This window comes from Myripristis murdjan, chromosome 20 (assembly GCF_902150065.1).
Source record: "Myripristis murdjan chromosome 20, fMyrMur1.1, whole genome shotgun sequence".
Lineage (NCBI taxonomy): Eukaryota > Metazoa > Chordata > Actinopteri > Holocentriformes > Holocentridae > Myripristis > Myripristis murdjan.
The window spans coordinates 20,999,631-21,281,224 of record NC_043999.1 but is presented as its reverse complement, the minus strand read 5'-3'; the positions used below and the strand labels follow the sequence as shown (position 1 = coordinate 21,281,224).

Here is a 281,594-nt window from a genome sequence, read left to right as displayed (position 1 = left end):
GTTCATTAGTTTCTTTTATGAAATATTGCTGTGGAGTGCCTGTAGAGATGTGGGACCTTTAAAAAACTTCAAAAGAACAGTTCCATTTTGAAACAACTGAGCTAATATCACAATATTTCAGCCCATTGTCTAAAGTACTGCCTGCTCATAAAAATAAGTGATATAAATTTATTGCTCTGTCCACCCAACTGTGGACAAACACATTTCACGACTGGAGAAACAGCACTGCCACACACAAGCCTTGTATAATGAAGTCCTTGAGTGTGGTTGCGTCCATCACGCTGACCTAGGGAGAACCGTCTTGTGGTGTCTACACAGGGTGAAGGTTAAGCCAATGGTGAGAAATACCAGTTAAGATGCAGGGGTGTGGCAGATGCCGGGGCCTACATGTTCCCTCAAAACAGGAGCAACAACATCAGGGATATCCCTCTACTATTTCTATCCTTTCCGTGAAGCCATGAGAAGCATGAGATCTCGAATGGTGACCAGAGAGGCCAGAGCTGGACGTAATTGCTGCCTCTGCCGAGGCGTGGAGGCACAACCTCTAATTTCCCGTGAATAATGTCCTTGTGTCGGATGGCAAGCCAAAGAAAGTGGCAGTTTCCTTTCTCAGAGGAATTGTGGCTCAACTAATACACTCAACTGTGGCTTTAAGATCAATGGGCCTGAGGGCCAGGCTCCCAAAACCAGCTTCCTACTTCCACTCAGCCTCTTCCCTTCCCTGTGCTCCTCAAAGTAGTGCCCAGGGTTCAGAATGTGAAGTGAGGCAGTATTTCTTTACGACAACAACAAGAATACGGCCTTAAAATTGTAAATCAAGGCTCATTCAAGTCTGAGAACATGCTGGGAAGCCGTTGTAGAAAGGAAGAATATATCTTTCCCTTTTTAAGCTCTATGGATAATGTTAAGCATCTTGAACTCCCAGACAGAGCCCCTGGCCTGTCCCACTGATGGCTGAAACATAGAGTGGGGTTGCGCATCTCATAAATTCCTGCCCTTCAGTGGAACATGCAACATTTGTTTAATGATGTAAGTTATGCATATCCTTCCAGTCAGCGACCTCTGTATCAAAATACAGAAAGAGGGCGAAAAAAAGGGAGAAAGATGAGAGAGAATGAAAGTAAGTAGCTACACAAGAGAACAATAACAGTAAGGGCTTCCGTCTTTGCTTGTTTAGGTTAATCATGCTTTTCCGTTAAACATTTCCTAAAAATCTGTTTTGACATACGGCATGGCTTTGGAGGCTGTTAAAGCGTGTTGCATGGAATTAAAGGACCATTAATCATTGTGAATTTGTTTGCTTTGAATGGTTTGGAGACAGTGGCTCACTTCAAGTTCCAGCTCCAAGTTGTATTTTTGGAGGGAGTTGCTTCTTAGGAGTAATCAAGTTAAAGTTCACTCATCCACTGTCCTCTCTCCGTGCTCTCCCGGTGACCTCTCATAACAGCTGGTAGTGCTTAAACTTCAAGGATAGATGAAGATTTTCAACCACATATTTGCAATGTTTTGCTAATTTTCTATATTAGTACATGGTTGATATTAATGATGAAAGTCCCTTGAGCTTTTGTGGCAGTCTCTGTGGCTGAATGCTGAGCATCTAAGCTAATTGGGACCAGGACAGTGGGATTAGAGAGACAGAGAGGCAGACAGAAAAGCAGGAGGGTGGTGAAAGTTGAGGCCAACAGTCTTTACTAAAATCCTCTGTGCAACAGTTGTTCCTGACATGGCCTGTTTAGACTAAACAAGAACACAGGACAAAAGACAAGGGCTAGACAAGCTCGGCTCAGCTGTGAGGAGTAACACAAACATACCATCACTATGACAATGTCCAAATACGCATAGAGACAGATAAGATTTGATGACATCTGTTTAAATGTCCCCTAATCCGTAAACAAGCTATTGAAATGCAACTATTAAAACAACCATCTCAGTTTACAGGTTTCCAATTTTATTAAAAAAAAAGAAAAAGAAAACCAATGTTATTACTTTTGGAAAAAACAAAAGACAAATAGCAGTTTATGTTCCCCAAAAATCCTCCAATGGATTGTTTTATAGCTGGTGTTGAGCAAATGCCATGCTAGTGTTTTGGTACAGAGGTGGTCCCAACTGGCCACAAACACCTACAATGTTTTTCTTTTTACAGACAAAAATAATGAAGACATTTAGAAAATATAGTTTTTATAATAAATACCTGTTCCAACTGTGCAGCAGAAACTGAAATTAAGAAAATTGTAACTAATATGGAAAATGCCCCTAGCAATCATGGTTTAAATTCATAGCTATAGTTAATATTTGCAATGGAGAAAGGACATACTGAATTTATGTGATCATATTATTTTGTGGCATTTATAATGTTTACAAGACTGTTTCTGTGTATTGCACAGTGCTAGTGCAGTACTCTTGTGTATAACAAGCAACAATGCATTATTCTATTTTTCCAAACAGAAAGAAAGAAAGAAAGAAAGAAAGAAGCAGAGAAATTGTGAATTGTGAATTTGATATATATATGGAGGGTGAGACCCCAACCAGATGTGGGGCTTGTTTAGATATTGTGGTCTTGTGTGGATTATGTAAGGAATTTGACTGCAGAGAACATGCTCTGAACTGCTTTTAGGAACGTGTGGGGTATTTGGCATACGAACAAACACGAGAAGCATTTATTTTTAATCATCAAATTTTCAAAGTAGGGACAGCAAGAGGGACAAGACGGCTTCCTTAAATGCTTATATGCAGTCCTGATGAGATAATTGTTGTAAATACAGAGCCTGGGATAAAAGCTTACTGTAGAACGGAAGCAAGAGGGCAAATAAATATACGCTCATCACTCGGGATGCAATATTTTATTTGAAACACACTTACTGTGGAGATGGAACAGGCTGGGTAAAAGAGAGGGGGTATAGTGTAAATATTTGCCAGGGCTGTCCAAACCAGCCCATCAGCACTGGTTAACTACAGTGGAACTGTCAGGGAGGATAACCGTATGAGGCCTTGTCATTAGCGAGGGCCAGTCGTCGGATGTTGAACACACAGTCAGCAGCAGCCTCCTGGAACATCTCATCAGCGGAACCCATCATGCCAAGCAGGAGCTGCAGGAATACAAGACAAGGAAGTTGGTATGGCGAAATGTACAACAGATTATTTCGAAATTATAACAAACTAGAGGTACACTGATACAGCCTACAGTAGGTATATTTTTTATTTGAAAGCTTTCAGTGACCAATAAGCAATAATGTGTAGGCATAGTAAATGCCCTTTGAGAGGAAATTGCTGCATAATGCCACCAAAGATGCCCTAAACTATACAGTGGCCATGCTGTGACAGTCCCAAGCTGCAATGGCACGTGTCCCTCTGTGTGTGTGTGTGTGTGTGTGTGTGTGTGTGTGTGTGTGCGTATACTCTGTGTGTGTCCCATTATAACCTTCCAAACCATGCCTCAGCAAAGGGGTTACAGCTGCGAGCACACATGCTTCTGTAAGTTTGTTCAGATGAAAGTCAAGCGGGGCAGGCTCAACATTAAAAACCTGAGCACGAACCACACCACTCAACAGCCTTTCCACAGCTCCAAAGGTCAGATTATATCCGACTATTACTGCCTTGTATAATGGATCTGTTTGATCTTATTGCAGAACGGGGTTTGTTGCTCTCCAGAAATCTCTTGCTTTGGAGGTGCTGTTTTTGGTTACATAAAATTGTGCATTAAAAAGTTTTTATTATGTTCAGAGAGTTACTTATTAGGTTTACGTTTGTAACCTATACAAGGAAGCAAAAAGAAACATTGGTTATGGTATACCACTGTATGGCATTGTTTTTGTTTTATTTTTGAGCAAAATGACTACATTGTGTTCGTGGGCAGCTGTAGGGCTGAGTCAAAGTAAAAGTAAACGTAGGCACAAACACTCTGGTGCAATGCATGCATCTAAATTTGTTCAATGTGTGCTCCTTCGTGAAATCACAATGGTGTGCCATTGAGCTTTCCTAAGCCACACTGGCAATTATTTTGGATGCTCTTGTTTACATCAATACTGAACCAAAGGCAATATTAAATCCCCAAACTAAGCACTAAAGGACTTCCAAGTCTTAAGCATAATGCAGTCTTGATAAATGTATTAATTGTTGAGCCATTTGAGCCACTTTTTATCCTCATATATCAAGGGCTCTTTTCAACTGAATGAAAAATGTTTTCAAAAAGACTTGTTTAACAAGAGCATGTTGTAGCAGGCTTAGAAGTGGTGTTGGAACACTCTCCGGATTGTTTTCCCCCGATTTCAGTGCTGCTTGGTGATCCTATGAGCAACACAGCAGACACTCTCTAAACTCTCAAAGAACTGAACCAAGGACCAAGCTTCTTTAAATTTAAATCCATCCACTGAATTAGTATAAACAAGCAGAATGATTTCCAAAGGCTTTTCTCTCTTCTCACTCAGCCTCTCCCTCCTTGCCTCTAACACCAGATGTCCAGATAGGAAGTGATGTGACTCCTTTGTCTATGTCACACTAACATAATGTCACTGTCATCCTTTCTGGGAGTAATCATCTTCACTAATAGCCTATGTGTAGACATCTGCTAATCCCCATCATATGTTGCCTTCTCTTATCTCCTTCCATATGAAGCTGCCTGGCCCATGTTTTGAACTCATCTGAACGCTGCTTGGGCAAAACTTGAGTGTTTTTTTTCCCCTCCTGTTATCATTGTGTTCATAATGCATGTCAGAGTCGAGCTGAGGTTGAACCCTGACCCCTCTCCATGTTACATGCAAACTTAAAAGGCTGTTCCGCACATTTGTGTGGTTAGTGCTGAGCCAAGGAAGTGGAGAGGAGACATTCCCAGAATTTTCTGCACAAAGATAAATAGTGAAAAGAAAACAGATGAAAGATGAGGTGAACCAATCTCTGTGTATGAGCACGAATGGGCTGTGGACCGAATGTCCAGTAGAACCCGCTAAAAGCTGAGAAAATAGTACCATTTCTCTTGATTATTATCATATCATTTTATGGAAAATGGTGTACTGTGGACTAAAGTGTCAGCTCTTCTCAATGCACTAGTGTCAGGAGTATACGTGAAGCATTTGCCCTTGGTTTTTATATGATTTTTAAATAGCATCCAAAACACCTCCGAAAGCAAACTTACATCCACAGGCTCCAGAAAACATGGAGCTCACTCAAACAAGTCTCTTTTGTGAAAAGAGAGGATGCCTGAGAAGTGCCAGAGGCAGCGTTTTTGCCAACCTCATAGCATGTTATTCAGACGTCGCCAAATAAGGTCTCCCGAAGCGCACAGCTAGGCTAAGATAAGCGTGTCTCTCTATGCCGCCTTTTTTTCTGCCTTGCTCTTTCCCCCCCAGCTGGGATCTCAAAGAATATAATACGCCACTTGTTAGATATTCCCTGACCATGGTAACATGAACACTTGCCCTACGTTTGAAAAATGAATCGTGAGTCTGAGGTTTTTGCACTTCAGAGAACTCCAGTGAGTCTTGACCTCCAAGAAGGGAGCTGCAGAACACGCTTCTTTGGCTGTGTTGGACGGAGCGGGGTGGGAGAGTGGGGAGGAGCAGGCGTGCAGTGTGGGAGGGCTACACACATTGTTGCATGTGTATGCGCACGTTCCATCACACAAGCTGGTGTCACAGTGTTAAGTGCACGCTGTTGGACTGCCAGAGTTCAGGTTTAAATTCCCTCGTGCCCAGGGTCTGACAGCCATTATGGCTCCAGCAGCCCCCCTAGCCCGCCGTTCCCATGTTTCAGACTTCCCTGTGTAGGCAAACAGCACAAACAGACAGCAGTGTTTAGCCGGGCGGAGGGGAAGTTAGTGAGGGAAGTCAAGGTAAACAACATTCCCTACAGCTTCCAGTGAGCCAAAGACTGTTAAGCTGGCTTCTCTCTGTCTCTCAAGGAGAGGAAAAGGATGGAAAGCAGCATTAAAATCAATGAGTTCGAGTGGAAAGTTTGATTATAAACCTTTCAGTCTGATTCCTGGGGCTCTTCAACCTGAAGGACACTGCTTGGCATTCGTGGGAGAGGCTTAAAGTCAGAGGGCCTAAAACATTTCACTCCAAGGATCTCAAAAACACGGTAGTCAAAACAGAGCAGGTAGCATGCAGTGCCTATTTTATCTGCTCACCACACCCACAACCTGAAATCCTGTTACACAGTAACCATGACCAAGAGGAAACTTCAAAAATAAATCTGCAATGTTTTGTTTAAATTCTGATGCTGCTTGGTTTTCTCTCCTTCCCTCTCATTTGATGTAATCTTTGCCCCCCACAGCCTCAGTACTCACTTTCACTCCCAAAGCCTGAACTTGTAAGAGAGAGAGAGAGAGAGAAAAAAAAAACATAACACAAACACTAACCGGGCTGAGGCAGAAGTGTGCTGATGGCAACATAAGTGCAAACGTTTTTCTCATTTAGATTAGTAAAAGCCTAAAATACATACCAGGACCTGGCAAAAGCTATGCTCTGGAATACCTTCAGTTGAAAATTACCAATAATTACCATCAGCATTTTGTAATTTTCATCAATTTACTTCACAAAGCTTTTCTTATGAAAGAGTCTCTTTAATACAAAAAGCTGGCTAAAGCTGTCTACAAGGATTTATGATTTCGGCAAACAATCCCCAGTCCTCTGGAAGCAATGTAAAGCACAGCGGAGGGCGTGTTGATTTTGTACATGGGACAAAATAAAGCACATCCTTATAAAACTGTGAGATACCAAGAGTACATGTCAAATCAAACGGGGAGGGCAATTCATCTCTCTGGCTAAAATTCCCTTTGCCCTGGTACACGTTTCCTCTGGGAAAGAGAGCCCCTGAATCCCATTCCTCAACAGGGCTTGTTCTGAGAGGCCAAAAGATTTCCTTGACAAGGAAAACCAGAGCAAAATCACACAATGAAACAAGGGCAAGATGATGAGAATGAGAATTTGTGAATGCCATCGGGACGTTTCTAAACATGAAATCAATAGTGAAATAATTATGTAAAGATGATGCATACATTTATATTACCACCCCAAAAGGCATGTGTAATTTTCAAAAAGTGGAAAATTGGAATTAAGACAGATTTTGGACAAATTTTTAAAACTTAAAACTCTTAGTATTTAAAAAAAAAAATACAAAGATTTGTCTCTAATGTGTTTTCCAGTGTGAGATACTTTCTTTTCAATGCTTAATTTCCTCTGTGAATCTTGGGGGACTGGGCTATACACCATTAAGTGTGCTAGGGAGGAAAGTTACTTACTGAACTGAGTATGGAGGGAGAGAGGCCTTCGCTGCAAGAAATCATTCGGAATCGTATACTACACGTGGGTGATGTTTTGAGAGCTTCTCAATGGCACAGAAAAGCTCTTTGAAATACGGCTGCAATAATACAAGAGGCAGTCGAGAATTTTACACTGGGCTGTAAATTATACACACAGTATGGACAGGGCCCGGCATCGCTCCTCGATAAACCCTCTCCAGCCCATTTAGAACGATTGAACATATTGTTTTAACACATTCTCCCTAGTAGTGGTCTGTATATCACAAAGCAGAGCATTAGAGTGTGGTCTGAATAGTTTCCTCATTTGGAGATTGACAAGTTCTCATGCCATAATGTTTCCTCGGGGGTCAGGCAGGTAAACATCAACCTCCCTCCAAGACTGGCCGAGACTGAGGCCAGACTGAACAATGAGCCTGCCTGTGCTGGGTCTCCACGTCTGAGATTAAGAACAAATGAAACCCTGCAATACTGGTGCAGTTACGTGGCCTTTGGTAATTAAGCTCTTTAAAAGTCCAAAAATACATTATGGAGTAGTGTTGCAACTCTGAACTGGTACATTAATAAGGGCAAACAGAGAGACAGATTAAAAAGGGTGGTATGCAGTGTATTTGCACACACACATGCACACACGCATGCACACCCATGCATATACATAAACACATACACAGCTTTCAAATATACAGACACATGCAAATACACACGCACACACACACACACACACAGAGCAAGAAAGAAGGCTTGTTCAGTTTTTGTCGTGGCTGGAACTACAAAAAACTTTCAGCTTAACGACTTTTGCAAATTGGACATAACTCTTTCGGAACACCCAATGTTCAGTCCAGCTACCAATTATGGCTAGTGTTGAACCACATACACTATAACAGCAGATCAAGCTAAAGTACACCATTAAATGAACATGGGAAAAAATATTTGGCTGCAATTGCATAACCACTTCATAATTTATATCGCAGTTGTTATTGAGAAAAAAAAAAAGGAACAATTTTAACTCTCTGTGGCCACAAAAAGATTTCTCATGTGAAAATGTTTGTCTGCCAAACGTGATTGAATTAGAGAATGAGCTAGAAATCTTTTCCCAAACACTGAATTAGGGGTACATGATCATCTGTGACAAGACATCAATTACAGAGTAATCTTAACATAAAATCTCTACATCACTGTCAGAGACAAACATAAACACTATCTGGAGTAGGGCATGGAAACAGCCCGATAGGCTAAAATGTACTGACAAAACAATGCTTGTTCCTTTTTGGAATTACACAAAGTAACTGTCATGATGAAGAAAATGATGAAAAAACAAAACAAAACAAAACAAAAAACAGTGGATTTAGCTGTGCAGAGAAAAAAACCCTTGACCATAACAAAACATTGTTTTCTCATAGCCTTGAACAGCTCTGACCCGATTCCTTGGCTTGAACCATATCGCTGGTGCATTCTACCCTGATGTCCAGGAACAGCCCTTAGCAACAGTTACCCCCAGCTACAGCCCTTTGACTTGTGCTGTAATGGCATCTAGGGTCTACCGGGGAAATGGCACTTTGCACACACTGAGCTGTTTGCTTTTCTGAATTCCCATGACAGCTAGAAAGTGGAGTCATGTTTCCGCCGCTGAATAAAACCCACTTTGTTTCTGCTCCATCGGTCAAAGGCTCTGAAAATAGTCACAGCTTTTCAAAGTTTATTACTCAGTGTTATTCACACATCGATAAAACAAGGGTGGTGGGAGGCCAAGGCACATTTTCCTCAAAGCAATTATGCCGGATTTAGTCTCAAAACACCAAACTAAACCAGAAGAAATAATTACTTTGTAAATGATCTACAAAAAAGCAAACAATAGGGAGTTACCTGTAAGGGAACAGCAACAGTACTACAACTGACCTTGACCACTCCGTTCTGGTGCATGGTGATGCAATTGTTGGGTTCCTTGGACAACTGGAGCAGGGCATGGGCTGTGGCCTGGTGGATTGAGCTGTCTGTGGACTTGAGGTAGCGCACCAACGGAGCCACAGCACCAGCCTCCCCGAAAGAAGCCCTGTTGCTGCCCCACATGCAGCAGTGGGCAATGGCCTCTGCCAGGTGGCGGCGGAGCCTGTCATCGGTCTGTGTGAAGGAGAACAGGATGCCATTAGGCCCCAGAGACCAGACTTGACAAGGTATGCTAAAACAACCTGTTTTAATACATCTCTGCAAAAGACACTTGTCAACATCTATTAAAGTTCCTCTCATTAGCTGGATTTATGCTGCGATGACTAAGAAAATGGCACTGTAAATCCACTGTAAAGACAGTTAAGTCATATATCGGCAGTAAATACAGCATTGTTGAATAGGAAAATCTTGTTGTTTGTCTCCAGTGGTGAGGTATTCTTACTGTGTTAGTCAGCTTGGCCAGCATCGGGACAACCCCGTGATCAGTGATGACTGCCAGATTGTCCTCGTCTTTGGCTATTTTGGCGATGACAGCGCAAACGCTCGCCAGTACCTCTTTGTTTGTTGACTTCAGCAAATTAACAATCAGTTCCAATCCGCCGACGAAGTAGAACAGCATTTCCCCTGCATCCTAAAGTCAAAGGGTCTGTTATTAGATGGTGCTCTCGCTCTGTGAAAATGAAGGGGGAGGCGGATGAAGGGGTGAGGGTGTAATGGTTGAGGAAAGAAGGGAAGCAGGCAGGGGCATTTGAGCAAGGCAGAGAAAACACAAGACACACAAAAATAAGGGAAAACAGCTTTTCATCAGCCTCGGCAACAATCAAAGTCCCATCAGTGCAACCCAATTAGAGGTGGAATACATAGCCTTGGCTCAATGCTGCATTACACTGAATGGAAAAAGCATGTCGTCAATGTGAGATCTGACTGTGCCAATCTATATGCTTTATCATTAGAAATGTGCAGTAGAACTGTCCTGATCTGTGTGAAATGGTATGTTTTCAAAAACTGAAATGCCTTAAAGGCAGCATCTCTTGTAGTCTACAGCAGAACTGTCATCTGAACAGGCCATAAATCTTTGACATCTTTGTCAGCCTCTCCTCCTTTCACCCTAACTTGTCACAGTGAAGAAGAAACATAGCATTTAGAGCTTAGAAGTGACATTTAAAGCTTTTGCCCCAGGCTGACACAGTGTAGATGAGAGGCTTAAATGGTTTGAGTTCATGGCACCAGCGGGTACCACAGGACTCTCAGCCACTTATGGGGCGATGCCTACCAAGCCAAGATGCTGGTGGCGAGTGCTGAGGGAACCACAGCGGAAGAGCTGGCATGGGCACTCACTTCAGTATGGCTTGGCACATCATGGCTGCTGTTTAAAATCACAACTCACCATATCGCCAGCCACCAAAGGGAGGAATACATCAAGGTGGCTGAGTCTGTAATGTTCAATGTTATGAAAATAGAACAAAAATTTCCCCAAAAGCATACTATTATGGATGACTGAATGCAAATCACAAAGCGCACTTAATTTGAGCATATTTCAACATCAATCTAAATGTCTAGCACTGACATAGTGCTGTGGAATACAGTAAACACAGAATTCAATACTGTACATCTTTTAAAATAGTCTGCAGGGATTTCCTCAGATTCAGTACTGAGAAAAAGCAGGTCCTCTACTTTGGGAGAGCTGGATGTACTGCTGTGTGGCCCTATCTAACAGAGGGCTCATAGCTGCGATCTGGCGAGGGCGCGGTAGCTGTCTATGGGTCCTGTGATGCCGTGCCAGAGGATGAGCCATGTGTGCAGCGCAGCGCCGGGCGGGGGGGCCGGGGCCAGAAGCTGACCCCCCAACGCACACAGGAAGCCCTTCCTCAGGAATACTGATGACGGCCGGCCGGGAGTCCCTGCGACAGAGGAAGCACTCTCAAGCCACCAGCTGCGACAGACTAGCCAGGATCTCTTTCAAGGCCTGGACGGGCCCCCAGATCTGAAAACCACAGCATTATGAGGCTGCACACGGAAAGGCCTCTCTCGCTATCCTCTCTCTCTCCCCTCCTCTTACCCAGGATGAAATGAAATAGAAAACACATTATCTGCTGTGCGTGATCTCAAGCTGAGGGGAGAAAGCCAAACTCAGAATGGCAGTAGCTGCCCTGAAGCAATCAGGCTTCTATAACATACATTGCTACCATGTAAAGGAAAAATAAATCAAGCGTCCAAAGTTGCCTCCATGTCCAGGCAAATTAATGATACACTCCATTACGTGCAACCGGGCAGGTTCTACTTCCTTGATTGAGGCACAAAGCTAATAGACTGATTCACTACTAAGCCTTTGCAGCTCTTGTATGATAATAAGTGTTTTATGTTGTGGACCTGGCAGGCAAGTGCTAGTGGAGTGTGCTGTATGTGTCTGTCTGTGTCTAAGGAGGGGCAGCAGGATGGTGCATCCAGCAGATGCATTTATACCATGGCTCTCTCATAAATCCTCTATGGAACTGCTAACCCAAACCACATGGGTTTTTTATCTAAATAACTACTGCACCAAAGCAGCTGTATCAGGTTCCCCGGTCCGACGGGCAAAAAGCACTATTTAGTTCTTGTCATTGCCCCCGTCTCAGAAAAATCACCCAAAGAGCATGTACATTTATTTCCCTCAAAATTGGCACGATGACATCCAGACAAACATTGTCAAACTTTGTTAGTGCTCAATAGCGGTCTGCAGTCCTCCTCTCCCTCCATATGGTTGCCATGCATCATTTTCGCCACACTTCTGGGCCAGAGAAATTCCAGCCAGTGAAAAAGGCTTCACCCCCAAGACACCTGTCTGGGCCCAATATATCTGTTTAAACTTAACCAGATTGTCCCACTGACAAGCTGTTTACCTTAATCACAGCGATAATCTAATAGAACAACGTTACGTTTGTATTTGGAAATTATACAAGCACTCGGGGGATCAAAGACCTGCTGATGTCTGACTCAAATAAGAGTTGATTGACACCAGCACTGTGTAATACTAGGCTACAGGGTTGGAAGTAGGGCATAAAGGAGCTCATAATATTTTAAGGAAAACATGATAACATGACAGTCAGGTTTATCCAACTCCGCAATATCTCTTTTTAGAGTTTTATAGAATAGTTTAAGGTAAAATTACAAAAGTTATATCAGATAAGACCAATCTGCCTGTTGCCTGTTCCTGATGAGAGCAGTGTTTACGCCATGTAGCAGGTTCTTTACAAGTCTTTGTTTTCTACATGTTGAGCAGTGTTTGCATTATATAAGCGGGTTCAGAGGAGACACCGTCTGGCACCCTGTGCAATATGCAAGGCTGCTGCCTGGATTGTGTGCCTCTGTAACTAGTAGCATGTTGAGGGAAGATTTTCAGCCGGGGAATCAGAAGCCATGCCACAGGATATTACTCAGTCTTTTTCGCTGCCTGCTTCCCAGTTCACCAATCCCAGTGTGCCAAGGAGGCTTCTCTGCTTCATATTAGCCCAGGGTTCATGTAAGCCTTGGCTGACACAGCCGTGCCCCTGCAAACCTCCCAACAGCAGGTTGGAAGCAGAGCTTTGGAGACAAGCATGGTGATATAAGGAGACTTCTGTTTGGTGAGTGGGATCTAACCTTGATACCCCTTTATGCTGAAACAACATGAACTCTGCAGACCTCTTTGATTTATTTGTGTATATATATATACGCCTTCAGTCTTCCGCATTTGCACAGACACGGGTCAGATGCAACTACAGAAGACAAATGTACTTTCAGTCCTGGAGGAATAAAAAATGCTCTGTACTTCACCTTTGTATTCTCAAGGCATGGACAAATGGCCCATGCAGCACTGGACTGAACATCTACATTGGGGTTTTTCAACAAGGACCAGAGCAGGCGGACTCCGTCAAGGCGGTCAATGATTCTGTGGAGAGGCGATGAGAGGGAGAATAGGGGTGCGGTATGGAATGGAAAGGAGAAAGAGAGAGAGAAAGAATGAACAAGTGCAAGAATGAGCATGACCGATAAAACCAGGCACATTATGATTTCATATACTCTGATCTTTGATTAACCATATTTTCCTACTTTTCTGTCATGTTTGTTTCTCAGACCTCTGACCATATCAGCGTGGAGAGGAGCGGGCTCTACATAACTACTGCCAAGCAGGATCAAAGAAGGGATCAATTTAAGCATGAGCTTTCCATCACAGCCCGCCTTCAGTCCTGTACAGTTCCTCTCCAGACCTGAAACCCACCCACTGTCTGCTCACTCAAATCACTCTCCATGGGAAAGCTCAGGGATGCTGGGGCCAGAGGTTACCTCGCATACATCTGTGTACAGTGCTTCATACATGGATTTATAAATAGAAACTGAGACAAACTTACACTCTATGTTGGTGGCTTGTTTTTCAACCCTAGCCAAAAAGAGGACCTCTTTCCAAATCAAACAGAGCTAGAGACAGGTCTCTCTATATTTCATAGGGTCTGAATGAAGTTTACTTAAGCATGGGCCGTATTTCATGCCGCATACATGACTGTAGTCAAAACTGCAGGCATGGTCTGGGAACCCAAAGAATTACGCCACAGTGCACCCGTTGTCTGGTATAAATAACATGTAACGTGTTCCCCATGTGTGCTTCCACCAACAAGGCCGACATTGAATGCTGTCATAATTACTTAAACACTCCCTAATCACAGTATCTCCGTGACTGGCAACGAGCGAACACTCATCAGGGACGTCCCCTGCGCCATCTGTCTTCCGTTTGCACATAAATCAGTCTGGGGGGATCATAACACAAGATTCCAGTCCGCGGGGCCTCTTAAATCCGGACCAAAAACAAAAACGAAGCGTCATATCGTCCGCCAAAACAGCTCCGTCCTCCCAAGAAGCAGGTATGAAACAGATTAGCAATGAAGATGCAACTGACAGTGATGGATTAGAGGAGAAGACCGCAAACCCTGGAGGCATTAAACGACGTGTGTTCCTCCTTGTAGCTACACAGGATTCATCGAAGGAAGTGCTATGTCATTAACCGCACACTGCCTACTGGTTGGGAATGAAAACAAACATATGAGTATTTCATGGAAATTTTTAAAGTGATCGGGGTTTGTTTTTGGCTTTCAGCAGTTATGGATGACCGGCATCAAAATGATGATGAGAGAATGATTGTGCCGAACAGCATAAGGTGCTTCTTCAGTAATAGCTTTTGTTGGCAAAATGAGGTGTTGCATAAAAGACAGGAATTTTGTTGCTGACTGTGTGGCAACACCAGATGTATGCACAAATCACATTATTGTGTTTGTTAGCCTAACAGTGAGAGCCTAATCACTGTGCATCTGAAAAACAGATCTGGCCTTGTCGGTTTGGAGCAGGAAACAATCAAATGTGAGTTATTTTAATTACTCGGCAAACTACTGTACACATACACATTTCAAAATAAGCCATTACCACAAAACATACAAAAAGTGCCAGTGGAAATAAGGTCTCTCTGTTTACAGCTAAGTGTGAATGCTAAAAGATTACAAGGTCTGGCCTAAATATACATTCTGTGAGAAAACATGGAGAACACGGCTGCTGGATCATCAGCCTAGATGTAAAACAGTCCTCCTGTGGTGAAATCTAACACAGTTAGTGGCTTTATTTTGTCAAAACATGTAGCACTTTTTATTGCACCCCTGGGTTCTCACTCCCTCACCAATGTAATACTTTCATACAATTGTATTAACAGCTAGCTAACAATGTGAACTCATACATTACATTGTATTTGTGTCCAGTGTTAATTAAGAAGAGTCTTGCAGTCCATAACAGCCTTGTAAAAGCAATGAGATTCAGATGGGCGCCACACAATGTTCTGCAGTATTGAGGGTGACACTAAATGAACTCAGAAAAAGAAGAACACAAACTGTTCTGGACTGCAGGTTCACTGTGTTTTCCCAGCCATGAGGTCTTAGACAAGGCCAGCATTAGGTATATTCCTCTGACCAGCTCAAGTCCTGACAGTGACCACAGAGCCTCAGTAAAACACTGGGAATTAAACCACAAGTATATTTAACACAGCAGGTACAATAAACAAAGCCTTTAACATCTGTTATTAAACTTAGGATGAAAGAGAAACCTACCTGTATAATTACACATTATGAGAACATAGATTTCTTTAAACATTGTAATGATACTGTCTTTGGATCCTAGAGTTTGTGTCAGTCCTTTGCCATAACATATTACATCATTGCATCATTTAGCAGACACCTCACATGTGACTATCTAGCTCATGAAAACACTGTGCGGTAAATGTATTCTGTGTGTGGACACAACCTCAAAGACCATGTAACCTTGTCAGATGTACATGATGGGAGAAAGACTTACTCCATGTTATCTTTCTCTGTAGCACAAGCACCCACTGCCTTGGTCACATTCACAAGCAGTGCCTAGAAAAAGGAAAAATAAGTAAGAGCATAAGCATGATTGATTAAAGAAATATAAAAAATGAATGAGTTTTTGTTAGGAGATTTCCCCTGGTGGTGCCAGAAATAATTCAACATGCCTGGTTGGTTCTAGTGAGCAAGTTGACCAGTGGCTGGATGCCTCCACATCTGCGGATGATCGCTCTATTGGCGGGTATCTGGGCACACTCCCCCAGGGCTCCAACAACATTGACCAGCACTTCCTCAGGCTGCCCAGTCAGCAGGTTAACCAGGATCTCCAAGACATTGTACTCCTGAAACCTTTGGGATCAATAATAATGTAACAGCATAATGTTAGCTAAGCAGCGCACCTTATATCATTTTGAATGTCTGCTACAATCAAAGGGAAATCCCACTGAGTTGTATGAAAGGGACGTGACAGAGATAGTATGAAAGAGAAACTATAAACGAGAAAAAATGGCATCAGCTGACCAGATGACAGACAGCAGCTACTGTGCTGAAAGTGAGTGACTTTGTCCATGCCTGGCCTCGGTATAGATCACTTTACCCAGTAGCAGAGGCAGTTTTCCCACGGCTTTCTTGCAGCTGCCCCATGCATGTACTTCGCATGACCAAAGGGTTGCTGTGGCTTGGAGAAGTTCACTCCCTGTTTTGCTGTAATTTAGCTTTGTTTGCCAGTGCTATAGAGCGGTAAACTATAGTAAACATTTAAAAAGGATAGAATGTGGTCGCAGAAAGCCTCAACAAACCTCTGATGTACAGTTAAGTTCTACGACTGTTTTTATTCACAGTTACGGTTGCTGGCAGCGTAGACCGTAGGCTATTGTAGATGGCCAAGGTCATTTGGTTTTGGTCAGGGTCCACCGAAACACAGCCTATTCTTGCAAGTGAAAACACTGCTAATGAACAGAGAAGCTGCCAAAGTTAACTTCAGTGAAATTCACCAAAAGGAAAAACAATGGTTTTCCTATGCCATCACTGAAGTGTCATCTACAGTGGACTACAGTAGAATTATCTTGTAATCACAGGCATAACTTTTGATAAATGAACAGCAAGTCATGTCTATTTTTGTTAAGCCAAGCCCAAGTCACGTAATTACGTGATGGCAAGAGTAACATTACACAAAGCTGCCTGAAGCGGCTTCTACTGCAAACACTGGGCTCCACACAACTGGAAGCTTTATTAAAGCCTGTCAGAAGACACAAGAACCACAGTGGTGCTTCTGTGCAGCAGATTTTTATGATTGATTGTCTTCCTTTTTCCTTGGCTCATTCATCTGCTATGGCAACACGTTCAACTGATGGTGCAGAAAGCTTTAACACTGCCTGTTATACCAACTAGTGTTTAGGAAGGCCTGAGTGAAAGAAAGACATACTTTCAGGGACTCTGAGCAGAGACCCTCCAAGAAGTTCAACAACAAGCATAAAGGGATACAGAGACATTAAAATGGATGGATACAACCTGAAGTTTAACAGATAGCTTGACTTATTTCAGTTGAAAGGGAACATTGGAGCAGTGAATAACTCTAGGGTGAGCAAAGAACTGTAGACAGAATATGAGGTAAGGAGAGGTATCATTTGGGTAGGCAATTATGGTTTGCTCATCATAGGGCTGGAACAGAGGTAAGATGGAGGGGTAGTCAGTAATTGGAAGCAAACCCCACAATCTTGACCCCAAACATTATTGTGCTGGCAAATTCAATTCAAGACTTGGCAGTCATGGCTTTCCATTGCAAAGTTATTCCTTCACTCTTTTGTTAAGGCTTCTTAAACAGCATTTGCGTATGTCCATAACACCTTGGGAAACAGGTTCAAGAGTATAAATCTTTTCTTTTTTTTAATCTGCACAAAATAATGTGTCAGTGTCTCCTAGCAGGACTTTAACAGAGGGGTTTCCCTTGTACATATAACCTTGGCCCAGGCAGAGCCCCTTCTGTAATATTGAAAAACATAAGCTCGGGACATTAAGGCAATGTGTGCTTTAAACAAACAAGCTTAAGTTATGAATGTAATTATATTTCAGGGCATCAATCATCTCTCATTTTGATGCATCATTAATCAGGCAAATGGCTAACATATGCTGCTGCTAGTCTTGAGTAGAGGTCTCCCTCTCTGCCTCTATACTATCCAGACCATGCTAAACATCACTCAGACAAAAAATGCTGTTTGCAATGGGCCACAAGGTCTGTTTCAGCTGTCCGTGCACTTAATGAAAAAAGAAAAAAAAAAAAAACTTCTCCTTGTCCTCTTGTTACTGTTGTAGTAAAATGTATTCCAAAATGATTTTCATTTCAGCACGCTACTCCACCTATGATTGATTCTGAAATGAGTGTGCACCCCTGAAACTCTGCTACCATTAGAAGCCTTTTCCTTTTGACAGTAATGGCTCAATCATCTCATTCCGAGCATTTGCCTGACCTTGACATTTTTATAAGTGACTCAAATAACCCCAGGAGAGTCCAAAAAAAAAAAAAAAAAAAAACGATCCACTTACAAATTTTTGTGTGCATTAAAAATACTTGCCATACACCATGCTTTTCTCCTGAAGAGGTGGCCAAATTCTACCTTTGTTCATACCCAACAGGTTCTGTTGTCCAAAATAAACAAAATAAGGCACAACACACAAAAGAAAGAAACACTAAATAGTAAATTTGTATCTATGTTACAACCCCTAAGTTCTCTCACTGACATACCTTGGCTAAATATTACATTACCCATAATGAGAATGAGGGCAACGTTCAAAGTCTTTTGATGTTTGCAAATGAAGTTTGACTAATTGTTGTTTGCATGCGGTTAATAGTATCATTATCATCATTCTTTTTATTGTTGTTATCATTATTACTATTATTATTACCGTTTTGCGTAGCAACAATGTTATGAGTAATTACTCTAGGGCACAGAGCCCGTACTGGAAGCAAGTGTACTAAGCTGCCATATTATTCATGGCCAGTGCAGTTAACTTGTTTCATAACAACAATACTGCTACTACTTCTACTACAACAACAACAACTACTACTACTACTACCACTATTACTACTCAAAATAATAATAAGCTTTATTTAAACAGCACTTTTCTTAACATTGTCACAAAGTTCTAAACTAAAGAACAATAAAACAACCATGAAACAATAATAATACAATATAAATAAATAAATTGATTAAAATAAATCAAAACTCATAGAGAGATTACAGCTTTTTTTTTTTTTTTTTTTTTCAATGTTTTAAAGAAGAGATTCAAGAGCAGCAATGGATTTAGTACACCTAATCTCAGCAGTTATGTCGCTCCAAAGTTTGGGGGCCTGGACTACAAAAGCATAATAGCCCTTAGTCACCAGTTGGGTTCTGGGAACGACAAGAGGGCCACTATCAGCTGATCTAACAGAGCACCCAGGCTCATATGGGGTTAGTAGATCCTAAATATAATTAGGGGCGTGGTCCTGTAAAGCCTTGAAAGTCGACAAAATTTTAAAATTTTATTACCATGCTAAGCAGGAGTCAGAAGGGTCCCCAGTCTGTGTCATTTGTGTTGATTATTTTAAAGCCTTTTTGATCAGAACTGATTTTGATATGCAATGTTGCTTAGAAGCAGAGGAATGAAGAGTTTAAAACGAAAATTTTGTTGCCTGAAAATACAATAATAAATGTGTTGCCATATGAGCCTCTTTCAAGTTTTAATGTATAAAGGTTTAATCTACTGATTGTAGTTCCTGACCTTGGCCAAAGAAACTGTGATCTGTCCACCTAGTTTTAAAGACAGGCAATTGGCATGCTTCTGTAATGGAATCCTTACTTAATTGATTGTGGCAACAGACACTCGGTTCCAGTTGGGAGGACTTAACTTAGAATCTAAATGTAGGATATCATTCTGTCAGTTATGATATATGAAGTGCAGAAAGACCCATGCGAGTGCTACTGCGCCTTTTTCTTGTTATTTTTAGAATTCCACTGCAATTTGAATTATATAGCATTTCTGAGTCAGAAGCAAAACATTTCCACATAATCGTTACCTCAACAGAAAACTTTAAAACTCCAAAAACACTCCTGTCGTAAAAATTATTAACAGACAATGTCTTATCAGTTTCTTGGCTCCATTGTGGAAAATAGGCCTTGAATTTATTATGAGGTTACCGTGGTATTAAATCAGTGCATGTGGGTTATATCTTAGGTCCCAAGCCTCACACTGAATAAGAAAATAAATACAGCAAATCATTCTTTCATGGGAATACCACTGGAAATGTATTGGGCTGCCACGGCACGGTCTCTGGGCATTATTTATTTTAGAGGAAAAATTACTTACTTTAAAGTCATCTGACACTAAGGTAAAAGCCAAGAACCATTCCAGAAATGTCACTGCTGAAGGAACTAGACTGAATGACACTTAAATAAACGTCTGCCATACATGACAAATGACTAAAGGCTTTGTCAAGTTGCCTTTTCTGACATTAGAAAATCGCCATCTCAAGGCTTATTCTTCCAGTGTGCCTACTTCTTGTTCAGTACCAGGGAGGCACTGTCTTAACCAGCACATCACTGGAGACTATAAAATCAGCACCTCTATTTCATCTTTTGTTAACAGTGGAAAGGAGTGCATTCCACCAGCAAACACTCACATAAAAGATCACAGCTAATAGAACCCGTACAAAAACTTTATCTTTTACCCAAATAATCACTTCAACCGGGCACACTATAGAGGAGAGGGAGAGGGAGATATGACAACAGCATGAGAGTGGAAAAAGTGACACAACCAGCATATGAACGAATGAGAGCTGCCATAAAAGCAGCATATGTGATGATTGCACGATGACGCTAATGCACCCAAGAGTCAACTAAGCCCCTAAATACTGTTGCAGGCCTTTTCAGAGAGTACCATACTCACTTGTACTCACATATGACTGCTGCTAACCACATAAACCTACTGTATTTTCCAAACGTGATGGGGATGTGGGTGAAATGGTTAATTGCTATTAACCCCTGTCTAAATGGAGGCTCATTAGGTGGCTGTTCCTATGGAGGTGATTTGTCAAAGTCACACAAATCTGTTACCACTAATTACAAACACATATTCATACATCTGAAAACATGGGTCCATTCCATACCCCTGGTATGTTAAATGCAGCACTCCTCAGAAACAGTAGTAAACACCCGAGTGCTGCCTAGTTAGCACGCATTTGTATGTGTGTATTTTTGTGTCAGTGTGTTTTAATGAGAGGTAATAAGGTGAGACTCTAAACCCAGGCATACTTAGCCACATTCTCCATGCTGATGGAGCACTTCCAGATGGCCCCCGTGGTGGCGGCTAGGAGCTGCTTGTTGTCGACTTTGTTCAGCAGCAAAACCAGAGGCTGGAGCCCTTCATACTGACGCACCAGGTCACGGGTTTGCTTATCTTCTGCACACTGCAGAGCAAAATAGACAGTCAAGGTGTCAAGATGTATATTAACTTCCTCTATAGTCTGGGCCAAATTAGGAAGACGTTTTCTGCCCTTTATTCTATTTTTGTTCTTTTTTTTCATACCTAGAATATGTGTGCATCCAGATGAGATACTGTATGCAGACTGCTAAAAAAAAAAAAGCTACCTTGAAGATTGCACTAGCACAGTGCATTTGAAGCTCTTGGTTGTCACAACTGAGGGTTTTGACCAAATCCTTGATCATGCCCTCAGTCTGAATTGCAATCCTGCAGCTTCTCTGTAACAGACAGACAAAAAACAGCTCACATAAAAATTAATTAAGTCTATAAAAATGTTGTATATATGCCAGAACCTCACATTTTTGCTGTTTTTCATGTCCTCATATTTTGTCATGTGTTATGTTCAGCATATATCATATTTTATGATCTTCATTTTCAGACTTTATAAATTTCACATTTTGTTTCATCTTGTGCCTATTTTTCATTCAATCCTTTGATTCTGTATGCTGTTATGCCGTATATATTTCATGTGCATACATATTCTTATAATTCTACTTAAAACGTTATAATGTAATTCTTCTTATATTCTTTTTTTGCTTCTTTGCTATATCCCTCTACTGTTTCACAGAGTTGCAGGTTTTAAACACTACAGGCATGTCAAGTAATCATGAGTGGTCCCATTCACCTCAGAGGCACACTCCTGTAAGGTGCCCACCACAGGGATGAGCATATTCTCATGGGGCAACTTGAGTAGGCGTCCCAGCAGAGGGATGCCCCCAGCTTTCCGGATGGCTTCCTTGTTCCTGGTACTCTTGCTGCAGCTCCACAGTGCGAGAACTCCACAGCGGGCCACCTCAACATCCCTCTCCTGCTCTGCAGTTGGTGTGGCCAAATCAGGAATGTCCAGCAGCTTTACCTGATCATAGAGATAAATACAAGGACTAACATGTGGGTAAACATGACAGTAAATACAAACACATACACAATCTGTGCAGCTAAACAGGCAGACCACACACATGTATGCACAAGCAGAAACCCACATGCAGACATGCACACAAACTCCATGAACCTGACTCAAATTCAAGGACTCAGAAAATTTCACTGGCTGGACTGGAGTGATAATGGACGTTTCCAGATGAGAATAGCAAGTTGTTGGCTGTGATGAGGGGCATAATTAAAATTCTATTACCGCTGAGTCTGAAAGAATTAAAAAGCCAGAGATGCTGGGAGTGGAAAACCGTCAAGGCAGATGTTGATGTTAGGCCAGAAAAGCCCTGTGTGATGGTTTATGGCCATCATTCAGTGTTCTAATCCATAGTTCCTGGCCAGTGAGACAGAGCAGGCAAAGCTATTACACACTGCACAGTTCAAAGGTGGCCTCGTAGCATAGCGTGAAATTAATCTGCCTCTGTGAGTGACTTGCACATGAGAACATCCGATTTGGGGCTGAGGAAAATATACAAGGCATGGAGGCTTTAATCACAGGTCCCTCTGTCAATAAACATGAATGCAGGTCGGGGGATGTCAGGGACATTCTATCTGTTTTACCGCTGAACCCACTGTGGTGTTTTCAAAGGCTTGGTGAAAAAGGGATGGACGGGCAACTAGCTGGCAGCTGACATACAGTGTGAAAAGGGCATAAAAAGGGATGGGCTTCACTATGCATTGAAATACTTACCACATCCTTACCACATCCTGGCTATGTCATATACCATATAGACAGAAAGCAAATAGTAAGGAAGAGTTCACTTATGCTGTATGAAAGTGATCCACTTTTCAATCTGTAAAAGTAGGGTTCTGTGTAGCACCTGCAAACTGTTCTAGTACGACATTGTTCTCAAAAGCTTCTCATCACAAACACATACATGTCCAAGGAGGCACTTAGTGCCTTTAGCTTGTCTGTAATTTATTCCAAATGAGCTCTCAGCTTATTTAATGGAAAATATCTGCAAAAACTAGGACATATTTGAAATTTTGTTGTTAATGGTGAAAGTGAAAGTGAAACAGTGAAAGTAAGCTCTGGCCTACAATTTTCTCTGTTGCTGCACTTCACAACAATAATGGAGTACGAAACTCTCTGCTTTGTTTTTTTTTTTTTTTGGTAACTCTCTGCTTTGTTTTTCTTGCTATACTAACCAGGACTTGTATTTTCTCCTTAGTTTCACTGTGCTTTGACTCACCAATCTCATGATGCCTCCATACTGCCTGATGGTCCTCCTTGCTCTGCGGAACTTGGCCACATTAGCGATGGTCTCTGCAGCGAGGGCCTTAAGGTCCTTGACCAGTGAGTCCAGACTCTTCACCATGGACTGCAAGCCACACAGGTCAGCAATGGCCCGACGCATCTGAGAGTTGTTACTTATCTCTCTTAGGATCTTAAGAGATCCAATCTATTCACACAGACACACCAAACATCCTCATTCAGCAATAAAATAACCACAAAAAAAAAAAAAAAACAGCAGGCATGTTTTCAGATAGAAGACAAACAGTTCTACCTAACGCCAACATGAGGTATCCATCTGTATTGGGGGAGGATAGTAATAACTAGTAACTAAACATTCGCCCACATTCCCACTAAAAATAGATAGAGCAAAATGCCTCAATAAAAGCAGGTTAAAAAGCACCCACACATATCATTAGGTATATTGGAGAGTAATTGCTACCCTGTGTCTTTAAAGGCATGCTCTCTACCCCACACTACTGCTTCTCCGGCTAAAACACAGGCTGGCACACAGGACTGGCTGTGTTCAGGCCTGCAGGCCATCCAGGTCCAGCTTTGGCATGGTTACTCACTTTGCATCTGATTTCTTTTGTATCCAGCAAGTTAAGGAGGACTTCAAGGCCACCTTCATCCCGGATGGCCAGTTGGCAAGTCTCCTGCACTAAATTAAAGTCCCTCATGGCGCACAGAACAAGCACAGTGGCCGTCTGGTTGCCTCGCTGAAATAATAATGCCAAGCACGAATGAATGAAAACAGCAGAGAGAGAAAGACAGTGAGAGAGAGAGAGACAGATAGAGAAAGAGAAAATTAAACATTAAACAGACATTTGGAAAAGGGAATGAGGAGGATACAGACCTCCCTTCTCTCCTCCACCCCCTTCCCTTCCTCCATCATTTCCCTCCATAATACCACTCCTGCTGGGGTTGTTTTGTTTATACCACAGCCTGGTAAGTGTTTAGCTTTGTGGTGGTAAACACTGATGGAAAGAAACTATTTGCTAACAGAGCACTGTGTTCTGACTACAGAGCTGAGGCCAGAAACCATTAGACAATGACCTAAGATGAAAAAGAACACCATCAGCATTGAAACTTTTAAACTAATAATGAGTACGCATTTCAAAAAGACAATCTATTTTGACAGTTGCTATATACACACACAACATTTTAGATTTGGGTCCTGACAATTAGCAACTTAGTAACTACAGCACTACTAAGTCAACAAGTGGTTTTGGGGGGTGGGGGGGCTGTTCTTTGATTTAAGTTCAAGCGCCTCTGTGCACATGGGACTGGAAATTGAGGCAATTAAGTTTTATTGCCTCTTAACTACAATGTGCTCACTGAAAAAATTAAGAGACAATATAGAGATTTAAAATAGGTCATATGTGGTCAAACACTGCTGTAGTGGCACTGATCCTGACTCGACTTTCTTCTTTTGTGCTACATTTAGTGTCCAAATACATGCTGTCGTTTTTCAGATTCTCCTCACACTACATAGATCTACATAATGTCCTGGTTGTGGGGGAAGTTGACAGCATTGTGGCACAGAACATAACAATCTTAGGGTTAGGTCATGGAGGTATTCAAAGTTCTGTTCAGGCAGTAATGGCTTTTTTATAGGCCTATATTTAGTCTGTATCATATGTAGTTGCATAACAAACTTTGTTGACGTGCAATGGTTTTGATCATGAAGGGGGGAAAAATCAGTAGTCAGATGGAAACAGAAGTTCATGGCAGTAGGTAGAAAATACAACAGTAAGCTGTTGTAACACTAGACGTGCTACACAGCTTTGATATGCGACACTGAAAGTCCAGTCCAAAATCTCCTGGCAAGTGAACAATCAAATATTATTCCTTTTTTCACAGAGGTTTAAATGTGCCACAGATAGACTTTTCATTTGGTGGATTCAAGGCTGCCTTTACTGTTCTGAGATTTATAAGTTTTATTAGTTGCACACTTCATAAACATTTCAGACTTCAGGACCATCCTAAACCGAAGATTTCAGCCAAACATTAGAATTTAACATGTCCTGCTATCAGCTATCCATATAAGTAGAAAATAGCCCATCAATATATAGAAGGCTGGTGGAGTAATCTGTTTCATGCAGCTGTGGGAGGGGCCAACTCATCAGTGTAGGCCTAAACCACAATCTCAAGTGGTGTTTGATCATATCTCCCCCAAAAAGAAGTGCTCTGACACACTGGGATAACGGGCACATGTGTTCCCCATATCATGACGCTAGCCTAAATGTGAACCATTTGCCCATTAACAGCAGTGGATCTACTGCTTCCTTTGTCTCCTCCATTCTGACTCTTCAAAGGATTCGGCAGGCTAGGTTCATACCTTGTAAAACCAACACACAAAAAAGGCTACGTTTAGGAGTGATAGCTGAGAGAACAGAAAACAGATCATATGCTTTCATTTCTGTTAGCTTTGGTCTTGAAGTATTGTAGACATTCTTTAAAACATTGACAACATCTGACGATCTTTTATGGTGGAGGATCTTTGACTCTCCATCAGTATGATAGGGGCAGATGCTCAAAGTGGAACGAATTCAACCACTCTTCGACCTTGGTGCAAGAGTTTTTTGAAAGCAGGCTAATATATCTGTGTTGTCTGTGTGGGAACATATTAAATTGAATAAGATACTGCATGTCATTTCCACTTGATTTGGTGTTTAAAATGTTAATATGGAATAACAATACTGATTGATTTTTATGTTGAATATGGCGATATTCATTTAGGCCCTTTTTAATCCAGGTGAAATCTTACTTATGTTTCAGTTTGCTTCATAAACTTGAATGAAGCTTCGCCATTCAATACCAGTGCGGTTCAACAATAACAACATTAGCGATTAATGTCCCAATAAATTACACGCAAAGGAATAAAAGACATTTCAATGATGGCACAAATCACAGAAACTGACAGAAGATTTGTAAAATATTTCATGACTTGGTGTGTGTAGTTCAGTGCCAATGTATATAGCAATTATTTGTAATGAGACTGCATTTTAGCGAAAACTGCAACAGCAACTGCAGGCACCTTCAAATGAAGAGAACTGTGACAATTCTCGTCTTTCTGTCTTCTCCTCTGAGAATAATTGTGACATTTACACAACACTTCAATAGGAAGATCATAATCATTAATCAGTACTGTAATGAAAAATCCTCTGCTGATGATTAAAGACAGATGCATAAATGATTTAGCCCCCCTGTGCAATTATGAGATCAAAATAGGATTTATAAGAGATTGCATGCCATGAAGAATCAAATTACATTAATGGTGTGAACTTGATATCAGCCACTTACAGGTGCTTTACACATTTTGTCTCTTCTTTTACTGCAGGTGTCTCAGACTTAGCTACTAAATAACTGAAGCCTTCACATTACTGAATGGAGTTCTTATTCTAGTCTGGTTCCTCTGCAGCATCAGACTGTACTCTGCAGACACGGACTGCCCTGCTTGAGCCAGTCTAAACCTATAAATCACAGCAGTAACCATGTGTGAGTAGGATTGAGGTTGATAAGGCTGTCAGTGATACCCTGTTGACCCCACGCCACTTCCTTAACATGCTAACAGCGTACGTTGGGTATATGTATTTGTCTAGGCTTGTGCAGTGGCAGCGGAGGTGAATGTACATGCTGAGTGTACGTGTCTACAATGAGTGTGTGTGTGTGTCTTTAACACTGGACTGGTGACAGGTGGATTCTGGCCACTGCCTCTGCTTCATAGACCTCAGTGTAAGAGAGAAGTGCTGGGTCTTGGCAGAGGTCGAGTCCTGGAGGATGCATGAGGTTTCATAGTTCTCTGCTGTCCAGAGCAGACTCAGAGGGAAGGCTACTAATGAAAAGAACAAACCTGACCTCCTGCTCTCTTATGGGCAAGGAAAAAAGGAAAAAATGAATGATTAGTGGTAGTTTCTTACTTCATATTTGACATAAGATCTCCTATAAAATAAAACTTGATCACTTAACTGGCCCTGGTGTTTTACAATTAGGGCAGTGCATGCTGAGCAAACGTCTAGCGGGGTTCTCCTTTTGAAAAGTTGCTTAACTCATGAGAATTAAATTATGCAATTATTCTTGTAAGATAATTCTCCAGATTAGACATGTTGTAAATGTATTACATGGGTTGAAAATTAAGAGGTTTTGACAGAGTGTTATGGTTCTTAAAATGGCATCACCGATGCTTAACTACTTACAGTATAATTAGTTACAAATTCACCTCTGGTGAGAAAATTAGCTGACACTGCACTGGAGGCAGGATTACTTTTAGTGTTGCAATTAGGGGAATGGTTCTCAAGAGAAATCACTGGGGCAGTAGTACTGTGACTGCCCAGCAGAGGGAGAGCAACCTTAGTGAGGGCTGAAAATGATATCTATGTGATTACAGGACTCAGTTTGCTAATCCACTTTTACACTGTGCATTCACCAAGGTGTGATTAAATACTCTTATAAACACCATACCAAAACTACTGGGAAAGGTTGGTATTAACTTAATTAATTTAAAGTGTTGCCTGATAAATCAAAATTTTGCTGTGACTATAAATTCTAAATTCTGCAAGAAATTACAGCACACAGTTTTCAGTTCAAGTGTTTATATATGTTAAATTTATGATAAAATGAAAGTAGTGTCATAGTCATATTATTGAGAAATACTTACTACTACTATTGTGATGATGGTGATGATGATAACAATAATAATAATAATAATAATAAAAACATAGTGACATTTTTATACTAGCAACATCACAGTGAGAAAGCACCCTTTTACATAGACTGAATTATGTCAATATGCCTCTTATATGCCTCTTTTATATATAGAAATCTTATATATATGCACCCACATGTGCACACACACAAACTAAATACACACACATAGACTGCAGGATTTTGAGGGAGCCCACATAATCATGTTACAGGCATAGACGTCCAGTCATACAGGTATCTAAGCAAACACATTAGAAGCCTAGGCAAATACACTTACATAAATAACATTTAACTACAAAACAGAGCATTCCATGTGTCACTTAATGAAAGTTTTAAACTTCCTAGAGTAAAAATGTCTGTCTATAGTGTTAAAGGAAGAAAAAAAATCTCCTCCTAAAATAAAACAGATATTTAACTTGGCTCATGGTGAGTTTCAGCTTCTGATGGTAATGATATTATAAAATAACTACTGGACAAACCCCATAAATAACTGCACAGTGTGGTTTCTAGAAAGATAGAAGGCTGGGACATGTTGGTTACTGCAGTGCTGCATCTTGTTGAAGCAGGGGCACACACAACCCTAAAGCTCACGCCACAATCCCGCTGAAATGTATAAAATACACAAACACAGCGAGGTTTCTCTATCTGAAATTGCCCTGTTTCATATCATTTACATCTTGTCCTTCCTTTTTGGAAAGGAATAGCAACCCGCTTTTAGAGTGGGAATTTCCTTCCATTATATTCTATTTTGTTAAGCTAAAAATATCTACCTAAAATTGAACTTTGCAGCACTGTTTTCTATTTGAGATTTACTTGGTTGCCCTGTGAATGATCTTATTAACCACCAAGTCACAAAACTCAGCACACAAATCTTTTGGTAATATCTAATAATCCTTTTCATAAATTCACAAAAAACTGTAATGTAGACTATTTTTCCATATTGAAATGACATTAGCTCATTTAATATTCTTCTTTAAAATTGAAAGCACTTGTGCTGACGCTGCAGCGTTTAAACTCTTTATTATTGTTGAATGGGTAGGAACAGGTTTGCAATGTATAGAAAAACAAAATCCTGTCAAAATAAAGTGAGTGCAGTCAGTTCTACCATGTTCTAGTCAAATGATATTGTCCAGACAAATGAACGGGTATCCACCAAGTGAGGTGGGGCGATCTCCAAAGTCAAGTGGTCGGAGGCATTCCCAGTCAGTCTGGGTCATTGGCGTTTCTGTCCTCTTTGCTTTTCCTCCCATGTTTTGACACATTAATATTCACCATATGCCCTGTCAGACCTATCACAGGCAAGCTTCATTTTTATGCTTCTGTGGTGTGGGCAAACAGAGTGTACAGCTGCTGCCGTCAGGCAGCTCTTTCCCCTGTGCCTTGGCTCACATGTGCAACCAAACAGGCCTGTGTCAGAAACCAGGAATCCATGAGCCGGGCCAACCACTTCAATAAGCATCCTTCCATAAAGCTTTGCTTTAAACGGAGCACCCTATACTTTATTCATTTCACGTCCACTTTCTATTGATTGGCAACTTTATGTGACGTTATTGACGCAAAACAGACAGGTGGAATTATGCTGTAATTGTTTTCAATGATATTGTGTGCTGCTATATAGCCATCCTAAGTTCTACAATCATGGCTAAATCTTATTTTGACTGTCATCAAGAGGCAGTGTATGAAGTCTGAACATTCTCAGGTCAGCATAAAAAAATCCTAGAAAAGAGCAGAGATTTTACTGTTTCCTGTCAGTAGTGAACTGTTCTTGCCTGCAGTAAGTACAACTCTCTCTACAAAGCGGTATTTTGGGTTCAGTTGTAGCCAAGGCAGTGTGTGGTTGTGTGCATGGTGGCTTTACTGTACCTTGAGGTACCTGACCAGTTTCTGGATCTGCCAGTATTCAGAGGGCAGGTCTGTGTTGCTCTCAGGACGGCGTTCTGGCTGCTCCTCATCTTCCTCACTCTCAGACGAACTCTCGCTGAAAGCCTCCGCCAGCATGACTCCAACTGGGGTCTTACTGAACACAAAAGGCAGATAACAGTGTACTTAAAAAGCAATTAACAATCTGCAAAAGTAAGGGATTGAGTAAAACTAGACAATGCGTTCAGACAAAAGAATGGAAAGAATAACATCACAAACTTGTGAATATCAAAACACAATTTTTAGTGACCCAGTTCCAAGTTCTCCCTTCCTGTATTTTAATTGGAAAAACAGCTTGGTCATCCTACACAAGGAGATCCATTAAAGCCTCTTACAGAAATTCAAGTGTCAAGTTTGAACTTCCTCAGGATCTAAGCAGCAGGGAAATAAAGACTGGAATAAAGTAATGGGAAGACTGGAGTCGTCATCATGCACAGAGCAGGGACTCTCTTTGCAACCATACATGCAAACAGAAATGCAGATGGCTTTTTAAAGTCACCCAGGCCACTTGGATAACTATATCATGAAAATTGGGCACTGCGGAGCAATGAAATTTGGTACACATTCAAATGGGGCCATGGGGAGACAGTTCCCATGTACACAGATAGCATTTCCAGTGGAGGCAATTATCAGAGGAAGCCGGCCGATATGAGTGAGTCTTTTCCAGGCAGCAATGTGATAAACATCGAACAAGGCCTTCATTAGCAGCCAGGCAGACCCACTAAGTCCTGGTTGGTGTGCAGTCACTACTATCACTGGGTGGATGCTCCCTGTACTCCCTATCACGTGTGCTGTCTGATGAGCAGCAAAAAATGCTGTAACAGAACAGTGGCAAAAACCAGCCCAGTAATTTTATTATGCTTGTGGCCTGTATACATTGGCAGACACAATTATGGTCGCAGCAGGGGAGTTTTGGTTGCCAGGAGTCAAAGGCAAGAAAAGTGTACATCAGTCTATACACTGGCTCTTATTCTATACAATGGCTCATATACTTCCAGTTTTCACTTTCCACTGCAAAAATTACCACTGGTGACAGAGCTCTTTTCTATGATTAAATCTTATGTAAGTTAGTCCATCTGCTGAGGAAAGTCTGCCCCAAAAGGTCTCATTCAGAACACTTACGTCTTCTGCGAGGACTGTCGCCCAGGTGAAGAGGACACTGAGAAATCAGCCTTTTTCTTGCTGTCTGATCTCAGCATCTTCTTCTGTATCTTTCCAGACTTCTCCTTCCCAGAGCCCATTCTGTGTTTCTTTTCTTCTGTCCCACTGTAATGATATGAAATAAGGGTCATTATGCCTGTTTCTATTTTGGAAATTGTTATTTTTCTAACATAATCATTACTTAATAATTTGAGACAAGAATTCACTGGGCTTTTTTTCTTTTCTTTTCTTTTTTTTTTTTTTTTTTTTTAGCAATTTAGATACTTTTATCCTGAGCCAGTTTCTCCTCAAGTGGGTACAGTTATCACAAGGTACAGCTGCAACAGCTCAAACCTTGCTAGATCTATTTATCAATCAAAGACCATATGCAATAGATCTTTTGGGGGTTTTACTAAGACTTCACCCAAGTTTTCTGTCTGTAATTGGGCAGAAAGGGTTTCCACACTGTGAACGCATCCATTAACTTAGATCATTGTATGATCACGAATATTTGCGCTTGCCCTAAAATTTATAAACCATATAACCATCTCTTTATAATGTGTGACTGCTGGCATGCAGAGCAGACACACTGCGCACATGTGGCTTGACTCCGGCATCACCCCCATCTAAAGCTCACGTCTTGAACCAGAAAGCGCCCCATCATGCACAGTACGTGGTAGCCTGACAATATTTCAAGACGCATCTTACGAGTGGAATTATCACATACTCATAGGGAGACATGAGACCAGGGCTCTTCCATCTTGGAGATGGTTCTAATTTTGTCTTGCCGCCTGGCTTGTTCGGGGTATGCTGTTGTCTCGCCCTCTCATGCACATTCTTTTCCTGATGCTCGTAAGACCTCTGGGGTTGGCCTTGTTCCTCCGCATCAACTGATTCCACATGTTGGACTTTTTTTGTTGATGGAAGTTCTTCTTGAACTGCAAAATCCTGTTGGTGACGGGAAAAAGAAGGGGGTTGTGGAGTGGGGAAAAAGACCTCTCAATCTGCACCAAAATGCTAGCAGCAAGATATACAGTAAATGTTGATCGTAAAGTTATATGTAGTTGGGTTATTACAAAAACAGTGTGCTCTTTAAAAGTAGCCAATCTGATTGTGATTCTTCTAAGGCTGTGAGACATATTTTCCACGCAACATCCGACATGATGATGCTTCTTTCTTGATGAATAATTGGAGACAAATTACATATTAACACTTCAGCATGTGTTGACTACAGCAAGTAACCATGGTTCCGAAACAGCATCACTGATGCTTACAAATATGAAATTCACATAAAAACTGTTTCTCTCAACAATCCCCAGGCCTGGATAACAATTCAGCCGCTATTGAGCTATTGGAATAAAATATACATTCCCAGTGCTTTACACAGAAGAGGTCCCCCTCTGTTAATTGGCTGAACAGTATCAAAAAGTTTATTGTTACTGTACATTCCTCGACCTAAAGCCTTTCAGCTTGGCACAGACAAAGTAGAGCCTTTGTGTCACTGCTATTCAGCAATGATTTTTTGAAGTTTTGAAGGTCTTTTTGCCTAATTTTACAACCTACATAAGAATGCCAACAAGACACATATGAATGGTTTGCAGGCAGGAGCATTTTAATCACAGACACCTGCTATGCAGAAATAGCGCAGACTGTCATTGGTCGCTAGGAGCTCAAGTCTTTCTTATTTTTTTTAAGGGCAGGGAAAAAGAATTAAGATGTATTTCTACGGGTTGTGTTCACACACCAGCTGGAGCCAAGTATGCCCAGTCACTTTTCCAAAGACTTGTTTTTCATAAAACACAAAGTGACCTGCTATTGGAAACATACAAGCCAATTCATTCCACTACAGTGCAACAGTCTGATTTTATTAAGGTATCCGACCCCCTTTAATTCTATTATACGTGAAATGAACAACGTCCATGTGCTACAGCAGGAGGAAACACTCCAGATTCTATGGCATGCCACAGTAAAGGACCTGATTACAGGTGCCTTTCTGCATCAGAGCACACTGAAGTCCAGCAGACAAATCCCATGTTAAGCAGGACTGACGCCTGCAACCCCAAAACGTTTCTTAGCAAACATTTTCATAGCAGGCGACATTCAATCATTAGCACTTGACTTACAGTATTTCTTCATTTGCCTTGTTTTTTCCAAGTCTGCATTTCGACACTAAATTCTAAAACTCAACTATTTACATATGTTTGGGGTAGACTTGTATCTAATTACTTGATCCACACTGATGGAAAATCAGCAGGGCAGCAAATCTGCAGCCACTGGCCATAAAATATCTGTCAGTGGCGAGACTCAAGCATTTTCTACTGAGTGATTATGACAGTGAAGCAGTCTATATTAATTTCAGGATCTGAATAACAAAAAAAAATCTACAACTCAGAGAGTAAGTTTGCTTTTTAGTGAGTGTGTCGTGCATGTAAATACACAGCATGTCCAATTTCCAATCACGCTGTGATGTCAAAATGAATCCACAACACTACGAGGAGAAGTCGAGTCTGTTTCCTCCCTGTGTTGCAGCCTTCCTCTCCTTTGGCTGCCTCTGCTTATTTGATTGAGGCTGTCTAATCTAATACAACTGTTAAAAAAGATCTGCTTCCTCACACTGGAAACGAGCAGATATGTTTGGATATTAGGTGTTGTTATCTTTGGCTATCGCCTTCCAAGTTTGAGCTCTCCACATTGCAATCAGAGAACTGGGCTGGAGCTGTGCGAGATTGTGTTTCTGACAGAGACCACTGCTATTCCTCTCTCAAATTAAAACTGGAATGGATCTTGTCCTCAAGAGTGGCTGCAATCACTTAGTGTCTGAACATTTCATAATCTACGATGTAGGATGCCTATTGCACCATTGTTTTGACATACAATTGTCAGCGATCAATCACATGAATTTGAAAAATAGCAGTGCTTTATAAAGTTGAACCTTAATAAAGAGGCGATTAGCTCAATTTAGGGCAGCCAGAAATATTCAATAATTGTAGAAAGTAGAACAAATTTTACTGGACATCGCAAGGAAAACTTCAAAGGAGCTGAAGAGGAAAAAGATTTTGACAATGATTTGTGTCTCCACAAACTCATTCACAGCTCTTTTTTTTTTTTTTTTTTTTTTTTTTTTTTTTTTACTGCTGCTGTCTATCATTTTTAGATCATTCAGACTAAAGGCATCACTCTTCACATAGGACTCATAAAACATAAAAGCCTGGATGTCCTTTTTTACACGGTTCAGCCTGGCACGATTCATTGGTTTATTAAAGCCTTCACTTACCCCAGCTCTCTGCTGCTTTCTGAGTTCTATCACCCACTGTAAAAAAGTCACACTGACCGACCACAATTTGACAGATATCAGGGAAGCTCTATTCTACTGTGTACGCTACATGGACCTAGTATAATGTTATTTCAAAGGGGTTGAACATTAATGGCTAAAGATGCCTTACAGCAGTAAATGTCCCTGTAACATCCAGGCATTTCACTATAATGTGTGCAGAAAATCCCTTTGGGCAATTAGACTTCAAAAAGCATTTTAATTTTGTTAAAAGACTGCTTTTGTATTGAGCTTTTGTCCGAAAGCACTTCACATACTGAATAGTTCAGTGAAATCATTTGGCCCTTACCATGCAGAATAGTTTCGAAAAATCATTGGGAAAAATACATATCCATGTCAACACTAGTTTGCATCTGCAAATCCAATTACTCCGATAGATGTACTTTTGATTCTTTCTTTGAGAGTAAGATTTGCACAGTGGGCAAATCATGTGGTTCTTAATCATATTTACATTTTGTTTGGCTGAGAATAACATTTTGACTATATAAGAATAAAAAAAAAAAAAAAAAACAGCATAGTGATCAGCTTTCCTTCCACACAGAGCAGGCGCTGTCTGTGTAGTCTGGATGTCTGATGAGCTTGTGATGATGCCACATTTTCCAACAAACATCAGAGTGAGTGAGAAAAAAACATGTTCATACTTTTAAATGATTAACAGATTTTTGAGAGCTGCTGGTATCAATTATTAAAGTGATTTGTTATGTCATCAAATCACCTAAGCAGGAAATAGCACTACTGAATGAATCATGCATATTTCAGCCTCTGAAAACTGGCTGTTTTGACACTGGAACACTGAGGAGGTCGCATCAGAAATGTTTCAACAAAGTGACAACCAGACACTAGCTCACTAGTGAGGAACAGCTCAGACACTGATTACACAATCCTAACTCACTCTAAACACATGAGTCACATAGCATCAGTGATCAAATCAGCGGTTTGGAGAGAAGAGCCTTGTTCATGGGACAAAGAGGCATTTCAACACTCACTTCTGTGTTTTGGGAGCTAAAATTCAAGGCCATAGAGGAAGTCTTGATAAGTTGATGTTAACTGCATCTGCCTAAATTCCACTGTACCTGCTTGTTTATATTCTCAGCAAAGTGGGGAGACCTGCTCTTCAGAAGTGTTACCAAGTCTTTGTGCATTTCACTTGTTCGCTCATAGGCATTCTCTTCCCCCTCCTGTTTTATGCCCTGTGAAAACAAAGTTGAAAACAGCTTCATTAATGCTAAAACCACAATTATAATGTTACCCACATGTCTGCTGGAATAGCTGAGGTTGATGAGAGCTCAGAGTATCACCAGGCAGCCTAAAAAGGGGAAGTGTAAAACCATGTAAACCACTAAATTATGTCTAAGACCCTCCCAGTCTTTGAGGTTTCATTTGCATCAATGTCGCCCATTTGGAAACACACGTGTTTAGGGTGTAGATTTTTGACCTTAGCTGAACCATTTCCAGGTGAAGAAATATGGACAGGAAACGTATGACTTGTCAGCAAAGTCACTGAAAGTGTGAAAGGTGCTGCGGCATGCAAAACCTTCACTTCGGACTGATTGCACACACATTCAGAGAGATTCCTCACATTTGGCAAGCATTTGGAATCTCTCTGTGCAGTAGTAAGCATTTCACTTTTCAGCAACACAATTCAGTGACAATGTTTCAGAAATTGTCATCATTAATAGTTTGATATAGGAGCACTGTATTATTTAGTAGGTCTTAGATTCGACTGTGTCAGCTGTCCATTTTGCAATTGTGCATTACTTCAGTAGCCTAGTAAATGGGATGATTACACCAAATAAGGTATTTTTTCAATTTACCACTATGTTATAAGATGACTGGAGGACTATTGGTAGCAGTTGTTTGGTAGTGGGATATAGAAGTACCTCTAAATTAGGGTTAGACAGAAACAAATATAGTCCTTCAAATATTCTCAAAATCACTTGGAGCTCTAAATACTGAACCTACAGAAAATCTCTACCAATTAATTAATTATACAATGGATAGTGGTCTGTCGACAAGCCTATCTGTCAAAAAGTTTGTTTGCCGTGAAACTATATTAGTGAAAGGTGTCCTTAATTTCCTTGTTATCACACAGAATGAGAGGTCAAAGTTACAGTGGTTGTTGCTGATGCAGTTCTCATTGACTTTATCTTCTTTGCCTCACCCCGTTTAGGAAAACTCCAGCTGTGCTGCAGGTGATGTAGAGTGTCTCAGTGTCACACGGCTCAATCACAAGGTAACAAATATCACCATGCACCTGCCTCCATGGAGGGGTCCGGCAGCCATTGGAAAATTCATAATCTAAAAAAAAGAGAAAAAAAAGACTGACGCCTAGAGAAACACTGCAATAAACTGTCATTTGTACTGCTGGTTGAAATCAGGTCACAACACAATTGTCCTCAAAGAAGGAGCAGGAAAAAAGAGTGAAAACTTTCATTGGATGAAAGAATGCAGCAAAAGGAGAAATCTTCCCATGTGCCGGGCTGCCAAAGAAGATGACATATCACTCGGCACAGGACAGGTCTGACATATGAGCCCAGGTTAGAGCCATAGTTTCACTCCCTATATAAATCACTCACCAAAAAAAAAAAAAAAAAAACAGGGCCATATTGTGACACCACATATTTTAAGGATGCTTGGCATCACAGGTTTGCAGAGCATCTGCACAGGTTTCAATTCAAGCTAAGAAAAAGATGACAAATTTTTCAAGGGCTGCAGTTTTTTAACATGGTGTGTATGGTGTACATCCCTGAATGATTAGCTGTTATGGCATGGCAAATCTGCTGCAAGTAAATAAATTGATTAATGTCTTAGTAAACTGGAATCTGACGGATATAATGACTTCCATGTTTTTTGTGGGGGACAGAACACAGTCTTTTTATGCTTTGGAATATCTGGTATTAACCTAATGGCAATTGCTTTTCTTGCAACCCAGTGAAATGTGGAGATAATTCAAACCTGATGTGTATCGAACTGACTTCAACACCCTCTTTTCCCCTTCACTGCAGAAGTGTTTCAACAGCTCCACTTCATTCTTCACTGCGGCCGGGCTAAGCCTTACTTCTCTGTAATGAAAATGTCGAAAAACAAAATAAAGCAAACAGCCAGTTGATTTGAGTTCATTCATGGTTCTGTCTCTTAACCAGCTGCCTCTTCTAATCAGAAACAACCACATGTTGCAGCAAATCCACTTGGATCAGAGTGAAAGAGGATTGCCGTGGAAGATGGATAGATAACTTGATTGAATGCAGAAAGAGGAGGAGATAAGAAAGGCACCTACTGGGAGATCTTTTTGAGGGAGTTGCTGAGGAGCTGGTTGTCCAGATGTTGAAGCAAGAAGAACAGCTTAACCTTGAGTGCAGAATCTGCTGCCTGGTCCTCTTGTTTCACTTTGTCCACCAGACGCAGCACAAAGTTGTCTTCGCCCTCAAGCACAGTCGCAAAGCTGGGACCCAGAATCTTTACCACAGGATCTCTATTTTCTGAACAGTTCAAAAAGTTAGCTTTACACTAAATTCTACAAGTGGGTCTGAAAATGTGAAAAATGTGAAACTCATAATGTCCTTGATACTGGATGTTCCTACATGACAAGAGCTTAAGTTAGTTTTAATGAGTCTACGTCCCAAAGAAAGGCTAGATCCATGACTACATTCACCTTATGAACCCAATGAAAAATGCAGCAGGCCGATTTAGTATGTTTTTTCCCCTCAAACCAATGTAAAATACTGGCAATGAAAACAGACTATGTTTAACCATCCTCATCTTGTATTCCTCTGTCAGACAAATACATATTAACATGTCTGTTTTTGGTCTTGGCCTGCAGTAAATATATATCCATAAAGAATGACAAACATAATCTGATGGCAGTATAATTGAATGGAAGTACAGGATAACAAGGAGGACAAACAAATTTAAGTCTGTGGGTTATGGAAGTACACTAGCAGCTGGACTACTTATGATGCAAATGGGATTCAAATCTCATCCTGTGGTCAACATGCTTACCTTCGAGACATGCTCGAACCTCCTTCAGCTTCTTATCGTTTGCCAGCTGAACTAGTTTAGAAAGCTGGCTAAAGCTGCGTGCAAAAATAGTAGGAGGGGAGAGCTGCAACAAGGGATGCCCTTCACTGTCTTTTTCCTGGGACTGTACAGTTGGGCCACTAAAGAGAAAAGATGTTGTTAATATCACTCACAGTGTTGTTTTGTTGTACAGCATTTGCGCCAGGTCACTTTAGAGAGATCACAGTCTGTGTTAGCATTTTGCACTTGTCTGCTCCCATAATATCAGTTCGATGCTAACCATGCACACAAAGCCAAAGGACAGCACATTCTGATGAAATGGGCTGGAATGTTTTAAGTCTCACTGAAGTTGAAAAGCAAATTAATTATAGCGCACTGCCATGAGCATTGCTAAGGTAAAATACATTTGGACACCATGGTGACAACGTATCCTGCACACACATAATGCTGAAAGCACATGGCTGGACGGCTGCCTCACCCTTGATTAGACCAACCTGATGTCATAGTCTGTTTTGAAATCAGAAGCCACTAAGGTGGTACTCCACTGCAGAGGCTCCTTGAACACATGCTTTGCCTCCTGTGGGTGTCTGGAACTGAACTGCTCCACAAAGCTCAGGATCTCTTTCAACAAGGACTCATTGATGGGTGTAATCTCCAGTTTGCCGGTGCCAGAGCTGGCCGTGGTCCACTGGGCCGCCCTGGTCAGTGATGCCCCCATTGCGTTGGCTGGGATTTTCTGAAACTTCAAGTGAGTAACATTAAGAGCATTATTATTAGCAGGCCAAGCACTTAGCATGTAGCATTTTAGCTTAACTCAGTTCAGCTCTTAGTTTGACTTTCATGCTCTAATGCTTAAGAAAACAAGTAAAAGCAGCTTCATAGTTTACAACCAAACATATAAACATGTTTGAAATTAATTCATATAATTTCTCCCATCCCTGTTTGTAACTATAGAAGCTACAGAAATACAATATCGCTGTTGTTACTGCTATTCCTATATGGACTTACATACTTCATGGTGGCAAACATACAAGCTAATATTCCTGTCTTCCAAATGTCAGTTTTTAAATTCACATTAACGTTGCTGTATCTGTCCATAAATTATTGTAACGTTAGGTAAAACCCAACACACACGTCTGCAGTTCCGTTTCTTTAGAATAGATGTGAATTAACTGGCTATCATTAGCAAGATAACGAGTTAATTAGCGTTAAATTAGGTTAAAACCATAGATATTGAATTTTAAAACCAACTCTAACGTCAGTGGACGGCAGCTTACGGTGACCGTTGCTGAGGCTGAAACAGCAGTTGTGTGGTTTCCCTTTTCAACAGAAGATACGGTTTCACACAAGGGGCTGTTTTCATCATAAATATGTGCTTTATAGCAAACTTACCCCGTTTTTCAAGTGGCGTTTTACTCGGAGAAAAACTGGGCTACACCTGTGTGATAGCCCTCCACGGTTTCTATGGGAACCGCACGCTCCCTCCCTCAGCCGCCTCCTCTGGTTGCTATGCTGCAGCCAAACACAACGGAACGAGAGTTGGGTCAAAAGTCATTAAAGCGCAAACGTTCAATGAAACTTTTTTTTTCAACTGACCTCCACCGTCTTTATCTTTCTGCATCCTCCTGTTTCTCTATCTGCTGTGGTTTGCATTTTTTTTTTTTACCTAATAAGCTACCTTAATATTTGTATTGCTCTTGTTTGACCTTTTTATGCAGCTTTTTTATTTTGCTTTCTGATTATCCTGCTTTGCTGTGTCTGTCAAAGCATTTTGTAAACTCTGTTTTAAAGGTGTTATATAAATAAAGCTTATTACTATCATTATTATCGCTTCCAGAAAGTAGTGACAGAGCTCTATGAGATAGTGTAGCAGCATGATATTTATGTACCTATGTCAAATGAGACTAACTTTGGATGTTTTGGTGCTGAGACGCTGCATGGTCAAAGAAACTCACAAATGTCGAGTCAAATGGTGTTATAATAACAAAATCACTGTATGCTTTCCTTTTAGAGTGTCCACACAACGTCCACACAACCACATATTTGAGAGCCTATTTCCTCTCCGACTACTGGTTTGGCAGTATTCTGGAGACAAACACTGGGTAGTGAAAACAGTCTATTTGGGTTAGGATTTTCTCTGTTTAGACACAGCAAATAAGTTCAGGCAGTTCAAAGTTAATAAGCCTGACGCCAATCAAGAAGTGATTCAAGTCACAAAGGTAGGCTATATGTTTAGCCTTATCCTTGACAGAGAAAAACAAATAAAAAATACTTTCAAGTGTAATGTCACTGAAATTGGCATTGCACTTTGAGGTTGTAAATAGCCTCTATTTCTGTTCTCTCTGACATGTGAAATAAGCACAACTTTTTTTTGTCTTCTTTAGTCATTGTTTCAAAGTGGATGGTATGCTATTGGACAGGGACTCATATGAATCATAAAGTGTACCTTACATGTACTACAATGGTTTTGCCATCATGTCAATTAAACCTCAAATTAGTGCAGCCACTGGTAATGAACAGGCTGTATCCTACTCAGGATGCTGGAAAAAACATACGATTCCTGAGCCTTTTGATTGTCCGCACTGAAACCAGCCTCACTCAGAAGTGATATATAAGACAGCTGATGGGGCTAATCTGAAAAAGAAACATAGCTCCAACCAGTTCAGGCCTCAAAATATGGCGGCTGGCTCCTAGGAGTTCAAGCATGGTCCCAGACACAAAATTTATTACCGGGGTGCAGACATGTTTTCATTCAATTGGGATAAATCCCCCTTTCCCTCTTCATCCTGACTTAAAGAAATGGCAGCGCAATTTGTGCAAATCAACTCTGTTTCTTGCCGTATTGTCTGGCAGCTGCCCACCCGTGGTGTCCTATGACCGACTGGAATGACAACACATATAAGAGCAGGAATATCCCATGGGCAATAAAACCGCTGATTTCCTCTGGTGCTTGTCTTGCTCGACGCTCTGTGTCTGCCAGGAGAGCCGGTGGCGCAGAGACCTTTCCCTCTCTGCCTGCCCTGCATAGCAGCACAGCAGGTGGAACTATTTTGTCTCCTGAACCGTTAGGGTAGGCTGGACTGAGTCTGTGTGTAAATCAATCACCACATATCCCCCGGGGGGAAGAGAAGTAGTAGCTCATCTGTGGTATCAAGAGAGATCATTCTGGATGTTGTTGTTGTTAGAGGGCTGAATTTATGAGTTTGCTTCCCCCTCCAGGTATTTTATTTGGAACAAGGGATGGCTATCTAAATTAAGAGGCATTGAGAATCCACGTAGCTGCAGCGGGTTGCAGGAGCTGGAGGGCCGAGGGCAGTGGAGGTAGATACACTCAATTCAAACAGAAAGAAAAGGTGGATATATAGTGTGTGTATGTGTTTAAGAGAGAAAGACTGTATGTGGATGTGTGTGCGGGAAAAAGAGGAATGAAGAGAGATGCAAGGCCAAAAGAAAAAAAGCAAGAGAGAGCAGGATAAATGAGGTTCTTAATACATCTAACCCAGGGTCTCATTAGCGAGCCTAATTGCTGTTCGTTAAAAGGGATTAAATGAAACAGTCTGCCCAGCCTGGGTCTTTTACAAAGTAAAACAAATATGCTCTGTGCTCAGAAGCACCTGCTGGGTCTTAGATGTTTTTGAGACTAAAACCTAATACAGCATAATAAACACAACCACTCTCCATGCCATTTCTCCGATGCAAGAGCGGAACTTGTTGATTGAGCCGCATGGAAACATGCTGACGACACAGACTCAGTTACTGTGGCTCAGTCTCTTAAAACATGGCCGGCGTGATTGCATCCGTTCACAATGCCTCCAAAGCACTCCATTAACACTGAAACTAAACACACCGAGATTGTGCGTGAGTTGAAAAAGAGCGATGAGGAGGAGGTGCAGGACTACCGTTCCCGTTTGTGTTTTGGATCCAGCCGAGGAGCGTATCTCCTGAATTTTCCCTTACAGGCCCACATTCACATCATCCAAAGAGCTCTATTGTTTTTACAGGCTTCTTGTCAAACGCAGTTCGGCACGGCTCATGGCTGTGCGGTTAAAGGAGGGAAATACGGGGCAGGAAAAGACAGGGGTGACACCGGTCATCGTAATGAGCACCTGCAAGATCTGTCACACACATTCACGTATGACTCTCTAAAATAGAAAACAGTAAAAGGGACTCTAACAAGAGACTGCGACCACATCCCGTGGTTGTAAAAATCTGTACTCGTGCCCCATAATCCTTTCTGTCCTTCCCCATAATCCTCTGCGCTAGTGAGGGGCAGACGCTGTTAAATAGGATGCAGCATGAGTGACTTATGATGAACAAGAGCCTCAGTGACCTGTCGTTTAACTTTCTTCCAGGGAACAGTTTATGGCACACATGTGCTACTTTGTAGTGTGGTCCGACTCTGGGCCACTGCTAATAAGGTTATCTTGTTTTTACCCGACTCTATTTTATCATCTGACAGACAACAGTGAGATCATTCAGTCGTTATAAGTAATAGCCTGGTTTATTGACTGTTTGAATAGGCACTTGTACAAGAGGCTCATGGAAAATGCGTTAGGTCCTCCTCACGCTGCAAAGAGTGATAACTGAAGCACAGGCAGCCGTGCCAAAGAAAACTGAGCATAATTATCCCTCACACAAAGCCAGCCTGAGGAGCATGTCCGCGTTAACGGATCATCGTGTGATGGGATCCACAGCTGATTGTCAATGAAATATGGGCATTCTGACACTGGGCAATAAACAAAACTAATATGGCTGCACTCTTTTGCCAGTTGAAAGATGTTTTTTTCCCATAAAATGTGCCAGAATCTCAGGATCATGTCAATAAATTCAGATGTACAGTGCTCATTACAGACCGGCCAATATGTCTATTCTAAAGAAGTCTCAACAAACAAAACCTGATACTGTTGAAAATATTTTTTTTCCGAAACAATGAACATCATTGCTTGAGCTTCTTATGGATGTAAACCTGCAATTGTGGCTTTCAAATACGGTGTATGTATTTCAAGTTGCGATTGCTTAGTGCCAATGCTTTCTTTGGAGCGGATGGGAGCTTGTCAAATATAGAAGTAAAACAAGATTTATGGCCATCAGGATTTATGGGAAAACCAGTGACATAGTCTGCATCTACATGACTTAAAACACATCTTGTTTATTTTGGTTGCTGCTCTGCATAGTGACACTTGGCTCCTACGGCTAAATCATCTAGACACTTTACAGGAGCTTTCATACATTTCCAGAAACGCTGAGCAAGCACATATGTAACCACAAAACCTATCTTTTGGAAATTCACCTCATCATAAACTTAAAGATCCCAGACCCCTCTAATTGGTTGATATGCACAGTCTTCTAAAATGTGTTTTCTTAAATCCACAGGTTGTCATTTAATGTAAAAATAGAAAAACAAATATGAAGCTATGTTAGAAACATGGATGGCTGTGCTATATGTGGGTTTTAACATGGGTAAAAATGGCAGTACACCGCAGTGTCGAGCAGAACATGCATGATTTCTGCTAGATATGCACAATAATGTGAAAGGACTTCAGAATTTTGTTCATTCTGACTTTTGCAATAAAATCTCTCATAGCTTTACAGAATATATTGAGGAATATAAAATGAATATATTGCACAAAAGGTGCAAAATTACAAGCACTCTGATGTATGATTTTGTAAGGCAGATGTTGTATTTTAGTATTAAGAGTATCACACTTTTAAAGTGACGATCTGCAAAGTCCTCATTTTTTATTTTGTCTCCATCTCTGCTGCTAAGTGCTCATTGGTGTGGTGTTTCTGCACTGCACTTCCCACAGATCGCCTGTCAATCAGACGTGTCAGATATTATGATGTCTTCTTGGTTTTTCTGTCAAAGAAGTCTGAATTTCTGTAGGTGGCGCTCTTTTCTTTGTCTGTACCCAGTTTTTCTTTAGTTTATTCCAGACAAACTGGAAGTGCATCTCATACTGTACTGTGCATGAGAAGCTTTAAGAAGCAAGGTGTTTAGAGTGGTTACTGTAAAAACGTCTGTGAATTGGGAATAGTGTAAATGTGTTAAATCAGCTGGCAACAGAGCAAAACGAACACTTGTTTATATGAAAATGTCCTAGAATATTAGTGTCGTATGACTTTGAATGATATGCCATGTGCCTCTGCCGTGCGTCTGGTTCATGTGAGGTCACACTGGCCCCACCTTGACCTATTTACCAGATAAAGGCCTCTAAATGCCCTTCAGCTGGCAAGATCCGTTCTGCCAGACTGGTCGCGTTGCCCCTGCTCTTCTTTCACTGCCCCTCTCCCCCTTCTCCTTGCCCGAAGATAGCAGCTGGTTCTACTCTTTTCAGACGTTCAGCGTGCTTAAATAAAAACACAGATCTTCTCTCTGTTTCCTCCTTCCCAGTCTCCCCCCCTTGCTCCTCTGTCTCCCTCGCTCCATCTCTAACAGCGTAATTATTATTTTGAAACTGCGGTCTGAGAGGCCGTCCACATTTGGCACTGCCTCACTCGCTAACGCTCGGAGAGCTCTAATACAATTTGACTTTTGCTTTATAACCTCTCCAGGAAGACATCAGGGACCCTTTGTTCCTTCCCTTCCCTGTCTCAGGGTGAACGGAGGACTGAGGTAGTAGCGGAGGAAGGAAGGAAGGGCCAGAGGAGAGAAGCGAGTAGGCAAGGCAAGAGGGAATGAGAAGCCATAGACGGGAGGGGAGGGGAGGGGCGGACAGAATGAGAGTGAGAGTAGACCTGTGTTTGGAAAGAGGGAGCAGAACATATGGATGAAAAAGATCAACAGAGCTGAAGATAGATTCTAAGTGGAAAAATGGGAACGAAGAGGGACAGCTATTAAGTTGAGTAAATGGTAAATGAGAGAGCAGGCTGGTTGGGGTACCCCCGTCCTCCCGTCATTAGAGGAGGTGCTGGTTGAAAGCTTTGTGTCGGCACGGCTCCAGCACTGGCACCGACACACCAATCAGAAACGGAGCAGGAGAGGAATATTACCCTTTGGAAATAATGACACGTCACAGCAAAAGGCATGCAAGAAAACAAGTCTTCCCTGGACTTTGCCTTGAGACTGCTCTGTTCTTCATCACATGGTGCACTCTGCACAGCTGTCCTGTCATTTCTCTGCATCACAGCACTGGTCATCCTTTTGTTGTTTAAGCAACCAAATTCAACCAACGTTTGCTGGTTTATTCCTGGCGGACCCATCACTGGGTTCATCAAAATGCATGTTGAGCGGTCAGCATCTCAACATTTCCAGAGATACCAAATATGTCCTGAAGAAGAACAGGGAACTTCGTACAAAATGATGCACAAGATATTTTCAATCTGATGTAATTCTGCATCCATAAAACAATGGCATCCTGGCTTTGAATATTGCAAATATCAGAGAGTAGCGTCAGTGTTGCAACAATAATGAATATGCATTAGACATCATCAGACAATATGGATTTTTGCCACCTAAAATTTGCAGCTACTTGCAAAATTAGAGGAAATAATAATGGGTGAGGGTGTTGGGGTGGGGTTCAGGGAAAATCAAGCAACTTGCTCTTCATCTCCTTCATCACCTTCACCTCCTTCCGACGGTGATGATGATATTATTAGCAGTAGTTGTCATGGTAATGGCATTCACTTTGATGGCATACACTAAACAGTTTAAACATTAGTTTTTTTTTTAACTTATTGTCACATCTGTCTTGAGACATTAGTCAAGGTCAGTTTTTTTCCACCAAGGACAATCTCTAAGTTTCCTCAGAGTCATTTCTGAGGGAAAAATTCCATTGGAGGGAAAAAAGTAAGAAACACATTTCTTGCCTATATATGCCTATTTCCATCAATCAATCTAACAGGTTTATCGGCTCCTTTATAAAAAAAAGCTAGGGAACCTGCCTTACCAAATTGCTGCATGGTTCATCATGTAACATGCCTGATCATCATTTGACCTTTCCCTGACTTGCCGTAACTAATCCAACACTGTGCTTTAATTGGCTGGTGGAGGAGGGATCATAAATAGAGATCATAAATAAATCAAAGAAACATAATTTGGGGTTTGAGTATTTTAAAAGGAAAAAAATATATACTGGCAATCATAGCAAATGATAAAAAGCAGCCAATTGTAGTATAGTAAATAATTGTAGTAGTATTAATAATACTAGTAATAACAGTGGTAGCGGTATATGTGGTTGCAGAAACATTACAAATTAGTGGTAGACTAACACTAGAAGTAAATTCTAGGTCTTAAAAACACACACTAAATATCACAGTCTACAAGCTGCCCCAGCACTATTTGTACATGGACACAATATTTTCAGGACCATTAAAAGCCTCATTTAATTTGACAAGTTGGCTTTTCAGGCTTGTAGCAGTAGCCTGGGGGAGTCGTTGCAGGGGAAGGAGGGACTGCATGTGACAGGCAAAGCTTAAGCGTCAGGTAATCGTTATCACTTGTGGGCCGGTGACAAAAACGGACTATTGTTCAAAACGGTAGTCTGCCCAGCGCTCACACAAAAGGACAGCTGCACACGGGGAGTATCCCGCAAACCACTTTGAAGTTTAAAATTTTGGAAACACAATATGTTTCTCTAGAAGTTCTCTACAAGCCAAGGAAGGCAGTCAAAGTGCACACTGTTCCAATGCTAACAATGTAGTCTAATCACAAAGCACAGAGGACTAATCAGTCTGTCTGCAGACTGCGTGTGAGCTCCGCTGCTGCTCCACTGCAGAGGCGGAGAGGCTGGGCTCGGCCTCGCGGCGGGAACCTCTCTGGAGGCCTGCGGAGCGGTTACAGTGCCAGGCAGCCAGACCTTGGACTGTGGGCATTTCCTCCTTCCAGACTACTTCAGTTAAAGGGGCGCTCCATTCTCTGAACCTCTGGCTGGCTGTAAACCAGCCCCTGTGGAGCATCACTCATTAGGGCCTGTTGTCCACAGCCAAAACCTCAACTACTCCCCAGGCCACTGCAGCACCACTCCCCGCCATCAACACCTGCTAACACATGACACACAGGCTCCGGCTGACTGCTGGGAAGAGCTCCCTTTTGCTGCCTCGCCTCTGTTTTCTGACTAACAAGGCCCTAAGCATCTCTTTTTCCTCCCGACGCCTTGCTTGTCAGATGCACAGGCCCTTTTTTTAGCCGTTTCTTTTTGACCTCATGCTGTATTTCTTCAAAAACACCTCAGAGTTCCGAAAGCCATCACACTTGAGTGTAAAACTAACTGTTATTAGTTGGCAAAGGTGAGCCGCTTTATGGTTTGTTTGTGTTAGGGCTCTGCCACATGGTTTCTTTCATGTGAGTCACAACCGGTTTGACAGTTTAACGTGTTGTGTGGAGCAGACCTTTCCACAGCCCTGTCCTCCTTCAACCAGGTCTGGCGGCATATGTGGCCCAGCCAAGACCCGGTAGCCTTGTCCTCTGTCTGCTCAGCGCAAACGCCGGCATCCTCCCTGGGCCTATGGTTCTTTATTTGAAATTACATCACCTTGTAAAGGGACACGACCCATTACAAAATCACCCTGCTTCTCGTTATTCTTTCTTAGCAAAGAAGATGGGGTCTCTCTCCCTTCCTCTCTGTCTCATTTGGTCCCTCTTTGTCTTTTTAGCCTTTCATTCTTGATTTTTGTTATTGTCTTTGACACATCCCGTGGAACATGTGAGTTCCAAACATACCTCCCAGGTGGGTAGATGGGCCATCAGGGCCGGCGGAGCAGTTGATTTGAAATCATAACAACAGTGAGTCTGTATGTGGCCAACCTGAACTCCTCCTCATACCTAGCCATGCAAGAGAAGAGTGACAACATGTCAAAACAAGGTTGAGGTGTGTAAGTTAAGGGGCCTGGCCTGAGCTTTTGGCCTCTGTGATTATCATGATCAGGCCTAGCCACTGTCAGCCGTGCACTGTGTTGATACAGAGATGCCAAGAGCTCCTAACAAGTCTCCATGTTTCGCTGAACATGGCAATACCACTGTGAGCCTATTTGTCTGTTGCAAAGCCTCTGCATGGAAGAAAAAACCCACATCACGGAAAAGATATGAGCTCTATCAACCTCCAGGGTTTCATGGGAATGCTTGTTAGATTTATGAACAGTGAATACAGCTCATTAAGTGCGGAAATGTTTTCTTAAACACAAAGTAAAGAAGCCTCTCTAAATTAAGGACAGCCAAGCACTACAGCAGGGTTTTCTACACCACCACCTGGCTTTAACTTGCTTTAGTCTGCTGAAGTCCTGAGCCTGATATGGAATCTTTACATGAATATAAGTAATCCAATATGCTCAGCCTTTCAGATCACTCACAGTAACAGGACCTCTATAGTAACTCTCAAGAAGACATACGTTGTGTAAAATAAAATAACATAAAAATAAAATAAATACTGTACATCTACTCAAATACTGTACATCTAAATCTAACTTCAGTATAAGGAGTTAAAATGGGAATACAAGGGGAAGGAGCTGTATACTTGGGGACAGAACTTGATGAAATATCCTTGCGAATGGCAGAGATTGAAAACAATGTGTTCTACCACTCACAGGCTCCACATATTAACCATGAAGAGGTTACTGGAGCTGGTGCAGCCAGGTGACGGGTTCACCACCTTCCACCTGAAAGATGAGTACTTTCATGTCAACGTAGCACCAACACACAACAAATTCCTGCATTTTGCATTTCAGGGAGTAGCATAAGAGTACAACAGACTAATGTTTGGCTACTCCCTGGCCCCCCACACTTTCAGTAAAAGAGTAGATACGACGCTCCAGCCAGGGCATGAGAATCGGCTTTTACCTAAACAACCTCACTGACATGGCCAGGCTCCCAAGATTGTGCCATGTTTCACACTGCCCAGGTCATCTTACTCCTAACCAAGTTATCATTCACAATCAACTTGAAGAGGAGCATCCCTCAGGTGGATTATCTGGGACGCCAGTGATGCATGCCTCCACCCCTCAATGGGAGCTGCTGTTGGTGGCTTGGGGCCCTGGCTAAGGAGCTGTAGGCCTACGAGCCTATGCGGTGCTGCTCCTCCTCTGAGGGCGCTGGCAGTCAAGACAGCTTTGCTGCTTGCATTGACTTCAGCCAATAGAGTGAGTGAGTTGAGCGCCCTTTCGCTTCACCCAAGCTGCATGCTGCTTTGTGGTGACCAAGGTGGTGCTACTCTCAGACCAAACCCCTCCTTTGTTTCCAAGAACATGAGGAGTTTATTCTGTCAAGAACAATGCAGCTGGATGCAGGGAGGCAAAATTGAATCTGCTGGGCCCAGTGTATGTGTTGGCATGTTGAATGAAGTACTGTTACCTCGGCAGCACCACTGTGACAGCTAAATAGCTCCAAAGTGAGTATGAACGATGATACAGCCAGATAAAAACCAGGGAGTGGTGGTGACACATTTAGCAGCAGAGTGGTTAGAGAGACTGTCTCATAAATGAAAGGTCACAGATTTGATCTTTACAGCAGCATCAGCATCGCCATGTGACCCAGACTGAAACTGGAAAAAATGTGACTTCATTCCATGCAGCTATTCAGAAAACCTCCAATCTTAAGAAAAGGAAAAAAAAAAAAGAAAAAGAAAAAGAAAAAAAAAAAACAGAACTGGGACACTTTCAGCTGCAATGTGAATGTGTATCTATATATCAATATCTACATCTACATCTACATCTATATCTATATCTACACACACACACACGGAGATGCTGATGTGAATGTGCAACCTACACACAAGTTGAATTTGCTCGAGTGAGAGTAAATCTTTCATCCTTCACCTGAGCCAGTTTAATTAAATATAATGCTGTCCATGGCAGTTTGGCTGAGCCACAGTTCCTCAGCATGGAGAGAACAGTGAGACACAACAGTGGTCAACTTGATTGTTTTTTATGGGAGACGCCTCAGTTCAGTCAAAAGTCAAAGGCACATACCGTGACTGAAATGTGTTAGAAACAAGCACAGGAACAAAAACAGATGTTATGTTATGTGCACGTACTTGTCTTTTCAACATTGCTGTGATTTCATATCAGCAGTAGATATGTGTTACATGCCAGAACAGATATGGACAATGATCCAGTAAAATCAGATATGAGAGTAACTGAGCATAAAGATCTACAGTGTGAATGCAGTGCCCCTGAGCAAGACACTTAGCCCCATTGACTTTTGCACAGCAAGTTGCTTGGATTAAAAAAAGTAATATCATATTTATTCATATTTCTTCATTTTTTAATTTTTATGCAGTAGTGACCTTGAATCATCATCAGTCGGTACCGTAAAAAGATGTGTTCAACAACACTGCATCCCAGCTTGAACACAGCTTCAAAATGCATTTACGCCATGTTTCATAGTCTTATACTATCAATTACGGCAAAATGTTGGCTCATTAAGTTGAGAGTAATAAATGCCACAATTTCAGTGAAATAAACATAAAGTTGATGGTTGTGAGGTAATCCTGGCATCTCAGGTGATGCTGTTCTCCAATGTGGGATTGGGCCTTAATGCAAAACCATAAAATGATTTCACTTTTTTTCTCTTTTATCTCATTTTAAGTCCTTTTCAGTGGTCCCAGTTGCAGAGAGCTGTCAGCTCATCTGAGGCGCTGCATAGAGTTCTCAGGTATCTTGGAGGTCCTAGGCCTAGTCCCTGTGGTGCAGCTGCTGCCACATGGAGGTAACTCTAGTGGACTCAGTATTAATGACCAATGACCAGGGCCTCCTTGTAATCCACTTACCGTTATTACACCGGGTCAGCATGGCTACTGCTGCTGGGCTCTCATACCCCAGCTGGACGCACCACTACATTCCATTTAAGTGGTGTATGCTTGGATGATGGAGAAACACTGTTTTGTTACTTACATTTGCATGTGTTGGATTTTACAAAGTTGCGTGAAGTTGTTCAAATAACAGCCCTGCTGGAATTAAATCAGTGTAATACAGAGTGTTCAAAGAATGTTACATTGCAGTGAAAAGTAGACGTGAGAAACATATTTTACAAGAGGATTCTGGAAAGACGGAGATAGTTTTTAGTGCTTCCTCATCTTCACCAGGGGAAGTCATAGCAATGCTGAGACTCTCAGCACCTCATGTGTTCATTTATTGCACACACAAGGAAGGTCCTGACCTCCACAGCTCTCCAACTCTAAACATGACAGTTTAGAAACTGCTTAATTAAAACTGCTTCGATAGGGGCCAATGAGGCTCGGGGGAAGGCCGCGGCAAGAGTTTAAGAAAATACAGGTGGACAGCTTCGTATTCCCCTAACATAGTCAATGCCTTCGTGCAACCTCGGCCCATGTACCCTGCTTTAGCTCCACATATGTCAGAAGAATTTCCAGCACTGAAGACCCTCCAGCTGAACTTTTACCCTTTGGTCTCACTTTCAAACACACACACAATCACAGAGCCAAGTTAACCTGCATAGCCCCAGCCAGCAGTGTATACATACGCCACCCTGCATTAATGACCAACTGTGCCACGGCTATTAGAGTGAGCCTCTTGTTATGATTTCTACACATTCTCATCAGGGTGAAGACCCATTCTCAGGCAGGGGAGGAATGAAGGGCATCCCCTGTTCACTCAGCGCTCCCCACCCACCACTTCCCAAAGCCCTGTAATTGAGAAATACAGCTCAAGGTAACGTGCCCTGAAGACCTGTGCCTACAGACATGAGGTAATGGCGAGGCTAATTAGGCTGAGGAGACAGGGTGGGCGGAAGCTGCCGGCCCGGAGCAACGTTAGTCTGTAGTTCCTCTCCCTACGGTCAAGGGCATTTACCGAGGGATGAGGAAAACAGAGCGGCATCGCGGGCTGGCTCCGATGGCAAAGCCACGGTGACAGACTGGGTCACCACATGAAAAGCTGGGCAAAGGCAGGGGAGCAGAACAAGAGAGAAAGTGAAGAGAGAGTTTTGAGAGACTCGGAAAGAAAGGCTCTTTCAGGAGGACCTCTTATGAAAAAAGATCAGATCTCAGTGGGAGCCTGGATGCCCCCCTCCCTTGCACCCTCCTTGTCTTCTGATGCACATGATGTACAATTTGTCATGTTACCAAGGCAGAACTTATCATGTCGGGGCCCGCTCAGGATATTGGCCCTGACGCCGTAATTTTAGCACATTAAATCAAAATGATTGCAGTGTATATCAAGACAGAGACGTTTTGTTTTAATGGTTTCCGAAACACATCGGGGGACATTGTTGGAGCCCCTATGACATGTCACAGGGCCCGGGACAGGATGGGCTGTCTGGCTGTTCCACAACTTAATCTCCCTGTACGTCTGCTCTGGCCCCCTCTCCCATTGCTCCTGCCCTCCTTGTCTGGCCCTGGCCCTCACCCTCAAAACAAAGGGCTCAGTTAATACATGGATTTATGGACATGAAAATAAATACATCAAAAGGGCAAGGAAGCGAGCGATTCATGAGAACTTACCGTGGTCCAACAGGGGCAACATTAATCTCCGGGATCAGAGATAAAAGCTGAACTTTACTTACTATAAATCCTCAGCCTCCTAACGCCTTCTGTTAAACTATTATAGTCATAAGAACGAGAGGGGAATAGATGTAAAGCTGCTCTTTGATTTGGTGAGCTGTAATGCTCATGTCAGAGCTGGGGAAGCCATTGGTAGGCCTTTACTCACACGGCAGCTCACTCTTCAAGGGATGACGGAGAGAGACGAAGAGAGAGGAAGAGAGAGGACGAGAGAGGAAGGGGGAGATTTGTTATCTTAAATCACTCAGGGGCCAGAGCCATGGGAGACTTTTATTGAACTATATGGAGATTTATGAAAAAGGCTCCTTTTGTCTGCTGCTTAGGGCAATGCCATTTACTTGAAGAAATATTCCCATTGTTTCTTCACATGCGCCGATTCATGCGGACACAGCCCCAAATGTATACACACTATTTGTCAGTGTTACATCATCGCTCATCTAAACAACTTTGGCACATGTGACTGATTCCTGGCTTCGGCGAAAGCGCCGCTCTCTCTTAGCCCTTCATTTTCCATGGCACTGCCGGGGAAACCTAATCTGTGAACATGTGTTTCTGTCCTCCTCAGTTGAGAACGTATGAAACACGGCATCCAGGCTGATGCAACAACTCTCCCATCACTCTGATTCCAGTGTGGGCTCCTAAAGGCGCGGGCTGACGACATGTCAAAGCACGGGGAAGCAAAACAGCATGTCCATCACAGCCTCCAAAGACACCATGTCAGACGCTGCTCGTTTGTTACAGAAAAATGTTGGGAGTCTCTCGGGGAGCGTCACTCCCTTGTAGCACGTTTGGAGTGCTATCAAAACATAGCTGCACACTTGTGACATTTCATGGCAGACATAGTGAAATAAACACAGACGGAAAAAGTGGAGGCATACAGCAGATGAGATAGTGGGTGAATAAAGACACAAACTTCAATGTAATGGGGTGGGTGGAACTGCTGACTAAAAAGTAAACTAAACCAGGGAGACAGAGAGGTGGCACCAGGCGTCTTGGCTTGGCTCCCTTGAGCTCATTTTGGCTTTCAAGACTGAAACAGGGACACCTTTACCCATGAGAGCCAGGGTGATAAGATCCTCAAGAGTGAGCCGCATTTAGCATTACGACGTGAGAGGAAATGGAGGTAAATTTGCACTCACTTAGAACCTTTTACCTGTCACTGCCATAGCCTTCCCACAACTGCCAAGCCCTCTCCATCCTCCTCTTATTCTATAGGACAATGCAGGGTGGTGTTTTTCTTGTGTTAAACATGGATCATTGAGCTTGATGGCTTTTGGAAGGGAAAACCAAATGGAGCACTGCTCCTCGCTCACTCACCTACTCATTCACTCAGTCTGCCTTAGCTCAGAGGGCTATGATGGGCCAGCGCCGTGTCCCAGGACTTACCATGGAGCCGGCAGCCTTTGAGTCTCCCCTGTCACTCTGTAATCCTAATTAGGAAGAAAGACAGAGTGAGAAAAAGGCATAAAGAGAGAGGGAGCTATGGAAAATGCTGGTTCCTCCCCGCGGCCTGAGTGAGTGCCATTACCTCCGCTTGACCTTCCCCTGCCACCTCCTCCTCCTCCTCACCGCCTCGGCTGTAAATCCCCCCCTCCCTCCACTCTGCATAGCCATCAAAGTGAGCACTGTGGAAAAGAGGAAATCTGAAGGTTAGGTGACCTGATTTGGATGGGTGGGGATTTGTTTTGGACCATCATCAAGCAGGGGCCTGCTGAATCCCCAAGAGGGTCGCTGGTTGGAGGCAGGACTTCTTCAGAGGGCCCCCTACCACCTCCACCCACTCCAACCCTCCATGGAGCAATTGTTTTTGAAGGTCCAGTGACATCTGAGTTAGTAATTTGGCCTGCTGCTATAGCAGGACACTGGGGTTTAATTGGGCTTCAATGCTTGGGATGTTTCAACATCCACTGGACTCGGGCCCTTTCCTTCTCCCGTCGTGGATCCAAGGACTCTTCGCTGTCTCCTTTAAGAGCACAGACTCCACCCTAACCTAGTGTTTTAATTGTTGTCCAGACAACACTTAAAACAAGTACATAGTCTACAGAGTCCCGAGGTACTTTTGTGGTTATGATGTTTAGTTTCTGAATACAATTAGAGGATTGCACGAGCTGTGCAAACATCTGCAGCTATGGTGTGATTACAATTCTTTTTTTTCCAAGAACAATGAATTTCAGCTTTATTGCACATTTACAGTGAGAAGAGACAGAAAAGGAGGGAGATAGTGAGGAGGATGCCACGCAAGTAAAGTCCAACACCAAATTAAAACCCATGCATTGTACCTGGGCCTCCTGATCCACCAGGACACCTAACAACAAAGCTTTACTTCATAAATAGTGCAACATAAAGAACAGACATGATTTTGTGGACAAATCATTCCACAAAATCATCTAAGTGTTATAAACCATGATGTTTGATAGTGACTGGGTATAGAAGAGAGGACTGTCTGATGCCTGACTTACCTGAATTTGGCTCTTGATGCCCACAGCACCACACTGACTGCACTGTGGGAAAATGATCTCTCTTTTTTTTTTTTTTTTTTGGGCTGTAATGGCCCATAGGTGAGAAAAACTGAGAGTGACTGACACTTACTGCTGTCTAGTGCTGTCATACAGAGGATGAAAGGTATCAGCTCTATTTACACAACTGTGCACTCTGGAGCGAACTTTTGAGGGGTGGATGAAATGCTGTTTCTCCTTCAGTCTTAGTGGAGGAGGTAGATGGGAATGGCACTCAAGGGCACAATCCAACACAATATTTGTGGTGTACTTAAGAGTATTATTTCACCTGAACAATTCTATTTCAGCCACCGTTCTTCTCAGAGCCTGCCAAAAATTGCAACCTTTTGAATGGATGAATTATTAAAATTACTTTTCAAACACAAACACTTTGGAAATCCAAGTTTAGTTTTTAATATAAAATGTAGAGTTACCTACAATATGGGAGCATATGATACAACTTGCCACATATACAATTTTTTAATATAAAGAGAAATCATTTCTGAACAGACTGTAAACCTCTGATTTTGATCAATGATACAAATGACAGAGGGGTGGGACATGAAGAAATGAACACACAGGGAACCTAATGTAGTAAAATGAATACAAACATGTGGCATTGTCATGAAGAAACAAAACATATAGTTGATGACTGACATAGACTTAAACTTTATGGTATCATTAGCAAATCAGGAGCATAAAAGTCATGACCTGCTGAAAATGAACACAGTTGCAGAAAAAGTCCTGGAAATGGACAAAATAAATGGACAGGAAGACATTTATTTAGGGGCTTTGCAGCTTTATCTGGTAATGCACAGCTAGTGTGAGGGAGTGTGAATATATGAAGGGGAGTCAGATAATGGACGATTTGTTCAAATTTAAAAGCAAGACACTGAAATACTGATTTCCAGCACGTTTCCTTAAATTAGATCAGATGTGTATGTTCATCAACACTTTGCCATTTCTGAAAATGAGAGGAGCTGATTTAATAGGAGCAAAGAGCCAATCTGTACAGGCTTTACAAAGGATACTGGTAATGGCAGAGGATTTACATTCAGAAAGTAGGTGCTTTGAAAACAAACGCTTAAGTATCTCATGACAAGTGTCTATAAACTAAAAGTGAAAAAAAGGGAGAAGGGAGTAAAACCTGGATAAGAGAGGGAGGGTGAGTTAGAATAGGAATGGGAGAGTCATCCAAATAACAATCAGCTCCTAACTTCTATACAACATGACGCTCGTAAAGTAAGCGGTGGCTACCTCGCCTCTCTCCCAGTTATAAACCTGGAAGTGTACTATGGACCCTCTATTAGGTGCCTTGTTGAAGCCATTTTTGTGTGAATAAAAATAAAGACTCCACCCTAATGAAACATGATTGAGAACATTTTCTTCCAACAGACAGCCAAAAGTGTCTGGTGTTGGGACTTTAAATGGCAAAGCTGTTATGCTGGGCACCTTCATATGAAGGGTGGTGGCTTTTCAAAATGCTCCTTAATGGAATATAAAACACCTAAACAAAATGGCTCTCTATGTGCTTTGTAGGGGGAAAACTGGACTCGGCGATGAAAACAAAACACTGACCATGAAGAGACACTCCCAATGTCAAAATCTTGTCAAAAAGTTACTAGAGGTTGGATTTGCTCTGAGGACTATAATGATATGCATATAAAAGGTACGCAAAACAACAGCTGAAAAATATTAAAATATATTAATTTCTTTTAAATAAAATTACACCTATTGCCCTTTCTTGAGAGTGTACCTGACAATATTTTGTTTGGACATTGGAGTAACAGTCATGGAAGCGTTTTAGAAGCGCAAAAATAGTTTAAGACAGAAGGCAAATCTTATTTCTTTTCTCTTCTTCCCCGTTCTCCTCAGAGGTCATGTTCTTTTACAGACATATGCATGTAAACTGTCCACCAAGAAGAAAAATAATGTCAGTCCCTTTGGTTTCTAATGAACTAATGTTATAAACACACTATGGAAGGAGTCCTTGTTGGCGGGATCGCTGATTTGCTGGCAGAACTGCTGGTGCTGTGTAATGGACGGTCCAGGCTGGGTCCATAAAAGAAAACAAAGACCCAGGTCAATGTCCTAGACTCTGGCCAAAGCCACGGCCCGTATCCTGGACAGAAGCCCTTTGCCTTGACACAGAGTGACAACTGGCCAAGTCAAATCTGGTCAGACCTGGAGAGTCAGATCCAGACCGCAGTTTCAAGTTTAAATCCAACCTGATCCCAGGCAAAGTCCAAATCCAACGTGATCCCAAGCAAAGACCCAGGATCAGAGGTTTGCAGTTCAGGTATGGTGACACAGCAGTCTGGTGCTGTCTTATTAAATCCCCGTTACCCCCTTGACACCTGACACCAGCAACAGTGGACATAAAAAGATAAAAACCTGCACATTTTTATTCAAAGCCCTTCCCTTTTCTCAGTTCATGGTATCGTCTTTGTCTGGGTCTCAGGAGTGAGTCCAGCTGACGGGAACCCAGTGCGCCTCGTTCTCCACCTTCCTCAAAGCCTGATACAGCTCACCGAAGGCCGCGGACAGGTCGTCGTTCACAATGACTTTCTCAAACAGATGACCGTACTGACTCTCCATCACCTGGCCAGCCTTTATCATTTCCTGGAAGTCCTCTTCCTACAGTGTGGCAGGGAAAACAGAGGGGGAGGAAGAGGAGGGAGGTCAAAGAGACAAAACAACGATCGTTGAGAAATGTGCAAACCAAGAAGGGCAAAACAGGAAATTTCTGTGACCTCTTAAAGCAGGGCAGACTCTCTGCTGCAAAGAGAGAATCCCGGCCACACTAAACAAGAGAGGAGATAAATTCACGTATTGTACACACAAATTACATGGCCATAAACATACAAATAAACAAAGCGGCCCATGCAGGGCCCTTTATGTCCTACCCAAGACATGGTACCCACACATGAACCCTGGCACAGACCACGCACTAAAACCTGACCTCAAGGAATTTTCATAATTTCCTCCACTGAATACACACGGCTATCCAACTCGCAAGAAAAATAAAATACGCTCAAAATAAGCATGAAACAAAACATTTCCATATTTGCAAAAAAGACAGAAAACACATGTAAAGCCTACATAATTGGTACATGCCAGTCTGGATGTTATATGTTTAAGGGGGCACCGACAGCTTGTGGCATTTCAGCATCGGATATGGGAGCTTTGGTCATGTGACTCTGTTTGTGCAACTTCTTCTGCAGTCCTGCAAACCTACTGTAGCTGCTATCCAAATGCATGGTGACAGATTGAAGTTTTAGATATACAAACATTTCTGTAGAGACAGAAATAATCACACTGGTTGAGTTAAACCTCAATGGAAGCAGGGCCGAGGAACCACAGTATTTCAGAGTGCCTGTTCACTATCTGGCAAACGTGAATGGCAACAAAGGAATTCTGGTCAAGCTAGAAATAAAAGAATATAAATGGCAATAAGTTCTTTACTGATTCATGTACTTGTGACTGTGATATTTACAGTCTTCAGCAGGCTACAGGCTAGTGTGGCTAGTTTGACCTTGGAGATAACGCAATCTGGATAGCCTTTGTTTTACTAGTTAGTTACAACAGCACTAAACATCATAATACCAGCTAGCTCCTCTCTTTGACTTTCTATCCCTCCTACCTTTATTTAATTCCAAATTGCTTTCGATCATTCTTTTTTTGGCATCTCTCACTCACAAATATGCTCACTCTTGTTGATGAGACAAATGTCAGAAACTATAATCTCATAAGAACTTGCAGAATCCATCGTGGAGTTTTGTTTATTTTACATACCAATCCAACATGCATTAATATACTTTGGAAAAAAAAAAAAAAAAAAGTATAAAAGGAAAAAAGTTGGATAAAGTTGCGGCCAGAGTTTCGGTCAACCCTGGCTTTACATTTTGTTATTATTATGTACATTACTGTTAGTAATACATCTTTTTTGTTTGACATTGCAACAACATAGTTTGCACCTTAACCAACTGAGTCATCAGGATGCTCAAAGGCCAGTTTATGAAGGTGATGATGTAATATAAAGTAATAATCTGATCATAGATGGGAAATGCTCTCTAATGTTTGCCCGTATGAAGGCTTGAAGAGGGCCGTCAAAATGAAGGATGGGCTCCCTGCTCTCCAGTATTAAGAGTAACCTACTAACACATTTGCATCAGTAAACATCAACTATGCAGGGCTCCTGTATTCTTAGCTTCTGTAATGTGCAACAGTTTCATGCTGACTGCCGTCCACGGTGGTCTTTTTGGGGCATTCTGGCTGAGGCCGGTTTAGCTCTGTCGGCCATGGCTGATTCTGCCCTCAGCGCACATGGCAGAGCTAAAGTGGCTGCACTGATTTAGCCTTATGTTTTTACTGGGAACACTCAACTTCAGATCTCTGGATAGATAGGGTTTTATATTGACTCCCTCTGCCAAACACACAATTATAAATACACACAAATGCACATTCATACACTGAAACTCAAACACACAAACAGACATGCCCACCCCTCCCCCACCACACTCACTCACACATACACACACACGCACAGATATACATGGTCAAGCTGAGTGTGTGCACGCACATAAACATAGCCTCATTAAAATTTAAAACGCTTAAACGGCTTGCTTTTTAGAGACGTTCCTCCCAGCCAGGAGTTACTTCAGAATGTTTCTGGTGGTTTTCCGCTTCATATTGGATTAGCTGCGCAGCTGAATATAAACACTCACTTGCCGTGACACTTTCTAAAAGCCCTGTCTCTGTGTTTTGCCTGGCTGTCTGGTGTGTATCTGCCTCGCAGACGGTAACAAAAACCCACCCACGCCATCTCATGCTCTATTGTCTTTTGTGAGGAAGATATGATGGTTTTATCGGCCTGCATCTCGGGGATGAGAGGAAGAGGATGGGATGAGATTAAAAGAGGGCTGAGGGAGGGCTGGGGGTTTGCTGGACTGGGGAGGAAGCTGTTCCACTGGAGGCCTATATCTCTGTCATCTGGACTGAGCCTTCGCAGGGCTTCCCCCTGCCCCGTCTACACTCAGGTGGACCACAACTACCAGATGACCACTGTGACCAGCGCCAGGAAGACAACCTCTCTGACCTGTCCTGGCAAGTAAGTGAGCCCGGGAGACTTTGTGCTGTTTTGTGTATGTGATGTTTCCATGTCCACCAGCGAGTGGCTGAGACTTTATGTCTGTCTCTAGTTAGGGCCATGCCAGGTGAAAGAGCATTAATCACAGCGGGAAGCCAGTTAGGGGACAGCGAGCTGGGGAGAGACATGGAAAGAGAATCAGTGAAGGGAGAGAAAAAGAAAAGTAAAGAATAAGATAGAGGCGGATGTAGGATGAAATAAATGGGGCAAGGAGATGAACACAGGGAAGGTAAAAGAGACAAATGGAAAGCTGGGCTAGTCAGAGTGAAAGGATGTGCTCTGGCATCCAAAAATCTATCCTGGATCAGCCACCCCCTTAGAGGGCAGTTTGAGCTGATGCCACTTTTAGATGGTCCAAACTCAAAAGCAAAAACGCAAGGGACTCATTTATCCCTGTTGCTTAATTTCCATATGAAATGATGCGGCATCTTGTGCCTGTGTAAGTACTTTATTCCTCTGTATTTTGCACTAAATTCAATTGTTTACTCCCTGTCTGGTCTGATCACTGATGTTTGTCTCTACAGCATATGTTGGAGAGATTGAAATGTGTTTTATGTTACATATTTTTATTGTTTGTATTTTTTTATTATTTGTTTTATAGTGTATTTTTACTGTGCGTTTTTACTATAACCCGAGTCTGCAAATCCAATCCCCCTTATGGGACAGTAAAGTTTTTTGAATTCAACTGATCTGAATTGAAATGGCAACAAAGGCAATGATGCGGCCACAGCAAGAGGCTTCACATACTGAAGAAAAAAAAAAAAAGAGCAGATCTCATCTACTGAAGATCTGGCCCATAAAATACACCTGCCCTCTGCATTAAAATGATACAAGCATCAAAAACTGTACAGATCTGGTTCGGCAAGAGGTCCCCAGCTTTTATTATTGTTGGCTTACGCATCAGTCAGATTGATTTTGGCTCTTCCCAGCTGTTGCATTGCCCAATATGCTATAATAATGTGCCATTTTGTGGTTACCACATTACAAATTCATAATGTATTACATCAGCCTGTTTTGGTTGATTTTACAGTATGCTTCAACTCCTTTGAAAACGTATGCTGACTTCTCTCCAGTTAAAACAATGAGCCTGCAGTCAGACTGCTCTCCTAAAACAATGAGAGAACTGTTCCTCAGCCTTTATCATTAAAGCAGACCTCTCTCTCTGAGAGAAATACAGCTGGCGCTGGATAAAATATGTCGAAGACATCTCACTAAACAAGGGCTTCTCTTTCAGCCCGTTTAATAGTGAATATGCGGTGGCTCGGGCCCTGTCAATGTACATAAACTGTTACCTGGCTGAAATGCGGCTCGCTGTTACAGAGCCACATAGAGCTGCATTTGTATTGCATTAGGGGATACCATAAGCTAATAAAGGGCCAATAACAGCAACAGCAATCCAATGTTAGTAGCAGCTAGGGTTGCGGAGGGGTGGTAAATTTCCGTAAACTTTCCAGAAACTTTCCACGGTAAATTAAGCTGGGGAATTTTTGAAATCTTCCAAGTTGAGAACTCTCCATGGGAATGAACAGGAATGTATGAGAATTAATGGGAATTAACTGAAAATTTGGGGAAATTTATAGAAACTGTATCATATACAAACATAAATATAAACATTTTGTTTTGCCATAAACAGACATGTGTCCAAAGTAATAAAAAAAAAAAATACATTTTAGACTTTGATTTATTTGGGAGTAGAACTTTGATTCTTTCATTTAACAGCAAAACAACAACAACAACAACAACAAAAAAACATGAATGTTGAATTAAAATAAACATATTCCCTATGATCCTCCCCAAAAAAAGTTCCATTCAAAATATATTCCAGTTAATTCCCATTTCCAACTTTGAAAATTACCAGAATTTTGCAACTCTAGTAGCATATAGGCTGAAAAAGGAGCAGATGAGGCCAAATTATATTTTGCTGTGGTTTTACACAAAAGTAAATTTAAGTTATTTAAGCATGCTTCACTTTCTTTGTGAGCCACTTAAATGTCTCAAAATGGACAAAATAGAAATTTAAAAGGTGCTCTCTGTGGATTTTTAAATATAAATAATGCGTTAACAATGAAAAAAATATTCCAGGAACTCCAAACAAGTAAACAGCGATGGTGTTTTATGATTTTAATCAACAGCTTCAGACTGTCAGAAACTGAATGAAACATGCCTCACATGGCTTTACAGAACTACTCCCTCACCTAAACTATGTCATCCGTTGGGATATTTCACATTTTAGAGTCTCACGATGAAAAAAAAAAAAAATGGAGTCCTTGCTTACTTGGGGATTTTTTGGAAAGAAATATGGTATAAATTAGTATTAGTAATTTGATATTTTGTACCAAAACAGTGACCGGCAGCTTAAACCCAATAATACTGACACTGACATCAGCCCTTAGCAAGCCACACTGGTTGAACTCCAGCTCCATGTGCCACAATGTCCTAGATTTACACCTGCAGACAGCCAAATGTCCGCACTGACTTGGGGTTAGGGTTGAGCTTGAGTCTTGTTATGACGCAGCCTCTTTCTCGTCTGCCCTCCCTCTCTCCTTATGTTTCTCACCTCACGGCGTCCTGTCATGCCATCCCGGGCGAGCCTGTGACCCGGGACTTGGCCTGAACGTGGCCCCGTGGTGAGAGAGACAAATGCAAGTGAGAGAGACACGCGAGCGGGAGAACGCTGGGCCAGGGGAAGCTGGGAAAACCATCATCCACACCCCCCTACCCCTCCCTCAGCATCCCAGCAGCACCGACAGCACCAGCTAATTGGTTTCATGTGTGTCCCCGCTGGGCTGGAGTAAAGGTGTGCAAGGGATGACCTCATCACACATACACACACACACAGACAGGACCCAGATAGGGTTTCTGTTATTTCTTGCATTGTTAACCTGTTAGGAGTAAAGCCATGTGTTTCTATCACACTATCTCAGCATCTCACTCCGACTGTATTCACCAGCCATGTCCTTCATGTCAAGGCGGCGACTTTCCTTCACCTTCCAAAGGTCGCCACACAGTCATGCAGTGTCCCTTAACATAAGGCGAAATCCCTTTAATCCCTTTTGAATTGAGATCCTGTTACAACAGTAGCCGACTATTGACTTCATGTGTAAGCCTAATTTGAAATACTATCTGCTGGATTATTCGAGAACTTGTTGAACAGGGGCGATTCCGCTCAAATTTTGTCATTTATTCCATCTGTCTTTATATTTAATACATTTTCTATTTATATCAATGATGCATACATTTTCCTCTCATGCATATTTTTCCTGCTGTTCACTCATTTTTTTGTCTTTTTTTGTTCTACTCCTGTTACTTTGCACATCCAGCATATATACTATAAAACCACTTATTTTTTATATTTTTGCATTCATATATTGTTATCAAATATATTCTAGTTAACTGCCATTTGCCTTGTATGTAATACCCCCTTAGGTACATTCTACTTATATTCTATTTTTTTCTTTGCTGGATCCTATTATTTACTGACCCAATTTTGCCACAAGGATCTTTAAAGTTTCATCTGATCTAATCTAATCTAATCTAATCTAAATAGTACTTGCAAATTATTATGAGAGTTTGTTTTATCCAGCCTGAAGTGTGCTGCATCAGGACCATACAGATAATGTCAGCTAAACTGTCAGTTACTAAAAAGAATAGCATGTTGATTTTCTGATGGTCTAAATCGTCTGGCAGTCATGGTTTTCTCCCATCTGGCATTCCGCGCGGTTTAAAATACTAAAAAACATGCTATGTGTTTCTGCTCGTGATGAAGTAAGACATAAACTTTGTCCCCTCTAGGTGTATTCTTACCGTGAATGGCTTGGCGGATCCCTTGTCGTCCTTGGCTGAGAAGATTTCAGCATTCTTCCTCGTCTCCCTCAATCTCTCAATCGTCGGAGGCTTCACAAACACTACGTAGGGTTTAAACTCTGCTGTCCGCAGGTGCTTTATCGTCTGAGAAGACACAAGACAGAAATAATGTGCATGTAAAAATGGTGGAAGAGAAGTCTGTATGTGTAAAAATTGGCTGAAGGCCGAACAGACGCAAACAACGTCTTGTGGATGTGGCACTATCGCAGCAAGAGTAGGACAGGAGTCAAGGTACATTTCTCTCCACACCTGCCTGCTGTTTCTGTCTGTGTTATCTAGTGATGACAGCGTGACACAACACTGCTGGCAGGGCTCCCACAGTAACTCTCTCATGTAAAAATCCATGACTTTTCCGTGGGTTTTCCATAAATAAGTCTGGAGTGCCTACAGGAACTATAAAAACCTGATTTCTTCCTGGTTGTTTTTTGAGAAGGGGGTACACAGTCTGCTTTCCAATACAGTTGGGCTGAAAACCACAATCTAATGCAATAAATGTTTAAAACATGCTGTAAAATACATTCCTGTAACGCGAACCATTTGTTAACTTCCTTGATACTCCCTAACTGACCCCCAAGAATTTATCAAAATCCATGACTATCCCTGGCTGGAATACACCTCTCCTAACTCTACAGACACTCCAGAAATTCAAGTCCACATGGAACCCTGATGGATCTTAAATATGGATATGAGGGAGACTGAAATGCAAAACATAGATTTTTTTTCAGATTTTCTTAGTGACCTTGGCTTCCTCCTAGGCTTGCTACCACAGACAGGGCTCCTCGCTGTGCAAACAGGCAGTGGGTCTGCACCAGAAGATGGGATGAGAAAGCCCAGGGAGAGGGGGGGAAGCACCATCGGACAACCATCTGTCTCCATCAGGGAGAGCATAAAAGGCTGCAAGACTGCTTTTATCAGCCGCTCACCAAGCCAGCATGGGAGCAGACAACATCATTCAGCAACAACATGCTCCTGACACTGCCGCTGATCTGATCCATAAGTCATGTTGCAGAACGGGCCTGGACGGGACTCACAGTGGAGGCAGGGAGGGGGATGATTTTTGGCTCCCACAACAAAACAAATGTACGCTAAACATGCACGCACAAGCGTGCTCACACACTCACATGTGCTCACATAGGCACATTTTCAAAAGCTGTAGCCGAGGGCTCCGGGGCTGACTCTCATTGCTGCTCGGGTCGGGATGGTTTGAGAACATGCCAGGGTAATCTATATAATGGCGTATTTGTGCCTGTGTGTCATTATCTACTGAGCGAAAACAAACAGAGTAGAGCCTGTGGGGCTGAGGCTGGATGATATGGGCCTGGCCCTGGATAATGGGAATCGTGCTCCGGGGTTTGTTGGGGCTCAGCGACATGCCGGCCACTTGTGTAGGAGCTGATCGCCACCACCCAAGACACATAAGCCAAAGAGGAAATCTTCAAATAGAGGAAATTAGTGGTAATTGCTCCCTCAAAATGCCCCCTTTAAAACCCGCTTTGGTAACCCAGTACGCAGCCAAGGCCTCGGGAAAGCCAATGGCCTCTCCAAAGAAAGAGATCTGCTTATGAGATAGGTAGGGCCAGAGGTGCCAAGGGACAAAAATACAGGCGAGTGGGTGATGGCGGGATGGCGAGGAAGCGATGGAGAGGAACGGATGGAAGGGAAGGGCATGACGAGGGCTCGAGTCACTCACATGAGGCTGGACATCCAATAGGCACACTTTGCCCTTGGAGAGGATGGAGCGTATCGAGTCCAAACTTGTCCCGTAGTAATTCCCTTTGTACTCGCCATGCTCAATGAACCTGAATGAGACAGAGACAGAGAGGGGAGAGGGGAGGATGGAGACAGAGAGGGCAAATTAGAGCAACACAGCAACGTAAAGGTTTACTATTTTGCAACTGTGGGGATTACCATTTAATGCAACATGTACACCCTCAGGGAGTCACATTAGAGTCTCGTCCTGATTTGGTAGACTGTGTGCATACACTCCTGAGATTCATCTAAGAAATAATGGCACATAAAAGCCATCCACAGGGACAGGGGGATTATACTTTCAACCACTGACAGATCTGAAGATAGCCTTCTTCAGCAAAACGCAAAAACCAGACGCTCTGGCAAAGCGGGTTTTTATATAATCTCCTGTGTTGCCCTTTCAATCAGTAACACCTGTTTGTTCCAGAGCAACCACAAAGCCCCCGAACGCCAAAACCTTCCCTCTCTAAGCCTGGCGTTTTAAACCCAGCAAGCGACCAGGCTCGAGCAAACAAACACTTTTCCACCAGATAATCATCCCTCCTTCACACCAATCAGCTGTCATGAAAAAAAAAAAAAAAAAAGCCACCGGTGTATTTTTAGCGGAAAACAAGGAGGAGAAAAAAAAAAGAAAAAAAGAAAAAGAAAAAGAAAAAACAGCGAGCGAGCGGAGTAACGACGTGGAAAGAATTTCAACCGAACAGGACGTCGTGGCATGCTCGCAGTCTGCTCATGATGACTGTCAGACAAAATGACTGCCTCAGTGTGACCGATGCCATGTAAAAAGAAATTTTTATAGTAATTGCCCATGTAAGAAAGTTTTACTCAGCTTTTAAAAAAAAAACGGGAGGCTTTAAGTCTCCAACAAGCCTCGTATTTGGTTATGGGAAATTCATTTAAGAGCTTACGGGAGCCTGCGTGTTTAAAAAACTCACACCTTGCCGCAAGCTGTGCTGTTTGTTTTCAGAGGAGACGTTCTATCAATTTGGCGGCGACGCAACTACAGCAAGGCGTGCCAGGAGGTTTGGATATATGGAGCATCAGCTATATAGATGCTTGCCATTTTTAACATAGAACAGGGCTTCCCTTGGGAAAGGCTGTTCTCGCAGCACACACGCTGTTGTGGCCCTATTCCCAAGTGACTTTTTAGTTAACCTTCCTGCACAGAGTTCATTGTTTCTGCAGCATGCAATGGGCCATAACGCAAACAAGGTCATCGCACTCCTCGGCTCCTTCGCTGCCTTGTAATTTTAACATGGAGTGTCCCACGCATAGTCGCCACATCACAGCTCTGTCACTCACCCCTCCGACTCCCTGAAAAACATTGCATGCCTCGACCCGCACCGCAACACAGCCTAAATATACAAACCACCCCTTCCTCCTTCCCCCTCCATGCTCTGACGCTACACGCTCACCACCACAGGCTTCCTTTTGTGTTGGATGTATATGTGCGCTGCCGTGTGTAAACATTTTGCATGCGCACCCTGCAAGTGCACAAAATTGATACTTTTTTTTACTTTTTTTTTTTTTCCCCCTCCCTTTGCTCCAGCTTGTGTGAGAGCGGCAGAAAGACATCAGTCACTCTTGCAAACTATTACAATTCACATTTCAATTTGTCGGCCGCAAAATGTCAAGGCGGGCTCTGGTGCGGCTGGCTTCGCAGAGAGCGAGCGGCTGAGGGAAGAGGGAAGCAGAGACAGGAGACCTCAGGGCCAGTGTCGGGAGATCCGTTACCAACACAAGGCCTGGCCCTGTCAACACCACCTCACAGTCACTTACACAGACACACAGTCCAGAGGAGAGAGGCGGCGTGAGCACAGTGGAAGCAAATATCAAGTCTGCCTGCCGCTTTCACTGTTACACTGCCTCTAGTGGAACCAGGATGTGGGCACTATAATATATCTAATATGCTTTGAGGACAGTATCAATGATTTTGAGCGTTTGGCCAATTCACAACAACTAACCCATTTTTGCTAATTACGCGTAGGTACATGAACATATCAGAATCCCTCAGTTTTCAAATTTGAATTTATAGTCGAAACATCCACCTTATAATGTTCTGCGTCTATGGCTAACAAATTCGTCATTCATTCATAAACGACTGGAACTGGTAATTCACTGTGTAAAGCAGATGCTTCCTCTGGGACTATTTTCTGGCAGAGAGGCCGTTTCACTCCGCCCAATTTCAAGTCATCAAAAAAACAACCGTGCTGCTGCTTTTAGGAAAACGAATGTGGACGACTTTATTACGGTGATGGTATACTGGTGTGAAGAAAGTCTGAAGTCTCTGAAAGTTCATATTCACGTTACAGTGGAATAAATGGAATCCAGTGGCTGAATAAAAGGTAGGAAAAATCATATCGGAGTTCTAAAACACAACTGTTGTCTTTGGGAAAAGATGAACAGAAATGAAGAATATACATGTAGTAGATATTTGGCTAAACATGCAAAGTCACTGCTATGGTCCTTTGTCCGGTGTGCTGGGTACTGTGAGAGCAGCTCCTGTGTGTGTCTGTGTCAGACACGGCTCTACCTACTTGTTGTTGTGGATATCAGTCTCAAAGAGGTGCTTGGAGATGAAGTGGTACTCCACGCCGTCGCTCTCCTGGCCCTTCTTGGCCCGACTGGTGTCTGAGAGAAGAGAGAGAGAGAGAGAGCAGAGGAAGATGGAGAGAGGAGGAGTGATTACCTCAAACCCAGACGGTCTGACTCACTGTTGGGGCAGAAACCATGTGAGCTGAGCCCCTTATTAACATCGCAGTAAGTCTGAAACAGCACACTGCACCATGCCAACCCTTGTATATATGATTGTGTAACAGTGCCATAAAATACACAACCTGTAGCGCTCCAGCTCTAAACTCAGACACTTAACTGACATTCAGTAGTGGTTTACTGTGTCTTATTAAATTTGTCTCCTGTAATGCAGCTACAGTGCCCGTAGAAACAGAAACCGTAGCATTAGCCACCAGTGTGTGCTGCTGTAAGGTAATTGAGTTTGGGCACTCTCATTAACATCAAGTCCCTATATTTACTTGGCCATAAAACGTAAACCCTCGCCGTTAAAAAAGGGGGGTGGGACGCGTGGAGGGAACGCGAGCGGGGCGGCTTCGGCGGATTTGTAAGGGTCGCCGGGTCGGCGCGCGTCGCGGCTCATTTCAAGAGCGCTGCAAAGGTCGGAGGTGAGCACCGTGCACCCCTCAGACAAATTGTCTGCACGCTCTGGCCAGCTCCAAAACAAACTATTAAAGTTTTATCACCGCTCTTGTACCCAAAGGTTTTTTTTCCCTCTCTCTCTCACTCTCTCTCCTCTGGCTTTTTTCTTTTTGTCAGCATTTGTTGCAGCAGTGGCTCGGTAGGGACCAATGTCCGCTTTCAAGACACTGCCTTTCCTCTCTCTGGGCATGACTGATCGGCAGGGTTCATGGAAAACCAATGGTGTGCTTTATACGATGTGTCAGTCTGAGAAGGCGGCTCATAAATCCAACCGTGGCGGAGAAGACACTGAAGAAGATCAATTACTTTCTGTCAACAATCCCCGACAACAGTAGGAAAAACACTGAGCGAGGGCCAGAACAGCCTTGTCATAAGATAACATATATTTATCCCTCCCATTCAGAAACGTGTAACGCACGGTGCCAAACACAGCCTCTCAGTACTTAGACCAACAGCATCCACCATGCATTATTTTGGCATCTGTTTTGTGGCAGAAAATAATTACAGTGCAACAAAAGAATGTGCATCCATTCATTCCCGAATCATGGAAAATATCAGTAAGCTTGGATTGGACTCAGAATGTTTAACTCCCTACTCTAATGCCTTATTGCAATGCTGCTTGTGTTACTTAGACGGCTGGTTTACATTTTACAGCGACAAGCGGGGGGAGAAAAAAACAAAAAAACAAACCTTAACCGGGACCGCAAGCCGGTGGTCTCCCGAGCTCCGGTTTTCAAATTAACAAAAGGGGGTAACGCTTTTGGGCTTAATCTGAAACAACAGCAAGTGTTAAACACATCCATGTGTCCATTGGCAGTAATCAAACATAAAAAAAAGAGGGAGACGAGATACTTTCCGAGTCTCTTTCTTCTCAACGAGAGCCAGGACTTGTGCCATACATCTTCTATACGGGTCAGAATCCAACTGTCTGGGCTCTATTAAACACAGCATCAGGGTCACATTTGTGAACAATTAACAGGCCTTATGGAAAAAAAAAGGCACGGCCAATGGGATTTTAATACCAGGGACATTTCAAGTGTCAGACTTCGACTGGGACACATCCATTATGCCACACGGCATGTAACAAACATGGCAATTAATATCAACTCAGTCCACATATTTTCTCCCACTTGCCGTCGCAGTTTCCTCCCGAGCCCCCAGATGGTGACTGTGCAATTACGAGTGCCACTGCCCCACTTTAACATATAAATCAAACAAATCCATTTGTCCCAACATGTTGGCTTCGGGACATCTCGACACTGCTTAAAAACTCCGAGAGCGGCTGGCAGCGCTGGGAGGGCCGGTCCTAAGCAGCAGCGTTTGGACGGTGTTCAGAATTATGGCAAGCTGTCATTGGGTCCTTAAAAGGAGAGAGAGGGAGGAGGTAGAGAGCGAACGAGGGAGACAGAGGAGAGGGGAGAAAAAGGAAAAGACAGCATGAAAGAGAATGAGAATGAAAGAGAGAGAGAGAGAGAGAGAGGGAGAGAAGCTTGTTGCCAAATCATGAGGCAGTGGAATGGCATGCCTTCAGGAGGTAGAGAAACGCCGTTTCCTCCATCATTCGGGGCTTGTCAGGCAGACTGTGAAAAGCTGACAATTACACAGGAGGAGAACCAAGCGCCTGGGCCTTGAGAGGACCAGCCGCCCCGCCTGAAAGCTGCCCTGGGTTTTACTCACTGCCAGACAGCTCCCTCTGTGTGTGTGTGTGTTTCAGACCGGACCTTCACTGCTCGAGCGGCACACACACACACACACCCTCACACACTGTGAAAACTAAACTGGCACAAGAAAGCTAAACATCCTTCACCCAAAGTGATTATTTTGATTTGTTGCTAAAGACTCACAGGGTGCACTGGGCTGCTGTGTAGCTGGAATTTGATCTGGCATCTTGTGCGCTTACATTTCCCTGCCAATGTGCTCCCAATGTGTTTTCTGTCGATGTGCAGATGTACATGAGGCTTCTTGGGTGCAAATGGATAGAGCAGAGCGCGCACAGGGGAGGGAGGAGGGCTAATTTCCCCGACATCCCAAAGACTAAAAGTGTCCGTTATTTAAGGTTTAAGGAGCATCTGCCCTTCCTAGATGGGACATTCATTGCTAGTCTGAGCTTCTGAACCGTTATGCTTGTGTGTGTGTTATTTTCGGTGAGAGACTAATGGTGAACTCCACCTATCGCGCATGCAGACCCAGCTAGGAGAAGAAAAAAAGGGTTTCCCTAAAATGTTACCCTCTGGTGAAGACAAGCCTTGAAATAAAAAAATGCACAGAAAAAGAATGCACAAACATACATTTGGCCACCTGCTCTTCTCATCGAATCTTCCAATGAAGTTACGGTCGTGAAATGAGCAATCGCTTTCTATTTATTACTCACTATTTTGGAGTCTGGGGGAAAAAAGATGTCCAGCCAAATTTTGGTTTTGCTGACCCATTCCTATTCCATTCCTGGCTTCATATTCAATTACAGGGATCAAACTTCTTTATGCACACTACATTACATACAAATACAACCTTACAAACAATGTGGAATGAAATTAAATACTGAGAAAGTACAGCTGCACGACGGCATTTAACTTTTCCACGCCTTCCCATGACTAAAATGTTGAATTTCCGTGACCTATATCAACGTAACGTGACATTCTTTTTCTCAAATAAACTGTTAAACACCCTTCAGATTCAGAGTTTTTTTTTTATTAAAGTTTATATTCTATTTTATTTTGCTAGGGAAGTGACTATAACATGAACACAATGAAAAATAAATATTATTTTTTGTGAATAAATAATGACAGATTTTTTGAGCAAAGGCTGACAAAAATTCCATAATATTCCCTGTTTTATTCCAAGAATTCATTAAATGATTGGATCTTCCCCATCTGGAACAGACTTCTCAACATTCCCTGACATTCCATGACCTCGGGTAAACACTTTTTAATTGTAAGTCAAATTTCTTCATCAAAATCATCAAGTTTGCCTTTGAGGCTTCCATGACATTCCACGTCATTCCACGATGCCGAGCAGGATTGACTTTTTTTTTTTTTAGGCTACAGTATGAACGCGGCATGAGGAGGAAGCCAAATGGTGTCTTCATCCCCTTTAAAAGCCATTTGCCAATAAATAGTGGAACTGAAACCACGGTCTGGTAGAAGGCTTATAGTGAACACAATGTATAAAACACACACGTGAAGACACACACATACAGGCACAGACAGGTGAGACTGACTGGAAGATAAATGGAGTCTGCTCAGAGATGCTCAGCGGATGGTGGATGAGCGCGCACAAACACACACACACACACACACACACACACACACAGAGGATGTCACCTACCCTAAATGAGGTGAGTGGACTGGACTTACGTGGGATGGTCACGCTGAAGTGTCGAGGGTCAGCGATCAACAGTTTCTTCTTCAGTTCATTCAAGCCGACCCCTGTGGGACCTGCGCACAAACACATGAATGCATCATTAAAACGAAATAACTCACAGCATCCATCACTGCCTTTCTTCAATCAGCACACACACACACACACACACACAAAGACTCAGCAAAGCAGACAGAACGGCTTCTGTCGTGACCCACGCTGATAAATCAAATTTCAGTATCAATGATGCCGCCTTTTTGACTGGGGGCGTACACACACACACACACACACATACAAACACACACACAGACACACACAACAACATGCACACAAGCCATTTTTTTGGACTGCGGATGGCAGAACTCCGTGGCTGAGATCCACACCCATTCTAGCTGTTGTAAACTGGTGTATGAAGAAGTGAAAAAAAAAAAGAAAAAGAAAGTAAAAATGGGAGAGCAAAAGTAGAGACCTGTCAAGAAAGCACTTTGTTGTGTTTTCCCTCCCAACAGGCTGAAAAATCAACAAGGCGTCGATCCCACCAGACGGCTGGATTTTCCATCACATCCCCACTGGGGAAACTGGAGGCAGCATGTGAGAGAGAGAGGAGCAGGCGAGAGAGAAGGGAAGGGGGAGTATTGACTAAGATATTGATTTGTCTGTGGCTCCAGAAGCCTGCACCTTTTCCAAAACGCAACCCCCCCCTCCCCCCCACCGAAAACCGTCCCCGCTCCAAGACTCCCTCTCAAACGCTTGATGGACGGCAACATGTTGGAAGTGGCCAAGTTCAATGTCAACCCATATGAGCACAAAATGTTCACAATATGATACTGAGGCATGGTGAAAAGTCATTTGAAATGGCTCTGGAAACTATTTCAAAGATGTTTAGGTCCCAGTTTCCTAAAATGAATGGGTCAGGTGAAATCGACTTTATTTACGCAGGTGCTCCTATCAATAATGTCAGCGGCGTTAGATTTGTTGGCCTCTCAATTCTGCATTCATTATCGCCTCTTTCTTCTTCTACTGTTCTCCCTGTCAGGCCCTTTCTGGATATTTCGGTGGCAGCTACCAGGACGCAGCATAATCCTAATGCGAGCTGAGCGGTTTTGATGTCCGCAAAAAAAAGTGTGGACAAGAAATCAGCCGTAGAGGTACAAGTGCACGTCCTGGCCTTGAGTGCTTTACCACAGCTTCCCTGTGCGTGGACAGACAGAGACAATGCTTGATCAGGGCTCCGGATTCCTCACATGCCTGGCGTTCTGGGCAGGCGCTACAGTCGCATCGAGCCCCGCTGGAAATTCATTTCTGCAGGCAAATGTGTTTAGCAGGCCGCTCCTCTAAAACAAACGGACAATGAGTTCACTCAGCGATGCGGATTAGGTGGAAAGAGAGGGGGTGGGGGGGGTGAAAGTAATGGTGGACAAGCTGAGACAGACAAGCTCTGTACTGTTCGGGACTGAAAGAGGAGTCCTGTTTCCTCCGGCGCTATCTGTTCTGTTCCCCTAGATTTCATCTGGCCTGAAGCAGGAAGGTCTCGGAGTGATCCACAACCTGATAAATAGGTGTGGACAACGGGGCTCTTTTAAGAATAATCTTCGGGCCTCTCCGCAGACAAGAGATCTTTCTGTGAACGCTGGCAGCCTTCGCGCACAGACAAATTCACACCCCGAGCTCTCCCTTTGCTTTTGTGCCCAGCAACACATGGTTTCGAGTCCTATTGTGCGACTGCTGTAAGTGATAAAAGCTGTTTCCTCAGCACGCTCGCTCACTCTGCTGCGAATTCAAAAAGAGAAAAAAAAAAAAAAAAAAAAAATACCCCGACCCTCTTTTGGGCCGACGGTGCGAGGCATTCTGTGGTTACCGTCTCACATAAACAAGCACATGGCCAAGCGAAGACAGCAATCAATCTTAGCCAGGGAGAGGGAGTTTTTTTGGGGAGAAAAAAAAAAAAAAATTATAGTCACAGAGCCTGGGGGTTGCGAGCCAGGGTGATTTATTAAGATGAGGAAATGGAGTTCATTTTGAATTTGTTTCGAGAGAGCGGGAGGAATGTGGCGGTGCTGTTTGAACAAGGTTGTGGACCGGTGTTGTTGTAGGTGGTGAAGGTGGCAGAGTGTTGTAAGAGAGGCCTTTTTTACGAGCCTTATCTCAGTGGTACAGACAGGCAGACCAGAAAAAAAGAAAGAAAGAAAAGAAACTACACTTGCTCATGTGCCTGAGAGTGGAAAGCATCCATGGACAGAACACTGACAGCCACTAGTGCAACCCTTGATATGACTAACAGCCTCAATTTTGCACTCTCATAAAGAAATTTTCACCTTGTACATTGCTCCCTTGCTTGCCACTTTCAATCTCAATGATGCGTGGCAGAAGAATTCCATCAGACAGCGATTAAAGCTTTTCCCAGCCATGCTACTGCCTGCCAAGCAGGCCCACCAGGCCCACCACCAGGTCTTTTACAAGCAGAGGCAGTGCGCTGTGGTCTCGCTCCACCGTCTGACCTCAAACATGCCACCTCTTTGTGCATTGTTTGTTTTTAACAATGCTCCGATACAACGGCGAGCTTATAAATTTAAAAAGCAACTATTAAAAAAAAAAAAAACGGCATATTTTTCCCCAACTGTCTTTTGGAATAGGCTGCAGCATTTACATTGTGTTTATGTGTTTTTCTCCCTCTCCCTCTGCTGCTCTCTGAGACGAGGCATGGGGAGTGCAGTTCTTCTGGCCTCGCAGGTTGCCGTGCCAGTAAAAGTGTCAGACTTCATTACCGCACTCAATAGAGAAGTAGCCTTTAATATCGCGCGCTTAATAACTTCCAGGCCAAACGCGGAGCACATCACATGCAGTTAGTGCCGAGAGGCCGAGGCCAGGCCCGAAGAGGCCCGGCTCCAAGCCCCAGAGCCTCGACCCAGCCTCAACCCTGCCAGCCTGCCTCACTTCCAAGGCTGAGACTGTTACAACGCTACATAGAGTGCTGGCCCGGGCACTGCGAAATTATAACGGATAACAATGGCGCAATGTAATAACCACAAATCATATACAGTATGCTGGATTTTTGTAAGACGTTTTCAACAGAAGGAAGACTTCAGGTAGTTTCACTTGAAGGTTTGAAAGCCCAATCAACACTCACCAAAGCATACATGTATTTAAAATATGCTAAACCCCGGACAAAAAACGTTCAATTCATCAAAATCATACTTACAGTAAGTTTGGTGTGTCAAGTTACAATGAAACAGACCTGACCTCACACCACAGGAAAACAAAAAATGTGGATATCAACACATCATTTTGTCAGGTCAAATAATCAGATTTCTTTCAAAAACATCAGCGGTTTGGTCAAACTATGCATATGTAAAAATGTATTTTCATTGGACCGCTGCTTTAAAATGTACAAAAAAACAGATAAGCATCTTGATTTGTCTTAGAACCAGATCTCTAACGCAGCGCGCCGTTCAAGTGCAGGGGGCTGGGGGAAGGTCATTCATTAGTGGGTACAGTTGACCTGTGCGTCTACATTAATGAACAAATGCCTCCAGGCAATCCCGAAAAGCTTCGAGAGAGGGGGATGTTTGATATAAAAACAATGGGAGGAATGCGTTGTGTGTTCGAGTGGAGTGGAAAGAGTGCGGGGCTGAGGCCAAGTCAAGCATGGAAGGTTGTGTCCTGTTTGGAAGGCCCGCAGTACATGCCTACGTTACCTCCTCTCTCCTGGACTATCGAATGGATTGGATACGGAATGGAGGTCTGAATTTAGACGGAGACAGGAAGAGAGATTTATAGAGAGCGGAGAGAGAATGAAAGACAAGGGAAGAAAACACCCGAGAAATCCAGAAGTCTAGATTCTGTATCGTCCCAGGACACCAACATGGGACTAAATTTATGAGCAGTTTCAAACTCCGCTCTATGTCTCAATATTTGATAAACTGCCTTAATATTCTCTATGCAGAATACAGTTGCATTACGTTACTTATTTTGCTGGTTGACTTTAGTAAACATGGGTTACAGAACATGCAAATTGTGATGATAAACTTAAATTTCACCTACACAATTGAGAAGCTCAGCTGCACACAAGCAGAATATTAGGGAAGCTGTGTGAAAATCTGCAGGTAAGTTTAAGTTGAATTTTCACAGCAAAAATACATTCTTTTGTATCTTATATCAATTCATGAAAGAAATTACATGTCTTGTAGAAAGTAATGTTCTCACAAATGTTGTAAACACATGCCTTGATACAAAGGAGTTAAGTGTCTCACCACTACACTGCAAAAAGTCAAAATCTTACCAAGATTATTTGTCTTATTTCAAGTAAAAATGTCTTATTTCTAGTCAAAATATCTCATTACACTTAAAATAAGACATGATCAGCACAGAAATGACTTGTCTTTAGACAATTTTCACTTGTTTCAAGTGAAAATTTACTTGAAACAAGTGAAAATTTGCTTGAAACAAGAAACAAATTTTGCCAATGAAACAAGCAAATTTTCACAAGTAAAAATTTGCTTGTTTCATTGGCAAAATTTATACATTTTTACTTGAAATAAGACAAATAATCTTGGTAAGATTTTGACTTTTTGCAGTGTAACTTTAGAGATAGGTTCTTGAAAATCCCAGAGCTGGGGCAACAACGGTGTGGTAAAAAAAATACACAAGGAAGCAGAGATGGAGAAAAAAGATTCCTAATAAGAAAAAGCATGAGACTCCAAGGAGGCAAAAAAAAAGGAGGGAGGAAAGCAGGGAAACATAAACCAGATCTTTTCTTGGCCCTTTGCTTCATTACCTGTGAAATTGTCCATAGGTTGTCCTCCAAATTATGGAAGTTAATTGAAAATATTTACATTAGCGCGGTGTGGGAAGGGGAGGCGGGGGGCGGCATCCTCTGCGTAAAGTGCTGACATGCTGGCAGGAAAATGGGCTCTCTAATTAGCAACACGCTTGATGAAGTCCATGCTCTTGCATGGTGTGTTCGAGCGAACCAAGGCCCAGTCAATCACGCTAGGAATACAACCCTGGAGAGAGCATGAGTAAGGAGGAGAAGGAACACGCGCTGGTCAGAGGTGTTCATATGGAGCTGAACCTCATGATTGTTTAAAAAGTGCTGTCAGAGATATCTACAATGTTCAGGGAGCGCTCAGGACTGGAACATAAGAGTTTCGAGTACTCATTCCTTGAGTGCATCTCTTTCCTTGATGAATGGAAATAGACTGGAGGGAAACACAGTGGGAAAATGCGGGGAATGTGTTTCGTTCCATTTGTGTTTGGGACATTCTTGTCATTTTTGATACAAACAGCCAGCCTAAAAAGGAAAATGTGGAAAGACTCAACCTCTCTGATGGTACAGCTGGTCCTCAGAAAGATTTAAGCTTTTACTGTTGCACCTGGCGCGGCATATTGTTCCACCATTCACTGGCAATGCTCATCTTCCAACCACAAATACAGAATGAGAAACCGCTAAATTCATTTCAAGACCTTGGCACGTTATAAAGCTCTTTGGAGGGCTTTGTAACACCCGCTCCTCAAGGCAAGTGTTAACAATTCTGTCGGCTCTAAAAATGAGGAGACTGAAAGGACATTGAGAGCAAGGTGCCATAAATGAAAGCACTAAATGTGACTGATTAATACGAGGTCTGCGTCGTTGGTTCTGCCGAGTGCTAAAAGTTTAAATTAAGGAGGCCCTGGATGATTGAGAGCGAGTCCCTGCAGCGGGGAGCTCATTTCTGGGCTGGGGGTTATGGGAGGGCAAGGCCGAGCCACCTGGGGCTCCTGGAGCGGCGGCGCTCTGAGTTACAGTCATTTCTGTGTGCTGTGTGTGTCACCACGCTGGGAGGCGAGGCTTTATATTGAAATCTACGGCCTCCGCGATGCCAAGTTTAACAGCGCTGGAGCACATCCACGCTTACAAAGTGTGATGTGTGCATGTGCCCGTTTGGACTAACTCAATCAACTCAGTGTGAGGTAAGCGGTGATACTGAAAATTGAGAAGGGTGGCATTTTTCTGTACGGTTGGTGGCTGAATTTAACAGCCTTCGGAGCCCAGCTCTCTCTCTTGCCCACACACACACATACACACACACACACACACTACTCACCCACTAGGACCACCAGCCTGTGTTTAGCTTTACTCTCCCTCTGGTATTTGGCGACCTCCTCGTATGTGGGCACGTCGGCCATGTCGTACATGTCACTCTTCTTACACTCGTACATGGACTTGTTGGTCTTCTTGTCTCTCCTGCTGAGACGGAAGCTTCTCCTGAACCCAGCTGGAGGTGAGGATGAAAAGAGAGAGAGAGAGAGCGAGCGAGAGAGACGGGAAAGAAGCAGACGGAGAGAAACACATTACTCCACGCGATGAAAAATGTTTGTGCGAGCACGTCTGCCTATGTGGGCGTGCATGCGGCGCGGTGTTTGCGTGTAAATTCCAACGTATGTACACATAAGCCCACAGCTGTGCACTTCAATTTATGGCCGTTTCAGCGTCTTGGCAAGCGCGGCGATGGCTCCATGTCCAATACCTCATACGTATTGTGCAGCTCAGCTTTATGACAGCTATCTTTGCTGTAGGTGAAAGAGCTACAGTGGAGCGCCCGGCCAAACAGTTTCCTTGGATATCGCAGTCAAACACTTTATTCATATTTTCCCCTGGCGACATGTAATGCATTTTAATTTTCTCCTCTTCCACGTACATACGTATGTCTTAAAAAATTGTAGTGCGGTTTTTTAGCACTTTTATATCTGCGAGAGGCCATAAAAAAATATTATTGCTACATCCTCTGACATTTTCTCACCAGTCGCCGCTTATGTTATATTGTCTTTTCCGTCGAGGTAGGAGTGACTCATCCTTGTTTTCTGAGATTTGTCTGGTACATCTGAAAGCCTGTGACCTCTGCCGCCGGCTCTCTGGTACGAGGTCACAGCAGGAAGCAGAGAAGCTGAGCGGTTCTTTCCGTGTAATTCGCCGCTATGCGGATTTAGTGCCAGTTGCTTCATGGTTATCCACTTGACATAACTGTCGGGGCTATGATTTGCCATTCGTTCAGGTTGCCTTTTAGACGATGGCGAGGCATGTGAGTGTGTGCTTCGATGTGTGTATATATGGTGTGTGTCATTTAGTGTTAATTTGTGTCCTTTGGCTGGCTGCAAAGGAACGCATGCCCGGTGTGTGTGTGTGCGTGTGCGGGTCGCTTTACAACAGCTGTCATTTCTGATTGGTTTATGGTGTGCGCCGTGTCCTCGGAGCGCCGTCACAAAGGCTTCTTAACATACCGATCCGGGAGAGCGCACGCCTTGATCTGATGATCTACGACAATATCAAAAGGAGAAATTTACCCCTAATTTGAAGAGCACAGTTTCATATTTATGACAGATGTTGGTTAAACGAAAAAGAAGCAAATCTCCAAAACCCAGGACATCCAATATCCAATTCCTGCACACAGCCATGGGTTGCCTTCTGTCTTCTCTTTCCGTCTCTCAATTTTTTTTAACAGTGATTAATGAACTCAGGAATATGATGCAAGATGCCCAAGTAAGATTAAGGCAGGAAGAAAATTATGGACTGAGAGGAGAGGGGGTGAAAAAACTCCTGATCCCAGTCCCCTTAATACTTTCCACAACATTTTCAAACCACTATGGCTATACGGACGTGCGGCAAAGAGAAAGCGTCTGCATTCTTCTCAACTTATTCCTCTCTAAACAGTCCCCTAATAAGGTGGAGCTGTGGACCTATGCTGGGTTACAAATGAAACACACTGTAAGTCACTGGAAAGGGATTGTAATATCTACAATATGTACAATAGTAATAGTGTGCTTGTACACATGTGTGATTGCAAATGTGTGGTGCATGGGCCTGTGTGTATATGAGAGCACACACGTGCCCGAGCACTGAATATAGTGTTACACTGAACATCTAGGGCAGACTTTGTTCCATTGTGGGCAGGTTGTGGCTTAAGTTGTCTGTGCCATTTCGCCTGCGGTGAATCTACTCATTCAGCACCCCCACCCCCACCCAGGGAGCATTACCCTATGCCACACAGTGGAAAACATACACCATTTGGCTGCGGCTCGCCTGTAAAGGCATCAGAATATACCATACGGTGTAATCAATATCCTCAAAAGTTGACATCGTTACAATAAACAAATGGAGATATTATGTGAGCATGAAATGCCATCACATTCAAAATCAACAGTCCATTTTCTGCAAAACCTTTTTAAATTCAAACCTATAATAACAGTAAGGAATTGATGGCCAGTTATTTGTTATAAAGCCAACAAAAACATTACTGATTAAGTAGGCATTAAGTATTAGCTGTTAACATGGGGGCTGTTCAATTCTCCTTCTAGGGTGGGCCTGGTGCGTGAAATGCTGGCATTTCATTGGCTTGGGCACTGCCTGTTACTTTCCATTGGCTGGGCAGGTGCACAGCATTTCATTACAGGGGGTTTAACCACAGTCAGCCAATACATATCATGTCCCTAGCTGACAGGGGCCCTCGGTAATCTCGGGGGCCAATCACAATCACTTAAATCCTTCAAGATGGCTCCATCCAAATAACGGGGAGAGCTCTCCTCCTCTTCCCTCTAGCACTGCCGAAGGGTAAATAAATCAAAGCCTCATGCAGCAGTGAGCAGCGCACCCCCCCACCCCCCCCCCACCCTCACCAACCCCCCTCCCCCCATCAGCCCATCTCCATTACTGATGGAGACGGAATTAGACTAGCGGGATGGAAATTAATTCAATCCAGAATTAAGGAATGATTCAGCTCACTCTTAGGAGGGAGGCCGGCCTGTTTGTCATGAAAGCCTCAGCTGTGTTGGAACAGCGGCGTGTTTGCACAGTCTAGCTTGACACAAGGTGATCCAAGCTTCGCGTTACTGGTGGAAAAGGATCGCATGATATGGGTGGCACTGAGACACTAATGCCTCCAATAACGGTGTGACAAGTCAAATCATGTTTGTTGACCATGCAGGTCTGATCCGAGACTTTCCCTGGCCTGGGAGTTGAGCAGCAGCAGTACACCCCAAGTGTTTTGCTGCAGGAGTGTTGTGTTTCTTGGGATATGGAGTTAAAGTTTCCTTGCTGAAGTCCCACACACACACGCACCTCCTAATGGCGTGCACCAGGCCGTGACTGGGTAATTGCCAGAATTGCAACTGAAAACTTGCATATATACACGCACACACTCCCCCTCACTCTTTCACTTGCTTTTACTCACATATACACAATTTCAACTCAGAGTCCACCATTCAGTACCAGAGAAACATTTTAAAAAGAGGGGTAAAACAAGATGAGCATATTTGATTTAGTGCAAACACAAGCTGTGACTACACACACAGACACACACACATACACACACAAGCACACACACACACATACAGACAATTGCTTGGAAGTCGCCAGCGATTCTGCAAGCCCATTTTCCAGTGTGATAATATCTTACAGCCACGTAGGAAATTCATCTTGTGTGCAAAGAAAGCACCCGGAGGCCTCCGCAAACGGTGAATACAAACTGGCCCGCTTGGATACTAACATCCTGTGAAATTCTACTACTCTACCTGTAAAAGAAATGGTGCTAAAACTGTAAGGAAAAAAAAACAGTCAAAAGACAAATGTTCATAAAGTATAACAGATGCCTCTTGAGGAAAAAAATGGACTCAAAGCACGCATCTGCCCATGGGCGTCTGAAAGAGGAGAAGCCTGAGAACAATACGGGGGTCAAGTCTTCCAGACGCCACGCGTAGGCGATCAGCAAGATGACAACACAGAGAAGGATAAAAAATGACTACCATTTTCCCTCCAATCGAACTTCATTTTAAGCAGAGAGGGAGACACTGAGAGAAAGAGAGAAGTGTGGTAAAGCAAAGAGGAAAAGGCTCATAGCGAAACCACCTGTTGCGAGGCCCTGGTGCAGCGAGGGCTGCCGTCTAAGGCCCTCGCCCTAACTGTAGGAGACCGCGCTGACAGCTCCAGTGCCATCCCGGCTCTCCCGGCGGGGGCCCTCTCTCCTCGGGACTAATGGAGACGACATCTATGGAATTAACTGGGCATGGCAGCCGGGGATTAAGTGAGTATTATGCTCTCGGCTCGGTGCCGCGCGCTGCGGTTTAACGCTGCAACACTTAGCCCCGTTCGCGGGCACCCAATGTGGGAAGCATTACCGGCTCTCTCGGCCTCATTATGTGTGCCCATTACTGGCTGGTTGGAAGAGATGAGGAAGGCACATGGTAGGAGGCTGAGGAGGAGGAGGACGCTTTCCACACTGTCAGCCATTATTACCACAACGGTGAATAAAAAGTAGAGGAGCACTGCTGCTCACAACAAAAATAGAAAGTCGGCAGAGACAGAAGAAGAAGAACTCCTCAAATTTAATTTTCACCACTTTGCTTGGAAATTCAAATTACCATACAACTTGACACAAGTACGTCTCGATCAAACCTCTTCTCTGCTTGTGTTGTATCTTTTGTGTGTACATAGTACAGGGAAGTACACGAGACAACTGAGGCCAAATATGGCCGGATTTCTTGGATATGGCTGGAGATTAGACAGTATTGTAAAGACAGAAGTTGAGCAATGTCACTGTAAGCCAACACATTGTGCTGTAAAACGCCTCCAGAAAACCCTTTTTTCTATGAATCCCCTTTTCAACCTCCGGGAAGGTTCAGTAAGGTCTCAGGTTGGATTGGATTGGATTGGACTGCAGAGGAAAGGAGAGGAGACGAGAGTAAGTGAAAAGAAGGAAGTGGACATATCCAAACATACAAGACAGGCGTTTGTCCTTCAAATGCTCCCATCTCCAGATTTCCCCCATATATAGCCACACACAGGCATCTGTGAAAAGGATTATGGGTAGTAGAATATCCTCCAGGGCCATTCCAAGGAGATCCCCTGTATCAAGCATCAAACCCCCATAACAAAACGGCAGCTTCCGGACAAAACGGCAATGTGCACATACCTGGTCCAACTTGGGGACCATTGGGATGTTAATAAAGCAGGGAATTTCTGCCAATGTAGGTGATATCCCTCACTGCTCCACAACAAAACAATTGCTCTTTGCAAGAATTTATGTTGGGATTTGAGATAGGTGACGGGGACGGAAAACTGTATCTGAGGAAAAAGCAGCACGACAAAACAGTTTGAAATGAGGAAAGAGGAAAAATGAAAGCAAAAGAAAAACTCCGCTGTGACGTTTGAAATATGTACGTGTAGCAGCCCACAGTGGTGAACTCATTAGAGTGTTATCTGGGGAGAACACATTCTGGGAGTAGTTTCCACAGCCCCCGCTCAGAGCATTTGGAAAGTGGTACCTGACCCAAGTGTTACAGGTTTATATGGTGGAATAGTGCTCAAGACCTTTGGCTGCAAGAGGTCCATTTGTGTCGAACGTTATTTGTTTTTCCCCTACGTCTTATCCCACAGCTCTTTGGGCTCAGGAATGTCTCGTCTCAAAACGCTGCCTGATGCCTAATGCCTTGGAGAAAAAAAAAGACAAAGTGAAACACACACAAGCACGTCTCCCCAAGCCAGCTTTTACTGGAGTCAGTGCAGTAAGTATCAACACGTCAAAAGGGGCCTGAGAGCGCCAACAACCCTGAGCCGAAATGCCTGCTTTTTTGTTCGTCTCATCAATCTGATGTTCACAAGAAAAAGATGCTCTACAACTACGCCACAGCCAACCAAATCCCAAGTCCCTTCTTCTCTTTAAACCAATGGAGTGGCTGGTTACTGAAATTGATAAAAGAACACCTGACAACCAAGTGCATATACCTGTTCGATTGCATCCAAATGTTGGAAATCCATTAAAATGTGTATTGTTTCAATCTTATACAGTAAGGTTTATCAGTGTTTGGAATCAGACAGGGGGAAAAACTCAGTAATCCAGGGCTTGTGCCCTGTGTTTTGGCTTCCACACATCCACAACTAGTGAACCTGCAGACAGATGAAATAAACTCGTTTTGGAAATGGAGCGTTTTTTATTTCAGTTTATAACGCGTCTCCATTTTTCCATAACTCGGACGTAATTGGATTGTGAGGGGTTGATGGATTTCCCAGCCCCCTTCCTTCAGCTTTAACTGATTTGGAGTTTCTTGCCTGCCCTCCATCCATTTATCTATCCCTCCGGATGTCAAGTGTGGGGCTTTGTGCTTCCAGGATATCTGGGATTATAACAGCGATGTGAAATGTCACCGTGCCTACGCATCCATATCACAGCTCAGGTGCAGTTTCTCTCATTGGGATTCAGTTAAAATGCTTTGATGGAATTGTAGGGAAAACATGTCTCCTAGTGTTTCTACCAGAAAAGAAATGGGCCCTGGGCGTCATTGCTACTTCATGATATCTTTCAATCTCTGGCCCAAGCTGAAAATCTCGGAGCGCTGCTGTCTAGAAATGTCTGACGGAAGGCATCTCGGGACATGGTCTCTCTCCTCCTAAGCTGGCCTTCATTCTCTAGTCTCCTGGCTCTAAAATCGAGCAGCATCTCTGAGCACAGGAATCTGCTCGCCCCCGAGTAGCGCTCGAGGATCATTCTTGGCAATGGACGTCACAGATGTTGCATCACTGAGAGAGGCATGGAGGGAAAACAAACTAAAAGCTAAGGAAGACTACTGCCTGCCCCCTCCCACCGCCTCCTTTATTTCCCTGTGCAACCTCAGTAGCATTGAAAAAGCATCTGTAGGGTCTAGGATTTCAAACTATTAGGGACAGGCCAACTCTAAATCATACAACCACATCCAACAGGCTGAAAAACCATGCAGCAACTACTCTTGTAGAGAAGATGTTATTATAACTCACAATTTTTTTCTTTTCCTCCTCCTCCCGAGGTTCTCTCATTTCAGCTAAACCTCGTTCTGGGCTGCTGGAGTCGAGAAACACTGCTAACCCGCGAGAGCACTGGATGTTGTTTGGGTCCGAAGAGGAAAAGGAGAGGCTGAGGTCATTGACCTCATGAAGAAGGCAGGGTGACAGCGAGGCCAAGCCTTAGGGGGGCAGCGAGGAGTGGAAAAAAGGACCAGTGTTTGGCAAAATTCACCCTTGTGGAGTGACCCTGATTGAGCTTGGCAGACCCAGCTCAAAGTCAGTATTTATAAACTCACGCCTGCACAGGATCGGCTGTGAAATCTGGAGTCTAAACGGTGTAGTGTGCATGGAGAGTTCTGAGGCCAGTCCACCTCCTGACCTCAGCATAAAAATGGGAGAAAGAGAAAAAGACACAGAGGCAGAGGCAGAGAGAGAGCGAGAGAGAGAGAGAGAGAAAGAGAGCGAGAGAGACATGGACAGACAGAGGGATTTATGTATGAGCCAGCCAGGACTGCTTGTGGTCCTCCAGAGGGACGGTACCTTATGATTTGTCGGGAAAATGACAGTGGTAATAAAAACACGATGGGGAACATTCTCTGAACAAGACAGGGAATTGAAAGCAGCTCTCTGGAAAGGGCTGCAGAACCAGAGCGGGCCCTGGTAATTGCCATTAAGTCCGACCGGGACCACATCAACGTGGCCGGTCCTCGGCCGGACCTCCGGAACAAAGCATGGAAAACAAGTCGTCCCTTTAACCCAAATCCATCCAGAGCGATTCTCAAAGATGTCTTCAGACCCACAGCAGAGGCAGGGCTGGATAACTACTACATTTTGCAAATCCATGACATGTTCTGCCAGTGCACTCATGCTGTCAACAGGGGAACAGAAATAGCGCCTGTAGGCTAGTGTACCACTACAGTGCCACTTGTGTTTTTACATGGGAGTCCAAGTTGAATCAATTGTACCATAAACACTGTGGGATTTACAAAAATATGCCAAGTGTATTATGAAAAATAGTTCAACTGCTTTTATATTTAATCGCTTCTCTGTATAACATGGCACACACTACAAAGCCTAGTCTGTGTAGGAAAGGCTACAGGATCAAGGAAGGGGTAACAGAGAGGACACGTAAATCTTGCACAATCTCAACCACTGTCTTCACGGTTAATGCATTGATGACACAGCCACGCAGGGAAGGCAGAGGGCAAAAGGAAGAGAAAAAGACATCATCTCTCACCTAGGTGGAATCCACCACTATAGTCAGCGTCCTCTGGTGATGAGAAGAGAGAGAAAGCAGAAGCCAGAAGAGAGGCACAACATCATGTTAAAGAGCACAGCCAGACATGACAGGAATAGGCACCTACCGCTCTAACCATGTGCTGTAAATCTAGAATGGTCAAGAGCACAGATACAAAAGGTAACATGAAAAATCAACAGAAAGGTGGACAAACAGACATATCAAATCATTTTTGTTGTTGTGTTAATCATGTTTGTTATGTATCAGCTAATTGCCATTCAACTTTGTAAAGTGTCATAGCCAGGTGATGAGGTGGTAGTGTAGTGGAACAGGCAGCCTTAAAAAGTGTAATTGCATGTAAAAAGTGGATAAACTGAGTTTAGGAAGGCTTACCCTCCACTACATCTCTGGTTATTGCTTATGAATATGCAAAGAAGCCCATTAATAGTACAGTACTATGAATGATTTTGGCAGATCCAAGGTTATTGGAGGCTTCAGTGTGTGTGTGTGTGTGTGTGTGTATGTGTGTGTGTGTGGGTGTGTGTGAGAAGGGATGATTCTCCATCCCGGTTGGGTCAAATAATGCCTGCTCTAATGAAAGCTTTAAGTTAGCTGGTGAAAGATGAGGCTTTGGACAGTGTAACAGAGCCAATAACCTGCGTCTGTGGTTTCTCCACAGTTTTTAGTAGAGAAATCGACAGTGACGCCTGATGTTCCCCTTTAACAACCATTTGCTTTGACGTGGCAAGACGGGCCAAATGAAAACAGGAAGGATGGGGAGCAGAGGTGAGCTGAGGTAGAGAAGTGCTCCTCCACTGCTTACCTTCTATGAAAACACAACAATTGTAAAGGGGAGCCGATCAGAAATAGTGTTTGTGCACTGCAGTGCTATGAGCCAAAGATCTATCAGTACAAGTTCAGTTCAATGGAAGATGTCAGACAAGTAGTACCTTCAATCTCCTCAGCTGTGAGCGCAACAGAAGCAAGGAATGGAAATGAATCAAAGTTAGCAAAAATACTGGATTGCAAGAGGTAAGTTGAGAGAGCAGATGAGATAATAAGAGAAGGACACCTACCAAACTCAATTGCCACATCATCTTAGAAAAGCAAAAGAACAAAAGACAGACACATAACAAAAAGAGTTAAAATCTCTGCTGCTTATGCATCACAGTCTAAACTGAGCTACAGTTTACAGTAGTTGCGTGTGTCTTTGTAAAGGCCTGAATAGACACTACACCGCAGCGCCAATGTGCCATCTGCTTTGTATTGGAGGGGGGTGCTGAAGCATTTAAGAATTTCAAATTTTCGTAGTGTCACTGCAAAGCCGCGGGCGAAGCTCGAGCATGTAAATTCTTCACGCAGATGTGTGATACATGCACGTGTACACAGACCAGTAATGCGTTTCCCTAGAGTAGAAATCGGTGTGTGGCTATCGAATCAGTGGAGAGTATCTTTCAGCGACACCTGCTAAACAACTGTGAATTTCATGTTCCACTTCTTGAGGAGCAGAGAAAATTGTGTTTCTACGAACAGGTGTGAGGCGAATGGCACAGAACTGGTCGCTTCACAAAACCTTGCCACGTATCTGTTCAGGCCTTAATTAGGTGGTATACTATACCATAGTAACCACATATATGCACATCTTGCTACTGAGTTGAGTCATTTCTCTTACAAAAATGAAATAGGCAATAATCTATTTATTTTTGTAATTTTTTGAAAAATGCTCAGCTCACCACTACCATATGATTCCATTAATTATTGCTTTTACTGTATGTAGGCTTATTACTATTGTTAAACTTACTACTACTGCTAAAATGGCTACATAAGCATTTCTACTGTTTCTATTTGGGTAAAGAGAATCGTTGTTACCTAGAGACACAATGTCTGTGGTACATGGCTGCGGTGCATCCATGGTCACTTCACAGAGAGAAACAAATTTAGAGCCAAAAGCCTCCAATGAGCTACATAACACTGAAACGTAGATTCATCCTAAGTTGAGACCAAGATATTAAAGCAAAATTGAACTTTGGTGGAGTGTTGGGTTGTACAGTTCCTTGGACATGAGGTGAGTCCATATGGCGGTGAAATACCGTTAGCTGTTTAGTTGCTCTGTGCTCCCCTGGGCTGCTAATCCAGCATACTGCATTTATATCTCTCCATTCACTTCCAGAGTGCAGCAAAACAGCTCCCAAAACAACACTTTTGGCACAGAAATGAATGTGAACAAAGCAAATTATGCTAATATAAAAACAAGTCCCTGTACCCCTTTTTTCAGTTAATTTCGTCCTTGTACAAGGCTACTATGAGGAAATTTGCTGCAGATGCCACCTGCCAGATGACTTTCCAATTCAAATAGGAAAATAATAAGAGCTGTTTCATTTCCTCAAAAAAATAGGTACCGGTACTTGTCTTTTTGTTGCATAATTTGCTTTGTTCATGTGCACATCTGTGCTAAAATTGTTTTTTGTGGGTGCAGTTTTGTCATGCTATGGAAGTGAATGGAGAGATAAAAATACAGTATTCAGTATTTGTAGTCCGGCCCAACTAATGAGGATATTTCAAAGTGACCATTCACATCCAACATTTATATACGTTTTTATATATATATTATTTTATGTATGTGTATATATATACTGTGAAGCAGTTTATTTTAAATTGGGGAACGTGAAGTACATTGTAGCTTCTGAAATTAATAGATATTTAATAGTGTGATCCAATCTATTGGGTGAGTTTCAAAATGGTAGCTGACACAGACACAGACTGTGTGTGTGTGTGTGCACGTGTGTGAGTGTGTGTGTGTGTGCATTTGTGTGTAAGATTCAGCAAACATTTGGAGGCACTTAAAGACGCTTCCTCTCCTTCATGTGTTCCAATTTCTGCAAAGAGGCTTAAATCACAACATACATAATGCCATCTACCGGAGCATGGGGTTCATCTTACAGCACCAAGCTCTTTTCCCAAAGCGCACCTCAGCTTGGGGAGATGTTGCATCACAGCCAGAGGTAATGGCTAGCCATAACAGCAGTCAGGAACGATCATGGCAAAGAATGCCTTTTCTCTTAAAAGGTGGTTTCATGCTAGGAGCTTAAGGCATGTGAATGGTGTTTTTTCAAAGTGTGGAGGCAAGCATGAGTCACCCTGCCTTTATCTGACATCTTGTTTCACATGTTGGTGTGTGTTCACAGCAATTTTCCTTCTGATGATGCCTCCTCCCATTGTAATGTGACATTTTAAGTAAAACCAGCTTCTGAACCACTCTGAGAAACAAGGGCAGAGGGTGAGCAAAAGAGAAAGAGACAGTGGGACAAGAAAAGATAGAGGGAGAACTTGAAAGAGGGAACAACTAGGACAACATGGGAACGAAATGAGAATGAAAGAAAATGTCTGTGATAGAGATATCTAAAATCCCTCAAAGTGCTGCCCTCATTACACCATGGAAGGCTTTCATCTGGAGCCTATCTGCATACAGAAGGAGTTCATGTTGCCTAATGGCCTTGTTCACCAACATTCCTGGTCTAACGAGACACCATGTGATAACGCTGCAGAGTGAAAATGGGCACGGGACGGGCTGTCTGAGAATGCTGAAATTATGGAAGCAAAACCTTTGCTTCCATAATTTTGCTTTGCTCTTCTTTGAAATGACATTTCACTCGTCTGACCAAAGAAACATTTTGAGAGCGGTCAGAATGAGCTTAAGCGATGCTGTTGTTGTCACTGTGAGTTGTCGTCTAGGCCGGCAGTGATGGTGGCAGCTGAGCCTATCATTTAGTGAGGAGAGGAGCCATGGCTGCCCAGATTGTGGCTACGCAGTTTCACAGAACTTCTCAGTGTGCAGTCAACCAGCCTACCAGTCAGCTAACCAGTCTGTTACTGGATGCCTTATGGCCAACTGCCCCCATGGAAAGGGATGCACGTTTAGGGTATATCACATGTCACCCACAAACCAAAGGTTCACCACGGAAGATGACAGAAGGGGTGAGATGAGGGTAAGGTTGGGGTGAGGGAAAAAGAGGGATGGCAAAGACAGAAAGATAAAGGGATGTAACTGAGGGATTAAAAGAACAGATGACTGAGGGCTGAGGTGGGTTGCGGTCGTAGAGGGATGGAGAAGAGAAAGACAGACTGGATGAGATATCTAATGTCCCATTGGTTGGATTTTGTGGTTAAGACAAAAGTGATTAGGTTCTGGGCCAATGGTGGATTATACCACTACACTGGGCCAATACTTGTGGTAGATTTTCATAAAAACATTCTTCGTTATCATCCCTGTCATCACCCCAACAACAGTGTGGCTGGCTTTCCTGATTTGCCAACTTGAAGGGGCCGAGTCAAACATGAGATCAGCACGTCTTACGAATTGCAGACATATCTGCTCTTCACGTGCACATTGGAGCTTTTGTGGATTATACCTGGCTATCTTAGTCAGTCATCCAGCAAAATGCCGGCGCTGCATGACTGCTAGAAAATCTCTGAGCTATCTTCTTACGAGGGGGGAAGAGGTAGTGGAATGACCCCTAGTCAACACCCTGTGAATGAGCCTGAGTTATGAGCTGATGTCACCCTCACAGCCAGCCAGGATACAGATGGCCTTCCCCTTCAACAAACTGTACCCCTTCACTTTCTCATCTTTTTCTATATATATTTCTATTTTTTTATATTACTGAGATGAGACTGCTGGAGTTTTCCAGATGACACAGAAGTAGATCTTTGTCATGCATCTTTTGGCCTTCAAAGGTAGAGATGATTATTCAAAGTCTGGATGAAAATAAATGACAGAAAGGCAAAGAGCTGGTCTGCATTAGAAGGCAGTCCATCTTTATACAATGACGATTTTATATTGCAAAATGTTATGATGAGTCATGCTGAAGTTTAAACACCAACCAAAGATTATGAACCTCAGCACTTTTGCAATATTGGCGATCTCATGTGCAGAGAGCTTTAATGTGAAGGGAAAAAATAACAACTTGATCTATAAAAGTTTTAGGGTGGTCTCTACAGGGTTATCTGGGCCTAACCTTTAGACTAAAATGGAACTTTTCTCCTCAACCCATTGTGCTTCCAAATTTATTCCTTCTGCGTCTGTGACCATTTAAGTTGAAAAATGAAATGGACGGATAAAGTGAACGCAGGGCCAGGTTCAGGGCCACTTAAGACCAATCTCGGGTGCCGTTTCGAAGCGGTTCAGTCTTCCACTGGAAAGGGAAAGAGTCAGAGAGGAAGAGGGATAGCATAGTAACCAATGGAGAGAGACAGAGAAGGACCCCAAGGTGAGCGATAAGTGCGTCCACGTGTTTGGCAGACGGCAAACCAAACTAAACAATCAGACAGTGGAGAGGTTTGCATGTCAGACAGAGGAACAGACGTGCTGTAAGAAAGCCCAGAGAGCTGTCAGGATGTTCAGAGAGAGCAGATGGTGTAGCTGGAGGAGAGCCAGAAATTGATGGAAGGGAGTTGAGGGGGGTAAGGTGGGAGGAGGCAGATAGGCCAGTTTGATAAGTACAGATGTAAGATAGCTGATCTAATGCGCTGCAGCCAATTATCAAGTGGCTTCAACAAAGCAACTCATGGCATTTTCATAACGGAGGAATGCATCAAGGCATGGGGTGAGTGCAACAGTGAGAAAAGCGATTATTTATATCTCGTAAATGTTAGGCGTAAATGGACATGGTTAAGCAAAGCGCGCCGCAACCCCTCGCCAAGACCAATATTGTTCCAGCCGACGGAGCTCCTGGGCTGGAAAGAGAGAGAGAGAAGGACCCTCCTCCTCTATCACCACCTCTGTCCTCCCCTTAGTAACAGCAGGGTCTCCACGGTATCCTTCAATTAGGTTATGGTTTATGGCCCCAGGGCCGAGCCAAGCTGGCCTGTGTGAGGCTCGCTCCCTCTATCTCTGTTAACCCAGCCACCGCCGGTCCATTGGGTCACATTTGCTACCAAATGTGACCCTCCACTGCCTTTCCCTCCATCAATTATTTCCTTCCTCCCTCCCTCCATCCCCCAATCGTTCTTTATACTGCTCTCCAGTTTAGACTTTCTTTTACTCGCCTCAATTTTATTCCCTCCACTCACTTCTTACACCTGATTTACATCCAACTTTTTTCTCTTATTGAGTGTTCTTTTGTACGCTGGGAAATGCATTTTAACGCCGTGTGTGTGCTTGCACGAACAGAGAGTGGACTGTTATCATTCCCTGGTTATTCATCAAGTCCTGAGAGGGCCGTGTCAAGGGACTTCCTACTACTGCCGCTAGACACACAGGCGAGTGCACAAACACATCTAATATTTACGGTATGTACTACACATGACATTAAGGAGAAAGTATTGCTGGAGCTCAAAAGGAGACTTATGTTCCTCTGGTAGGGGACGCTGCGGACTCTGCTACATTTTACACCTGCCCTCAGAGTATAAAGAGGGGGGTCCGGGTCCCATATTTCATAAGAGGAACTGGGCCATTAAAGTGAAATAGTGAGGAGAACAGTGCAGCACTGTCTCCCTAAAACTTTTTAGCAGGCTATTTTTGGCCATTCTGCACCATGTATGCCAGTATGCGGTTGAACATAACCAGGAAATGACAACATCCATAATTCACCCGAGGGCTGAATCTGAGGTAAAAGAGCCTGATGCTAAGTTTAGGGGTGGTCAGCTTAGCTTTGCTGGTTATTTCAGAGCTACATATTCAGAGAGTCACATTACATTAAGGGCTTGCCGCCATGTTGAGGGAAGAGGGGAGCCAAATGGACATTTCCGTCTCAAAGTGGTAAACTACAGTGAAAAACAGGCCAATATGAGCTGGATTTTTCTCCAAGATGGTCAGAGTGACCAGACCAGGCCTAACCAAAACACATGTGCACTGTATTCTGCTGAAGGCTCTGCATACAGTATGCCTGGGAAATCAAGAGTACCAGGAGGGGAACCAGCTAATACACTACAGAAGAGGACCTGTCTGCTCTCGTTAGGCCTGAATATGTGCTTGGATATGTGTCAGCCACAGTGATTGACAGGTTACAGAGAGATTGAGGAAAAACGAGGGCAAGAGGGGAGGAGGGAGGAGAGGAAAGGCGTGTTGACAGGATTCATGTAGAGAGGTTTTGTGAATAAGCTTGTAACTGATGAAAAATTGCAGCAAGGGAACATAGGGCAGGGATAAACGCTTTTGCTATGAGAGGAGCTATACAGTATGTACGTGTTGGGAAGATATTCTTACATAAAAAGCACATCTGGACAGGTGTCTAAGATGTTAATTTCCTTGTTTTTGAAGCTGCATTAGAAAATGAGGGCTAAACCTGGAATTTTTAAAAGTTGGATTGACTTCAAAACCCAAAAGTCAGTAATGTGACATCAGTAAACTGCACATTTCTTAGACCTAAATTTCATCTAGGTGGGTGGCGGGGCAAAGATGTTGAAAGATGTTCAATCATCATTGTCGGAGTGGCTGGTGAAAGTTTCATGATCTGCTCCTTCGATTCATTGCTTCCCACGTGAGAAACATTCCCATCAGTGACAACAACGTGAAACTCAAATGTAATTTTGACCATAATTAGCAATTTTGATGTGGGTATTTTTCATCAAAGTCTTGCTTTGTATAGCTTGAACCATTAAAGCTAAAAAGGAAGAAATATTAGGGGAGTTAAGACTGGAAAAGTAGCGCTGCAAATCCTATTTACAGTGACTAAAACTGTGAAACCAGCTTTAAATGCCAATGGCGGGTGTCAACCTACATTATAAAGGAGTTTTTCCCCCAGATCCCAGTACTGATAAGTGCAGAGAGGCAAAATTACTCCCAACAAATGTAACAGTACTACCTAGATCTAATTTTCTTATTTATATTGTTACTTTTAGTGCTTGAACTTTCAGGAATTATAGGAGTAACTGAGTTAAAAGTTGTAAATAGTAACAGAAAGAGTAACACCACTTTGTTATGCTGTAAAAAAAAATAATCTTACATTAAAGAGGTGCACTAGGACAATTTTCAAACCTCTGTAAGGTTAGTAATCTAATCACATCCTTGTCTGCTGCTGCTCTTTTTTTATTCTTACCAAAACTGAAAGTTAAATTTTTTTCTTAAGATTATTAATTTGGAATTTCTGCTTTTTTATTTGAGTCACAGTAGAGAGAGACAGGAAAGGCAGAGGAGAGAGAGAGAGGATGACATGCAGCAAATGGCCTTAGGTCAGAGTTGAACCCAGGACCCTGCGATCAGGACTCAGCCTCAAAATGTGGTACACGCTCTTATCTAGTGAGCTAATGGGAAGCCCCATCATTTTTTTTTTTAATATTGCTATTGTTTTCAACCAGATTAATATTACAATCAGAGAAAATGGTGGCAGAATGGCTATCCAGCTACACACCTGAATATGCCTTCAGCTTTTTGCTGGCAGCACTGAAATTAATCAAGCTAGATGTTTGTTCAAAGCATTTTCCTACCAGCTGGCCTGCAGCCTGTCTGTTTCTAGTGGGCCTGCACAAAATAATAAACAGTTTGGGTGGAGCAGGTAACCATGATATGGTTTACTGTTACAGAAATGTGTGGTTTGTTAAAATTTTAAGGGAGTTTATGAGTTTTATAGGTGTTGCAATTTAATAGTAATCTTTGCTGAGGCTTTGCTGATTGTGCATGATGTGTAGTGATTGGTTGCCACAGGAATGAGGGACTCAACTGCAGTGTTATGGATTGCACAAGTATAAAACTGAACTTGTTACAGGCTTAATGTGATTATCTTAAAGTAATCCCTGGCCTCAGCAAATATTTGCATAAACAGATAAGCTTAAATATTACACCTTAGGTTTTTCAAGCAGCAGGCCGGCACAGCCGGAGCGCCCTCTCTGTGGAGGTAAGGCTGTCACAATCAAAGTCATCTTAAAAACAGCTCAAAGACTGTTTTCCTCTTGATGTCACTGCATCTTTTACACTAAAACCAGGGTCCACATCCCAACCCTAACCTTTGCTTTTGCTGCTGTCTTTGTCTTTTCTTGTGTAAACTCATTTCTGTGTTTTATTTGTCATGTATTTGTTTTTCAAGTGTGTTTCCCGCTCTCCTACAGTCAGGGTTATTACAGGAGATCTCTGCTGTATTACCCTGTTGCTGTTTTCTCACTCCTTTTGTTGTGCAGGACTAAACTGGCCAAGGTGTGCTGCACAGGTCTGCACAGTAAAACACGTAATGCGCTCAGCAGAACAGTGTTTGGTCATTTATGATGTCAAGCCACTATCACGTCCTTGGGTCTCCTATCAGATCATTAATCCATCATTGGCCTCTCTGCAATGCAGAGAGTTAAGCTGGCTGGGCTGGCTGGATGGTGTAAGACTCGGAGAGGTTTTCCAGAGGGCAACCCCCTCCCCGTAACGCCCTGGCTTGGCTTGGGCCAAATCAACACAAAGGATGTAGAGGGGCGGAGGGACAGAGGAGTGGAATGGAGGGTAGGTGAAAGACTGAGAGAGTCTGGCGCGAGAGAGTTAAAAAAGAAAAAAAAAAAAAAAAAAACGAGACCAAGAAAGAGTGAAACATGGAGCAGACAGTGAAAATGAGAGAGGAGGTAAAGCCAGACACAACACTTCCTCTGATGACAGCCGTGAAGCAGCACAACTGTGATGCAGGCTTCGGCGGTGGCCTCTGAGCGCACAGATGAGTGTGAATCAATCAGGTGGGCTGCATGGGAGCGAAACGAACTCGAGCCGATTCACATCTCCTGATTCCCGTCCCTGACTTTCAGTTTTTCTTACAGACTATCCCTTCCCTCTCGCTGTCTCTCCTAGGCCACCTGTTGTCGTGCCAGCCGAGGTGTTGTGCGGTGTTGTGGGGCGCTGATTTGTAAGGCCCTCGTCACACTAGATAATATATGCTTACATGATCGCCGGCTGGAGGCCCTCTGGGACTGAAGAGTCGCAGCAGGCCGCCGCAGAGCGAATCTCCTGGAGAGAGAAAGTGGATAAAGAGAGAAAACGAGAGAATGAAAGAGAGAGAGGTACAATAAAACCATCAGATTTCATGACCGCATGGGGAATAATAAACACTCTCCGCCATGCGAGAGAGAATCCGTTCTTCAATATCCACCAGCTTCATTCTTTCAGCTGAGAGGAATGAGAGAGCGAGGTGGTAGAGGAAAAAACACAACACGTGCTATTGCCAAAACTGTAGGGATAAATCTGAAGGTTCGTGAAATGAGTTTTTTCCCTCTTTCTTCTTGCTCCCTCCCTCCCTCTTTTTGCTTTTTCTCCCCCCCCCCCCCTTTCTCCCTCGGGTGCTCTTGGACGGTGCCAAGAAACTGCCCCAGCCCCCTGAGCTCTGTGTTGCACATCAGCGCGGCTGTCCGAGCACGCCACTGATGTGCGATTTTCCATCCGCTTGCCGTCCAAAGTGGATCGGTACCAGCGCTATCATTTTCTGTCATTACTCATTTTGGGCCAGACATTGCGCGGAAATCCAGACTATTTTGGCAGTGTGAGGCTAGAAAGAAAAAAAAAAAAGAAGTGTGTGTGTATGTGTGTGTGTGCAGAAGAGGGGGAGGAGGAGGCAGAGAGAGACTATGACGCTGACAGCAGTGAAGACACTGGGGCCAGCCTTGTTAAGAGGCGACGGTAGACAGCAAACAGGACAGGTCTTGTCCCAGTCTTGTGTATGTTTATGTGAGCATGTCTGGGGTGGGATGGGGGGAAGGGGGGTATCTTACCTCTCCTGGAACTGCTTGGATGGGATGAGGCCAGCGCGGGGGTTAGCGTCCCCCTGATGTTTGGCTTGCCACCAGGTTGCATCATCTTGGCTCATGATCTGAAGGATGGAGCCCTTTTTGAAAGCCAGTCCGGCCTCTTTACACGGGATGGCTTTGTCCTCCTTGGGGTCGTAGTCAAAGAGGGCCTTCACAAACATCTGGACACACAGCACAAGAGGGATTGGGAAGAGAAGAAAGAGATGGGTTGAGGGCAGAGGGGGAAAAAGCAACGGTTCGTTGCAAATTCCCTTCCCTCCGTTGCAGGGATGTAAAGGTGACTTCTACGGGGACGTCAGCACAGCAAACACAGGAGGCGCTTCACCGGCGCTTAGTGTGATTGGTCTAGAAAGGTCAACGCAATCAGAGCTAGAAACCTGCAACTCGTGGCCAAGTTGCTCTGTCCATGTCGTTCCATCAACACTCATGATGGACTAAGCCCTGTCAGCCTCTCCCAAGCGTGGTGAGACTTAACAACTCCTGAGTCAGAGCCTCCAGTTGGACGCCCCGCGCTCTGTTCCGCATGGCGACTTTCTCTGGTTCACAACGCAAATTAACATCAGTATCTTTCCATACCGAAAAAACAAACCCATGAAAATAAGAGGGATTTTTTTCTTTTTTTTTAAAAACAGAGATGGTCTGATTCGTTTTGGCAGTGGGGGAGGGACACACCTCATCAACACAAAGGAGGTCGGACCTGAGAGGGGAAAAATCCTTGACATCTTTTCCCATTGCGGGCAGCGAGCTGCAATCTACAGCACCTCACCATGTCTTCTGTCCAAATAAAGTGCTGTCACGATGAGTTATCACCCCTAAGACACCTCCATACAAGTGGAAAGAGACGACAGAAGCAAGGAAAGAGCGTGTGTGAGTGTGTGTGTGAGAATGGGAGAGAAAGAAAGGAAAGAGGGAAAGGAGGGACTCACAGAAATGGAAGAAATTAAATTCTTCATTGTCTAACTGATTTAAGGAGCATTTCGTGCCATGTGGTGAAATTATGCTTCAGATGGGGACGCTCTGTGTGGGTCAAAACAGACATTTTGGCTGCGAGACCCTGCGGCTGAATGCACTCATACATCTACACAACCAACGCTTCCATTTTTCTTCCCCATCTCGTATTTATCCCTCTTTTTTTTTTTTTTTTTTTTTGGTCTGTTTCACACTTATTGCCAGTTAGCTTGTTGGATGCACTGACACTGCCTGATGTAAGCGTGTAGAGTCTTTTCATAGAGTTTTTGGCACTCCCGGGCTATTTTTCAGATGGCTTTCTTATACCGTCAGACACGCTAAAACCATTAAATGATGACAAAGGATGTAAGTGGCCAACCCCCGTCCCGTATGCCCATGCATACAATTTACACATGCAGGGTGGGCTGCGTTGTGAATAATGGTACACCGACTTGTGCTTTGACCCTGGAGCTTAAAACTGCCGAGCGGGTCCAGGCGCTCTCGGCTCTTGATAGATGAGCGCATGACAAATGGTACATCAACACCCCCGTGGGTGAGAATGATGGTATGACAGTGGAGCTGAGCCGCCCACATAATGCATGGCCATAAGCTACTGTGCTCTGTGGGGTAACGCAAGTGCACGAGCACACAGTCTTGCCATGTGTTACGAAGCGGCTGCTCACTGGATTCCCTTCACGTTAGCATTTTACAGCGATCCTTTCCCCGTTTTCCCCAAGTGCATATACAGATCGTTTTCTCTCCGAGCTTCAAGAGGAATGCTCGGCATCCGACAATAAGGCAGCAAGCCGGAGCGGAGGAGCGTTCTCCCCTCGTTTTAAAGTCCACAAGTGTAACCTAATCAACATAACGACTAAGCCAGGACAGGACCTACCTGGGGCTCCTTGCTCGGCGTCTCTTCCTTGATGGTAGGGACGACTTTGAAGGTAATGGCCCCTTGCGACTGGGCCTGAGACATCGGAGAAAGACAAGACAGATAAGTTAAGTAAGGGGGGGTGCAGTTAAAGGGGGGGAGGAAATGCTAGTCAACTGGCCAGAAAATCATTCACAAAGCACCTAATCCAATGAAAGTCGCATTATGTGAAACTCCGTTTGAGTTTTCAACAATGGAAGGGTAATTAGGATTGGATAACATGGCTTAGCAGGGTGAGGGAGAGAGCATGTGTGAGTGTGTGTCGAGGAAGGGGTTGTGGGTAGGTGGGTGGGGGTGTTGAGAGCTTTCATCTGCCCCCGAGGCTGCTGTGTGTTTCAGAAAGGCCCTTCGGCGTTTCAGACTTCCTCAGACTTCTTTTCTTTCTTTCCCTTTTAGTCATCCCCCCCTGGCAGACGCGAGGCCCATGACGGAGCTCGTTTGGGGCCTGTGGCCGAGCTCACTTGGAGGGACTACATAGCGTCTCGCTCGTCCAGGGAGACCGTGTGGCTCTATGCATGTGGTCTAAAGGCCAGGAAAGACTTGTAGAGAAAGGCCAGTGTTTGGTTTTCAGCACAGGGATGAAGTCGCAGGGCCTTGGATGAGTTAGGAGAGAGCTCTGCCATCATAAACAAGGAATATTAGTTTCTCCAAGGGAATGGAGCTGAAATATAGAGAGAGATCCGTGAAGAAAACACACAGATGTACGCACACACACACACATACACACACACACACACAGATGTGGCCTACCAGAATACGAATTATTTCCTCCGGTTTCTTGTCGGCCACAGGAATTCCGTTGACCTCCTTCAGCTCGTCCCCAACATGAATCAGTCCTGCCACACACACACACATTTAGAAAAGTAAGAAAAAACTGTTATATCCTACTGAATACTGATACTCTTTTGATGACAGGAAAACCTTGGACAATACAAGTGAGCTACTGTGCAAAGGTCCAGTGATCGCAAAAGCTCGGGGATGTGCACAGAGTGCCAGAGCAATGTTTATCGTCATGGTGGCATTTGTGATTGGAACAGAATAGAGACTTTATTGTCAACACATGTGGAAATCTGCCTTTGGCTTCACTGGGGTAGAGTTGAAAAACAGACAAGACGGGATGAATACAAAATTAAACCCAAGATGTGGACAGCGTGGCAGAGCTACAAAGCACACAGCCGTGTTTTTGTTTTTTCGTTGTTGTCTTTAATAAAGTGAAAAGTGCAATTACTCGTCGAGAAGCGGTAGATTCAGGCGAAACATTCAATGGGGTATTTGCAACTGGGAGAGAGGACTGTATGTGAATGTGAACCTCAGACTGCAGGGACACACTCTGTAGGCAGACATGCAAATTCACACACAAACACATGCAAAAGACAATGCCACACAGGAGAGAGAGAGAGGAGAAGGAACTGACCACTTCTGTCTGCCGCCCCTCCCCTCATGATCCGGGCGACGAGGATGGCTCCTGTTTGTTCGTCACGCCTTATTGTTGCGCCCTGCATCACAAAGAGATAAAAAAAAAAAAGAGCGTGACATAGGCGTCTGCTTGCAACCTCTACTTTTTAAACACTGGTTTAAACATTTAAGATTTAATACACAATTATAAGATTCAACTTAAATGAGACCTTTGTTCCTTATTAATGTATGGTTACACTACACTGGAAAATCAATCTATTTTTAGTCCTACAAGCCAGTATTTGCACAAAGACAAGAATCAGATGGTCAGTGTCAAAGTGAGTGATATATGAAAAGGTAGGTCCATCATTTATTATTGACTGTATGACACATTCTGTCATCGCACACACACACCATCTCTGAGCTTTGGTTGTCATCTTTTATGGGCTTGGTGCCCAGCCAGAGAGACACTCTGGGAAGAGGATAGGGTTTCCACTTATTTCAAATGACAGTGTTGAGAAGTGATGCATTTACCAGTGAACTCAATTGGCTTTTTTTTTTTTTTTTTTTTTTTTTTTGCTTCAGAGTTAAACAATGGGTCTAATGGGTGCCAACCTGTCACCGCTCTCCCACAAACACGCAGTGGGCCCCCGGGCTGGCTGGGATTTAGGACTGGACTGGATAACGGATCACGACCCAACAAGCCGCGTCATCCTCGCTTGGGCTGGCCGGCCTGAGCCAGACAGATGCGTCGTCTGGTTGACACATAGTTTGTCGTGCCTGCAACTCATCCTTCCCCCCGTTCCTACCTGCTATTTCCATCATCCCCAAAGACTGTTTTTATTTCTGTTAGAAAAAAAAAAAGAAAAAGAAAAAAAGGAACAGGCTTGGAGCCGTCCTCGCGGCACTCAGTAGCCATGCTTAATTTGAACTGTCCTAAGCCATCACTACTTGAGTCGGCTACGGGCGGCAGACCACAGTGCACCACTATGGTTTGTGTTATTCTTCTGGTTGCCTTCCTCCGACGGGCCTGAAGTAGCTCTGGCTGCTGCCACCGATTGGATGCGCAGAAGATGTCAAAGACCCCGGCTCCTCAAGAACCAAAGGAGACTCTGGTTTGTACCACTTCATCGCCACTATTAGCATGTCATCCGGGCTGTTTTCATGACCTTTTTACACCTAATGGTTTTCCTCCTAAATAATGGTTTCCTCAAGGTCTTAGGGGTGGGCATGGAGCGGAGAAATGGAAAGAGACATGATAAGACAGTGGGAGAGGCTGGGGCGTCTGCAGAGAGCTGCTGATTTAATAGAATAATTAGGCCAATTATAGAAACCTGAGAGGCTGCAGTAGGAGGGAAATCAGAGGAGGGGTCAGCAAGAGGCGAAGGCACCATCGGACCCCAGTGTCAGGGTCATACATTACCCCTCACTGTGACTTAACGCAGCTGGCTGTGATGCAATGGACCCCATATGGAGGGAATTTTTCTGAAGGGATAGAGAGCTACAGGGAAAGAGACAGACTGTGAAAGACAACAGGACGCGATGCAGGAAATCTCACAGGCGTATTCAGACATGTGGTCATGAAGTTTCTCTCTGTCCCTCTCTCGCTCTCTGTCTCTCTTTTTCTCGCTGGCTGGTGGCCAGTGGTGTGATGGATGTTTTTATTGTGTCCCCCGGGGTCCCTGGTGGCTGGTGGCAGTCGAAAGGCTAACTAAACAGCAATGAGGCAGCCTTGGACTCCTGCTCTGTGTCACTCAGTGTAATGACAATGGGCTGTCTGCACAAACCCAAGAGACGCTCTATCCCACATGTACATGGATATCGACGGGATCTCCTCACATATGGTGGGTTGACATGAAACGCTGTTTGACATGTATGGTTTCAATCACATGCTGAAAGGGCTACGCCATTTAAACACCACTTTTACAAGTTTTTTTTTTTTTTTTTTTTTGGAAAGTTGCAACTGTGCACAATTAGCAAGCACATATGAATAGATTTTGTCATGATCCCAAGTCTCCGGACAGCAAAAACACCATTTTATCCACACTTCAACTGCCATGCTGCAGGACAAACACAGAAAACAGCAATTCAAAAAAGTTTCACCGTGCTCATTTTCCTTTTATACCTCACGGACTTTCTGCTAGGAACTGCAGGCACTCAGAAGCCTTTAAACTTTGCGATTCTCATCTGACCCACTGCCCTCCAATGTGACGGGCTCATGCAGGCCGGCCAAGCCAGCAGCTAGGGAGTTGGATGTGGAGGGGGGCTCGTATCTTGGCCAGCCCCAGTCTGAACTCAGCATGGGTTCAGTAGCCAAATGAGCTGTGTCTGATAAGGGAAGCGGAAAGAGGCCAAAAAGGCTCAGTAGCAACGTACGCTAGCCAGACTGGAGGGTAAGTGGAAGACCAGAGGAGAGTCAGGACTGACAAGCTGACTGGCAGTCAGGCGAGGGAGAGGCCGGGTGCACGGGTGGGTGAAGAGGTGGGTGGGTGGAGATGGCAGGTTTTAGAGTGTGCTTGTGTGTGATTGAGTGAATGACTCAGAGGAAATATAGGGGAACAGAGACCAAGGCGGAGAAAAAGAGAGATACAGACAATATGAGAGGGAGTTTGATCAAGAGCGTCAAAGACAAAGAGGGTGGTAGAGAGTGTGATAGAAACAAAAACACAGAGAGAGAGAGACTGATGAAAAAAGCAGAAATGAGGTTCTTAAAAATCCACGGCAAGAGATCTGAAGAGCTCAGGAAAGATGAAAGTTTTCAGAGAGATCGATCTTCGCTGACAAACACCCCGCCTAACAACTCCTTCAACCTCAATTTATTCACTGTAAAATAATGGCTTTCCTAAAACAAGCTTCTAGAGTGAACGTGTGAAACTGGTGAGTGAGCGTTTGGGTCAGCCGCCCATGTGAGGAATTTCCTAGAAACAACAGATAGAGTGAGGACGATAGAAAATTAGTGCAAGATAGAAGAAAAAGCCAAAGCCCACACTCAAGAGAAAAGCGGTGGCCAGTTTACGGCGGTGCCTCCAGGCCCTCATTATCAGTAGGTAAAAAATACTAGGTGCTGAAAAGCAACCAAGGAAAGCGCTATCACCCATATCGACCACAAACTGTTAGAATAATTCAACACCTCACATATTTGTGCTCCTCTCGTCATCTCTGACTCCAGCTAGATTCCCCCTCTTCCTGATTCTTGATTATTTCCTAGCCGTTCTCTCAGAGTGCTCCACACGTCTCCCTCTACCTCATTACAATCTACAGCCAGACTTTGTTCTTTTAATCCTCCAGGGTCACATCAGCCTCTCCTGGCAGCCGGACAGATGTCCTGGAGGCACTGAGATGGTGGAGGGGGAACTCCTCCAACCTCCTGCACTCAGCATCACCCTATGGGTGCTATCATCAGCACCCAGCCATGCATGGCCGCTAATGAGAGAAGCCCTCGCTCTGTTAAGCAAATACATAAACAGCCAGGCTAAAAGCTAAATAAGCCTCTAAATGGTTGGATGGAGGGGTGGGGGGAGTACATACTGAATGAGCAAGGTAGGTAAATATCCACGAGCACTAAGATGGTTTTCCTGGTTCTACAGTTGAAAGTTAGCACGAACGGCCGGCTTGGTTTACACCAAGCCATCAGCGGCTGCTGGCACATGGAAGCCATTTCAGACTCTTCCCCCTGCACAGAACCCGTGCGGGAAGTCAGAAGAGGAATGCGTGTGCGGGTCTGTCAAAGTGCATGCATGCATGAGTGACAGCATGTGTCGGCGTGTTTGCGTGTGCATGTATGCGTGTCTGTGTGTGCGTTTCAATGCGAGCGTAGCTGTGGGTTCCACCTGAAGTCAGGCCAGACAGGCCAAGAGGAAGCTCAAAACACTGGATGATTGATGCTGGACAATCACTAAGCCTGATGAATGGGCAACACTATGCTAGTAATTAGAGAAAAGGCACCACTTAACCATCAAATGGCTCAACTCTGCCATTCTCACGGAAACTTTGTACACACACACACAAGCGTAAAAACACAATTTTTGATTCTGGTTGAGGATTTCTTCCTATCCTGTGCTCAAATGTTCTGTAAGAGTTTAGTCTCCGCATTAGTCTAAAAATACACATTGCTCAAAAGAGCCAGCCTCCCCAAAAATTATATGTTAGAGGGCAGACAGAGCAGGGGAAACTAACAAAAGAAATGAAAGAGAGACTGGTAGACACAATTATATAGAAAGAGAGAGGGGAAAGGGTCATCTCTGAGGAGAGCCTTCTAGCTGTGGTCAATTAGTCATCAGTAAGGCGATCCAAAGCCTCCACTCCTGACATGATCAGCTCCATATGCAGTGGCTGCTCCCAACACTGTCCCTCCTCCTTCCTAACACATAAATGCCTCTGATTGTTATTGTTGGGCTGGCTCGAAGGCAACAGCTTAGTCTCCGCTGTGTGATGAGGAGAGCCGGAGTGATATTGGTCCGTATCAAGCCGTTTCCCCCTCCCAGCGTATGCACTGGAGCACCACATGCGGACATGGCAGCCGCATTAAGTACGTGATGACAAATGGCTCACACCTCATATAGCCGCCGCGCGCAAAAAAAACAAAAAAAACAAAAAAAAAAAGAGGGGATGGCGATTGAAATCTGGATTCCCTCATGTAAACGAGTGCGTGTTTACGAGAGGGAGTGGAATGGAGGCAAGATTATCCAGAGAACTGTCAGCACGCCGCAGTGCCATGAAACTTCGGCAGATAAGAGCGGTGAGCGCGCTGAATTTTGGGGAGGGTGTCATCACATTAGACCGGCGAGAATTGGCCGCAGCGCTGGGGTTTTCTGTTCGCTTGGCAGGCGAAGTCTGCATGGGGCAATTACAGAGCCCTCTGGCTGATGGAGTGGATGGATGGCTGGATGACATGATGGGAGCTGGCTGGCGAGCGCGCCGGCTGGCTGGCTGGATGGATGACTGGAGCGCTGGCTGGCTGGTTGTCCACCGGCCTGGCTCGTCAGAAGTCTGGGGGTCCGGGGCCGGGTATGTGTGGCCTGGACGTGGCCGGAGTGGAACAGAGGGATGCTGGGATCCTCTTACCTAAGCCATCGCCTCAGCCGAAGCCACTCCGCAGGCCCGAACCCGCCAGGGAAAACAAGCGCGGGGCTCCATTTCAAACACGCGACCCGCGGCCCGTAACGACCACTCAAAACACGGCCCCGCGAACCGCGCCGAGCGCCGTGGCACTTGACAAACATTATTTCGCCCACCAAATTGAGAGCGACAAGGGAAAACAAACGCCAGCAGCCGAGGCCGAGCGGCCGACGTGTTTTGACATGATGTCACTTAACGGCAAAGTGTGGCGGCGACAATAAACTCCCGCTGACTGCTGTGTTGACTGCCGTGTTTAGAGGTATAAATACGAGTGTAGTGGAAACACATGCCGGTGTTCTTCGCACCAGATGTTGACCGTGGAAAAACCCAAACACAACGCAGTGGGAACGGGCCTCCTGGACATTAAAATACAATTACGCCCAATCATATCTGGTGTTGGAGTGTGTCATTTCATCTTACCTCACTCGGATGGCATATAGCCCCCCATATAACACACATGACCACTCCGCAAACCGAGCCAGGCGTATTTACGAGAGCTTACACACTTCCTTAAACCTATATACTGTAGCTGAGAAAAAAAGCACACAAGTAATATCTAGCGTATTCGGTTATGATCGGAAAATCCACTTAGTGTAACAGTCATCTATAAAGCTTAATACAGAGCTGTAAAGAATTAGCAGGAGCCTAGATGAAAGTCTAAATTATCAGGGTAAAAAAAGACAGACAGAGAGAAAGAGAGGGAGAGAGAGAGAGAGGGAGAGAAGCCAGAGCAATGAAAGGTGCTCAAGGTTTTATGTCAAATGATTTTTCTAGCACATGCAACAGACGCGCCGCTGCAGTCCAATCCCCTCTGGGTGACCTGTTGCATGCCTTTCCACCTGTTTTATTAAATCACTTGTGATTGCAACTAATAAAAGCAACCCCCCCCCCCCCCCCCCCCCCTTTACCCCTTCCCAACGCCCCCCCTCTCTCTTCCCGCTACCGCCTACTCAAGCTAACCCAGGCTCTGGTTTCCCATTTTATTTCCTTAACCCCGGTCTTGACCCCCGGTTGTAATTAACAAGTATACTGAGAAAAAGGAAAATTGCAGGTCATTATCATGATAATTATGGGGGCAGGCTGGGGTGGGTGGGGTGGGGGGGGGGGAGAATTCCAGGAGAAGCTGCCAGATACTGATAATGTAATGCAGAGGGCCCTGTGACGGGGATGGCTTCCCTTCATTTGTCTTCCTCCACCCCCTCTTTCCTCCTCCTCCTCCTCCTCGGCCTCTTTAAACCTTAATGCTAGAGCAAGTCATTACCCGCTCGCTGTGAAAACACACTTAGCAGCCCACCTCAATGCTTCAGACAGGTGCCAGTGCATATGAATGTGGATACATTTCTGTGCATATATGTGTGTGTGTGTGTGTGTGTGAGCATGTCTCGGTGAGTGTGTCTGTGTTAGTTTCCACACTGTCTGCATGAGTCACCATGTAGACCGAGTGGAATCGCCGTCTCTTTGCTATTTGCTGGACAGTGCCAGAGAGTTAGTCATGATGTATTGTATTTATGTGTGTGTGTGTGTGTGTCTTGTCTGGGAGCTTGCAGATGAGTGTGTGCTGTAGGAGCGCACACAAAGAGACAGTTGTGTAATGAAGAGAGGTCTATCTCTGCTCTGAGATTGGGTCTTGTTTTCCCTGTCGTTATCCCGGGTAAAGAAAACAGCACTTTCACATGCCACTTCTCATTTCCATAAGTGGGCTGGGAAGCGAGGCCGCTGAGGAGCGCCCGGCCCGGCCGGCAACAATGCCCGCATTCACCCTCCGGACTCTCCGACTCTCGGAACGCAGAGCGGAAAAGAGTAGGAATGCCGAGATGTGTGTCCACGTTTATGATTACACATGATGGGAGGAGGACGTTTTATTTGAGAGGGCTGTGAGATTAGAATCTGGGAATGCCTCAGATGTGGCTTTGGGAGCCGTGTGTGTTTTCACGTTCACAACTCAACAGGCTGAAAGGGCGGTGTGAGTGGACTGGATTGCATTATACACACACACACACAGACGCACAGACACACAAACACACACACACACAGACACACGTGCAAAAGCACCTGTGCACACAGAAGCGCACACTCTTAAACAAACACAAAGATGCTACAGGGAAAGGGTCAGGCAGTTGTACGTACCATACACACACACACACACACACACACACACACACGTGAGCTGAATCTATGACTCTATCAAATGTGTACACACACAAAAATTGAACATGTGCAGACACCAATGAATTGCACAAAAAAGTGACTTTTCTACTTTCCAAATCCTTCCCAACACAAACAAAAATCTGCTCGAGCAAAAAGTGCAAGAGGTTGTGCACATGCACACAGACACACACACACGCACACAAACACATAACCACAAATGCATGTACACAACTCCCTACAAAAAACATAAAAAACAGGATAAGGAAAAAGGCAAGGGCACACACACACACACACACACACACACACACACACACACACACACACACACACACACACACACACACACACACACACACAAGCCAGTCCAACACTGCCAGTGCTCTCCACTTGTCCTCATGTTTTAGAGAGTGGTGCTCCATCTTCCTTTGCAGCGCTCCCAAAACACTGCGGCCTAATCCATCAAGTGAAAGATATATTGCTTTTAAAGCACATGGCTCTATCTGCAAAACACTAACATGTGTGCTGTCTGCTCTAATCTCATTAGCTGCTCCATTAATCCCCAGCCAGTGTCATTACTTTCTCCTTGCTTTCCACATTCTGATGTAAACAGACAATAGAGAACTATCTTTCTTAAACCACAGAGATCTATCAAGACTCTTCCTTTAGCAACTGTCTCAATCAATAGCTTCTTCTTGCCATGCTTTTCAACAATGCTCCGTCTTTATCCGCCACGCACACATGTGTTTACACTGACGCCAGCTCAACATAACCAGCATAACAAAGTGAACGGTATTTAGATTCCACTGGGAGGCTATCTGACCGAATGCACGCGTGAAAGGCTTCCAGACAAATGAGATCAGAGCGAGCGGCGATCCAGCCGTCCTAATTGTGTCAGAAAGGAGAGGAGGTCCTCCGCCTGCAGATGGGAAAAGCATGGCATGTCAAATTGCCAGTTGCTCATTCCAGTGACTGCCATTCATGGAAAAACCAAATTTGACGGGCAGCTCCGGTGAACGACAAGAAGGAGACGTCACAAACCGAATCGATCACAAGGCTTTCCTGTCTCGTCGCAATTATCAACTCACTTATTAAGTAAAAAAAAAAAAAAATCAATCATGCAGTTGGCGCCTTTACAATAATAATGTTGGACATGTCATCTAAATTTGTACATGAAGCACCTATTATAGCTCTAAAATTCAAACCAGCGCTATTTGTGGGTCTTTAATGAGAAGTCCAGCCGATCTGCTGGTATCCAGTGGCTGCCGAGGCTGGGTGGCTGTGCCCAGTAGTGGCATAGCTGTACTGACTGGTGCAAGGCAGTGCCAGGCAGGACGCTGGGGTGGCACTGCCAGCTGGACGGCGCGGGCCCTGCCGCCTACGGTTTTCCATTCGGCTGCACCCGATGGCACCCAGTCGTAATGGGAAAACCAATTCCCGACGTGCATCGACACGGCGGGGGGAAGCGGGGGAGGGGGGAGGAAGAGAGGAAGCAGAGTGTGCGAGGGCCTGACACTGATCCTGTCACATTCCTGGCCGCGGAGAGTTTTACAGCTGCTAATGATGCTTAACAACCTGGGATGGAAGGGTGGAGGAAGAAAGGGATAGATGGAGTGTCAAAGTTTTCACCGTTGATGGCATTCCGTGACCAAATGCATGAAGGGAACATGGCAAGGTGCACTAGACTCAACAGGGATCCAAAGAGAGGCCTGACAGAGAACAATGGATAACCCTTTACTTTAAGGGCATTTGGATGTATTACAAGATTACAAGCCCTTTAGAGGTACAGATAAACATTTTTTTTTTTAACAATATAATCACTGGACATCAGCAGACAAATATTCAACTCCTTAAATTTTGTTTATTGCATCATGCTCTAATTATGATAATAATCATGCAATCACAATGTGCTTACAGAGCAGTTATGATGCCATATAATATTTTATGAGCACTACTTCAATTAGTTACGAAACAAATACAAAAAAAAAAGAAAAGTGATAGAGGGATAAACGGGCTTGATTGGAAAAACAGAGGAAAGGAATAAATTAGGGAGGGCGAGAGAGAATGAGAGGGAGAAAAAGAAGGATGTCATGCCACAGGAGGACGGCCCGCGATGAACTGAGCGATAGAAGTGAATGAGCGACGTTCCAACAGCGATGAGGGCAGGCACCGACCGAGTGGCATTGAGCGAGCCGGCAAGTGATCTGTAAAACGCACGTAAAAGCAGCGGGGTATACTTAGTGAGCATCTCCAGTCTGCTATTTACATCTGCGTCACAGGGTTTTCAGGAACATCCAAATGAGGGGAACAGAGCCCGCCGCAGCAGGCTTGTCAGACTCTAATGTTCTCACATCATACCAATGGTCACCCTGAGCAGCTGCGGTACACCCTTCTGTGGGCTTTTGTTTTCCTTTACTACTTAAGGTATTTTAAGAGTGGATTTTTTTTTTTTATTTTCCAGGATGTTCTGGCATGATACTGTAGCTTGAGAGCTGCAAAAAATGCATGTGTCTCATCCAGATTCATACTAAATACAGAAAACAGACATTAATAATTACACTTGCATCAACAAGTAAATCTTGAATCCACTGGAAGTAACAGAAATGATCTCACCCGCCTGACAGATTTCAGTTTTCAGAAAATATGTTTTCATGACTCAATACTATATTAAAAGAACTGTTAAGTTGGACATTTCTTACAGTGTTTTTTTTTTTTTTTTTTTTTTGCAGTTCTCCTTCTCCAAGCTCCTGGCTCTTGGTTTTCTGGCTGGGGGAGAGGAATTGTGTAACACCAGTACGTTCTGGCATCTAGCAGCCTTTGTCTACAGCTCTCCTATTAGTCAGTCTGCACTCGAGCCCTTTATCACCACAGGCAAAATGCACCGGTATATCTGCAACACCGCCACATACCCAAGTGAGGCCTGACGCAACCCCCTCAGTGCTCTGCTGAAATTTAGACCCCCCTTGCCCCCACCTCTCCCGAAAACCTTATCCAAAATAACACATTCTTTCAATAAAATGACATGGCTGGGCTTATGTGTGTATTTTTTTTTTTTTTTTAATGCACCCACATGTTCATGCCGCTCTCCAAACCCAATTATTTCATTGTCCTGACATTTGAGCTAATAAATCAGCCGGTTTGGGTTTCAGCAGGAGAGCAGGGAGTACAAGAGAAAAGGGGGAAGAAGAGGGAGGCTGTCCTGGAAGATCGAGTTTTTACAGTTTTGCTGAAATACGGCATGAAGTCACGGTCTGAAAAATGATAGCAATTAATCAGGGCTACTGAATACAATCCACTCAACTAATCACAATTAACTTAATGAATGAGTCACTAGGAATGGAGCCTGCGTGCTAACTACAGCACAGTTCCCAAACCATCCAGAACTATAGCATGAAAAAAATGGGACAAATAGCAGGACAGGGAACTAGAAGAGAGAGACACAGAAGGAATGCGAGAACTAGGAGAGAGAGACACAGAAGGAATGAGAGAAAGAAAAAGAGAAAATGAAAGGGAGAAGAAGCAGGAGTGATGCGAGAGGAAAAGGAAATTAGTCAGATATTGCTCAGCCCTCATGTATTATGATGTCAAGCTTGAGAATTTCAGGCTGATTATACGGGATTGTGAGTTAAAGGGCACATCCAAATCAATTTGACGCGGCAGTGAATGAGGACCCTACACAATTAGAGGGCTTTTTATTGGTTAGCGTAATGGCTGTGACTTCATCATGAACATCTGACCTGATGGCTGCTTCCTCGGTGGACACAATGTGACTGTTCATTGTAGTCCATTTCCATTCAAAGTAACACAGAATGGCAATGCCTGCCATTTTCAAAGGCCAGAGGTAGATGGGATAAACTCAGAACCTTAAAATTTACTGTCAGATTTCATTGCCTCATTGCCTTTCATCGTCATCGTTGTGGGTGACAGGGCACCAAAAGTTTTCAATAAGGACCAGCCTATTAGTCATATGACTCTACAGTCATAGCCACTGCAGTAAGTCCCACTTTTCCTGCATGCTTGCTGAATTACTGCCGCACTTTTGCTCCCTGTCCAAAGATAACTGATAGCTGGTAACTAGTAACTAGTTGAGTGACAACAGAAATCTGTTTTATTATATATCAGTTCTAATTTGACATTACTTACAACACTGGAGAAAAACTGATGTTTATGTATTAATGTATTAATTAAAGGTTGATAGACATTGGCTACCACTGTGGTAGAAATGTTTAGAAGGCCGGAATGCAGTGCATCAGTGGACCAAGAGCTGGTGATGAAGAGGGTGCCTCCTGGACAGACAATAGGTCTTTCCATGCCATTGATGTAACATCCTTTGATGTCCGACCACTCACCCAAACTGATAAGGGCAACGCTGTCTCTTGCACAACATGGGTATGAAGTCATGACATCAGAGTGGGTCTTCACAGTATGGAGGCTGTGACCAAAGGTGTGTGACTACAGAACAGACAGTGGGAGATGTAGAAACTGAGTCTGTATTTGAGGTAACCACAGCCCTTGAATCATCTAAGGTGCACAGTGTAAATCAACCTTCTCTTTGTGCCCAAAATACAAATATAGCACCATCAGACGTGACATTTCTGACATGGCTCGGAGCCATAGCGGCAGTTCTTTGGTATCTATTGTTTTGTTTTCACAAAAATCACTTCTAGACTATAGCCCTGCAACGGAATAAAGAGCTGCTGTGTCTACTGGGTCCACTGGGCAGTGTGCAGACACCTATTGCTCACTAGGATGAAATTCCTCCTCAGCAAAGGGCTGGGGGCGGCTTTCCAAGACTCTCATCTGTAAAATGCTACATATAGATTGATTTTTTATTATTTACAGTAACTCATTCAATGGGTGTTACCATTACTTTTAAAAATCAGTTTCAGTGATGACATTTGCGCATTCACTGTGTAATTTGGGAGGTATCACTAGTTGATTTCTTGCTAGAAATACCACTTTGCAAACTGTTAGTTATGCATGAAAACCTGTTAGGAGGATAAATGATTAAATATGTTGGTAGAAAGCAGTTTACAGGAGCTGTCAATACAACTCATTTCATAATACTGATGATATACTAATGAAGTTATTGATTTACTGATGATGTAAGTTTTTAATTATTAATACATTACACAATTTGACATGGAGGAGTAATAACAAAACTCCACATTAGCCCTTAACAAAAGAGTGAAAGCAGCACAGCAACTCCTTTCAAATACCGTCACTTCGAAACACAAAACAATTGCACTTTGCACCCCTAACCTATAGTAAAAACTAAAACCAAGTCACTACAGCAATACCAAAATAGATTTTACATAATTAACACCTTCAGTATTGTGCAATACTACACAATATCACACATCGTAAATGTGTGTTTCAGATGTTCTCGGGAGCCAAATCACTTAGACAGAGAAGAATCAAGGCATGTAATGGAATAGCACAGCCAGATGATTAAGTTGACCGGGGTTGGGTGTAAATCACATTATGGTTTCAGGGAATGTGATCCAACATCAGGCCCAGGAGGGGCCAGAGCAGGAAGCGCCTGCGACAATGTGTGTCGTGAGAGAGAGCGCGAATTCCTCCAAGCCACATTATTACACTCACCAGCTCTACGGAACATGCAAGAGGCAGGAACCCAAAAATGGCTTAGGTGTGTTCTCGTTTCCCTGGGGTGTGATGAGTGGAACGCGCCGGCCTGGAGCCAAGATGGTGGTCAGGGTGAAAACCGCAAAGTGAAAATAGAGGCAGCTGGGGCCTGGACATGTCCAGAACAGATCAAAGATGGGCGGGGTCTCAGCACACAACAAAGTGCCATGATGACAGAGGTCTCTGACAGGCCATCAAGGATATAAGTGCAAGAGTATTTGTGTGCGGGACACTGAGGTCAGACCAGAGGGATACAAACAGTGCCCCAGATACAAGGGTAGAGGATTAAAAAAATACAGACTATCAGGTAGCAACACTGGAAAAAATAGTGGTAGGCAGTGTGATACAAACCAGCACCAAGTTGGGTTGGTGGGGTTACAATTACCCAATCCAGCTACCCAAAGGCAGGAAGGCCTGACCAGCCAAATGGGGCCAGGGGAATGCATGGTATGGCATGCAGTGGCCGATGTAGACAGACGCCCAGGATGTCGAGGGGAGGAGTGAAAAAGGAAATTTGGGCCAAGATGCAGCTACCGTACAGTTGGGGCGCAGACAGGGGCTGGCACTGGGGTGGTTGTTGATGTCTGGGACATCGTCTGAGGAGCGTGGATGTGAGAAGTGTGTTACAATGAAAGAGCAACACTGACTGGGATAGAAAGGAACCCGTTTGCAGACACCAAGCCTAGACTGGCTGAAAATACACAGGGCCAAGAGCAGGGTAATTGTAGTTGGTTTTTCTGTGCTTTCAACTTCAAGGTTGTGGGTTAGATTCCCACAGGCATCAGAAAGTACCTCAAAAGCATGTACAGTATTGGCTCCCTGGTGTTGTGGATATGAGGGTCAGATGTCACACAGAATGTGATGGATCAGTGAAAAGCTGCTCGGATATGTGCAGGGTATTCAAATCAAACTGATGGATTGGATGTGGCTCACAACCTTTGAGGTTCTCAAACCTAAAAAAGAACTAAGCCCCTGTGTTTCAACTTTAAACACTAACGATTAAAGAATTAATGGAGCTTAGAGGCATTTATCATTTTTACAATCAATTTTTGCAATCACCTATCTCATGACATCCCAAAATCATCTCGCAATCCGTTGGGAGGTGGTGTCCCTCTGGTTAACGCTGAGCTTGTCTATCTAAAAATCTTGGAAACAGTGTCACGTTAATTTAACATGTTGTGTGACGAGAGACTTACGAGAGGTTCCTTGTTTTTAACCAGCCGGATGATCTTCACCGAGTCCTCATCGTCATCTATGTCGTCGGGAAGAGGAGGTAGCTCGGGGTCGTAATTCTTCTGTGCAACGGTGTCGTGAACCGACAGAAGGCTCTGGAAGGAGGAGAGTGACAGATGGATTGAGAGGAGGAGGGAAACAAAGGACAAGGGTTATAAGGGAAGGTTAAGGTAAGGTTGATAAGGGTTATGAACCAAAAGGCCTTCACTTTACCTTGTCCTAATTAGCGATATAAAGCAGTGCAATGCATGCTATTATGAGTTCAATCTGTCATTCTCTTCCTTTGAGCTGGACAGAGAAAAGGCAGACACTGCAGGGAGGATGGTTATGAATTGGGGTGTCTGCTTCAAGCGCTGTGTGATGGATTCGAACGTGTTCAGGGCCAGTTCTTCTAGCTACATGTGTTAATTGTCATTAGGCCCATACTCTCCCTCCATACATCTCTCTGATTAAAGGCAACCAGCACCCGCCCTGGACCATCACTCACAAGGGATTACGGTTGGAGGGGTGGAGTGCAGGTTGGGGGTGGTGGGGGAAATCTTGGCCGCTGTTTGCAACGGCAATAGTTTCCAAAGGGGTGTTGGTGAACACTCGGGGTCTCACGAGGGGAGAAGCGATGTTCTGTGCCATTCGGCGGCAGAGTCAAAGTAATGAAGTTCTCAGTCGCCTCAGATATTTCACACGTTCACGAGCAGACATAAAAAAGAGACGGGATGCAGACAAGAATGATGCCATTGAGACGTTCATTTTTCAAACTATTTAACGACTCCATGTCCGGACCAAGATGCAGCTGGACGCGTGCTGCTCTTTCCTTAGCCGAGGAGGAGCGAAAAGTGAGAATAACATCTTCCACCCCGCAGGCCAGACAAAGGAGAGGGGGAGGGAGGAGGAGAGAGAGAGAGAGAGAGAGAGAGAGAGAGTGAGAGAGATGAGGAGGAGAAGAGGAGCAGTGTGTTTTATGACATGGGAGCACGCTGCAGTACAGCATTCAAGATGTTGCTAACTGGGAGCAGATGAGAGAGCAGGAGACCAACTGAGGCTCTGTGGATGGGATCCACTGGAAGACAAGCTGACCAGCATGCGTGCACGCACACACACACACACACACACACACACACACACACACACACACCCTCTCACATACAGTCTTACTATACTAGCCAAACCCTCACTGAGTACATTAACACAACACAAAAATATAATAACCCTAAACCCAAATCCTAACCCTAAACCTGCCTACTGAAGTGAGCATCAGCCAAAATGACTTAATAATCCAACTCAAAGTTGCTCAACAATACACACACTTCTCTGCATTTGTCATTTGTCTCTTTCCCCTCCCTCAATTTCCTCTTTTTTTCTATCAAAACTTTACTTTCTCCCTTTTTAATCGCATTAATCCTCCCTCTCCTCTTCTTGTTTGCTCTGCTTTATGCTTATCTTCCACGACTTTCCCTTTGCGTTTCCTCCCAGCATCTGCTGCCTTTTTTTCCCCTCAGACCAGGCTTGCAGTGTGCAACTGGGTTTCATCTGCGCAGAAAATAAATATACGCTATGTGTTGTATTGTATGTCTGTGGATGCTGTCTTTTTATGGCATCGCAGTATCTCTTGGAACGCTGGAAACCAAAACTGTTTGCAGATGAGGACGATAAAAGTAAACTGGACTGGAATGGGATCCCAAAGTCGTGCTCCATATAACATATAATATAAATTTTGTTTATAGCGCTGTGTCAAGGCATGGATTGAGAGTTCGCAGTTGCACAGAGTTTCTGTGTTGTGATGAGATCAATAATGTTCCAATCTAAGTCTCTCAGCACCACATTTGCACACACAAATTTGCTACGCTCCTAGCCAATAAATGAAAGAGTGCAGCGTACATCAGATTGTGTTCCATATAGAGCTGAATAAAATATTACAGTGCAAATATTTAGAGAGGAACGTTCCTGATTTTGCGGCCACCATCTCTTTTTCTGTTTTTGTTTGACGTCCTCTGCTTTGCTTTTTCTTCCTACGAGGGCATGAAAAAAACATTTTTAATGTGGCTTTGTATCAAATTCCCGGAGTTTTTCCGAAAACAGCGTCGGTGAAAGCCAGCCCGTGCCGCGACAGTGATCCCAGAGAGGACGGAAGGGGTTTTGAGACTGAGGTTGGACACATGTGGTGTTGTGGCCCTCGTAATGGTGTTTTGCTGTCAGTCACAGCACCTGATCCGGTTTGCGACAACATGCGGGTCGACCAGGTGTCGATCACGCTCTCAGCAGGGTAGGACACCCGTGTAGGCCTTGTGCCCAAGACGCAGAGCTGCAGTTTTTCACTACTGCTGAGCTTTTAAACAGTCCCTTACGTTAAAATCCTTACACCCTCAAATGAGATCTGGAATACATTTTTTCAAAGGGATACCTGTACATGCATAATATGCATGCACACACAATAAGATTAGATCGGATTAAACTTACTTAAATGATCTACGTGAGGAAACCGGGATGTTGCAGCAACAGGAAAAAAAGGTAAAATTACAAAGAAAAAGCACAAATACAAATAAAGACAAACAGAGTCAAATTCCCTGATTTTTCCATGGCTTTCCAGGACTAAAATGTTGAGTTTTCATCTTCTATAGCACATAAATATAACATGAGTTTATATAGTTTGAACAAAAAAAAAAAAGGTGTGAGGTCTTGGCAAAATTATTCAGTTTTGTGAAGTCACATGAAGTGAACAAAACATGAACACAATGGAAAACAAATATTAGGTCTAGGGAATAACTCATTGCTGATTATTTAAATTGAGGCTAACAAAATTCCAAAGAATGTATTAAATTCCCCTTTGTTCCCTGTCTGACTTAAAAAAAAATAAATAAATAAAAAATAAAAAATCCATGACCTGTGGTAACCCTATAAACAATCAGCGCTTTTCAAACTAGAACATATTTGTAAAAATATAAAAATGAAAATAATGGAAAAATCTAATCTACAAAAGAACAACAAGCATAATCCAATTTTTCCTGCGGTTTGTCTTTCAGTCTCACACACCTCCATGCGCATGCACACACACACACACAAACCCTCGCCTGTCATGCACACCTCAACCTTTTCTCCACTGACCTGCCATTTGCCGTTTCCTCTGATCCCTATCCATCAAGCCTAATATCCTGACCCGTGAGTGTCCTCTCATCGATGGCTGCCTGGCACTTCCTCAAATCTGACGTCGCCCCCACCGCCACATCCTCCTGTATGGCCGTGCCTAACAACCCGTAACAGGGCCGGGGCTAATGCCTTGTAAAAACTCCCTCCGAAGTAGCAATAACAGCTGCATGCTAATAGGTAGCACATGGCACAAACCCTGGCTGGTGACCGTTGACATGGGTGTACAACCAAAAGGTATGTACACACACACACACACACACACACAAACACACACACAGGTCTCTGTGTGGAAGGCTTCCTCCTGGGTTGATACGAGTCAACAGGTCTTGTTATGCCTCAGTGTTGGTGGCTTAGCTCCCTAATCAAATCTAGAGCTTTATCCTTGTAGAGGCTCAGGCCTCCAGCTGGGGCATGGAGGCAGAGAAAAGGAGGGGAGTGGAGAGAAAGAAGCAGGAAGAGAAGGAGTGAGAGAAAGAGAGACCTTAGGAAAGAAAGACGAGGAGAAAGGCGAAGGGAAGCGAAACCGCCCTTGTTTTCCAGGCGTCCCGTCCTCTCTCGGTTCGTGTGTTTGTGTTCATTAGGCATAATAGGGATCCTAGAAAAACAGATCACTGAGCTTGTCCAAATAAACCTGCCCGTACATTCCTGGCGTTGGCCTCTCATTAAAGCTCCGGGCCCTGTCACCGGCCCGCTCGTTTTTCAGGCGGCGGTGCCTGATCGGTGCAGGGTAACTGGTTTGCCCCAGGCGGGCGGGACCCCGCTGAGCGCTCTGCCTCAGAGGCACTGCGGTAGGCCAGCTGGGACACTGTGCTCATGTCCGCCCCCTCTGAGCCTTGAACCTCAGCACACACCGCACACACACTCGCAAGCTTGCATATGCAGACATACTCATGCATGCACATTGGCGGAAACAGCCAGCCATCATAATTGGCACTTTCATCACCGTCAATATTAGTCTTTCTGAGGGGGGCTAATATGAGCGAAAGTTGTTTTTTCATGTGCAAATCGTAAAAGAGAGAGAGTTAAAGGTGGAGAGGGAAGGAGAAAGAAGGAGAAAAGGAGAGAGAAGGAGAGAAGGGTGCTTTAAAGAGCCTGATTTATATCCCCACCCTAGGAATGGATCATTTCAGCCATAATTAAGAGTGATACAGTTACTATCGCACAGAGACGCCATTCAAAGGCAACAGCCATCTGCTTGTGTTTTACACCCCTGGCCCTGTGATTTACATGGGGGCTGGCTGGTACGGTATCAAGTGCCCTGGAGGACAGATGGAGAGAGAGAGAGAAAGAGACAGAGAGAGGGAGAGAGAGAACACTTTTAATGCTTTATTCTATAAGCCTGCATGCAGGCCGACTATACTTTGAGACACAATGTCAAGAGGCAGCCAGGAGCGCCCAGACCTCAGTGTGCTGCAGTCAAAACTCCCGACCAAGGTGCTGGAACTAATCTACTTTTGACCAAGTTTTCCTGCTGGAAGCCAGCAGGAGCATTTAGCCGGGAGCGGTTAAAAGCCTGAACCCGGTGGTGGACTTGAATCGGCACGCGAGAGTCAAGGTCATGAAGTTGAGGGTGGAGGGTGGAGAGAAGGGAGGTGGTAAATAGCATGTATGTGAACACAAATGTGGATGCGAATTTCTCAATTTGACACCACAAGGCACAAGACATCTAGTCTCATGTCACAACATTGATACAATATCAATATATCGTCCAGCCCTACTATGATGTTTAAAGTGAAGAAGATTTACAATATGTCTGCCTAAAAAGCTGAAAAAACTCAATCTAAGCCAAAGCATCCATCCATCCATCAACATCCAGAGCAATAACATGACAGGATATGCTGTTAGTGTGTGTCTTCTCATGTAAGAATTTCCTGTCACCTGTCTGTAACTCTGTTCGCCTCTACACAAGTTGTAGAGTCTTCTGATTGACGAGCTCTCTATTTTGATGGATTAACGGTTGCCAGAGCAAATATGACAATATAAGATGACATAACAAATATGTCATCCCTTTTCTCTCCCCACACACTGATGTTGGACGAGAGGGTCCGGCTCACAATCTCTATTGTACTTCATCCCAAAGGTGTTGGATGGAGTTGAGGTCGGGGCTCTGCGCAGGTCAGTCAAGTTCTTCCACACCAAACTCAGCCAGCCATGCCGATGCCTTTATGGAGCTGCTTTGTGCTCTGGGGCTCAGTCATGCTGGGACAGAAAAGGGTCTTCCCCAAACTGTTCCCACAAAGTTGGAAGCAGAGAATTGTCCAAAATGTCTGAGCATTAAGATTTCCCTTCAGTGGAACTAAGGGGCCGAGGCCGACCCCAGAAAAACAAGCCCATAGCGTTATCGCTCCACCAAACTTGGCACAGTTGGCACAATACAGTCAGGCAGGGAACGTTCTCCTGGCATTCACCAAACCCAGACTTGCCCATCAGACCGTCAGGTAGAGATGCGTGATTGGTCGCTCCACAGAACACGTTTCCACCGCTCCAGAGTCCAGTGGCGGCGTGCTTTACACTCCATCTGACACTTGGCATTGTGCTTGGTGATGTAAGGCTTGCATGCGGCTGCTCGGCCATGGAAACCCATGCCACGAAGCTCTTGGCTCACAGTTTTTGCTGATGTTAATGCCAGAGGAGGTTGGGAGCTCTGCAGTTACTGAGTCAGCAGAGCGTTGGTCACTTTTACGCACAATGAGCCTCAGCGCTCGGCGACCGTGCTCTGTAACCTTCCGTGGTGCTGCCACTTGGTGGCTGAGTCGCTGTGGTTCCTAAATGCTTCCACTTTGCAAATATACCACTAACAGCTGATGGTGGAATATCTAAGAGGGAAGAAATTTCACGAACTGACTTGTTGCAATGGTGGGATCCTATTACATTACTATTACAACACCATGCTAGAATTCAGTGAGCTCTTTAGAACGAGCCATTCTTTCACAAATGTTTGTAAAAGCAGACTGCATGGCTAGCTGCTTGATTTTATACATCTGTGGTAAAGGGACTGGATGAAACACCTGAATTCAGTGATTAAGAGGTGTGTCCCAATACTTTTGTCCATATAGTGTATGTGTTTAAGATGCTGTGAACACACCTGTCTCTGTGTGCATATACGTCTATCTGTCTGTCTCTGTGTATTTGCGTGTGTGTTATTATGTGCTTGCCTTGAAAAGGCAACACATCTTAAAATCCTGCATATTTAATCTTTTTATTATGTGCTTGCCTTGAAAAGGCAACACATCTTAAAATCTTGCATATTTCTTCTTTTTATTATTATTTTTATTATTCCACCTTTTTTTCGGCGCGCTACTCCTCCTACAGCTTTGGTTTTAGGCCCCCACAATGAATTGGGAAAATGTGCGGCCCCATTGGGAGAAGTGTGCTATTACTTTTATAAGGAATCCGACCCACGGAATTCTCAGAATTCCAATTTTCCTGAAAATTTCGGCCATCCGAAATGAATGGCCAAAACTTTGGAAGGCTCCAGACCCCAGAGCTTTGAACCTGCGTCCACGCACCAAATACAAAAAATGTGCGTCTTGTGGAGAAGAATCGGTGTGTCAATTTTCAAACCGATCAGACTTTGCGATTTCTCATAATTCATGATTTAAATCACGATTTTGCCCTCATAGAAAAAGAATGGGAAATCGGCAGACACTCATGCATTTTCAAAGCCTCACAGCTCCTTCATTCTTTGGCCGACAGACTCCATTCAAAGCTTAAATGACTCAGCAGACCTTCAACTTTATGTGTGTCATCTTCAATTTTTCAGGTCTGCTTTAGTTTGCCATAAAACACAGTTTAAGTTTGGAGTTATTTTTGAGCCGCCTCTGACTTTTGAATGAGTGTGTATTGCGTGAGCTAGAGTGGCATTCCTGAGGGCTAGAGTGGAGCAGCCCTGAAAAAACGCCTAAAACTTTTGTCTTTAACTTGCTCTCCTGGCCACAATTTTCACTCCACATGCATAATTTTTTGGAAAGTAGTAGGAAAACTAGTTCTGCTTTGAAAAATGTAAATACAAAAGCAAAGTAGCTTCAACTTTTTAAACTGTGACCCTTAACGAGGCAGGAGTGCCAGCTCTCTCCCCCATAGACTCCCATTATATCTGGAATGCAAAGTCTCAGGAGAGAAGCAGAAAGACACACTTTTCCAACTCGCTCTAGGGTGGGCATTTTTGGGAGTTGGAAAATAATTTTGACACACTTTGAAAGCCCAAAGCCTTGCCTTTCTCATGGTATAATTTATTTTCTGCTCGGACTTACTATCATTGATAAAAAAAGCATTTGTTTGACCACTACTTTTAGGTGATTTTTCACAGAAGCAGCACTGTCACTCATGCTGTGTGCTTCATAGAGCCTCATTTCTGGCTCCGCCCACACAAGCCCCAGTAGCACAGTGGATAGTGTCTCTGCCTGCCATGCAGGAGACCAGGGTTCAACTCCCCACCTGGGCAAGAGCAACAACACTACACAACCCACAAACAGCATAGGGCTGGCGATTTTGCACATGTCCAGGCGCTCGCAAGGCAAGCACATCAAAGTTTCTTCAGAAACTTTATAAAGTCTAGTTATTTTTATTATTCCACCTTTTTTTCGGCGCGCTACTCCTCCTACAGCTTTGGTTTTAGGCCCCCACAATGAATTGGGAAAATGTGCGGCCCCATTGGGAGAAGTGTGCTATTACTTTTATAAGGAATCCGACCCACGGAATTCTCAAAATTCCAATTTTCCTGAAAATTTCGGCCATCCGAAATGAATGGCCAAAACTTCAGAAGGCTCCAGGGCCCAGAGCTTTGGACCTGCGTCCACGCACCAAATACGAAAAATGTGCGTCTTGTGGAGAAGAAGAGGTGTGTCAATTTTCAAACCGATCAGACTTTAGGATTTCTCATAATTCAATTTTAAAATCGCGATTTTGCCCTCATAGAAAAAGAATGGGAAATCGGCAGACACTCATGCATTTTCAAAGCCTCACAGCTCCCTCATTCTTTGGCTCACAGACTCCATTCAAAGCTTAAATGACTCAGCAGATGTTCAACTTTATGTGTGTCATCTTCAATTTTTCATGTCTGTCTTAGTTTGGCATAAAACACAGTTTAAGTTTGGAGTTATTTTTGAGCCGCCTCTGACTTTTGAATGAGTGTGTATTGCGTGAGCTAGAGTGGCATTCCTGAGGGCTAGAGTGGAGCAGCCCTTAAAATTCGCCTAAAACTTTTGTCTTTAACTTGCTCTCCTGGCCACAATTTTCACTCCACATGCATAATTTTTTGGAAAGTAGTAGGAAAACTAGTTGTGCTTTGAAAAATGTAAATACAAAAGCAAAGTACCTTCAACTTTTTAAACTGTGACCCTTAACGAGGCAGGAGTGCCAGCTCTCTCCCCCATAGACTCCCAGTATATCTGGAATGCAAAGTCTCAGGAGAGAAGCAGAAGGACACACTTTTCCAACTCGCTCTAAGGTGGGCATTTTTGGGAGTTGGAAAATAATTTTGACACAGTTTGAAAGCCCAAAGCCTTGCCTTTCTCATGATACCTTTTATTTTCTGCTCGGACTTACTGTCATTGAGAACAAAGCAGTAGTTTGACCACTACGTTTAGGTGATTTTTCACAGAAGCAGCACTGTCACTCATGCTGTGTGCTTCATAGAGCCTCATTTCTGGCTCCGCCCACACAAGCCCCAGTGGCACAGTGGATGGTGTCTCTGCCTGCCATGCAGGAGACCAGGGTTCAACTCCCCGCCTGGGCAAGAGCCACAACACTACACAGCCCACAAACAGCACAGGGCTGCTGATTTAGCGCATGTCCAGGCGCTCGCAAGGCAAGCACATCAAAGTTTCTTCAGAAACTTTATAAAGTCTAGTTTGCATTAGTGTCTGTGCAGATGTGTGTAACTCCTCATACACAGGTTTTTGGAGTTTTTTCAGAGATGATCTGACTCCTCATCTGAGCCTCATTCTTTTGGGACTTCCTGTCTCCTCATCCCCCTGCTGTTTGACATGTAAGAGAAAGAGGTATTGTGTGTGTGTGTGTGTCGGGGGAGGTCCTCATACTGAGCTGTTGTTTCTGGCAGAGCCCAAATAAGCGTGACGGCACTGCATTAAAAAGGAGCCTGTCCAGTTCTCCTTCCATCCCTCCATCACTATGACACTGCTGCCTGACTGAGACACCTGGAGGCTCTGATGGATAGTCCAAGTGGTGCATTTAAAAATAAAAATGTGTAAATTTATATTGTAACTGTCGGTGGTTGGCTAACAAGGACAGCGGCCGCCGCCAAGAGGACGAGGAAAAGTGAGGCCTTCATCTAACTGAGTTGTTATTTTGTGTGCAGCATGATAATGGGATCACAAGGCCAGCTTTGTATAAACAGCGAGGCAGCACACTGTTTGTGTAAAGACACGAGCGAGAATGCAAACCAAAATTTGTGTCTGTTTAATCTGTTTAGCAGCCAAGATCGCTTCATGGTTTTTCAAGATGTTCATGTGATCCCCTACAAAGACAATACATGGTTACAGCTACGATTTACTTAGTTACAGAATAACAATATCAAACTCACCTTAACATGGGGTTTGGCCAGCAGTTTAAGCAGCTCTCTGATGTCTCCACTGGAAGATTTCCCTTGAAGCTCCTCTGACAACTAAGGAGACAAAGAGAAAGAAAATTCACACTTTGGGTCAAATACATGCATATATACTTCCAATGAGGATACACACATTAAAGTTACTGATCATAAAAATAATAGAGTAAGAGCAGAAGATACCACTATGTTCTATAGAAGACATATCCAACCATTAAGAGGCCACACATATATAATCAAGCTTCACACTTTATTCAATGGTATTCTTCTGATTTAGACTTACAAGCACTATCAATCTATTAAGATGTATGTATCTGTCTTATGACATCTATTCTTCCTTTGCGAGGCAGCTGCATTCACGATCACGCAAGAATTCATCTAGTCAGGCTTCAATTATACACTTGTGGCTGAACCATGGCGGTTCAGACCAATCAGTGTCCTACTGGCAGCTACTGGTGTGCTTTATGTGTTATGATAGCAAGAAGCGACAACAATGGCGGCTCCTACAGAGGTTAGCGGGGTTAGTGTAGAAACTGCTATAGCATCAATTATAACAGAACCGGAGACTATCAACAACAACAAGCCACAGTCTAAGGACAGCTATCAAGCTGTCTTTAGATTGTTTCCTCTTCATCACGCTCCTATGTAATATGGTTCATTGCTCTGATTGGTTGAAGTTAGACAGCGATAGGCAGGTGGTTCATCCAATCACCTGCCAAGTATTTTACGAGAATGCCTGCGATTTTCCAAACAGTTTCCATTGACGACTTCTCAGATGTTCAGTGCAACAAACCGTCTGATGCATCAGGTTACATCTATCTAGGAGTGAGTCTCAACCTCCTATTTTTCTCAAAACAAGTATGAGAAATAAATGCCAGTGGAACAAGGCAATATAATTTCAATGCGAATCCACATGATTTTCTTGAATAAAATGGCATTTCCTGATAGTAGTGGGTTGGTCTACCTTATTCTGTCTTGGTTTACACTTATTCTTAAAATATTACTCAAAAAAGTCAAACTGCATTATGTAACCCCACTGATTTAAATATTTTCAATATTTTCAGGAGTAAACTCAATACCCCTTTCACACTAACCTAAAATCCCACAGCCATATGGGTCTGGAGAGCAGTGTGAACACAATAACTTGAAAGTTCAGTCTCGCGTTCTGAACCCTTCAACAGTCCCGGGTTATTATCGGCTTTGGTTCTGATCAGCAGAGATGTAAAACGGTCACTTGCCGAACTGCGACCCATGTAGCTGAAACAATACAGACGGTGCTCTACATTTAACTCAGCAATCCTAATCTCACTCTAACTTTAACCTCTGTAAAATATCACTAATACATTATCATCTTTTGGAGTCAACTGATTAAATGTTCATGGTGTAGTTGTGATGAGAGATTTCCAGGGGTGGATGGTACAAGACAACACATTTCCACCAGGTTGGAAGATTAGTTCCATGTGAAAAAACCCTGTATGTAATCCACTTGCTTCATTAAAGTGATATAACAGCAGAGTAACCCTCCAACAGCTCATGTGTAAAAAAATACTAATTCACAACCTACCCACTACCTAGTGGTCTAGCCAGGGGCACAGGTGGAGGGCTCCCAGTAACATGGGCTTTCCAAACAAGAAAGGTGATGCTGTATTAATTAGATGCATCTGGCTGGAGAGGTCATGCCTGTAAAGGGCCAGTAATTCCTACCAGATGCAAGTTGTTGCCACCTCCATTTTGTGTAAAGTTGCTATTAGCTAGGACCATTTTGTCAGTGCAGTATTCAGGGGTGTCATCAGTTACTGAACAAAACAGTCAATCCCTGCTGGAAATGAAAGGGAGCTGTGACTGCATCCAGGAGCACTGGGATCTTGATGGACTACATTAGTGATAGATATCTGAGTGGGGCAACTCTGCTCCTCAAGCCCAGGCCACACTGCTCTCCGTGGGCTGTGATTTATGGTTGATCCTCCAGGATGTGGTGACAGTGTGGAGAGGAGAGGCGAGCAGTCGCATACAAGGACTTGCTTGTACAGAATTGGAACCGAGAGCTAACACTGACTACACAGCGAGGGCCAGTGAAAAATCACAGGCAGGATGTGTGTGTGTGTATGTGTGTGTGTGTTGTGAGAGTGAGAGCTAAGAGTGCGCACATGCACAGCCATGTTTCTTTTCTTTAGTTGGGTGTATGTGTAGAATGTGTGCGTTTGCATTCATAAAAACACACGATTGAATGTTTGTGCGAATCTAATCTATGGGCGGGAAGATAATCCTGGGTCCAACAGTTCAAACCTCGACCACCCTTATAGAGATACATCAAGCATGTGTGTTGATCAGCTCATCTGTTAAGGTGAACAATGCATAACTGCAGAGGGTTGATTTAAATGATGATCGTTTAGACTCAATTTATTTAAAAAAAAAATAAATAAATCATGGAATAAGCACCTAATTTATCATCAATGAGCAACATGTAGACTCAACCATGAAATTACGTGCTTATTCCATGTTTCTCGTCAGCTGAGTCGAAACAGCCTTCTCTTAAATCAACTCTCAGCAATTTATTAGCGCACTAATGAGAATGTAGACACCAAATTCATCCATGTGTCTGCAGTGAATAGTTTACTTCAGGGCTCCGTGCTATTACTTAAGCATATACGGTATGTATTTAGGCTACTATCTGAGGGAGCCAAAGCAAACAGAATTATCTCAAAAGTGAGAAAATGAGAACATTAAGACAAGTCTGGCGGTGTTTTTATGAGAATGGTAAAATTTACACAGATGGTTATAAAAAATAACTCCGTACTTTGCACTCTACATCTTACATATTATGTTAACAATATTTCTTTTTCAAAACTGATGAATGTACAGGACAAACAATAAAATAACTTGTTATATTTTATTCAAAAAAGTCAGTCGACCTACTTTCAATGATCCTAGGAGCTTGATATCGCTCAACATTGTGTATACTAAAATGTTGGCGTGAACAATCGACCAGGAACTATGAATGAATTTGGAGTGCATCACTTCACTGTTAAGTTGAACAATAGGCTCAACTCTCAAAGAAATTTGGTGTATTCCTTCAAGAGAGATGATCATACAGAGGAGGACACATGCTGGAAAAACCTGCTGTTTGTTTGACTAATGAACCCTGCGGCGAGGGAAGAAGGCAAGAGAGGTGACGCAGAGGTAAAACTGGGGGGCCTGGGGGTTAAAACAGGGTTAGGAAAGGGGGGAGGATGTCATTTTACCCAGTGATAGGAGCACATGCCGAGGCTGCGGGGGTCTTTCCATTAGTCTTGACCCCCCCAGGGAGAGAGAGACCTCGCTAATGAATAGCCACAGTGGTCAAGGTTACTCCAGCTGAACCCCATTCAACCCCACACTGTACTTTATCAAGTATAGAAGACCCAAACTGAAGAAACTCTGAAGGATCAAATAGAAAAGAGGGGGAAAAGCACAAGGAGAGGGATGAATAGAGACAACAAGAGAGAGTAAGACGGAAAGACAGGAGACAATGCATCTGTCTCAGAAGACTGAGAGACACAGAGAAACACAGAGGTGCAGATGAAGCACGACCACTTCACTTTGTTTCGCTCTTTGCTCCATCAAGCACTGCTGCTTGCTAGTGGGACGCTCAGGGTTCACCCAGTGTTCCTACGTCTTTTCACTCGATACTTTTTCAAACGGAAGAAAAATGTTCCCTCAATGTAATTTTTCAAACCACAAACAGCAAACAACAGCAAGCAACGTACTGATGGTTTCCTTAGAGCAAACAGCGAGTGCAGACATCTGAACCATCTGATGTCAGGACTATGGACAATGCATGGCTTGGGAGATATTATTCTGTATGTTGCCAATAATGTCATGTATGTGTTGTTCATGCTGACACTAATGCCAACTTTGTTCAAGTGTTGTTATTAACTTTAACTAAATAATGTGAAATATAAATTTAAAAACTTCCTTTAAAGAGCATCTTTGGAACCATTTTGTCAGATATCATGTACTGAACATGCATCAAGTTATGCAATTTTGTTAATATAGTATGCCTATGCTTCTTTTTCTGTTGAAGAAATATAGGGCTGAGGGAACATGAGGTTGCTTGCAGTCTGCAAAAATTACACTGAGGGAAGATAGGACCCTGAGGACATAGATACACCCTCACTCTCTACGTGCTCTGGGGTCATGCATCCATACTAATAAATGGTTTGTTAAATAAGGCTTGTTAAATTTTGGTGAAATATAATGCATAATCATGTCAGACGGATGCTAGCTGAGTAGATGCAGCTATGTGAATGTGATGGAATAAGTAGTCTGGCAAGCTTACAGTGCTTTGTTTAGCCAAAGTTAGCAGCTAAAATATTTGAGGCCATCCCAGGTAAAGATGATGTGGAACTCAGAACAAAAATCTAATCACCTGTAGAATATAACGGCTGGATTTTTGCCTGAATGTGAGTGATTACTGCACCATGACCACTGTGCTTAATATTAAAACTTTGAAATTCCTCCTGTCACATAATGGTTTGTATCACCACCGATCATATTATAAAATGTACTTAAGGACCACCGCCTCTCGTGGACAATGAATGGAGGCAAACTGTTTGCCTTGTGAAATCACATCTGGTGTGCAACTATCAAGAGATGGACAGAGCAGTGGAGGAAGAGCCAAAGGAGCAAAGAGAGAGAGAGAGAGAGAGAGAGCACACACAGGAATCAAAAGAGAGAGACAGAAAACAGAACGTGAGAGATGAGGCCAAGAGGAGAGGGAGGTGGAGGTACAGGGGAGTTAGGGTCAGCGTCTTTAGCAAGGGAACATCTCTAACTCTGATAGAACATCCATCATCTCCTTGCCAAGCTGCTAACAGCCAGGGAGGGAGGGAGGGTGGGAAAGACAGATAACTGTAAATTTCCAGTCCCTCATATTGTCCTATTAAGGCACCTTGTCCCATAACTCAGCGGGAAGGGAAGATGAGGCATGTTTGACAACATACTCTACTTTCTACCTTCTTACGTCCGAGTTGGAATCACTTTTTCCATCCTCGGGCCCTCACAGAGAGAGAGAGGGATGAGGGGTGAGGGTTGGCTGTGTGTAATTCATTTGTGAAACGTCATGACAAGCACTCCTGTGTGTTTAGATAAGTCTGATCCCAGCCCATCAGTTTACAGCTCTCCCTCGACCCTGAATGGCCAAGGGCCCACTATGTTATTTCAGACTCGGGTTATACTGATAAATCTAGCCAGGACTGGCCCAGCACTGAAGAGTGGAGTCATTGTCACCCGCCTGGTTTAACTGATTACATATTTATTGTATCACTTATCGATGATGTATTGGTTGCATATGGGAAGCCCTTCACCTGAATTCACTCTGAAGCATTATTTCGTTCAGATGCGTGCAATGAATGCAGTATGTTTTATGACTGTTATTATCATCCTGGGTTTCAACAGAATTTTAGATGCCAAAGTCTAAACTTTTCCACCGTGGAGAAAATAAAACTCTGAAATAATAAACACTCATTTTTTTAGCCAGAAAGGATTCATTAAAAGTTATTAAATATCAAAAAAAAAAAAAAGAACACCTGTATAACAGAGGCTTCAATCCATAAATAATGCTAAAGATATGGGTCTTCAAAAACCATTTGCAGTTAAGAGTTGCATTTCAGATGTAAATCAAAAACCTGTGTTCCTCCATTGCATACATTCCATTTAAGAGATTAATTTTATCATTTTGCTTAATATTTAACCCTATGGTTTACACTACAAAAATTATCTACACGTGGAGATGCTCATGTGCATGCAAACTTCCTCACTTGTTCGTCTGTACATGAGCAGTCCTTCAAACATTCAGATGGTGTATGTGATTGACACTGTACACTATATGTGAGGCCTATGGAAACTAAGAACATGCAATTGAAGACGGATTCAAAGGTTGCAGAGGGAGTGGAAAGCATCAGTCAATGAGATATTATGTTTGCACGCTTTGGTTTCATGTATTTATATGTATCTTGGAACGTGTACATCGATACAAAGCTGCGAGAAATTCCCGGGTTCAAATTGTGCCCGAGTTTCATAGATATCTTTAAGACGTTACACAGACAAGAGGCTTGGGGAGCCATGATGTCCCGTAAGGTTAGGGTGAACACTTGAGCAGTCACCTGACACTTGTTGCATCTCTCTCTCTCTTCCTCTCTCTTTGTAAAGCAGTGCCATACGCCTGAACTGTGGACAAGTGCTCTTTGACGCCACCTGGTGGTCTTTTGGTCAACCACAGGTCTTGAGGCAAGTATGAGAAGAGTTGGGAAGGTGGCCAAAGGAGGAAAGGGGTGGTTTGGAGGGGGGAAAAGAACAGGAATCAGCCGCCAGGGTATATGGTCTAAGTTCAAGCGATGGACACTGATTTGGAATGAGGGACCCGAGTTCAGTGTAATGCTGATGTGGCTTGTTTGGCTTTCTACAAGTTTTGACAGGATTGATAGAAACTGATTGGATCGACAGACTATGACCTACGAGCTGGTTCACGTCTGAGGCCGATTTGCCCCTTTTGATTAATGTAATGCGTCACTTTACATTCCGCAGAGAGGCAAGAGTGTGTCTGCTTGTGTTTCAGACTTAATGAGAGCCGAGGAGAAGCTGTGTGTGTGCATGTGTAGGGAATCACTGTGTGTGTGCATCTGTGTATGCGTGTGTGCAGTCACCCGCTAGTCTTTCTATGCATGTAATACAGTATCATTTCATGAAGCCAAGTATCGATCGTGTTTCAGGCGGCGTTGGCTGTGGTAGCTCGCCTGAGCAGTGGCAGTCACCTGCTGTGTGTGCGCTAGACAGTGCAGCCGGGGGCAGACAGGGGTTGAAGTGTCATTTTATGTTAGGCAATAAATTAAGCCTCCATTACCCGAAACCCAAGCCCGAAATGAATTTCATCTAACTGTAGATCTCTCCCCTCGCACTTCAATACCCCGCCACCACTTCAATGGGTTTCATTTGGAGCGGCGACTCGGGTGAAAAACGATCCGTTTTAAAAATACACTGCAACGCTTTGGGTCGGGGTTTTATTTTGGGGGGGGGCGGCCGGGGAAGGGGGACTTAGGATCGCGGTGCGCTGTGGGACGCTTTGATACAGCATCTCTGGGCTTTATCCCGATACCTGATAATCCCGGGGAGACGCTTCGCGGAGCATTTACCAGGAAGCATAAATTTGAAAGTCTGTAATTTGACAAAAAGAATGAGAGAGAAAGTCTGCAAGAGGGCGGGTGGATGGAGGCTGATGGTTGGGGGTCTCTTGAACATTTAATGGCCTCTCGCCACAATTTGAGGAGGGAGGGTAAAGTCTAAGGGAAGAGAAACAGAAGCGGTCTTTCCCGTTCTCCGTTGGCTGCTTAGCAGAATGTGGTATAAGTCTTGTTCTGGTACTGGGTGGTTCGTGCTGTTTCTCAGGGCCTGGGGTAAAAGCAGCGAAAGAAAAGGAGCGATACAGTTTCTATTTGAAGTTGTTGTCACTGCAGAGTTAGGTGGGGCTGTCCCAGTAGGGTTGAGGGCCTGGGACATATTGGGTGACCCTAGGGCTCCTGTCATCTGCACTGGTGGGTCGGTGTCGTCCAGAATGGAACATGTTGGCTCCCATACCGGAGCGTTCTGCCAGTCAGGTCATGAAAAAGACCACAGGGCTGACTTTCTTCCGTGACTCTCTCCCAGGACACTCTGGACTCTCTTTCTTTTGGACTCAACCCCTCTTGCCTTGACTCGAAGAATTTCAACCCGTCTTTCTCTCGTCTTTCCTTTGACTCAGTACTAATTAGGATGATGTATGGCTGTGGGCTCGTACGAAGGGGTGGAATAGTCAAAGGCACTTTGATTACAATAAACAGAGCGGGGGATTTCAAACAAAACCACACACCAGTAAAAGGGCTTTTCCTCCTGCGCTCACCGTGCCAGGTCGAATCTTGGGTTTACACAGGTGTGTGTGTGTGTGTCTGTGTGTGTTTGCATGTGTGTGAGCGCAGGCATGTGCGTGCTTATATGCACACGTACATTTAAATGAATAATGTCAATGACCAATACAGGAATAAATGCCAGGACACTGACCAGCATAATGGGATGTTTAGTTAATAAGACGACTAAATGCTTTTCACAGCTTGAGCCGAGCAGGAGAGCCAATAGAAAGAAACGGCCTGTCACGTCGCAGCTATGTTGGTACTCTATTATTGTCAGTGTGGTGGCAGAAGCGACATTTAAAGGACAGTTTAAAAAATGAAGTGCGGCTACACGCCAGCGGTGATGCTGCCTCCATATATTTCACTCGTTTTCTCCGACTCTTGCGCTCATACAGTGCAATTCTGCTTCCTCTCGATCATCTGCAGTTTGTCTGCTGCTGTCACCCGTCACAACGTGGCCATCCATCTTCGGCCTCCCTTTGAATCTGTGCCCTCTCTCTCTGGTTTCTGCCCGAAGAAAATGATCTGTCTGTCCCTGTGGAGCTGGATTTTCTATTTTGCAGCATATGGCTAGACATCTGGGCAAAGAGGGGGCAGGGGGGTTAGGCGGTGGGTGTATGGACAGTGCAGAGTTTTATTGGAATAAACAAGTCATCTAGAGCCAGTGTACACTGAGTGACTTCAGAGGTCACTCCCAGGGGAGAGGAACAGCAGGACAAGTTTTGTTAAGGCTGCCGCAGGCTAACAAGAGGGTTGTTTGCATTTGTGTCTGTCTGTGTGTGTGTGTGTGTGTGTGTTTGAGTGAGTGAAAGCAATAAGAGAGGGACGCTCCTCTTCAAATGGACTTACATCATTGGCCAGAGTCCCAGCATTGTCCAAAACGGGAGCGGGGTTACTCTCCTCATAGTGCTGCAGCCGTTCATGAATCTGAAAGGACATATTATGATGGGAGAGAGAGAGAGAGAGAGAGAGAGAAAGAGAGAGAGAGAGAGAGATGAAGGGGTTAGCTTGGGGGTGCAGGGCAAGGGCAAGGCCTCTCTGAGCAAACACACAACCATGATGCCATGATGTAAGCACATGCGCACACACAAGCCCATGTGCACAGCTGGAACCATGACTGTATGAAAAACACATGCACCCCTCTCCGTCCACACACATATACCACTCACAGTAACACAATCTCACACACACACACACACACAAACCTATCACCTAAGATGCTCTCAAATGGCCGAGCACTACAGAAAGCCTCTAAGTGTTTCACTTTGCCACTGAGCAAACAATCCAGTTTTCCACCATGCATTTGATATGCCCCGGTGGCCAGGTGAGGACTCCCAAATTATTTCAGCAGCTTGGTTAAACTGGCTAAATATTTCCTTATCAGCCTCAATGCTGCAGTTCCAGAATACCAGAGACAAAGCCGCCTCTCTGGAGAGTTACTAAAATGGAAAGTAGGCCCGACTCGTGTGCAACTCTTGCTCATTTATACACACGAAAACACTTCAATCATCATTCACAAACTGATATGTGGAGCAGAGATGGAATAATTTACATACACACACTACAATGCGATCGCACGCACATACACACACAGTTTTCACACACGGCTGCACACAGACAGGCGCGAGACACGAAAGCCATCCCGTTCATGATTTAAGAGCAGCTGTGTAGGAATGCGTCAACAGCCCACAGGCTGCTGTCAGGTCCCATCAACGAATAGACTGGGACGACTACACTCCTGTAACACCCACTCCTCGCTTTCTGCACAGCCCAGCATGGTGAAGGGGAGCTGGGCGACATCCTGACGGATGGCTGGGCCCGGGGCCTGGATCTCCAGCTGGATGTCCCAGCAAGCATTCCAGGACGAGGCTGGAATTGAGGGCCCACTGGCTGGGGAGACAGTGACAGAGAAGGCTCTGGACCAGCTGGGTGTCTGCAGGGCCAAGTCAAACCATGTGGGTGCATGCACACATACACACACGCACACACACACACACACACACACATGGAACGGTGACAAACTGTGACAGAGATCACTAAGACAGTGAAAAGAAAAGCAGTTTGTTTGCTGTCACATTGTTAACAGCTACAGATGCTGTGTGCAATTAAAACATCTGTTTCGGGACTGTTTGCAATAATTTTTCCTTCCCATTCCTCAAACCATGTTTATTACACAGACAACATACGAGCAGCGCTGTGGAGACAGTGGAATGCTGCTTGGAATAAAGGGAACGATGTGAAATGAGATGCAGAATCTGTTCTCGCTAATGACACTGCCACTGCAAATGCTTTTCAATCTTCTCTGCCCCCAGGGTGGAAATGCTGGGGATGTTTTGATCAGAAAACAGACATGTTACATGTGTAGATGAGTTCATTTGAATCTTTTCAGGTCATCATCTGTCTTTCATCACGCCCAGATTAGTGCTGAGGGATGAGGTCATTTACAATGCAACACAAATACGCCAATTTTGCCATCCGAGAGCGATTTCGTGACTTTCCGGTGAGAATAATGCAACACAACTATGCATTGAATGTATTCGCGTATTTGCCCCTTTCGGCTGATCATAACCTCTGCTCAACTGTTGGCCTTAAACTGGCACAGCCGTGTCAGCTCGACTTATCCATGCAGTCTCCTGTGAGTAAATCACAGTCTGCAAGGGCTACGTGTTAGCCAAAAGAGCAGCTATGTTTCAAGGTCAGCTTAGAGGTTCAAATCCCTGCGTAAAGCCCACATTACTCGGCTATAAAACACAGTGCATTAGGCGTGTCGCGGAGGTAATCTGTCGAAGGCCTGAGGGAAGCAGATGTACAGTACAGAAATCTAGGACCTGGGGACCCCGGGACTAGAGGGCTGAGCTGCGAGGTGAGATAGATGGTTAACTCGGAGAGAGGAATGGGCCTTGGCTGGCCTGAAGAGACGAGGGAACGTACATGAGACTCCGGTCAGTGTTTACAGGAGGAGACTATGTTTAAAATTGTGTTATCACAGCGTGGTGTTTGGATCTGTGCCTCAACTGCGACTAACATAAGCCTGGGCAGACTTCACCCGACTTCACTCGCTGTCACAGTGTGTTCCCTGTTTTGTGGCATCAAATTGAAAACTGCCACTCTGGGGCAACTCCTGGAAACTTTTATTCCGATCTGTAGAATTTCATGTAGCCACGTCATATTTGAATAGTCACCCTCCACTGTTTATAAGCTCCCGAAAGCTCCACCCTCGGCTCTGACTCCTCTCTCTGTTCCTCTACCAAGCCGTAAAAGGACAAGGAGGCAGCTCCAGTTACTTCATCTGTCCTGAGCATCTCTGTAAGAAAACAGATGAAATGAAGACGAGACGTTTGCCAGTATCTACGGCTCCCCAACATACCACAGTCCCAGTGACATCTGCTTAGGTAGTTGTTGCTCTACCACCTCGGCTTACTTAGTTACTGTGGAATTTTTCGCTCTGCTCGGTGAGCAAACGCGAGATTGAAATGCTTTTATTTACAGCTCAGGATGCCGTCCAAGCGCCTGTCCATGACGCAGTCACGTATTTTAAAGTCATTACCCCGCTTTTTACATAGCGCGTTCTCTGTCCCCCTGGTGAGGCAGCAGCGCTCCTGGCAAGTGGTGGAGGTGGCCGGGTGGAATTTATAAAAAAAAAAAAAAAAAAAACACTCGGTAGGACACAGTGAAAGACAGTGTGCTACAGCCAAAGGAGGCTTTGCTCAAACTAGAGCGCAACTCCAGGACACAACCGAATCAAAGACTGGGATTCTGAGGCTGCTCCGATGAGAAATGCAGTGTTTCTTCTATGTAAAATAAGGTCGAGGAGTCGGCCCTCCGAACCCTCAAAACTCAGAGAGCAAAGCTTCCTGAAGTGCAGGCTTACAGAAGATGAATGAATGTGTACCTTCAGCGAGAGCTTCCAAAAAAACATGCTACAATGGAGCAGTGTGTGTCCAATCTCCACAAGAGGCCTCAGACCGAGTTGTGTTTGCTTCCAGAAATACCCCGAGGGCTTAAAATACACACGGCAACACACACTGGGAGGGGAAAAAACACGAGGAAACGGACGAACATGGATAAGAATCATCAATATGAATTGGGGACGATGTTAACGTTTGAAACGGGAGAACATTCAAGAAGATGAGAGGATTGCTGGAGCAAAAACACAGCATTAATCTTCATCATGGTCAGACACAGGGGTGAACGCTGCCAAGGATCACTGTTATGGTTACAAGGTCAAAGGCTGCGTAGTGGACTCTTCAGTATTCTTTGATCACCTCACGGACATAAGAATCCAGTGACTAAATTAATCAATTCAAATGTTTCTGATCATTAATGACTAAATTCCAACATTATAGGACATACAAAAAAAAACCCCAAAAAAACAGTATTAATTGCCTCAAACTTGGGTTGTTACTGTGGAGGACGTATAGCCCAGGAAAAAAAAAATCATACCTTACAAACAGTAATCCAGACACACTACAGCAACCGAGAGTTTGGCAAAGGGAGAGGGGGAGAGCGTGTGAGCGAGTGAAAGCTTGAAAGATGGAGAGGTGCGCTGATGGAGGGAGAGGGAGAGGTCTGGAGATCACAGAGCTGGATAGTGTTTCTGTTTCTGAGGCCTGCAGGGCAGCTCAAGGCCTCTGGTTAACATCCACTGCCCAGAAAACCTCATGTCGGGCGGGCTAGGGTTGACGCTCTTCCTCCCGCTCCCGTTTCCTCATCCACTCACCGGAGCAGATCCAGTATCAGGCCTCTGTTAATCCGCCAACCCCTCGGTCCGCTCCAGAACACCTTGTCAGGGCGCCCAGTAGACTACACCAAGCCGGAGGGATGGGGAGTGTGTGTGTGTGTGTGTGTGTGTGTGTGTGCGTGTGTGCAAACAGTCATGCATGGTTGCGACTGAAATAGCTGTCAGTTGGCGTGTTTACTCAAGTATCACCAGGAGAAAGGCTGAGACTGGCTCTTCTCTCCTTTCATAAAGCAGCTCGGTTTCTATAGCAGGACCTCTGCTTCGGCCCTGGCATTGCAGCAACGTGTCCTGGACAGCATGGTACGGTTTCACTTCTGGCCAGGAGATGACAGCACCATCCTCTATCGCTCTGCCAAGGGAGCAACTGGTTTAAAAGCCACATCAACCAGAAATAAGTCTGGTTTTTTTTTAGTTTTGCGTTACAGTTGTCCCTCGCTATAATGCGGTTCACCTTTCGCGGCCTCGCAGTTTCGCGGATTTTTTTTTGTGCAATTTTGCATGCTTTTTTTTTTTTTTTTTTTTTTTAACGGCGCATTGTGTTCTGCGTCCTGATTGGCTAAGGGACTGTAGACCACTGCCAATCAATCTCCTCGGTGCCGTGTCTCCTGTACAGTACAGAATGCGTTCATTCTATAATACTGGACTTATTTTTCTACGAAGGTTTGAACTTTGAGAGTTTAAACAAGAGAGAAAAGTGAGAAAATGTTCATGCCTGTCTGAGAAAAGTGTATAAAGTGTGTAGTGAGGGGTTTTACAGCCTTAAAGCATCTATAATAATTGTAAAAAATAAAGCTGACTACTTCGCGGATTTCGCCTATTGCGGGTTATTTTTAGAATGTAACTCCCGCGATAAACGAGGGACCGCTGTATAGTGACACTGAGGCTTGTTTGCATCATCTATGGCAGCGCAAGCATTTTATAGACAGCAGTGTTTTATTACGTTAATCCAACAAAGCATAGAAAAAAACTGAAGCAATCACATTTACATTATTTGAAACAGTGTCCACTGTTGGAGAGTTTGGGAGTCAAACATGGGACCCTAAGCTGATCAAAGGGTCAGCATGCGCACACAGGGCACCTTGACCGAACCATGAACCTCTACATGGGGGTCTGGTGTCTGAGCTCAGATTTGTGCGAGACATGTTCTCGTTTGTCGTGGCAAACGTCTGAAGAATGCGACAGCTAATTAAGAACTGGGAGCAGATGCAGTGGACAAAAGAGAGAGAGAGAAAGAAAGAGAGAAAGAGAGAGAGCAGGGCAGCAGGCCAAGCATCCATGACAGCCGTATCATTAAGATGGGAGATAGATTTCCTCCTGGAGCTCTTGGAGAGGAAGCAGCGGGGCCCCTGACACACGCCTGCGTAAGCCTCGTTTATTCTGTGTGTCAGTGACAGTGCTGGACTGTGAGACACACACACACACACACACACACACACACACATTAACACAAACAGGCTCTTGAAACATAGTCAGTCTGCAAACAATGTCACTGCAGGTTTTCGGCTTGTTTTTCAGTCTCTAATATCACCTTTCATTAGGCACACAGATTAAAAACATCACCAGCAAAATGCAAGGCAAGTGCCACGTATTAATCAAGCAACTCATTCTGGTGATTTATACACACTATTGGGTTAGAAAACAATATGATAAATGGCTAAGGGCATAATGCCAGGACAAATGCATATGCCTTACTGAGTCAGATGGATTTGAGCACTTTCGAGTTAGTCAATTCAACATAAAAATTTGTGCGGACTATCTTTAAAAACTCCAGGTGAGCAGCGGGCTAGCCCATGATGTCTTCAGGCAGTTCTCTGTCCACAAGGGACCCATAAATACAATATATGGCACCATGAACCTTATTTTCCAAATTTTCTGCACTGCTCTTATTCTCCATGTCCTATTAAGATTGGCTTCATATTGTATAGACCTTCTGGTTTCACTTTGGGTCCTTTTTTTTTTTTTCCAAAGGAATACAAAAATGGAAATCGGGGTCGACCAAAGTGACCTGGAATAATGGTTGTGGGATCACTCCAGAGAGTTCCCTTGATTACCAATACAGACATTTGACTGATAGAATGGGAATTGGTGGATCTGTAGGCCCCTCTTCGTTTTCCCTCTCCCCCCTTGTACCCTAGACACGGTTCAAGTCTGTGAGTTTTAAGGCTATTCAGTAGTCAACGGGCCATACTGCTGCCTGTCTGCTTTAGATGGGAGTTTCCCTCCTCCTCTTTCCCTGTCTCTATCACAACCCTGCCTTTGGCCTCGTTCATCGTCTGTTCGTCTGGCTCTTCTTGCTCTCCTGGCTCTACATAGAGGTGCATGTTTGTGGACACTGAGCATGATCTTTCGACTTCACACTGCACTCAGCCATTAAACACTTTTGAAAATATTTGGAAGGGGGCCTAAGCGCTGAGTATAACGTTGCGAGGAGGGAAATTTATTTTGGATGCAGAAGAGGTTTTTGAACCGTAAATAACCACCCTGCTTGTGTCAGAAAGTACATTTTTTAGGAACAAATGACAAGTGGAATTGCTACAGCCAAGGCTGCGCAATCCATAATGATCTTTAATTTATACTGTCACTGTGGTACCAAAGTTCCAAGCTTTTTCTAACTACAATACAGGGTCTAAATAAGTGTACTAGGTGGACTGAACTAGGAGGGTAGACATTTATGAAGGCCACTTCTCCCTAAGGATGGAGGTTCCCTTCTCCAAAGCAGCCCGAGGGTGTTTGCTCAGCTCCCCACGAGGGCTCCTGTTCCCACAAAATAATAAATACAGACCTCTGAGACGGCCGGTGCGCAGAACGTGCTAACCACAGACAGTGCGAGTGGATCTCTAAGGTGGTATTGACTTACAGGTCGAGCCTTGCACCAGAGACGATTAGCCAGCTTTTATTGCTGCATGCCGGGTGTAGGGTTCAATGGGCCAGAGAGAGGAATTGCAGCAGGGTGAGAGGTTTGCAACAATTTCCTTTTTTGAATCTCCCTGGGTAATGAAGAGCGGGGGCAGAGTGAGATGTTCTGAGGTTTGGAGAGGTTAAGGGAAGCATCCAAAGAGTGAGTCTGTGGTTGTTGACCATGGGTACAGAAATGAACATAACAGGCTGAGTCACAAAACTTGGAGGTCTCCCTGGTACTCAGTCCAGTAATTCATACTGGATACCGAGTCTGGTATTCAAGGAATACAGTCCAGTTTGTCTCAAAATGAGCCCATTCATCAAAAACAGTGGAAACTTTCCATTTGGGTACAAGCGTAAGCTATGGCACCTTTACATGTCATTAAAGGCCTGTAGCACTGAAGAGCAAACTGCCAAGACCACATAAATAGTGCTGGGTAACAAGGAGGCAAGCGCCAGGCCTATTAGCATCTAACTAGAACAGAATTAAAGGGAAAACTGACTGACCACAAAACGAGAGCGCTCAAGGCCTGGCTGAAGGCCTGCTGACAGAAACTTGGTCTTATAAGAGCGCCACACCTGAGTCAGGTGGAAATTGAACGTTGTATTATATTTCCTGTGGCTTTTTGTGGAGCAGAAACTTGGCAGCGGAACAGTGAATGTAGTGGAATTTATAGAAAGCACACTTGAGTAACTCCCCTTAATTGAAAGGAGGGGAACTGTCTGTCGTTGTCGCTGCGATAGCCATACATGCCAGCGCTCGCATTTCATGTCAGCCCCAATGCTGCACTGATGACAAGTCCGCTGAGTGAGGCGACCTTGTGAGCCCATAGCCCTGCTGAAAGATGATATTAGAAAATATTTGTTTGATGTCTGTGACATAATCGAATTAGGAGGGATTTGAGAGGTTGTCCCGACCGTCTGATGAGGGCAGGTGAGGAGAGACAGAGGTTAGAGAAGTCTGGTTTAAGTCTGTAGTGGGCCTGATTTCTCCCTTTCTCTTTCTTCTCTCTCTTTCTGTCTCAGACACCTCCTCCTCTGGTCCTTTTCTCTCCCTCAAGACAGACTGACCAGCAACTGATGCTCCATAATTACCCAGGAGAGGCCTGAGCGTTTCCATATGAGCGACCTGGGCTTCCGAGCCTGTCAGATTAACATGATGTGTATGTTTTATCTCTGCTGTTTAGCCATTCCCACAGCATCGACTTCACAGCCTCGTGGAATATTAGGTGGAACTGGTGGCGGGGCTTTGGAGGAATGGGGACAATTAAGGCTTTATTAATGGTGTGCCACTGACATTAGCCATGTTCACCTGAACGCTCCGGTCTGACTGCCGGATTCTGCTGCAAGACGAGACGGTTGTTCTGTACTTCTGTGTGCCTCGAGGTCTGCCTGTCTCTCCATTTGGCTCACCAGCTGACAGGCTGGCTCACGTCACAGTACCAAGTGGAGAGCAGAGGAAACACATAGTTCTGCCTGTCTGGAGCGGGACAGTATCCACTTACGCATCCACGCTAACGATAAGAGACGCTAAAAGCAGCTTGGTTTCTCTCGATTGAAGAAAAAAGAACATAAAAAAACAGGTAGAATGAACAGCCGCATCCTGCTAGAGAAAAAGCATGGCGCTTTGAAGTCGCACTGACATACTGATCATATGACTGTGAGGACCAGGTTTTTATACTCTGCAACAATGAATTGGGTCACTTTAGCTTAGAGACACTGGGATTTATTGGACTACAGCTGACATGGGCCCCCAGTGTGAGCGCCACCCAGTACAGGGCAGGCTCATCCTCAAAGATGAATTCATATCTTCCACTACTGACAGTTCATCTGAGGAGTCAAATTTACCATTCAACTAACAGACACATCTTTAATGTCACTGCACACTGAGCTCATCTGTTGGTTAGGTCCCCTTTGCAGAGGATCAATCCCAGAATCAACTTAACTAACTCTATGAAAAACTATGTCTTAATTAAATGGTAATAATGACAGAATCTGTTGCAAACATAATTTTAAGTTCAACCAAGATGGCAATGTAAGAATAAATTCTTCCATCCACTGGTACAAAGCTTTTTTTTAAGGCAAGCACACTCCAAGTAAAGAGCCTGTGAGGGCATGGCACTGAAACAGTCTTTCCTCTTTTTAAGTACTGATGCCAAGCACACTCAACTCTCAACAGTATGGAAATAATCTATTCTCTTTTAAGTTCTCCCACTAAAAAGTTTTACTCAGCATGCTAAATCCTGAACAACACTGACATTGTCTATCCCCTCCGAGTTCCTCTAGAAACATCGCTGTGGATTAGCTATAATCAGGGGTGGTTAGAAGGCCAGGTGAAGTCTGGGAGCTCCACCCATATGCCTGGCTAAATATCACAGAAATATAATGCCACCTTCATTAGCATCATTCTATTTGCCCCACACTGCGGTGTTTTCTTTGGGGCCGACAAGAGCGAGAGCCTGCATGTGCACAGGCCCTGCCCATCATTATCTGTGTTATAGATGCCTTATTCTTTGGCCATCCATAATAATCCAAGCATCAAATGAAACCCTTCTGGTTTCCTCAAGCCCCGACCTCCAGTTTTTACTCCAGTGTCTGAGGTATGCCATAATTCAGGCACTTTTACACACTCATGCTGGCTCATTACAACCTGGGATCCTGAACAAACATGCTTACATAGAAAAGATTTCTTCAGAGGGAGGGCGGTGAAAATTATGTCGATTTTTCTCTCTCAATCGTTACTGTGACATAATGATTCTGGTGGGAGTGAAAAAGACCACCAACAGGGGAAATATATCATGCCAGCAAATGAAAACAGTTTTAGACATTTTTTTCAAAATGGAGAGACAAAGCAGATACAGAGGATATAATAAAATGTTTTACCCATTAGATAAGTTTATGTGTGGCAAATTGACTTTAACAGCATTTTGATTTGTAGTGACAGACTGGAGAAACATTTGCCACATATACACATCATTCTGGCTGAGTAAAGGATGACAAACACGCTGGTATATGAAAACAATGTGATAAAAAATGCACCTTTTCTTCATTTCCCTTTCCAACAGAGACTGGAAGAGGACTGGAAAAGGAGATGAGCTGCAGACTGCAGACAGGATCCCAAGTGAAGGTGAGGTTAGGGCAGAGGGCAGACAGACAGCATGTGGTTCATTCATTAACTCGGCCTGTCTGCTGAAATATAAAGATATCAAGTGTGCTCATCTTCTCCCCAAACCTCTGCAGCACTCCGATTTAACAGGCCACAGACCCCGGCTGCAAGCAGAACTCACACTCACACTGGCAAAGGGTGAGATAGACTATATGGGTGGGTACTGTCTTGGAATGACAATAAACTAAAGTTTGAATGGGATTGGGACACAGAGAGGAGGAGGAGGAGGGCTAAAATGAAGCAGATTGAGGAAAGTAAAGCAATGTTGGGAAATTGTGCAAGTGTATGTTTGGATGTGAACCAGGAGGAAAAGAAAGAGAGAAATACAGATTCTGTCCAGTCCCACAGTGAACATACTGTACCGGTACCAATCCCACAGTATATAATACCTGAGCCTGTTTTACCTTCTACTGCATTCTGAAAATAAATATGAAAATCTGTTTTACCCTTTTATTTTGTTGGTATTTTTAAGAAACCAATACACAACTAAAACTGACTTGTCCTAAAACACTAAAACGGTCCTTCTCTTTGTTTGCAGCTTGAATCCTTACTGTTGCTGTTTTCACATTTTCATGGTGGTGAGCTTGAGTTTCCTCTCAGACTGTGAGTTGTATCAAAAGCTGCAGCTTAGGATTGTAGTTAAACTGTCACATTAACAGAACTATTGCTTGTAATATTAGATTGCTGAGTAAGAAACATAGTTTCAGAAAATATTTGTTCAACAGTTAGAAACCAAGATGAAGTTTGAAATCACCTGGATATAGAGAGGTTAAATGTCTAAGCTGTGACACTGCCTGCTGAAAACCACACTGGCCTTGCATTACTGCCATGGATATAAAAATGAGACACAAACAATCACACACACTGTAACGATTGAACGGGAGATTTTAAAGGAAGAGATTTTTTTTTTTTTTTTTTTTTTTTTTTTACCTTGACCAGCGATTGGAGGCTCCTCTCACCAAACATGTCCTGGAGGAAGGTGCTGTCCTCGGGGCGGCTGACATGGGGCTGGAGCTGAGAGGGCAGAGCCGCTAGCAGCTCATACAGACCTGGAGAGGAGGAAGAGGAAACACGGGGTCGTGGGCAAGGCAATGGAAGCTGGAAGTGCATATACACACACAGGCGCATAGTCACACACAGTCCGGGAACAAGACAAAATGTGTAAGTATGGACATTAATACACGAGCAAATGAATATTAGTTGTGTAAATTGTCTCTTTAAAACACACACACGCAAACGTACCCCTTTAAGTATCATAAATCTTGCTACAGTAAAACAGGCTATACATCTGTTGCTGCACACTGAAGTCAAGAGGAAGCCAGGAGGCAATAAGCCATTTCCCCTCACAGCCTCTACTTCCTGCTATTGTCCAAGCCTTTCCTGTTGTTCGAGGAACACTGCGAAAACTCGTACCAGCCGACACCAAAATAATCCAGCTTTTATCCATCCCAAATCCAGATTCTCAACTATTTTGTAAATTGTCTTTACTACACAAACGTCACGCACACCTTGGATGATTTTTCATTCGCACATCTTCCCCGCCTGTAAACAAGCAATTTACAGAGTAAAGTGCACGCATGTTTGCTAAACAGAGGTTTTGGAAATGGCAGCCAGGATAAATTGTGTGTGCGGCTGCTGTGTTGGGTATGTCAGCGTTTTTCCGACTCAGAAAATCAAACTAGACGGAACTGAGCTGCTCTGAAATGGCCCAGTGTACTGACATGAACTGAATTTGAGTTAAGTGAATTGAGCAGGCCTGGCTGTGCACCAACTGTGGCTCACCAGCTCGCAGGGACAGTGGACTTGTGAATGTATCCCGGGCTCACGAGGCTCAAAACATAGCATGAGCAAAGGTCGCTGGTGACAGTGAGTGAAAAATGGTGCACGGACCAGTAGTCCCGCAGCCTCGTCTGAATCCCCTCAGAATGACACATGCTGAAATCCGCAAGGCCTCCAGGGGCATACTAACCCAGCTCCAAAAAAAGGGGGAATGAATATTTCAAATTCAATTTAAAAAGAAACAGACTGGGGAGATGATGGTTTCAAGATTAAGCAGAGGGGGAGGCAGACTACTCAGAGAGAGCGCAAAAAAACAGCAAGTGACCAAGTTTTATTCCAAGTACAACAGAGTCCTGGAGCGCAGCTGACAGAGAGTAGTAGCAGAAACTTGTTTGTTGCTCCATTCAGGCCCTTAGGTTTGGCCGCGATCCACTTCACCAGGGGGTAGGTTAAAGGTCAAGCCCAAACAACGTCCAGTCCATTTGAGCGTATTGCAGACCACCCTACCTCTACAGCAGCAACCCCCCCAGATTCAAAATCCTCAATTACAGCCACACAGTGCACGAAACCCTTTGATCTAACCCCGATCATGCATAGAAACTCTAAACACATTCGCAGCGGAGCCACTGAAACGTCAAAACAAACTCGAGCCACTTGGCTACCTCTCTGAGAGTGTCCATCATCGCACGAGAACGAGAGGGGCAGAAAGAGAAGTCGAAGGGGGAAGAGAAAAAGCACCACAGAAGCACAGGAGTGAGAAAGTGGATAATTCATGGCTGAAAATGACTGATTGAAAACAATAGTTGACACTGTTTGCTGGGTGAATGACTGACTGACTGACTTGGCAGGCCGGTTGGGTTAGAGCAAGTGTGTACTGGCAGCTCCGGCTGGTTGGCGTCGTAGCTATAGCTGACTGAGATCAGAGCACGAGCTAGCCCTGCTGCTGGACAGTCAGATAAATGGAGTGTCATCTGCCACTTTCAACCCTATGCTTTCCATTTACAAGCTGCTTTGGGCTTTGGCAAATGATTTTCTACCCTGTTCCTCGGCGCACAACACTGTTTCTGTGCAGCGTTTGCACCTAACGCTTCCCCGTTACTGTAGTCCTGTTGTGTAGAGAGCAGAGGCGGTGTATAAGGAGAGGAAAAGGGAAAAATCTCTTTTCAGTGAGAGATTTTACACACATCGCATGTGCGTCAGTCTTATTGCAATAACTCCCGAGGCTTTACTCAGGCTTGGTGTGCGATATTGCCTTTCTGCCACAGGGTGAAGCCACCCAGTATGTGCAGTGTGTGATCTTCGGTTGCCTGGTTCTGCACTCCTCATCACCAGAATCCCTCAGTCCAGCTAACACAGGCCTGCCTGAGGGCAGCTGGTCCCCTCAATCATTTACAACTTGGAAGTCCCAACTGAACCTATCACATTATAAAAAAAAAAAAAAAAAAAAAAAAAAAAAAAAAAAGATTTAAAGGGACATGGGATGAGGTGGAGGGGTGTAGGAGGAGAGGTGAGAGAGGGGAGAGATGTGGAAAAGTCATCACTATTGGCAGTGCTAAGACACTGGTAGGGAGGGAGGGAGGGAGGAAAGAAGGGAGGAAGAGAGGAAGAACAGGAAAGAGTCCCAAAGCATTTGTCTCCCCAGGTGTGAAGTCTCCCCTCTCATCTAATATCTCAGTGCTTTTCACATCTTTATTCCTCCTGCAGCCTTTTTGTCAATTCCCTCCCTGTCCACGCTGGGGGAAACCTGAAGAGGCTGTCCCCTGGTGTGTTCACGGTGCTGTATGGGAAACAGATCAATTCCTGTACCTGATCAGGAATAACAGCATAATAGATAAATAGACAGCAGACCAGCTGCCACTGCACTCTCCCTCTGAGGTCACTGTGTCAGGCTGAACCTGATGACCCAGGGAAAAGTCAGTCTCAGACAACAACAGAAAGAGCTGCCCAGGAGCCAAGAGCTAAACAAGGGCCCTGCAAAGCTGAAATTAAATGTAAGAATGTATGGGTGGACAAGCAAGGAGGGAGAACATAGAAAGAGAGAGAGAGAGAGAGAGAGAGAGGGAGAAAAAATGAGCCAAAAAAAAACCACAATGGCAGTATAGTCACTGTGTGTGGACACTACCAGAGTGTAGAAGGGAAGAAATGGAGAGCGAGATGCAGTCATCCGTGTATAGAGCTGTAATGTCAGACACTGCGCCCAGCAGAAAGAGTGAGAGAGAAAGAGAGAGAGAGTGGGAGAGAAGAAAAAGAAGAAGAAAGCAAGACTGCTCCAACCCTCCACCGCTAAAGGGTGGACCTACTTGTTTCTTGCGGGCCTGGTCTGGCTTCATTTGGTATGTCTTGGCCTGACTATTCTGGACCCTCTCGTGTGGCGGGTGTGTATAGCAGACCTGGCAGTGTGCTGCACTGGACCACTAGGTTGTGTTGTGGTTGCGGCCTTGGACCAGTCCAACCCAGAGGTCCTGAAGACCAGCGTGATGTTGTGCAGGATGGCCGAAACCGTCTTCAGAGAAATCGGGGAGGCCAGGGCCTCCAAAGCTTCCTGTACAGTGGAAGTGACCGCTTTAACTGCCAAACGGCACTTCCCCTCTCACGCCCACACCTCCACAGCGGTTACAGAAAATAACAGTGTTTTTCACAGATCCCTTTTATGTAAAAACACAAAAAAAATCCCAGACAATGCAATGCATTAAACATGATACTCATCACATTGCTAGTCACAGAGGTCAACAACCTTTGGGGTTTTTTCTGGAGCACAGCAAGACGAGGAAATTACAGGGGCTAATCCAACAGCGTAGAGTTCGCATAGCTGTAAAATATGACCCTTGCCATTACATTGTAACCTCTCTGGTGCTGTTTACTTATGAACCACACCAGGGGAACTGGACTGCTGGGAGACAAATTTACCGGTCTGTCCATAATTTTAGGAATTTCTTTTTTTTATTTAACACGGACTCTGAGGGATCCCCAACCTCAACCCCCTTGAACGCGAAATACATTCACAGAGACAAAGTGTGCGTCTGCTGAAAATGAACTTGTTCGTCTAAAATCAATAGAGGAAATGAATGTGGGGTTTCAGCTCGGTTTCCCCCCCACACCATGTGCACTCTCTCCCAGGTGCTGAATGAATTATTAACCTCCCTCATATATCTATCAGGCATATACTGAGAGTAAAATGTGCACGAGGCTCGCAGGACTTAGGGGGGGTGGGAATTTTGACAACATTTGGGAGCTCTCTCAGCAGGTCAGTATTTCAAACATTACTCAGTGAGCATGTTTGAGGGCCGTCTACGGAGAATAATGGTGGCAGACAGAGGAGGCAGCAGGAGAAGCAGCTGCAGACTGTGTAGCCTAATCCACTCAAGTCTTGATTTACCTCCTCATTCCCCATCCACAGGGAGAGAAGCGATGGCCGCCTCAGGCATACTGAAGCACGAAGAACACAAGAGAAACACATAAAGGAAAGCAAGTGCGAGATGGATTGACAAAAGCTGCAATCAGTCAAGCCACAACAACATCTGAGATAGAGGTATTACCGACGCGGAGGAGAGATGATGACACTAAAGACGAAGATGAGAAGAAACAGCATGAAAATGATGGTTTTCCGCAACAGTCAGAAATAACAATTACAGTGATGATGATTCCTGCACTTATGCAAACACTTTTTCGTCTGAAGGGAGAAACTCTAGACAGAGGGTGGGTGGAAAGAAGGATTTGGCCTGAGCCAGGGGACAAGGGAAGGAGAAGTGTTTAGGGCCCCTTGTTCACAGCCAAGGCAGGACAAGACAGAATATATCATCAGCCCACCAGCCCCCACACAGCTTCTGTTGAGTTCAGGAGACTACCTGTCCCCGTGACCCTTTTTACAGCTCGACCACGCCACCCTGTCTCTACTTTTACTGTCATGCCTTTCATGAACAGCTTCGGTCCATGTTGAAATGATGAAGTCTCAGATACTTTCCTTTCTTCCACTGAAGTGGTAGGAGTGTTGAATAGTAGGAGGCTATTGGTTGTCTGGATTAAGTGACCATTTGACTGGTGCAGCATCACTTACCAGACATAAAATTATATAGTATTACATGATGTATTTGCTGAGCAGACGCTCTGATCCTCAAGCATAACTTACAATGAGTCCAGCAGTGTTTTACTCGGGATATAGCAGCAGTGGACTGTGGAACAGTGGGGAGAGAGGTAATATAGAAGGCTTGGCCCAGAGGCCTAGCAACGGGGGTCTCCGCTCCATTCAAACCCACAAGCCTCCCATTACCAGCTCCAAAAGTCCTAACCACTTCTCCACATTAAAAAGGTCAGGGGACGGAGCCCTCCAATATCATCCTCAGTCATATTTCTGTTTCACGGTCTCTGAATAACTCCATCATTGGGGTAAAAAAAGAAAGCGAGAGTGGCTTTTGCAAGATGTTAGTTAGGGCTCCCCGGCATGGAAAAATGACTTCAGCAAGCACCATGGAGCGGTCCAGGTGCAATCAACCGTCACTCCAATCATATATTGACTGTTTCACTACCGCAGCCTGAACTCTGGATGTATGTCATCTCAGGGCCTACAAAGAATCTCTGGCCCTCATTGAGACCGTGCCTCATTCAGGGGGAGCAAAGAGATTCCAGGTTGCCGGACCTTATCAAAGCTAAACTTCGGAGCCAGGGTAGGCCAAGCTTTTCAAAAAGGATTTATTTTATTTCATTTTATTTTCGACATGCCGCTGAAGATCACGTAGCGACTGCCTCACCCATCCTCTGGTCCATGCTTCGTCACACCTTCACACTTCAAAAAGGCTGTCAGCACAGTGAAAACAGAGCTCAGGACAAAAGTACATGTCTAATCAAGGTAATTGAATGCATATCGTCTGCGAGATCTATCCACCACCTGCAGAGCCAGCGGTGTTTCAACGGTGGTGTTTTGCAGCCACAACAGTTTCAACATTTACACTGCAGACCACTGAGAGTTGAATAAAAGCGCCTGCAACGGGGCCAGAATAAAGCAAGATATAGACAGGGTAATGTCTTCGAGTCTGAAAAGTTTTACTGTTTCATAAACTACTCTTCTCCTCCTTTTTCCAAAACTGTGAGAGAGAATGATATACAACGCATGGAGAGAAAGAGATGAAATGAGGAGAAAAACAAGACACGTAAGGAATATCTGGGCAAAAACAGAAATGATGACAGAGACACTATCATGGATTAAGACAGATATATGAGATGTGGAGGATGGAGAATACAGCACAGTGCCATTCTGGTGCTGCATGCTGGCTTGGAAGGTCCGGGAGGCTGTGGGAAGGCTGAGCTTGGCGGTGGCTTTCAAGAACTTCTCTTTTCCCCAAATGGAGATGAAAGGTTGCTGTTTGGCCCAATCCAGGCCGGCTAAGCTTAGATTCTCCGTAACATGGTCGACAAAATACAGAAGCCACAACAAGCTGGCCAGATCCAAATGACCTGCCACCTCTGCTTACTGTGGCAATGGAACAGCAGCAGAGTTTCTGGAACAGTCCTCAAGCATGCCTGCATGTTCTGTCCAAAGCCGTGGCCAGCCCCTTATTTCTAGAAACTCTTCCAGGGAAATCAAACTGAGGCATACATGCCAATACCACCTGAAAAGGTTTCATTTTGATCTAAGTAATAACGGCACTTATGAAAATTTGTATGAACTACATCTTCCTTTCTCTGTCTCTTTCTCTTTTTGTCTCAAAGTGGAGGGCTATTATTCAATATCCTTTTGCCTGATGGCTAAACAGTGCACATGGTTTATAAAGCCGTTTTCAGGCTCTTTCTAATGCAAGTGAGCATGTCCTGTACCAGCCAATGACAAGTTTAGTACTGTGTGTGCTTTGGAAGCGCACATGTCGAGGATACCTTCCTAGCTCAACAAAAAGGGAGAAAATTCTACATATTCAAACAAATAAAAGCCCTCATTCCTCCCTCTCGCTCTTACTCAGCCGCTTTCTTTCTTTTACATCTGCCTCCTTTCGCTGTTTTTTTTTTTTTTTCATGCTTAAAACGTTGTGGAAACTTTTGCTCAGATTTAACTGGAAACAGGGAGCTCTTCCAGTGGCAACAAATCCTTGTGTTTCAGTACTGTATCACAGCGGCAGAGCACCGGTCACCGGCCAGGGACAACGACAAACGGCTGGAACACCACCCTCCCGCCCTCCCCAATGCTCACTCCACTGACTTCAGCCCAGCCAAGGACAGATGCTCAGCATTCTTGACATCAGAATGGAAAAATTTAAAGTGAACCCCGAAAAAATTTAATATGGCCCCATTCTTGTCATATTGCTCATAGCGCTGTTATTAGGTGCTTTGTGTGTATGTATGGACAATTGTGCACATTTTTGCGGTATGTGTGTATCTGTGGAAACCATGAACCACACAATAGGGATATCTGCATCCCATTACCCAGCATCATTATACGCCCATCACCTTCTCTGAAGGGGGCTGGTCAGGTTGTGGATGGATGGGATGGCTGAAATTGCTCACTTTATCACTCACGCACAAACACACACGCAAAGCCAAATTCATTAGAGTATCTGGTAAAAGCGTTGTCCCTTCGAAAGATTTCCATGTGTAGCTTTTCATGCAAGCATCGCCCACCTCCTCCACAGCTGTGCACGGCTCAACCACCCTTATCTTTAAATGCTGTGCGGGGGCTGTAAACCTTGATAGAACATGCAGGTACAGTTCAGAATAACACAGTAAACTTTAATAGGGTTAATAAAAGGGCATCAAGGCCTTTAGAAGTTGGAGGGTCGAGGAGTGTATGTGCATGGTTGCGGGTTGGACCTCGCACACATGGTAAAAGGGGCACAGTGCAGTTACGTTAATGCCACATGGGGGATGGCTTGTCAGCAAATCATTGATGGAGCACCAGTACTGTCAAGGGCAGTTAGAAGTGGCTCATTTCTGGAGCACAACACACGACTGCTACATTTATTGCACCGATGAGCGCCTCGTTCACTGAATCACCAGTTAAGCAGATTTAACGAGTGATCAGAACCATATTATTTCATCCCTAATTTATAAGACAACTTGAATAGCTGGTATATACAAATATGCGACTGAAATGTGTGGCACTTCAGAATGAAAGCTTTTTAGCACTTGATATGCCTTTCATAACTAAAAATACCACTCTCTTTTTGGCATTTACAGATGAGCAATGAAAGCAGATCTGAGTGCAGCTTCAAAATAAGCATAAAAATGATGATATCCATCAAATACTGTCAATACTTGCATAAGAGCATCAGATACTGAAGTTTAGCATGACTAAAATGTATCAGCTACCAGTCTCCATCAGAGCATTTGATGAAGGCTAACAGCCGAAACACGTCAGCATGTGTTGGCTACCACAATGTTTAAATTTATTGTAATAAAGACCTGAAGAATGCAGGCCTGAGGTATCATTTATTTTTGGAGTGCTGCCTTCCGCCTATTTATATTTAGACTACTTTGTGCTTTAGGCTGAGCACACACTCCTAAAAACACTGAGAAAGTGTTCGTCTTGCTATATTACTGTATAAATCTAGCCGGTAATGGGGCTGCAGAATTTTAAAAGACAATATGTTTTTCATGATTTTGCCCCGTTCCATTTGCTTGTTTGTTTGTTTGTTTGTGTCTCAGCCGGATAGCTCAAAAAGTCAACAGATTTGCATGAACCATGGTGGAAAGGTTGGTCATATGCTGAGAAGAATCAACTCACTTCTCACACCAACAGACCTTTTTTTCACTGCAGCCATTTTGACGTGAAATAGCAGGGTAAGCACAGGTGTTAGTAATGAACCAGAGCATTTCCAGTGATCCAGCAGGAATAAAAGCAGGGTCCTGGCTATGTTAGACCTCAAATAATGTCAATACTAACACCTGTGTTGACCCTGCTTTTCATACCAAATTGGCCACTGTGAAAAAGGTCTATTGGTGTGAAAAGAGAACCAGGTCTTTTGGACAGAGTGGGGTGTGGCAGTGGATGCAGCTTCTCATAAAAAAGCATGTAATTTATGAATGAATTCATAGAGCATTATGACACTTCATGGAAAGGAAGAGCTAATTCACTTTTCATATTGGCTGGCCAAAGGACGGTGGGGCAGTGAGTGTGATTAACTTTGGGTGAGTCTTCAACATGTGGAGCTGACATTTGCACAGAGTTGGCAGAGGTATGCGCTCAGCTGAGTGCTTCCTCGTTGTTATGGCTGTCACAGACAGAGTATTTAAGTAAATGGCAGTCACTCAGTAGGTATGCATGTGTGTACAGCGTGTATGAATGTGTATATATATGCACACATTTACTGTAGCTATCAGTCTACACTGGATCAAAATGAATCCTATGACAGCAAGGTCTCTGTCAGTACTATCTGAGAGAGATTTAAGCCTAGGTGTCCACCTTGAGTTTTCCAGCTTTTAATCACCTTTATATGAACCCATTCTCCCTGTCTTGCAGTTGGAGCACTGTCCCCTACCCTGACCTTGCAATCACATAACTACAAAAGCAGGGAGGAAATGGGGCTACAAGGAGCAAACACCCACACTCACTCCAAGAAACTGACTGACCTCTGTACAGCATAAACCAGATGCTGCATTACCAGGGTCTGTGAGGGGAGATAGGAGAGGTTAGGGGAAACTGAGGCCTCCTCAGCGGCAGATGGGTCAAGACTTACTCAAATTCACACATTAGTGCAGACTGAATGGCAGACAAACCAGATCTTTCTGATGGGATTTTCCCAACATTTACCACAAATATTGAGCATTAAGTATAAGTACAAATTTAGCAAAATGGATGAAATGTTTGGATACAGTGTCTGTGTGGCTCCACCATCAACAAACTCTAGTCGTTTACAGGTGGAATCATATTTAGCAATTTCTGCCCAAAAATAAAATAAAATAAAATAAAATAAAATAAAATAAATAAATAAATAAATAAACAAACAAATAAATAAATATATAGAGAGATAGATATAGATAGAGAGATAGATATATGCACATGACAGGGAACTATATTATATTACATCATAGTGAGAAATATAAACTGCAGTGAGCAGTACATGATTATGATGATCACTTTGGCATTTAAGTGGCAGCTTGCCACTGAGGATGACTGACATCCCCCTGTAGGCACTGGAGGATGGAGCTTTATCTTAGGCCAAAGTATAAATGAAGCAACACAGATGCACCCACGCACAATGTGAAAACAGTCTCCTCTGAGTGCCTCTCACAGTTTAATCTGGCAGTGCGTGGAGTTCAGTGGAGAGACGAACAGTGGGTAGCAGACAAAGCGTTGGCCTTGGTTCGTCTGCCTGAGAATCCCTGAGTGGGACCGAGCTGAGATGAGCTGAGCTGAACTGAGTGGAGGCGTTACAGTTATCTGTCCCTGACTGGGCTCACAGTAAAACTCCAACATGGTTGAATAGGACGAGAAACGACTAGACAGCAGCTGTCTGGAGGAGAGATGAGACCTGGAGAGCAGCTGCATAGCTGTCTTGGTGGGGGAGGATACAGTGTGTTCAAGTTAACCTGAGCGGAGATTTGACGTATCGCCTGGACGCCACTGTGCCGCAGGATCCCCGTGATCAGCCCCGCAAAGTGTTTGCACAATTAAAAGCAAATTTCCTGCCGCTTCGTGGCTGACTTGTTAGAATGTAAATTAATGTGCCTTTGTGTATCAGAACCCAAGAGCGGCAGCCAACAAAGTGTCAGAGAGCAGCGATGCAATTCCATCCTAAAGCAGGGCGCAGGGATCGCTGGATGTCGGGGGATCGAGAGTGGGGGTTTAATACCGTCAGACAAAATGTTTCGAACACCGAGCAAAGAGCCAGCATCACAACCCAACCTCTTACCATTAATCTGCTTCCAAAGTATTTATGAAAAATGCTGAAAGTCACACGTTGAAAAGCGGCCATCGTAACCCAATCACCTGGATGGCGTATCCAGCACTCCCAGCGGTCACATTTTAAGGCCAGTTTTCCAACATTTTATTGTTTTTCAGGTTTATTTTTTCACTATTTGGTTTCATTTATTAGATCTTAATTCACAGAGAGGCCTGTTGTTTATTTGGGCCGAGTCAGAGAAAGAGAGAGAGAGAGCAAGAAAAAGAGAGAGGGCGAGAGAGAGATTGGTATGATCTTTCACCACACACTATGTGCCCTCCATTTGTCTGCCCACGTATTTACTCTCCAAACACTCCGATAATGAGCATTTTAATATGATCCACACACACACACACACACACACACACACACACACAGACATGCAAATACTGAAGATAAAGTGCTGTGCTTGGGCTTTTAATATAATGGAAAAAATATTATCATTAATACATCTTTTCTGTAGTAGCAGTTCTCCTATTTCATAACCAGATTTGGACAGGAGAATGTGTCAGCGTATGAGAGATTCTCTCACTCTGTGTGTGCGTGTGTGTGTGTGTGTGTGTGTGTGTGTGTGTGTGCGTGCGTGTGCGACTAAGCGTGCACACTTACACGTGTAAGAGTCTGTGCAGGTATCCATGTGTGAGTTCTCTGTGTGGACGCATTTAGGGTGGATTATGTGGTGTGTGTGTGTGCGTGTGTGTGCGTCTGATATATGGAGTTTCTGAGCCGGCGTGGGACAGAAGGTCCCAGAAGCCCCTGCTGGCGAACAATCAGGTTTGCTGATAGGGTGAATAAATGTGTCAGTCCCCTACTGCTAACTTCCTCCAGCCAAAACATGTCACTGTGCTGTTTAATACAGCTTCCTATCTGTAATGCAGGTCTACAAATGACTAAGCTACACCATATTTCAATATATACATATGCATAACCATTTTGGCAATAACCTGCTACCAGATGTTCATTCTGTAATGTAAAAAGGCAATTAAGGTTAGACCAGTTCATTCATTTACTAGTATATGACACTAAAATCTGCCTTTTTTTATATAGCTATGTCTCCCCTCTCTGGTGTATGAAGAGGTTATTCTCCAGCTCTTTTTAAGCAGTTTATGAGTTCATTAATTGTCCTTGACTTTTAGCTTTTAAAAGTAAAAATCAGTGATCATATTATAGTGTTAAATAAAGCTAAAGCATTATGATATCGAGGGTAGAGCACATGAAAGATCCATGTTGTACTGTCCCTGTGCTCTGTGCTCTTTGGTAAGGGCTGGCCACACACATCTCTACCCAGGTTCCCCAGGCCCAAGCATCGGTGAACTCCAGATCAACCATAATGTTCATAATGTTTCACCTGCACACACACAACTGCACAGGACCATCAAGAAGGAAGCAGAGGAGATGGGACAGAGGAGTCTTTTACGTGTTTTATTTGGAAACCCGAGCCCCTGCCGGTAATTGCCCAAAATGACTCTAATCGTAATTGACGGCCTGGCTTTCTACTTTGTCTGTACGAATTTCCAGGACAACAGGGGCTACGTTAACTCTGTTAAAGTCTGGATGCAGAGCCGCACACACTCTTTATCCATCAGAGCGCGACTTTATGTCTGTCCTCCCTTTGTCCTTTTGCTACCCTCTGCTTGCCGGGTTGTGAAATGGGCCCTGCACATGAGTGTGTGTGCAATGCATATGTGTGATGATGTAGCTGGCCATTAAGCCAGACTGAGAGGAGGACAGTGTTCCTGATGGGAGAGGTGATGATCTCTGGCAGCTGTCTCGGTGCTGACAGGCCTGACATGCTCCTCACTCTGACATCACACACTTATCCACACACACACACACACTCCTCATAACAGGGCGAGAGAGAGGGAGAGAGCACGGCAGAGACAGAGAGAGAGGGAGTACATTGCACATCTGTGGGCTACAGACATTAATCTTAACACTTTCTTTTATACTCTTTTGTTAAACTGTAAATTTGCAAGGGTACAAAACGGAGTGCATTCCAAGTACTGACCAGGCAGAAAGGAGACCAGAAAAAGGGACTGGTGTGTGTGTATGTGTGTGTGTGTGAGAGAGAGAGAATGGGTATATGTGTGTACACGATGTGAATGGCACAGGACCCATACAAAACTGGGTCAATTATTACTGGAAAACCTTGCAGTGCCAAGGTAGTGTTTGCTTTCTCCTGCTTGCAGTGAAAACAGACTTTTTTAACATCAACCAGATCAATCAATCTTAGAAAAGTTTGTAAGTACGTCCATTTGCAACCGTAATTCAACTCAGGTTTGCATAATTCACAACTTTAAGCACACAGACGTTAACTGAAAGGCCAGAAACACAACACCTTCACTTAATGCACAGAATGCATTAACTGAATGTGCTGGACATTCAGTTAATGCCACTGACAGTCACTTACTGCTGCATCATTGCAATGTGACAGGGACACTGCATGTAATGGACTTATTCTAGCAGCAATGTTTTTATTAATTTTGCAACTAAAAAATATTTTCTTTGGCAAATTATTGTTTTGATTAAGCGATTAACAATTCCACCTATAAAATATTAAAGTAATTGCACTGGATTGTTAAAAAATGATGTTAAAACAGTTGATAATTTGCATGATAAATGACATGTTGTCATGTCAGTTTATGATTGACTGGCTATGCCATATTTTATAAGGATCTTCCTCATATTCTTTATATTCTTCAGTTCTTCCTCATTTTTACAGATCAAAATGTTGTCTCCCGCAATTAAGTCCTACTTGTAAGTTATACCAGTGTGTGTGCTTTTTCTCTAATGCCTTTGTGGTTTTCCTCCTACACACCTGCTTCAAGACACTTCTGGATACAAGTGTACAGAAGTATTTTCTGACTTGACAAATGACTGAAACTATTAACTGACGATCAAAATGATTTATCGATTAATTTTCTGTCAATCGACTGAATCAACTAATCCAGCTCCAGTTAATTTTTGTTCAAACGCTACACTCAGTGACCACATCTAATTGTTTCACTGTTTCTCAATATGTTTCCTCCGCATCGCTAAGTGTGTTTTCCCGGCCCACATGAGTCCGTACCTGGCTCGTGGCCAGCTCCAGTGGCCAGGGCAGGCATGGCTCCTGCTGACTGCTTCTTGGTTCCTCTCCGGCTGTGGAAAATGACAACGGGGCGTCAGAGTAGCGAGCTCCTCAGCAGCTCTCCCCAGGGACAAGCTGAGTCTGAGGACAGGCTTTATGCCATGGAGCCCTGCAAGAGAAGAAAAATTTAAGCCCTACTTGTTAAATGGTAGAACGGCCACATGCACGTGTGTGTCGGTCCGTGTCTGTTTTGTGCATATGTGTGTGTGTTATGGGATCTCAAATCTACCTGTAGCCATGGATATGAAATGTTACCGTACTAACAAATATGCAGTGTGTGAGCGGTACTTGAGCCAATAGCTGAGAGAATGTGAGCTCTGACTGTGTGTATGTGCGCTATGTGTGTGCTGACACTGCGATCACAGTTGACTCTGGGTGTTTACGACCCAACACATTTTTTTCCTATGGTGCTGAACATCCTGCTTTCTACCTGATCCAACAACGCCTTGCCCAGCACCCGTTCATACACACACAGACACACAGACACACAGCTTATTCCCCTCTTTATTCAGTGTCCAGCAGAAACAAGGGAAACCTTATCCACAGAGGGGAGAGTTAGCAAGTGAACGCAGCAGACCTGTGAAAAATCAAACAGCCGTGGAAAGGCATCGCTTCGTAAACACTGCCGGTCAACTGGAAAGCCAGATAGAGCAAGAACGGCAAGAATGGGGATGTAAAACACAAATAAAAAGTCCCTGGTTCATATATATCTCCTGCACAGTGGATGCACATGTGTGTGTGCAAACACAGCAACACACCGGTAATTCCCAAAATGCGATTGGGAAAAACAGATAACTTGTGCTAACTGGGACAAGATTGCCTCATAGATGTGGGTGTGCATTGTGTTTTGCGGAGACACACACAATTAGAAACAGCCCACACACCGGATGATGTCTGGTGTTAGGGGCCTGCATTGCAGGTGAGAATACATTAGAGGTTCAGCCATGACCGTGTGTGTGTGTGTTTGTGTGTGTGTGTGTCATCATCCAAAGAGACCACCACTGGCCTTGTGTACACCAGCCAACCCTAACAGGTGTTGCTACTGTTGTGCAGCAGGCCGGCTAGAGTCTGCAAGTATGACTGGTTGAGGGGCCTCAGGGGATGCTCCAAGCCCCATGTCCTCCACCCCTCTCTGGCCTTGACTCTGGTCCAGCCACTCTTATTAAACCTCTAACTGCCCCCCACCCCTTCCCTGGTCGATGCTCCATTTATATCTGGCCCCCTTTCAAAAGCCCTCTAGGACTCCCACCGTGTCCCTGATTCCAGCTATGTCCTGCCACCAGCATGGAAGACTTACGTAAATAGGGAAAGAGGAGACCAATTAGGTTTCAGATTTACAACATACAGCTCAGTGACCCACTGTATGTCAGTTCCCAAGGACCATGGCCCAATCAAACCCAGTTACCAATAATGTGGGACCTTAGGCCATTGCTAACAGTTCACTCAGCTCAGAAAAAAAAAAAAATCGGAGAAAAGAAAAAGAAATGTAGTTTAAGATCACATGCAGCCCTCTTGTTCTGTCTCCTACAATGATCATTGTGCGTTGTCAAAAATTGGCACAGGTGAACATTTGTTCAGTGTACTATGGCTATTCTGGCTGAGGACCACTTGGCCAGACATGAGGACAGCCAAGACACCTGCACCCTTCCAGCTCATTTGGACCCCCGTCGTAAGGTGATGAAGACCACACACGCTAGAGGTCGTATGTTTTGATCTAACTTTACTTGTAGCAGCCAGTGAAATACTGTGACTTCATGGCCATCCCAGGGGTCTGAACAGTGGACCGGAAATGCGTTACAAATGAGATTCTCAGTAAAGAATCTCACACTCGGCCCCCACAGTGACAGCTGCACAGCAGTGATTGTTTCCTGGCGTTTTGCCCTGCATGTGTGTACAAACACACACTGAGGTTATGATGTAAATCAGCCAAGATGACAGCCCACGTAGCAAAATGCTACCACGCCTGTCTGACACACTGTGTTGTAAACGTACCTCAGGGGCCAAGCAGACCCCAGGTGAAAGCTTGTGGAAAAAACATCTAGACCGTGCAGTCCAGATGCAGCCTTAGTGAGCAGGTAAGAGAGCTATTGAACCCATATCAGGAAAATAATACTTTCTCTGGATTCAGAGCTGCACTACAAAGTATTGATTTCCCATGACAGAGGATACGGGGGACAAATTCAAATCCCTGCTCCTGTGTCACGCCAGCACCAATTTGTAGACCAGATTTGTCGGTCGTATGAGTGTAGCTTTGCGCGACCGTAAAATATACAGACCAAAAACCTGGACCTGGTGAAATCAAAGTTCAGTGGTGTTCAAACCTATGTGTACATCCATAAAACAGGTTAAAGAGGCCAGCAGAGAGGGGCAGCGGCGCCTTGAGCTGCAACCACAAAATCTCTCCAGCAGGCCTGTTTGAACAGGGGACAGGACCCAACAGCCACTGAGCTCACGTCAAAAGAATCGACCCATGGTAAATCTGTTCAGTGTTTCACAGAGAGGGCTACAGCACGGATTTGTCATAATACTTTGTGATTGGAACGACAGACTCAAGAAAGGACAAGGGGAGGAGGGACAGAGGGGGGCTGGATTACTCTGAAGGCAAGCCGTGCTGTAATATCGGTTGTTTGCCTTTTGTTGCATCCAAGGGGGAATGACCAAATATTCCCCAATCTGAGGAAGGATCCATCTTTCCATTTGGGGATCTTTCTGAGGGCCAGGAAGTGTGCCGCAGCACCGAGAACACCTGAGACTTTTTACAGTACCCAGAAGGATCATAACGAATAGACTTAGAGAAACATTCCTCACTGTCAGGACGCTCTAGCCATGTCTGTTCGGATCACACAGTATCAGATGGTCATGGGGGAGTTGGGGACAGTTTACCATGTGGACAAGAGATGAGACGGGCTTGACTGCAATGAGAGGCATCTTCCTTTCTCCAAATGTGCAATTTACCTTCACCAAATGATGTTGGCGCCATCTAGTGGGACTCTTCAGCACTGCAGAAAGAATTCACATCAAAACCCCATCTGGGAGACAAGGTGTAGCACCTCTCCCCAACGATGACCGGTATGTCAAGAGACCCCGTCTGTGTCTGTTTAGTCTCGTCCTGTGTGCGAAATCTGAAGTCGAATCAGTATTTAAAGAGAAAATAGCTAGGGGGTCACCAAGTGATGCATGGAAGGATGGAGGGATTAAAAGAGGGAGGTGTGGTAGAGGACTGTTATTCTTCCTTTCTTTTCAAAAACAGGTCAATGTATCCAGCTGGGGAGGAGCGTGGGTGGAGCCGTCAAACTCTCAGCTGGATGTTGATGAAGGTGCTGGGTGGAATAACATGGCTGGTAACCGGATGACTGGCAGTGAAAAAACTTTTCACACCTTTACACAGTATGGGTGTACCACTGCTTTCAGAGTCAAAAACTGTACCTGTTTTAGTCTTTAATCGTTCTCCTCTTCCTTCCATTGCTCATCAAAAACCAAAAGTCTGAGGCCAAATGAAAGGCTGCAGTTGTGGAATGAGTCCCAAGGCACCAAGGACCACATAGACAAGGGAAATGGGAATAGAAATGTCATCTTACCAAGGGTAACATGACAATCTGACACAGTGCTCCTCACAGGTTTGAACAGCGCTGCATTCATGCTGCCTCCATCTGGAACTGGATAGGAAGTGTTACAAAAGTACACTGCAGAGGTCAGCCTTGCCAATCAGGACCACTGAAACCTCCCCAGGGTGCTGTTGGGGCATTGGATTTCCTCCCCTGGTTCATCCCACATCAGGTGAGAGGAAGGCCAGCTACTAGCCAGGGATTTTATTGGGCCACCATGAATGACACTAATCCTCTCCCTCACATTACAGAAGCACATCCAAAGCCACCCCTGTCACACTTGCTCTGGTTACAGCTCAAAGGACTTGTTTGCTCCCAAGCTATCCACCAGTTTCATCTGCAGATCCATTCCGCCTGGCTGATTTTATGCTGGTCTATGCTGGTAAAGATCTATTTGACAGCCTGTGTGACACCTGCTCTGGTTACCAATCCTATCCTGTCTGTAGCAAGATTGCACAGCTTTGTTACTGCACTTATCTCCATCTTGTGTAAAATGACACAAACCTGGTTTTATCATCTACTATGCTGCGGCAGTATTCTTCGGAACACACTTAAAATTAGCACAAGTATGCCCTCTGTTCTTGACCTGCTGCATGAGGCTATTTCATTTTCTTAATCTGTCAAAAAGTCACCTTAAGCGCTACACTGAAGTTTACTTTACCCACAAACATGACCTTGCCACAGGTTTGACTGCAGTCTGCCCGTCAGTGAAAGCATGATGGTACCCCCGGTGTTAGTTCCTCTCTGCCATCCTCTTCAGTTTGAAAACGGTTTACAATGGGCATGGAGTGAAGCGATGGATGAGGTGCAGCAGCAACCAAATCAATCTGTTTGTAGAGTTTAACGAAAACACAAAAATCTAAAACAACCAGATCTAACTGTTTTAGCTGCAAAGGCACCAGTTCAACAAAGCTCTTACATCACATGCGAAGACTGCATTCATTATTCTTGTATCTCAAACAACAGCTGCATATTGATCAATCGACATCTTTAAACAATCAAATAATATTAATATAAGACAAATGCACCTCAAAGACTGTACTGACAAATAGCCAACAGGAAAAAAACACACTGAAAACATAGAGATACTATATCTCTTGATCAAATAAGAACAATGATCATTATTTGAGATTACTATGCCATTGAAGAAAAGACTCAAGATTCCAGCATGATAAGTGTCCTTTCTTTTAATTGAGCTGAGATGAATGGAATTCAATTTAATATCCTTGATTTAAATCCAGCCAAGTACATTTGTTGCGTGTCTGCCTTTCTGCTCAATCTCTCCTGCCTCTCTCTGTTGCAGAATATGGACGAAGGCAAAAATGCCTAAAATAATCTTGCAATCTTGGAATATTTTGAATCCATCTACCTCCGGCCACCACCTAAATCCTCCATGACAGCCCCGTCTCTCTATCTGAGCCCTCTGCCCACCACCTCATAATCCTGTGCTGTAGCAGCATCCAAGGCCTCAGACGTGCTGTGTTATTAAAGCCATGGCGTGTCATTAACAGCCGCATGTGGTTTTAAGAGTACACTATCTTGTTTTCACATGTGCGCGTGAGCTCCCATAAAGCTCGGCAACGGTGACAGAAAGTGCTCATTCTTCCAGTTCATAAAAGAAGCGTCCAAATATTTGCGCTGTGATGTTGGTTAAAAAGAGGGGGGAGAGAAAGGAAAAGTATGAGATAGCTGAACAGACAGCAGAAGAAAAGAGGGGAGAGATGCACTTTCATATACATTTGAATAAAAGTTGCCCCTTTTGAGCAAAACAATGTTTTTACTTCAAGCCACATAAGTGCGCATCTGCCTTGGGGTATTGGTGTATGGTAGCTGTGAAGACAGATTGGATGTTAAATCAATTTGTATTTCAGCTACTCTACATTGTATTGGCTTGTAAAAACCACAAATTGCAAAGTCAGACAGACAGACACAGATAGAGTTACAGCCACATGCACACAACCATACATGACACAATCATAAGAGTATAATTGCAACGTTTCCAACTGTGGTAAAGGGGAACATTCATTTACACAAAGGCACATACTACATTTCAAGGGGCTGTGTATAATTGCAGTGTATTAAACCGTGGTCAAGGGGAATGTTCATCCACATGACATTTTGAAATGGAAATACTGTCTGGAGAAAAAAGAAAAGAGAGAAAATCAAAAATCCTCTGGAAGCGAGCACCGCCAAGGCAGCCCTTTGCCTTTTATGTTTGTGGAAAAACACATTGTTGAATAATGTCTTTCTCCTGCCTCTCTGCAGCACTGCCGGGACGTCACCATGTCGGTTCCTATTAGGCGCGAGGCACATGACGCTGGCGGGACACGGTTGTGTTTTCAGGGGTTTGCCAAACGACTTCTCTTTAATAGCCGTTAGCTTTACGAGGGATCGGGGCTGCTTAAATTAAGACCCAGCGGTACCTGGCATGTGCTGATGTTCCTGAACTGAGTGACAGGGGGAAGAGGGGCGATGGGCCTGGCACTGGAGAGTTGGAGGCCTGGACGAGCAGGAAGATGGAAGAGCAGGATGAGAAGAATAGTAGGAAGTACGTGACATGAATGTGGTGAAGTGTTTGGATGTAGCAAGAAAGGAAATGGCAACAGATTAGAGGAACAAATGTGGAATAGGAATGAATGACTTTGAGGTGAGTATTAACCTATAAAGACGGAATACTTCATGTCAATAAGAATGGCTAAATGCAAAGTGAAAGGTTAAGAGAGCAGTGGAAAAAGGGGCTCTCTTTTCTTGGTCTCAGGTGGGAATTTTTTGACAGTTCCGAATCAACACTTTGTCACGTGTTGCTCATAAGAAGCTAGTCTTTCCACATAAAATACATCTGCTTTGGTGTAAGTACATGTGTTGATCTCACACACACAGGCATATAGATCTGTGTCTAGGTGAACCTGTCTTTCCAGAGGCCCTAAAACAACTGAGGTCATTCTCCCCACCCAGCGGCCTCAACATACTGCCAGAGGGACCACTTCACTGCACTTGAAAAACTGGATCCAAGAAAAGCTCAATTCATTCATTCAAAAGAGAGAAAGAGATAAGCTCTAGAGGAAAGATGTGTTTGAGGAACACTGGGGTTGCTGATATGGAGGAATATGAGTGTGAAGTTACTTCAAGGCTATGCAACTGCAACAAACTTGGACTCTCTATTAGACTATTGGTTATCTATGTGGTTGCAAGTATGTAGAGGATCATCAGTAATTAATAAGTTACCACTAAGCGATATTTACATTTATGTTGCGAGCACAATGATTTAAGCTGACACTCACCAACATTAGAGTGTAAACGTGGACTGAATATAAACTCCAAAATTTCAAGCAATAGCAATAGAAAGACTTCAGCTTTCAAAGTCCTACATAATTAAAATATTCTTGTCACCATAAAATGGTCATGCCAAAGAGGACTGCTAACAAAGCTATGAAAAGGGTACAATGTGACAGCAAAAAGAGACATGTAGGGACCTACCGGATCTGTTTTCTTTCTGCAGCAGACACACACCTTCATGTACGAGCAGAGACTCCCATTAACACTATTAGAGTGCACACAAACAAAACTCTGCCACACAGGAAAACACACACCCACAAAGGAGCCACTCACCTCAACCAACCTGAAACTCTGGTTTGATCCTTTGCCTAGAGGTTCATGGTGCTCCGCCTTCTTTTACCTCATGCTACACACAGTTCACCTGTAAACAGATGGAGAGAGAGAAAGAGCTTTGACTTCCATGATTTGATATTCCTTCTTGATTCCTTCTTAGTTTATCAGGTCAGCAAGACTGTTAAGATCTAGACTGTCTAGCTTCTTCTACAGTCCAATGAGTCCAATGAGTAGTAAAATCTATTCTGCTACATTTTTGCAAAGTAAATCAACTGTAAAATCCCCTTATATTTCTGGACATCACCTTGGAATTTATCAATTTCTCTGATTTATCCTCTCAGGAACACAGTGGGAATCCTGGTTAATTGTAGGTTCAATGACATCAAAGTCAAAGTATCCATTCAACAAGTGTTCCAAGATGTAGTGACAACAGGTCAACACTAGATGGCAGGATCGGCACGCTAAATATATCAGGACCACACGTACACAGAGAATCCTTGCAGCACAGTCCCTCAGCTCTGCCTTTCTCCTAAATGGAAAGCAGCTGACAGTGCAAGCTCTTGTCACTCAGGTGTGTTTTTGTTTCTCAGCGTCCATGCATTTGTGTGTGCATGTGTGTGCAGATGTCCCCCAGGGCCCGTGCTAGTGATCTCACCAGGTGCCAGACAAGATGGGCACCAGTAATCTCATCCACTGCCTGCCAGGGCCCCATTGTTATTAAAACCACGTTGGGGCCACCCTGACTGGCACTGGACGGCCTCGTATACACACCAGCCGGTTTACTGTGGTTAAATGTGGTTATTAAGCACTGCAGGATGATGTATAAAATTACAATCACACGTAATTATTTGTGTAGCCGTTTTGTTCAAACTTGTTTAAAAGATGATTTGACATAAATGTTTCCACTATATAGCTGTTTGAATCAGCAATAAGGAATAAAACATTGAAAAAGAAAAAGAAAACACAAGGTGCCCCTGTCCGAACCACCTGTCCCATAAATAACATAATATCCAAAGAAAATAACATTTGCCAGAGACACTAATAAACAGTAAACAGACATATAGGAATAATTCCTCCTCACATATGCAGCATATATATATAAAAAAGATATGCACAAATTTGCGAAAGTCCACAAAAGTGTGTATCCTGACTGTCCTTGAACAGTTAGCATGCTGACGCGCAGTTTCGTGACATTAGTAGCCCTTTGTTCTGCTCTCCCTTCAACTTCAATGTGTCTTTTTCTGCCTCACATACATTTTAATTTAATTGAGGTCACGGTGTTTTGAGCCGCCCAGCACCGCCCACCCCTCAACTCTCCGCTCCTACTCTTAACACCTCTTCCTCCTCCCGCCTCTCCTCCTCCCGGTTCCCAGGCAGACACAGCAGCTCTTTGTCTCACTCTGGCCCATTAACAGGGAGAGGAGGTCACAGTCACTATCACTCGCCGACACACTCCTCTGTCTCGGACACACACACACACACACACACACACACACACACACACACATACACTGTGTGAGGGGTCGCCATGGCATTTGTAATATCCAATCCAGTTAATCCTGGACGTGGCATGGGAGAATTATCATGTAAATTAGAATGGATGAGAATAGAAAATATTACAGGGAGCATGCATGGATGAATGGATTTTTTTTTGTGTTTGGTTATTGGGGAGGGGTAAAACACTTTTCTTAATTACAGAAGCTCATCAATGAGAGAGCACTTTACTTAAGCCGTGCAGGATCCGACACAATGCGGCTGAACGAAATTAGATTTGCAGAGACAGAAAGAGGGGAAACAGTGGGTAGACAGCAAATGCATTCAGCCACTGTATACGTTCTGTACAACACCTTTCACTGACATTAATTGGATGACGAGGGATTTACAGATGACTGATTTGTGCGGCAGATAGCAGCCAACCGCACATTTGCCTGTACACAGAGCGAGAGAGAGCGCAAGCGAGAGAGAGAGAGAGAGAGAGAGAGAGAGAGAGAGAGAAAGGCAGAGAACAGCAGGTAGACATAAGCCTCACTAATCTGGTAGTCCTTCTAAATGCCAGTGTTGCTGGGTAACCTACATCCTTGCAGATATTACTGAAGTGAATTACTGTACCTGGGGTGGGGGGTTAGAATTTGGGGGGGTTGGGTGTTTTAGAGAGAGACACAGACAGAGACAGAGAGAGAGAGACGGACATGTGGACAAAAATGCGTAAGAAAGCAGTGATGCAACTGATAGAAAGGCTGTCAGAAACAGAGTCCTGCGGTAAAGTCAAGTATCCATTCCTCTGCTCTCTCACACATGCACAAACACACACGCGCACACACACACACACACACACACACACCCGCTGCGTGTTTACAGGACAAATTAACAGGGCTTCAGCAGGGAGTGGAAGTGAGCCCATTAACTATACATAATTAATAGAGCTGCTTGAAGGACAGAGAGCAGGAGAGATGGAGAGAGAGAAAGAGATGGGAAAAGAGAGAAAGAAACAAAAACAGAGGGAATGAGCAGACACAATAAGAGTAAGTCAGGTGGGGAAAGACTTCAAGACAGAGAAAGAGAGAGAGCGAGTGAGAGAGAGAGAGAGTTGGTGAGTGATGGAAATCAGTGACCCTCATCAGCTCATAGCCATCTACATATTTTAAGCTGTACTCAGTTTAATGCCATTTAGGCCCGCTTTAGCACAGAAAGCACACTATTTTAGCAATCACTTATCACTGCAACTAAATATAAATCACTCATAATGCCAGCGACCACTCCAGCCTGCTAAGCCAGCAGATTTCTGGGATGGAACGAGGTCACGCCAGGTTAACTTCCAAGATGATTCCCCAATCTTCTGTCATGTGCAGCCCCAGATGAGAGCGCCGGTCTGGGATAGGGGTTCAATGGGAGCTCAGATGGCAGGGCTACTTCCCCAGAACAGCAGAGACGGAGAGGGTCAAAGTCGGACACCCGGTTAGGTTACACCACCGAGGACACAAATATACATGCAATCACGCTGAGGAGATGGAAAGATTGAGATAGCTTTCAGGCGTGTTTGCTGCTACAACAACCTCACCTCCTCAGTATGAGGAAGCTTCTTGTTTTACAGGGAAGTCATTTTTAGTGTGTAAGGCCACTATTGAAGTTTATTTTAGGAGTTATGAAACCACTGTTGTTGCATGAAAGCCTTGATTTTTGTTTCCTTTTTGTGTTGTTACTGTTTTTGGTGCTGGTTTTGCCTTGATATGAAGGTTTTCATAAAAAGGCTGTGCAGGTTTGGCATAAGAAACCTCAGATCCGATTCAACTCCATGATAATTCTCATCACAGGGCCATAAGAAAGAAAGAAACTGTCCACTCGATGCGTGTCCTTCAACAGCTGTACCTACTGCTGAATAAGGTTGAATGACATGGTAAGAAATCAAAATGCAATTAACTTTAGCGATACTGCAATTGTGATACGATTCACAATTTTAGTAAGAACCTTTTTTATAACTTGAATTTTCACAGAAAAACCTAAAATTATACCAAACATGCTTTCTTACATCAGGAACATTTGCAAGCCAAGGCATCTCTGTACAATACTTTTTGCACAACTGTGCTTCGTTACACGTCACCTTTATCAAAAAATTGCAGGTCCTGCCAACAGAAAGTCTCAGCCTGTGGAGGAACTCTGTATAAGAGCACCAGCTGGAAGACTGAAATCTAACTGTGAAAGTGCAATATGAAAATGGGTTGTTTTTGTTAATCCCCATGAAGGTGACTTTTTGGAAACCTTTTCATCTCACAGTAAGGCCATTCTATAATGCATAAAACAACCGTTCAAACAAACTCTACAGTGAAGTACTGAGTTTTCAAATCTTGTTTTTTACAAAGCAAGAGACAAAATCTGTCAACTTCCAGTGCAAATCAACTTGGTTCGATAAGTTTATTCAATCAGCTGTCACTGTCTTGATATCAGTGGAGTGATATGGCTTATTTTGTCAAGAGTGTGACAAGACATATTTTTTACAGGAGCCATTTTGACATGAAATAGCAGAATAAACGTGTTACTAATGATTATCTCAGTATCTAATTATTGCAATATCTAATATACAGCTGCAATATCTCTAAATGTAACAGAACCTTAATTAATGTCAGTAGTGGCACCTGGGTTTGAATTGCTATTTCATGTCAAAATGGCTGCTGTGAAAAAGGTCTACAGTATCTAGAAAAACTCCTGACCCATGCATAACTGTAAAGTAAACAAGTGAGGTTATATTTACTTAAAATAGATGCTTTTCTTGTGTAGTGTGCATTTTTAAGCCCGGTTTCACTCTGTTCCTCCATGCTGACTCAGGTCCACGGTGCCAACCTGTCTTTGTATTGTTCTCGCAGCTCACCTGCAGCACGCAAGTGTTTGAGCTGCAGTGACAAAAGGCTTGGCTCGGGCCTTTTGTGTTCCCACTGTGAATGTCACTTTGACAATGCGGCCAGCAGAGCCCGGCCCGGCGCTGACCGCAGCACAGGTGCTCTATCCAGCTCCGAAAAGAGAATGAGAGCCGGGTTTGAATAAAGAGCAGACGGTGCTGTTTTGGCGTGGTAAATAACAAGATGTGAGGCGGTCAGCCACCCCTGTTGCTGTGCTACAAAAACATCACTTGTTACTGATGATAATCCTTGTGCTAAGCTGCTTATGACAGACAACAAACAATTACTAGCTGCCACCCAGCCGGCGGTGTGGCATCGTTTTCGGCCACAAACCGGCCTCTGGGCTGGTGAATGGCTGCCCTGCGTGACCCTGGTAGTTAAATTCTATTCTTAAAAGGAACAGACTGACACTTGTTTCCATTCTGGTTTCCTTTTGTTTGTTCAGTCAGCCAACGTGCAAAAAAGGGAAGAATGAGAGAGGAGAGAAAGAATGGACAGAGGGAAAAGACAAAGGAATGAGAGAAGACAAAATGGAGAGTGGGAAAAGACAGAGGAATGAGAAGAGAGCAAGACAAACAGTAATCATGTTCACATCCTCATCAAAAATGTGAATATGATGCAATTAAGGCAATACCAAAAGTATGGTAGAACCCACTGTAAACACCATATTCATTTATTAATCTAACGACACTTTAAAAGTAGAGCTGGGAGATATATTGATATTATATCGTCATCGTGAAATGAGACTAGTATTGTCTGGAATTGTGAACATCGCAATATTGTGATCTGAAGTAAGTGTTGTCTTGACCTCGTTTTAAAGGCTGCAACACAGTGAGAAGTTGGCATTCTCTGAATTTAACAGACTATCGCAGCTGTTCTGTTATTTGCCTGTACCTTCTTGGTCATCATCTCTATATTACTAATGACTGTTTAAGAAAATAAATGTTTAAATATCTTATGAAAAACACTGAGCGTCATCTCTACAATATCGCCACGATATCGATAGAGATATTTGGTCAAACATATTGTGATATTTGATTTTTTCCGTGTCGCCCAGCCCTAAGTGAAGGCAAGCACAATCACAGTATTAATTATTCCCATTGAGAGACATCAGTTACAGCAGGACATGTATATACCTGAGTTGCATTTTTGGGGCTCATCTCATCATCTTTAGTGGAGATGAGAGAAATGGAAATGTACTGAGGAAGACCACGGCGACAGGAGTTTTACAAAGGCAGAGTTTATGTCACATGTCGTGGATATCACATGGTTTTTCAATGGACAGAAGACATAATGGTTAAATTTGATAGTGCCGTTTATTTTTTTTTTTTAAAGGAAAATCCCCTCTGATGCCTACGGTTGTTTCTAGATAAAATAAGTACTTCAGTCATGTAAACCCAGTGATTATGGGGACGTGTCAAATTGTAGAATAATGTAAGCAGCATTATCGGATTATTGTCTTACGCAGAGTTTTGGCAACAGGGAAGAGGCATAGATGCAAAGCATGCATACAGCTCTTGGTCATTCATGCATGGGTGTGTGGCTTTCCAGGGGGAAGTGGCTTTCCACACACACACACACACACACACACACACACACACACACAAAGAACAATTCACAGACTGCTCAAAACAGGAAGAAATACATTTTAAGCCAAAACAGAAACCCAAATAACAACCACTTTTAACACCAAATGAATCACGCAGGAGTTGAATCCTTCCATTATCTCAGACTTCAGACTCTTCAGGGGCCACCGCACCACCCACTGGTGCCACTTCTTCCTATAGGCTGTCATACATGAGGTACAGTCCTGCCCCCGGTCACAGGACGCAAACACAGGTCTAAATCAGTCTGGCTGACGTCTCCACCATGCAAACTATTATTCAATCATGGCAGGGAGATTCCAAACCACTGAGCATCCTCAATACCGCCTTGCCTTCAATCACCCGCCGCCCTCCCACATGCTACCCAAAGACAATCCAGGCCTCTTAAGAAGCAGTTATGCAAGGGGCAGATTTAAATGATGTCCATGCCTCTGAATGAAGGAGCAGTTACAGTGCGTAGTGGGAAAGTTTTGCAGGATACCAACGCTGGCCGAGTGAATTCCACAAAGCGCAAAGCAGATCCTGTTCCGTGCCCGCAAAATAGCCTTTACATGGCTGTGAATTCCAAATGAAGGACAAAGATACACTGTCAGGAGCGCACAGAGGCAGCGAGTGGTTGTTAATTATGACTGCTGTCATCTCTGTCAGTGGCTCAGTGGTAAGCCTGGGCGACACACTGATCTTGTGAGAAGAGACGAGATATGGCCTGGTACTTTGGATATCACAGCATGAAGGTATGGCATAAGTGTTGGTACACTCAGAAATGATGGCATTTATTTCAAAAACACACACGACATCATGTTTTTAATACTGCGATGGATGCTATTCAGATAAGAAGTAATGATGAGCAGTATCCGAGGTTCTTGTTAGAATGAATCAAGTAAAATAATGTTTCATGTTTAATGTTTCTGTGCATTTGCCCCTACAGAGGTGGGTTCTGAAGGAAGCGTGTCTTGGGGCTTTAAGCTGGAAAGTTTAACAACCACAGATCTATAATGAAGAAATGCAAACATATAGACAACCACAATGTGCAAGCATGCATGTGTGAGTACATGAAAAGAAACACACATACACACTTTGTTAAACAGAAATTTTCCCTACAGTTTCTGTGTGCTAATGGGGAAAGGAGAAAATTCTAGTTTGCAGGCCCAGTTGAGTGCATAACAATGCTAAGGCCAGTGGAGCAACTAACAAGCATTCTCACAAGACCCATTAGTCTAGCCTCACGCTGACAACAGCACAGACCACAGACTACAGAACCCAAAGAAATTCAGTTTCTAAAAATGAAAATAGAGCTGATTTTGCAGAGCCAAGATAAATATCAAGCCAGCCAGTTACACTACCTTTGCTTCCTCAAGGTTATCCTTATACTAAAGATAAATGGAGGAATAAATGGATCTACTCACAGCAGCCAGCGTGCAAAGCAGTAACACACTGTGTGCATTCAGATCTCTGACAGCAGTGCACTTCTGTAAGAACATCCTCCATGTGCACAAGAATAGAGTTAGATGCCTTGATGTATGTGTAACTGTCAGTGCATTGTCTAGAAGTCCCACCCCTTCCCCTTCCCTCCGGTCAGTCTGAAGTCACCCTTGCGCACCTTACGCCGCCTTGTGATCCCCAAAGGAGTCATAAAGCAGGGCCCCGGCAGACCCAGACTGACCCCGGCCTGACCCTGACCAAGACACACAGACAGAGAGACAGATAGGCTGTAGCAGCCAACAGCTGAGTCCCGCACAACTGACACACAGAAAAATTAGCACACCACATACGGAATGATATGCATAAGCCTTCATAGTAAACAAAAGCATACAGCAGATGTTCGTTTATGTGCTTAGAATAACTCAGCGTCAAAGCAGCCAACTGGAAAAATCCTTACACAATGATTACTGGCAGAAAAGTAGCACATATTATGAAGTATTAATTAAGTAATTAGCCATCCTTTGACCTCTGCCTTCAAAACAGCATTACACCAGAGAGGGCACAACATCAAGCACACACCTATAGTCCTACAGCAGAGTGCACATTACTTTAATCTATGCTGAACTGCAACCATGTTTACTCTCTTAAAAATGCAAATGAAATTATATAGCACCTTATACAGCAGCAAGCCACAGCAAAGGCTTGCACATGTGTGACACAGCAAAGATGATGCAAATTGTTGTTTTAAATATTTACAAGTGTCTTTATATGAGTAAGGGTATGGAAACTTTCCGGTACACATGCCTCTGATAACCATTCATGCCAAGCTGGCTAAGCTGTACTGTGTATGCTATTGTTCACTGGACATTGCCTCATCAGATGAAATCCTACACTAGTTCACCAGCCTGAAGGGACACACAAGGAGGAGCTCTGGAGTGAGCAAGTGTGTGTGCATGTATGTGTATGAATTTATCATGGCCGCGGATGACAAGGAAATGACAAGAGAAGCTCAATAAGCAGTCCTGCCGAAGGAGGAACTCACTAAGATGGACTTTACTGGGAGCATCAGTTTGCTCTCCATGTTATTGCTGCAAACAAGAAAAATACAGGCAGGGAAAATGAGCAAACAAACAGTTCAAAAAGATACAATTCCAGAAAATATTCAAGTCTACGCAAGTCCAAGATAACAAAATCTGGTGTATATGTGACTGGAATTCCCTTTTATTGGTGACCATTAAATTGCATAGCCTGTTTCTTTGGGGTTATGAAATTTACTCAGCATAAACAAGCGTCAATTCAAGTGCAAAAAGAAACTGCATGGCTCCCATGAGACAGCACTGATCTTGTTGATACTGACTCTCTATTATTTCCTCGCGGAGGGACAAAGTCTGGAGGCAAAATAGTGTGTGAGCCGCTCTGCACAGGAAGATTCGGGTGGCAGATGCTACAATGAATCTGCCCCTCTGGGTACCGTGAGGCAACTGTTAGCCAAGCTGCCGCGGCCAACATGCCGCACCCGCTGGCTCCAAAGCTGGCAGAACCTGTGGGCTCATATGACACAGCGGAGGCAGAAATGTGGAGAGCTGGTGGTCAGTGCAGCAGCAGACTCACAGATATACACACGAGTAAACAAGTGTGGCTCTTCAATATTTAAGAGCAGACACCAACGTGCATATGTGGACAAACTGCACATGCACATAAACACACACTGCAGCTATCAAATCAAATAATATTGAATCACCACTCCACCCTGTGACTGGCAGTAGAGAGGGACAGAGATGTTTACAGCACCATTAAAGCAGATGCGTGTATTTTTTATGAATCATTTCATCCCATCGTCAAGATTTTATTATTCCCCAGAGAGGACACACACACACACACACACACGCACACACACACACAAGTACGAGCAGGTGGGATGGATATTACAAAATCAATCATGACAATTCGACACACACAGACAGACAGACAGCCTGACCTTGAAGACTGACACTGCAGCAGATCACATCTCCCACAAGGTACATGCACACACACACACACACACACATACAAACACACACACAAATGTACAGTCTTACATCACAGCGAGCGGTCCCCTGGCAAAGTGATAGCAGCAATAATGGAGTGTCAGGGATCAGCACACACATTACCGACACACACAGGTCAAAAGGAAGATGCTCTGATTCTGCAGCTTAGCTCAGCAGTATAGCAGTTTCCATGTGTGTGTGCTTGGAGGGAGGGGGGCTGGAAGGAAAGTCGCCCTATCGTGGCAACTTTGGCATGTGTGCATGCATTTGCATCGCTGTGCACGCTCCCCACACGCCCCCGTGCATCATTACCGTAAGAGCCGTCCCTCTTATCGCAGCTCCTTTGCTCTGATCCCTCGCCCTGATAGGGACCCTCAAGGCGGCCATTACCAAATCATTACCCTCTCTGCCTTTTTCCCTGCGATTACACATGCATTGTGCTCACGCAGTCATACACAATTACTGTATGAAGCCATGCCAGCTGCAACAGGAGCTAGGGGCTAATCCCGTTCTGGCCCTCGTGTTGCGCGTCTCCTATTCCAAATGCCTCTCCACTCAAAGGCCCTGGGTATTTTTGCTCAAATCACATAATGGCTTCAAAATGGCAATATCGTTTTCCCGGGCTTCTACATCATTTAGGTTGGCTTTTTTTTTTTTTTTTTTTTGGAGAGAGAGGCTAAGCTCTAAATGTGTCCCATCATACAGCGTAATGAGTCCCAGGTTATCTCCCTCCAATTATATGGATCGACGAGGCGACGAGAGCAGCTCTGCGCTAATTCTCCGGGCTGTTTTTAGAGTCAGGGGGGCTAGAGAGTCGGGTTGCAGGGTAACGGGGGCAAGATAAATGATGACAGGCTGGATAGAGTCAGTGTGACTCTGTATATGCGTGTTTTGCTGTCCTGGCTCTCCAACAGATAACTGTTTAGAGGTAACTCTAGAGGCCCAGGGGCTTGACGGAGCCTGTCAGAGCAAGAACAAGGGATTACAATGCGATCTGAGCATCTAGTTGTCTCGAGTTCCTATGATCCTCTGGGCTGATGCTAAGATTCCACACATTCACTCAAGATCAGACAAGAGATGACGGCCGGTGTTGCGTCACACCAAAGTGTTTGTGCATGTGCTGCGCGTTTGATAAAATCAGTTGGTGAGATTGGTAGAGCAGCATAGTTGAGGTGACGGCTTGTAACAACAGGTCCTCATGCAGCAGCCACAAAAACATTTCCACTGTAAAATGAAGAAAGTAAGGAGTGTAAGGGCTAAAAACTAAATGCAAAAGAAGGTTTGGGTGTAGCCAATTAAGTCATGACACCCAAGGGACCAACACCACTACTGCAGTTCATTCCAGAGTTCATTTAAAGGCCATAATAGTTCAGTCTGTGATGGGTTTAGGCAGGACAGCAGCCCAGCATATTAAGCTTGAGTTCAAGTGTGTGTTTGAGTTCCTGAATCCTCCCTAAGCTTTGAAATTTTGCATTGTAAATCCAAATTACTTTAATAAATCCACTTGCTTAACAGGGCACTCAAAGGAAACTGTGTAATTACTTGTAATTACTACCCTTATGAACTCTCCAAAACCCTTCATTCATGCTAGAAACTGCAAAGTAAACCGTTGCATGAATCATCTCAATGAATCATAAGTCCTTCTTCCGATTTGCACAAAGTCTCTTGTTGCTGGTAACTCACAACTTTTTCAAAGAGAACAAAAACAGCACATGACAATGCAAGCAGCATTTAGCCTCTTGGCAACTGTTTTACTTGAAGTCGAGTTTAGGGAGAGAGGAAAACGGGTTTTCAAGAAGCAAATGGTTGATGTGCATCCAAAATATATAGCTCAGTGGCTTTCAGCTAGTGAGAAAGCTGGGCCAAGGCAGGACAGAAATCACCTGAGGCAGAGAATGGGGGAAACGGAGCAGGATGATCCAGCAACAAAAGGCAGGAAATGAACTACATTCTCTGTCGGCAGAGTCCCTCTCTGTGACACAAGGCCTCCTACTTTATCTCCTGTCTAGCACCACCAATTAACACATTCTTCCTCCCTGCTACGCACCGCCCTGCAGGGGAACGGGACCTGCTGAGGGCTGCGGGCCCTGCGGACGCATCATTAGAAAGAGAAGAGCGAATGTCTTTGTGTGTCACCCCGTTTCTCAGAAGCCCAGGTTACTTTAAATGGGCTTTGGTTATGATGACAAGGAGGGGGAGGGGGGGGTCAGGGAGAACAAAGGCTCAATTGAGTGGCCCAAGGGACGGGGGTATTAGGAAAGAGGGGTTCTGCATCACAGAGTGGTAGCCCCAAAGTGACTCACCTCATTTAAATACCACGAGTCTATTAGTGACTAATGTCCGGCAATGCTCCGAAAAGAGACATCAAGGGACTTCCCACACACGCGGATGGATGTGTCACAAATGTGTGTGATTCGGCTCCAATTAAACGCATGCATAGAACACACAAACGTCAGATCGGTGATGCTGGATTGATGTTAAGATTTCTTGTGATGTCAGATTGCTTGCGAAAGGCATCTGAAAATGTAACTCTGCTCGTTTAAATTCAATTTATGTAGCACCAGAGGGTTACACAGTGCTTCACACCATTACAAGTGACAATTGTCCAACAGATCTCTGCCTAATTTTAGATCTGGATTTATTCATTTTAAACTCTGATTTCATTTGAAAGTCAATTAAACCCTGTTGGTGCAACCCAGCCTTCGACTCATTTAGTGTTCCAGTAAATGAGACGCTTGCCTATGGCGTCTTTGTCACATCTATCAAAGCAGAGTGAGTTGCTTTTGGTGAGTGTGTTTCCTAAGCACACAAACACTGTCCAGTAATGATCTCAAGCAACAACACACACACACAAACACACCGCCCCGCTAACTACAACACGCACAGGTCGCATTCCTACACGCAAATATGCACATGTACGCAACGCTCCGACTCAAACACCGCTCACCTCGCCCCTAATTCCCCCCCTGCCCCTCCCCACCCTCTGCTTACACCTCATCTGAAGCGCTCTCATCTGTACTCCCCTCCACATTCCATACACACAATAATATACACTTCCTCCTCCACTCGAGAGGAGTAGTATCGCTTTCGACCACAGCCTGTCTCTCATCTCAGTGCTGCTTTGTCAGTGAAATCGGAGCCGCGGGGAGGCGGTTTGACAGGTCTGCAGGAAAAAAAAAAAAAAGTCAATAAAACACAGCCATTAAGAGACAAGTGTTTGGAAAGTAAATCCGATTTATGACCCAGATTGAAAAGTAAAAACACAGCGAGGTAAGAGGAGAGTGGTGAGATTTTGCTTAATCTCGCTCCGACCAAAACTGCCCATCTGAGAAGATCCTCCCACCAAAAGTAAACTCTGTGTGAACCGGAGTTGAAGGAATGCTGTGGTTGGACGCAGGTTCCTCGTTTCAGCCTGACCAGAGGGCTGGGTATTAGCAAGGACCTTGTGACACAATATGTGCCATGATACACAGGCCATCATATGATTTGTATCACAATAAAGAATAATGTGTAAAAAAAAAAAAAAACTGCGTAGACTAATAAAATATACAACATATTATATAGTATGTAATAATGAATTGCGTGACAAAATTGAAATTCCCGTAATGCACTTATTGAACACACTGCACTAAAATGTAGATGTCATGCAGATGAAAATGAAGAGCGATATTCAATGATACATATTAATAGCAGGGAAAGAGAATTGATACATTGCTGCAGAAATGAATATCACAATAAAATGCTGTGCCAATATTTCTGCACAGCTATATTTTCTGTGGTGCAGAGGATAAATCACTTTTAACAACATAACTGGGTCCACCTTATTATTTGCAAAATTGACTGTTAACCATGAAGAATGTGCTCTCCTCTTGTGAGTCTGAATGCTCGAAACCTTGGAGGAAATGTGGACCACACACTCCGCAGTACGAGGCATCTGGCTGAAACGTGAAATGAAAAGTGACAAAAAAATAAAAATTATGAAATGTAAAAAAATAAAAAAGTGAGATTTTCTTTAAATACGTTTTATATGATGCACAGGTGTGGTCTGTTACACTGATTTTAAATCAGTGGAGATGCTAATAACGCACTCAGACAGTTAAAATGAGTGCAGTGCAAAGATGTGGCATATATCCATGTTAACCATTAACTGCTATTGATGTAGGTAAGGCATTTCATAAATTCATAAGAGGCTGTGAGACAGAAGGAGAGGAGACCACTGGCATAGAATCTCCTTGACATCTGGATGTAAACATGATTGCGCAACATTAACAACTATGCCAGTAATGTCATTCAGGTGATTATATAATATTTGTGACACGCCTACTTAGAGGCAAGCAAGTTAACTCAGCAAGTAGAGACTGAGCCAACATGGTGGATTGCCCAAACCAACTTCATCCTGCTTTCTGTCACCATTTCTTTGCTTCTTGGATTTTAGTACGACAGTTCAGCTGGTTGCAATACCAACAGTGATCTTGGCTCTGCTCCCGCAGCCTCTGAACTTTGTCTTGCTTGGTTTCGCTGTCAACGAAACAGCCTTTGTTTAACTCTGTTGTGTTTCTGTTGCCTTGACTTTACTCAGTGCCGAGGCCTCAAATTACTGAAACTTATGATCTTTTGGACCTAAATCTGAAAGCTTTGAGTCTGCAAAAATGAGGAGGCCACCGCTTGGTTTAATAATTTTGCAGATGCTAAATAAATAACTACAGCTCCAAAATGAACCTCTCATCACCTCTCAAATAAAATATTAACAACACAGGACAGTGAATACTCAAGTCTTACTTAGTAAAAACAATAAATTCAGGGCACTTACACCTAATTTTCAGCGAATTTCCAATCCAAATTTTTCAAGTCTGCAAATGAAGCACAGGGAGTGGCCATTGCGGTAACTCACTGGAGCTTCACGACTCCTCTAGATAACAGCTTCTTGGAATTCACCTCCTCTTTTGACCGAGAAAATCCAAAGAGCTCCTGGTGAGTGAGTGAAGGAGTGTCTGGATCCTGTCTACTGTGTGTTTGACAAAGTGCCTGTGGTGAGACATGATATCCAGGCAGTGAGCGCATAGGAAAACTTCATCACCACTGATCAAGCCAGACTGGTTCCTCTGTCAAAAGGGAAACCAAGGGGTTATGGGAGTGAGACAGCTGTACAGCTCTCTAGCACATGAAAACACACACACACACACACACATACACACACAGACAAATACCCACAGAGGCTTAGGCAAAGGTGGTAAATCGATGGCTAAAATAATAATCCTGCTATTGCGATCATTAATATTAATCACAAAATAATAGTCTTCTTGACTTGAGGCCAAAAAGTATGTCACTGTACTCTCTGCACCTTAAAAACAACAAACTATTTCACCCAAATTAAGTTCTGTGAAATATTACACTGTAATAAAATGTGAAAATTAAATTTGTTAAACACAATGATGCACAATTAATTCTTTGGCTCACACACACACACACACACACACACACACACACACACAAAATGCACTGTGTTGGCTGGTGTGACTGGGTTGGCTGCCACTACGAGTGATAATCCCTAATTCTGTGAATGGTGCCCGCCCTAAAACACTGTAATACCTCATTACGCAACAACTCATTCACTTCCAAACTTCACACTTGCAGCTGTCTAAATCGCTCAAAGATGATCCACTAATGCATTTTCCAGACCTTGTTAGGCACTAACTGACCTTAAAACAACTGTTAAGGAAGAATAAGAATGTGTGCTGCATGAACTCATGTTGCAATTATGCATCGTGTCTCAGCATCCGTGCATATAAATGTCAAATTCGCGACAGTGTGAAAAGATGATCTCGCATACTGTCTCCAACCTGCTATAAATGCGATTTGCTGATCCCTGTAGGATACATTCTTGCACAAATGAGGGATGGGGAATGAACAAAAATACATGAAGGAAATGAATCGATGGAGAAATACGAGGAGAAAGAGGGGCAGAAGTTCTCATTCAAAAGCTAATTAGGAGATATACTTTGCATGGACACAGGGACAGAAATCAGCAGTGGATTATTTGCAGTATCAGAACATTGATTTACGACACAAAGTCATGCTGGCTGGTGTGGCAGCTTTCCACTGCAGCATCTCTCGCCATCTCTCCCTTGTAGCTGATGGCAAAACAATGGAGTCTGTGTGGAAGAAAGTTAATAAGTTTCCATTGTTATTCAGTGTCTTTCTCTACCTGGCGACTAAAGCGTGATCTTGGCCTTGCTGGTCACAAAGACGTGCAACATTTGTGTAGCTACTATTTGATAAAAGATTTGAGACAGCCGGGGAGACATTTTCTTATTGTTCTGTTTTCTGTCTGCATGTAATCTTTCTTCAAGTGAGAAAAGTGTAAAAAAGAGAGAGTGAAAGGCAGAGAGAGGGAGAATGTGTATTGTTATGTGCAGTAACGTGATTACCTCCAAGGTTAAATTCTCATTCAGCGGCCTCACCAGAAGCTGACACAGATGGCACTGACGGAAAACCGACGATGACATTAAACAGACGCTTTGTTCAAATATACCCAGGCGTGCACAACACACACAGAGAGATGTATGCACATGTACACACCCACACAGACATCAGCGGCAGGCATTTGTACCACGGTTGCTTGGACACCTCCGTTCATTCAGAGTTTTTTGGGTTTGCTAACCTTCTGCCACAAAGTGTTAGACACCCTGCTGAAGCCCTGATGAGTCACAGAGGGAAAAAACTGCACAGAGGACAGCAATAATTACTGACTTTTGTGTGGAATCTGTGTATTGTTATTTTGGGGGAAATAATGGAAGGGAAAAAAAAAGAAAACTGAGCTGAGTGGTCTAAAATTTTAAATAATCGCCCTTGAATTGAGATTTTAGACTTATTTGCTTCTATTTTCAATTTCTTTCTTTTCATTTCAAGAAATTAAAGTCAAAAATTTCCTCTTGGGTGTCTTTTTTTATTATTTCACCAACTGGCTGGATGGTGAACTGGCTCACATTTTCTTTTTTTTATCTTTTGAATTCAATTTTGAATTTAAAAATATAACTGATAGGCATTAAATGCACCCCTTGTTACAGTTTGGCATTCCCTGCCACTAGTTATTACATAATTGTTGCTATTAACTGAAGAAGTCATCCTTCAGAGATATTATACAATAATTTAGTCAAATCTGTTTCAAGAAGTGTGCATGCCAACGCTGCAGATCATTTTCTCTACCAGTTTAGAAAAATTAATTCTGCAAAAACCCAAGGGAAGGCAAAAGTTGTTATTTTTTTTAATCCTACTTTTCTCCAGTCCCCTCAGGGCTTCTGTAGAAACCCACTGTGGTCTGGTGCAGTGTGCGAACGTCTGCCTCAGCCTGCTTTAACACACCAGACAGAACATCAAAGCAACTTATTAAGGACAAACTCATCTATTAAAAAAAAAAAAAAAAAAAAAAAAATCAGAGTTAATCATCTTTGTCATCACACAGATCTGACTCCACACACCTGAGCGCAGTGGGATAATGCTGACTGACAGGAACATGAAGGAGGAAGTGATCAGCAGGAACCTGACGGCCCCTCTGCCAGAGCTCTGTCACCACCTCCGTCGACCCCGCCTCACCCCAATTAGCCACTCACTCGTTTGTGATCCACGCTGATGGCTCCAGCCACAGCGCTGCCAACTGTGCTTTGAACCGTCAACACTGGTGGAAACGTTTCACTGAGGACTGACACGGTCAACGCAAACTATTCGCTGCCTCTATTCTCAGAGGAACAGGCGAGAGTGGACAATGTAACCCGAGAACTCAGAGGGTGCTGAGGATTATTCCCACAGCTGAGCATGTGCAAGCTCCAGGGCAATAAGCTGCAATTGTTTATAACTGCTGTAAGGATTTAAAGTAATCATTTTATGACAAGTAAATGCCCGATTTGCTGCTCTGCATCACGGCTGTATCACAAAATACTCAGCTGACGGGCTACTCAGTTCACAGAAGCATTCACAGGTGGTGCCTCCTGTTCTGCTAAAATGTGTCTCCACCTCGATTCCACACCATTTATCATGATATTTCAAAAAGTTACCAACAGATATTGTTGGAATTTAGCGAACAGATAGTCCTTAGACTGAAGATCAGTGGACTGGAGACACAGAGATATGAGATTTCTACCAATATACAATTGGAGTTCTTTTTTTGCTTGTTTGTCATAACTTCTATTGTATTAATGTGCTGGTGAAAAAATGTCCCACATTCTGGGCTTCCAGTTTGGCCGCTAAACAAACTATAAACAAACTGTTACAGAGGCTGAAGCTTGCAGGCTGGAGGTGGCGGTTTGCACCAGTGCCATGTTTTAAAAAAGATTTCATATGATTCCATCAAATGAAAGCAGCCTACCTAAAGAAGCTACTTCATAATAAACAGAGATCACACTTGTTGTTAAGTTATTTCAAGCAATAACTGTCCACTGACTCCAAAGGGATGCTGATACATTTTTTGTAAACCACAGCTTATCACCAAAGATGTCACCAACATCAAAAATAAAATAGTACCTTGGAATTTTAATATTAAATTTGAAATATTATATAATTAAAAATCCACCATAAGGGATGTGTTTTATGTTTATGGAAGCAACAGCAGTAGATTGTGATAAATGTGGGACAGTAGAAGAACTATAAGAAACAGAGTGTTACTGTGCAGGGCTAGCATCTACACTAAGTGCAAAACAGCAAAGCCCGACCACTTCTCACCAAAGGTGTTGCCAAAAACAAGAAAAACACAGATCAGGTGGATCAATCACTTCAAACTGAATCAAGGCCTCCATTAGTCCAAAAGTAACTCAGGTAAGATGGGTTTTGGAAAGTCACTTTTAATCCCAATTTAATCCCTGTCTGGGAAACCACTCCTATAACCAGTGCAAACTCACTGCACAAAGACTCAGCGCTCAAGACAAAGACAAGAGAAGAAGCTCCATGAAGATAAAAGAGCAATTGCCCCCTCAGTATCAAAACTACTTTTTATTTGCTCTACCCACAGCTACCTAAGCATATCTCTTTGAAGTTAGAGTTAGAAACCTGATGTGTGGCCAATTTACTATTTAACTATCAGTGTCAAGCACATGTAAGCGATATTATCATCAAAAGAGGATTATCATTGTGGAAAAACTTGACAGGAGAGATAGATGGAGGGTATGCTTATTCACTGACTAGCAATTCTGTAAAAAAAAAAAAAAAAAAAAAAAGATACTCCAATGTGCTGCATTTCATAATAAATACCGTTTTCTCCAGAACAAGAGCAGTAAGGCAGTCCTCGTACATACTAGTACATAATATAATAGAACAGAATGGAATAGTGTATACATTATATATATATATATATGTAAGTTAGCCAACAGTCAGCTGGCATTTTGAGCAATGTAGTTATAAAATTTAACCATATACACATTAACTACATGTATCACTTTGAGCATTAGAGTCAAGTCCTTCCATCGCTGATAAAAGACCAGACTAATACCAACCAGCCTGAGGTGACCTTGGGACGATTCATCCCAGCATCTCCTTTGTTCAGGCCGGCTCTTCTCCTGAGGAAGAGATATCCTGTTTGTCTTGCTACCACTGGCTGATAGGTTGGGCTTATTGGATTAAGGCAGGCAGATGTAAGGCTTGACTCTCTCGGTGATGAGGGAATCCCCACAAGGCAGGACACAGCATGGCAAGACAGGACAAATTCCACAGGAAGGCTAGCTGTACGACTGAGCTTCTCAAATCCCGTAAAACCTTGATAATCTATGACATACTGGAGAGTCCTAACTCCATAACTACACAAACTAAATGACCTACAGAAGCTTTGTAGATTGCAGGGTCAAATGTTACAGGTAAATGATGCTAAACCATGGGCCATTATGACCCAGGTGCCTGCAGGTTTTCAGACAGCTGATTTTATTCATTAGAGATGACCGACTAACCGGTGCAATTTCTACCTTAACAGAACGTGGTTTTAATCCTGCGTTTAAGATAGCTGCCTGGAGCAAGCAGCGTTTGTGACCTTTTGGCTTGACCCTTGACACCGCCTTAACTCGAGACAGTACGGAGGTGAGATGTTTGTCACTCTAGAAGAAGATCAGGGCTTGTGCTCTGTCAGCTGATGAGGGCAAAGTGAGATGTCCTGTTACTGTGCAGTCTTTCAAACACATGGAGTCCCATAATTATAATCAGAAACAATTACTTTATCGAGCCCATAATCTGAAGGACTCACATCGAGTCATTGCAAATTTAAAGCAATACGTAGCGGTATTCCTGCTGAGAGAATATGGAACCACCTCCACGGAGAAAAACAAGTCTTGCATGTATATTTAATGAAGCAGTGTTTGGAGCTCAGTGCAAGCTGGTGCACAGGATCTGATGTTTCTGCTGTCATGCAGTTTTTCACATCCAAGGTGTTTTTGACATCTGAGAGATTTGTATTTCTCACAGATCTCTCTGGTGCAATAACACTACTTCTCTCTCTCTGATACAAATAATATTGGCACCTCTGCCTTGGCCTACTATGGGTTTGCATGCTTTTCCACAACCAACATGAAATTTTCAGCCAAAAATCTTTTTTAACTCAAGCAAGTAAAGGGTGGACATTCAGTTAATTTTTATTATGCTGTATTTTGAATGCTCAAGGAATTCAAGGAAAAATGCCAGATCATCTGTGGCCCAGTTTGGTTAATAAATAGCAGGCTGGATCTATCAGTTCTTCAGCTGAAAGCTTAACATGCACACTGGTGTGTTGGGGATCTTACATGGGTATTAGTAATCCTGGATCTTTTCCAGGACACAGAGAAAAAGAAGAGGAGAAGGAGTTTGTAGGAAAACCAGAGTCAAGTGGTTTCATTCCAAAATTAATTAAGGGTTTAAAGATGTAATTACTACTTAATATTTGTTAGTCAAAGCTTCAAAGATAATTGCAGATGATTGTATCCTCAAACATGACGGTATTTTACAGGATAGGGTCAAGGAGATATTTAAAGTGTTATTTACTTGAGGTGACACACATTTTAGCATGAATATGGACAGATCTGATTTCTCAATACATACTGCATTACACGAATCTTTTTTGTGAAATAACATCTTCTGTCTGGAGGATGAATAATTTCCTCCTACCAGTGTCCTTGAATGTTTCACCGATCTTGGCCATCTGACTTTTGTTGCTACTTCAGATCAGGCCAGTGTTTCCTCTGCTGTTTTCTGTTGAATCCACTCAAGCATCTACAGCTACTAAGGAGTAACTAAAGGTATTAGGCACAGAATGTTCTTCATTGGTGTGTGAGGCCTGGTTCATTTCAAAATATTATGAAAAAAACAAATGTGGATTGCCCAATGGAAATTTTTTCACCTCACTCTTACCCTCCCTTATTTATGCAGAAGGCAGCAATGTCCTCCCCCTTCAGTGAATTAATTTGATAAATGTAATGAGCATTTACAAACTATAATAACAAAGCACCATAAGCCCAGCTCAAGCTACCAGGGCCCATCATAGATAGCCGGAGCCGGATGCCGGAGATATGTGATCATCCTGCGCCCTGGTAGAGAAGGCACGTAGGCTTGATAAGCTCCCACAGAGAGGTCATGCTACAGAGGTCACTCCCTGGAGATACTGTAGCTCTCGATGTTCTGTGCATCTGGAGCGAGCACTGACTTTTATTAACCGCATAAAAAAGAGCAAGCACAGAACCAGTGATAACCTGCAACTTGCTTGGCTCTTACTAAAATGACTAGGCTAACCCCGGATTTGAACTCAGGTCTCTGCTGTAGCACACCTAGCATATGATTTACCAACCAAACTAAACTGAGAGAAACTGTTAGCAAAAATTCATTTAAATTCATTTAAAAAGCAAGTGCTTAAACATAAAAGTTTTCAGAAAACACGGCGGGTTCAAAACAGAACCGGTCCACAGGCGATTCAACATTCTTGGTGGAAACCTTAAAAAATTTAAGAACTGTCGAATGCCTCAGTGGTCAAAAGCTGTAAAAAATAATGGCTGCGGTTACATACATACATTTTTGATATGGACAGTCAAATAATCCTGCATAATGACTGCAAGAGCATAGACTGCAGCTTCATTTTCAAGGAAGAGCAGAATCAAACTCAATGGTAAAACCAGCGTTATTCAACTACGCTACACAGCAAAGTTTGATTCCGATTAAACTAAACTAAACTAACATTATCATATTATATATCATACATCATATTTGTTGATGCTGTTTGCCGGGATCTGTGCATTTGAGACCCTTCCACATTGAGCAGCTCTTAGATGGTGGATGGTTGGAGAATTTATCCAAGGTAGATCTCCAGAAGGTTCTGAGAGTTCATGCAGCCTGGAGGAGCAGTATGTTTCACCGTGGCCCACTGGCACACACTACTCCTCTGTTCACTGGACACCCAACAGTCGAGCTGTCAGCCTTTATGCAACCCCCCCTTTCCTAAATCCATCTCGGCCTTTTCTCTCTGTATCTCTCTTTCCATGACAGAGGCCACTGATGGCTGGTCAGATAAGCATGCAGCTGGGGGACGACTTCAAAACGGACTGAGAAAGAGCAGCTTTGTTTCAGTGCAAGCCGGACTGTCCTGGAAACAGAAAGGAAGCTGGCTGGACGGAGCAAAGAGCCATTACAGTGGCCGGGTGTATAAGATTGGGTTTGGGATGGGATTAAAAGACTGGTAGCACCTTATGTGTGTGTGGAAAGAATGTCTTTTTCCTAAGTTTTTCTGTTGATGGAGTTTGAGTTTCTGTAGGTGATGCTCTTTTCTTTGCCAATTCAATCATGGTGGATATCGTTATTCATGCTGACTGCCCACTTCTTTTGCTTATTGCAACCCAACTGCTGTCACTGCCACTGGAAATGTGAAATGCATTACTTCCTGTGTAGTAGAGTGGACATTTAATTGTAAGAAAATGTTGTAGGTTATTCCTTTAAAAATACTTTTGGTTCAAAATATGATTAAGTTGATGTTAGGTTGCCAGGTTCTTCGGGAAATTCAAGCGAAGTGGTGTAAAGTTAGGTCAGCTCGTCTGTCTGTGATCTTAAAATTTATGCGCCCACGTCTTCCCCACACCCACACCACCATCTCCCACTGTGCATCATCAATGAGTCTCCCCCCGTCCCAACCCACGGGAGCCTCAATACTAAGCATGTTTCATCATTTAACCCTGTCCACCCCCTATCTATTGAACGTAGCGTGCACAAAAAAGCAACATTGTGGAAGAGGGAGAACAAATGCTATCCAGCTTGAGCTAAGAAGCCCCAACACAAATGGATTGGACGGTATCTTAAAGTACTGACAACCAGTGACACCAAACCAGCTCCTAACTAAAATCCCTGTCAACATATGGTACATTAAGTTGTTCTGATTAAATTTATGCACTGTTACAGTCCACTACTCTAGTAACCTAACGGACACACTGCTCAAATGAAGTCACTGCATCAAAAATACAGCAGGACTAAATTATCAAGTAACACTTCCACCCACAGAAGCTATAGTCCTTTCACAGAAAGCAGGTTGGATATACCATAAACATACCCAGTGACCTAGTGAACCTTGAGACCAAAGCAGCCCCACCCTGCAGAATGAACTCTATTCAAACACCATTCAAATTCAGACTGACTCATGTCCAACAGCTGCGTAATGGCTCAGTCACCAGCAGTACTGAGAGCGTAAGCTGCTCCACACGCACAGCTGTGGAAACCCCAGAGGCCTTCTGATTATCAAGACTTAACAATCCAAAGCACTAAAAATATCACATTTTATTTGTACCAGAGCCAAAACATGCACTAAAGAAGGTCTTTCCACAAGGTTACTCAGCAATTAGTGGTGAGCTCAGAGTTAACTTAGCAGAGGAGTCTGTCTTTTGATATGTGAGCAACATATGTTAGTCAGCAGAGAATGACTGCGGCTGTTTGGATTTGAGGATGGTTCCAACTTCGAGGGCAAACGCAAAATAATACCTGTGGTAACACCCCAGGTTCAAATTATTGTCTATACCATCTGAAATCTGGGTACTTTATCTCCAAGGGGGGCAAAACTGATTACATTAACTAGCTGGGAGTCTATATGGCAATATGTATTGTATTAACAATACAGATGTGGTCTCATTTCAGAAATATGTCAAGCTAACTATCAGCTATGACAGTCAAAACAACTGTAGTCAGCAGCAGTCACTTGTAAGCAGAAATGATGATGGTTAGGCTTTCTACCAGATCTGACAAAACCCTATTACCCAGTCAACTGTAATGCTTGGTTAATAGGCCTAGGATTACAACTAAATTAGTCTAGCCCTGCCTGTTAGTGTTTCACGCAATGAATGGTATGGGGGAGGGTAATGGGCACAGTTAAGCAAAAGAAACTTAGTTACAAGATAATAAAGAACATGGAGCAGAGCACGCATTCACACTCACTGGTTTAGATACATCAGAACAGCATCCCCTTGTCGACCATCATCCCAATTGAATAGCTCTAATCAGATAAAAGCCAGGCCATCAGAGAAGGGAGACAGGCTCTTGTGAAGGGGTATTCTGAGTTAAACTCTTCTAATTGCACTCAATGAGCAACAAGGGAATAGAGAGAGTGGGGGGCCTAGTGGTCTAAACATGAATGAATGCCTGTCCAACACATGCACACACAAACAGACCCACACATGGAAGCTAGCATACTTTCACGGAAGCACAGACAAAAGCATGCTTTTATACACACATGCACATGCACACGCACACGCACACACACACAAACACAAACACAAACAAAAACACAGAGGCATGTGCACGCACCTCTTTTTACCAATCAGACATGTACAACAAATGCAGGCACTGAGATGTAAACAGGGAAAAAGACGGGGCACACTTGGGGAACTTGGGCCAGATGGATGTGGCAGGAGACACAGCATCAAGTGTGCAGAGCTACAGCTGACACCACTTGAGAAGCCCTGCACACAAAGAGGGGATTTAGCCCATGAAAACCAGTGCCGCTGTCTGGAACAGGACATTGCCAACTGACAGAAACCAGGCTGCCAGAGAAAACCCACCCACCCTAATCAGCACTATTCTGAAGGGCTCAAGGCCTCCACAACACACCACCCACCCAAACAAAGACGCCAGCATACCAAACTACTTGTGCGTCCCGTTTCTCTTTCCCCCTGCTTCCAGCCAGTCATCAACATCATTACTTACATGTCAGCAGGATCGAGAGTGGAACAGATATCTTGAGTGACAGCAGGAAATGAGAGGTGATTTTACTGAACACAGCCATCCGTTAAGCTTGTACAGCAGGTCCAATGCAGGAAGGTAAACTTCATTTGATCTGGGTAAAGAGCATTAGCCTCACACTGAGATTACGGAACATCAGAGCAGGAACACTGGGCTGTCTATGGTTTCTCCCCTTATTGCATCGGGATGTCAACAGACAAGCTGCCGTGCAAATGTCCTATAGTGCAGCTCCAGAGTCCATAGGGATAAAGAGGTGGGACACCACAAGAAAATAAAAACAGGAGCAGGGACCTCCCTTTATCTGTCCAAACTCTACATGAGTTAAATGAGCATGTTTCTAGTTTCTACTTCACATTGTACACTGACTCTCTTCTACAGAGCCACAATACTTGTGCAAGCTCAAGTTCAGTGTTTTCATGAAGGGCACTTCAAGAGCAAATATAGCTAAGGCAGGGATTGACGCATTCAGATCCTACAGTAAATAGGCTTTTCTTTTTGTGCAATATCCATGAGAGAAAAGTGGGGGAAAGTGACATAACTATTATTTGATATAACCAAAAGCTGTCGCAGTGACCATCTATGAGAAGAGTGAGGGTGACCTCTGCACGCGTGATAACATTCTCATTATCCTCAGAATTTAATTTCTGTCTCCATTTCTTATGTGACACAGTCGAGTCACTGTCACAGTCACGGTCAGCCTCAGCGATCACCACGGTCAAACATCAGTCACAGGACTGACGTTTGGTAACCAAGCACCCGTGAGCACACTGAATATCATCAGCACAAGCTAAATGAAGACACCAACCTCGTGGCCCATTAATATAGCACTTGATACTTACCACTGACAGGTCATAATGTAAAATCCTTGTATGGCGGATCCACTGACAATAAACACAGCAACCCCTTATGCTGACGGTGCAAACTTGAAGCAATGGGGTCAAGTGGCAAAGGTAGCAACCTCAATAAACGTCATTCTTTGTTCAGTGCCTTGTCTGCAAATCTGCTGTATTTGTGCACGTACATGACATTGTTCTTGGTGTCCTTATTTTGCTCATTTGATTTTCTACAATAACAACGTAAATATTGACTAGGCCAGAACAAATGTTGTGTGGTTGCCATGATTTGTCGGACAGAGCCACAACAGCTACACATTTTGTCCTATTCTGGTTCAGTTTGCTCCGAGTATCCTGAATTATTCACGGGGTTGCCACAAGCAGGATGGTCGTAGTAATGCTAGGCCAGGACCATCCATGGAAAACCCTCATAAATAAATGATCACGTGACAAATAAGCTTGACGTCAGTCAGGTGAAGCCGCTGCCTCTCTATGTAAGACTATAGCCTCCACTGACTACACTGACAAATTGGCTACAAGTTGTTTAAAGCATGTCTGAAAACAAGCCTGCTTCTATTCCTCTTTAGTTCAACACAATGACCTTACACAAACCTAAAAAAAATAATTTGGTTTTGACTGAAACATTTTAAGCACATTCCTAGAGCAATAGCCATGGGTACAAGAATCTCTTGGCCCAAAGCATAAATGCCAACCAAACAGTTACATGAGTAGTTGATCAGTGTTGACTGTACTTTGCAACTGGAGCCTCGCTCTTCTGCATTTAATAGTGCATGCCTCAAAAAGGAATGAAATCACGCCCCATATAATAAAACATCCCACTTTAAGACTGCACGTCTAAACCCATATACAACACCACCTTATAGCTTAACCTTCTCCCTGAGGGTTCAGGGCATGACTTTCCCACATTGATTAATATAGTGCCACTGCCGGTCCCTGAGTCCCACTGCTTTCCCCATCAGAAGGCGGCCTGCAGTGAGTCAGAAGGGCAGCATGCTTGCGGGGTGAGCGCAGCGTTTTATGTACCCTGCAGTCGGAATCTAATGAAGCCAGTGTTGGTGTCTGATGGCTGGTATCTGCTGGGTGGGCTCATTTTAGCCCAGTGCTTCAGAGGCATGGGGGGGTTCGGGGAGAAACCCTTCACCTCTGTACAACAGGCAGGACGGAAACAACAGGCATTACTAATGGTGAGCTCATCAACTGTGACCCTGTCGGCAGACCCTGCCAAGCCACATCACTTTTAATCTCCTCGTCTCGGATCAGCACAATGGCGGTGGGCTCATGGGTCCATCACAGACTCACAATGAAGATTAGTGATACCAAGGAGTAGTATGGTGATTGTGCATAGATGGATGGATGGGTGGATGGATATGCATACTGCTCAATTCAACATCTGCACCACGCTGATGAGTTCCTCCGCTAGCTATAAGCCACGACAGATTGACTGCATGCATGATCTCATCCACTCATAGCATTTTTGTTCTTCCAGTTGCTGGAAGCTTGCCTTTATAATCTTGTCACCTTTTAGCCATCAATTTTGCATTATAGACAGCAACATCTGTGCATGAATGAAGTCATGTCCTGGAAATATGTTTATAAAACAAAAGGAATGGGGGGATTGTAGACAGGAATATGTGTGCAAATTCATAATATTTCCATGAACTTGTCGTTACTGTATAATTAACTTAGACTACTGCAACAACACACATTTATTCATATTTCATATGTTGCTAAGTTTAGCTAGGGCCGCTAGTAAAGTAAGTTCACCTAAATATGTCAGCAGTTGGTGCTCATGCAGCACCAGATCTGTGTGTAGCCAAGGGAACACTCAACTCCTGATGAAGAGGTAGAGAACTCAGCAAGAGCTAATGCTGGTAAAACACAGCCGCTATTTAAGAGGCCAGGACATTCTGACAACCTCTTCTTGCATGCTTTAGCTGCTTTAGTGTTTTTCTACAGTTCAGTACCAGATGACTGCAATTCTGCCTTGGTGAGCATCCAGATTTGCTGACACCACAAATATTACATTTACTGTACGTTGCAGTGAAATCAGGGACAGAAACAAGCCTTGTGTCCACAGTCACATTTCATAATGTGGTCTAATTTCCCATAATGTGGCCTTGTGCAACTTCAGTTTCTAGCTCCTTTAACCCCTTTGACATTTGCAAGGTAAATGGGGTGTAGGGGAAACAGATGAAATACACAGGTGAAATCAAGGTTGAGAAGGAGTAAAATTAAAAACATCTTCAGATAATCAGGCAATTTCCTATCATTTTGAGCCAATCGATGGTGATTCAAACTGATGCTTGTGGAGCCGTCTCCAAGCCCAATATTCCTCCCACCGCTAAGCCACTGGAAAGCTATTAACATAGAATAGCCTGACTGTTATGGAAGTTAACACATGGTATTGTCCCTGGCTATGACCGCCACTACGGGCAGCCAACAGGTTTCTAATAAACACAGGTCAAGCCGTTGCCATGACAGGAAGCATTTTGTCTCAATCAGCAGGTTGCTAAGATGAATTCTGGGAGCTGGACCTTGCACGCATAGCATTCCCAGTTCCCAGACCTACCTCCCCCTACACAGTGACCCTCCACCCCCGAAACAAAACCTTGGGAATGTGAGCAATGTGGGGCTGCAGCTCAGAGACACCTGTTCAGACAACCACGCAGGGCAAACCGTTCAACACTGGGCCTTGTCTGGGCCGCTGCGTCCGACCCCACCCTGACCTTTGCTGCCTCCAGACTCGAGTGCTGCTCACTCAAACCTAACAATCATGTTAACATCTGTATGCATGCTGGATCACGTGCATATAGATGATCACACGGTCGCCAACATTCATACGGTGCAGACATGCCATTCCAGCTCAGCGGGGCAATGTGCATGACAATGTCTTTGCTGCTTTCTACTCATTAAAGACGTCAACAGAAAACCTTTTCTCTTGTTTGATAAACGGCAATCACCAAGCACCAATGAAGAGTCTGTGAATATTAACCATGTAACCGAGAGTATTTTGCTGCCATGATAATGACGCCATTACAGCCTCACCATGGTGCTAAGACTGTTGACATTATACTAATACAAGCCAAAGAAATCAGCTAGACTAATTCAGTTATAATCAAAATCCTCCAAGAGACACTCCATACTTGTCCGGATTGCAGCACGGAGGCTCCTTACCTATTCCTGGTGAAGATGTAAAAGAAGAACTAGGCTATTCCCAGAGAGAGCGAAGGAGCTGGCCAAAACAGTCGAGGACCCATTGAGGTTTTGTCGAGTCAACACGGGGCACTGTGCCTGCTCTCCAGAGAATGCCCTCCTTGGTATTCAAATAAAGGCAAAAGAAGGTCATCCTCTTTCTGTCTTTGTCTCTCATAACCAGAGCACCAAAACAGTGCTGAAAAGACTGAAGGGACCCAGAGAAACAGAGTACGCCTACACTGTACCTGACAAGCAAGCAAGCTCCAAGTTTATAAGGTCACCTTCAATATTAGCCAACAGATTCAAACAAATGTGGAAACAGCATTGTGACAGCAGCATATTGCATAGCTGACAGTGAAATGCAGTTTTGCAATGAGATGGTGAAATCAGTGGGAATTCTCCTTTTAAACTCTACTTGTGCAAATAATGAATGACCCTTAGTCCAGTGCCTAAACATCACGTACAGCAGTTCACATGCAAACGGACAACCAAATACACTTGCATCCACCATGTATGCAGTCAGTAATTGTCAAGGGAAACAAATGACTCAGTAAAAAATTAAATGGCATTTTTCAGCAATTAATTATTGTTAATGCCTTCAGACTTTCATTCACTTGATCAAGAAACTAGTGAAATTATGGTTGTCAGGAGGGTTCATAGGTGTGGTTATACCAAACAAATGAAGGATAATACACTTAAACATGATCTTAACCACATCCTTCTGTTATTCAGGTCTTAGTATATTGAGCAACAAGGGTGGTGAAGGACTACGAGACATAGTGTGCTGTATCGTTGCACTGTACACATATAATTTAAGAAGTGAGCAAACAAATGAAACTGAGCTGGGAACTAAACGAAGTCGGCTAAATGCTGAGTGGCCCAGTGAGCTGCCAGCTCAGAGGCTTGGCGCTGTCACCCGGTGACAAGCTCCGTGTCATCACACTTGACTTTGCACAGGACAAGGGCTCTGTATTCCCTGTGGCCACACAAGATGGCACAGTGTCACTCCTGGCCAGCACAGTTCTACATGACAATGGGGAGCTTGGTAGACTTCACTATACCTTTCATTAGTTATTATGAAGCTTTGGGATGATGCCAGGATTATCCTGCTGGCAGCCACAGAGCAGGCATGTTCCATAGGCCCAAGCATATGCCCTGGCGTTAATTCATTTATGATGCAGCATGATCTGCCAACAGCAACTTTGTGCTGTGGGTGTGTTTTGTGAAAGCTGCAGTTACGCCACAAGGCAGTTCTGTGATTATGATATGCAGATATGGTGGCCTCCCTTACAGGTACTTCTTTGTTTGCTTTTGTGTGTTAAGTCTAAGCTCTGCGGCTACTAGCTCCCACTGTTGGCTGTATACAATGACTAAGACAGTTTACTGTAATTAGCAAGGCATCCTCAACATTACATTGTAGACTCGCAGTAACGCTGCAGCCACTTTCCCACGCAAGGTTGAATCCCAGAGGTATGTGAAGTTACACACACGACCATGACAGAACCGGAAGTTATGCGGTTTCGTATTGAAATAAAAGCACTAAAAATGTCATCTGTGGAAGGCAATGTGACATACTTGGGTGACAATGAAAACATATTAAGTATCAATGAAATTGTTAGCTCGTGTCACTATGGCCCATCAAACTCACACGGTTATTCACATTACTGGCCCCAGCAAGAAGAATTGAGGCATATAATCTCAGCAGTACTGTTATCAATATAAAATTATTACCAACACACACAGGCAAATGCAACATGGTCACAATAAACACACTGTACACACGTCCGACATCTCAAGTATCAAGAATATTTTCAGAAATTGGTACACTCAAGGTGACGTATGAAAAGAATTTTTCCTGATTTATGTTTGTTTTGAAAAATGAAGCCGGAAACGCTCTCCTTGCACATGCTAGCTTAACAAGGCAGGAGATAAGTTAGTACATACAATGTGTTGATCCTCACTGCCGCTTCGGAGCTCGGTGTTGAACAGCTTCTTGTCGGCCACAGTTTACTCCAACGAAAGCAAAACTTTTCAGGATCATTTATTTTCCACTGCGACGCCGTGATTTGCAATCTACCACCTCGGCCAGTTCAACTCATCCCCGCTCTCCTGGAGCTCTGCTCAACACAACCTTTCACGGCGCTACGCCTCGTCCGTGCCACACTCCAAAGCAGATAAAGTTGTTCACCGTCGAGCTGTTTAGGAATCAGTTTGTTTATCTACCTACGGTGTTCATGACCCGTCATTTGTAGTAACACGGCCGTTCTGAGATCAGTGAGAAAGAAGCGCTTCGCTACACGGGCCGCCCATCCTTTCCTTTCATTGGTCGGCTTTCTGTTAAGGCGAGTCCTGTGGTTGTGAGCTGCATTTTCATTGGCTAATCGGCTTGTCAATCAAACGCTACCTCCTGCGCAGTAGCCCCGCCTCTCCACCGACACAAAAACAGGACACTTGGACAATAACCTATTTCTTAATCAAATTCATATAGGAAATTTCGATTTATAAAAAAAAAAAAAAAAAAAACACAGATCAAAAATGAGCATGGTTGTGATATGCCACATCTACGATTTTTTCAATTATTATTATTAATATTATTATTATTTTTTTTTTTATTTCTATTTTTTGTGACCATATAAGCCCCCAGCCCCTTTTTTCTTTCATGATAGGGGAGACATTACACACAAAATCAAGTAAGTGAAATGTTGTGCTGACGCTGCGCAACACATCTATATCTATTCACTGAGGGACTCACATATTCGTTTTAAATATGCATACCTTATTCAAATAGTAAGATGGAATGAAATTAAAATATAGACGAAGTGAATGATACAGAAAAATAGTGTATACTCAGGATAACCCTGATAAACATATTGGTGTGGTGTGCCCTGTGTAGCCCCACATTGCCCTCTTTTCAAGGATAAAATAATTTACTTTCAACCTAACGGAAGGAAGGCAAATTAACGGACCTATATCAGATTAGTCAAATTTATTTTAACTGCAAGACCATACAGACAACACAAATCTGAGTCCAAACTCATGTAATTTCACATTTGCATGCATTTATATAGCCTACCATTTGCCCATTCTAAGAGTTATTCACCCTCTCCACACCATTATCGACTGCAAACTTTATATGTGCTATTACAAATAACAATAACAATGACAATAATAATATATTTGTCGTACTAAAGAGTTTGGGTAAAGCCTGTAGCTGAGATAATTGGGAATAAGATGTGTGCGTTCTGTGGTTTTTACAGCTCTGTTATTGAAAAGTGGTTCGATATCGCCCCCTACAGGTCATAACATAGTAAGATGCAACAAGTAATAACTGAAGCTTGAACTACAGGAGTGCTGCACACTGGGAGTGGGGAGTCCATCTGCTGTAAGACTAGCATCTCCTCAGTCCCAGTGAAATGCATGTCATACCTCTGACCACTGATCCTAAATCTGCCTGGAGCTGTGGTGGGGACTCTGCCTTTTATGTGGGCGCAGATTCCCCACTGAATGCAGCCCTGTCACCACAAAGCACGACAACACTGGTTGTGTTGCACATACATTTTAGGAATGCGCACATACATGCATGCAGGCTCACATGCAACCTGTATGTGTTTCTTGTGTATGTGTGTGCGACCTGCTTGTTCCAGAAATGCACCAACAATGGAGGCGCGCCCACTGGAGCCCCCTTGTCCCCACATTTAAGTGCATTGTGTGCCAAAACGCTGAACCGCAGCTTCTTTTGTCCATAGTCTGGGATATGATCTGGCATTTATTGTCTGGGAACAATGGAAGCCCAGCAACAGCCACTGTCTCAGCCATCAATATGTCCTGGTCAAGGCAGCCAATGTGGAGAGACTGCTTTGCAACTCCTCCCTCTTTCATTTCGAATGACCAAATGTAAATTAATCACCATGTTATTCCTAGAGCTTTCTCATAGAGACTTCTGGAGTGCCTGTGGTGTTCAGTGCCATCTTATATTCTATGGTGTTTCTTTTTCTAAACCCCTATGGTATCAGTATAACATTTCTATGTTATTATATTTGCATAATATCTTAGGATTTCTACGTTTATCAAAGAAATGTCGAGGGAAAAGTCCGAAAAGTCTCACACATTGCATAATTGGTATAATATACTATTTGGCTGCATTAGTGTAATTTTATTTAGTACAATGCAAAATCTATGGCATTTCTTTTTCTAACCCACTATGGCATCACTATGACATTTCTATGTTGTGATACTTGTACAATATCTTTTTAACATTTATTATAGGGTTGCCATGTTCTTACTAACAAGATATGCAGAACTCTGCCATTTAAGAACAAAGGAAGACAGGTAACACAGAGTAACACGGAAAAAAGTCTGCAAAGTCTCACATAAATAATTGGTATATTATACAATTTGGCTGCATTGCTGTCGTTTAATATAGTATAATGCAAATGTACCCTTAAGAAAAGGAGCCATAACGATCCTGTAATAGGCCACATTTTTGAAAGATGCCATATGACTAAAAAAGTAAGTTCATGGAGGAATATTATAGGAATATTTCAGGGATTGTGCATCTATGGAAAAACTTTGCATGCGATATCAAAGTATAACCAGTAGATGTCAGGAGAGAACAAGTCAAGGATTGCTCTTGGTCGGTCCGCTGGTAAAATCTGCTGGCGTGTATAACGCATGAGCATCAAATCTCCACTTGTTTCGCTTGCGCTTTAAGTTATGCGTGCAAAATAATAATCTGTCCCCTGCACACACATACATAAACAACGGCAGGAACGCATATCAGATATTTATGAGTTTAGGCGACTTGACTCTAGTCAGCGTGTGTCCCGGATGTTGCTGACGGGGGCGGGGGTTGCTGGCAAGGTTGCCAGATTTGCCACATTTCCAGCTTTGTCAATCGCATTTGCAGTTTTTTCAGGGTTATAAAAACACTCAGCCTTGTGATACCACTAGCAGAAATCATTAACCTGACACCATAACAGCCTGCAAGCTTTCCGCTAATTAATGCGCGCAACAAATGAAATTTATAAAATCTAATAATGAGCTTAATAGCATAGCCGACCGGGGTGATTAAAATACATTATTACACGTGTAGATTTACTTTAATCGAAACATCTCACGTTGGTACTGTTGTTAAGATCACATGTCGTTTGTATTCGTTGCCATTGAGTTTAGCAGAGCTTTCCCATATTGGGGGAATGGGTCATACCTGGCAACCCTGTACGCAGCTTGGGTGCTACGTTTTTCGCAGCCACAGAGAGCCAGTTGGTGTGTGTGTGAGTGGGAGATGGACTGAGTGAGGGCGCTCTTTCGACTAGCGAAGCCGAAAGCATTGAAATACCCACAAGCTAGGCTGAAATAATTGACGATTTCAGGTTGCTGAATCAACAAGAAAAAAACATAGTATCGTTGTCAATCTTTCACATCCCACTCCAAACACACTAACACGGCATTGATGGTAATGTATGCAAGGAAACAACCGAGACTCGGCGATGGGTAAACATCTCTTCTAACGTTACTTATTGAGATTTTTCCTTTTCCTCGTAGCTACGCTTTGACAATCCGCCATTTTTATTGAAACCAAAATAAGTGGCTAGAAACTTGCACGTTCAGCTGTTGCAGTACTTTCGCCTATTCTGTGGTATTGACACTTGAAGCCTCATTATTCACAAAGCCTTTCTTTATGTTTGCAGGTGCGACCGAAGAGATTCTCAGCCCTATCAGGTACTTGTTAGCTAAGGTTAGCTAGCTAGCTGGCTAGCAACAAATAAGATTAAAATGGACACTCTAGTTCAGGCTTCTGAAGAGCACAACAGGCCCCAGTCAGTGCGGAAAATACAGCGAAAAGTAACGGCTTTTCTTTGAAATTTAGACCCGAGGGCCGCAAATATTGGCGTATACAAACCCTGGTAACCAAAGGTGACGGAGAATGAATATAACCGTCGAGTTAAGGGCTTTAGAACAGGCACTGACGAGTTTTATTGGAGCTGGAAGCTGGAAGCTAGTGCTAGCCTGGTAACGTTAGCTCACTTGCTAGCCAGTCCGATTAGGGCCTGACCGCAATCTGTCATTTTAAGGATATTGCTAAGCTCTCAAAACATAAAAGGTTTCCAGACATGTTTGCTAAAACCGAGGATCTGAATGTCACTTACAGGCTATTTACATTTAAGGACCACAGTGCCAGCTCTAATTTGTTTGTCTGATCAAATTTGCGTAGTTCTCAGTTACAAAGATAAATGAGACAGTTATCGATATGTCTCAATGTGTATTTAACGAGAGGTCGGTGAGATTTTCAATAGATTAGTGTTTGCATCTGCATAAGAGTAGCAACAATTTACTTCGTCTGACCTGTTACTTTTAAAACCTAACACATCAACTGAATGTATGTGAATAAATCCTGCACATTAATTCTGGTGTTAATAAAATTTGATATGTTAGCAATTTGACACTGCTAAATTGTAGAAAGCCAAACTTAGTCCTTCATGGGAAGGTGACAGTGTTTTGGTAGATCAGCTGTTATTAAGGTTGATAAGAAGTGAAATCTGAATATGTATGTGCTAGAATCTAGTAAGAATTTGTATTTGTGTCTGCAGACTGTCAAATACTCGTCCAAGAGCCATCCAGGAGGGGACCACCGCCATGAGAAGATGCGAGACTCCTCAGATGTCACTCCTCCCTGCAAAATGCTCAGGAGGTCTGACAGCCCTGAAAACAAACACATTGACGGCACCGGGCACAGTAGAGCAAAGGCTGTCCACACACACCGGGCCAGAGACAGGGATGGAGGTGAGAATCACTGGTTTCTGAAAGTCTAATGTAGTCAGATTAAAGAGAAATGACTGACTGAATTGGCTGAAGATGACAGTGCTCAGAAGACAGTGGCTTTTCCTAAGAAGTTCATCATATTCATAGTTAAAAACCAAGTTTGAAACACTTGAAATTCAGTCTCTACAGTGTTTGAAATTTTTTTTTATGCCTACACTCAAGGTGCTGCTTGCTCTATTCACGTTTTAAAGATTTGAAGAAGTTGCCCTTTTAGCCGTGGTTATTTTGAAGCAAGCATAATGTAGATGCACTGATCAGTATGAATAGTAAGAAATTGAATTTTCTCACACTAAGGTGCTTTTTTTCCTGTGGTGTGTTTAGCTCGGCTGTTAGTTAATCTGAAAAAGTCATTGTTTCCAGAATGATATGAAGTTTTACTAATTAGTTTGAATATGACTACTGCAGTGGAACAAACAAAAACACCCACAAGTTGTCTGCATGTTGCTCAGTGAGTTATTGAAGAGATCCTCTTGTGAGTGCACCCAGTGTCTCTATTATGCTTTAGTTTTGAATTTGTTCAATAATGACAAGAACAAAAATGTTATTTTTTTTTTTAATTTTTCAAGAGTAGAAATGTATTCAAATTTGAGCAAGCAAAATTTCAGTGATGGAAAATCAGATGGGATTGACAAGTCTACATGTGCATTAAGATTTTCAGAGTTATTTTTCTCTCCAAGATGAGAGGCATTCATAGCCAGTTAAGAAGCTCTTCCAATGTATGTAGCTCATTCTCATTCATTGTAGTGAATGAGAATACATTGTGCAGTATTGCACTATTATTTTGTGGAGTTGTTTTAGCACCACTATAAAATAATGATACATTGACAAGACCATTTTGTAAGGCCCACTTTGAATCTCAGCAGTCAATACTCAGTGTCCGTCCTTTAAGTAAGGACCAGTCAGGTCAGTTGGCATTCGGAATAAATATTGGGGAAAATACCTCTCGCACATCACTTTGTATGAAAATATGGCAAAATAGAAGTTAATGTTCTTATCATTTTGAGTTAACTAATATTGGATTTACATGTGGTCTTAATAGTTGTACTCTGTCTATTAACAGTATAGTACAAAATACTTTTAATGTCACAGTGTCTGAGGATGTGCAAGGTTCTCCGTGACAAACAGAGAGGCCATGTGGTAATTTTGACAAGGGGTTACTGTGGAGACTGAGATTTGATGAATGAACCAGCTTGTGGAACTTGCTTAAGATTAAAATCTGTTCAGAATCCCTAATTAATGAACAGTATCGGAAGTCTCTCAGCAGTTTCCAGTTTTTAAGATTTTCAGAAAAGTTGCATTTGGTTTTTGGATATTTACAACTTAACTGGCATCCTGCAGAGAACAGTTATGGTGCTTTTCTTTTTAGATGTGACCAACAGCTATCAGAAATCACTCTGTCCATAGGTATGAGCCTAATTGCTGCATCACTTTTGAGTTTAGACTGTAGATTGGCTGGTACAGCATATGTTTATCGTGTCAGAGATCCTGGATCCAAGGCCAGTGGCCTTCCAGGCGTTTTTGATCCAATATTTGCCATATTGTTGGGCATTTCTTTGTCCACTGGACACAGTGCAAGAGCTGCAAACCCTTTCTGCCATTACATTCTTTTATGCTTTCTTTCTGATTTGTTTAGAGCTATTTGAGTCCAAAAGTAATACACTATTTTGATTTGAAGGTGTATCTATACGCAACAAATACCTAGAATATCAGTGTATGAACTCTTTATTTATTGTGCCATTATGTCAGTTTTCTGATTGAAAATGTGTGAGTGATCATCTCCACTCTTTATAACCTTTATATTACAGGGTACCAAAGACACATGTAGTCAGTACAGTAACATTATGGGAGTATTTTAGTAATTTTTCTGTGTTTCTAGGTGTTTTAGCCTACCCTATTCTCTCTGGGTTTGATCATTCTGTAGACAAGTTTATCTGTCTTGCAAGCTCTGTGACAGCAAATGAAAAAGATATATATCCTGAAGTTACTTTTTCATTGCATCAGGAGTTCAGTTTCCTGCTTGAAGCCTCTGACTAGAATGAAACAATGTGACATGACCGCCACACCTTCTCAAAGCGCCAAGTTAGTAGTTGCTTATCACAAATTATAGGGTTGCTCTTTATTGAATTGATAACATCATGTGTTAGGTGTTGGGGGTTTTATAATGCTGTAGCCTTTGAAACCTGCTAACAGTTACATTTTAATTTAAACTCAAATATGTGAATTACTAAAATCAGCACTCTGCATTTCTCAGAGGCCTAATTTTTCCAGACAGTCACAGCAATTCATCCTTCTTGGTTGTCAGAGAAAACAGTGGAGCACCTTGTGTGCACCCTTGATGTTACTATATTTCTTGCTAATTGTAATTTTTTTGTTTGTTTGTTTTGTTTTCATAGGGTTGGTTATAGCAAGGAATTTATTGCTACCGATACCTTTATCAATACTCCACTGGTGTCATGGAGCCATCAGTGGAGTAATGATCCTGAGTAATGCTTGTCCACCAATACCTAGTTATTGCTAACCTTTGATACATTTGTGATTTAAGACATTTTCCTTTTCAGGCTTATACCAAGCACATATAGGTATATTTACTAATGTGTACCAGAAAGGGGTCTGTTATTGGGCTGAGTGCTGTAGTGATTGCTCAGTAGGAAAAATGGAAAACGTGAATTACACTTCATACACTACTACTTTGGTTGTAAGTCAGTACACGACTGCAGATTGAGAGTTCAGTTCCAAAATAAGTTGGCAGCAATTGTGAAAATACAACTCTTGCAAAATTATTGTTGACATAAATTTGTAATTCAGTATAGAGTACTGTTATTAGCTTGTTCTTCGCTTGTTATTAGATCTTTGCTTGCAAACAGTAGTGTATTTGATGATAGAAACAGTTGTATTGGGTGATATTCTTGCCAAAAGGGATGGACCTATAGTCTTTTAGGATAAAATTGTTTGCACATTATTAAGCCATTTGTGACTTTGATACAGGTCGCTACCATGCAGGCAAGAGGTGGCTGCAACTTGACTAATATCTGTGAATACAAATGGAGGTTTAAAAAGTGCCGCTAGGCAAGAGGTCACCTTGTTATTTGTATTTGTTTATGGAAGTGTTGTTGCGTTGATTTTGATAAGACCTGTAATCATGAGTCAACAAGGGTGAGGGAGGTTTTATGTATGACTTTGTGGATTCTCAGCTGTGATAGGAATTTTGACCATTGTGCATGTCTTCAAAGTAACAACACACAGGAGTTGTGAGTAGTTCATAAGATTGCTGCTATTCCCCCATTACACACATCTTTTTTATGTTAATTGCATTTAGTGACATTTCTGGCTTCAGTAACAGTGGTCTAGACTTCCACATGCCTTAGCTCTCTGCCATGATGGGAAATGCACTGAACATAAACAGACAGTATTGATTACTGGGTCACTGCAAGTGGCCTGCTAGAAATGGGGAAAGGAAATGGGAAGTTATGTGTGAATGGATCACAGTCGTTTAGACTATTAAGAACTGATAGCGGAATTGTTAGTCCTGGAGTTTCTGTATGTGTAGACTGTAACCGGTCAGGAACTGATGCTTAAAAAAGCAGTGGGTTGTCGATACACATGTATTTGTGGCAACACATCACAAGATTAGGCTGGGTTCTTGTGTGGCATGTGCAGGCTCTTCCACAGCTTGATTTCTAAAAACTGTTGAGTATATGTCTTTTGTGCTTGGGCCCGCTACCACCACAAATAATCTGAAAGTCTGTGATGATCCCAAACATGTTGGCTCTCACTCATTCATGAATATCCCCAATAAAGATTGACAGGTTAATCATAGCCAGTCTTCAGTTCCTCGCCTCAGATTTTCAAAATAAATTTGAGAACATTTAAGGAGCACAGTTAGAGAAAAGACGTGGGAAATCATAAAGACTCATTCAAGCCTTTAGTGTCTATGTCTACTCCATATTTACATTGCATAGATTAAATATCAAAAAAGAAATCAAGAAATTTGACTTAAAATTAATTTAGCTTACCATGTGGCAAGAAGAATTACACATTATTTTGCAACATCTACTACATAGAGTCAGAGTCTTATTGTCTGACACTTTTATGGTTTTATGGCGTGACCTTGTGCCTTGGTGTTTATTATAATATTTATGTATAATAGTACAAGCCCTGCTCAGCTCTCTCTATTCACTATCTTTGTATGATCTTATCACATTTCATGTGATATTGAATGAAGCATGCTCAGGGGGCACTTAAAACATTGGGAATAATTGGGACAAGGGATGCACCAACTGCATTACATTTCTCTTAGCGGATTACAATCGACTATTTTTCTTAAAGCCTGACCTGCCAGTCCTAATTCCATCCATCTGAAAAGTTCAGAGGGTTTAACAGTCTACGCAATAAATAAATAAATAAATAAATCACACCTAGAAAGCTAGTATGCTCACCGGGGTAATGGGTCAACAAGTGATATATGAAATTTGTTGTTTCGAAAGTTTTTGTTTCCTTCCTCCACAGGCATCTTTTTCCTTGTATAATTTACCATCAGAAAACTTTGTATCTTCCTCGCACCCTTTTGTAGAAATCCCACACCTGGGTTATTTGCACAGGTCGGCCCAGTGTTACCAGGTGTGCTGTCCCCCCCCCCCCCCCCAATCCAGCAATACTGTTTAAACACTGTTTGAAATGTTCAACATTATTCAAGCAGTGTTCAAACATTGTTCAAACTCTAATGGTTTCAAATCCACATTTTTTTTTAGCTAACATACCTCTTAGGCAGTACTGGCCCCTGAGTTTGGCTAATACAATCAGCAGTATAGTTAGACAGAAGTGTTGGACCCCGTCTGAGCAGATCTGGTGTAAAATCTCATGTCAAGTAGTCAGTGCACCCCTAATTGGGACATTTCAGTACTGGTATCAAGCAACTTCGCAAGAATTAAAGCATGTAAAAAAATTAGTTCCATGAAGCCAGGTATTATTTTGTCTTCTTGGGGAGATAATGGATCCTGCTCTGGACTCCAGACTGCAACTAAAAATTAGTCCATTGCCACTAAAAAAATCAATGGATCACACTGGTGTGTGGTTACTCTTTATTTTTTAATTGTAGTTATTTAAAGCATGAAAGCATGATCTGGTAAAACAGTTTGCGGAGTTTGCGTGTATTATTTTGGTACCCTTCTTTGGACTACACATTGGTAACATTTGTTTCTCCGTTTCTCTGTCGCCTCTACTGAACTAGTAACTACGAAGCAGTCGCAGGTATGTGTAAGCTCATGTTAGCTGATGCATCTACCATTCTGAAATAGTTACCATGAAGGGGACATTAATACAGTCCTATTTGACAACAAAAATGCCACACCACCCATGCCTACTATGCCTGTGTCAGCAGATCAAGGAGATTCTGAATCTGACCCAGAGAAATGGTTACAGCCAGCTAAAAAGGCCTAGAAGAGCGTCACTTTTCACCTGGAGTAGCCTAAAGAAATTAGCTGACTTTGGTATGATAAAGTGGACAGACATATGTATTGTGTTTAAACAGTGTGGGTGAAGTTTTGCAGGGAACTCAGAAGTTGCACCGGCAGCTACACAGTTAAAACATGAGACCTTCAAACTTTATAGCATACCATTTTTAATTTTACACCTGTTGTAAAAGCTACACTTACATGTTGAGGATGCATGGGGAGTCATATTTAGGCCAAACAGAATTCTGACGATCCAGGGTATCTGAGATGGCTAAGTAATCACTATCAAGAATAAAAGTGATTAGGGGACTAAGAGGTCCTCTTCTAGCTTACATAGTGAGATGTGATCACATTGTTTAGGTCAGCTGGTTTTCCCAACACAAGTCTGCAGCAATTAAAAAAAAACTAAAGAGAAAAAGATTGGTCTGTCTGCATGACATAAAACGCAGTAATATTATGTCCTAAGAAATAAACACTGTCTGATAGTTGTATTGAATAGCATGTAAGTGCAGTCATGTCCTTGCTTACAAATTAAGGACTTCCCACGTGGCCATTGCTGGCTGTAGTTGAATACTACAGTCACAGTCTTGTATTTGCTGTGGAAGAGCCTGTTACCACATCTTAAACCTCGCTCTTCAGCTCTTTTCAAAAAAAATTAAAAAACTGCACGCTGTGATGGTCTTGGTGTTAGTCCTTCCGAGTTTGGTCTTCTGTCTGTTTGACAAGCTATGGTGTCAGCCATGTGCTCAGTAGATTTTCTCATGAATGTACTGCAGGTTGTTGCTCTGGCAGTCACAGCCAAAGCTGAGTACAGCACTGACAGTGATGGGCTGCAGCATGAACATGGATTTCTGTGGTGATACATTGATTTTTCCCTAAAAGTGCAGTATCGAAACTTGGCATCAAGCATCGTAATGTTTCTGTGCTCTGTGGTATTGATACAATGTGGTGGGTTGTAAAAAAAAAAAACAAAACAAAAAAACACCAAATTTCAGTACAGAGTTCTTGGAAACATTCTTTTGAATTTGCAACAGAAAAAAAAAAAATAAAAAATACTACAACATTTGAGTAACCAGCATTTTGTATTTTGAGCCAGGGAATGTTCTTGGAATAAGTGTTGATGGGGCATAAGACTACAGTTGTGCACTAATTGAGACAAGCAAAACACATTCACTCCCAACATGTCGTGATCCAAGTGAGTTGAGTTGTAAGACTAAAATTTTCTTATATTGGAATGCCACAGTTTTGACCAGATTGACTTAAGAGTTTATGTGTGTTGACTCTGTGAATTTAAGAAAATGAATGAAGGACAACCAAATGAGGCGCCAACCAGTGATAAACACTTTAAAAACATCAGTAGGGAGTGCAGTTAATGCTTTGCCCTCCCAGTTTGTGCACACTGAGGAAACTGAGGTAACACATAAGCAGTCTTAACAGTTGTTTCAAAAGAAAACCCGGGAAGGCAAGAGCAAATGTGTATTGACATTTAAAAAGAAGCCTGCAAGGTTTTATGCTGTTTAACAGCCCATCATTGGCATGTTATGTACCACAAACAAGCAGGTGGCAACCACTCTTATCATATCATATGTATTCACATTGCATTTTTGTGTGTTAATTTCTACATTAATTTCGTCCACTGACAAATTACCAGCTGAATAGTGAGTTAAATCATTATCTGTGCCCAGATATATGTCACGTGCCCACTTCTTTCATTTCAGAAGGGATGTGGGAACATAAAATTTGTTCCTGCTGTATTCCACAAGTGCTTAGACAACAGTCAAAACTCAACTGAAATCTGACATTAACAACAAGCTGTTGTCGCTACATACACCAGCTGAAACGCAAGACATCTTGCCACTAGTTGAGTCCTTGCTGCAAAACCACTCACTGGAGAGAGTCAGTGACCAACTGGAATCTAGTGGAATGGAATCTAGCCTAGTACCATGGCGGTTGTCCACATAAAAATGGCTGTCACTTGGTCATCCTAATAGGTTGATTTGAAAGGGAAAGGCCGCACTACTCCATTCAAGTTCTGTGCAGTCTATAAGTAATCTGTTCAATATGTTAAGTGTGATTCCAGACTAGGGGAGATAAATCACTATTTGACCGTTCTGAATTTCCAAGTCAGATCAATTTAGCATGCTGTACTTGGCTTATCATTAAATGTTGTCTTGTTAGAGTGGTTTGTATTGACTGTGATATTCTTATTTGGGATGGATCATGACCTTTGGGTGATCTTAACCTGACGTTTTGGAGTCATTGTGCACTTAAATTACAATGATAAAGTTCAGTTGAATTGTCAGCTGTGTTCCAAGGATGCAGTAAGTAACCAGTGTCACTACTGACCATTGAGCATTTTAAAGGCTGTGATATGTGCCTATTAGTCTGAGCTCTTTAAATGTGACCTTAGTTAACACAAGATTGCATCAAACTTCTCAAGACAGAAACATATTTGAATATGACACTACATTAGCTAATAAGGAGGATACAACATCCCAGCTTTGTGTTCACTCGAAGTGACTTAAATCCTCAGTTTTGAATGACCACACCTTGTGTGTGACATGCATTTATACTCAAAACAAAATCAAAGTACTCAACATGTCTTCTCATCAGTATCCTCCTTCCCTGTTAAACTCGGAAGGAGCCATTCAGTACAGTCACTTCTTGCTGTATTGTATTATATTCTGTATTGATCACTTTGCACATATAAGTCAGATTTAAAAGACTGATAATGTGATTTCCAATACATTTTTTGTTTTGTTTGTTTTTTGTTTTCACAAGGCAGTTGCAGCCACACACTTGATTAACCATATCATTTGTTTCAGTTGAGAGTATGTTTTCTTTGCAGGAGCGAAAGAAAGGCTTGTTTGATTTTTCCTCTTCCTTAAGGCCTTTGTCTATTATTGATTGTACATCATCGTATTTTTTCAAAGTATTGTTTTTGTCATGAGTACTTTTACACAGAACATGGATATGACGCAGCGGAAAAACATTATTTATTTAATTATTTATTTCAGAATGTCAATTTTTCTGAGCTTTTGCACAGCAAATAAAGTCATTAACCAATCACATAGCATAATCTACACGTGGGGTGCTGATGCATGATATAAATATCCCACTTTTGTTTTGAACTGTATCTACACTGATTGATCAGCTCTGTCTTTCTCTCCCGTCTGTTTGTTTGCTTGTTTCATTGCAGGCAAGCTTGCTATGGTGGGCAGGGAAATAAGATCAATGCATCAGTATATTGATTCATGTAGTATCATTATATGCATCTTATGCATCATGTATTTATGAATACAAGCATGACGATATTGTCTGGTGGAGCTGACATTAAACTATTTTGCTTCATTAAATGTATGCTGTCAGTCATCCTGGTGAGATCAGCTGTTGGATCAGCCGGCTGCTGTCCGAGCTGCTCCTGTGAACAGAGACGTGCGTTCAGCGTCTCCGTTCACGGCAGCAGCTGTGATTAAATTTGAGTTTCTGTCGCAGATTCGTATCACTGCTGATAAGAACAAGTTCACATTTTCGTGTCATTTATTCGTCATGCAGCCGGTGTGCGAAGGCCTTCAGTGTTGTAAATATAAATGATTTAATATTTGTAAAATTATGCAATCAAGCCATCAGAATGTCTTCTTGTTGCATCTCTAATTTATGCAGTTCTCTCCCAGCTACACATAGGTTAGACTAGATTGCTCTATGCAGTGCCTTAGTTTTTGAGTAGCAGTATTCTTTTTCAGTATTAATTCTTAAGCACTGGCCTTGCCATACAATATTGTTGATGCTGTAGGTGTACAGATTGTCATAGATAACTCTTTATGGCCGCAGATGCCCTTTTTCCTGTGGCAGTACCATTCAACACATCCTTCCTCCTTTCTCACTGTATGTGAGAATGCCGTGTCACCAGAGGCCTTTCATCCAAGCCTTCCTCTCCCATTGTAGCAACCCTTGCTGACATACTGTTACACCCCTTAAACACCTCAAGCCATTTACAAAAAATGTTATGAATCTCAAAATAACCTGTGGCTTGTACATTTCTAGCCCCTAATACTAGCTGGGGAGCCCTGATAAGATTGACTGAGTAAAAGCGGGCTCAAACTTGCTTTTTGATTACTGGCCCTTGCCCACTGCCTGTGTTAAGGAAGGGCATTTTTCTTGCTGAAATTGACTTTATGGTGACCATACTTCAGTGGATGATATCTGGGGTAATTACAGTCTGTCAGTTTAATTGTCGTGAAAGCAGCTGAGTATTGGTACTGACATTCTTAGACCGGTGATCTTTGTTAGGCTTACAGGTGTAGCAATGATCTTAATTATGTGTGTGTTATGTTCACAGGCAGTTGATTATGTCTTGATATGGTTTGTGTGGTTCTGTCAGAGATTATGTCATATGGCATATTATGCTTTTAAATTGCTTGAGTAAAGAGTGAATAGACCAAACAAGTGTTGCACTGGCATTAAATTTATTGGCAATAAAATTAACTAGAGGCCAGATTTTCATCCTTGTCAGTTGTTTCGTCTTTTTGAGTTTCCTGTTCACATGTTTGACTTGTAATATAGTCACATCTTCCCAGAGAACCATGTTGCTTTGTTGCTAATGAGCAAAATTCCAAATGTGAATTGAATCCAGTATTTCTTTTTTTTTTTTTTTTTTTTTAATTTATCACTTTGTAGCTGTTCTATCAGACACAGCTGTATGAAGACTACCTCAGGCTTGTGTCTGCTGCATAATGTTCTTTTCTTATTAAGATTGTGACTCAAAACAGCTTTCTTAGTTATCTGTCAGGCTTTTTACAATAATCGCCCTTGAGTCTGACATATTACTGCTAAAGGCTGAGTGTTGTTCTCTTAATGTGTTTTTTTCCCCCTTCTCCTTGTGCTCTGTTGCAGGGACCAGTTATTCTCCACAAGAAAATTCTCACAACCACAGTTCCCTTCATAGCTCCAACTCACATTCTAACCCCAGCAAGACCTCAGACACAGTAAGTACATGACTCTTGTTTTGCCTCTGCCTTAGCATGGGGGCAGACACTCAATACAACCTCCCTTTCCAACCATCCTTTTTCAATGCAGGTTTTGAATACAGTCGTTTCTTGGTGCTAGGCATTAATGTCATTTCTCATCTCATACCATGCTATGTTAATCTTAGTGCACTTTAAACAGCAACTGCTGAAGAATATGATGAGAAACATTCTCACTTTGCTTTGATAAGTGACCGTAGCAGTTTTTCAAAAGCACAAGATGAAACTGGATACACAGATTAAGGCCTGTTGGATTTCTTCAAACTAAAAACTTTTACATATTGCACAGAATTTCCTTGACTGTAAGATGACCATTTCTTATAATTGCATGTATTCGGGAACACGTCAAGAGATAGACTGGATGTCTTCCTCTATTTTAATTAAAAAGAAAAAAAAAAGAGAGCACAGAAGATACTGGAAGTAGCTCCCACTCTGGTGGTGGTGAGTTCCCAGTTGAAGGGCGAGAATCTGCCCTGAGAATATTGTAATGTGAGCAGCTTACAGAATCAAGCCAATCCGCTCAGGGCTACTTGGAGGCATTCCGATTCATATCAAGTGTGTTTGATGTTTATTGGCTCAGCCTGGCTTTCGGCTGGACTCCGAAAGGCAGCCGCCAGCAGTGAGGACCAGCCATCAACAAAACCAACAAAGAAGAAATAGTGTCTCAAACCAGGTTTTATTCCCTTCAATTGTTATACTAGATCAAAACCTAGTATATGGCTGGGATATTTGTTTTTTTTTTTTTTTTTATCATACACTTGCTTTGGCAATTTAAACGTCTGCTTCCCATGCCAATAAAGGCCCATTGAATTGAATTGATTGAATTAATTGAGTAATGTACAGTTCCCATAGGTTACCATAATTAATGCAGTAGCAGCATGAATACATTTAAAAAGTGTCTGTTTTAACCTTGATTCTGTGAATAGCTGCTGCACTGGCCAAACGTTTTCAAACCCTGATTATTTAACAGTTAAGTAGTGCTGATTCATTTTTCTAAGAAGTAATTACCAAAGTCTTGACCTTAGTGTCCTGACAGCTGGCTACTGCCATGAATATTTTGAAAAAGCAACGGCCAGTGACGGACATTCACATTTATAGAGCTAGTTCCGCTGTTGCAGTCCATCCAGGAAACAAGAGAAAACACACACTAGGTAAAACAGATATTATCTCAATCCAAATAGAAAAGTCCAGTCTCAGAACCTGGGAGACACTGAAGGCTGCAACTACTGGGCTGCACACAGCGTGTCCTGGTGGGCTTCTCTGTCCTGTGCTAAAGGGAGATGACCCAACGGCAGAAAGGCTGTGTGAGGGGGCTGCTAATGAACATGCTGAACCTGATGTTCAGGAGACATTTATTGAAGCTTTTTTTTTTTTTTTTTTTTTTTTTTTAAACTATGATAACATTGTCATTAACTGGTGGTTGTTTTTAGACTATAGTTTTTATGTTGTGGAATTAATTATGATTTTGACTTGGGCTGCTACTAACTTTTTTCTTAATTGATCCATCTAATAATTCTTTTTTTTAAATAGTTAATTAATATAACAATTTACCCAAAATAAATATCAAACCTTCTCATTAATATTTCAGTATTTTATTCAATCATCTTGTCTTAAAAAAAAAAACAAATGTATATTGATAATGTCAGATGCTTGATCAGAAAAATACAGATACAGTATATAATAATATCAAATAATATATAGTATATCAAATAATTAGAATATCATGGAAAACTTTATTTTTCCACAGTTTAATTCAGAAAGTGAAACTTCAATATATTTCAGATATTCTACACATAAAGTGAAATATTTCAAGCCTTTTTTGTTTTAATTTTGATGATTAAGGCTAACAGTTCATTAAAATCAAAAATCCAGTATCTCAAAGTATTAGAATATAACGTAAGACAAATCAAAAAAAGGATTTATAATACAGGAATGTCGACCTTGCATGAATGACTGCATCAATGCGGCATGGCATGGAGGCGATCAGCCTGTGGCTCTGCTGAGGTGTTATGGAAGCCCAGGCTGCTTTGATCTAATTTTTTAGCACCTGTACATGTCTATTACAGAAAACAGAATATGTAAAACAACAATAGAACAACATACTGTTATAGCACCAGTGTTGTAGCAACCCTTTGACATTGCGGCGATAAAGAAACATTTAGAATAACAATTTCAATGCTGCGTTTGATAATCCTAATATCATACTTGGGTGCGACAAAAAGGAAACAGGATGTTGGTGCCTGGCTGCATAGCAGTTGTGCTGCTGTGATAAAACAGTTTGCAGAGCGTACAGACCACCATACTGTTGGGTCACTATCTAAAATACTGCCACACTTTAGGTGATCATGGGCAAAGTGTTTCAGCTGCTTGTTTTCTGGGGCAATACATGCTTTGACTGGGCACGACTATCTTTGTGACATGTTGACTCACGTTACGCAAATTGACATATTTCTGTAATCAGTCACGTTGACAAGTCACGTCTGCCCCAATTTTGGCCCTATTCCCTCTTCTTTTGATGTTGTCAATTGGTTGATTTGGCTTCAGGCTACAGTGTGTTTACTGTATTTAGGTGTGACTATCCATAAATGTGTGGTGTGCTGAGCTCATCAAATCATCTCTAACACCGGTTCTCAATTCAGCTCCTCAGGACGCATGATCAGCTAGTTAATAATTACATTCACCTGGCCTTTAAGTCAGTCAGTAATCATTAGATGGCTAATGAAGGCTGGCAGTTCCACGGACCAGAATTGAGCATCTCTGGTCTAGAATGTGCACTTCATCAAATGAAAGCACAATAATTCAGGAAGATCCTCTTAATGTGTGGAGGCTCCAGCTGGGAGCTGATTTCAGATTTGTTCTAATTTGTGCCAAACTTTAGCAATGGCTATCAAGCTATTAGTGGGTGTTCCTAGTTTCATCCTCTAGGTGCATTCACATAAGTGAAGGATCAAGTTACATCAGTGCTTTCAATGTTGTAAAAACACTCGTCTTACTACTGTTACCAATATTTTGGTATTAACTCGATACCTAAATATATGTTCTTGTGACATTTCTACAAAAGCAAGACTTTCCCTCAGTTCTAGTCCATAAAATGATGTGGAAGATTAAGTTGGTTTTTTAACTGTACAATTTAATATGCTGATTTTTCTTCCCTTACCTGAGAGCAATGTTTAGATGTGTTTGTTTAAAAATATTCACCTCTAAAACAGCTAAAATACAGGAAATGTGCCACACATCTCACAACATGATTAAAGTAATCTAGACTGAGGTGAAACAAGAAGGGAGTACAGGGATTGCAGTAATAAAATGTTCTAGTCCTTCTGTATTTTTTTTGTTTCTTTCTTTGTTTCTTTCTTTTTTTTTTTTTTTAAAGGGTGAACTCTGCCCTAGTTTGGTAACCTCAGCAAACCTTGGCTGTCAAATAAGCATTACTCTGCCCAGAAAGCTTCTCTGATAACATCCAAGCTTCAGAGAATGATGTATAGCTAGCTACCCTTAACCTCAATATCTCTATTACATCTTAAATTGCAAGCTCTTGCATCAGACCCCCCACCCCCAACACACACACACACACACACACACACACACACACACACACACACACACTGTCTGTCTCTGCAGCTATTTTACTCACCTTTCTCTCTCAATCTCACATTTACCTCTTGTTTTCATAGCAGCACAAAATGGTACTGATTTACACTAATGTTACCAAATGTTTGCTCCTTTCCCCTCAGCCTTATGAACCCGGGGACGACTGGTCAGAGCACATCAGCTCCTCTGGGAAGAAATACTATTACAACTGCAGGACGGAGGTCTCCCAGTGGGAGAAGCCCAAAGAGTGGCTGGAGAGGTGGCTGTGATTATTTTACCCTAACTGTGAGATTGTAGACAGTATTTTATTCAGTATTAAGTAATGTTTGGATGCATCAGTGAATTTTGGCTGTGTGTGTGTCCCGCAGAGAGCAGAGGCAGAAAGAGGCCACTAAGACCGCAGTTGTCAACAGTTTCCCCAAAGACAGGGACTACAGAAGGGAGGCCATGCAAGCATCGGCAGCCTCTGGCTTTACTGGTGCTAGTAAGTGTTGCGTAAATTCCCACAACACACAGTTTCCTCAACAGTCTGGCATGACTAATCTGGATGAACTGCACATGCTTTTATTACATTACAAACACTCAATATACACTCAATACACACTTTGTACACTCAATAATCAATTTCACAATGTTTTTTAATGTCGATTTTTGGCTTGGGCAAGGCATATATATATAAAAATGGGAATGTGGATTCTCCATCATCTTACCACAAATCTGCCAGAACATTGACATGGTTTAGTCAGTGATGACTATTGCTAAGCTGATCTGTAGCTGATGAATGCTTTAAGAACTGCTTACCAAAAGACTGAGACTAAATATGGCTAAGCAGTGCATGCTGATGTTTAAAGTAAAGCCCTCTGAATTGTATCTCTGCACAGTCAAACTTCCTTTACTGTGATCAAAAATCTTTGATTTTTGAAGTTCTGTAATGTGTCTGGTTTTGTTATTTGTATTTACAGATATTCCTGATTTAATTGTAAATTCAGCTGGCCGGAAAAGGCCACTTGGTTCAATGCTCCACCTCTCAAATTATATTTGCACTGCCTCAACAACAATATTTAAATTGAAGGAACTATATTTGTGTGTTATACGAGTGATACTGTATATGAGAGTATGAAATTGACACTAAGATATAATCTTTCCACACCAAACTGTTACACGCGCCCTTTCCTTTTAAACATGTGCGTGCGTATCATCAGTATTCACGCTCTACCAGTTCAGCAGTCTCTGCATAGCAATACCTTCTACAGCTGCACTCACTAGCAGAAATATTCAGGTATTGATGCATGGATTTAGTAGTAGTGAGTTAGTCTGAGATGTGTGTACCAGAACCAAGCAGGACAACTGGCACAGCACTCGTTATGTAACTTAGCCATCGTTCATCTGAAAAACATTGGGTAGTAGAGGCTGCTGTGAATTGTTGCAGATGAAGCCCTACAGACAGCATGTCACTGAATATAGAATAGAGACTAGAGAAGAGGCGAACCATAAGGACTTGACATAAATGTACACTTGTGTTTACCAGTGTGATCAGGTGAATTTAAAATACTGTTTAAAGCAGCATTGACAGCGGCCACATTGGTCTGAAATGTAAATGTCACTATATTACAGACATTACTAAGTCCACAGCCATCACAAGACTGAGAGTAGAGTGAATCAATTTACATTTGCTAACTTTGTTGTCACCTACATGAAATTTATTATAGGCCTACTACTGATACAAAACGAATTAGCGAACATTTCAGAACAGTACGGGGTGGTCTTCAATATATACGATATTGTTCTCGAGTTATATAGCAGACCTTATCAATAACAAATTAGTTTCTTCTTGATAAGGGAAATGTTAAAGAATTGCATGCCCCCTCACCACATGCACAATGCAGTATGATTCAGTAAATGGTGCCACCATGTGGTATGTGTTCTGTGAACACAGATGCTGAGGATAAAGTTTTATTTATTTATGTATTTATTTATTTTAAAAAAGACCCCACAATGCAGTACATTGCAAGGTGTATTGAGGTCTTGAGAATATGGATACTGTTCAAGCCTAGAATCAACTGCCCATTTCTTTGCAGAGAACTATGCACAGTATTTATCAGTAATGGACATTCAGTCTGCCAAAGTTATCTTCATGTGAAATTAAACTTAGTCAGCCTCTTATATCAACAACATCACAGGCCACTGAAGAAGAGTAGTTGAATACATACTGTATCCCATTAATATTGAGACATTTTAGTGGTTCAGTAAAGCTGCTGATAAATGCGATAGTTGCTTATAAAATTACTCAACATTGTATCACAGGTGGCCAACCGATAATAGAAATTCTGTAAATAAACAGTGTTTTTGTTTAAGGCAGAATATAAAGCAAAATACACAAAATCTCTCTACTACAAATTGACACTCCGCTATGAGGTGAGATGCGTGTTCAGCATACTGAACATACAGGATGTAGCTTTGCTGTTCCAGGGAATCAGTGTAGCAGAATAGCTGGACAAATTCATTTCATTCATATGTACCAAAGAGAAGAATATGAGGTTTAAAAAAAAAAAAAAACAGCAATGTATTGTAGCCATGTACGACACAAGAAGCCTGATAAAAAAAAAAAAATCTTTTTCATAGCAACAATGCTTCAACGTTTCTTTGGTTTTTATTGTCACCTCTTTGTTGTGTGATCAAGTAAAGTAACAATTTTGCTAGGGTTCTGCCAGTGTAATGAACATTGTAATTTTTCAACTTGAATAACTTTATGCCTTTATTTCCCTTTTGCCAGAGATTAGGAACTTGTGTATTGGCTTTTGACCATCATGCATATATCAATTTGTACAGAGAAGGCTGAGATTGTAAAAGCACTGAAACCCTTTACTGAAATGGTTATACCAAAACTTAGACTGAAATGTGAGTTCCCTCTGTCTTTCTAGAAACCTACAGCTAAACAGCACCTAAATTAACTTTAGTCTGACTAAAACAAAGCCTAGAATTATTTGCAGAATTAACAGTAACTGGATGATTGTAATGTTCTGTATTGCTTGACAAATGATTTGCTGAAGGTGTTCAGGGATAATGAAGCATTGCTTAAAGACTATCCCATCCCCGTTTTGAGTAGGAGTTCAAACTGTTGGGGTGGTCTGTAACTCAGATGGGCGAACAACATGGGGAAACATGGTCACTCACAAGGCCTGATGGGAGAGACTGTCACAGTAAAGACTCTTTCCCTCTGTTTCCCTTAACTGTGTCAGATGGCCAGGGAGACAGCCTCAACCCCAGCGGAGCACAGCATGTCTCATAGAGTATTTGCGCATTTTCACTGGGACTCTGCCAAGGTCGGCAGTTTGTTGATTTCCTTAGTCTCCTCTGATGCACTCTTACAGGTCAGACAGGTGACACAGCTGAAATAAACTCAGATTAGTTTGTTAGGCTTTAAGTGGACACATGGCCTAGTGTTTTCAGTTTAGAGTGGGCAGAGAACCTATCCCCTACCCTCAATAATGTGGTATCCTGTTGGGAGAAAAGGCAAAATAGGCCTTGGCAGGCATTTTGACATGAATAGCAGAGTAAAAAGGTGTTACTAATGAAATTAATTAAGGTTGTTTTCCATTTAGGTCTAACAGAGCCAGGGTTCTGGTGTTGTGCTTACTTGCTCCCTGGAAATGCTCTGCTACAATTGCCTGATGTTTCCTGATGTTTCATGTCAAAATAGCTGCTGTGAAAATGTTTTATAAAGTTTCAAGTCGACGAGAAGTAGTTATATACTATAGGCACAGTCAGCAAGTGACAATTGGACAACTGATAGGGAGAAGTCTCTACACTGAGTCCCAATCCCTTTTATAATTCATAACCTATTTATGAAAACCTATACATACCTCCTAAAGCTTTTCAGCACCTGAAATGGACATAACATTCATGAGGTGCAGCATCTTTACAGTAGGCTAATAGTAACTATGTTTTGGACATCTCCTGACATTTTTGTCCCCCACAAAGATTGGGGACTTTGGGATTGGCCTCTGTCCATCATGCACTATTTCTTAGACCCTGCTGGCCTGTTTTGGATGAAACTTGGGGAATGATGGATTTTGACTTTGAATGATGGATTTTGACTTTGCGGTCTGGCAGTTTGAATATTAACCTGATTGGCTTATCACAGCACAACCACTAAGCCAAAAGGGCCCTAGGCTTTATGATCAATGTCTTGGACACTGCTGGGTCAAGTTTGATATACCTTTGAGGAATGATGTGTTTTTACATTGGTATCCAGTTAATTAAACAGATTGGTCCACTGTAGCACCACCAACGGCCCAGAAAGTCACCAGGAGTCAAGCAGTAATGTCTCAGGCACTGCTGGCCCCACTCTAAGGGTGTATTCAGACCTGTGGCTCATCTGCTTTGTTCCGATTCAGGGGCTAAATCGATACAATTGTTGCATTTTTCTTTTGGGTCGTTTGTGTTCACAAGGCAACAGTCTGTATCGGTCCAAAGTTGTAAACAAATGCCATGCGTGGACCAACTGTTCTCTCATTGGTCAGAAATCCTGGAAGGAAAAACCCCTTCTTCTAATGTTGTTTTTTTTTTTTTGTTTTTTGTTTTTTTTTGTTTTGTTTTTTTTACATCAATTTTAAAAATTGCACTTAAAAAAAAAGGTCTTAAAACAAATTCCAGGAAGCACTGAAAAGGTCTTAATGCTGAATGCTGTAGCAACCTTGTTTTAACTTTGGACCTCTGTGATACATAGTTTAGGAAAGGGGTGAGCAAGTTTGTAACAGTAGCTGTCATACTGTGTTACTGTTCCAGACAAGGTGAACTGTATGGACCTTAAACTTTTGCAAGGTATTGGCCTATATGTTGTTGGAATTACCAAGTGTTTGAATGAAGGACACGTGTTGCATTCTGGAATGTACCAAGAAGACTGTATGGCTGGTATCAATCTAGTATCATTGTGCAGTTTTTAAATATCACAATTGGATGCATTTGAGAAGGTGCGAAGATGTTTTAGAGCAGTTGTCAATCGCCCAAACCACTGCCTCTTCGTTTGCCACCTTATTGCATTTTGTCAGTAAACTAGAGTTGCAAAGAAAGTTTACATTGCAATAGTGCAGCTGATAACATCTAATCAGTTTCATCTCAGTATGTTTGAGTCACTGATACTTCCTCAGAGTGCTGCACAATTTGCAGCAACACCTGATCAGAAACAAAAAAAAAACCTTTGTTGAGATAGGATTCTTGATTTAAAACTGCCTTACCTGCTGCCTTCACAGAGGCAGCCCAGGTAGAGAAACCAACGGCAACCCTCTCCACCCAGTCTCAGTCATCAAGCTCAGGCACAGGGGGCCTGAACCCCTCATCAGGGCCTCCCGGGTCCTCGGCCTCCACGGTGCCTGTGTCCCCGGTCCTGCAGTCCCCTGCTCCCCCGTTGCTCCAGGACCCAACCCTGCTTCGCCAGCTCCTCCCAGCACTTCAGACTGCCCTGCAGCTCAACAATGCCAGTGTCGACATGGCGAAGATCAACGAAGGTAAAGAGACATTTAGATCAGTTACACAAAGCAAACATTTTGCCAGTGTTCACATTAGCTGCCATGACAAATGATTGTCTCACAAGTACCCTCATATTGTATAGGCTCTAAGGTCATCTTGCTTATAGTCAAATCTTAACGCTATCTGAGAACTCATCACTTGGTAACCAGAACATAAAGAGCTGGATTTGGCTAGCTCAGACTGGCTCTGGTCTGGCTGTGTAGTTGGGTTTTAACTTGGATGAGCAGTAGTTGCAGAGAGCCTTGTGTTAATGCTGTTACTTGCTGGTCTAAACACTCAGTTAAAGGCTTTGGTGTGACTTTAAATAACCTGACTTTAGATAACCTAAAGCTGCCAGGTTGCACTGAGCATTTTTATTGTGTCCTGTCTGACTTGACATTCACACAGCACAGTTCTGTTCATATTGCAGTCCGGATGTCTAGACTGAGTGTGCCTCAGACCTGTTTTCTCCCCCATGCTGGGTGCAGTGAGTCCCCTGAACTCACCAGCCATATGACTGACTAGCCGAACAGATGGTGCTGTGCCAGTACTGAGGTCTGTTGGGCTGCTGGGAATTTTTCGTCAGCCCTCTTGCCTAGGCTCTCGTTATTCATCAGTCCCTGTTTTTACCTCCATATCCATAATGCTGTCGCTCTTCTTTTAATTTTCTTATCTCTTAAAGTCAGTTTTTTGTGATAAACATCTTATAGGGCTGCTGAAAGTTGATGATGAAAATTAGTATTGCTCCCTGAAAGTCCAGAAGTCAAATCAACTGTCATAGACCTCCACATTTTGTGGAGGCCGACTCTTGAGGTCACCCTATAAATTGTGAGTCAGGTACAGCCCTAATTCTTGTCTTATCATAAACCCCCTGCAATAAACTTGAAAAGGTTTAGTTCAGTATTTTTTTCCCCTCTAAATTTAAGACAGTGTACATTGTGATACCACAATAAAGCAGATTAAATGTAGCTAATTTCTGTGAGGGCGTACTTTATGACCACAGTGACAAACAACAGCAACATGTGGACATTGCATGTGGAAATTGCTGCCTTAAGCACGTCTATAGTAATTCAGTAGCATTTGTGCTGTTGAACAAAAGTGTGCCAGGGAAACTATTAAGGACTGTCAATTATGCTCTATTTAGGCCTAAGCTGTAAAAAAAAAAAAAAAATGTTTCCCTGTTTAAAAAAAATAACGTGGCAAATTATACCAGCTTCATTTAACCAGATATACCTGTGTGCTTGTCTCATTATTCCAGCAAAGCTTCACAGTAATTCTAATTCGCCAGCAGTTAAAATCGTAATGGAGCTGACTTAGATTTTAAACTTTTAAATATGTTTGTATCACTGTTGCTTATAATTGCTTTGATAATTATTAACATGGTCTGTCAACACTGAAAGTTTGGGATGTGAGGTGGAGTATTCAGAGTATCATGTCAGACTCAACAGTTACTTAATATGACTGATCATTAATATATTCTTGGGTAGAACAGGTATTATAGTGCAGCGGTTGAGCTTGGGGGTTTTCCTAAATAGGATCTTGTGAGGAATAACATAGGCTTTTGTTTCTTATTAAATAAAAATAGGTCTGTAAGTATAACTAAAAAGTAGGCATGTTAGCAAAACAAAGGAAGGAAATCTGATCTAAATGCCTTGGTTTTAGCCATTTTTCTAGTATACTGAAGACAAACTAGAACACAGTCAGGCATCAGAGGCTGCCAACAGCTGAATAGTTCAACAATTTGTCATGCCCAAAGATGTAATTCCTCTCACTAGATAATTTCTTGACCCTGCAAACTTCCCTATAATATTTAGAATAAAATCTATAGCCCTGTCAGTTTCATAGCTATGGCTGAAAGCCAATATTGGTGTAATGGCAGAAATCCCAGCTCTGGATCACTACCAGATTCAAATAAGTTGTTCCATGGCCCAAGGCCTATCTGTCCATCAGATTTAATGGAAATCCATTTGTAAGTTTTGAGATGTCCTGCTGACAGGCAGACAATCTAACCGTATTGATAACATAACCTATAACATAGCCTCACCACAATAACCATAAATTAAAAATAAACATGTCAGTGCTGGTTGCTCTTAAAAGTCTAGTTTGCACAGAGGCATTGGCAGTTTTCTGTTTCGCTTAAGCCATTTTATATAATTGATAAAGGTTAAGCTTCGATATTGCCAACAGGGTAGTGCAGATGATGGACTTAAGTATGGTACCGCAAACTCTCATACGTGATGTGTGCTCTGTGGAACAGTATCTCTTCCTGTGATTGAAGAGGTTGGCAGTGTTTCCCATTGTGATTAACCAGTGTTGGAAACTTCCATGGGAATTAACGGGAATAAACTGGAATAAACTGCATGACAAGACAAGACAAAATGTTTTTATTTATGTTTGTATATGATACAGCTTCTATAAATTACCCCAGATTTCCAGTAAATTCCTGTTAATTCCCACGAAAAGTGTCCAACTTGGATTATTGCCCAAATTTCCCAATTTATCTTCCCATGGAAAGTTTCCAGAAATTTTCTGCCCCTTTGTAACCCTGCGATTAACACAAACTGTCAGTATATTTTGCATACACTATTGCTCTGTGGTTTGTCAGCTGTGACATAGCCAGACATCTAGTCTGGCTGGTATGATAGAGGCTGTGTAATGCAATTTTTTTTGTGGTCACTGTTGTTTTATCTCTATTTATCACCATAGATTGTATTGTTTTCTCCCCTTTCGGAAACCCAACATTTTTTTCATGACTGGGTGTGTACCTCAGCATCAGCAAGCTCATTTTTACCTATCTAATTGGCTTTCGGTTTATGTTTGTCTGCCCTCTAGGCTGTTTTTCTGTTGTGATAATTGTCAATGTTGTTTTATTGCTGAGCTCTACTGTGTTCTCATGCTTTGTGTAGGTGCAGCCACATATCTAGAGTGGGCTTGGGTGCTGCATCTGAGTAGATTGCTGTTTGAGTTTAGGTGGTTGGAACTCAGCTGGCATTGTAATGGCCACCTCAGTCATCCTGTGCGTCTGATAGTCTACTTTATGATGCATCCCTGAGAGTAGAACCATCACTGCAGCCTGGGTGGTAGCAGGACCATGAGAAGTTATTGACTTCGGCTGTGAGTGATTTGAACTGTGAAAATGGCGGGCAACGTTTGTTTCTTGAATTTTAGTTTTAGTCCTTCCTGGAGACTTGTTTGTGAGAAGGTCATTTGGCGGTTATTTTTGGTGTTATTATTCCCTTGCTGGCCTAAAGATAGGTCATGGTGCTATCAGACCTTTTTAGTCTAAATTGCTGAGGTTGATAGCCCACCTAGCTGAGTGCTGACAGCAAAGGTATAGACTAATTGCTGGTATATAGAAGTGGGTCAGTGTGCCTTTGCTGGTATTTCCCAGAGATTTACTAACTCAGCGCACATGTAAACATTAGCAGAAATTACTTAATCATAACAGGTCTCAGAGGCTAATTTTGGGAAATGTGGTGTTGTAATAACTTAGTTTCAGCACAGCAGTGGCTGAAATTAACAATTTGAGCAACCAGACAGAAAATCAGGATTCTTATTGGATCATTTTTGTTGCTGCACACTGCCAAAAAGCATCAACTAGGTAAACACAGGCTATGTTGCATGAAAGACTGAAATGATCATGGAGTAAGAAAAAGGGCATCACAAGGAGTAGAGGTATTATACTATACTATACTGTACTATAGTTGTTTGAGTTGATCAAGTCTCTAAAATCTGTCACTGTTTTTGTGTTTTTGATGTGCCACAAGTGAAATATAACAAAGATGAAAGGCAGATTTAGCTGTTGCTGTTCATCTAGACATGGTTCAGATTTTAAGGTTGTCATTGGCGTATATATATTTTTTCTTTGATATTAGAGCTATTTAAAAGGCCTAATTTGTGAAAGCATTATTTAGTGTTTTCAAGCCTGTAAACTAACAGCTACTTTACAGAGGTCTACATGTGTGTGATTATGAATCACTTGTATTAGATCTACTGTTTGTCACATGCAATATTTAGTACCAGAGCAAATTTGGTAAATCAGTGTTGTCAGAAAGCTAACAAAACAATGTTTGAAGAATTATTTGTAGCCAACACTAAAACAGAATTGTAGTGGAGCATAAACCTATCCACTCCAGTTTTTTAAAATACACCACACATTAAACAGATTCTGGAAAAACCTGGGAAAAAGCAGTATGTTGACTTAGATAAACTGAAAACTCTAGTCAACTCACTTAATCAGTGTCATGTTTGGCTACACCAAAGTGCTGTGTTAACAAACAAACTCGTATTGTGATTGTACGGTAATTAATGTAATACTTTCTTGATCCTCATCAGGGAATTTCCTTTCCACTTGCCTTGCTAAACTTTCCTTGCACTTTCTAAAGGGAGATCAGCTACAGATCACCAGCCCTTGACCTGGTAGGGATTCGGAGTCTTGCTCATGAACACTTCAGCAGGGTGGATGCAAGCTGACAGGGGGTTGAACCCCGGTTCTCTAGTTGAAGGATGGTAGTCATACTTAATGTTAGTTAAGTTACATGCACACAAGAAATCACAGTACTGTGAGAAGTTGGGTAATGCATCACTTTACTCTGACTACTCAAAATTCCCATGTGCATGCAACCCCAATAAAGCGTTACGGTCATTGCTTAAGCCAAATATTGGCAAATCTTCCAAAGGTTACACGAGGATGGAAACAAGTTTTTTAGCTTACTGTTTATTCAGATGCATAACATGCTTTCTAATCAGAAATATAAAGTTAGGGCCCTGTGATTTCCATGATGCAGAAAACATGGACAGAATTGGGGGATTCGATAATGAAAATGGAATCAACTGTAAAACGCAGAATATCACGTTATTTGTCAAAATGTGTATGCAATTTATAAAAATCAGGGTTTTCCCTACTGCTACTGAACAGAACATATACAAGTCAAAGTCAAAATCCCCCTGAATATTGTAAAATGTCAATTAAAAGCTGAGTCAGTTTTATCTAAACAGTCATGAAGCATCATGCTATTTAACTAACCTGTTTTAACCCCTGCTTGTTGAAAGATTATATCAACTATTGACACTTGTCACAGTGTTTTTCTCATGTGAGAACCATCCAATAGTGGTTTGTTTCCTGCTAAAGTGATTGGTTGAATAAATGCTGTATAACTTCATGTGTGCATCACCTGCTCACCTGTCAGATGAAGCTTGTCTAGTGATTTGAATTGGAATAGTCTTCCTCTACTGAAAAGGCCGAAAGAAATAGCTTGAATTTAGTGACAGCAATCAAGGATTTGGATATACTTGGACCCCACATCAGATTTCATCAAATACTCCAAGCTGGACTCAAAAATAGATTTCCTGAGCCTCCATAAACTTGCTAAAAGCGATTAAGTGTTTTATCTCACCATGCTCTGCACTCAAGGGAGTAATCCACTCCATGATTATAGGGACACTTGATACTTTAGGTTGACTGTGCTTTCTCTCACCTTCTCTCATTTATCTCATTTGTGTAACTCTTAAGGATTATGCTCAAGAAACTGCATTTAATAATAGGAACTGTGTGGTATATATTGTGGGACGAGAGGAAAATGTCTGTCAATACAGATTTTGCTCAATTTCAATTGGTTATTAAGCCTTTTTGTTGTTTGGATATAAGAATTCTGACACTGATAAGTATCAGTGTGCCATAGGCATACTGACTCCGACACAGCAAAGTTCGTCTGCCACTTACAGAAGAGGTCACCAGTCCCTTAAGGTCTGGAAATGGCATTTCATTACTGTAATGAAGTCTTAAAAACCAAGAAGAACACTAAAATCATATCACAATACTATAATATGCAAAATTCCAGACAATATCTAGACTTATATCACAATATCTATGTAATGTCGATATAGTGTCCAGACCTACTGTATCATGATATTTATTATCAAGATATGAAATTATCCATATCATGAAAGATTTTGTCCATATCGCACAGCCCTATTTCATAAAAGACATGTCTTAGTTGACCTTGATCTGGCTCATGCCTCCTAGATCTGTTTGTTCCCATCTAATGCTTGATAATCTGGAGGTGAAGGTGTATAATTTGGATGTTTCTTTGTCATACAAACTCAGTGTCATTAAGGCATCTTCAGTTTCATCAGAAAGAGTTTAATTTTAATAGAAAGGCATACATTTCATCCATTGTCCACAGGTGATGGTTGTGCATGTTTTTAGTGCATATTTCTGTCCAGATATTGTTTAAAAAAAAAAAAAAAAAAAAATACAGATTTTGGCATTGCTGCCCCCCTTTGTGTCAGAAGCAATTATCTGGGCTCCATTTTTGTTGTTCTTGTTTCATTGTGGTTCTCAAGATTGATCCTGGTCTGGACCAAAAATTAAAGTCTGGATGGCAATCTGACTAATAAACTGTCTCAGTTTTATCTTTCTTTAAAATGGTCTCTTAAGTACTAATTTATTTCAAGCTAGATTTTGATACCAGTTGTTGAGTCCTTTATTTTGACTCCTTGCAAACCTTTTCCAAAAGCTGTAAAGGCAGATGCCCCCTTTAGGTTTTTATAATAATAAATTAGGGCATAACAGCAGTAAAACCATGTATCATTCATTACTTTTCTCATACTGTAAATGATACCATTCAAATCTCAAACCATAGCATCATACATAGAAACATGGGTTTTGAATCTGTTGTCACTATGGTCAGTTCAAGCAGTATTAGTTCCTTACTGGACACCTGGTACCTGTGTGTGTGAACCATATCACAGAATGTAACTGGCACCCATATTTCAGTGAAATGCAGAAACTAGTGTAGCATCTCCACCTCAGTTGTGAGAGGACTAACAGTTTCTCTGGTTTTCTCTCCATAGTTCTCACAGCTGCTGTCACACAAGCTTCATTACAGTCGATGCTCCACAAGATCCTCACTGCTGGACCATCGGCTTTCAATATCACTACTCTCCTCTCTCAAGCTGCTCAACTCTCCAACCAAGGCAAGTGAGACCCATACAAAGCCATTTCTAGATCACAACTACAGTATTGGTGCAGTTACAATCACAACTACCTTGCCTTTCAAAGGAGCATCTAGCCCTTCGGGGTTTACTGTGTTTTCATCAAAGGAAATTGTCAAAATTGAGGATTTTGATGATGTCATCATCCACCAGCTGCTACAGTATTTTATTTGTGCACCTTAACTTGTAGCCTGTATGATTACAGAATGTAATCATCTTGCGTGTGTCTCTGTGTGTGTCTGTGTGTGCCTCTAGCAGCTCAGCAGTCAAACCAGTCGCCGATGTCGTTAACATCAGACGCCTCATCGCCCAGGTCCTACGTTTCACCCCGGATCAGCACACCACAGACCAATGCGGGTCCTCTAAAACCCCTCCTTAGCACGCCTCCTGTCATCTCACAGCCAAAAGTAAGGCAGCATGTGTCATGGCACTTGAACCCAATACTTTTAAAGTAAACGACTGAATAAATCTTTGTATTGGGGGGACAGGAGCTGTTTTCTGCTTTTTTGTTAGATTTCTAACTTGGTGTGTATTGTAGGTGAGCACGCCAGTGGTGAAGCAGGCGTCTCTTCCCCAGCCCACACCGCAGCAGCCCCTTTCCAGTGATAAGCAGCATGGTCATGATGCCACAGCAGCCTCCCCACGCACCCTTCAACGCCAAGGGTAAGTTTGCCATGAACACTGTCCTCTTTGTCAACACTTGTCACAACCTTGCCACCGCATCACGCTGAGTAAATCACAGTGAAATGATGAAATAATTCTGCTACTCATGAAGGTTCCTCAAGGCTTATTTACTGCCGCCACAACATTGTAGTCTCCGGGGACAAAACCATTAATGATTATTTGTCAATGAGTTTGTGTGTACACTGCTGAGACACAGGCCAATGTTTACATGGTCCCAAACAGTGTATCCACTGTCAGACACATTGGTCATGTCCAAACCAATGTTTTGGGATGTTTTTTGCCATGAATTTGAGGTCTGGCAGTTGTGAAAATTTGGGCTCAGGTGTCACACAAAAAACTGAAGTATTTGTAAACCTGCTCAGTTTATCTTCCTGCGGTTGGCTCCATGTTGTCTTCAATACAGTGCAAATAGCCAAAACGTGGTCAAATAAGTGGACAGTTCTTCAGGTCTTTTGCCTCTCTAAACACAGGTACATTTTTGGAGAGGCGCAAGTAAGTTATTGCAGCAGCCTGTGTAGACTATGCAGAAACCACAGACCCTTGCTGTGCCCCAACAGCAGCGCTTTTAGGCAGAAATAAGCCTATAACTTGGCCTTCATATTGGGTACTGTTCGTGAAGTGGCTGTCTTTGGTGCCATGAAATATAGCTTTTGTTGACCGCCTATGTTGATTTTCAACATTTCAACTAATATGTTACATAAGTGGTGAAAGAAATGGGGTGGAAATGTCTTCACGTCTAAATTTAGGAAAGTCATTAACATGTGCCTATGAATGGAGAGAAGCGTTCCTTACCACCACACAACAAGCCAGCGTTTGATTGTAGTGTTGTGGCACCATCTGGTGGTGAATGGTGAAATCATATTTTGAGTAGCTCATGGTTCATTCAGTGGTCTTCCTCCAGTTATTTGATTGTTTTGAAATCATTCATCTGTCAGTTTGTTCAATAAAATTTTTAATTTTGAGCAGCTGTGGTGCAGTGGAGCAGCAATACTCATTACATAAAATGAAGATGATTACTTTATATATTAGTACAATGAGTGTTTGTGTTTCAGCTTAGTTTCCTTAGATGTACATATTCAGTCCTCTGTGTTTTGTTAAAGTCAGAGTGCAGGGTTGTTTGCAGTGCAGTCCAGGATTCACTAGTTCGTTTAAAGGCATTTCACCAGTGAATGTGCACACTATAAATGGTTTCCAGTTACCAGCTCACAGGTACAATATATTCTCCTGTCAGTTTGTCCAGCACTGTTCAAGTAACTTGTTGGTCCCTCCGCCCTCAAAACCAAACTGAAATCTTACACTGTACACAGCAGTACAGTTCCCCTCTCTGGCCTTTTTAAAATGCAACTGCCCCTTTTCCACCAGTAACCATTCCCTGTTCTTGCCCCAGGGGTTGAGTTTCTGGGCTCAGAATGGTCCTTGCAAATGAGCTAATCTTGTTTGAGTTCCTAGACATGGGAGATTGATGGCTCGATTGCTTAGAGAAAATAAATAGAAATAGAAATAGAAAGTATCCCTGTGATGTTTTTTTGTTTTTGTGGTGTTGTTGTTGTTATTGTTGTTTTAAACAGGAGCAAGCAAGCACACAAATTATTAAAACATTGTTCAATCAAGAGATTGTTTGGCCAGTAACTGAGATAATCTGAGACCTTTTCATTCTGTTTGCAACTGCATGCCATGTCACAGTTCATCTCCTTTGCTCTATGTAAAAGCAGTTTTGTTTTTTCAGCACCTGCTTTCCTTGCCTCCTCAGTCTCGTTTTTGACTTTCACCAGAATCAAATGCAGCATTACAGTGACACAGTAGTAAACAATCATGAACATAGCAACAGTTTGACATATTCCATATTTAGTGCTTGGCAGTTGCATGCCAAAACTGGACACTTCCTTCTTATTTGCATATAGTTCACTACTCTTAGGGTGCAGTTGAAGCACAAACACACAAGAGTTTAGGTTATTTACTTCTGCAACCTTCTTGCAACCTTCTCTCAAGACCCACACCTAGAAACTTTTGCCCCGGAATGTGTTGATGGGGAAAAAGGGCAAATAATGCTTTAACACCCCCTTTTTATGCGTTTCTTCCAGCAGTCAAAGGAGTCCCTCCCCCAGTCCCAACCACATCGCCTCCAGCAGTGGCAGTGCCCCCAACTCGGCCTCCGCTCCCCCAAGTTCCTCAGCCACCCGGTCCTCCTGCTCCTTCACTCCCAGCCTTGCTGCCCACTTCAATGAAAATCTTATCAAACATGTCCAGGGCTGGCCTGCTGACCACGCAGAGAAACAGGTTTGTGCCACTACTTAATATTTCCACCATCATCCCATTTTGTGCTGTGACAAACTAGAGCCTTTTTGGCAACTTGCACCACTCCATGACTACTCTGCTTGTAAATGATGGCAATGTAGCAATAACCAATGAATAACCAATCAATACTGCTGTTTTTGTCCCCTTGCATTGTGTTTGCTAAACAAATTGATTGTCTTCAAGGCATCAAGACTACGTGAAGAGGCCCACACCATGGGGAGCATCTGCATGTCTGAGAATTGCACCGAGCTCAAAAATCTCCGCTCCCTGGTCAGAGTCTGTGAAATACAAGCAACATTGCGTGAGCAGAGGTGAGAAAACATTTAAACAGAGAAGCATTCTCTGTTTATGTTAAATGGCATTCACTTGTTGACAGTTGAAGTAAACCTTAACCAATTATTTACACAGCTAATGCTGTTTTTTCTCTCTCTCTTTCTTTCCATCAGGATACTATTTTTGAGACAGCAAATCAAAGAACTTGAAAAGTTGAAGAATCAGAATTCTTTCATGGTCTGAGAACTTCTGGTTGACAGTTGAAGTGAGAGCTGGGAAAAGGGGGAAGACCCATTGCACATGGTTGGAAGCCGGAGGGAGAACAGTTGTTCAAATCTTCTTGCCCCCAGTCTTAACACACAGGAGCTCCAGTTGGGTTGGCTTTGGACCGTTGGGCTGGGCGAGCCTAGAGGGGAGAAGGTGAAGAGTTGTTGTGGGAGGGGAGTTGGGAGGGGGTGATTTACAAGACTCTGTTTTGTAAAAACCCTGGCAGAAAAAAATGTAGATTTCTTGTAGATGTTATCTATGTTGTAAATATGTTTTGTAGATTGAAGCCATGGAAAGCCATGCCTATCAAAGCTTTTGACATCCAAACTAATCAACACCTAGGCGGCTACATTCATTAGCTAGCCTTTCCTTCATGTTAACTTGTCTGCAGACTTAAAGCTTCATTTTGTCCATAGATCAGTGAACCATTGCCTTGAGCATGTATGTGACCTGCATGGAAATGGAGGAATATGTTTTAAGCCATTCATTTACACAAAAACCTAGCATAAAGCTTAACACACTGGTGTCAATCTATTCTTCCCTCACATTAACGGTAAACTGATTAGTCGGTCTAGATTCTCTTCCCCCTGCCCTTTGGGGTTGAACTGTAATGCGTACTCAGGCACAGTAAACATCCCCTTTATTGCAGGTCCATCATGACAGGTCACAGTGGTTCAGTGATCTATTTGCAGCTTCCAGTGGCCCTGCATTTCCCAATCTGAAAATAACAGTGCCTGGTGGTGTGATGGAGTGAGTGAGTGATTTTAAATAAAACAAAGATGTGTTGGCGTGCTGCTTTGGACCATTCCCACTGCAAGCCCCTACCCTGGTCTCGGCCCTGCCCAGTTACAGTCCAACTGCCAGATCCTCTCCTCGAGGGACTGACATCAACATTTATCACTTCAAACCCTACCTGTAGGTTTGGGGTTTTTTTTCCCCCTCAAAGCTTACCATCACGAGGTTTTTGTTACTCTGTTTATCCCTTCAAATTTTGCCAGAGAACTGTACTTTTTAAAAGCGAGGTAGCACCGCTGGTTCATTCCTTTGTACAGTTGCTAAAGTAACAGGAGTTTTAAGAAGAGGACAACAAAAATAAAAAGGTTTTATTAAAAGTTGTAGTGATGACTGGTATATCACAACATGTACTCATAAACGATTACCACGTTTTCCTTTGCACCTAGTTGGGAAGGAGTGGTATCAGTGCTACTGGGAAGCAAGCAGCGGGTTTGGGCACTGCCGATGGGGTGGAGGGATGAGGATGACTAATCCCATGCACTTCACACAGAGCAGGGCAATGAGAGGTCACAAGGTCAAATGTGAAATCTATGTATTGTAATAAACATGCTAAACTAAAGTGAGCACTGGTTATTATTTTATTGGAGTACTATGTTAGGTTTCGTTTATACGCTAGTGCCTTGTTGAAAGTCTTAAGTCTCAACCTCATTTACCTGAATATACCACACCTGTTAGGTTTTTTTTATCCTCTATTTGACCAACAACAACAAAAAAAGATCTTCAACAAGCATGTCATGCATAGGGTTGTTTTTCTAGCACGCCCCATCCCCCTCATTTGTTTGTTCCCCACTGTTGAAGAGCAGGGTCCTAAGCTGCAAAGGCCTGTTTTTTCCACCATACTATCTATTGAGTCTATAACTGAACTGCACCACACATTCAGTAAAGGTGACCACATCATTGCTTTGTATATTGTTTCCTGAAGTATATTGACAAAAGAAATAAAATATGCCTCTCCAGGGCCGTGTCGTGCTTTGGTTTTTCATGGGATTTTGGTGGCCCCATTTTTTTTTTTTTTACTTAATTTATGTTAATGTCTCATTTCACTTTTTTTTCTGTTAGATGTAAGATTTTTGTAATTACTTGACAAGAGTTCACAAGTATGGTATTGAAAGTCAGTGGAAGCCATTGTAAACAATGTTTTCATATACAAATGGCCCAGCAGTTACCTAGAGGGAAAAAAAATGTGCAAACACTGAATGTTGAACAAGGTGACATCGTGGGAAATTGTGACATAATGGATTCAAGGGACTGAAAATAGTTCCCACAGCGTGTAAAATCAAATGAGACTGGTAGGTGTTACTTGCCAGTAAATACTAAAGTGAAAAGTGAGTTTGTGGGTAAATACTTTCTCCTGCATTCCTTGAAAAAGCATGCTGCTTTTTTATGGCCTGTCATCCCTAATGGTCTCAAATACAGGAGAAAAAAACTTCACAACTTCACAGCACGGCTCATAACTTGATTTCACCAGTGATTGCTCTGTGAGCCGTGTTGGCAGCTGCTGGTGTTCTAGTTTTTTTAAGCGAGTGGGATGTTAACCTTTTCAGAGGATTAATGGTGTAAGATCAAAGATAACTCCCTCTGTTTTGGTTTTATATCCTACTCTAGTCTGGACTAAATCGGACACTTTGGCTGATGTCACAGCAATACACACTCGATACTACATCTCCTGTGAGACTGTCCTGCAGGACCCTCGATGTTTCTTTCTACTATGTGATCCTCTTTTTAAGACAAGTTTTAAGTAACTTTTATTTTAATATTCAGTGTTGTTCTAAATGTTTTAATGAGTGCTCATACAGCATCCATTTTACTGACAGATTGGGAGAATTTTTAAGCATCTCTGGCTCATCTCACACGGCACAGTTAGAAACTGGCCCCGTTCCAGAGCTTTTCCCCATAAAACAAGTTTTCACGTAACTTTGATTAATATTACACTTTAAATTTTTGCATTGTAGGGAACGATGTCACCTTGATAAAAGTGCCAGACACGTGTTTGAGTGTTTTGGTGGGTGTACTCCTCTCTCCAAGTCTGTCATTTGACAATGGTAAGACTAAGGCCTGCATTTGTATTGTTACATCCCGAGTACTGCAATGCTCTGTGCTTTTGTTTCAGTCAACAAACTGTGGCACGACTCCAGATTGTGCTGAACTGAAGCTCGCAGGATTCTATTATCTGCTTTTGTTTCTTTGTATTGATTGCCTTTAACGTTTAGTAATGGCTTTAAGATTTTGCTGATTGCTTCTGTGACCCAGCCAGGTTTTCCCCCAACCTGTTTTCACATGTTATCAACTGAAAAGCATTTTTACATTGTTACAGGCGGCCATGTTGAGCTCATCACATCTCTGACACATCTCTGGGGGCTTTATGCACAGCAGCCCTACAATGATATCCCTCTCTACTGTATCTTTTGGAAAAATTATGTTCAGGATATTTACAGAACCTGTGAACCTAAGGACCATTGACTGTCCAACAACAACACATATTATGCTGGTTTTTCCTTTCATTTGTCAACCATCGATAATTCTGAAGGGCTATCCTGTAAAGGATGCCAGGGGTTAAAGAGTCACATATTTTGTGTCACGATTCAATATATTATATGTTCATGCCAAACAGTTCCAAAAAAAGTTGTCACATATTTTTTCCGGCTAGAAATGTTCTTGGCAAGATGGGAATGTGTGAAACTTCATGTAATATTACAAGGTGAGCCCACTGAAGCAACCACAAGAGTGCGCTGTTGTCTCTTAGACAGCAGAAGTGGGCCTTTATCACCCAGCAGGAAAACCACTCCTGTTCACGTATGGTTATCTCTTTTTTTCAGGATGATCAGCACTGAGCTTGTCCTTTGAGACTGAAATCAGTATATAACATAAAGGCAAATACTGTACTCCACTGTGTTATCTTAATGCAGTCTAGATAAAGCCCCCAAAATTGCATTAGTAGTTTTGATTGAAGAGCCTGTAACCTAATCTTGAACATCAAAGCTCCTCTGAACAATTTCCCTATGTGTCTATCCACATAACCGCTGAACTCATCATTCTGAAACACTGGATGTACTGTATATGCTCCTGGTGAGATATCTGCAGCATCAGGGGAAGAATTAAAGCCATCACAGAGGATGGAGACAGTCTGCCTGTCTCTCTTTTCTCTGGAGTAAGTTTCCACCTTGATATGGCTCACATCAAAGCGACTGCAGGAAGACAAGAGGTGACAGGGGAAGTGTATCTGTCTGCCCCACGAATCCCACCCCTCTCCAATGTGTGCAAATGTGTGTGTGTGTGTGTGTGTGTGTGTGTGTGTGTTCTTGTACTTGTAGCATTTGTGAGAACCAGACTGAGTTCTAGATTTTCAGAGTGAGGATGTTTTTTCAAAGCCAGGTCATGGTGGTCATTCCTTCAAAGTGCTAATTCAGGATTAGCACTTGAGTTGAGAGTGGATATTGGAACTAGGGATAGGTTTATGTTACATTAAGAGTTACACTGGTGCCCGCTACTTTCCTTATCCCAGGTAAACTTCATGTCAGCTCAACCCCCCTCACCATTTTCCTCTCATCTCTGGTTAATCCCAGTGGACAGAGCCATGCCTTTGCTTCCTCAGCACTAGTTTCCACAGCAGTGTGGGGATGAGGGGGGTCTTTTGTTAGGCAAAGCAGGCTCCTTGATGTCATGCTGCAGGCAAAAGTGATGCCCTATACCCACAGCACTCGGACCACACCCCAAAACACACACGTCTGCCCCCCTCTCCCTTTATTCCCCTACCACTCTCTGTCCCAGGTCACACCTCTAAATATCACCTAATGTGTGAGAGGAGACACAACCTAAGCCCCTCACATGAAAAGCCCCCCTGGCCAGACAGCTCGTTGACAAGCATCCTCTCAGCATGAAAAGACACACATTTTTGTTTTCTCACCAGTGGGCTTTTAGCACCCTACAACGAAACCCGGGGTCCACCTCATTAGCCTGCGTCAAGCCGTCTTTGCAACAAGTATCACAATGTTTTGAGGAGTGACAAGTGGTTATCAATCACTGGATTTGAGATTTGGTGTTTTAACAAAGTGAACCAACTCTCTCCTTTCCATCAAACGTCATGCATCTCACTGATGTGAGGTCTCATGATTCAGTGGTCATGTGTTTGTTTTCCATGAACGAGGGTCCAAGTGGGAAGAACAGGTTCAAATGAGCTTATGATGGAAAAAGAAAAATACCTTTCTTTTTTCTTTTTTTCTTTTTTCTTTTTTTTTTTTTTTACCAGCTTTGACCAGTAGATGGTAATATTTAACCACACACCAGAAGAAAAGGAAGGCTTGCCCACTGCTTATTCAGCTACTTCTCATCAGATTTATCTACGTTAGAACCCTATCTTACTGGTCATTAAAATGTTCATATCTCAGTGCAGTGCCTCTCAGTAACATACAATTGCACATCAGTCTACCAGTGAACTTCAGGCTTCTAGTGTCTGCAATAGTCCAGCAGATCCCAAATGCTTTTCACTACTCCATGCCTGAATTAGATCTACTGGGCCCCATCTGCTAAAGGTCTCATCCCAGGGATCCCCACCTGTCTACACTGTAAAATGAGACCTAAACACGGTGGTATGAAATCTTCTGGGGGGTGGCAAGTGAAATACAATGACATTAAACTAGCTTTCATTTTGCTGAGGAACCCTAAGAACCTATGCATGCACCCCTAGAACACCCTCAAAGCTCAGTGACCACTAAACTCCCCCCCAAGAACCCCTGAACATCCTTAAAACCACCCAAAGAATTTCTAGAACCTTGTCAAGAATCCCTGGAACCCCTGGACATCTTGAATTCCTCCAGGGACCATTGGAGCCTCTCAACAACCCCTTTGCTCAAGCCCTCTCTAGACACCCCAAGAACCCCTGGAACCCTCTCTAGACACCCCAAGAACCCCTGGAACCCTCTCTAGAACTCTCTCGAGTATGTCAGGAACCCACTCAGGGCCTTCAGATTAGAAGCCACTGCATGATGTTGACTAGTGCATGCTGTGGTCTGTGTCTTGTAGTAGCTGATGTCTGCAGCTATTAACTGCTATGGATGAGCTCTATGTAGATAAATGAAGTCACACAGGTCTTGGACTGGCGCCTCTGTGGAATTACTGACAATTACGGTAATTGCTGTCTGTAGTAATTTCTATGTTCCCTTGAGCGGAGTCGCACCTTTCACTCTGACTCTGCATCTGATACTGTTGTCTGTTTTCTAGGGACATAAGGGTCTAAATATGCCCTAGGAATGCCCATAATATTCCTACAATGATTATAAGTGCGTTTGTAGTGAGTTTATAGTGACCTGATAGATTATCATTACATCATCATCATCATCATCATCATCATCATTATCATCATTATTATTATCATTATCATCTATCACTGTATTTTCCCTAAAGGGACGTAAACGCAGCCTGCTTTGTTTTATTAAGTAATTTCCTATGTCATTACTAGATGATTTTGCGTGTTATAATTCTTATTTATAGCTGCAAGATACGTTGTGATGTTAGCATTTTGGTTCGTTTCGTTTTAGTTGTGGTCTAGGCATGTCGGAGCTGCCATTTTGCCCCTAGTGTCAATTAAAAGGAAAGAAAAGAGAAAAAAAGAGAGAAAAAAAAAACAATTTTCAAAGAACGCTGGATGCTTTTTTCAGACTTTGCCTCAAATAACCTGAGCAGGGAGAGAATCTATGATCATTAATATTTATTTATTTATTTATTATGACAAACCATTAATTCAGTGTGCAGGTTTAGGGAACTGGTGCTATAGGTATTTTGCATTGAAATTAATCAATTAACAAACGCTTAGGCTAGATTCCAGCGTTTACATTCACTCACGCGGAGCAATAATAATCTTACAGTGAAGTTTAGATCATGACAAATTACTATTACGTGTAAGAGCGGAACCAGATGAGATACTATGATATTTCAAGCCATAAAGATGAGGCCATATGGGGCGATTAGCCTACATCTTTTTTTTTTTTTTTTTGACTTGTCTGGAATTTGCAGAAAAGAGTTGGTGCTGATATCGATCGCAGTGCCCCGAGTTGTGTGTTTTGCATCGGGGATTGCTTAGAGGGCAATTGAGTGTCAGTGTGTGTGTGTGTGTGTGTGTGTGTGTGTGTGTGTGTGTGTGTGTGTGTGTGTGTGTGTGTGTGTGTGTGTGTGTGTGTGTGTGTGTGTGTGTGTGTGTCGTCTCGGTGGCGCCATGTGCCTTTTTGGATTGCTAATTTCTCTAACCGCCTGTCCTCCCCGCCCAGAGCAGCCATCCTCCCAGCAGCAGCAGCAGACTGGTAGCCTGAGGAAAGCAGCCCGGCGCGGCGTCAACCTGGCTGCCAGCAGGGATGACACTGCAGGTAGCTGCTACTGGGAAGTCTGCACACACACCGCCACATGGAGAAACAAGGAGAAATCACACAAACACCACGGATTCAGACATAAATCAAATACACTAGTACTTTGTCACCTTATTTAGAAATGAGACCGATATGCAATCCATCGTGGGATAAGTGCAAACCAATCCAGAATCATTTATAACATCGATCCATACATAAATTATCTGTGTCCTTGGATACACTCTCCTGGAGACTAAATGTTTATGGCTTATAAAAAAAGAAAGAACCCTTTGCAGTGTTGGCATCCTCTTCCTCCGGTCATTGTACATGCGCATGCATATATATGTTTAAAAGATTTTGTGTTTTTAGTGTGTGCTTGTAAGTATGCCAGTATAACAAACTTTTTGCTCTGTAATTGTGCCGGATGACTGTAGCAGGGCTTTTATTTGCAGGGTGCTGGGATCATTTGTTGACCCTGTGGGCTGACTGCTGCCCGGACCCAAGGCGTCCGATAATGACATATGGAATATGGTACTATGGAAATAAGGGGACAATGAATGAATGGGTTGGCCTAACCAGCAGCGTCAAGCCACACACAGAGAGACAGAATAGGACAGGAAGTGGGGAGAATTTACCTTCAAAATATATAGTTTTTATAGTTTCAAGGTACTCAAAAAGATGAATAACTTCAAACGCAAAAAATTTTAACATAATAAATTACCATAAATACTCAAGAAAATTTACAGTGAGGGATGACTTAAACGAATAAAATCAATTTTGACTTGCTACGTTTTAGGGTGTCAAGCAGCGGAAAAGTATGATCTTGCTGTTTGTAATGAAGAGCAAAGGTCAAACAAAATTTGAAGATTTATTTATGATTTATTTATTTATTTATTTATTTTTTTTTTTCAAGTAATATATCAAATACACATGCAAAAAATTAAATACATAAATTCAGGCGACCATTCAGGACCAAGGGTGTCTCTAAACTGTGTTTGTCATGTGATCTGCATTTACTTTAATTTATCATTTATTTAATTAATGTTACTGGACAAATAAAAAATATCTGGTCAGTGATTGGTCATCACTCCATTCGTGCGCAAGATAACAAACTGAATATTTACCTAATGTACTAGCTTGATACATAAAAATCATCATGAAGTATAAATCATAAGCATCCATAACCATGTTTAAAATATGTTTTAGCTTTCTCTTCACTTATGGGGTTTTATTTTGAAGACAGATGCCGGAGGTGCCACTGTTGCTTATTGTGATTGACTTGGCGCTGCGCGGTCTGGCCAATGAGCGCGGCGGGGGCGGGGCTCCGTGTGACCGCAGCTATTCCCTCCGCTAAACGCCGTCTGTGCGGAGTCTGTCTGCAGTCTCTGAAGCGACGGAGCTCTGTCGTCTTTTACCGAGATTTCACGGTCCAGGAATACAAAAGTGATGCTTCACCGCCGCCGCACACCCAGCGAGGCAGAGGAGGACGAGCGGTGACAAGTTTTCACCTTGTTTCACTCTTTTCACCAGGAGTATTGGCCTTTTTTCTCCTTTTCTCTCTGCGTGTCAAGACGTCGTGTTTTGCGGTCCTAAGAATGCCGGACGGCTTTTAGTGCAAATTCGTATGACTTTTCTCTCTGAGTGCGGGACAAGAAACACTTTGGAGTGATTTTTTTGCTACTTTCTGTTTCTCTAAGGATTGCGAGTTGCCCTCCCTCGGCTCAGGAATGCATCATTTTCGCCGCAGCTCCATGTAACGTTAATTTTTGTCGTCCAGCTCTCTGCCCAGCGGTATCCGCTGCTACTGGATATACGAGGACTTTTGTGCACTAATTTGGTGTAAATGGATCGCCATTCCAGTTTCATTTCCATTTGGCTGCAACTGGAACTCTGTGCCATGGCTGTTCTTCTTACTAAAGGTATATAGACTTTGCTCTGCGGACGGGACTGTCAGGCCTACATGTTTGTTTTGTTTGCCCAGATCAGGCTAAAAATATTTGGAGTGATAAAACGAGGCTGAAGCCAAACCCCCGGCTTTACTGCCCGACTTTTTACCCCGACTCGAGTGCCGATGCGCGTTGGGATCCAAACACGGTGTTTCTCAAATTAAAGCCTCCAACAACTTAGGGAGTCTAGTATTGAGTCTTGAAATCTTTTCCTCCCTTTGGAAACAAGATAATAAAGCTCACTAGAGGGAGTGAGACAACTAACTCCACTTGTTTCCTTGCTATTCAACTTTTTTTTCTTTTTTTTCTTTTTGGTTAATTTTGTGTCAAGTTCTCGACACAAGCGAAGTGATCTGCCTATTCTGGCATTTTTTCTCCCACTTTTGAAGCACAACATGCTTCCCTGGAAACAGTTGGAGTGATCTCAGCTTCTCTTGTTTTCATTAAAATTAGATTTTCTTAGACTCAATACTAGACTACATGCTTTGTTTAGGACTTAGCTATTTTTGGATAAAAGTCCCAGTTGTGACCCCTGTTGCACTGAAATAGTGTTTTGCATCTCCACTATTTCATGATCGAGGTACATATCTTGGTGCCTGCGCTGTTTCATTTGGATAACAGATGGCTACCTCTTGTTATGATGTCAGTTTTAAGGCAAATCTGCCATCCATAGGCTGAGCCCCAGTAAAGCTCCAGTGCCTGGCCCGCTTCTCCCCCCTCAGCCCACAAAGGGGCCTCTCCTTTCTAATGAAATATTCTCCAAATGACCTGACTGGGCCCTGCTGCTCCAATCATTCACAGAGAAAACACTGATCTGATGAATGTGCTTCTAGACTGCAACATGGCGCATTTAGAGAAGTACTTTCATTCAGACAAAGATAATTTTATTTCTCATGCACTCCTTAGCAGCGGTGCCTTAATGAAATACCTTCATACACCAGGCCAGACTACCGAGAAAGGCTTGAGTTTCCTTCATATCCTTGTCCTTGAGTTGCTTTTCTATTTAAATCTATTTCGACCATCTCTTAAACTCACATGGCAACCAGCCTTTTGAAATATAATGCCTGACTTAAGCTGGCATTTGAATAAAGCTGGCACAAATCTCACTGCAAAAAGATCAACTTAATGTATTGTAGGAATATTATAGGAGATGTTACAGACACACTATACATAGCTATAGGAGTATTATAGTGATTTTTTTCTTGATAGGTCAGACCCCAGCAGTTTTGTCTGGCCTACTTTTCCCTGCCATTCATGTTTTGAAAAGTCAAAAAAGGCTACAGATAAAGTAATGAGTGGGCCTGTGTAAAAGAAGGAAGCCTAATGATAAGGTTGCTGGGAGCTTTTTAGATGGGACCTCAGTGCAACCCGCCCCCCCAAGCAGTCCTGACCACAAGTAAAGCTTTGCGTGCAAACTGGAAGAGGAGACTCCTGCGCCGCGCTCCGGCCCCCCCTCTTTACGAGTTTCCATTTGGGTTGAAAGAAATTGACTTTGGCAAACAAACCACTAATTATAACCTACATGGTTCCTGTTTTATAATACAGACAAAAAGGGCCATTTTGCACGGAAAGCTCTTAAATGAAGGCATACTTACTGAAATGATACAAAAAGAGAATATTCCCCTGAGGTCTTTTAAGTTACCTGGCTGTTTACTGCAGGGCTTAACAATCTTTTTGAGGTCGAGGACCTCCGGAGAGATCCACATTAGACTCCAGGCCCCCATTTTGCTTAACTGTCCATTTAAGACATACCATTACAGAACGGTGTGTACTGTAAGTACAAATACAGCAGCGGGTGAAACCTTTGATCAAAACAGTCATCCTTCTACAGGCTTTAATTGTGCCAAATGCCGGGCAGCAAAGTAACAGTGAAATGAAGCTATTCCTCATTTTGTTGGGGCCTCCTGAAACATCACAGAGGACTCAGTGGTTATTAGAATTATGCCAGACAAGCTGCAGACTATGTTGGTTTCCAAAATATAGGTCCAAAGAAGTGCTTAGCACAGGACTGAAACAGTCTTGCTTTGAAGCTGTAAGCTCAGCTCCAGTCTTCCTAACATGGTCTTTGTGTCTCCTGTGTTTCCAGGAGAAATAAGGTGTTACTGTGACGCGCCGCACTGCGTGGCCACCGGGTACATGTGCAAGTCGGAACTGAACGCCTGCTTCACCAAGGTCCTGGACCCTCTCAGCACAAACTCCCCGCTCACCCACGGGTGCTTAGACCCCGTCGCCAACGCCGCCGACGTCTGCAGCGGCTCCAAGAGCGCGGACGCCCTCACTGGCGCCTCGGCCACGATGCTGGAGTGCTGCCATGACGACATGTGCAACTACAGAGGCCTGCACGACCTGGCGCACACCAGGGAGTCGACAGGTAAGAGGATCGCTGAACAGGAGGCTGCCGGCTCCGAGGTTGGCCTCCATTGTGGGGCAACTTCACCAAACTGAATTACTGGCTGTCAGGATGTTTGCTTTTCGCTGAAATTGAAACCTGAAATTCTCTGTAACTGGTGCGCAGCGATCTGACTCTCCGGGGGTTCAATTTAGTTTTTTACGATACCTCTTCAGTAAATATTCAATATTTGCCTCTTTCGTATTCCAGGCTGCAGTACCTTGAAGCTGTAGGGTTCTTCAAACACCTCGCTGTTTATGGACATGCAGGCCACCTTTGCCCCCTCCGTCTTGTTTTATACTCCCCACCTTTACAGAACTTCAGTTTGAGTTTTAATGGGCTCCAGCACAGCGACTGGGAAGGCAGAGAGCAGGCGGTTTACCTTAAGCACTTGGACCAACATCAAATATATATTTTTTTATTATGTGTGCAGCATGTAATTTTCCCACTGAGCAGGAATGTGCCCTGTAGAATGAATATTCCTTGACAAGGCTGCATGTTGGGCATAAATACTAGCTCATTGAGTTATGAAAAGGTGCATAGAGAGAGAAAAAGAGAGAGAGAGGGAGAGAGAGGAAGGGGAGCTCTCCTGTGGGGATTTTCTGTTATAACCCTGTCCAGAGAAGGCTATAGTTTATTAGCTCAAATTAATTTCTGGCTCTCAGCTGGGACAAGGTGACTCATTTGTTTTGCCCCTGCTGCCCTTTCTCACTTCCTCACTCGTCTCTGTTTCTCTCTTACTCACTCTCTCTGTCTCTTTCTCTCTCGCTCGTCTCTCTAATTCAATTACTTTATTGGCATGCGGGTTGAGCAGACACCGTGTTTCCAAAGCAGCACATTAAATGTAAATCTTCCAAGAGAAGGAAACAGGTTGTGGGTTGAAACTGTGTGGTGATGACTGTTTTGAAATCATGTACCACACACTAGGGCTGAACAGTTGATCAAAATATTATCAATGCTGCAGTATGACCAAGTGCAATATCCAAAACACAGGAGCTTTTAATAAAGGTAAAATATCTGACAAAATAAAGATGATGGTGCAAGAAAACATTTTTGTACAATGAAAATTATGTACAAATGAAAATTGTGGTGCAAAAATGACCATCCCCACTACACTAGTGAATCTTATTGCAGTCTGTTAAAATAATTGCAATATGAATTCTTTGCCATTGTGTTCAGGCCTACTACATTATACATAGCCGAATGTGTGATAATGTGAAACAGCTCTGAGAGCAGAGAGTTGTACAGATGATTGAGAAGTGTCCCTCTCTGTGTGCAGATCATGGCCGGTACCAGCCGGAGAACAACAACAGGAACCTGGTGACCCGGGTGCAGGAGCTGGCCTCGGCCAAGGAGGTGTGGTTCCGGGCGGCGGTGATTGCGGTGCCCATTGCCGGCGGCCTCATCCTGGTATTGCTCATCATGCTGGCGCTGCGAATGCTGCGCAGCGAGAACAAGCGATTGCAGGACCAGCGGCAACAGATGCTGTCGCGGCTCCACTACAGCTTCCACGGCCACCACACCAAGAAGGGCCACGTGGCCAAGCTGGACCTGGAGTGCATGGTGCCCGTCACGGGCCACGAGAACTGCTGCCTGACCTGCGACAAGATGAGGCAGGCTGACCTGGGGAACGACAAGATCCTGTCTCTGGTGCACTGGGGGATGTACAGCGGCCACGGGAAGCTGGAGTTTGTATGACTTCCTGCTGGGAACTATGTGACTGTTGCCTCCCCTCCCCTCCTGTTCTGCCCTAAAAACAGCCAAGACTGCCTCTCGCTCGTTGGGTTTTGCTTTTTTTTTTTTTACTTTAAAAGACATTCCCATCTTTTTTCATCCATTGGACTGTTGGGTGTGTGTTTTTTTGTTTTTCAGTGGCGATAAAAGAAAGATGAGACTGATCTCATGCCGTGTGGTTTTTGCTAGAGGAGCACTTTACTTGAAAATGAAAGGCAAACCAACGTGGAGCTGTATTTAAACTTGAGAGGGCAGGACTAAGATGGAGAGAGAGAGCTCTGTCGTTGCTCCTGAGGATCCTGGACTTTACACTGAACGCTGAAGGATTCCAAATCTGTCTTATTTGCACATTTGTAAAGTAAAAAAAAAAAAAAAAAAACAGCAACAAAAAAGTTGTCTTTGCTTAAAAGAAGAATTTTACACTGACACCAGGGTACAAAAAGGACTTGTTTGAGGAGTTAAAAAAAAAAGTTGAGAATTCAGTGTTTGACTGTAGGTGAGGACACTCCTCTGTGTACGTTTCATGATTCAAGCTTATTGTAAAGATTTTAAATATATATATATATTTTTTTGTCTGATAAAACTGACCGGTGTGTGTCTTGTTTTGGGTGAATGTCCAACATCTCTCTTTGTGATCAGACTATAAGCTTGATTGTGAGTGTGAATGAAAAAACATCCATTAAAGGTGACTTTTTATTTATCTGACGATTCATTGCTCTTGTTTTTTTGTGTTTTTTTTTTTTTTTCATTGAGTGAACATGAACACACATCAAATCCTATTATTGTGTTTATCGCGCTTGATAATCACTTAAGGGGTACTAGGCTGTGTCTGAAAATGGCCAAATCAGTGCATGGTGTGTGTGTTTGTCTGAGCAGGCATGGTCAGTGAGAGGGCTTCTTGCTGCTTTGGTTGGTGTGATGTTTCAAAGCCAGGTAGGAGTATTGCCGTGGCACACATTTTTTTTCATGTGTGTGTAGTGGAGCTGACAGTAAAGCCTTGTTTTACAGTAGTGCCGCTACATCTGACTCAGTCATTCTTGAACCTTCTCCAGAGGTCAGGATTTCAGCTTCAAACAACTTCTCTCTCTCTCTCTCCTCCACTCTCTGGATTTATCCTGGAAGTAGTAGCGCTATTTATTTTATACTCACTCTTATGCCAGTAAGCGCCTCCCCTACTCTGCCTTTCTGGACATAATTCAGCAAAAACACTAACCCTCCTGTGTCCAGCAGGGTGTCAGCAGAGAGGGATCCCAGGCAAGTGATGCCACTCTGTAGTTTTCTAGTTAAAAAACAGGAATAAAACGCTTCCATATGTTCTTTTAATATTGGAAGGCGATCCTGAAGATTTTAGACTAGAATCTGTGCTCCTTTGTGGGGTCTTTCTTCTTCTCCTATGTTGTTCAGGATTTAAGGTCTGCCAAATAACTTAAAGGGGCACTTAACTGTAAGACAGTGCTTATTTACTGTGCCCATGTGAAATGAAGTTGAAAAGCCATGCAAGAACATAGCTATACTAAAGCATTATTGTTTGCAAAAAAAGTTGTTTTTTGTTCCTTGCAAAGTCTTTTAGGAATTTAAATAGAAGAAAAAACTTTTGACTGGAGAATTATATAGGATACTTGCAATACTGGAACGAGATGTTCAGATGTATTGTGTGTGGACTGTCACTTGCTGAGAACTCACAAAACGTGTGTGCGAAGAGCAACGAGTCAAACGGTAGAAGGCTTGATTTTGTTTTGACAGTTGGTTTGGAGGTTGTGGTTAGCTTTTTGTTGCGCTCACATGTCAGACGTTTCTAAACTCCGGCTGCCTATTTACATTTCTCAAAGTCCAGGATCCCCCGTTGCTTGTGACACGTCGACAACAGTAGACACATTATGTCCCGCGTGCATCGCACAAAGCAAGATTTGGACGCCCGGGTTCAAAAGTTCACGCTCAACACTTCCTTCACCATGGTAACCACGAGTGCGAAGGCCCACGAGGAGCTGCAAGTCGCAGTCAGCCCACCTCAATGAAGAGTGTCTCTATCCTGAGCGGTGACCCTTGTTTCTTTCCATTAGGAGGACAGGAAAACACTATTAGCAGCTAACCACTTAACGGCAGCTTGCATTAGTGAGGCTCAGCCCACGCTCAGGGCCTCCCCCAGGACTATTACCCTTGTAATAATAACAACGTCCTCTGCCTGGCCCCCCTAATGCGCCTGCTGTTTTCTTTAGCCTGATTCCGCTCTGCCGGTTCACCTATGGGTGTCAAGTGGCTGTGGCAAGGTGTGGCACGCTCCACACTGTGGCCTCACTGAGTCCAAGTAAAATCTAAAAATCTTTTTGGAGGTAAATAAAAATCACATCAGGGGAGCATTCAGCACTAACCCCATGTATAAATGTATTATATTTACATTATAGAGGATTTCCATATTGTCCATATTAAATAACCCAAAATATATGAACATTGACACATTTTCCTATATGGACATTTGTGTCTAACATATTGCAAATACATGCATCCACAATGACCATTTAAAAACAGTATGTTCTTTTCATATATGCACATATATGTTATACATTAGTAATGTATGTATCACTTTCTTACTTTTCACTTTCTTACATTAATTGCATGCACGTTACCGCCACCACTTCTGTGCACACACACACACACACACACACACCACCGGCGCACCACCCTCCGCTCAGAGCCTGTGGCTGCAGCCAGGCCTCCTCCTGCCTCACCGATACCAAGCAGTGACAGTGGAGCTCCTACAATAGAAGGAGCCAGCAGTGGCCGCACGGTCATTAGCATCGGCCATTTTGTGCAGCACTAGGCGGTCAAGCTGTTTGTATTCACATGCAAATTTAATGAGGTGGCCGACTGGCCTCCATCAAAAGAGCCCCAATTTGTTTTGAAACGACTTCAAACTGCCCCTCACCCCGGTTTGCCAGTGCACGTCTATTTATGCTGATTTCCTGCTCCCAAAAATCTCACTGTCCCCTCCACCCCCACCAGCTCCCCCCCTTACTCCCCTGACTCCCCTCCTCCATGCTCGTGCTCAGTCAGCACACCCCAAATATGCCCCGTTCTCAGGTGGGTAACGTTTTGGAGGCTCGTAACGTACAAGGTTAACAACAGCGATTTAAATCAGAGAGGTGCTGCACTGCCCCCCCCCCTCCCTCCTCCTCTTCCCCCAGCACTCTCACAGTAAACCTCCAGTGCAGCCATAGTCCAGCAAAGCCTTGTGCCCACTACGCGAAGCGATATATGAAGTGTAAACACACATGGAACCTGTTAACACCTGCACACAGAAATGGATGCACGCCTCCCAGGGCAGTAACAGGCCCTTTTTATAACCTCTTATGTTATTCTTGTTTTTCCTCCCTCCGTGTTCTCTCTTCAGACCCGACGTTGGAGATGTCAACTTCACTGTGTCAGTGGCTTTTTCTGAACTAACTCCACGACCGCCTCCCATGATGACCAGCATCCAGCACCTGCACACTGGCGTCTGTCACATTTCTTATAACTCTTGCAGGTGGAGTTATCGTAGTTGCGGTTGATACTTTGGTGATTTGACAGGATCACAGCCCAGCGTGAGCATATCACCCATGGAAGTGTACGCAGCTGAAATGCAAGCTGCTTTTCACAAGGCTCTGGTGCAAAGTGGCCGTAGTCGAAATCATATCACTGACACTCGAAGGCTGTTTATCCATTCCCAGCCACAAACAAATAAAAATATTCCCAAAAATAAACACAAGTCGGTCATTTCAGGGGAAAAAAAAGATGCATTTTATTGACAAATCGGCATGGCCCGCAAAGACGAATCGTCCTCTGTGGTGACAGACATCCGCTGGAATAAGACGTGATCTAAATATTTAGCCAATTCATTTCCTTCCAGTGGATAAAAACATGGCTTCAGTGCATGTCCTCGTTTACCTCCTCCCCCTTCTAAACATTTACCCCAGCGTGTTGTTAACATTTAGATATAAATCTGCCCCAAAAGAAAAATAATAATGTTGGGAATGTTTACAGGACGGACCGGGCCTCTTCAAGCTAAATGTCAGCGTCTGTAAATAGCAAAAAGTTTTGTTATGTTCCAAACTGAGGGGGTTGAGGTGAATTCTAGCAAGTGAGAGCATATAAAATGGTTCATATGAAGGGTGCTGGGAAATTAAGACCAGGCAAAGATGGAAATTACATTCTTTTTGCGTCTAAAAGTGTAATTTTGCTTCTTCCGCACGGTAATTCAGTCACACACTGCTGGATTACCTTACCGGAATAAAGGTTAAATGAGATTGCATGGGTGTGTCAGACAGAGCTAGGGATATCATCTTACACACACACACACATATATACATGTGTACAGGCATGCATGTACCACACACACACACAGTCACAAATAGACACACACACAGACTTATGGGCCCCAGTGATGAGCTGTCCCCGTCAGGTCCAGGTCACTTTTCTCAGGAGCTTTATGGATGACGTGGTGACACACATCATCTGCCTTGTGCACCCAAGGGCGCTAACTGGCCCCTCTCTGTCAGCTGAGGGCCCGGCCCCTATAATGACAGACGGCAGAACAATGGCCCCCCCTCCTTCTCCGCCCTAAGAGGCTGACGCTCCCTCCAACCACTCATCCACTCCCACATGACATGAATAGGATCACATACTGTACACGAGTGGTATTTCTTCTGTGTGTATTTGTCTGTGAGTGTATGTGTGTAAGCACGTGTGTGTGTGTGTGTCATGATTTTTTGGGGAGTTTGTTGGTCGACAGGCCTTTAAAAAACTTCATGTTCAGGGAATATTAGTGCCTAACATCATTGGAGCAGCTCGTAGACTGTAAAGTGGCTGTAATTCTGTGTCTAAATCTGCCAGGCTTGTGTCAGGTTTTGGTAAAACACATAAAAATCACCAGCGGCCCTTTTTGGAGCTACTCTCCGTGGCAGAGGATCTGTCTTCTGTCTAGACTTCAAGCACAACTTGTTTTATTTACACAGGAATTGAGCAAAGATGGCCAGACAGCTGAGGCTCTTGTGCAGCTGATTGATGATGTACTTCACTAGTGATGAAGATTAAGATTAATTTTGCTTTCAGAGGTTGTGAATCAACATGCCCCAGAGTGAAAACAAGTAAGCGGCCAACTTTAGGTTACTAAAGGTTTAACCAGTACTCGCTGTGTTTAAATGAACCCTAATATTCCGATCAGGTTGAAAGAGGGGTGTAAACCTTTGTTAATCCATTCAATATAAAAAACATTAGAGCCTATAACCATGTAACACTTAATCTGATTATTTCTCTTTGGTTGGAAAAAATATATTATTTCTGCACGAGTTTCCAGGAGGGACAGAAACATGATGGTAGCAAAACACAACTGGTCTGTGGCTGATAACAACTTTTCTGTTGTAAAGATTAAATCTCTAAAGGATTGTTAAACGCCACCATGGTCGAAAGGCTCAAAACCACCAGTTGTTCAAACAAGTGTTTGAAAGATGAACAAAGAACATAGGATCCTCCTATTCATCAACTACATCAAAAACCTCTGGAGAAGTTTGAAGGCTGCCTGGTAAAAGACGACCCAGCCAGTTTTTATTTGTGCAGTTTTATGGACGACCTGATGGGAGAGCGACCATTGGCGAACGTGACTTAAGTTACATTATATTTATATTTAATATATATATTTATATATATTATATTTACATCTAATCTATGTTTATGCTAGAATGCCTTCCAACAGGTGGACCCGCTTTGCGCAGGTCCAAACAGTTCTACTGTGATTTAATGCTTTGGAGCATGTAAATGCACATCTTACTAGATCACTTTACGTACTGTTCATGTAAATTAAGCTGGAATCTCTGGTCAAGATGATTTTAGTCATGTTGAAGAAGCTGGCCATGTAACCACAGCTATTATTTGCACAATGCTATTTGGCTATATACATAGGCTACTTACGTAGTGCTATTTTTCCCTAGGATGGCAAAATCATGACCTTACTGTCTTGCATTCATTCGATACAGTCTTTTCCTAATCTTAGCTATAACCAAATTATGTCATTACTACAAACAGGTCATTACAATACAATTTCCAGCCTTAGTGCTACTAACTAATAAGAACAAATGACCAGTCAAATTACTTTGCCATCTTTGGAAAACAATTGGCCCACTGTGTTTGATTTTGGTGCTGATGGTGCCCATGTCACATACTGAACAAGGTGAACAATGGACCACACCCCCTCAAAAGTCCATGTAGTCCACTGAGGCTCTTATTCTACCTTCATTAAAGCTGAAAAAGGGTGAGCTGCAGCAAAGATGGGGAACAGCTCAGGTCAGCAGAATGTGTCATCAACCAACCAGGTAAAGTGAATATGTAAATTACTGAAGTGCTGAAAGTTGAAGGTAGGACAATATAGTTTTTTCATATCACCATACAGCCAGACTTTATAAGTGAAAGTGTCTGAAAGCTGCGACCACAAATCCACCTTTGCTAAACATGAGGAGGGAGCAGGAGGTGGGACACCCCGAGGTGTGGTGACATCCTACAGGTTGCGTGCATGTTGAGGGCGGATGATAACAGCCTCCACAAAGACATTTGGCCTGGCAGCGGGCCAGCCCTTCTCCAAACAGCGACACACACCTCGAGTTGTCGGGTGTAGCCTTGGGACCGTGTGCTACCTGGCCGGCTCTGGTGTGTGTTCATTGTGAGCTCAGATCCCCAGGATTACCGGGCTGAAAGCAGAGACGCTTGTGTCACTCTGAGCACGACTCTATCTGAGCAACAGCAAAACCACCATGCAGAGCTGAGGAAGTTATTAAAATAACATGTGGTTTGTGATGTGGATTGTTGCCATCTTTGCACCCAGAGGGCTGGAGTCACATCTGAAAACAGAGGCACATCATGATTGATATGTTCAGTTATGCTCCAAAATATTCCACGTACAATTTGGGGAAAATTCATACTAATATTTCTATAAATCTTTTGAAATCAACAATTTATATTATTATATTTATAGGCATCAGTTTGGTACAAGGTGTGGTTGTTGCAGTGCCTTAGCAAAAGTCCCCACTTTTCTATTTTTTCCTTGTGGCAGTGGCAAATCAGGGAGCAATCAAGCATACATTTGCAGAGGTGAAGCAGGAGCAGTGTAACAGTGTTTCCTATGAGCTGATAGCTTTGATTTCAGTGATATTACAGACTAAATACTGTCGGTAAGAAAAATGCGTCAGTGTGTATTTTCACAGGGGAGACCCTCCGCTTCACACACCCAAATGAGTGCATGAGTGATAAAAGTCAGTGGAGCGCTGAAATCCCCACCACCTGACAAATGAATTTATCTATTTATTTATGTTTGAGTGCTCGCTAACTGACATAGCTACCACATGGTGAGTGTAGCGCCTCGGGGCATGTGAAATATGACATTCAGGAGCTGCTGTGTGTGGGGACCGCTGGGTAATTATTCTCTCGCCAGAGCGCTTTACGACATTTCCTTGGGAACGTTAAACGATGGAATTTGTTTTTGGGAAAATGTCCGCTTTAACCACGTGAAATCAGGATGGACAAGTAAATAGTCCTGGTGCTGAGTGAGGCATCAGCACAGCAGAACACATGGAAAATAAGCGTAGGCGGTGTTTTTTTATTGTGCAAAGGGAACCTAAATTTGTGTATTTTCAATGTGAATTTGTGGTTGCACTGCATTCTGGTGGTAAATGATGGAGCAACACACACCAACACCACCACCTCTCTCTATCCGGGCCAGCCTCGTTCCCCTGGGTAACGACCGGATACTTATTAGCCAGCGATTCAGCACAAGGTCATTAACCTGTCCCCAAACCCCCCAACCCCCACCATCAACCATCAGCAGCCACACCTAAGGGTCAGTGCCCCCCCATCACCTCTCCTTCCTCCAAAACACACTCACACATGTGCATGCATCCACACATACGGAAGGCTTGCAGCTGACCTAATGCGCCCACTGGTAGCCATACTGGAGGCCAGCAGGTAGTCAGCAGCAGTGGAGAGTTTTCAAGGTGGGATCATGGGACCCCCAGGGGTCCTTGTGGATCCTCCAAGGGGTCCTCGCAAAATGTTTGATCCAGCATCACTGATCTGACCTTTAAATACACAAATGCACATGCTACACTATGCAAATAAGACAGCTTTGGGGGTTTGTTATATTTTCACTTTGACGGAGCTAGGCTAATGACTCCCATAGATTTCAAGTGTTTATGCTAAGCTAACATGAATTGCTCCCCAAAGGAACCGAACCACAGGAAAAACCAAGGGGAAAATGGTAACAGACATCAGACAGAAAAAGGGTAATTTACCCAAAATGTTGGAATATTCCCTTAAATATATCATTTTACTCATTAGTATTAGTATTTTACTCATTCCCTTCATTATATTCAGTAATTTTATCATTATGTACAATATGCACAAATACAGACAATTTCATTATTAACACAAAACCAGAATATCTTTTCTTATCAGGGTCATGAGGGCAAAATCAGGTCAAGTGGGGGTCCTGGGATTACTGAGAGTCCACTTGGGGGTCCGGGACATGAAAAAGTTTGAAAACCCCTGGCTTACTTCATTCACAAATTTAGGACTCAGCTTTCTCAAGAGCATATGAAATACACAGTTAATTTCTGCACCACTTACATGTACTGACAGGCCTACATTTGGTGGATTTTGCGTTTATGATATCAATTTGTTAGCGTCTGGTGAGCTACACACACACACACACACACAAACACACACACCTTTCAGGATGAATTACAGACCTGAGAATGCTTGTGTCCACTGGCAGTGTGAACAGGACCGTTTGGGTTTGTAAGCTGAACCTGTAAAGCAACTCTGGTCAAAATCAAGGTTGAGAGCCACGTTGAAACTCTGCTGCACTCGGTGTGAAGGTTCAGTGTTGAACCTGTGCTGCTCTGTGTGTTTGGCGTGTCATTTTTCTGCCATGCTCAGCACAGAATGTAATGTTGATTTTATAAAGTGGCAGCACATAGGACACTCCCCTGTATGAGACTTACTGTGAATGATCTCTCACTGGGTCATGTGCATGAAAGGATAAAGCACAAACACACAGCAACTTGTTGTCCGCCTTCAACACAATGGTGGCCTCTTAAAGGCCCGATCCTTCAGTCCACTGTGGTTTTGGATGATTACATCCAATCAAAAGTGGTAGTCTATAAAACCTGCTTTCATCTGTCCTCAGGAGCCGCCGACCAACCAAAAAGAATTTAATTTGTATGGGCTTCAGTTCGGAGGTTTTTGTGTCACTTTATGGTCTAAGTGGTATTTCAGAGGCTTTTCTCCAAGGAGTAAAATTCTGGGGCAAACATTCAATTCCATTTACCAGTCAAGTCCATCAGTCAGGCTCCCAAATTGCACACATGATCCAATGTGCCCCAGGTTCCTCTCAGCCGTCTTTACAAGACTACGGCCTGTTTGGAAACCGGAGAGCACAGAGATAAACAGCGGTGCCTCCGCTTATCTGCTCTGCCTGTCCATCCGGTGTAAGGCAGCCACCCAAAGCCCTCCAGGGGTCAAAGTGGCACCCAGAGGGAAAACTGTGAGACAGGACAGGTTGTGTCTTTATTCTGCGGTGCTGTGTGTTTTTCTAGGCAGGTCAGGTGTGGCCGGTGGTTTTAGTGTTGAGCGACCTCATGGTGACCTCAGTGTTTGAAGCTCTCACTAGGCCGCCCCTGTGTGCTTGGCTCTGCGGCTGAAAGACAATGACCCAGGACTTGTTTTTAAAGGACCGGCTTCACATGGGCTCCTCTTGATAGCTCTTGTTGTATCTTTAATGTGTCCCAGGTTGGACATCAGTATGGACTGCTGGTCTAAGGCACTGGACTCACGCTCCAGTCACTGTTTGAGTTTGAGTCCACAGGATGGCTGGGTGGCTGGTGAGGTCACAAGTAACCTTGAGCAAGATACTTAACCTCTATCTCCTCTAGCCTCCTGAGACCCGAGGAAAAAATGTGTCTTCCAATTTAACTTTTTTTGTGATTTCTTGTCTATTTAGAGTTAAAACAACAACTCGCAATTTAGAATTTCACAAAAGTATTTTTATTTTAGATTTTACAATCCACTGTAGTGGATTGTACTGTAAAAAACAGATAATTTTAAATTTAAATAAAAAACCAATCAAATAACCACAGATAATCAATTACAGACAATCAATGCCATTAACGAGAAAATATATAATTTTCATAAGTAAAAAACAATAGCTAAACAATATTTGACTTCCTGTTTCTTTTTTCACGATGTGCGTTTTTCTGCAGCTGCCATTTCAGCTCAATAGAAAGTGGGTGTTCCCCTCATCCCACCTTATCACATGAGATATCATTGGAAAGGCCTGGATGTCCTCTGTACAGTACACCACGACTTGATAGGGTAGCTCAAATGAGTAAAAGGATATAGACGATCAATTGATGTCCACTACAGAGGACATTATTGAATAGGCTGGGTCTCAGGAGGCTAGGGGCTTTACACTCCCAGATTTTGTGCAAAAGTATGCCCTTTGGCAAAACAAAGAAATAGCTCTTGTGTTTCAAACCAAACAACAGTGCCTATAGTGCCTAAAATAGGCGCTGTAGGCAGATAGGATAGAGCTTAATGGTGACAAAAGGGAAGTTGACTCCCAAACATAAATATGTTGAGACGGGGCCGGTCCTTTGGGATTGGCTCTGAACAGGTCAGGCAAAACAAACAGAGGGTTTCCTCTGTCCGGTCCTCGCTGACTCTTTGCTGTGGCCTCTGTGAGGTTCCCTGTAGCTAGCTTAGCCTCTGAAACACTAAGTCATACACACACACCCATTAGTCATGGGTGCATATGTGTGTATGTGTTTGAGTAGGTACCTGAAGATGAGCGGTTATGCAAAGGCTGAGGCTTTTCCAGCTTGCTATCCCAGATCACCCCTGTTCTTGCCATGTTTGACGTTTGGAGAATGGAAGGGAGAGAAGCAGCTACAGAGCGAGAAGGCTGTCTCCTCCCTCCGTCTTGCCCTGCTCTGCTATTCATCACCAGGGGGAAAGACTGTTTACTGCCGGGGTCAAGGTCCCAGGCACATGTTTACGGGTTCTCTCTGAAGAGCCATTGTTGTTAAAGTGCACCCTGTGCATGCAACGGCCACACCGAAGATCATATCTGAGAGGGCCCCTCTGCCTCGGGCCAATAGAAGCCCATTTTAACCGGTTTCAAAAGTTCAAGACACAAATGAACTTGGAAAACCCATTTGGGGTTTGAGGACAAGATGTCCGACACGCTTGGTTATCTATCTCCCGCGGCTGTTTTCCTGGTTGACCCTTATTTATCCCTCCTCATTAATGTAAATGTCATTTGATTTGCCATTCGATGTGCCTTGAGACATGTTGAATTAAACATAACGTTATATTTCCACGGCTAGGCTTTGTAATTCCATAACCTGCAAGCTGGACCCAGGAGCTCTGGCTTTCATTTGCTTTCTTTTTTTTTTTTTCAGCGTGGGAGGTTATGGGACCACTCTAACCTTTTTAACATTAACGTTTCTTTCTCTTTTTTTCAGACTTTCAAAAGATCTTTGTGATAATCCTCTTCTTCCCCCCTTTGCTCCTTTGATTCCCCCGTGGAGTGTACAGGAAAATGCTTTTACTGCTGCCCTGCTTCCCTCTTCATTACCCGTCAGCGCTCTCCCCTCCGCCCTAACCTCACCAAACCCTCTGCAGCTCGGCCCAGTCCAGCAGCCGGTAACGTCCTGTGTGGTTGAGGCAGCGGTGGCGTCCCTCATCTGTGGAGCATTAAGAGGGAGAGGCAGACTGAGGCTGTCTCCCCGACACCGCTGCAGCCGGGACGCAGAGGGACGGGAGTCTGCAGGGGCCAAGGTGGAAGCAACAACTGCATTTACTCTCCTCGCTGTAACTGCTTTGTGCCAACTAATTTTTAAAATGTTATTTGAATTCACTAAATCCTCTCTTTGAAATTATTCTAAAAAATGTTCTTCTAAAATTCTATTTGATTTTTCTTTCTAAAATGTTAAATCACATCCGTTTTGTGGACTCTCCATAAGATCTGTCCCAGAAACACGCTGTAAATTACATCAAACCTCTGCTACCATGTTGGGCTAATGTTAACTAAGTACATTGTGAAACCTTTTGTTTGTTTTTCATCATAATAGTTTAGGAAAAATGAACCAAGAAGCCATCCAGCCAAGCTAAAAATGTACAGATGTGTGTTTGCCTTGTTGTTGGCTTGCTGGCTGGATAGCTGGTAGCAACAGAAACGTCACTGTAGTAATGTTACTGAGTAATGAAGCTGGACATTTTCAGTTTGCGTAATCACAGATAAAATAGTAAAATGTTTTTTTAGTTTCATGAAAAGTAACGTCAGTACAATTTACATGAGCAATTTTTATTTTTCACACCAGTAATTTTACCTCCACTACAATTTCAGCAAAGTACCAGCATATTTACTCTAGTTGGGGGATGAGGCGAGGCATGTGGGCATGGGGACGGTGGCCAGCAGTCTGGGTTAGTGTGGCAGTCCAGGACAGACAGACATAATTCAGACCAGAGGTGGAACCTGAGAGCCCCGCGGTCTGACAGGAAGCACTGGCTTACCTCCTATCCCATTTAGGAGCTGACAAGAGGCCTGGCCCAGCCTGGCCTGGCCCGGCCTGGCCTGGAATGGAATGGATTGGCTTTGAGGGGATCTGAGATAGCCTCAGATAGGACCAAACGGGCCTCGGCCAGACTGCACTAGATTAAAAATCATCTTAATATGCCATGTAATCCTATATACAGGCTTAAAATAGTTTACATGAACAAATCTACCAACTGGCTGATATAACTGCACATGAAATTTCTTGCCTAAAGCGTCGCCATCTATAATTAAGGAAAGTCACCCAAATTCTCAGAATATAATGTTACTTGATTCACAGATTTTTTTTTTTTAAGTTGCTTTGTTGTCAACTGAATTTATCTCATTACAACTGGAGATTTTTCTTCTCTTGAAAGAAAAATCAAAGACAAAATCAAATTACTAAAGTGGACACTTGTAACAGTATGTAAAGTGAGGGATGAACTAGTCTGTGTACCTGAATGAATGAAGCTTAGTCATTTTTATTTCAGGCTCAGTTATTTCAGGCTATCTCTTGAATATTACACCAAAAGTCATTTTTCCCTACAAAGGAAAGTCACAGAATGTACCCCCATCTGAAAAACCACATCAACCCTGCATCCTGCTTTGCAGCCAGTCATGGACTCTCAATTAAACACTTATTTTAGTGAGTGATTGACACCATCAGCGATGTTGTTGTTAATAAGTCCATAAATGCTGCGAGCTGGATGACTAACAGACTGGGGCCGTGTCTGAGCCCCTGTCTGGCACAGTGGAAAACATGCCCCTATAAGCCCATTTAACTGCCTCTGCTTTTAATATGTTGTGTTGGGAACACAGGGAGAATCTGCTCCTGTTAAAAAAAAAAAAAAAATGCTGCATTTAAAGCCGAGTCTAAACAACCTACAGTTGTAGCTTTAGAGCCAAGGGGGGCATGCAAAATGGAAAGTATTTGAATATAGGTTGGGGTTTATAAATGTCAGAAATTCACATATATACATCTCCCATGTGTTTGAGAGTATAAACCCTACTGTCATGTTTCCTCCTGTTCACAACAGCAGGTCCTGGTTATAGCAGCTATGGTAGTTGATGATGATTTTATGTGTTGTGAGGCAGAGTGTGTATTTCATTTCAACATGCCTCGGCGTCCTGTAGGTGTCAAGCCTGTGAAGTGCGGTTTAGTCAGATAGCTCACACACTGAAAAACACATGTATACACTCTCATGCATGTACCAGAATGCAAATAATGCACACATCTGCATACATACATGTGGATATGCATATATCAACATCTGCACATGTGTGTTAGAAAATGGGCTTGTGGCTGGAATGGTTGCTGATTCAAATCTCCCCACCAGCTGAGGATGTGCAGGGAAAACACAAACCCTTTAAAGAACCATGCATCTATTTTGACTTTTTGTCAACAGTTATGATCATATCTTTCCATTATAAATGCTGGGTGCTTCAGTGTGTACACAATATGCTTTCGTAGCTTCGAAATCAAGGCTCACTTAACCCAGTCCACTCACAACTACAGCAAAACGTTCACGACTTACACATAAGATAAGAACATTAGTTGTGGCGATATGAGATCCTTGTGCATCCCCATATTGTTATAACAAGCACGTACTCACTTTGTAGCTATTTGAGTTTTTTGAATATCAACATGAGAAAAGATTTTTCTGACACACTTAAAATGTCCAAGAATTTTGCATCAAAGAAAAAAGATCTTTGCGGTACTGCTGTTACTCAGAGATAAAAAGCAGTCATTGTGATATTTTATATCCCATATAATGGGCCATTAAATTAAAATCATACACAGCAAAAACTAAAAACAGAAAAGAATTATTATGGCTCGTTGCCTCTCTGCAAGAAATCACACAACTTGTGCATTCCTCTGAAAACCTGTGGCCATCTTCAGTGATTTCCATCGAATAAAAACTGCGTTGATATTTAATTCTTGTTTCCTTCTGTTGTCTGTCCCGTTCTCTTTTTGTTTCACTGTGTTTTTGTTTCTTCAACAGTATATTATGCTCTTTTGGTAGCATTTCCAGCAATTTGCTCCCAACTGGGGCAAGTTAGCGCCATCCACTTCCGTCAGGTATGTAAAAGAGAAAAAATGAATGTGTCACTATGTGTATTTTGGGTTAGTTTGTCCTGTCTGAGCCACTGTAGAATCACAGTGAAGTAACATGCCAGTCCATGTAAAACCGGCGTTTATGCAGATTTGAGGGACTCTAGTTGAAAGAACTACAACTCTTCATTTCATGTTTTGATCCCATTTCTGTCTTCGACTCAGTTCAGATCCTACGCACTGTACCTTTAACTTCCTGCTTTACGTTCATGATGTTAGAAACTGAGCGGTGACAGTGTGTGTTTCATAGAGTGTGCGCACTCATTCACTGAGTAGGCCTGCTGTATATGTGTGAATTAGGGAGACAGTGTGCCCGGACGAGTGGACCAATGTGTGTGTCTGTGTGTGTGTGTGTGAGTGTGTGCGAGTGTGTGAGAGACACATCCGTTGTTGGCAGGACCCTTCCGTTCTCACAGCGGAGTCCAGGAATTTTTCATCGTCCATTTCCCTGTTTTCGTGGCCCGAGCGTGTGATGTCATCTCCATGGATTTCCAACACCATGACGGCTTCACTCCTCTCTGTGTTCCTCTTTGCGTTGTTTGCAGATACCCGCTCTGGTGAAATGAAATAGCTGCTGAAACAGTGCAGCCGGCTGGCCTTCATCACCACGCTTTCTGCTTTCACCATATTATTGTTGAGCCGTTGTTGGTAGTATGTTTGTTGAGTTACGGTCAATTCGATTATACTCTATTCCTGTTTATATTTTCTTTTTCTTTGCTGTGTTCTATTATCTGCTGCTGCAACAACTGAAGTTCACCACAGGGATCATTAGAGTTTCATCCTATCTAATCCAAACCCAACGAAGACCACATTGTCACAGGGGGTTTTGAGCATGAGCGCCTGTGTGTGTTAGAGAGACTCTTAACAAGTGTAGTGAACATATGTGTATGTCTTGCTGTGCAGTGGTGGATATGTAAGCCTGTAAGGGGAAGGGGGAGTGTGTGCTGGTGGGGAGAGCTGAGTGGGACATGGCAGCGGCACTATAAAACTGCAAACAGGAACCAGATGACGTGCGATTAGTGCTGACAGGCCGACAGGCAGGTTTCCCGTCGACACTGTGAGCAGGGGTGTGAGGAGAAGTGCTTTTTGGACTTCAGGACCAAACTGTCCCGGCAAGGCAGGGATTTTAGATTAGCTCCATCAGCGTTCCAAAAACATGATCATTTAGGGGATTCCATCAAGCATGGCATCTTAGCCTGTGGCTTAGGACACAAAATCAGCCACTTTCACATTTCTGACAGAAATTGTTTTAATGATTCAGTGTCCTCAGGCGCCCCGGTGGCTCATGTGGTAGAGCGCGTACAACGCATCATGGCCCGGGTTTAAATCTGGCCTGGACCCTTTGCTCCAGGTCATCCCATCTCTCTCCCCTGCTTTTCCTGTCTCTCTCCACTGTTACTATCAAATAAAAAGCAGAAATCAGCCAAAAAAAAAAGAGAGATTCAGTGTCCTGAGGCAAGACTAACCTAGGTGGTGTTGGGTGCCAGCTGTGTGGGCGCAGTTTGTAACTGGAGTATGGACTGTAGACACAACTTGTCACTCATTTGTAAGCACGTCTAAAGTGAGTGACACACCAAGCCGACCTCAGGGAAGAAGCACTAGCAGAGGCTGACGGTCAGATGGCTGTGTGTCGCCTCACATTGCTTGCTGTAAGCTGTCCATGAACACACCTGAGAGGGGACATGCAGGCACGCTCTGCACCTATGTCAGAGGAAAACACAAGGGACATGTAGTGTTTATTCTGGGGTGACCAGATTTTCAACCTCCCAAACTGGAACCCAAAGTGCACTGCATGTTCGTGAACCACCAAAACCTAGTTCATTTTAAAACTGTATATTAAGACAAAACACAAGGTATTTGTCAGTGTGTTGAGCATGACTTCACTGGCTTTCGAGGGTTGTTGAATGAAAGTAGAGGTCAGATTGCTTCAACCTGGCACCGTTAGATTCAGCTGAAAAAACGCTGATCATTTCAGTGTGTAACATGTGTATGCTGAATATGAGAATAGGAAAAAAACAGGACAGTTTAGTGGTAAATGGTAGAAACTGGGACATGATAAAGAAACAAACTTTCTGTTGCCCATCATTTTTACACCACTCTGAATCTGTTTGTATAATCATTTCTTTATAGGAGTTGGGAATATGTCTGCTGACAAGCTGCAGCTGGCACTGCGGTTGTCAGCCTGAAAGTCTTTGTGGAAGATGCTTTGTTTCCCCAACCAGCTTTCTCTTCATTTTCTCTTCTCATGCTCTGATTTGCTTACGCTGAACAGCCAATCGGAAAGCTTTATCTCACCTGTTTGGCTGCTGATGAGGGCTGACACTGTGGGACACACCGCAAAAACTACAGGTAATCATCATTAAGAGGCTACCTATAACGGCCCGAGGCCTCAGGTCCGACCATCAGCTCTGTGCATCAGAGATTTGAAGCAGTTGCTTCTATCCAAAGACCTTTTTCCTCTGTGGATTCATGTAAGAAGCTCTGAATAAGAGCGTCAGCGAAATATCTAATGTAATGTTAAATCAAAACCACATTCTTCACTTTTCTAATTTCCTCAGCGTTCCCATGCCTTGTTGCGGTGAGGATTCTGAGCCTTCTCACCAAATGGTGCAGAAGTTGTGCAAAGAGGAGAGGGCTAGCGTGGTCCAAGACGCTGTGCTCCAGGCTGTAATGACATGGAGAGCTCCCTCTGAACTAGTCTCTAATTAATTAGATTTGAGAGGCAGCCTCTGACACGACCAGGATAGAGTGGTTCTCACGACCTGAGGAGAACTCCTCAGTGACACAATCTGCTGGTGTATAATCAAATTTGGGATGTTATTATCCCTTCAAGCACAGAATATGTGATTGGCATCAGCGAGCTGGAGTGGTTTCCCACACCCAAACTATAACAGTGATGAAAGTGAAACTCAGCTAGTGCTGGCAAACAGCTCATCTCTGTGATTTGTTCACAACTAAGAGGGCAATCTTGATATTTGTATGATAATAGAATCTTCATATGGGTGATCAAATATTGTGCACATTGACAAATTAAGTAACTTAAAAAAAAAAAAAAAAAAAAAAAAACAAAACTGGACATCCAATAATATTGTCCACTTCCTCTGAGTGATTGATCAGTGCTATGCTGGCTGTCTATGGGAAACCCTTAACTTGAATTCAGTTTGGCACAAATTCTGCATGTTTATGAATACAAATGTAAGTATGACTGGATCTGTGAGTTTTCAGTCTAACTTTTTAGCGTCCTATGGTCTGTTTTTAAAGGCTTTTCCACTCTGACATGGGAACAGTGTTGGGAGAAACATCACATTTTTTTTGTTTTTCCACATGAAAATCATTAAAGACTTGAAGATTTCACTCTGTTTGTGTCATTTGGAGCTTGTTTTGCATCGGCGGTGTATTTTTAAGCCATGAGTTGCATGCACATGATTAGACTAGCTCGTATTTAGCTGCTCGGTGTCGTTCTGCTCCAGCAGCAGAGTGAGTGACAGGAGCCCGCTGAGTGCTCTGCTAATGAAACTCATTCCCTTCCATGTCTGTCTCCACGGTAGCTTACCCCTCAAACCAGTTCCCCATGTCTGCTGGCTGCAGCACACACCACCGCACCAATCAGCCCCTACCTGCTTCTCATAAAGCAGAGGAGCACTTAAAGCCGCCCCCCCCCCCACTCCATATATGTGCCCCTTCTCGCTTTTTTCTCTTTCTAACTGCAGAGAAGAGGAGAAGGAAAAGCTCCAGAATGGGGAGAGGAGGGCATCGTCCCTGCTGACATGTTGTAGAGTCAACATGCGAGTCTATATGCAATTAAATTAAATTAAAATTTTAAAATCTGCAGATATTTTAATGTTTTACAATGCAGATTTACACGCATCAATTATGTTATTTTCTTCACGTTGTTGGGGTGTTCTGCTGCCGCCAGCCTCGGTAAAGACTGAAACAAGTGGAACTACACTGGAGCCAGATGGAGTTCACCCCGCTGGCAGAGTGTCTCACTCATTCTAAGACAATTTTGTGTTTGCTGTTTCAAGAGTTTAAAGCTGCGCAATTCAATTTCGCGCACCAGCAGCTCCAGGAGCAGCAAGAGCTAACTTCAATACCCATACATCATGCAGGCAAACACTGACAGTACGCTCATGTTTAGTCTGTGCTCGTTTTATCCCACAGGATACCAAACAGGAAGGATCGAACGCTGGTGAGTCCAGTTTTCTCTCGACGGAGCGCTCACCTCTGCTAAGAGACAGCTTCTGCTCCACTCTTAAGTCCCAAGTCTTTTTCCATTTAGTGGTTCGTGCATTTAGAAAGACTCGGGGAGAGCGGATTTGCCGGCTTTGCAGATTTACAGAGAAATGGCAACGGAAAAAAACAGACAAATTTAAAGAAAATGAGAAAGAGGAAAACAGAGGGAGAGGGAGGGTGGGAGCGTGCCTGCTGCAGGTAGTGTGTCCCAGGCAGAGAGCAGAGACAGGAAGAAATGCCCAGCGGGAGGGCCGGCTCATTATGATATCCTGTTACAGCCTGGAGCAGCCAAGCAACTACAGTTTAGTAGACGTTACCGACTCCCTCCCCTCTCTGTGTGTCTCTCTCTCTCTCCCTCTGTCACACACTCGCTCGCTCTGTCCCTTTCTCTCGCACATACAGGAGGCAGACACAGACGCACACACACACACGTTAGAGAAACAGATGCAGAGATCATTCTCCGCATCACAAGTTATTAGTAAAAAGCCTTCATCATTAACCTGTCATTCATCTTGTCTTTCTTGGGACGGTTTCATCCCCCTGTTTTTTTTATTTTTTCTTTTCGCCTCGGCCTGCCACTGTGAATGTGAACTGGCCTTCTCTGCCTTAACCTGCCCCCGCCCCCCCACCGCCCCCACCATGCCCTGCTTCCTGGTTTGTGTTCCCTCTCCGTTTTTACTGCGTATGATGATTATGCGTCATTGAGGTTGCCCTACCTTTTCATTTCCACGCAAACCAACTCCCCAATTACACTCATCAAAGATGGAGGGAGGAGGAGGAGGGCGGGGGAGGGCAGGGGGGAGGGCGCAGGTTTAGTTACAGTTTCAAACGCCACTAGACTTCCTGTTGCCGAGCGGGGAGCTACAGGAAAGCTGGGGGGATGTTTTTCTCCGAATGATAAAAGCCAATGTTTTCCAGACATGACACGCATCTCCAAAATGGCTGTTCAAAGAATGCAGTAAAAGTCTGAAACAGATGCATCATCGTGTTTTTTTTCTCTCTCTCTCTCTCTCTCCATGCTCAAACGCTGAGTTGTTTAGACAGAGACACGGATAAAGGCCTGTTTCAAAAACACACATTACGACATTGCCACAGAGACAACATCTCATTTAAGCTCTCTGTAAAAGACTAACTTCTGATTACTGACGGCAATAACAGCATGAACGCACCAGTGTTCACAGCCTCACCCCGAGGTAAAGTCCCATGCAAATAAAAAAAATCATGAAATGAACAACAATGCTGTTGCAGTCATAAATTAAACTAAAACACTATCTTGACTGCAGTCTAATACTGATGATTCACCAGCAGTAAAGCAGTTGCACTTTGGCATTGCCCCATTTCTTCATATTTAGTCATTAATCCTCTAGTTAGAACTAGGTCTGCCCCACCCGAAACGGTTGCCATTTTATGTTTGCTATTAGTGAAGGTGCTGAGAAGACTGAAGGTATAACGACTTTCTCGACAAAGCCACAACTTTATGAGTTTTGAGCTGAAGACGTGCCACACAGTGCGATACTGGGCAAAGCAGAGAAGGTAGTTGTGTTTTCTCTCTTTTTTTTTGTGGAGCTCTATCCATTCAGCAAATTCATATAAATTCCATTCCTGCCCTCCTGATTTGTTACCACAGACGCCAAACCAAAGTGTAATTGCATGCAAGTTTATGAGATCCATTTGGCATAGTGGGCGATTTGGCTAAATGAGTGGGGGCGAATGTATGGATGTTCTCCCTTTCACAGAAATACACTCTCTCTCTCTCTCTCTCTCTCTCTCACACACACACACACACACACACACACACTAAATGAAAGGCTCACATTGTGTGTATGTGAACCATGGTAATTCAGTAAAGTTTAGGGCTATGTCGGGGCATGGTTGGGGGAAGGCGTCAGAGCAGACAGAAAGATTATGTCTGCTCTGTCTGTGTTTTCTCTCATTTAGTACCAAATTATATGTAATAGTTCAGGGCTTAATTGAATCAAGTCATTATTTGGGTTTCAGTAAATGCCATCCAGTCAGAGGGAGAGAATGAGGAAGAGAGAGCAAAGTATCAGAGAGAGAGAGTCTACGTGCAAACCCCTGCCAGCATCCTATAGTATTTTCAAACTGGCTTGTCAAAGTCCATCAGACACTAGAATCACAAAACCCGCTCATTGAATTTTAATATTTAATTTTGCCTTCTTATGAAATCAGCTGGCTGAGGTTGGACAGCACTGGAAATGACATGACATCCTGGCCCATGATGCATGTGGACCCTTCCCTTTGCATTACTCTGTGACATCATGTGAATCGGGGTGGGGTCTGCAATCCTGACCGAGGCAGTCATAGCTCTTTCGGTTTTCAAAGGACAATGAACAACAGGCAAACGAACAAAGGATGAAATGAACAAAGGCCAACGTGAGCTGTCACGTCCCGAGCCTGTTCATGTAACTGTAGAATGAGGCTTGAATTTTACATGTGGTGACTCACTTGCACTGGCGCTTTGAATAAGATTCGCACTGCACCACCTACCTCACAGTATGCGCAGCATGCATGCACGGCAAATTATGGTCACTGACTTGCTCCCTTACTCATGGATGACGTGTGAGGGATGCTTTATGAAGGATGTTTAGTGGAACACATGCACCACACACCTGGCAAAGGTGAGATGCTTTTGTCCAGGTTGCAGCCGGCCAATGGTGGCACTATGCAAAAACGAGACTCATCAAAAAACAAAACAAACATTAATATTGTTCATGTGAAGTATTTCAAGTTGGTCTTGGAAAATAAAAGACTGAGAGGATACCATCTACCTGCAGTGGAACACCAGAAGCCAAGCAAGTGTTCATGTAGTGGAAAAACAGCATTTGTGGGTACATTTAGTGGGACGTGGTGCACGGACGTGGTTATTAACCCTTTGGGACCCTTTGGTACATTTTTTGCACTTTGTGTTCTATAATTTTTGATCATTTTAGCTACACCAGTGGTACATGTGGTCTCCATATTTTTTTTTTTTTTTTTTTACTTTTCACTTATTAGTCTTTTTAACACATGGACAGCCACTGCTAAATTTAGTTGGACATGTACAATGACAATATGGTGAATCTTGTAAATGCAGACATAGCACCAAATAAATGTTCAGACCATCATCGTCCATATCTGGCCCTTGCGTTATTTTGTGAAACAGGAACCTGAAAACAGTTTCAAAAATATTTTAATGTGACTCTAATGTGACTTTTCGTTTGGGTTGTGTTTGGATGGATATTTGGTTGAACAAGGCCAGTGTGCATCAGTATGCATTTTTAGTTATTGCAAAAAAAAAAAAAAAAAAAAACCTGTTAAACCTGTTGACCTCTATTGAGACATGCAGGCACAGGGATTTGGTGTCTTGCTCACTGACACTTCGGCAAGGAGGATTTGTGCCAACACAAACCTGTGGCATCTCTAACTACGAGCCTCCATTTTCCTTTTCTCTTTATGAAGTTACCCGGATTATCACTTTCTACCTAACGTGCTCATTGACTATCTGGCAGTGGTATTAGGTACTCTGCTATGTTACGAGCTTGTAAATGGCCTGATCAAACATCTCGTAGTTTCTGACACCTCCGTTTGGCTAAAGTTTCTCCCTGGTGTTGTTTTCTATGGTATGCTGCCAGAGGCAATTGTTGTCATGATAATGTGTACCTCGCTCCGGCCTGGGAATAGTTTACCATGGTAATTAGTGTTTGTAAGCTCCGCTGAAGAAATAGGCAGAAGCACCTGGTGACAAGCTTACCTTCACAAACACACACATGCACACACACACTCACCCATGCAAACACACCTGGGAGACTGAGAGAGGAACAGCTGTTTTTCAGTGCTGAGTTCAAAGTTTTGGCTGTATTTTTTCCCTATGATTCTTTCCCCCCCCTCCCTTCACAAACAGAGGCGTGAGAACACAAACACAGGTCACTGCTGCCTTGGTCGGGACGTTCCCTCCAGATAGTAAACTGGGAAAGACCTGAGGAACCAGGTATTCGCTCTGCAACACCCACCACACCTTCCAAAACACAAGGCCGTTTGTACAATGACAGATAATTTCTGCAGTAATTTTCTCTCCAACAGAAGCTTTCCACCAAACTGTGTAATTCCAGCAGCTCCAGACCTGTCATTTAAGCCCCAAGACTGGTTTCAACCAGCTCGACGGGACTTTCTGACTCTCTGAGAGACACTGAAAAATGCTTACTTAAAGCAGACTCGGCCATTTTGGCTCCATTGCAGCTTCTGGGTTGAATTAGATTTGTCTATAGGACACATCCGCTGCTACACTATCAGCAGGGTTGACATCAAAGCCTTTACAGACGCACAAAGGAAGGAGAGGACTTCAGATGATAAGGAGAGTCCTCCTCTGTTACATATCACAGCTTTCTCAAAGAGTCAGTGTTACTGCGCGGACCATGACAAACAGATTACTAAAAATCATTTCACACTAAAGGCAAACGAACCTCAAGATCCTCTGCCACCACTTGCAGACTTTTTGTATTTCTTGTGTTTATGACCACCGAATTCTGGACCAACATTTGTAGGACCCATCACCCTTTCATTTGAGTCCGTCTTGCCCCCAGAAACCTCTCATCTTCCCTCAGTTCCTCCATTCATTCATCTCCGTCTGTCCTTATCCTCAAGGCTTTGTTCCAATGCCAAGTTATAATGGGCTGTGGCACTAAACCTAGACTCTTGGCGTCGACATAGACAGAGACAGACCGTAGTGGAGGTGAGCAGAGTGGAGTGGATGGCATGAGGAAGTGAAGTTTGACGATTGCCTGTGGGCTCCTCTTAACGTAGAAGGAAAAATGGCTTCCACCATTTCAATTGTAAAGGCCCCCATTTAAGTTCTAAGAAGTGTCATTACTTGACATCATTATGGGATTTGGGACTCCATGTGGTTCAAGATCTACAGTTATGAGAAATTCTTCAGCCCGGTCTCATTAAAGGGCTCTGCTGATCTTATAGCCCTTTTCATCTTCTCAAGGGGAACCCCCAACTTCACATAACTTTGGACTTTTGAGAACCTGCGAAGAACCAGCCGTGACGGGCATGATGAAGTGTGTCATAAATACACTTTTTCATTTCTAATAGCCCGGCCCGCAAATATCGATGCATGCATGCACCTCATTGTTTGTCCAGCTTCCAGTTTCAATTGTTTTGCATTTGTTTTCATAATTTGTTTGGCACTGGTTGCTTTTGTGTTAAAGCCCTCTGATGACGAGGCAGTGGAGATCAACAGTGCTGCTAACTCCTCCTAATGGTTCCCAGTGGGCAGGTTTTAGTTTTACCCTCTGAGAGAAGGCAGGCGTTAGGTTCTGGGAACGGTTTCCAGAACAATTGTAGCTAATAAACGATAAACACATCACGGCAGGCCTCACTTAGTCCCTACAGTCAAAAATGGTTATTATTCTTTAGGTTTCTGTCCAGTCTACTATTTCCACAGACGCTCAGCTGAGTTTTTGCTATTAACCGAGCCACAATCCTATTTTAGCATGTAATGTGTCCAAGCTTAAATTGGCTCTCAGAGAATGACATACATGCCAGTTATTCAAGCCATAGGAAGCTTTACCATGTAGTGGGCGATGACGTGAGCCCTCATAAGCTCACTGTTTCCATCCCAGCAGAGCACCATGATGTCAAAGGCTGAGGCGCCAAACGCGGCCCAACAACATTACAGGTTGAAATGTCTTATACACCGGAGCAGCGGCTGGCGACTGCACCGCCACGCTCACAAAAACTCCAACTCGGGCTCCTGATGAGTGAACGCCTCATCAAAAAGGGACCAAACTGCCTTAAACATATGATTAGCAGGCTGTTTGGAATTCCCCTAATCAGTGAAAATGTTTGTCGAGAGAGAGGGGCTGCTGTGTGAACGTTTCCCTGAATGTGACCGGGCTCATGCATGTCATGGACAAACCCACGCATTGTATCAACGCTGTCGGGCGAAAGACCTCGTGATTCCAGTTTAGGTGATTTTCATGTTTTCACATCAGCTGAAGGATTACATGCTCCTCTGTGGGCTGAGAAAATTCTACAACCCTTTGGTTTACGAGACCTTTTCAAAACGAATTAGATGAACTTCAACATGCGTGGATGTCAGGCAAATCAAAAAAGGAATTTTTTTTTCATTCTTGTAAAACTGACACTTTGGAGGTATGAGGGTTTTCATCGCAACTATGACAGCAATGACAATGTGGAGCATTCATAAGATGAAAGAGACTTTTAAAGGCTTCAGGTCAAAGGAAATAAATCAGTGGTTTAATAAGCATTGTGTGCATTTTAGTGCAGCAGCTGCTACGTTCACAATGCGGTATGTGCGCTGTGTGTGTGTGTGTGTGTGTGTGTGTGTGTGCATGTGTCACTGTCGGCGTGCGTGACATGTCCTGAAGCTTAACAAGCCGCGTTCTGAATGTTTACCCTCAGCATCTTGTTTGTCCTGTCGGCTCCGCGCTTTCATTTTTTTTTGTTTGAAGAGGAGCGAGGGAAGAGAAGAGGATGAAAAGGAAGAAAAGGAGAGATGCAAGCAGCACGTCAGCAGGAGAGGAGAAGGAAGGAGGGACAGATAGTGGGCAAATATTTACCGCCCTGTCCGGTCAACAACCAGGAGGCCTGCGAAATGAAAGACAAGGTGTATTTAGAGGAGGGTGCGGCCATTCAATTACCAGCTCCCACCAGCAGACAGTAGTTTGTGTACAAACACTCTTGCTTCTAGTGTGTGTGTGTGTGTGTGTGTGTAAGGAGTGGGATTTGTATATGTGTGCTTGTGACGTGCATGTAGGTGTATATTTGTGTGTATATATGCACATGTATTAATTAAAATGTCTTATGTAGGCCCATTTGCACATTCCTTCATTTCCCAGTGTTTTAATTACTGTGTGTGTGTGTGTGTGGCGCTTTCTAAGTCCAGGGTGGGGCTCCGGTTGTAGGAACCACTGGGTGGGGGTTGGGGGCGGTATAGGGTGAGGCGAAGTGGGGTGGTGTCTTTCCAGCTCTTCATTATGTAAACAGTGTTTACACTGGCCACTGAGAACCCCCTGAGGAATGTTTAGACAGAGCCCTTCATCAGCTAACTCTGAGGCCATTAGCACCAGCCACACACAAAGGCACACACACACACACACACACACACAAACTACAACAAAAGTGCTTAAATATGTATACACAACGAAAAGACTTATGAGCACACACACACACACACACACACAAATGCAGACTGATGCAAACACAAATATTCTCTTTCTTTTTTCTGTCTTTCTCTTATTCTTTCATTATGTTTGTCAGGGAGGAGCAGACTGATTAAGGAAGAAGCCTCAGTGGTTGTCAACTGGAATGGAAGTGCCTCATCCCTGACATTGTTTATTCATGACCACACACACACACACACACACACACACGCTACCACCCAGCTCATGACCTGTTTGAGATAACCTCCATGTCTAAACCGGTGAGGAGAGAGCTTTAAGCGGCACATTTTTCACCTCGCGTCTCAAAAACAACTCCCTCGCTCTGCAACATGGTTGAAAAAAAAAAAAAAAAAAAATTAATCGAGGCAAGCAAAGGCCATAAGATTTCCATCCAACAAACACCATACCATTCTCTCTATGTCACCGACTGCCCTGCGTCAGCCAATACGCTCACTGGGCACTGTACACAGCTCTCATCTCTCTAAATTTAATCAAAGTCATACTTGCCCCAAAGCAAACCTATACACACAGGCATCATAGCTCGTTTCAGCCCCCCCTCCCCTGCACATATAGCATTTATGGTCCCTGTAATCAAATGAATGCCGAGGGTGTACGGATGGCTAATTGGACCTGGCAGCGAATGAGCGAGCAGGAGCCAGCGTTTTAGAGAATAGGAATAAAGAGATTGAAAGAGGCATGTAATAGCTACGGGGTGCGTTCAAACATCAGAGCGCTGCTTCTCTCTCATTGCTCTCATCTTTGTTTGGGAGCTGTTATATGTATATATATATATATATATATATAAGCTGTGCCCACTGCTGTCGTAGCCAGCCTGGTGGGAGCAGGCGACACTGAGCGGTCGCCGCCACGTAGGAGGGAATTCCACCCGACGCTATTCTGAGGGCAGCATGGCTTGTCTTTGCCACGCATTGTCTCTCTACACCAGCGGTGGTCAAACAGAGGCATGCAAACTATCACTTCCAATCAATGATCATCGTAAAGCAAACAGCCACCAACATGAAGAAAATTCCTTTCTATTTTTGGAAAATCATTATTTAACATAACACAGTATATTGACGTCCACAGAGGCAAGTAAACTCTGTTGGTAAAAATAAAACGGCTCCTCCATAATGTTCCTCGGCAGCACCAAAACAGACATCTCAGTGTGTGTGTGTGTGTGTGTGTGTGTGTGTGTGTTTATGTCCCATGTGGAAATAACTGGCATTCACATGGGAAGCCTTATTTCCACCGCTGCTTCGGAAAATGAATCTCGTTGCGCTCAACCGATGCTGTCATGTTCGACCGGCCAAGGAGGGGAGCACGCCCAGAGTGAAAAATACATTCCTCGGAGTGTACAGATGTGTGTGGCTGGATGTTTAGGATGTGGCAGCAAGTCGCGTGCTGAAGCTGCAGTGACGCACAGGCTCGCAGCAGCAGCAGCACCCAGCTGGCGTGCGTGATGCTCTTATGGTTTTTGTGCGGACGACAGTTGTGCTTGACTCAGATGGAGCACCTGTAGGAAGTGTTTGAAGATGTGATGCGAGGGAAGTACCTGGCATTTACTCACTCTGCATCCTCCTCTCCTTCCCATATGGTGGTCTCTGTTGTTGCTTGGATTGTGTAAAGTCTTGTTGGTCTCTCTCTCTCTCTCTCTCTCTCTCTCTCTCTCTCTCTGTCGCCCTCTCAGTGTTTATCTTATTCTTATCAGGGGCCCTTCCTCTTTCCTTCCTCTAGTATACCACTTGACATAGGATGCCCACCACGCTGTGTTTAGAAAGGGATCTTAGAAGTGAAGCCACTGACTCATCAGACGACAGACTGATTTACTCTCTCACACACAAACATGCGCACACACACAGACACACACATGCTGTGGAAGTGCGCGATCTGCAGCCCTCAGGTACTTTAAACACACACACACGCCATGTTGCGTGCTCTCACTCTGTTTAGTCTTAAAAAGTCCAGGAAAACGCCCCTCCTTTGAAGCTCCTAAGAAGCCAAAGCATGCCTTCCAGCGTCTCCCCTGCTCTGAGTTTAGAGCTGCCGTAGCCTATATGGATCCAGTTAGAGCCTCACTATAGGCACGTTCATATTTTCTCTTTATGAGCATGTAAAACATTCTGTTTATATTATAATGCACCACAGAACGGTCTATTAGCCATAATAGGCTTCTTGGCAAAGCTCCAAATAATGCATAAAATAAACAATGTGTGTATTCATCCCCGTCGCAGCAAGCTCTGCTAAATGGAGAAACAGAGAAGCATTGAGACACAGGCGATAAAAGCGGCTTAGGAATAATTCAGTGCCTTGAATTGAGTTATCTGTGTAGCCCCAAGCAGTGTAGAGAGAACACATAAAACATGAGATTTGTCAAATGGATTTACTTTGCTGTGACTGCTCGGATTCCTTTGGTGACTTCCTCCTGCGATTTCAGCGAAATAGACGCAGCATTCTCCCTTTAACGAGAGGTTTTAAATGCGCCGCGGTGCTTTTTTACACAACGCGAGCGCTCCTCGATTCGGAAGTGGAGAGATTTATTCTACTCGGAGAACTACAAAGGCGCCCTTTGAGTGACTTAACTAGTCAAACATCCCAGACATCTAAGTCACACACTGGATAAGAGTGCACACTGGTCAAAGAAACAGCACAAAATATTGATTCAAGCTGGCGGGGCTGTGGCTGAAGATGTAGCATAGTTTTAATACTGTCGCACTGTTGAGGGAATGTTCTCTTAATGAGTAAGTTCTCAATTGTTCCCCGACTCATGACTCATATTGCAAAGGTTTTGTTTATGTGACATTTGAAAAGTTTGTTTCGGTATCCGTATACTTAAGTCAGTTAAATGATAATGAAATGAAACTATGCCTAATTTTACTGGGGTCCCCCCTGGAGCCATTCAAGGACCCCTGAAGGGTCTTTGGGAACCAATGTGCCACTGGACGTTTGTTTGGGCATGTTGTCTCTGGCACTGCTGCAAGATTCAAACCAACCCCCTACAAGCTGTGTGAACGTGCCTGGCTTACATACCTCTGGCCAGGGGGGGGGGGATTATGAGTTTCAAGCTAATTCCACTGTTGTCCCACTTGGACCCCAGATTTTGGAGGCACTGTGGGGGCAAAGCAGGGACTTTATGATTACAGGCTATTTGCAGAGGAGCATCACTTAGTGGTTTGTATTGATTCACAAAAAAATATTGTGGAGGAATGTCAGTGCTTACTGTGAATTCCAGATGTGATCTACCCTCAAAAGCTACAGTGAAAAGGAATGCAGTTAACATAAAACCATATTCATTTAAATAATGATGAGAGGTTTTTAATGATGAGATGTTTTTTTTTTTTTTTTTTTTTTTTTTTTTTACCCCACATAACAAAATTCCTTCTTTGTGTCCAACCTCCCTAGAGACTAGGGTCAGCTACAGATCATGGATTCAGTGTCCACTGCGTGCCAACATGGGTGCTTCAACCCAGATTCTGTGGTCTCCTTAACATTTGGTCACCCTGTTTTCTAAGAGCAATCACTCACAGAGGCAAAGATTATGTATTATTATCCCATAACTAGAGCTGTTATGAAGAAAAAACACATCCATTGTTTCAGTGAATTGACCACACCCATGACAACCCTAAGGTGTAACTGTCTTTTGTGCTGGCTCCCTATGAAATATGGCATAATGAAGTTTTTGTCTCCATGTATGGTTTCCCTTTAGAAACTACGATGGAATGCGTAAAATCTTACTAAGTACAACGGTCCTGGAACAGGCAGTGCGTTTCCCATCGGTATTCAGTATAACAAAGACGACCTTAGTGCTGTGATATTTCTGGGCGGCCAAGTCATGATTATGATGCACTAAGGGCATACAGGGCCATCAGTGTGACCTCTCCGATGTCTGATAAGGCTGTCTGCAGTGAGACAGACAGAGATACAAGCAGAGGGTAAACCCTAGAGGAAGATACACTAAAATAGACCAGGGGAGAGAACGCTTTGTAACATCAGATAAGCACAAAAGACATAAACACACAACAAAAATCCCCCTCTATCTCTCTGTGAAGTGCAAGAATACATGTGAATATACTTACACTTGCACGCAATCATGTGACTGCTCACGCACTCACGGCCCGGAGAAACACACGCTCGTTTTCACATACACATCAGTGCCGGGGCATCTGGATATCTTTGGCTCATGTGTATCAGGCAGGCGGGAGGTCTGTGAATGCGGATAGGAGTGGCTGAGGCTCGTCCCTGGGGGAGCCAGCCATTCCCCTGGCCTGTCTGGAGATAAGACCCTGAACACTCCTCCGAAAATCCCCCTCTCCTCTCCCTCCTCTCTCCCTTCTGGCTGCTCCCTTCTCCGTCTCAGCCCTCCATACCCATCTATTCCTATCTTCCTCTCTGTCCTTCCTCTCTCCTCTCCTTCTTCAGTGTCTCCTTTACCCGCTCTCCTCGGCACATGCAGCATTCCAGGGGCTCGAGCGGACGAAGACAGAAATTATGTGACAGCATTAGTTTGCTTGTCTTTAAACATTTCTACACAGGGCTATTTAAGGGGGGAGAATTCGATTTCTTGGCAGTGTCCCCTGAAATTCTGCATACCAGATTGAGGCAGCTTATTTTCAGTGTCTTAATTTGTCTGTACAGTGTGTTTCCACGTCTGGCTTTGTCAATGGTTTAAGAATCCGTTTGTCCTTGTGAGTGTAAAATGCCTTAAACAGACCAAACAAAAACACCGGTGGAAGAGCACACTGTCAGGAATGAAACCCCTGACTGTTTATTTTACTGATATAAAAAAAAAAAGATAACTTTTCCCTCGCCTCAAGTGGTCCGGTGTGACAGTGGCTGAGTTTATGCACCGTGGCGGCGGGACAAATTCCTCCATGTTTTGTCGGTTAGCGTGGGGCCTTCAGAACGGTGACCCCAGACTCACCTCTGTGCGCAACGCTGGGCCCAGGGAACCCACTCGGCCCCAATAATGAGATCATTACCAACAGTTAATTAAAAGCGATGCGTCTTCTAAAGCTTTGCCCCATATCGCATTGTGTCCAAACAATTGCGTCCCTTGTGGACGTCCGAGGATGAAAGGGTGAGCCAAATGGAGGAGAACGCCCATTGTCCTCCTCCTGAGAAACTGTCTTCCCTCGCTTTTTGCCTTTCAATGAATTCTTTGTGTGTGCACCGGGGTCCGGGGCAGTCCTCTAGGGTTCAGAGGGACAGTGCCATGCTGAGCCGAGCCAAGCCGTGCCCTGCCCCAGTGTCACTAGGCTGGGGCATGGGGATGGAGAGAGGGCCTGGCAACTGGGAGGCTGCTGAGGAAGACCAGAGGGGCCACCGCAATTTCAATTTTACCCTTAGATTAGTAATCTAGAGCAGCGGTTCAAGTGAAAGACACATCACCTGCATCACTTACTGAATTTTGTGAACACTTAGGACTCATTGCATCCCAAACATTCATAGTCCAAATACAAAAGAGAAAATTTTGGCCTAAACTTTACTCTTGTCAGGTTAGAAAAACCCAGAAATGGAATTTAGACATTACAGGAAGTCATCGTCTAGGTGGGTTAAAAGCTCTGTAAGGCTCTGATCCGCCGGAAAACGCTCTTTCCAGCCTAAAATACGTTTTAACAGAAAAACCATTTTACATCCAACGAACCTTCAACACAACCAAACCAGTTTTTTTTTCCCTCATGTTTTTGTTTTTTTTGCTATGGTGAATGAGGTCTGTGTTGTCTCTCCATATCCAACACTTGATATTGCCCTGGAATAATCTCCTCTACATATTTGCTCTGTGAGTATGTTCTTTCTCCAGACTTCCTCATAGAAAAAAAAAAAAAAAAAAAAAAATCCACAACCCAGAAACATTTTCCCTCCTGTCTCTATCTGTTTGCATGATAACACTGGTGGACACATGTTCCATAGCTGCTCTGGGTTAGTCCAAGGCTCTTACTTGTTATCTGTTGTGTGCGCTCTGTCATTCACCCGAGAGCCTTGGAAGAGGAACGAATCTTCCAGACAAGTATGTTGAAACGATCTCCTGGTCCGGTGCCACTCGCCCATATCGCTGAGAGTACCTCTGTGACCTTGCTGGAGCCCTGAAAGGACACCATCTGTCCTTTCTCTGAGGCAACACAGCAAGCAGCATTCAGAGATTAGCCCCTGGAAACTGGAATGAATTGAAAACACACAGTTGTGGTGATGAAATAGGGTTTTATTATTGGACAAATATCAAGGTGAGGTGATTCGTGATCAAAGACCGTGCTACACTCTGGACAAGGCTGTTTGAAGTGATCCGAGCCTTGGGGCTTTATTTACACTAGCCTTAGATTAGGAGACGAGGTATGTTATAACAGCTCATATCACACAGCCATAACCCGTTTCTGTCTTCTCACTCATTCCACACAAGGTCAGTGTCAAGATATTGGTGTTGTGGAGGAGGAACTGATATGATAAAGGCACTCGCTCTACATAAACTTGCATTAAATTTCAACCAAAGACGGGAAGGAAAGCCAACATACACAAAAATGACATGCTAGGAGAGGGAATGCGGAACCGTGGACCCAGAGGAGGATCAGCGTCGTGTGATTAGTGGCTTGGCGACAGGTACAAACAACAGTTGGGGAGTGTTTTAGTGTCCGGGGAACTTTGTGTCTGTAGATTGACACAACCTGTTCCTGTGGCCTGATACCCTGACAGAGGCTCGTCTCATCGAAGAGGGTGACAGAGAGCAATGCGTGGAATGCCAAAGGTTCCTCCTTTTGCTACCTGCCTCTTAACCTCTGTGAAACATTTCTGTTGGCCTGTTGGAGAGGCGCGAGGCGACTGCAGTCTTTTGTCATTCCTCACATTCTCCCAAATTACATAAACAGACTTGAAACTCACCTCGGCGCCTCTTCACCTCAAACCAGCCTGCAGGCGTGTAATTAGGTCTAACCTCTCCTGTTCAGACAACATAACGACATGATTTACATGGATTGCAGAGGCCCCGCTGATATCACAACAGTGTGCATACTCCATAGTTTTTACGTGAATAGCATTGCTCAAGAGTGACAGTGTGAACATACGATGCCACGGAGGGCCCCTTATTGACTGTATAGCCTCCCTTCTCATCACCAGCATTCCTTCTTGGGTCCAGTGTGTCTCTATAGGACAAGGCAGGAGGCTGTCTATGTCCTTTACCTGCAAACCTCCCACCCTCTCACCAGGCTAAAAGCTGACATGAGCTGCTTTGCATGCTGGTTGATGGTGTATTTCCAGGTAGTGAGTGGTGGTTTGTCTTTCAACCTGCCTCAGGCGAGTTGAGAAACTCCCAACCATGGGCTAAATAAGACTCGATGTGAGAGGGACAACAGGGAGAGAGAAAAATAATGGGCACTATTTGCAACCAAAGTTATGATATGGTCATCATTTTTAGAAATTTTATCCATATTCAGGATGTCAAAGTATCAAAGTAGTAGTGCTTGCTTGACATTCTGCATCTTATCACCATTCTATCCTCTATTTGTCTATAGATTTGTGAATGAAGTTAGAAAAGTCAGCAGTGTATCTGAGTCAAAAGGGAACGACAATAATCCTGATATTTTTCTGGCCCTCATAAGCGCTCCATGTTGGTTGGTATTTCAAAGGCATATCATTTCCTTCTCTCCAATAAAAGTTTTCTAGAGACAGAGGCTTTGAAAGACTTCCAGTGAATCCTATTAAAGAAATATCATATAATTCAATTCATTTTTTCTTTACCAGAGGGGCCCATGCGAACAAAAGCGCTTGCAACATCTGTTTGTAATGTCGTCCAGCGCTGGGCACTGGGCAACCGAGAGGAGGAAAAGGAAGACGGTGCTTTTCGTCATCTGATACGGTCTGATTTGCACACAACAAAGCAAGTGGGTATAAATCCACATTTCTCATGCAGGGAAATATCAAGGGATTTTTAAAAAAAATGTTTCTGTCAAGGGTCACAGTCAAGGTGACACCAGTGACGTCTTCACTTTCTGTGTGTTGTTGAGGGACGGCCTTCGGGCCTTTTCGTACAATGGCTTTGTTGGAACCCAGAACGTTTTCCTTTTCTTTCGCTATGGTTTTGTTTCATTCAACAGCGTTCCCAGTCTCCATTGAACTTCCCTTTTCAAAGAGGCCACAGAGATTTACTGAACTATTTTGTTTAACTTTCCAATTAGGTTGTTCCTTTTTGTGTTTTTTTTTTTTTTCTTTTTCAGAGGACACATCCGTTTTCCATTACCTTGCTGCACAACATCTCTAATTGGACAAAGGACAGTGTGCCCGCAAGTCAGGCATATGATGTCACAGGGACCTATAACGTCCTAAATATGACAAGGTGGCGCCTTTTTCTGGCAAACACATGTCTCCCTCATTTGTTGACTTCAACATGGTGTCAAGCCATGTTTTCACAGCTATAATCATTAGAAGACATTGGAGATCTGCAAAGTAAACACACAGTGACATGTTGTGTAAATGTTATGGTGTCTGTGACTCACCCCCACGCCATGTGTCGTGTTAAGAGGGAGATATTAGATCTGCATTAATTACAGTACCATCTTGTAAACCATAATCCCCCTTTGGAGTAATGACAGAACAGTTTGCTTTCATTTGGATGGTGAATTGTCCCCCACTGACAAATGTTCAACATTGGTTACAGTGCAGGGCAGCTTGAAGTTAAACTGTAACTGCATTCCCAGTATCTGGGAGTCTGCCTGTCTGTGTCACAGTGAGAAAAACGATTGATAGAGACAGACTGCAAGACTGCTGACTGTACAGTGCGGAAGGGGAAAACCGGTACGTGAAGGGGGGCCGGGCTGTGTACAGGGAGAGTGAGGTTAATAGGTGAACACACAACCCACTTTTACCTCTAGTCCTTGCAAACCTACTTGTTGAACTGTTAATGTGCTGTTACGCTAAAAGATGGCGAAAGCTGCGGCTCCCACTGGATGTGGAACAATGCTAAAGCCTGAGCTGAGCTTGCCACTGCATCGGCCTGATTGATCTGCTGAGGCGCGGCAGACAGCTCCAGCTGGAGATCAAAGCAAAGCCTCTCCTGTGCAGAAGAAGAGAGGGGGGGAGGGAGGTTGGAGGTGCGTCCCACGGCCCGCCCCCATCCAACAGTGCCAGATGTTCTCCTCTCTCCGTGTCCCATCATGCTTGATAATTGCACGGCGCACCGTGGGCTCCGTCCATGCCCCCTTGACATTAAAGTGCAGCGCCTGGCGGGGTGCTGGGCTCAGCAGAGCTTTGAATTAGCTCTGGCTACAGCAGTTACACAGGCCCCAAGAACACAGAGCCCCTCCACCCCCACATCTCCATAACCCCAGAGAGGCACAGAGTGACCTGCGTGCCCATAAGGCTGAGGGGTATGATCCTCGGCCAGTTATGAATCCAGAGATGGGTGGTTGGTGGCATTAGCGGGACTGGAGAAAGGTGTGTTTGTACTTGTGTGTTTGTATGCGAGTGTATGTGTTTTTGCATGTTTTTGTGTTTGTGCAACGCATACACCTGTGTTTTTCAGTTTTCAGTGTATGTAGTGACACATGGGAGAGTCCAGCTAGGTTGCGTGTTGGTCCCTCCTTGTTACAGCGTGAGTCACCGCCGCTGGCCTGAGGGCCTGTTCCACTGGCACCAGCACTCCTCTCTGCATGGCTGTCATTATAGGTGCACTGTATCCCAGGCAGCCATGGGGGCTGAAATTAGGGCGTGCAGGGACAGATAATGACAAGGTAGAGAGGCTGCAGACATGACACCAGCTTTTAGTGTGGCAGACTGGCTCCATGTGTCCAGAGACAGACCCCGCTCCCCCCCCCTCCCTGCCCCTGCTGTCTCCCTTTCAGCCTCCAGCCTCCATCCCCTGACCCCCACCTCCCCTGGCCAGTCCATCCCAGTGAGAGACTCTCTCCGCTGGGCCGTCTGGGTGAGTCAGGTGCCTCCTCTGTCTGTCCTCCAGGGGCCCTCCGCAGACAGATGGGGGATGATAAGTGGCTGCAGGCTGCAGGTGGTGCAACGGCTGCACACACTCAGCTGTTGCTCGCTCCATCCAGTTCCCCACCTCCCCTCCCCGAAACACACACATGCACATTCACAGCACTCCCTCACCAAGGCCTAGCTAGCTGGTCTCTCATCACCAGACCCGGGCAGTTCCAGACAGTTGTCCTATCTCCTTCACCTTAACCTTGGTGCACCTGTACTGCCGAAGATACACACAGAGATAGACATGGCCTTGCCTTTATTTGCTCAGTCACTTGATTCATCATTCATTAAAGGCCTGGTTTGTCCCAGATAGGGGTGGCAGTGTGCTGTGTGAACAGTGAGGCCATTGACAATCTATTGGTGAATGGATCCAGATGTGACTGGAAGGGAAGACAGGTGCCTGGGTAGAAGAAGCACTTTGTCACTTGTGATTAAGAACACAGGTTTGGTTATATTTCTGTCTCATTCAGTGCTTTCACTAGTATTCATTTGACACTGCAACAGAAATAAGCATTTTATCAACATTAAGAGCACAATATCACATCTAAGCAATTTACCATTACATTCTCAAACTCAATAATTCAGAGTCTTACAATTGTGATGCTAGAATTTCATTCAAACGTAAATGTACAGTTTATTGTATTGCATGACTGACACGTGCACCACCCGCGGTCACACCATGTGTGCACCTTTGATGCATAACTATTACCCAGCTGTCGATAAATTACACCAACACTTGGAGCAGGTTGTATTTATGTAGCCTACAGTGATGCTGCACCGGAGTCATGTTTTGATTTTTCCCACATTGCCCCACATTGTTTCCAAACACTTATTTCCCCAAGGTCATGTACCCTGTTAAATCACTAACAGTGGCCGTAAACACAAGCCTCGCTCCCTTCCAGAGAGCGAAGGGGAGAGAGAGAGAGAGAGAGAGGGGTGAATGAAAGCCAGTTTAACAGCCTTCTACCGATTCTTGGCACGTTTCTTCCTTTCCACCCATGAATGAGCGCTAATATAATATAAAGAGCATGCAGCTCTCCTCCCCGCCCCCTCTTTTTCCTCGCTAACACATGTTGTATCGCGACGCTCACCCTGGAGTCTGTTTGACACGCAGAGGTGTAAGGGAGCTAAGCAGGGGCCGGTGGCTGGAGTCAGGCAGTAAACCTCCCGTCTCCTTAGAGATCCCCCTGAGCCTTTGATGGCATTCGTATGTTAATACCCCCCTGCTCTAGGAGGCTAGGCAAAGGTACTGGAGCGCACTGAGCCGGCAACCACTGTAAATGGGGTCATTGTGCGGGGGATACTGTGCCTGTGTGTGTGTGTGTATGTGTGGTGTAATGCAGTAGAGGGGTATATGTTCAGCGTACTAGTGTTTAACATGCAAGGTTTGATAATTTACTGCCATATGAACCGAAATAGTGAGGAATTTGCTATTACCGCCTTGCACATTTACTGCCATTATCATTTAAGTAATGGCACATAGCCACACCTTCGGCTGACCAG

General features: G+C 43.3%; 4 protein-coding genes across 10 annotated transcripts; 2 read left to right on the top strand and 2 right to left on the bottom strand.

The window, feature by feature from the left end:
* Positions 1 to 2,928: 2,928 nt before the first annotated feature.
* On the bottom strand, positions 2,929 to 39,063 carry odad2 (outer dynein arm docking complex subunit 2). Its single transcript, XM_030079631.1, has 20 exons — positions 38,840 to 39,063; positions 38,328 to 38,485; positions 37,606 to 37,807; positions 37,284 to 37,390; positions 36,490 to 36,626; positions 35,402 to 35,518; positions 31,725 to 31,945; positions 30,980 to 31,123; positions 29,801 to 29,954; positions 23,803 to 23,949; positions 23,190 to 23,399; positions 21,695 to 21,925; positions 21,177 to 21,287; positions 20,841 to 20,995; positions 15,720 to 15,900; positions 15,542 to 15,603; positions 12,989 to 13,103; positions 9,639 to 9,827; positions 9,149 to 9,370; positions 2,929 to 3,086 (listed from the first exon to the last, which is right to left on the bottom strand). Exons 1-20 carry the CDS (start codon positions 39,061 to 39,063, stop codon positions 2,964 to 2,966), a joined length of 3,210 nt encoding a protein of 1,069 aa, XP_029935491.1. The 3' UTR covers positions 2,929 to 2,963.
* A 16,617-nt stretch (positions 39,064 to 55,680) lies between these two features.
* mpp7a (MAGUK p55 scaffold protein 7a) lies at positions 55,681 to 196,082 on the bottom strand. Of its 5 annotated transcripts, none has more exons than XM_030079632.1 (22): positions 195,827 to 196,082; positions 165,180 to 165,267; positions 157,906 to 158,074; positions 144,124 to 144,242; positions 133,238 to 133,315; positions 124,449 to 124,529; positions 114,727 to 114,858; positions 100,641 to 100,722; positions 99,977 to 100,062; positions 99,188 to 99,262; positions 97,312 to 97,508; positions 96,489 to 96,553; positions 88,513 to 88,560; positions 87,720 to 87,740; positions 87,594 to 87,608; positions 86,644 to 86,676; positions 78,706 to 78,876; positions 72,619 to 72,699; positions 68,590 to 68,683; positions 65,994 to 66,102; positions 64,244 to 64,387; positions 55,681 to 57,927 (listed from the first exon to the last, which is right to left on the bottom strand). In XM_030079632.1, the coding sequence occupies exons 3-22, from the start codon at positions 157,940 to 157,942 to the stop codon at positions 57,748 to 57,750; spliced, it is 1,848 nt and encodes a 615-aa protein (XP_029935492.1). In that variant the 5' UTR covers positions 157,943 to 158,074; positions 165,180 to 165,267; positions 195,827 to 196,082; the 3' UTR covers positions 55,681 to 57,747. The 5 variants fall into 5 exon arrangements, with proteins under 5 accessions (XP_029935492.1, XP_029935493.1, XP_029935495.1 ...); XM_030079633.1 differs by having other exon boundaries at positions 165,190 to 165,267; XM_030079635.1 differs by lacking the exon at positions 88,513 to 88,560 and having other exon boundaries at positions 195,827 to 196,081.
* Positions 196,083 to 199,123: 3,041 nt separating this feature from the next.
* Positions 199,124 to 232,543, top strand: waca (WW domain containing adaptor with coiled-coil a). 3 transcript variants are annotated; one of them, XM_030078936.1, is made up of 13 exons: positions 199,124 to 199,375; positions 199,573 to 199,603; positions 200,473 to 200,665; positions 211,048 to 211,139; positions 214,913 to 215,028; positions 215,138 to 215,253; positions 220,022 to 220,276; positions 227,133 to 227,255; positions 227,529 to 227,680; positions 227,812 to 227,936; positions 230,042 to 230,234; positions 230,436 to 230,563; positions 230,699 to 232,543. In XM_030078936.1, the coding sequence occupies exons 1-13, from the start codon at positions 199,335 to 199,337 to the stop codon at positions 230,766 to 230,768; spliced, it is 1,635 nt and encodes a 544-aa protein (XP_029934796.1). In that variant the 5' UTR covers positions 199,124 to 199,334; the 3' UTR covers positions 230,769 to 232,543. The 3 variants fall into 3 exon arrangements, with proteins under 3 accessions (XP_029934796.1, XP_029934794.1, XP_029934795.1); XM_030078934.1 differs by having other exon boundaries at positions 199,126 to 199,375; positions 230,039 to 230,234; XM_030078935.1 differs by having other exon boundaries at positions 199,127 to 199,375; positions 227,532 to 227,680; positions 230,039 to 230,234.
* A 6,750-nt stretch (positions 232,544 to 239,293) lies between these two features.
* bambia (BMP and activin membrane-bound inhibitor (Xenopus laevis) homolog a) lies at positions 239,294 to 244,445 on the top strand. The gene is made up of 3 exons (XM_030078937.1): positions 239,294 to 239,841; positions 241,955 to 242,239; positions 243,537 to 244,445. The coding sequence occupies exons 1-3, from the start codon at positions 239,766 to 239,768 to the stop codon at positions 243,953 to 243,955; spliced, it is 780 nt and encodes a 259-aa protein (XP_029934797.1). The 5' UTR covers positions 239,294 to 239,765; the 3' UTR covers positions 243,956 to 244,445.
* Positions 244,446 to 281,594: the final 37,149 nt, after the last annotated feature.

Bases quoted from the DNA above. Each gene is read 5' to 3' on its own strand.
- odad2 (XM_030079631.1), bottom strand. From the start codon at position 39,063: ATGGGGGCATCACTGACCAGGGCGGCCCAGTGGACCACGGCCAGCTCT. The intron at 29,955-30,979 runs GTAAGTGTTCTG...TTTTGTGTTCAG, and splicing joins CGACAGTCCTCGCAGAAGAC to TAAGACCCCAGTTGGAGTCA. The intron at 15,604-15,719 runs GCATGTTGAATT...TCCTTTTTCTAG, and splicing joins TGCTCACTAGAACCAACCAG to GCACTGCTTGTGAATGTGAC.
- mpp7a (XM_030079632.1), bottom strand. From the start codon at position 157,942: ATGCCTGCCCTGGCCACTGGAGCTGGCCACGAGCCAG. The intron at 144,243-157,905 runs GTACGGACTCAT...CCTCCTCTCCAG, and splicing joins TGGAGCTGGCCACGAGCCAG to GTCTGTATGAGCTGCTAGCG. The intron at 66,103-68,589 runs GTAGGTAGAGCC...TGTCTCATTCAG, and splicing joins ACTGATATCCACAACAACAA to GTTCATTGAGCATGGCGAGT.
- waca (XM_030078934.1), top strand. From the start codon at position 199,335: ATGGTAATGTATGCAAGGAAACAACCGAGACTCGGCGATGG. The intron at 199,604-200,472 runs GTACTTGTTAGC...TTGTGTCTGCAG, and splicing joins GAGATTCTCAGCCCTATCAG to ACTGTCAAATACTCGTCCAA. The intron at 215,029-215,137 runs GTGGCTGTGATT...TGTGTCCCGCAG, and splicing joins CCCAAAGAGTGGCTGGAGAG to AGAGCAGAGGCAGAAAGAGG.
- bambia (XM_030078937.1), top strand. From the start codon at position 239,766: ATGGATCGCCATTCCAGTTTCATTTCCATTTGGCTGCAACTGGAACTC. The intron at 239,842-241,954 runs GTATATAGACTT...CTGTGTTTCCAG, and splicing joins GGCTGTTCTTCTTACTAAAG to GAGAAATAAGGTGTTACTGT. The intron at 242,240-243,536 runs GTAAGAGGATCG...CTCTGTGTGCAG, and splicing joins GCACACCAGGGAGTCGACAG to ATCATGGCCGGTACCAGCCG.